The 267,353-nt window shown below is 44.2% G+C and overlaps 20 protein-coding genes and 4 long non-coding RNA genes across 52 annotated transcripts in view; 13 read left to right on the plus strand and 11 right to left on the minus strand.

Annotated features, from left to right (window-relative positions):
• LOC125747163 (filamin-B) overlaps positions 1-931 on the minus strand; it is a 52,489-nt gene extending 51,558 nt beyond the window's left edge. For all 5 annotated transcript variants that reach the window (XM_049022027.1, XM_049022025.1, XM_049022026.1 and 2 more), the window contains exon 1: positions 513-931. In XM_049022027.1, coding sequence (XP_048877984.1) covers positions 513-804 — 292 coding nt within the window. In that variant the 5' untranslated portion in view covers positions 805-931. The remainder of the gene's footprint in view (positions 1-512) is intronic.
• A 2,918-nt stretch (positions 932-3,849) lies between these two features.
• slmapa (sarcolemma associated protein a) lies at positions 3,850-49,460 on the minus strand. Of its 7 annotated transcripts, XM_049022039.1 has the most exons (24): positions 47,898-49,459; positions 34,053-34,200; positions 33,240-33,312; positions 26,376-26,412; positions 23,375-23,437; positions 22,865-22,960; positions 22,581-22,652; positions 22,338-22,478; positions 21,158-21,295; positions 20,891-21,059; positions 20,081-20,131; positions 18,601-18,663; positions 16,278-16,337; positions 15,746-15,820; positions 14,801-14,881; positions 14,355-14,411; positions 10,891-11,016; positions 10,738-10,812; positions 10,334-10,639; positions 9,760-9,877; positions 9,049-9,220; positions 8,825-8,959; positions 6,206-6,293; positions 3,850-5,753 (listed from the first exon to the last, which is right to left on the minus strand). In XM_049022039.1, exons 1-23 carry the CDS (start codon positions 48,093-48,095, stop codon positions 6,213-6,215), a joined length of 2,535 nt encoding a protein of 844 aa, XP_048877996.1. In that variant the 5' UTR covers positions 48,096-49,459; the 3' UTR covers positions 3,850-5,753; positions 6,206-6,212. The 7 variants fall into 7 exon arrangements, with proteins under 7 accessions (XP_048877996.1, XP_048877993.1, XP_048877998.1 ...); XM_049022036.1 differs by having other exon boundaries at positions 10,738-11,016; positions 47,898-49,460; XM_049022041.1 differs by lacking the exon at positions 18,601-18,663.
• A 4,949-nt stretch (positions 49,461-54,409) lies between these two features.
• dennd6aa (DENN/MADD domain containing 6Aa) lies at positions 54,410-77,694 on the plus strand. Its single transcript, XM_049023102.1, has 20 exons — positions 54,410-54,864; positions 55,655-55,693; positions 55,792-55,834; positions 61,882-61,994; positions 63,072-63,152; positions 66,042-66,147; positions 66,433-66,512; positions 66,810-66,869; positions 66,947-67,002; positions 67,525-67,647; positions 68,836-68,931; positions 69,988-70,082; positions 70,411-70,476; positions 70,600-70,664; positions 70,780-70,869; positions 71,054-71,107; positions 71,242-71,351; positions 73,572-73,674; positions 74,073-74,147; positions 74,975-77,694. The coding sequence occupies exons 1-20, from the start codon at positions 54,643-54,645 to the stop codon at positions 75,104-75,106; spliced, it is 1,809 nt and encodes a 602-aa protein (XP_048879059.1). The 5' UTR covers positions 54,410-54,642; the 3' UTR covers positions 75,107-77,694.
• LOC125747680 (uncharacterized) lies at positions 67,641-76,697 on the minus strand. The gene is made up of 5 exons (XR_007399363.1): positions 76,615-76,697; positions 73,296-73,689; positions 71,027-71,124; positions 68,940-69,083; positions 67,641-67,929 (listed from the first exon to the last, which is right to left on the minus strand). It is a non-coding gene; the product is annotated as an uncharacterized LOC125747680 (long non-coding RNA).
• A 3,072-nt stretch (positions 77,695-80,766) lies between the features above and the next one.
• On the plus strand, positions 80,767-88,338 carry arf4a (ADP-ribosylation factor 4a). Its single transcript, XM_049022847.1, has 6 exons — positions 80,767-81,109; positions 82,944-83,024; positions 83,427-83,536; positions 85,826-85,897; positions 86,753-86,878; positions 87,353-88,338. The coding sequence occupies exons 1-6, from the start codon at positions 81,043-81,045 to the stop codon at positions 87,437-87,439; spliced, it is 543 nt and encodes a 180-aa protein (XP_048878804.1). The 5' UTR covers positions 80,767-81,042; the 3' UTR covers positions 87,440-88,338.
• pde12 (phosphodiesterase 12) lies at positions 87,861-91,768 on the minus strand. Its single transcript, XM_049022846.1, has 3 exons — positions 90,441-91,768; positions 90,094-90,172; positions 87,861-89,951 (listed from the first exon to the last, which is right to left on the minus strand). Exons 1-3 carry the CDS (start codon positions 91,680-91,682, stop codon positions 89,509-89,511), a joined length of 1,764 nt encoding a protein of 587 aa, XP_048878803.1. The 5' UTR covers positions 91,683-91,768; the 3' UTR covers positions 87,861-89,508.
• A 3,004-nt stretch (positions 91,769-94,772) lies between these two features.
• On the minus strand, positions 94,773-105,136 carry atp6ap1la (ATPase H+ transporting accessory protein 1 like a). The gene is made up of 7 exons (XM_049023207.1): positions 104,940-105,136; positions 99,850-99,890; positions 99,447-99,532; positions 98,957-99,198; positions 98,284-98,334; positions 97,742-97,985; positions 94,773-96,002 (listed from the first exon to the last, which is right to left on the minus strand). The coding sequence occupies exons 1-7, from the start codon at positions 105,035-105,037 to the stop codon at positions 95,766-95,768; spliced, it is 999 nt and encodes a 332-aa protein (XP_048879164.1). The 5' UTR covers positions 105,038-105,136; the 3' UTR covers positions 94,773-95,765.
• A 2,026-nt stretch (positions 105,137-107,162) lies between these two features.
• Positions 107,163-109,282, plus strand: rps23 (ribosomal protein S23). The gene is made up of 4 exons (XM_049023213.1): positions 107,163-107,248; positions 108,285-108,444; positions 108,732-108,852; positions 109,092-109,282. The coding sequence occupies exons 1-4, from the start codon at positions 107,245-107,247 to the stop codon at positions 109,236-109,238; spliced, it is 432 nt and encodes a 143-aa protein (XP_048879170.1). The 5' UTR covers positions 107,163-107,244; the 3' UTR covers positions 109,239-109,282.
• A 9,319-nt stretch (positions 109,283-118,601) lies between these two features.
• On the plus strand, positions 118,602-127,017 carry LOC125747729 (dynein axonemal heavy chain 12-like). The gene is made up of 9 exons (XM_049023186.1): positions 118,602-119,052; positions 119,124-119,176; positions 119,679-119,810; positions 121,143-121,301; positions 121,824-122,069; positions 122,368-122,539; positions 124,348-124,891; positions 125,415-125,568; positions 126,351-127,017. The coding sequence occupies exons 1-9, from the start codon at positions 118,916-118,918 to the stop codon at positions 126,527-126,529; spliced, it is 1,776 nt and encodes a 591-aa protein (XP_048879143.1). The 5' UTR covers positions 118,602-118,915; the 3' UTR covers positions 126,530-127,017.
• A 2,412-nt stretch (positions 127,018-129,429) lies between these two features.
• On the plus strand, positions 129,430-141,827 carry appl1 (adaptor protein, phosphotyrosine interaction, PH domain and leucine zipper containing 1). Of its 2 annotated transcripts, none has more exons than XM_049023180.1 (22): positions 129,430-129,623; positions 131,704-131,802; positions 131,980-132,039; positions 132,210-132,281; positions 132,392-132,479; positions 132,584-132,625; positions 132,753-132,811; positions 133,650-133,796; positions 134,344-134,426; positions 134,686-134,844; positions 135,092-135,280; positions 135,665-135,707; positions 136,216-136,272; positions 136,456-136,547; positions 136,787-136,969; positions 137,782-137,834; positions 137,923-138,097; positions 138,547-138,583; positions 138,830-138,976; positions 139,171-139,221; positions 139,524-139,613; positions 139,744-141,827. In XM_049023180.1, exons 1-22 carry the CDS (start codon positions 129,570-129,572, stop codon positions 139,894-139,896), a joined length of 2,133 nt encoding a protein of 710 aa, XP_048879137.1. In that variant the 5' UTR covers positions 129,430-129,569; the 3' UTR covers positions 139,897-141,827. The 2 variants fall into 2 exon arrangements, with proteins under 2 accessions (XP_048879137.1, XP_048879138.1); XM_049023181.1 differs by having other exon boundaries at positions 137,785-137,834.
• Positions 141,828-144,229: 2,402 nt separating this feature from the next.
• On the plus strand, positions 144,230-153,833 carry LOC125747728 (piggyBac transposable element-derived protein 4-like). 3 transcript variants are annotated; one of them, XM_049023183.1, is made up of 3 exons: positions 144,230-145,226; positions 145,749-145,955; positions 151,892-153,833. In XM_049023183.1, the coding sequence occupies exons 1-3, from the start codon at positions 144,350-144,352 to the stop codon at positions 152,821-152,823; spliced, it is 2,016 nt and encodes a 671-aa protein (XP_048879140.1). In that variant the 5' UTR covers positions 144,230-144,349; the 3' UTR covers positions 152,824-153,833. The 3 variants fall into 3 exon arrangements, with proteins under 3 accessions (XP_048879140.1, XP_048879141.1, XP_048879142.1); XM_049023184.1 differs by lacking the exon at positions 145,749-145,955 and having other exon boundaries at positions 151,685-153,833; XM_049023185.1 differs by lacking the exons at positions 144,230-145,226; positions 145,749-145,955 and adding an exon at positions 149,543-151,324 and having other exon boundaries at positions 151,685-153,833.
• An 890-nt stretch (positions 153,834-154,723) lies between these two features.
• On the minus strand, positions 154,724-156,066 carry LOC125747746 (uncharacterized). The gene is made up of 2 exons (XR_007399370.1): positions 155,843-156,066; positions 154,724-155,496 (listed from the first exon to the last, which is right to left on the minus strand). It is a non-coding gene; the product is annotated as an uncharacterized LOC125747746 (long non-coding RNA).
• A 1,539-nt stretch (positions 156,067-157,605) lies between these two features.
• LOC125747733 (serine incorporator 3-like) lies at positions 157,606-171,861 on the plus strand. Its single transcript, XM_049023192.1, has 10 exons — positions 157,606-157,766; positions 162,728-162,889; positions 163,062-163,246; positions 163,742-163,821; positions 163,910-164,047; positions 164,157-164,326; positions 165,563-165,653; positions 166,938-167,139; positions 168,896-169,126; positions 169,478-171,861. Exons 1-10 carry the CDS (start codon positions 157,728-157,730, stop codon positions 169,614-169,616), a joined length of 1,437 nt encoding a protein of 478 aa, XP_048879149.1. The 5' UTR covers positions 157,606-157,727; the 3' UTR covers positions 169,617-171,861.
• A 609-nt stretch (positions 171,862-172,470) lies between these two features.
• Positions 172,471-179,388, minus strand: LOC125747734 (hepatocyte nuclear factor 4-alpha-like). Its single transcript, XM_049023193.1, has 10 exons — positions 179,248-179,388; positions 177,219-177,390; positions 176,633-176,727; positions 176,254-176,360; positions 175,269-175,424; positions 174,770-174,857; positions 174,296-174,448; positions 173,911-174,147; positions 172,955-173,068; positions 172,471-172,721 (listed from the first exon to the last, which is right to left on the minus strand). The coding sequence occupies exons 1-10, from the start codon at positions 179,360-179,362 to the stop codon at positions 172,579-172,581; spliced, it is 1,380 nt and encodes a 459-aa protein (XP_048879150.1). The 5' UTR covers positions 179,363-179,388; the 3' UTR covers positions 172,471-172,578.
• Positions 179,389-187,046: 7,658 nt separating this feature from the next.
• On the minus strand, positions 187,047-192,397 carry rpusd4 (RNA pseudouridine synthase D4). Its single transcript, XM_049023197.1, has 7 exons — positions 192,025-192,397; positions 191,764-191,929; positions 190,968-191,172; positions 190,774-190,867; positions 190,416-190,566; positions 189,162-189,259; positions 187,047-188,355 (listed from the first exon to the last, which is right to left on the minus strand). Exons 1-7 carry the CDS (start codon positions 192,280-192,282, stop codon positions 188,158-188,160), a joined length of 1,170 nt encoding a protein of 389 aa, XP_048879154.1. The 5' UTR covers positions 192,283-192,397; the 3' UTR covers positions 187,047-188,157.
• Positions 192,398-198,789: 6,392 nt separating this feature from the next.
• Positions 198,790-208,717, plus strand: LOC125747730 (twinfilin-2-like). Of its 3 annotated transcripts, XM_049023189.1 has the most exons (10): positions 198,790-199,084; positions 201,520-201,698; positions 201,896-201,991; positions 202,191-202,295; positions 202,714-202,728; positions 203,230-203,271; positions 203,539-203,664; positions 204,822-204,972; positions 205,416-205,537; positions 206,791-208,717. In XM_049023189.1, the coding sequence occupies exons 1-10, from the start codon at positions 198,988-198,990 to the stop codon at positions 206,956-206,958; spliced, it is 1,101 nt and encodes a 366-aa protein (XP_048879146.1). In that variant the 5' UTR covers positions 198,790-198,987; the 3' UTR covers positions 206,959-208,717. The 3 variants fall into 3 exon arrangements, with proteins under 3 accessions (XP_048879146.1, XP_048879144.1, XP_048879145.1); XM_049023187.1 differs by lacking the exon at positions 203,230-203,271 and having other exon boundaries at positions 198,791-199,084; XM_049023188.1 differs by lacking the exons at positions 202,714-202,728; positions 203,230-203,271 and having other exon boundaries at positions 198,792-199,084.
• Positions 208,718-209,596: 879 nt separating this feature from the next.
• On the plus strand, positions 209,597-219,984 carry LOC125747739 (cytokine-inducible SH2-containing protein-like). 4 transcript variants are annotated; one of them, XM_049023210.1, is made up of 3 exons: positions 209,597-209,806; positions 217,196-217,422; positions 218,096-219,984. In XM_049023210.1, the coding sequence occupies exons 1-3, from the start codon at positions 209,793-209,795 to the stop codon at positions 218,575-218,577; spliced, it is 723 nt and encodes a 240-aa protein (XP_048879167.1). In that variant the 5' UTR covers positions 209,597-209,792; the 3' UTR covers positions 218,578-219,984. The 4 variants fall into 4 exon arrangements, with proteins under 4 accessions (XP_048879167.1, XP_048879166.1, XP_048879165.1 ...); XM_049023209.1 differs by having other exon boundaries at positions 209,600-210,093; XM_049023208.1 differs by lacking the exon at positions 209,597-209,806 and adding an exon at positions 215,289-216,930.
• A 2,171-nt stretch (positions 219,985-222,155) lies between these two features.
• Positions 222,156-225,964, plus strand: LOC125747740 (transforming protein RhoA-like). Its single transcript, XM_049023212.1, has 5 exons — positions 222,156-222,281; positions 223,822-223,979; positions 224,443-224,563; positions 224,676-224,806; positions 225,228-225,964. The coding sequence occupies exons 2-5, from the start codon at positions 223,824-223,826 to the stop codon at positions 225,399-225,401; spliced, it is 582 nt and encodes a 193-aa protein (XP_048879169.1). The 5' UTR covers positions 222,156-222,281; positions 223,822-223,823; the 3' UTR covers positions 225,402-225,964.
• LOC125747744 (uncharacterized) lies at positions 225,492-227,074 on the minus strand. Its single transcript, XR_007399369.1, has 2 exons — positions 226,623-227,074; positions 225,492-225,756 (listed from the first exon to the last, which is right to left on the minus strand). It is a non-coding gene; the product is annotated as an uncharacterized LOC125747744 (long non-coding RNA).
• Positions 227,075-233,129: 6,055 nt separating this feature from the next.
• LOC125747737 (BLOC-1-related complex subunit 6-like) lies at positions 233,130-237,259 on the plus strand. Of its 8 annotated transcripts, none has more exons than XM_049023200.1 (7): positions 233,130-233,191; positions 233,830-233,935; positions 234,094-234,449; positions 234,550-234,886; positions 235,403-235,557; positions 236,138-236,221; positions 236,299-237,259. In XM_049023200.1, exons 2-7 carry the CDS (start codon positions 233,917-233,919, stop codon positions 236,422-236,424), a joined length of 1,077 nt encoding a protein of 358 aa, XP_048879157.1. In that variant the 5' UTR covers positions 233,130-233,191; positions 233,830-233,916; the 3' UTR covers positions 236,425-237,259. The 8 variants fall into 8 exon arrangements, with proteins under 8 accessions (XP_048879157.1, XP_048879156.1, XP_048879155.1 ...); XM_049023199.1 differs by having other exon boundaries at positions 233,142-233,232; XM_049023198.1 differs by having other exon boundaries at positions 233,147-233,522.
• On the minus strand, positions 237,193-241,918 carry LOC125747735 (transmembrane protein 43). 2 transcript variants are annotated; one of them, XM_049023196.1, is made up of 12 exons: positions 241,685-241,918; positions 241,124-241,273; positions 240,868-241,002; positions 240,659-240,753; positions 240,521-240,570; positions 240,013-240,082; positions 239,407-239,477; positions 239,170-239,288; positions 239,017-239,091; positions 238,763-238,864; positions 238,390-238,507; positions 237,193-237,835 (listed from the first exon to the last, which is right to left on the minus strand). In XM_049023196.1, the coding sequence occupies exons 1-12, from the start codon at positions 241,697-241,699 to the stop codon at positions 237,633-237,635; spliced, it is 1,203 nt and encodes a 400-aa protein (XP_048879153.1). In that variant the 5' UTR covers positions 241,700-241,918; the 3' UTR covers positions 237,193-237,632. The 2 variants fall into 2 exon arrangements, with proteins under 2 accessions (XP_048879153.1, XP_048879152.1); XM_049023195.1 differs by having other exon boundaries at positions 239,017-239,288.
• Positions 241,919-248,521: 6,603 nt separating this feature from the next.
• On the plus strand, positions 248,522-256,443 carry LOC125747731 (E3 ubiquitin-protein ligase ARIH2-like). 2 transcript variants are annotated; one of them, XM_049023190.1, is made up of 15 exons: positions 248,522-248,671; positions 250,226-250,616; positions 251,005-251,072; positions 251,670-251,739; positions 251,834-251,975; positions 252,065-252,186; positions 253,088-253,197; positions 253,453-253,570; positions 253,853-253,903; positions 254,005-254,026; positions 254,160-254,311; positions 254,780-254,923; positions 255,002-255,070; positions 255,230-255,349; positions 256,006-256,443. In XM_049023190.1, the coding sequence occupies exons 2-15, from the start codon at positions 250,362-250,364 to the stop codon at positions 256,075-256,077; spliced, it is 1,515 nt and encodes a 504-aa protein (XP_048879147.1). In that variant the 5' UTR covers positions 248,522-248,671; positions 250,226-250,361; the 3' UTR covers positions 256,078-256,443. The 2 variants fall into 2 exon arrangements, with proteins under 2 accessions (XP_048879147.1, XP_048879148.1); XM_049023191.1 differs by having other exon boundaries at positions 250,318-250,616.
• Positions 256,444-257,330: 887 nt separating this feature from the next.
• On the minus strand, positions 257,331-261,007 carry ndufaf3 (NADH:ubiquinone oxidoreductase complex assembly factor). 2 transcript variants are annotated; one of them, XM_049023215.1, is made up of 6 exons: positions 260,747-261,007; positions 259,383-259,546; positions 258,680-258,875; positions 258,312-258,378; positions 257,937-258,037; positions 257,331-257,811 (listed from the first exon to the last, which is right to left on the minus strand). In XM_049023215.1, exons 2-6 carry the CDS (start codon positions 259,469-259,471, stop codon positions 257,713-257,715), a joined length of 552 nt encoding a protein of 183 aa, XP_048879172.1. In that variant the 5' UTR covers positions 259,472-259,546; positions 260,747-261,007; the 3' UTR covers positions 257,331-257,712. The 2 variants fall into 2 exon arrangements, with proteins under 2 accessions (XP_048879172.1, XP_048879171.1); XM_049023214.1 differs by lacking the exon at positions 260,747-261,007 and having other exon boundaries at positions 259,383-259,927.
• Positions 261,008-264,329: 3,322 nt separating this feature from the next.
• On the plus strand, positions 264,330-266,418 carry LOC125747743 (uncharacterized). Its single transcript, XR_007399368.1, has 2 exons — positions 264,330-264,526; positions 266,220-266,418. It is a non-coding gene; the product is annotated as an uncharacterized LOC125747743 (long non-coding RNA).
• The last annotated feature ends 935 nt before the right edge of the window (positions 266,419-267,353 follow it).

Here is a 267,353-nt window from a genome sequence, read left to right on the forward strand (position 1 = left end):
CTATATAAAATTACATCCCAGATGGTGCAATATTAAATGCAACAAAAGCAATATCACGAGGTTACGAGGGGGGAACAACAAATAACAGGCTTCAATGGCCTATTATTCTACATTTATTGTGTGCGAACGGAAAAAAACTCTAAGCTTAATGTCACAAATAAATTATGCATTACTTAGCGCATTGCTTAGAGCAAACATAAAACTGCATAGCTGCAATATTATCCAATAAGTAAAAGTTTGCATTCTTCGCTGATTTTGAAAGCTTTTCTAGCTAGAAGACATCTGGTCGTGGAAAAGGGGACAGGTGCGGTGTGCTCCGGTGCGCGTCCCAGCGGGCGCCGATCCCTTAGCCCGTGGAAGTTGGACAGGACGGCGGCGTCCTCTCGGGCCGATCTATCCATTTAACAAATATCACAGTAAACCGTGCTCGATTATAAATGCACCATATCGCTTATTAAGCTGTCAGAGGCGTATGACGGATTTATTGGGGAAATTTGCATGCATGACTTTACCTATGGAGACGAGACGGATGTTTTCCCGGTCCAAAAACTCGAGGGCTACCGAGACGTTCTCTAACTTCATTTGCCTGAAGGTGGGTCTCGAGTGGTACTTTCTGTACATCTTCTTCTGGCTGAGGATCTCCAGCAGGGCGATGAGCCTCAAGCCGTCGCTCAGGTCGAACTGCAGATCGGCGATCCGCTTGTTCACGCACTTCAGGTGCTCGTTGCACCACCGGGTAAAGGTGTTCTGCTGGATCTTCTTCCACGGCGCATCGTCCGCCAGGTCCTTCTCTGTCACCGGCATCTTGCTGTAGCCCGACTACTTTTGGTCGCCGATCGGAGCTCGTTTGCGTGCGCTGCTGTTGCAGAGATGGGGGGTTTGATGCAACTTCTCGTCCCGCAGCCAGTCTTTCTCTACAGGGTGAATGAAGATTAAACGCATGCGCATTGGGCTATAAAGCGCCGTGACGCCGCCTTCACTGAGCGCATAGCCAGGGGACAGCTCCAGATGCGGGTTTCGGGAGTAAGGCTTTGCTTCAGGTTTCTGAAAAGCACAGTCATTTTTAACGAATACAGAAATTGAATAGCTATACACACAGCTTGCGAGTTTTCTACTTCATTATTATATATTCATCAGTATTTCTTTTCACTATGGTTTAGGTTACTCATGAAGTTTTGTAGTCACTGTAAAGAAATGCATACAGTAACATATAACAAAAATATAATACCCGGTGCCTGACTGTATAGGTAGCATTATATCGGTCATATGTATATATACCCATACAGTATTACTTGTACGTGTAACAGTCATCTACGAATGCCTCTAGTGTGAATACTGAACCCTAATGACACATCGGGAGGGGGTAATCAGACACTTGGAAATAACACATCAGTGTTAAGTGCCCGCTGGCGCTATATAAACGCTGGTGCGCAAAAGTATTCGGATATTTCGTGTCAACGGCGTAATTCTCTACACATTAACTTCGTTTTATGCTTTACAAGTGCTATACTGAGTGATGACAACTACTTTGCTACTCTTGGGGGGGGGGGGGTTCTGTTGAGCGTAACTTTTCATTAATCCGTCGGAGTTCCATGATCGGGCTCCCTGACTGCAAGACTCGGCTCTCCACACCTCGCGCGCTCTGGCGCAGTTCCTGCACTTACCTCATCTGTTGGCCCCGCCCCTGCCCTGCCCTGCCCTGCTTCTGTTGACATCAATCTTTATGTTTACTCCAGATCAGACAGACCCTATCATTACAAATACCTCATTTTTCTTTTCATCAGGGCTTTGCACTGGGGGCGGGAGGGGGGCACGGCCCACACCATGCTTGCAGACACTGAAGATTAGTTCATCCGCAGGCTCGTCCCAGACGGTAATTAACGTCGACAGAGAGGACAGACACCGATATACCATACTTTTCTCCCATGGATTTTATAGTAAACTTTCATAGAAGCAAAAACAAACAACAACAAAAAGCATTCTGAACGTTTAGTTTATAGAACAGTGCTGCAATATGCTATATTTAATTTCTGAAAAATCCTGCTTAAGCAATCAAAACCTCTTAATGGATGCAAACTGCCAGAATGTTTGTGTAATTCATAATTTGTTCTATTAACTCATCCAAACTTTCTGGGAGTATCACTATTATTATATTCCCCAGATGCTTGCGATAACATGATTGGCACCAAGAAGCTGTAGACAAAATAAGCCAAAATGATTCAGTCACGGGGGCCCACCCATTGTCCCATGTCACTGGGGCACCAGTGATTTACGCCATCTGTCATCCTTCTCCAGGAGTTCCAGGGTCTCAGTCAGCCTGTGTTGATCCCAAAGGCCATCTCATTGCAATAAACCATCTTTGGAAGGTCTGGTTGCGACATAAAGGCACTTGTGCATTCACGGGTCTTTGGTAACAGCACCAGAACAAAGCACCAGGTGTTCCTGGCAGACTTGCAACAGATATCGCATTTACCGCAAAACTCTGGCCTTGAGTCACACCGGCCGAGTCACTTTGCACAGAGTCTGAGAAAAGACGCAACCCTGATCTTAGAAAGTTCCAATAGATGTGTTTCGAGTTCCACAGAGCAGGGCGTTTGCACCTCGGCACTCCTGCCCTGAGCTGGATGTTGGTGGCTAAACAGTATGAATATGCAAATCAACAGCAATTAGAACACATCATATGCTTAAAACAATGGTGATACTTCGTGTAGGTAAATAGAAATTCTTTCATGTTCACATTTATAATTTCGTTTTAGCAGATGCTTATATCTATAGCGACAAACATTTTTTTGTCAACGTAGGGTCAGCAATTGGGGGGTATGGGCCCATGGTGAAATCACCTTGTGATTTGAACAGTCCCCTCCCAGCAGATGCATGTACGCAGGTGAGAGCAAAGTTTAGGGTCAGCATGGTTACCCATTTATCCAGCACCTCTGGATTACCTATTTATGAGGTTAAGTGACAAGAAATCAGCTTTGAAGAAACTCATTGTCCCAATATTCTGACCACCACTTGTGTGAGCTGAATGACATTGATGTTATTTGCAAAATTGCCCTTTGCTTGTAGTTCAGGTATGGCTGTGATTTAAACTATTCTGGGTATAAGCACATTTGAGCAATCCTGGGTGTGTCCTGGTGAATGTCTTGTGTATCTTGACGTAGGAGTCAGGTGGTCTGGAGTACAACTGATTACTCAAAGAAGTTAGACAATTCAATAAAAGCCCTCTTAGAATAGGCAGGTGATATTTTCTAAGTGTAAACAACTGACTATGCATTAAGCTTGACGTCTTTTTATCCAAACTACTAGCTGAGTACAAGGTCAGCAAAAACCCTGACGATTCAACAGAACACAAATATGCAAACTTTACTCCTTTTATATGGATGAGAAGTGGAGTAAGACAGCCGGAGAAGTTACTGTACAAATTAAGGGGTACTACCTAGTGCAAGGATTTTTTATAAAAAGTACTTTAAAGGATTTATTTGGTCTATAGAACATCCTCAAAGGACAATGCTACAGTAAAGAAACACTCCAAGTGGATGTGCAACTTTCCTAATACAACCACAAGAAAGTTTCTAGTGACAAAGTTTGCATTAAAGCCAACAATGAGTCCCCTCAACCTCAACAACCGCTCTAATCTTGAACATGGGTTACATGCCCCCCGTAAAAATGTTGATCTTCCTGTGTTCCTTTTTGGATGCGGTGCACGTTGGCTTTGTGTTACTGACGGAATTAGGCCCTTGGGGAACCTGAGGATGAGTGGGCTGGCAGTCACCCAATCAGAAAGGAGTGGAATGGTTAAAAACGGCCAGAACATCTCGAACTATATGCAAAAAAGGAAAGACGCTGCAGCAGAGTAAAGCTCTTTTTATTAAAATCATGCACATCACATGTGTTAGTGCAAATACTTTAGATCTGTACTCAGGAAACTAATGAGACTTTCCATTTCTTTACAAAATAGATTTTAAACAATCATTTACTTAAAAAAAAAATGTAATTTTGAAGCTGAGCATCCCGGAACAATATTTGCAAACAAAACTATATACAGAAGGGTACAGAGTGCACCAATAGCTTGGGGTGAAGTGACCGGGCAGCTTGGATTGTACATGAATTTTTGACAGAGAAGAAAGTTCATTTAACAGACAATGTGCAGGACATTTTCGCAAGAATTTTTAAACACCAGATATTTCATAGATACAAATGCTGCCCCCCCTCTTCCCACAAAGAAACCCCCAATTCTAAAGTTTCTCACCGATTCACCCCATTAAAGACATTTAACAATGGAAAGTTGAGGTGGTACAAAACAAAATAATAAAAAAAAACTAGCATAAGAAATCCCACCCCCCCACCATTTAGCTGGCATAAGATTTGTGCGATCGCAGTTTGTAAAATGTTACACCTTCAAACTGATTCTCAAGATCTAGGATCTTTCAAGATTCTGCAATGCATCCTTGGAGCATTGAACTTTTAGAGTATAATGAATCCAGTGATAGGCCAAACCATGAGTAACATCCAGAACATTCCAGAAAACCCTAAAAATACAGCAGACAGTGCATACGCATGTTTCTCTTACCCTCTGAAACACTAACCACCCCACTCCCAGCCAAATAATAGGAAAAGGGGGGTGGAAATATAATGGCGTCTGGGGACGGACTCCGCTCAGATGTTACTCATAATCGTCAAGCAGCAAAAGATTAGGACATTGGGCTTGTGTTCGCCTATCAGGGGAAGTACTGGGCTCACATTCCAGCCACACCTGTCCCTACGATAGTCACTGAACTAACTGCACAGGTCATTCACTCCAGATGAACACCCACCTGATTCCCAACCCCCTTTTCTAAATGGGGGGGGGGGGGTTACAATACAAAAGGTTAGTTAAGGAAAATAAGGCCGCAAACTCATCATAGAGAACCCGTTCGGTGAATGCAGATCGCACGGGGGGGGGTCGGGGGGGGTTCTAAATCCCCCCGGTCTATGTAGTGTAGGCCAGACGACAGGGAGGATGGCTCTCTGGACTTTCAGGCGCCGTTCAAGCAGGACTGCATGGACATTCCGGTCTGAAATGGGCCCACGTTAGTGCTTCGTAATCCCGTTTGTACTGACATGCTAGTCACCTTTAGGGACTGTAGTGTTGCCTGTATTATGAATAGCCGTTCGTAATACACGTTAGAGAGCAGAGCGAAGCCTCCAGAGCCTCCCAAGCTGATACCACACGGGTCTCGCTTCACTGAGGGACACGGGTGGCCCCTCCCACCACGAGCCACAACGCACCTTCAGATGATGCGCTGTTACCCCGAAATCTGGAATACTACATTTATGTCCAACGTGGCAAACCACAGACTCAATTTGCCCAGAGAAGGTTTGGTATCCATGGAAAATAAAAACCAAAAAAAAAAAAAAAAAAAAAAAAAGCCTAGTTTAGGCCACTTTAAAGATTCCCATCAAACTGATTAAGAAAAAAAGAATTAACCTCCGATAAAGTACTTTATCTATAGCAGAAGTTAACTTTTATTCTCTATATATTTATATTTATTTATATATGTACACACACACGCACACAGGTAGACTTTGTACAAGTAAAAGCAGAGAGCCAGCTTGCGCTCTCCGCTCAGGAGTAACGGAGTCCAATGGGCAAACTCGTGGGCTGGGGTGCGGGGCCTGGCTCAGGCGGCACTCCGGGACAGGCCGGGGTAGAGGACGACCACGGTCATCGCCACCATCACTGCCACCACCGGCATCCAGGGCAGCCAGGCACTCTGAAAGGGAGGACAGGAGTCTGAGGGGGGGCACCATCCCGCTGGTCGGCCAGGGCACTGCACACTCACACGGGCAGAGCCAAGCGCCAGAGCGGGAGTAGGAAGACGAGAGGTGAAACAATGGCTCCTTTCGAGAAATGAGAAAGGCATTTCGGCGCTATTAAGAGACCAATCTGAACGTCAGCAAGAGGGAACAGAAATCGCCAAGGTGAGTGAGACCCCGGAAGCATTAGTGACCCAGGCGAGACAGACTCTCCATTACTGACAGGGGGGGGGATTCTATGTCAGGAAGTTCATCAATTCAAAAAAAGTGAGACAGAGAGAGAGAGAGAGAGAGAGAGAGAGAGAGGGAGAGGCCACTTTGTGTGTTATCTGCCATGCACCAATGAGGAAGACACACGGGACACAGACATGAAGACGGACACGAAGGACACAACAGGAGCACTGGGTACCTTTCCATCACAACTGCCTGTAGCACCAATACAGGAAAGCCAGGATAAGGGCGAAGACTATGGCCTGGAGAGGCTGCAATGTGGGTGGCTGAAGGAGGGAAGGCACAGTACAAATCAATCAAATGGAAGCGCCGTAAAATGAACAAAACGGAACTAAATGCAAAAACAGGAGCTGTGGGGGTCAGGCCTGGGTCTCACACAGGCAATGGGGTCCTCGACGAGGGAGGGGGCACAGATATATATTAAATATAGATATACACACACATACACACACACAGCTGGACTTTATATATACTTTTAAACATTTGGAGCAGAGATCTCAAACCACAGGCCCTTGGGCCAGATCCGGCTGCAGAGATGGGCTTAAACAGCCCATTACCTGTTTTTTTGATTCATTATTAAATCTGGCCAGCAAGTTGATCTTTTGATTTCCACTTTGTAAATTTGAAAGTGATCATCATAGACTTAGTCTTCTTGTAGATTAGCAGAATACTAAGGAAGCCCTAAAGGGCAAAGCACGCCTGCAAACGGTAAAACGTGGCAGCAAATATAAAAACACTGCAGCATTAGCAGCACTGACCATGGAAAGGGTTTGTACCTACCGGTCACCGCACGATCGTTACTGACTGGGAGTCTGTTAATCGACCAACAGTCCTTACTTAAAGGGTTTTGTGCCATTTGTGTCAAAAACGTCAACTGAACATGTAACAGAACATTATTCTCTTTTCAACTCTGATCTGAACATCAGCCGCAACACTATTTGGACAATGAGACTATGTTGACTGCACAACTGACGAAACATTTGTCAGTTCAACTTCAGACGACGGGTCGTCCTCCTTGTCATTTGACTGCATCATTATGTCGTCTGACCGTCGTCTGTCATTTGCGTCGTCGTGTGTCCGGATGCCGTCTGACCGTTATGTCATCTTGTTTTGTTTCTCTTGTAGTCCTGCTGTATCATTCTCCCAGCTGTTTGCGTTGTTCTGCATATCGTCCTATAACATTCTCCAACACACAAACTGAATATGAGGCTAACTTTAATGAAAGCGTATTGGAGAATGAAAAGGTGTATTTAAGCATTTTATGGTAAGATATGCAGAACAACACAAACAGAGAGAATGTCTTGCAGTGCTGCTGCATCAAACAAAACAAGATGACATAACGGTCAGACGGCATCCGGACACACGACGACGCAAATGACAAGGGTGACAAGTCATGTGTCTGAAGGTGTAACATTTTACAAACTGCATTCATACAAGAAAACAGAAGCACAGTTTAAAGTTTAACTGTTTTGTCAGGTGTGCAAATCTACAGAATCTTAACAAAACAGTACTGTCATGTCTGCAGTTCAGTTCAAAGTTGAAGGGAGACAACTGCTTAGTCGACATGGATAGCAGGCATATTGACATTTTTGGCACACATGGAACCCCACAAGTTACAAGAGTCCGACAGGCTCTCTGCCCAATCAGTATCAAGCACGTGATGATCAGAAGATAAATACTTTTTCTGTTTTCAATGCCGCTAATGTTGTGGTGTTCTCATTTGCCGGTTTGTTTTACCCTTTGGGGTTTCCATAGAATACAGACATCACAATTGTTTTTTTTTTTAATTTCTCATTTCTCTTTTGGCTCATAAAAATATGGCTCAGGAGGCCCCTCTGGGAACTGGCCTCCAGGTTCTCAGCTTGAGACGCCTCATTTGGAGGCTGGGTATCAGAACGGAGGGATCTGAGGGAAGGTAAGTTACATCCATTGTCCGCATTATCTGGAGACGACACTGAGGGGGCGAGGGGGGGGTTTGACCAGGGGCAGATGCTGAGGGAGGAGGTTCTGTCCGGCAGGATCACCGTCTCAGTGAGAATCCGGCCTGGTTTTGAGTAAAACGCGCATCAGGAGGAAGAGACCTGCAGATTTCCCTGTGCGAAGCAAGCCTGGAGATGCTGACGGAGTTTCGGGGGGGTGCTGACAGCGGGATAACAGCTCAGGTTATTGAGCCACTGTCATTCAGATTCTTACAGAAACGAGTGAGCTAAGATGTGGTGCTTCTGGGGGATAATGGAAGAGACAGCAGACGCCTCCGTCCCCCACATGGTCACATTTGGACGCCTCTGCTCCCGAAAAGGCTAAGCCGGAGTTGCCCCGCCAGGACACTAAGGCGCACACCCCCAGGGGCACGCAGAGGGTCGCCCCGCCAGGACACTAAGGCGCACACCCCCAGGGGCACGCAGAGGGTCGCCCCGCCAGGACACTAAGGCGCACACCCCCAGGGGCACGCAGAGGGTCTCCCCGCCAGGACACCAAGGCGCACACCCCCAGGGGCACGCAGAGGGTCGCCCCGCCAGGACACTAAGGCGCACACCCCCAGGGGCACGCAGAGGGTCGCCCCCCCAGGACACTAAGGCGCACACCCCCAGGGGCACGCAGAGGGTCGCCCCCCCAGGACACTAAGGCGCACACCCCCAGGGGCACGCAGAGGGTCGCCCCGCCAGGACACCAAGGCGCACACCCCCAGGGGCACGCAGAGGGTCACCCCGCCAGGACACTAAGGCACACACCCCCAGGGGCACGCAGAGGGTCACCCCGCCAGGACACTAAGGCACACACCCCCAGGGGCACTTACGCTGCCCTCCTTGTCCTGCAGCTGCTTCAGGCTCACACGGCACTGCTCCAGTTCCTCATGGATGCTGCGCTTCTCCCTCTCCGTGCGCTCGTATTGCTCCCGCAAGTCTGACAGCTGTGTCTGCGTGTCGTCGTACTGCAAACGGGGGGGGGGATGAGTCAGTGTGGGGAGTCGCCTAAACCATACCACGATAACACCAGCGGAGGGTGGGGGCAGAGACATACCTCCTTCTGCAGGCTCCGGGTGCGGCCGTCTGCCTGGGTCAGTTGGCCGCGCAGCCGTCCAGCGTCCTGCCGGTGCTGTTCCTGCAGGGAGCCTAACTGCTGCTCCAGCTCACCCTGGGACCGCTCCAGAGCACTGAGGCTGCTGCTCAGGGTGCAGCTCTGCTGCCGGGAGCTGGGGGGGATGGAGGCACAGTCAGAATGGTACATGAGCATCACTAGGTGTCTTGAGAAACGGTTGCGAGGTCCAGCGAGACCCCTGATGCCCCCCCACTGCAGACCCCAAACAGGCCTGCAGGTCAGGAAGCGCTGCCTGTCGTTGAATGGGTGGGTGGCATTAGAGGGGCAGGTGAGATGTGCTGCTAGGCCGGCTTCATCACGCAGGGGCAGTGTGGGCGGAGCAAATCATACCCCACGCTGGTCAGCAAGGCCGAAAGGCACCAACCCATAAGCAGGTACGGCATGTGGCAGGGCCGTGCCCGTAAACAGAGCAACAAAGACGATCGCCACCCTTGGCACCCGCGCAGCCAGCTAATGGGATTGGCTCGCTACCGGCCACCAGAGGGCTCTGCGTGGGTTGAACACGCCATGTGCCGAGCTCCTTTGTTACATACGTGTACATGTTATTTATTTAGCAGATGCTTTAATCGACAGCGCAAAGCACATTTCTGGGAAAGCAGGGTGAGGCCCAGGTGTCAGGCCCAGGAAACGTACTTATCCAGCTCCAACTCCAGCTGCTGCAGCCTTTCCAGGAGGGCCACCTTCTCGGCCCGCAGGGCGCTGCTCTCCTTCTGCAGGGCGCTGCACTCCAGCCGCAGCCTGTCCAGCTCGCCTGTGGGTAGGGAGACACACACGCACACACACAGACAGACACCACTTAGCTCTTAAAACAGAATATCACGCATGGTACAGTATGAAAACAAATCCACAGGAGGCTGCTAAGTGCTGTGGCCCTGAGCACAGCTCTGCTGAGCTGGGGAAGGAAGCGGGGTGCTTCCCTGGAAGCCACATCCATGGCGACTGGGGGTTGCTCATGCTGCCATTTTGTAGGGATGCCCCAACACACGCCAGCAGCTAGAGGGCAGTAGTGAGACTACCTGCTGCTGAAAAGCAGGCAGCCAGGGATATGGGAAGCTCACAGGCCACCACACAGCCCTTTAAATCGGTTACAAAACCACAACCAGAAAGGCGTGTGCAGGCAAATGAAAGGGGTCAGCAAACACTGTTCCCTGTGGCGATCTCACTGTGGGTTTTTCCCTCCTAGCAATTATGTGGCGGGTGGGGCTACCTTGCAGCTGGGCAACACGCTCCTCCTGCTGGCTCTGCTGCTGGAAACTGGCCTGCAGGACGGCAATCTCCGCCTCGTATCTGGCGGCCGCCTGCCTCCATTTCTCCAGCTCAGCTGTGACGGTGCGCAGGTCGCTCTGCAGGCCTGCGATGTCGCGCTCCCGCTCGGCGGCCGCTGTCTCCACCACGCGGTGCAAGGCCAGCACCTCTTCTTGGGCAGCCTGCAGCTCCTCACGCGCACCGGCGATGGCACCCTCCCGCTGCTCCCGCAGCAACTCCATGTCCGCCTGCAGCTTCTGCATCTGGGCTGCAGGACACACCAGGGTCGAGAGGAACGTGGGGTCACACGACGGCGACCTGGGATTGAAGCAGACGACGGCGAACGCTGACAGACTGGCGACCCACCTTGCAAGAGCTGGATCTGCTTGGCAGAGCCCTCCGCCTGCCTCCTGTTGGCCCTCCTCTCCTCGTCCAGTAGAGCTGTCACACAGAACATACCGTTAGGCCTCAGGTTCGAGTCCAACGCTGCCCGCGGGCCATGTGACGGTGACTGGCTACCTTGGAGCTCCTGGCACCGCTGCCGGCTGCTGTTAGCCACCTCGCGGGCATCCAGCAGCTCCCTCTGCAAGTGCTCCATCACCTGCTCTGTGTTGCCAGGCTCCAGCTCGGTGAAGGGCAGCTCATCTGGAGGGGGAGGGAGCAAACAGGGCTGCGATTTAAGCACGGCAACAGGGACTGCATTTAGAGATTAAAAGCCAGGCAGAGCTCCGACATTCACGATAGCCGATCAGGGCAGGTCTGTAACAAAGCCGGCTGAGTAAATGTCTATAGCTGGCATTTTCACTAGTCACAGGCAGACAGACCGAAAAATCGGTAGCTTTCAATAGATCCCCAAAATTCGAGCCTGTTGGTCCCTGTGACTCAAAATGATCCCAGCAAGGTCCACTGTAGCTTCGCATTCAACTTAAGGTCAAACAGGCGTGACTGAGCTGGTGTCAAGTCACTGACACATCCGACAACGAAGACTGCAGAGACTGGGGGGGGGGGGGGGGGGGCATGATCGGCACATGAATGCTTCCCTTCCAGGGAAATATCAGAAGCTTAATACCAAATAGGTTAGACAGAGTTTTAAATCCTCAGTGGCGGGGGGGTACGGGGCACACCACAGACAGGTAGAGTGGGATACAGACTGAAAGCCCAGCCTCATATCAAAGAAGAGCACGGGCCTGCAGGCAGGCAAGGTGACTCACGGAAGCCGACCCCCCTGGCAGACAGGAAAGGCCATTTCACACCAAGTGCTTTTACTGAAATGTTTAAGCGGCATACAGAACTCAGTGGAACATTACGAGAGGCACATCTGGAGAAATCTGAAAGAAGTTATTTTATTCTCTTTTCTGGCCACCGTTGCACGTACCTGGACTGCAGTGCCAAATCCCTCAGCTTAGTAAAGAGATCATCTCACACACTAATCACTGATCTCACTCCCTCTCTGGCGGGACAGCGAGCTTTCACCAAAAAAGGCTAGACGTACCCAGTGGGGAGCAGCCTGCGATTGTCTGAACCACATCCAGCTCCTCACATTTTCTGATAATTAAAAGACTGGCGATCTGCACCGTCGGGCTCCGGCATTAATCCCAGCCGCTCCCAGGGGACTGGCACGGAAAGACACACGGAAACGCACTGACCTCCCAAGAGACTCATTAAAAGTGCCTTCTGATCTCGGGAAACCAACACATGCACACAGAAAACGTCCTGGAAATACTATTAAGCCAACATGGCCTCAAACTCAGTTTGAGTTTCTCCAGATGATATCCTGGGCGGAACAAATAAATCAGCAGACAGAGAAGATGATTCAGGTCACCAGCTCACCTAGATCCACCGGCACAGACGGCCGAAGCAGCTCAGGTTGTTGTAAAGGTAGGAAGGGGGAAAAATTCCTATTATTAAAAATACTGAATGATAACCGTCCGGTTTAGTTAATTCAGACCAACAGCTCCCTCTAGTGAGAAAAAGTAAACGCTACACAAAACAGAGGTGGCCAAGGAACAGAGCACCTGGACTTGGGGAAGATCTAATGAGCACCTGCAGAAAATCAAGCATAAGGAAGCAGCCGGGCTCAGCAGCAGCCAGTGGTGGTGAACCAACCCCTGGGGAGTAAATGGGAGCAAGGCACAGAGTTTAAGGAGGTTGCCAGGCCGGAGTGGTACCCTAACTATCCAGAGCACATAAGCTTTCCTCCACAAAAAAATATCAGTGAACCATATAAATGACATTGTGTGATGTCACCATAGCAACCACCTTCAGCTGCTAACTCGCTTGACTGACTCGTCAGACCGTGGAGACCATTGGCCCGGGTTCACGCATCTGGCCAAGCAGGAGGCTGCGAGCAAACTGCTCTGCCAGCCATAAGGGCATGAGCAGTGTGACGAGAGCCTGTGGCTGCTGAGGGCCGCCGGGTACGGGAGCGGATAAGGAAGCAGGATGTGCTACCAGCAGCTTTTTGGTTCAAATCCCCAAGTACTCTCACGACATGAAAACTGAGCCTTCAACAGCAGCAAAAAAAAAGTCACTGAGACATAAAAGTGATAAACGATCTATTTTTGAAAATGGGCCCATGTTGCAGGTCTGTCGAGAACTTCCCACTATCCAAGAGTGACTTACGGGGAGAAGGCCCCTGTTAAGGGAAAAATAGCAGCACTGAAACTATGCAGAACAGCGACATACCACTGCTGCTCTGCACACGTTAGAGGCCAGCCGGTACTGAGTAGTGCTCAACCCTAAAGAGTCCCATTAACCCTACAGCGAGACAGCGAGAGTCCCAAGTCCAAGGGCCAAGCCGGCAATCACATCTATAAAAAAATATATATATAGCCTCGTCTCCCAGGCAACCAAGGCGCACAAATAACTCATGTTTATAGTAGGCAACCAACAAACAAGTGGAGGGACCCAGAGGGAGTTCCCCCATGTGCAAAACAGCAAGCATACAGTGGCGGGGGGGGGGGGGGTGAGGTGTGTGGTGTCCTGCCCTTGTCCTGCCTAGCACAGCTCCCAACAGTTTACCTGGACTCGGGCCCAGTGTCCCGTCAGCCCGCGGGCCTGAACAAACAGGAATTAACAGCCTTGCACTCGGCCACCGGGAAAAGACATGAGCTCATGGCAAACCAGTCTGGCGGCCCAAAGTGGGCATTTCAAAGAAAAGCGGCGGCAGCAGCGAGCTGATACCAGTGACGCGCTGCAGGAACGCAGGCAATGGCTGCCATGACCTATTAAGGAACTACATTCCCAAAAATCTGGCAGGATGAAGCCCCCCCAATGTCATCATCCCGGGGGAGTTATTCTCACCGACTCCTGCAAACCCGGCATTAGCCCGAGAGGCTGGTGTACAGGGAAGTGCTGCGCTGTGGCCCGACTACCGGTACCATCTTGTAGGACACCCTGTCCTGCTCTGACAGGTGGGTATGGAGCCGGGTTACCGAACAGGAGCCGGAGGCAGCAGGCTTGGGTCCTCAATGATGCAGCGGGAAGCTTTACATTAGCATCCCATTCTTAAGCGAATTCATCCCTCAAAACACCCATTTACCTTAAACTCTAGATTCGGGACATTCTTTCATAAGCTGTCTTCCTTGACTCTTCAATGCTACACTAGACTAAACTTTGTGAACTTGATTAAACACTTTTTTTTTAGCCGTTCACAGGGAGAACTACCCAACTTAATATAGGATAAAACAATGATTAAAACTGCTATAATGCAAGTGCTTCACGCGACGCGTCCGATCATTACCGCTGGATTGGCCCTTAACTCTCTGCTCAGCATGCTCTGGGGCAGTGCGGCCAAACATCAGCATCACCCTCAGCGTGCCCAGCACCTCAGTCTGCTCGAGCACCATACCATATATGGCCAGCGCGCATCCCGCTCAACCGTGCAGGCAGCCACCGTAAAGGCCCAACAAGCAGCCTGTGAGATTTACACGACCGACACTGTGCACAGACACCCACAGCAGGTCCCCCAGGGGGCACATTACCTCTCGGCGACGGTGCCTTCAGGGGCTCGTTCAGCTCCTGCTCGTCCATCTGGCCATCTGGGGGCAGAAAAGAGCAAGACTCAGGGGTGGGGGGGGTGAAGACAGTCAGAATGTCGACACGCTGGATAACTGGGGCTTCCTACACTTTTAGGGACAGTTACAAACTAAATTCAATCCAATGGATTTTTATATAGCACCCTTCACCATGCAGTCAACCCAAGCCATAACTGCAAAGGGCAAACTGACGTTCACGGCGACACGCATGGAAGCACCACCACTGCTGTCAGGTGGTTTAAATCTTTAAGAGTAAAACATCCACGAACGCATGCACACACACACGCAAACACACTTCTGCATGCACAAACACTTTCAGAAGTTAATACTGCCTGTAAACACACAGTGGCATTACAAACCGAGGTGAGCGTTAGACCGCAGACGAGCCGTACCTGACGTGTCATCGCTGCTCCGGTCCTTGCTGGGACTGAGCGTGTCGGACATGTCCAGCTCCTTCGCATCTATCTGGTTTTCTGAGGGGAGGTGGGAGAGACGGTTAGCATGGGGAGGCGGGGCAACAGAATGGAGCTGAACTGTGTCGAGCCAGTAAACCAAACTTAGGCCCTAAGAGAGGTGGGGGGAGGGAGGAGCATGAAGCTGAGGGGCAGGACATGAAGGGAGGGGGGCAAAAATGGAACTGAAACACTCTGGGGGGGACAAAGCCAGAGGCAAGTCTGTACGGGGGGGGGGTGTCGGGTTAGAGCTCACCACACATGGGCATGAGTGAGGATGAGAAAACAGACGCAGGTCAGAATGAGCGGAGCGCCTGTTCATGAACCTCTACTGTCCGCTGGCCACTTAGACTAAGAGAAACTGAGCATTTATCAAAAAATAGCCAGTCTGAGGGGTTGGGGGGGGCATTACTTTACACAAAATAACTGTCTGACCAACATGGTATCTGGAAATGTACAAGACGATGCCTCCTGAGTGGCGCGATGCCCAAGAGCCACTGAACTCTGAGCAGTTCTTCATCCTGGAGGAAGCGGGGCACCAACATGCAGTGAGCAGCGGCGCTTACAGGCCAAATCCCGGCCACAGAGCCGCTACTCCGGCTTCGCTGCTGCTTTCAATTCCACACCCACCATTTTCAATTACAGAAAATAACTGTCTAAGGCTGGAAAGCCAGGATTAGTACAGATTAAGTACAGCGGTGGGTGTGAACTAGTTTGATAAATATGAATGAAATCCTACGCCGAACGAGTTCCCTAACCAACCTGGCCACATTAGGCGCTGGCCAGTGGAACCGGCATTCACGCCCTGAACCGGCCCACTTGTGTTTCTGGGCTCCCCCCGGGGCAGCCGCTGATGTGCCAGCGCTTTTGGGGAAGCAGACTGACCTCTAAGAATGGCCGGGCTCTCCAAGCTGATCTCCTGGGTCAGCTGGTTGTTTTGGAGATGAGCATCGATGACCTCTGAAAGGACAAACGTCACTCCTGTTAATCACAGGTGACAAAACGACCCCTTATCCACTCACTGAACTTAAAGGCGACCTGTGCTATCAGACAGAGTAACGAAGGGGATACAGAGAAAGCCTGTTTATTTTATTTAGCAGACACTTATCCAAAGCAACATACAACTAAGAAAGCGGGGTCTACCAGGGCCTTGCACAGGGGCCCAAGAACGGTGCATGAAGTCACAGGCTCTGCACCCTAACCCAGAGAGACACACCACCCCTACACTACGAAGGGAAAAAATTTCAAATGCCGCTTTTAGGTGCACTGTGACCCCGTCATCCTGGCGCCCGTTCTCTTCTAGCTGAATGTCTCAACGTCACAAGCAGTGAGGTTTCTCTCGCTCTACATTCACACTTCAAGCGTGCCGATTCTGAATATCCCGCCAGCGCCCCTCTGCTGACAAGGCTGCTCTTACCGTCAAAGTCGGAGATCTTTTTCAGCGGGGAGGGCACGGCCCCTTTCGCCTGCTTCACTGCTGTTGGGGGAAATAATTTGAGAACAGAACGCCAAATGCATGCCGATTCCAAAAACCACTGTTCTAGAAATAAGCATGATGTAAAAGTGACTGCCAACTGCCATCAATAACTCCCAATAAGGAGGAGGCAGCCGAGAGCATTATGACTGGATTTCCCAATAAATATGGAAGGATGAGTAAATAAGAGTCACATCAAGACGAGGAGTGAAAGAGTGAAAGGTGGCGTGCAGAAAGGAAGGGCTTGCGCCTGAGCTGGGGCAACTAGGGCAGGAAAACTACCCCTCGGTGTCCCGGTGTGAACTCAGAGCAGGTGGCTGTAGCTTTGCTGGCGAGTTTCAGCACAGAAGCAGACTGAGCAGGCAAGGGCAAGCGGTCGATTGCGGCGCGGGGGCAGCTCCCACACCCACACGCTTGTGTAAGAAGCTGCATTACTCGCCTCCCTCAAGCACAAGCAGGAGATGAGCCTGGTTCTCCAGGGGCAAACTTTCAGGGGCTGCTGCTGCTCCTTGGTTAAAGGTCAACCATACAATCACACATGGGGGGGTTTCTAGTTCAAGCATAATTCAATAACTATAAAACACTAAGGCTTATCTATTTAAAAGGGTTTTAAATGGAAGGGGTGATGTTTAATATCAAAGTCAATACAAAAATAATCGTGAGAAAAAAAATTCAGTTTTGGCAATAAACGGTCATAGATGGCAATTTGTGGAAAAAATTCCTTCAGGAAAACGTATGCATTGAGCTTGTTTAGTTAATATCAATTCATTCTGTGTGTACTCAAGATGTGGAATGTCCACTCATTAATAACATTTTATTTACCTACCAAACCCTTTAATGCAACACAGCATTCAGTTGAGAAAACAGGGTCAAACTGCCCTTGGAGCAGTCAGGGTTAAGGCCCTTGCTCAATGTGGAAATCACTCTGCCGACCCTGGGATTTGAACTGCCGACCTCCTGATTACAGACAGCGTCCACTAAGCCACACACTGCCCCATTTAAACCCTCCAGGCTGTTACTACACATGTGACTGATTCTGTAACTCGCATACAGCACAATGCAGTCACTCAGTTCACAGGTGCGTGTCATATTCAGATTCAGAATACTTTACTGATCCCTGCGGAAATTATGTGGACCCAGTTGCTCCCGGACAGCAAGAAATAATTAGGTTAAAATACTTCAGAGGAATTAAGAATCCAACATCAGTCGCACTTCATATGTAAAGAACCTGTGACAAAACTAGAATCTGACGTTCAGCTAAGGCAGAATGTGGCGTCAGACAGTTAAATCCTAATCATCTTTATTACATTTTACACGACACGCCTGGCCTTGCACCTTGAAGCGCTTTCTGCTGATGGGAACAGACTGAGCTGCAAGGCTTCAGTGACAGACGACCTGCAGCAATGTGATGACAGACACAGTCCCCATCCTATCCGGCTGGCTGAGGGAGGGAGAGGAGGCTGACGCACGAAGCTGCATTAACATCCCCCCTCACAGACATAAACAGGCTGCCTGTCTCCCCCACGCCGCTCTGCCAGGGCCCAGGAGCAAACTCCCAGGAAAACAGTCAGGAAAGTCGGAGACCTCGATAAACACACACAAACTAAAATGACAGGGATCGTTTTACACGCCAGGCCTGCAGTGTGTTGCTTTCACAAGCGTATCGTGTTGCCTTGTTGAGGATGGGGAGCGGCGCAGCACATGTACCGACAAGAAACGCCACACCTGCTAAACGTGGAATAACGGCACCAACGCTAATCTGCCGCTTTAAGGCTGGGAGCTGCTGCTCTGCAGGTGGGGGACAGCCAGGGCTTCCCATTCACTGTGTGGCGGGACTAAAATTGCATTTATTTATTTTGCAGAGGTTTTTAACCAAAACGACATAAGTGGCCACTTCGTATGGAGGAAACGAATGGGGCTTAGGGGCCTAACAGGGATATCACACTGCCTCCCCTGGGATCTCATCCTGCAACCTCACAATCACAGGCACAGAGGCCAAACCCACAGAATCGCACAACCACACTGCTCCAACCAGGGACCAGAAACATGATTTATAAAACCTGCCAAATTTTAATTCTAACTTCCCTCAAGCAACTATTCCCTCTCACTCCATTTCTCGACCCAAACAAAGAACCCCCCCCCACCCCCGCGCCACCTCAAACCTCACAGCGGGGATTCAGGTAGCAATGCGCCGCCTGGGCAGGGAGCCTGATTCTAAGTGTCCCGCCTACTCCAGAAATCAGTGGAATAAAGGGTGTGTACTCACGCTGGCCGTCAACAAACTGCTGGATAAAAGCGCAGCCTCCTCCACTCTTTAAAAGAAAGCGGTCTAACAAAGAAAGGAAAGAGAAACAGCTTTCCATGAAACATCACAGTGGGCGTTAGAGCACTGGCACGGGGCTCCCTGCAGGTCATGACACTCAAGGGCACCAGACAGATGCAGAGACGGGATGGGGACGAACAGGAGACCTCACATGGCAGCCCAACCCTGCTGCTGTCACCTCCACACCCTGCTCCTCACAGCCAGCGACAGGCCGCCTAAAAGCTGCGCGCCTCAAGCAATAAAAATGAATACAAGACAGATGACGGGCGATACGGTTACAGCTTAACGGTGAATCATCCAGAAGGCTTGAGCGAGCTACAGGAATGGAAATTAATTCCACATCTGTGGATTTAATTTACTTGATCATGTAGCTTAGGGTCATAAATGACTTTTCTGACTGCAGAATTAAATGTTCACTTTAAAATGAAAAGACAGATGAGAAAGAGCAGTATTTCCATCACATCAAACAAAGATGAGATCACATGACACCTGTATACCAATTAAAAAGTGTCTGGGGCATATTTTTAAATCTGACCAGTCACATGTGTACTGCTTGACAAGTCCAGTTCTGCACACATCTCCTGCATGTATGTGTAAAAAGCACAGCACAAAGGCCCAGGAGCCCCATCTGGTGGAGAGTGATACAAACAGCCGCAAGACCACACTGACAGTCACATGAACCACAAGGCCTATGTGCTCCAAAGAGGAATTTCAGCTGCACCAAATGCCACAACCTTAGTTCCATTTTTTTGTCCTTTCTAGTAACATTTCAAATATTGGTTTTACAAAAAAAGGCCAAAAAAAACCAAGCTCCCTATAAATTAGGGTTTAGCCTAGTGAGTGTAAATTTCATATTTCATTTCAAGTGACTAATGCAGCCAGAAATTTAAATATTTCATGCATCTGCATTTAATCCTCAAAATGTAGACACCACAGCCTCCCGCACAGAAACTCCGCTGAACAAATTTAGGGTCTCTGGCTTTCGGTGTTGTGTGGTAATATGGAAGGAGAAGCCGACCAGGCAGTTAGAGTTGATACCTAGATGGGATACGAGTGTCTCAGACTTTGAAGAGACTGTTATTCAGAGTAACAAAGGGTGAGTGACCCTGTGCTGTTCTACACTGATCACCACAGCCCTTGATGGAAAGGATCCAGACACTGACGTGACCAACAGGGTGGCAGCAGACACACCTGGTGTGGACACGTCCCGCCCTAAAAGCACGACGGTGGACCCACTGGCACTGAGCTCACTGGCCAAGCTGGCCTGTGGCCCCGCCCCAGAAGGAAGGAATGCAGGATGGATGGAGATTCAGGCAATGTGAAGAAGAACAGGCAACACAGAGCAAGGGCCCATGCCAGATTACTAGAAGGAAAGCAGCGGCCTGTGGGGTCACAGCTGTGGACGTAGAGAACCCAGACTCACCCAAACTGTTGTTTTCCTTTATGCTTTTCTCCTGAAGTTGCTCTAATCGGACTGCAGAGGACAACAAGAGGAGTTGGAGATGCTAAGCGTGAGCGAGGCACGCAATCACCGCTGTGCACGCGCACCCGCACCCCCGGTCGCACTCGGACACGCCCTCATTTGCGGGTCAGCAGGGTGGGCCCAGGGCACCACACAGCCCCGCCGCACTTGACGCTCCGTACAAGGGCGCTCTGCAGGTTTAAACATGCTTAGAGGAGGTACCTAAAGCTACATGGAGGCCAAGGGACTCTCCGGAAGCCCTGGTGTTACCGCAGCCACGCCGAGGCGATTAAAAGACAAGAACTAAATGTGCAGGTATGAAACTTTTATCAGACTTAGCCATCAGTAAGCATCAGCGAGATGCCGATTGAGAAATCATGCATTTGAACATTCTTGCAAAGCTAAGACATGGCTTGCTATTTACAGGCACAAAGTGACATCCGTGTGACTGATGACCTCCTCATTACAATCCCCCAGCTCTCGTCTGCACTATGACTGTGATCAGAGCCCACCCCCCCGGCGGCAGGGCCCCAGCTGTCAAAGACTTCCAGGCTGGTTTTGTCGACGCTGCCCATCTGCACTTCTAATCGACCGGCTAGCCGGCCACGTCACTCACTATCGATTCCTCTCGATGATTAACTCTGTCATGGACTAGATGAATAATTTTGGATTTTCAACACCGAGTCTCTGCCAGTCCATCAGCAGTTGGCAGGCACCGCGCCCTCCCCACGCAGGCAGCCCCTCCGCCAATCCCGCTCCGACACCGCCCACCTTGCAGTGCAGTGAGCCGCTCGTTGCTGAAGTCATTGTCAGCCTGCAGGGCCTCGACGCGTGCCTGCAGCGCCTGCTCCTTCTCCTCCATCTCACTGATGCGCAGTTGCAGCTCCTTCTTCTCCGTCTGGCCCTTCAGCAGCAGCTCCTCCTGCCGGCCCTCCGCCAGCTGCAGGAACACCAGAGAGGGTGCTGCGGTCACAGCCAGTGGAACCTTTCCGCTTGGGGGATGGGGGGGTGGTTGAGCGTTGGGAGGGGGGGACATGCCTTAATCTTGTCCGTCAGGTCCTTGATCTCGTTGACGGCGCCGTTGTACTTGTTGGCCAGCTCGCGCAGCTCTTCCTGCGTGCGCTCGTTCATTTCCTTCAGGTGTGTGCACTCGTCCTCCGTGTTGCTAAGGCTCCTCTACAACACGGCGAGAGCAAGAGAGACACCGGCCTTAAGGACACGCCACAGCAGGGCCACAGAGCCCTTTTTGGGACCCTAAGCAAGATCTGATTAACCAATATGGTCATCTGTCATCTTCCTTCCCATTCTGAAGGATTGCTCTGGGGTGAATCTCAATTCCAACGGTGCGTTTGATTAATTCTCTCCGAGTCGGAACTTGGATGAAAATGTCACAAAAAACAGCACTTCCCGTCGGACACGCGCCTCTTATGACGTTAATGTCGGACAGAATTTTCTTGCCTCTAGTTGCCCCGGTGACGCAATTTCAACATGGCGGCCTACACACTCAACAGTAATTTTATTTTATAAATATCTTTAAAAATGTTTATTTTCTTAAATGTATTAATTATAAATGTAATTGCATGTGTTCGATTAAGACAATACCATATCATGACCGTAAACTGTATCCTAGCATGCGATATCAGATACTGACCAGACTTGTTAGTGTCTTTGGTTTGTAGTTTGTTTGCCTCTCGAAAAAAAGAGCATTGCTATGAATGTACTAAAATATTTTTTAAAGCTTTTAATGTGGTTTGACTAGTTTGTGTTTCTTGTTTGCTTGTCTCTCGGAAAAAATTCTTACTTCAAAACTGCTAAAATTTAAAGCAACAACACACAGCATCGTGTTCATGTAGGCAGCCATGTTTGTTCCAAGAAGTGGCAGCTCAAATGGCAGATTGTCGGATGTAATGTCACTGTCCCGAGACAAAAACGAACGCACCACAAGAACACAAAGACCATACTTGTGGTCTTGGCAAGACCGGTCTTGTGAACCTGCCTTCCAAAAACAAATGTAGGGCACACTGAATCATGGGATTGGTCTTGTTCAGTGAGGATGCAAATCGATGTATCCTTGATATTTGAGTACAAGAGAACACAAGTACAGTCAAGTATGCATATTGAGATTCAGCCCAAATGTGGCCAATCGGGTCACTTATGCTTTGGGTTAGCCCTGTGGCACAGGACACGAAAGTCAGCTCCCCAGGGCCCAGCGGCTCACCTCTACTTCCGAGAGCTTCCGGACGACCTCGATCTTCTCCTGGAGGACCCGCCTCAGGGATTCTTTGGCAGTGGTCTCATAGTTGTGTTTATCTTCCTGTAAGGCGACGAGCTCCTTGCGGATGCCATCTTCAGTCTGGGTCTTGGAAGGCAGGGCGGCGAATGCTCATTCAATGACATTCATTGCTCAGACCACTACATGTAACATGGGGCAGGGAGGCCCAGCACCAAAAAGGTGAATTACCTTTGAATAGGCCTGCAACTGGTTCCCCATCACCTCCAGCCTGGAGAGCAGTCGATCTTCGTCTATTAGAGCCTGTTGGCACGAAAGGCAAGAATGGTTACCCAAGCCAAAGGTATCAGCCATTTACACAGCAGGAAATGCCTGGTGAGAAGAGTAGGTATTCTGGTAAGCTAATAGCCACAACTATGAAGCTAACACCAGACACACATAGGAAACATATATAGAAAATAAGAGATAGGGGCCCACGTGATCCTGCGGGACGGACGGACGGGAGCCACACCCACCTGCCAGCTGCTCATTGACGCCTCCTGCGTGCTGCTCAGCAGCCTCTGCAACGTAGCCAGTTTCTGCTCCAGCATCTGCTCCCGGTGCAAGGCTTCCTGGGAAGGGAGGAGGCGGCCATCAGTGCATCAAGGGAGATTCCGCCCACTTCCACGACAATAAGCTAAAGATCATACCGCTGATGTTTTAACAGAAGTTCATGGATGCTGTGTTTAACCAGAAGGGGTGCAAAGGCCAAAAGGACTGACGACGGACTGACTACCACCCCAACCTGCCCCCTTAAGCCTGAATGCTACATGCAAGCTGTGCATCTGGAACATCAGACAGTAAGCAGATTTTAAGGTGGAGTACTGCAGATTACACAATTTTAAACTAACATTCACAGCATCAATCACAAGCAAAGCAGACAAAGCCACCAAACTCAAAGTAAAAATTCATACAAGGATAATGTAGTGCAAAGTAACCTAAACATTTACACCAGTCAGACAGCAGGGGCCGCCATTCGCTCATACCTGCAAATACTGGGACAGCTGAAAGAGTTCCTGAGAGTACATACTGGGTGCATTAGCGGCGACCTGCAGGAAGAGAGCACAGTGCAGTCAGGCAGGCAGCATGTCGAAGTACCATGATGCTGACAGACCACCAAGTCACAACACTCACTGCAAATCGCACATCACACAAACTCATTACTATCAATGCACCAGGGCGCAATGCCTACAGGGGTGCGGCCGGCGGCAGACATGACAGCAGCCTGCTTGGCCAGACCAGGACTGTCCTGTAGGGGGCACCAGATGCTGATGTGACAGACACTGGCTGTCCCATGCTTTATCAAAATGTTTATCATGTTGCTTAACAAAAAGGACATCTTACAACTGGCAGAATTCACCACAGTGTGATTTTTACCTGCCCAAACCACGGCATCCGCTAATGCCCCTTACGCCAGCTCGCTGATAATTGTCACTGCACTGATCATTTTTAAATTTAGCAGACTTTTATACGAAGCTACATACACTCACTAGCCACTTTATTAGGTACACCTGTTCAACTGCTCATTGAAGCAAATATCTAATCATGCAGATACAGGTCAGGAATTAATGCCCATATCAAACACCAGAATGGAGAAGGGAGATTTAAATGCTTTGAATGTGGAATGGATGTTGGTGGCAGGTATGAGTATTTCAGAAACTGCTGATCTACTGGGATTTGCACAGTCATCACTAGGGGTTTATAGAAAATGAGCCAAAAGCATCCAGTGAGCGGTGGATTTTGAGCATCGTTTAAAATGGGGTCTGGGGTCTAAGGGTAGAGAACACACTTTCACTGACTGGGGCGTGGTCACATATTTCATTCAATATCATAAACTTAATTCATGGCAAATAAATTATTTCTTATATATTTGATTTGGCATTAAACTCATCTTAGTGTACTTTGTAAATATGTCAGATTTATGTGATGTTAGGATTAGAAACATTATAAAACATAAAAAGTACATAGTAAACAATGGAAGCAGTTTGTTTTGATCCCAAATATTTGACCAAGACTATCTAGTCTTGGCTACATGAAGATGATTAAATGCAACATTCAGTTGGATAAATAAGAAAACCCAAACACATGTCACTATTTCTGGGCTCCTTTCATTGAATATATAGTAACTTCCATGTGTATACATGAGCCATTCACACCTGGCTACATCCTCCCTCCCCCCCCCCCCCCCCCCGCCTTCATAGTGCTGATGGGGATGTATCTGGATCGCATTCCACCGTTGTGTTGTTCATCAAATTACCATGCGAATGTGATTAGAATACGCGGTAATGCAGCTATTTATAATGCGAATAGCGATCTTCAGGTGAGGGCAGTACTACACACCCCCCATTCAGGTAAAACAAAGAAAGGTGACATGGTTTACTTTTTTGCCAATTTAACCTAATTTTAAAAACTTTAATACTTTCGACAATTGACGTTTTGAAAATAAGACAGATTACGAATTTAGTCAGCGTTTTTTCATGATTCTACAATAAAATTTCAGAGAGATAAAGTGAAATAGACACAAAAAGTTGGCTGCGTCGCCAACGACGCACTCGACCCCAGAGGGTTAAATGCCACAGCCTACCTGAGTGCTGCTGCTGACCATGTCCATCCCTTTATGACCACAGTGTACACAGCTTCTAATGGCTACTTCCAGCAGGATACCCCCCCATGTCACAAAGCTCATCTCAGACCGGCTTTTTCAGCATGAGAATGAGCTCACTGTACTCAAATGGCCTCCAGTCACCAGATCTCAATCCAATAGAGACCCATGGGATGTGGTGGAACGGGAGATTCACGTCTTGAAGGTGCAGCAGATAAATCTGCAGCAACTGTGTGATGATAGCATGTCAACATGGACCAGAGTCTCTGAGGAATGTTTGAAGCATGAATCTATTGCATGAAAAATTAAGGCAGTTCTGAAGGCAAAACTGGGTCCAGTACTAGCAAGGTGTACATAATAAAGTGGCTACTAAGTGTACATGTTAGGCTCAAATAATCCCTAGAGTGACTGGGGTTTAGGGCCTCGCTCAAGAACTCAATGGTGAAATTCCACTGCTGACTCTGGGATCTGAACCAGCGACCTTCCAATCACAGGCAGTGTCCTAACCCACTGAGCTACCCCCACCTAAACACCTGCGGTTCCCATGCCCTTGAACAGCTCAGGCCAAGAGCAGCCCCCATCCCTGTTTACATTTGGGCAGACAGCAGTCAGCTGCACACATTCGTTTCAATGAATCCCCACAGTTTAACCGACCCATTTTTAAATAATAATTAGCTTGCACACAGAGGACCGCGAGCAGACACGTGTATACACATGCACACCAGGAAGCCAGGGAGGGCGACCCCAGGCTTTCGCTGGTCTTCTTATGTGAGCGAGCACTCAGGGGAGGGGGCTGGGAGACACCCCCCTTTTCCCCGGCCCTGAGAAAGACCCCTCTGTGCACTCTAGGGCATCAACCCCACAGTACAAAGCCTCCTCTCTGGGCAGTGGCAGGGCGCCAGGCTCCTCTCCCAGGCATCAGAAGAGAAAAACAATGAAGTGAGCAAAGGCAGTATTATCTAACGTCTTTAGGACCATGGCCAAGAAGGGTTATTCTCGGTTAGACAGTAACATGGTTCCTACACACAGGACCTGCTGGAGGGATTCCCGGCAAATCAGAATCCAGGACAATACATGTGACACGACGTGATAGGACCAAGCTATCACACTGATGGCGTCCGAGGAAACCACAGGAATGAGACACCAAGTGAATGTACTTCACTCTCCAAACTCCTTCCACAGCGACCCCCATCGACGAGGGACCAATATAACACTTAGGGTTATTAGATATTTGAAATCTCAGATGCACTGTAGACAAGAATCACTTAAGCAAAGGAAATTCCTTAATTCACAGAACAATTCCAAGAGGATCTCCATATGAGGTAAACATCCACCCCCCCCCCCCCCCCCCCCCCCAAACCCAACCCCAGCACCCCCCCACCTACCTTATCAACAGGAAGTGGTAATGGCGCTTGAATGACACTAGAGGAAAAAGCAAAAACATGTCAGTAAATAAGAAAGGGAAGCTGGGGGGGACAGACTGGGAGAGATGCATGATGGCTGACATTGCTGGTCACGTTTCCCGCTCCTGCCTTATGGGTTGGGCGCAGTGATGGCTCGCTGATGGAGGCAGGTACTGAGACACCATAAGGAGACTGCGGTACTCTTGTTCATGCTTCCACTTTCCCACGTTCATGCACTCACATCCCACCACCTCCTTACCCGGGTTCGAGTGAATAGCATTAAATTTCAACCAGCATAAAACAACAGACACCCACACAGGCATGATTTAAGGAACTTAACCCTTTACACAAGCTATAAAGCTAAGATATTCACATTTTATTTAGCAACAGTGATATCACTCTGCCAAATGCAGAATTTGAACTAGTGAACTACCTTCCAATCACAGGGACAGCATCCACTGAGCCCCACACTAAACCCACATATACAACACCGTATAACACAAGCTTCACATTGGGAGACAGTGAGACCACAAAGGAGCTCCAATCAGACCTCTCCAAAGCAAGACACTGCTCACTCCCCCAGGCACAGCAGAGAACCCCGGTGATCTCCAGCACTACGAGACACACACCCCGACAGCAGTTCTATCATCCGATCTCATAGTTAAGGCCCCGGTGAGTATCCACTGTCTCACGGGCATCAGACTCGGCAGCCACAGAGGCACCAGGATGGTTCTCAGCACCAAGCACGTGACCTGCTTTCTCCACAGCATGGAGGACGTCATGCAGGGGACAGGCTGGGCAGGTCGGCGGAGGCTTGCAACACGACGTCGCACTCAAGCCCGTCTGACAGGCTCCCCCACAGGCGGCTCGCAGAGACAAACGGAGGTGCTAATTACGCCGGCCCCTGAGGAACATCTGCAGTCACGCACCACTCATCAGGCTGGCTTGGCCTCCCCTAGGTCACATGACTGCTGTGATCCTCCAATTACACGTTCTTAGCACAAGACACTATATGAGCGAACTGGTGCAGAGCCGACCATTTGTGAAAGGGAGTGTCACCAAAATTTAATACAGGTGTCAGGTTCCCCCCCCCCCCCCCCCCATCAAGTGTTAATTCACATTTGGGCTCCAGATCCTGAGTCATTCCACAATTTCCCTGCAAGCATACTCACTTCTCCCTGCTGAGCATTCCCGATGAAAACCTCATTAAGAAGAGTAGGGGTAGTGCCCATCCCCATAGACCGTCACGTCCCACGCACGGCTCTTTCCCTTCCCAGACTGCCCTTCAAACTCTTTCAACAAGCAGATCAACGCCCTGCAAAGGTCACTGTGACCTGCTGCAGAAGCTCCAAGTCCACCTTCTACAAGCTGATGTGGAACCTGGACTCCGTCCATGTCTTTCCCAAAAGTTTACTTTTTGCCGAAAAGAGCAACACAATGTCACAGGTCCTGTGACCCCATGCAGGCCCATATCGTGACAAAGCCCACCAACAGTCTTGGATCTTGGTTTAAGCCCAGAAGAATCAGAACAGTGCCCTCCAGCTCCTGCCTAGTTCTACAGTAACAGAATTACAATGAGAAGAAAATCTGGCTACAATTTGAAAATAATTGATTTGCTTTGTGTGAAATACCATCAGTTCTCTGCTAGTGTATCCTGAATATCAAATTATACTGCATAAGGGGCTGCACCCTTCACCAAATGCATGGCATATTGGTAAATGAATTACCTCTGCTGTAGAACTGGCCTCCTGTCTCACACACACCTGTACACATGCATTTCTGCATGGATGGGAAATCACTCCTAAATCCAATATAACATCATGAGAGGCCTCCTGCCTTTTTAAAAAAGGCACAACATAGACAGTTCAGCCCACACCTCAGCTCAGCACCACACCCCCTCAATCATGTCAATCATCATGGCCCTATGGCACTTCTATTTGGGCCACCCAGCCCTCAGACTGGAAGCAGTGCTCATGGGTAAGTTTATATAAGCCTCTAGATGAGTCATGCACTCGCCTGCGTGGAGACCATCGTTTGACACAGCTTTTTTTTTTTTTCATTCATAATAGAGAACGCAGATGTTTTCGGAAGCTTTAGCTGATCATTAGGAAACCCTGGCTCTCAGCTGTAGAATCAGCACATACAGAATTGCAGAAACGCCTTCAGGAGTCACGGAAGGGAATGAAGTCACTGGGGTAGGGAAGCAATTCAGGTCTCTTGCAATTCCAGATGTTGGAGTACATTTTGTGAAAAGGAGGATACCCCCAGTGGTGGGACAGGGGAAATTACTGACAATATGCCTCACTCAAAGAGCAACAAGAATTTCAATCCTCACAATTAGTCAGTGGCTTTAAGCAGAGGTGGACTTAGGATAAGACAAGGGGCCCAGGAAGACAGAATTTCCAGAAGCTAAATATATGGATATAAATTATTTAAATTAGAGCAAAATGTCTGTTATTTGCATTTTTAGCAACAGTTTTCATGATAGATAATGTTGCTGCTGTCCCAGTTGTACGGGACTATTCGTGCTTTGAGACTTCACACCACACAGCTTTGGTTTCACACTGGAGTTTAGTGGTAGGCCACCAGTTACTTCACTGCCAAGCGAACCGACAAAGTAGCCTAACAGAAAAAAACAGTGAAGGTACAAGAAGATACAGGATTAACATTACATCTCATGTCATGATATTATCCTGCTAGAGTGACAAACTGTGAAAAGTTGTGGAGAGAAGACAATTAAATGAATGTATGCAAAAATTCAGCACTACTCTCAGTCACAGGAGCAGAGTAAGGCATAGGCTATCCTAGGCTACAGCCTAGAGGCACGGCAGAAGAGGGAACCGGCAAACTTTTTAAATTTGGACAAATGGACCCACCGCTGTGATGCCCTCCTCCCCCCAATCGCTGAATTCTATGGACAGTGCTCCCACCCCCAACCTGATCAGTAAGTTTTATTGTTGGAACCCCATGCTTATTAACATTTTATTGATATTCCATCATTTATAATTTACCCTTGTTGCCCTTTTGGGTCAAAAAGGCCCACTGAGGGCTCCCAATCTCAGGCCCCCAGAGATACTGGAGGGGAGGGGGGGGGGAACAAAGTAATCATTTATAGAGGGGCTTCATTAGGACTTGCAGTCTAAGTGATTCTTACCCAGGTAGATTTACCTGCCATTACAGCGGGATTGAGAACCAGATCAGCCTAAACAAAAAGTAATGACAAGAGCAAAAAAGTCATTTTAATAATTTTCCAGTTTATAACAAAAACCCAACCAACCAGTTTTGACCTAGAACAAAACCTCAATAAAGCCTGGAAGCCAGTGCAAAATTTGCCAGATAAGGCAGTGTGCAGCAAGCTGCCAAGACCTCCTCTCACTACCTTCAGCTTAACAGCCATCAGGTCCAGCAGTCAAGGAACCCTGGGTGAAAACTGCCACTTCCAGACCTTCACTTGGGGATCCAGCAGAAGATTCTCTTTCATGGAAAAGGTTTTACAATGTATGCAAAGAATCGTGGATGACAAGGCAAAAGACAGCAGGAATGAAGAGGAAGATCGTGCATATATATATTTCTTGAACAAGCGACCTTCTGAGAGAAAACACCCTTTTCATCATGCATTTCATCTATGGAGAGTTTTACAGACTGTCAAGTCGAAACATCTAGATCAGCACTGCAGTATTTTAAAGGACAAAGATTAGGAGCCTCAAGTCACTGACCAGTAAATCAGTATCACACAGCTCTCCATCAGAAATGCCTTGGGACAGTAGGCCAAGTGCCACAACAAGCCAGCTGAAATGCTCTTAAGCTGGAGAACCTAAACACTGTCAAGTGGCGCAGTTTTCCCCATACAATCATTGATCACTACACAAATATCTGTCAACATTGTAAACCCCCACCAAAAAAAGTACTAGGGACAATTTCAGTGTCCGTTCCTGTAAGCTGTAGCAAAGCTAATAAGTGGCAAACAAATGAACATACACTGACACTTATGCAGAGGCATACTAAATCACTAATCTGAACAGAAAGCGGGTTTTCCTGCATCTATTATTAGCGCGGCAGTTGATGCCAGCCGGTTGAGGGTGAAGAGCAGCCCACACCGGCACGAAGCTGAATGCCAACCGCCGCACACTCCCTGCAGCTTCACAACTGTGGGATGCAGCGAGCGGAACGACACGCTCAATTTCTGAGCTGGTCCCTGCGGCGGCGTGGCAGGACGGCTCACGACAGAGAACAAGGAGCACAGGGGAAGCCAGCTGTCTGGGCCACCTAACGGGAGGCAGCGCTGTGGGTGCCACAAGCTAGCCCCCCGGCAGATACGGTAGGCGGCGCGGAGCAGAAGCCCCACTGGAAAGCAGAGGCACCCAATTCACTGATCACACATGGAACGGCAGCACTTGGGCCATTGCCCCCTGCCAGACCACCTGCCTACATGGTTTAAAATACTGAAAGAAATTAACCAGAAGCCAGAAGGTGGCATTTGCACACAAACTATAAATGAGTGACATGCAAGAGAAGAGAGGGGTTATGTCTAAGGAATCTCATAATATATATATATTCCATCCATTCTGTATTTAAGGATTGTCCTGCCTTGTATGATAAAATGCTGTGTCCTATTACGATCCAATACGAGACTCAATTTATCCCATATTTTGGGCCGCGAGACAGATGCATGATATAATGGTTAATATCTATATCTCTGCCCATGTGTAAATGCAATATAAACAGCAGTAATTTAAGTGTTCGCTTAAGGACGCCTGTCTTCTACTTCATAGCAGATTTCACTAAACCCGGAGGTTGAGTGTCCCAGGCACCCGGCACAAAACGGGCTCCACAAGGGTATCTGAATGCGACCAAATTCTCCAATGACATCATACAACCGAGAATCACCATTACGTTCGAGAGAGTATAAGTATCATAATAAAACTAAACCCTCAGGGATAGCAAATGGCTAAAGAGCCACAAATAATTTATTCATCATAATTCATTCATCATGCATTATGGTTCAATACAGTAATGTTTATTAGGGGCTTTATTATTACCACACTCAAATTACTTTAGAGAATAAGGCATACTCAATATTTTGTTAAAATCGATTGAGTCACTGCTCATAAATCAAAAACAAGTTGCTTCATAAGGTACAAGCATCATTTACATAAGCTAAATAAGTCCTGGAAGACGTCTCTGGGTTAGAAAAAGAAACACCACTGACACAAAGGGGATGCTAAACTTGCACGGTGCCAAAGGTCTCAGGGACGAGAAGCACTTGGCTTGTGTTAGATTGACTGCAGTTGTGTATTTGGCGAAGCACCAGCCAAAATTTGCAGGGCTAGTTAGCGACATACAGACATTTTCAAACTAGGAAACGAATTCACCTCAATATACTCAATAGCTGTCCGAAAGGGTATTGATTAGGGGCAGCTATTGACAGATACCCCCCTTGCACATATTAATTACATGCATAGGGGCTGACAGGCATTTAATTTCTAAGAGACTATTGGTTGCAGGCAATAACAAATTATTTCCAGCAGAAAATCTATAAACCCCTGCAATCTAAGAAGAGCGAAGAGAAGAAGGTCTGACCCGTGCTCTGGCGATCAGGCCCATACGCATTGCGTCACTTCGCTGACCATGGTCTTCACGAGTCTAGCAGTTAGAACAGAAGTGCTTTCCAAGGACAATGACATAATGCTCATTTTGACCTGAGAGCCTATTTGAGGCTCACCCTCCACTCCAATAGAGACATCCGTCAATGGTCTTAAATTAAGGCCAAATGCTAGCATACAAGCTAAGAACACGGGCTGGTAAACAGAGGTATCAGGATCTCACTCTGGAAATTCTAACATGAATATGCCTCTGCTAAAACATATGTCAATCACTAAGCTACCTTACAACAAAATTCACACTGGAGAACATCCAGTATGGCAAGACATATTTTCAAAGCATTCCACAATGCCACAACCAGCAAAATTGAATCCTGATCTTGTTACTGCATTACATATCACTGTAATGCAAGCATTCAGGTGGGGCAACAACCTACACTGATCAAGAGCAATCCGGGAAAAAAAATCTGATCTCCATCCGAAAATATAGAGATGTAGCCATAAGCACCATCTGCCACTGATGTATACAGGCAGCTAAAAGTGCCCTCACTCATGACGATCAGGAGGTTTGCATCTACCTGAAGCCGTTACACCTGCACTCACTCAGCGGGAAATTCCAGCTTCCGGCTCCTCTCACAAACACTCAGCTTGGACAGGGCATTAGATCAGCCTGCCAAGCATTCATACAACCTTCATCTGCTCTTTCCTGTGCTACAGAACACCCACGACTGACTGGGGCGAGGGACACAAACACAGTTCATGTATTCATATCTTTATGAGGACTGCCTGTTCATTTCTATGGCCATAATCCAAATCCCAAAAATAAGTTAACCCCTACCCAGCCCTAACATTAACCATAAGTAACCAAACAAAATAAGACTTGGAACATTTTCAGTTTTTTGACTGCATTCACAGATTTTTATAAAATTGACTTTCCTTTGTGGGGATCAAATGAACGTCCCCACGAGGTAAAAAGTTATGGGTCATCACCACATTGTAGGGAACTCTGGTTCCCACAATGTAATAATTAGAAACACAGGAACACACACAGACACACACACATCCTTCAGCCTACGTTACAGCTCACCTACATCCCCCACAGCACATCCTCGGAGAGGCAGGCAGCCCCCTCATAAGGGCGCCCCAACAGCATTTAGAGGCCCGTCCCCCAGCAAGGTTGTGCTTCCTCATCAACGGGTCTAACCCCGATACACCGTGTTCAGGAAGTTCAGAGGAGGGGTCTTACTCTGATCGCCTCCGCGCCTCTACTCCGTCAGGCAGGAAGAGCTTAACAGTGGACACGATACATCCATGGGTGACTGGAAAGAAAGGAGAGACAGGGATCAGGCAAAGCAGCCCAACAAGCCACATCTACGACACTATGCAAAGGAGACACTTCCGCACCCGGTCACCTACGCTTTGCACATTCACGTGACCTCTAACATTTCTTCACCTCCAACTTATCTAGTTCACAAGACACAGCTTCCTCCAAATGTTTGCTGTGTCACCAAAAGATTCTGCTAAATCTTACTCTTCAAACAAATGACAGAGGAAAAGATTATGACTGCGAAGGTATGAGTAATGAAGGCGCCTTTAATCCTGACAGCATATGACTATCAAACATCATCTGTAACAGGAGACCGTTCCGGGAGACCCTTCCTGAAGCAGGTAGCTCTTTCACAACGCCACCACCAGAACGGCTGCTCACCACTGCTCTGGCTTGTGCTCCCCACAAAGCGACGTACAAATGAGGAAACTCGCTTTTGCAGTAATCTTCAGTTATGTCAAAATTAATTTAACCTGCGCATATTACGACATTTCCAGGGCTGTGCCAGACAGAAAAGATGACTTCCCCGTGAAAATAAGCAGCAGCGAAGGTGTTGTTATAAGGCACTTATGTTACAGCTAGTAGCACTAACAATGTTCTCATTCTAGTTAAAAAATAAAAAATAAAAACTAGCATTAAGTCACTGTTTGACATTGAAGGCAACAGAGGAAAATTTCTTGTTACCAAGATCCCTTGAGGCTCTGAAGGACAGCACGGTGGCACACCCCATACCTTTGCGGGTGTTCTCAGTCACATCCACCCCGAACTGGATGATGTCACCCGAGAGCAGTTCGCAGGGGGGGCTCTCCTCAGACCCGCGGCTCAGGCGCTGGCTGTTGATGAAGGTGCCATTGCTACTCTTGGTGTCCTGGAGGTAAAACTGCAAGCACATGGAGTGTATCAGATATTGGCACATTTAGTTGCACAACCAGTTCTTTACCATCTAAAATAAGCCAGGTTAATGACCCAACTACCCAAAGTACAACAAGTCTTTACAATGACATTTGTTCAACGTAGACTGCAGAAATGATTCCTGGATTTAGAGGAATACCATATGAGGAGAGGTTAGCAGAGCTCAATCTGTTCAGCCTCCAGCAAAGGAGATTACGGAGGGGAACATGATCCAGGTGTATAACATTATAACAGGTCAGGAAGCTGTTCAACCAAATAGTTACTTCAATATTCAAATATAAAAACTCGTGGCCCTAGGTGGAAATTAGCAAGAGAACATTTTAAACTAGAAGCACTTCTTTACACAAAGTGTAGTTAGCGAATGCAAGTCTTCCTAAAACCTTGGGTGCCTTTAAATCAGAGACAGATATAGATTTTAACAACTTTAACCTATGAACTGAATTCTCTCCAAACAAGCCTGATGGATCAAACAGCCTCCTCTAGTTTGTAAAGTTCTTATTTCTGGGATGCAGGTATCTAAACTAGTTCCAATGCCCCTTAACAATACGTAACACATCCGAAGACAGCTGCTGGTAATAAAGGGAGAACTGGATGTCACCTATCCAGTGATAACACCCATGCTGGAAGGGTCCCATACACAGCAGGGGGGCCTGGTAGACCATATTACGTGCCACCAGTGAGCAGTGACTCACTATAGCCTCCACAGGCTGTCCGCTTTAACCACAGCCCAATGCAATACATGTGCACACTGTCCACGACAGCCATGTCGTTAGCTCTCTGGTAATTTCGTGTCTACTGCGGTCATCAAGACAACATTCAAAACTCCCAGCAAACAGACCAGAGCTTTTCTTGGGAAGGTATATAGTGTGCTGCTATTCTTGAGAGCTGCAACTCAAAGTTACCATTATTCAGCTCAAAGAAGCTCGCTGCTTTGCCGTTAGCCTTTAAATTTGACCCTCCGCATTACAAAAAGACTTGACTAATAACAGGATTTCACACTTAATAGCATCAAGAACCAGAATTTGAAGCCTAAAAGCCACCAAACTGGCCAATAGAATTAGCAGAGGAATCACGAATTAAAATGAAAAGCATTACCAGGAAACTCAGCCGTCCTGGCAGCTGTGATAAAGGAGGGTATAAAATGCAGTCATTTAACCATTTCATATTCATTTTCACATGTGCCCCTTGCATACTTCCTCTACATTGCAAATCAACACAGCTGGACTGATAACCTGAAAATTAGATAAGTCCGTCTTTGCAGGCAGGAGCCAGCGGGGGGCACCATATCAATCCTCCTCTGTACCAGCTGACAGGACCTTTTTTCGAGGGCTGCTATCTGCAGCACAGCACCTGGCGGCGGAGTTTGAAGAGTCACCATGCAGAGTTGCGTGATCGTGGGGTGGTGTCAGGCTTCGCCCACAACACAGTGCCCGCACAGACCACATTACAGTTCGGGAGGAAACCGACAGTGGTGGAACAGGGAGGCAGCCTGGCTAATCGCAGCGCCTCAAGGCTTTCATCTTAAAGCAAGCCGTTAACAAAGGTGTAGGTGCGACTCCTGCCGGTGTCAGCTTTCCCTGCACACAGAGGGAATCTCAAACACGCCAGAAGGTCGATGTCTTTGGGGAGGCAGGGGCGGCGATCGCCGTGCCCTGTAACATACACTACATGCAAACCCCCGGCTAGCCAACAGAGCAGAAAAGGGCGAACCAAGATGAATGTATAGATGCACTGCAGATGCTGCAACGTTGATGCTGCTCCCACTTTACAGTAACAAAGCCCAAAGGTTTGTTACGGCTGAATTAAACACTTCTATGCAACCAATGAAGCCTAGACTCAGTCACTACAGCTACTACCCTATTAAAAGCTAAAGGCTGCAGAGATGAATTCAAACATCTTATTTTTACATTCAAAAGGCCCTGTCTACATTCAAACTAACAGCCAGTCTGAGAAGAGAGATGAATTCTGCTGTCCAAAAGCAACCACTAAGCAAGCCAAGGGAACTTAAGCGAACCTGCCAAGAGAAACGGGCAGATCAGCACAAAACCAGTGTGCAGACTGGGCAGGAATCTTTGAAAAAGAACAGTTGTCCTTTTACCATTAGGAGCTACACCACCACAACATGCATCACCTGACTGCACGCCTACCTGCCTTACACCCGCCAAACTGGTTAACCAACGCGACATGTAATTAATGAATAATGAAGTTCACGATTCTGCAATAACTGCACTGTATTTTAGAATTAAGAATGAGCCACACAATTTTTTTTCCCAAAAAGACGCTCCCATAAATATGACCATCCTTAACGCGGTAGGATGGGTAGGAGCAAATGACTGGAGAGGTAGAGACACGCAGCAATAAAGCACCGTTTACAGTTTCTCTCAAAGGCCACCAGTGGTAAGAAACATAACAGCGGCATCAAAGCACCCTCTGCTGTTTGGCTCCGCCCATCACAGCCTCAGCTCCTAGGGGTCATGGGGATTACAACATCCAGGCCAATCCCACCTACCTCAAATACCTGGACACGGAACGGCAAGGAAAAACCTCTGTAAGCTGCTCGCCATAATCCAGGCGATACACAGTCGCCCTGAATTTCTTGACCCATGAAAATATTGCAGCTTGTGAAATACACAGCGTTCCAACGCCATTGATTTTTGCAAACAAGATGTAATTACTCCTGGTCTATGATGATGGTAAATAAAATATTTAAAAAAAAACATGCTGACTAAAAGCAGGGCAGTATGGCTCATGACTCACCTCGATGTCTAGTAAAACATACGCTCAGCGCCCAGCACAATATTAACTTCAGAAACATCTGCTGTAATTATTTCCACATTCACTCTGCGCGACTGCACATTCCTGCAAAGGCATGGCAGCTCCCCAGCTAAACTACAGCAGCTTTTCACCCGCTAATGACAGTGAAGACTCAGTCACTACAGCCACTACCCTACCTCAATGGGTTACTGATCTGTGCCCATGTCTAGAAGGTCACAGGTTCAAATCCCATGGCTGCCAGAGTAACCACATTACTGTTAGGCCTTTGAGTAAGGCCCTTAACCTCTACTAACTCCAGGGGCACTAGCTGACCCTGTCGTCTGATCCCCACCTGTCGGCTAAATAAATATAAATGTTAGCGGCATGCCTCCCTAATTCATTGCCTGTTTAACAACAACACAACTCAGGTGCTCAAACTGACAAAATAGTCCTGGAGTGTTCGTGCAACATGAAGAATCACTCAGCACACTGCAGTAAATGTCAATGACTGTCACAAGTCACAGCGTATCAATGAGTGAGTATTCACATCACATGTGGATCCAGCACTGTAAGGCCAATATACAACTTATGAATTTGTCATCCGGCGTTACGTAAAATGTGGGAAAAGATGCTCAGCTCACATTAAGGCAAAGAATCAGTGACCCTCCAAAGAAAGTGATTCTGACAGTTATATATTTCACTCCCAGCGCTAACAAGCTTGGGTTCAACGTAAGCCTGTGAATTACAAGATCTGGCTCTTATGAGCTGCAGGGTGGACAAACAGCAGCATGGTAAATTTAAGTAGGGATTTCAGGTACGAAACAGCACACAACAGACCAGCACAACATCAAGTCCAAAAACTTTAACATGCTGAGACTGGGAGATGACAGAGGATGTGATTCTGACAGTTCCACCTGCTAGAGCCACCCAAGGTAACTTCTCTACAAAGTTTTATATCAATCCGTAGCTGCAGGCTTGGTCTAACCAACTACTCATCACTAAACATATATGAACAACTCTCCAGCAGATTACAGCAGCCAGACAAAGCAAACAGCAGCAGTTTGTCCCAAAAGTGAACATGACATGCAATGAAGTAAGAGCAGGAGAAATGCATGTCCTTATTCGCCATTTTTAGCATGGGGCCCAGAGAACGAGACCTGCTTAGGCATCATCACAACATGATACAAACTTGGTGTTACATTTCCTGCAGAGCTGGAGAGGTGTACTACTTACAGCAGCCCGTGTTACAGTGCTGGATGTACACTGGGAGAAAACTAGGTCCGCTAATAAGACAGATACACATTTGTTTCAGTTCCCTTGTCATCTCAGTCTCAAGACTGCTTTGTGTTTTATCCCAAAAATGTTTACATTTCCCCAATTGCTCTCAGCAAGAATTTAAAAAACACAATCCTGGCTACACAGGCTGGAAAGACAGTAAGGCAAATATTTCCTTACAGAAAAGAAAGAAAAGTCCTCAAAATAGTACGTGAACCTTTGGCTCAAAAACACACAGGATTGTAGTCTGACTCTTCCACAGAAGTTACACTGATACTTGGTTTGTAATTTAACCTGCTCACATTTACTACTGGATCCCTGGTAATCCTCTTCAGAAAAGCTCAGTGATCAGCATACAGACAAACCAGGCCACTGCTAAAGATATTTCCAAAGTGTAAAACATCCATAGTGACGGAAGAGGCATTGTGCAACAGACCAAGCACACATTTTGTGAAGACCTGGCACTCCCCTGTTCATCTCTTAAATTGCACATGTCTTTTCATGCCCAGAGCAGAGTTCAAACTTTTCTCCTAAAAGAAAAAGAAATGTACGACAATGTACACTACACCCAGACAGATCAGATATTTAATGGTCACATATCTATGCAGCTCCTCATCACTGCTTTGACCCCTCAACCGAACTAGTGGTATGCGCATAAAATGTTATTTTAAAAGCCCATCTAGCTGCCTGACCATGCAAGCACATGGCCCAGCAGGAAAGAACCCAAGCACACACTGATGTGACACAAATTAATATTCATTTATAGCAGCCATGAAACCCAGCGGCAGACGGGCACTCACACGGATATCTGCTTGCACCAAGTCATAAGGATAACCTTCAGATGGTCAACTGAAGACACCACCAAATGAAGCGACTTAGACTGAAGCAGCCTAAACACAGAGCCTGGATCCTCGGGATTTGAACCGAAGAGTAGCAAGCAATTCCAAATATTATGAAAGAGGGATCATTTAAAATCAGCCCATCACAACAACGGCTGTTTTCAAAAGACTGCTCATCACTGCAAATCTAAGGTGCCTAAGAGCAGAACACCAGGCTGACATGTCTGTGCTGCTGTCGAAGTCCCTCCTGCCACTGAGGTCAGGCCAGTCATAGGGCCAAGGTGCAACAAACGACCCGACAACACAGCTAACTCCACCTCCAGGACTATCCAAACCCACATCCACTCCACACAGATACAAAAAGCAAACTTAAAAGTACGCTTGTAACTACAGATGTTAAATTCATGATACACACCCTAAAGCATAGGGGCAAGAAACAAGACTGACAACATAAGTGGCAAAAAAAAAAAAAAATCGGAAAAGAACCAGACCAAGCAAATATTTCACAGAAAACAAGGGCACACACATTGAACAGGATAAAAGAAAGCAAACCTTTGTACCCTTTTTGTGTACTGCATGTTATCTACAGCTCACAAACCATCCCCTCAAGGCCTTTCGCCTGTAAGGCCCCACACACCTGTCCAATAACTTACAGGAACCCCTTAGCATTAAGCATGATAGTCAAATCGTACCTCCATTAGGAATTTGATTTTAGTTTAACATTAACAGTTACTTGACTTAGGTTTTTGATGGCAAAAGCCTGAAGGTGAAGCAGGGGTTCAATGTGTATACCCCCCGCCAAAAAAAGCTTCATATATTATACAGTTGCTGCCTACAGACACGTTCATGTGCGTCACAGAACAGACAGCAATCAAAATTTTACAAATACTGTAAATTGACTTGCATATGGGAATTCTGCAGGCCTCTAAAGAAATGACAGCCTTTTAAACATATTATCCAAAGCTTAGCCCATAATGTACCTGGCAGGATGAGCAGGAACCCGGGCTGCAAAAGCCCCACAGCAGTTATATGGATGCTGGGAGTGTCACTCAGGTGGGTCCGGTTTCGTGGACGTCACTTGGAGCACAGGGCAGTCTCTGCTCCAGCACTACATTGGCCTCAAGTACAGATGGGTGACACCCAAAATCCACAGCAGCCATCCTCCTTTTCCATGACATACAGCACCACTATCGCGGAAGTAGAAAACTTCAAAACCAGCCGGCTTCGAAGGTAGACTAGAAACAGGAGTTCAAGCCAGGAAAAGCGATTAGGAGTATCCTAGCAACAGGCTTGAAGGACAAAACAAGAGCTTAAATAACCGCCGTGAGTCTAGGAAGTCGCAGAACAGTGAGTCTAAGTAGGCAGATGTTGGCTGTACTAAAGCAGCTAAGCAGTCGGCACGGTATTCAGGAGAGCTGGCGCCGAGACATGGCCTAGGTCAGCTTTAATTGTCAATTATTTAAACCACGCTATTCCAGACCTGATATTAGGACTACAGTGAAATTGCCAACGATACTCTATTTACACCTGATTTCTTAAGAGACGCAAGTCTCCCAAGTAGTGTAGATGCCAATCCCGGCAAGATGCGTAATCCACTCAGCGGCATAACTGCAGACCTGGGCAAAGCAACGATTGCTAATCCCACTCGCTCCTGTTCCCACCCCCACCACCATCTGTCCTTCATGCACTTCCGCTCTTGGGGAGGGCTCCCCATACCATCCGTTCAGCCCCTGCAATTACGGGCCTTTCTGGAGTGCCGCGAGCCAGACGGCTTGCTGGCACGGGCATCTGTTTCCAGCTCCCCTTTTACATTTACATTTTTATTTAGCCGAAGTACCACTGAGGAAAACTTGGGGTCAGAGTACAGGGTCAGCCAGAACCACCGCAGCAGTTGAAGTTCAAGGCTTCAACTTGCTCAAAGGCCCCAGCAGTGAAATCTGAACCTGTGAACTTCTGGACAAGGGCACAGAACCCTAACCCACTGAGTTTCACACCACCAAGATGTGGAGTTTCAACAATGTAGATCCATTACCTTGGGGGGGGGGAATCGTACTTTTGAAGTTCAAAGAAACAGTGGTGCAGACCGGAATGGTTTCACATGCATGAGTACAGCTATGCAAGGATCTACCAATTACCACATGACCTAAGCAGAAAAACAGGGCTAAGTGTAACTGATTGGCATTCCATTACTAATCATATTTAACAAGCTCAAAGGCATGAGATAAAAGCAAGTTACCACACAATGCAGACATTCATGTTACAGCGGGCAGTAGTAAATACCCAAATTTTTCCTGTATCAGTAGGTTAAGTGAAATTGGAGTCTCACCACTGTTAAATTCAAATATCACTTTTGAAGGTTTCAGGAGCCACTCTCTACACAATGCAACACACAAGAAGTTAGCTAATGAGCCGGACACCTAACTGTTCCATTGTTTTGTTCCTTTCAAACCGTGTAAGAGTTGAGAGGAACCTGGCGTCCCATCACATCGTTAGAGGCACGTACGCAAGAGACAACTGCTCAATGGAACGCAGTCATGCAGCCATGACAGCCGAATATTGTGAGCCTTAACATCAGAATTCTCACTTTCCCAGAAAGGCCAGAGCAACCCAGCACAGTTGCACAGAAAAGTGTTGACAAGGGGATCCCAATACCACTGCATAACCCCCACCACACCACAGCCAACATGATCTCTGGAAACCAGAACAATCAGTAGAGAACTTTATTATTTTGTAGTCTGAACCAATAAAATTTCATTAAAAGGATTCCCAGACTCACCCAGCTAACTGACCACGAAATCATGTTCCAAAGAGCATCAAGGCAAAAAAGGAGGAATAATTACAAGTTAATTGGTTTCTGCATAATGCCACATAAGCCAAACAAAATGAATGATTGAACTTTTGATAAACCATGAGAATGCATGTTTTGACGCAGGGTAGGGAAACATCTATATGGTGTTTTCAGCTTGATGGCTCTGCTTACCACTAGTTTACAAAAGCAAGAGCTTTAAAGCTAGACAAAAATACCCGTAACAACAGCTGGGAATACAGTCAGCCAGGGAGTCTATAATAGATGAGTTTGTGCTTACAGAGCTGGCATTCAATGGTCTCTTTCACTGACAACTGCATATTTCAAAGGGTAATTTCAGAAAATAAAGAAAATCTGCGGATTTTCCCTATTAAATAACTTCCAACTCTCTGTCTTGGTCCTGCTAGAACTGCAGGTAACAGTTTCACACCACACATTTCACACACATTTAGGGTCAGCACACTCGGGGGATTATTATTTATAAAATGGAATTACTGTTGAGTGTGTAAGCCGCCATGCTGAAATGACGTCACAGGGGAAACGTCATAAGAGGCGTGTTTCCAACGGGAAGTGACGTTTTTCGTGACGTTTTCATCCGAGTTCCAACTCGGAGACAGATAATCGAACGCAGGATTAACACACCAGCACAACTGGCCCTAGCACCTCATAACAGTAAGCAGGTGAAAAGGAAGAATCTTAAACATGTCGGAAGCAAATGCTGAGATGTTTAAGTGTGGAAAACATTGGAAATTTCACAACAGATTCCCACTAATCTGCTGCTGACGGAATGATTGCAAAGCCTACTGCCAGTCATGCTGAGTTTGTCAGCACAGAGATGGCTGGACCAGCCAGGGAGAATCACCATGCCCATAGAAGGAAAATCAACTTTTAGGGCGATCAAAATCCTCTCAGGCACAAGCAGGCCTCACTGCAGGCAGTGGGTGTGTGTTTGCTTCATACATTCATAATTCAGTGGAGGAATGCAAATTCTTAGTTCCTAAATTGGTTAAAACTGCACAAAAGTAAATGCACAAACAGACCCCTAAGGTCCAGATGGTTAAACAAGTCTGTTTGGTCTCATTATGGGAACAAGAATTGCAGCTATAATAATGGGAGATTGATTTTGTCAGACAGGACACATTATCATCTGATTGGCTAATCCAGCAGTCTGCCAGATTCCTGTGAGCCATGGGTTACTCCTATAAGATAGGCCACAGCAGTCGTGCAATCAACATAATCTCTCTGGCACAGTGCCAGAGGGATTGCAAGGACAGGAAGGCAATAATAAATGGGAGGAGTAGAATTCAACATTCAGTGGCTGAACAGGTTAAAAACAAAAGTTGCTTTACATAAAAGCTAAGAAATTATGTATATATAAGAACCACCTGCACCAAAAAGAAATATTGAGCACGACAGCAAAAGGATAAGAAATTGATGATAAACTGAGAAATCTTCAATCAATTAAAACTGGAAAGACAGCTACAAAAAAAAAAAAAAAAAAAAACATGTTAGAGCCACCAACTATCACACAGACAATGGAAACCCAGTAACTAACCAAGGGGACGTTTCCCAAACAATGAGTTTAATGCTAACGATGCATCGTACTACGGAAGTTCAAACTAACCAACATCCGAAGTACGACCGTTTCCCAAAACCGTCATACCCCAGTAATTTGAACCACTTCAGTTCTATCACTTCAGGACTATCGTACTTCAACCTACAATGGTTGATTGGTCAGACTCACGGTGAGTCGTACGCAAAAATTAAACTACTTTCACAGTCAGTCACGTACAAAAACTCGCAAGCTGTGTAATATCATATAAATATATAATAATCACATATATGTGTCATCAATTTATTCTGTCAGTCACATAACACCAATAATATGAAAAACTCAAATAGCAGTAGCTATCACAAAATGATGAGACGCTTCTTGGAGTGGTAAACAGAAGAACTGTTAGCTATGACACTGCATTTTGTGAAAGACGCTCCATCTGTAATTACGTTGATTGCAGTTCATTGTGTTTCAATCACACTACGAACACTTACAAATTCCTGGTCCAACGTACAGAATGTTAGTGGCTGACTGGAATAGACAGGTGCGTGTAATATCCAAACATCACAGACGTCATTTCCTGAGTAATAACGCATGGATTCCAATCTGACCACTGCAGTGTCATTCTGCTCTTCTATTATGACAATGACACCTGTGAGTGAATAAGGAGTACCTCATTAAAGTGCTGTAGTCTTTTCTAAGGCGACTGTTGTCCCTCTGAAGTTGTGTGTAATGAAGAAACTGCACAACATCCAATGGTCTGGATAGGGCTACAAACACACATGTACACATGCAAGGGATAATGATTTATTATTATTTTGGGGTTTTATTCTTTTCTTTTTATTTTAATGTTTTATTATTTTTCTCTGATTTTTTACTTTATGTGGCAAAGTGTACCATATGGCACAATGACCACTGGGTACAACATCCTTTACCGAGTAACACACATTAACTGAATATGCTACTACAGGGGTGGGCAATCGTACCCAGAAAGGGCCAGTGGGTTTCCAGGTTTTTTTGGGATAACGATCAATTCGATCAGTTGTTCAAACCCACATGTATGAACTCTCCAGTTGATCAGTCCTCCACGTACTACTCTTAAGTAGTGAGTTGCAGCTACAAGCTGCATTCCTAACGGCCCTTTCTAGATAAAATTAGCCACTCTTGTGCTAATACAATACTTAGTAGTCTGAGAATTCTCCCTATTGCTCACTACAGACAGTTGGCGACTTGGTCGATCTAATGTACAATCATACTGTAATTATGACCAGAAACCCACACAACAATTATGTTTCAAAGTACATTTTCAGGCCACTTCACGTATGTGATCGTAGAGCTAAATTATTTCTTATTACGTATTAAAGATTATTACATCTCTTACTCGCACGGTGACTATACCCTTCTTAGACTGCATTTTCCACCATCGCTGACGTATTTACACGGAACTAATCTTCTAACTACAGCTTAAGAACTGCAGTTCGAACTACGCAACTAAACGACAGTGTTTGCGAATGTTCGGTCGAACTATGGTTTCAGGAAACACCTGCGTGGTACTTGCATAGCTCGAACCACACAAGTTGCTAAGATTAGACAACCTTCACGTACATACTAAGGGCAAATTTTACCAAGGGTTAGTCCAGCACTTCACCAATTAGTGACCAATTTACACTACAAAAAGACCTTACTGAAGTGAGTCACTACCCAAACAAGAGCAAATAATGAAGGATCAAACTAAGGAAAAACCAGAAAACCTTAGAGTAGCAACATGCACATGACCATATCCAAAAATCTTTGAATGCATTTTGAAATAACATAAGAAATTTACAAACGCGAGGAGGCCATTTGGCCCATCAAGCTCATTTGCGAAAAACTTAACTAATAGCTGAGTTCTTAAATTCTTATATAGCTCTGATTTCAAGGAACCCAGGGTTTCAGCTTGCGCTACACTAGTAGGAAAACTATTCCATACTCTAACTACACGCTGTGTAAAGAAGTGCTTCCTCAAAATGAGTTGAGGGAAATCTGCCCAAATGAATTACATACAAGATAACTTCCTTACATCATAATTATCATAAGTACAGCAAGGATTCCCATCCACCCCCAAGCTCATGCGCCAAAAAAGGAATAATTAGCTTAACCACAATTCATTATTGGTCAATTTTATGATGAGTTTAAAATCAGCACTTCTTATCTGGAGACACACACAGGAAGAATTCCTCACACACACAGTCTTGTAATATGCCATGGTTAGACTAGCTGGGCAGAAGAACAAGTTCATGCAAAAGCAGTTGTTAGCAAATTCAGAGGGGGGGAAAGTCAGGTATGTCTAGTTTTTGTCGAAGCAAGTACCCAACATGGTCAGTGATGGAACCTTTGCATCATTTTTAAGTGAGTCTATAAAATTCTCACTTGATTTGTGTAGAACTGATAATAGACAAACCTTCAGGCAGTTCCCACACGGAACATACCACCCTGAAAACTCCTTTCTCACATAGTCAGAAGCACACCTTGGTCATTCCATAGAAATGTTCATAATAATTTCACATTTCAAATCTGACTGCAGTGACTATCAACTTGTGGACAAGCTTAGAACAAATGTGTGGTTCATAATCACCCAACACCCCCCATTTCCCTTATTTACATAAACATAACCTAATTTCTATTGTTAATTCCCCAGTTCAGCCAATTGCTATTCAAAACAGCATCAGAATATCATTGCTTCCACTGAGTCTGGAGTGGTGGAAGAACAGCCATTTGTAAGGGAGAAAACGCAATGCCAGTGGAGAAAAATCATGTTTGATCAAGAATGGAAATAACAATCAATGAAACAACCAGATGTACATAAAAAGCATCACCAACAAAGGCAGGAAAGCCCAGGAGCAACAGCAGAGAATGTCTGCAGTTACTGAGAGAGATGTACATGCTTTCAGTTTGCACCGCAGCAAACTCACCAGTGTCTGTAAAATACAAGCCTTCCAGAATAATCCACACATGGACCTGAACTCTCCTAAACTTTCTGCAATTACAACCCAGACTCAAGGAATTGTACACCACCAGACAGTATAACATGAGATATTAAAATCATTTTTGGCTGAATTTTCTGTAGATGCTATGGGCAACCTGTTGCATGCAATTTTAAGCCTATATTACACAAATGAACCACAATTATATCATTACTTACTACAAAAGGCCTACAAAACATCATGTAAATAAACATGGCCCAGGAGGTAGAGTTCTCCAACCATGCTACCCAGGAAAGATTTGCGTTGAGACAACCTTGTCTGGAAAACCACCAGCACAAAATACAATGGCAACACAAGTTTTCACCTCAGCATAAGCGTTAATTCAAACAGTTATGTTAAAAGCTTCATAGCTTAATTATGCTAACAACTCCATTCCAGTTTATATCAATGTTAATATTACATTTGCACTACTGGAACACAATTTCTCAGATCACCGCTACAGCAGTAATTGCATTAAAAGCAACTGTACAGACTGAAAGCAACTAGGCATAAATAAAACACCAGTTAATTTAGTGGAGTGATTGGCGCTGATAAAAGAAAGAACTGGAAAGAAATCTACCCTTTCACATACTCCATCTTGCATGGATGATGTCGTCAGAGCATTTTCTATTAACCTTATTGTGTCGTTTAAACTAAGTTTTTAAAATGACAGACGCTAATATACCATCGCTACTTCACCAAATAAGGAGAAATGACAGTGGGTTATTTTACCTCCAAGATTAATGTCAAAATATGTGAGGTGGTGATTCCTACTCGAGAGAAGCTGAATCAAAGTTACGGGCACGTTTTGTCAAAAGCAAACTTTCCAAGACGAGACAGCCGAAACACAAGCTGGATCTTGATTGCATGCCATCGCATGTATGCACGACGCTCCACTGCCATGCATATAACCGAATATTTATGCGACTACCGCATTCAACACCCATACGGTTCGCTAGCAGAACCGGCTGGCCCTGGCAAACGAAAAAACGAAAAGCTCCACCACAGGGATTTGCTTCTCTTATCAAACATACCTCCGTAAGGTCACGTCAGACGTTAAAATGGAAGGCGGGTGGCTTTTATTTACATGAAAACGACTAGATTTGCTGGTACTGCAAGCAAAGACACTTCGGCTTTTTAACATTAAAAGCCAGCGATATTTACCAAACTATGCCGTGCAATCTGTCACCTTCGGTATTGTCTCTTCCTCCACCAGCCGGGACGAGGATTAACAAATGCCTAACTCGATGTCAAGACGCCCGACATTCCCTTATCAAAATGGCTCATGGTAAGAAAACAACTCGCAAGTCCCGTGATCTGCAGGTACCGCAATCCTGCATGTCACACACGCACCACGAAGCCGGTTCGTCCTGTTCCCTCCACCCAGAGATTTCCTTTAAATGTAGTTTTAAAAGAAAAATCAGAGACGCTCACCTTGCCCGTTTTATGGTCAAACCAGACCAGAGCGTGGTTCCTCGACAGCACCTTGCAGTCAAATGTGGCGTTATTCTGGGCCGGCCGGCAGCGCGCCACGGAGCGCCCGATCTTGACGGGCTCGTCAAGGTAGACATGGCGTTCCTGAAAGGGGTGTGAATTAGGGCGGCAGGTGAACACGGCCAACGCTGAAGGCATGGATGACGGCCTGGGAGCGGGACTCCAACCGAAAGACAAGGTTTCGTGATCCAGACTGGCAAACTTTTTTCCCGGATTTTCTTTTCGCCAATTAGAAGTAGTGATCAACCCGGCTAGCTAGTGCAGTAAGTAGCCGGTGATTTTTTTTTTCAGATCCGGATCCCACCTCCCCACAGATATAGCAGACCGAAAATAAACATTGACAACCACTATACGACATACCCTACTAGTAATGCTACGTGCTGGCCATGACCCTACCCAGTTAGATCCCCTTAACCAGCAGACACAGAGGCCACGCTACTAGCTCCCACAAACCGCAGCGCGCTACACCTCCACCTGGCTGGCTACACACTTCTGCTCCCCGGCTCTTAACGAGTGCTTAAGACACATCGACCGTCGACGTCCCTCCGAAAGAAATAGGACGAGAGCTGCTTAGATTAACCGACACTAGTAGTCTGGAGAGATGTAATAATTCTAAAATATTAACTTGTCAGCGACCTGTACGTGGGTCGGCGAATATACCTCCCCATGTAGCTAGCTCTACAGCTAGCCAGCGCTAGCGTTTCCCTCGCTTCGGCCCACTTCACACCCCTTATAGTTAATTACTGGACCGGTTGCGACCCAATGACACACAGTCACCGCCGGCTGCACATTTACATATAGGTTTCTGGCACTTTCCTCAAATTTCGAGACTCTGCCTCATAGATGACTACTCTTTGGTCTCTATTCAGCAACGTGCATTATTACAAAAAGTACACGTACTTCACAGTCCCAGTAAATTCACTTACCACTCCCCATGCCGAAACCCCCGTGCTAGCCAGCTAACTAAATATATCGTCCTACCGCAAAAAATCCAGCATCCGGCAGTTATTACGCCGGAACACGGGCAAACTCCCGAAATCACTCACTGCGTATCTCAAGCAGCCTCAAATTTTCTTAAAAGTTGCCAATATGTTGGCCAGCCAGGCCTATCAATAACCCAGAGTGGGAACCCGGTCCGTCTCACTCCCGCCTTTGGACGGCGGCTGAGGTCGTGGTCGAGCGGCGACGCCGTGAACTTTCTGACCCGAAAACCAAAACAGATCCGCTCCTTTTCTATTTTCCTGGGAAACGCGGAAAACCTAGACGCCTTCGCCGCAGCCACAACCGCCGCTCACTCCCCGACGATTTTACAACGCATTCCGTACTAAGCCATAGGCCACGTTGTTCCTATGAGGAGTAAACAAAATATCGGACGGGAAAAGAAAAATCAACCGGCCATAGATTATTGTCCACTCCGGTAAATTCGAGGACAAATCCGAACAGCTCGCCCTTCTCCACAAGCGACGGCCGCCATACTGGAAATGAAATACATACCGGGCTGCGACGCCGTGCTCGCGCTCGGGCACGCGAGGAGCACGGGGCGGTGCCCGTTTTGACACTGGCAGATCTTTGTCCAATCAAAGAACACGGTCGCGTGCTGCGCAGCCAATGCGCGCGGCGCCGCGACGCGTGCAAAATTTGCTCTGGTTGTCACTGAACTTCGGGGAAAGAGAGGAATTTAAAAATTACTGAACAAAAATATTCAAGGAAACATCCATTGCTAGATAGCAAAAAACACTAGGTGGTCGATTTTTCTACACCTACAACACCCTATAACATGACATGTATGGTATATTTCCCGAAACCTAGTTAGCTGTTAGCTTTCTAAACTAATTGTAGTAGTTTGGTGCAAGCAATAAAAGCATCTGTGCTTACTATATTCAGGTTCGACCAGTTAGGTACAGGCAATATTAAGCATCTGTGCCTAGCATGAGCTGCTGCTTTGTTATTGCAACGTTTAAACCCACCGCAGCCGAATACAGGCATTTCATGATTGAAGGGTAATACAAATTTAAGTGGCATAGTTCTTAAACTATTTCGTTTGAGCCACACAGTTTCTCCCTAAATAGCCTCACATTTCCTATGGGTAATTTTGAGACACAAAAAGGATTTAAAAGATTCAAGTGATTGTCAGACAGATAAGAGCAAAGAAGTCAGGAATGAAGAACCCCACCCACAAAGAGAAAGCCAGTGTGGTGCGGTGAAACGAATGTCTTACCAAATGAACTTCTCCTACTACTGTCTAATAATGTCTCCAGAAGGCTAATTTCTTGTGCTGTCAGTGGAATTGAGTAAGCTCATTTTAGAAACGTGCATAAATAACTATTCAAGACATGGATGATGATAGATATGTTTTTTTTTTTCGTTAAAGGGAGCAGCATTTCAGTCTAGAATCTCAGAAGGTTTAGTCCCTGAGCATGTCGTTCAGAAAAGTCTAACACGCAATATTGACCAATTTAGCTAAAGGATAGAAATGTTGGAGACCTAAAACAATATAAAGGTGTTTATTCATTTGCTCTAGATACATGTTTTTTAAAATTATTTTAGCTTAAAATAGACAAATACTAAGATGGACTAAAACGAAAACGTCTGGGAGGTTTTTTTTTTTTTTTACAATATATTTAATCGAATTTTTAATTTTAGGCAATTGTTTCTGTTTTAACAGTTGTTACTGATGTCTATATAATGGTATGATGCCTTTAAAAGTCCCTCATGTTTCACATTTTATGTTTGATGCATTTATATATAATGTTTTTCCCCACTGCATTTTTAATTCTGTTTAATGTTCTAATGCTCTATCCCGTGCAGCACAGGGCACAAGCCTAGGGTACACCCTGGACGGGATGGCATGTCATTGCTGGCTCAGTCATACACGTTCAGCAATTTGAGGCACCAGTTAGGATAGCTGCATGCTTTCGGGTGTCTTATTAAGAGGTATGGTTAGGGTCTTTGGTTTGGCATTCAAATATCGACACAAGCTGCCCCCAGTGAAATTGCTGCAGTATTTTGTTATGAGACCTTTAGCTCACCAAATTAACATACACTACTCCTCTTTATACCCCCGTACCATGCTTAGAAAAAGCAGTCTTTGTAGGAGGCACAGTGGCTCAGAAGTTAGTTTTGTCACCTTGTAGCTGCAGGCTTATGGATTTAATACATTCCCACATGTGTCCCTGTAGACCTTTCAGGTTCATTCGGTACCCATGTGTTTTTTATGGCTACTCTAATTTCGTCTCACAATCCAAAGATATGTTCCTAGATTTAGGTCTAATATGTCTGAATGACCTGCAGTCAGTGAATGCTTGTGTAGTTACCCTGTGTTTAACTGGTGTTCTCACCAGGTCAAACCTTACATCACATCTTCTGTTTCCAAAAGCTCTGGCCTGTAGCCGCATAATCACATAAGGATGATTAGATCATGAGTACCTATTGAAACACTGTCCAAACCCTCCTCAAAAAATATATATATACTGACACCATACTGACATTGGCTACACATCAAAGGCCTTTTCCAGAAACTCAGGCAATGTATGTTAGCAAAACAATACCTGTTTGTAACTGATTTGGCAGCTGTTACTAATTTACAGGAGGGCTGGTACTAAATCACATTAGATTTGCAGGAAATTACTGCAATCGTTGCAGCAAACTAGATCTGTCCTCTAGCAGTTTTATAGTGGTAGTGTAATGTTATGCATTCACAATATTTTCAAATCACATTAGCTTGCCAAGTTTCTACCGAAGCACTGTGGATATCTCGCATGTTACTTGTAACTGTTTCGTGTAATGTAAACTATTGATCGTTAAAAGTTAGTGTTTCTTATAATACATGCTCAAATTAGAGACATTTGACATATTAAATGCAATAACACATCATAGCAAAATTAATAATCAAGACACCAATGAATCAAAAACAAATTTACACACCAAATCATGAATGCAGACATAGATATGTTTGGTTGACTCATCATAAATGACAAATAAATAATACATGCCAAGGTCACACCTAGCATGGCACTTGCAAAAGATATAGCTGTTCTGTATTGTGACTTTAAAACAAAACATTGTGTGATAAAGTAAATTAGGAATTTTTTCAAATGCCAAAATTGACCTCCTGTTTTCTTATTGTATCACTGGATAAAATTGTCACCCCAGATAAAAATGTCAGCTAAGCAACAAAATAATGATGATGACACAATGGAAACATGGAATTACCACTGGCTTCTGCTGTGGCATTTCTTATTCAAGTGGAAAGCTTCAGTTGTACCATAAGTGCCCACCAGTCTCAGTAAATAGTATTGTCCAACATGGATACCTGGATGAAGTCTCTGTAGCTAATCATGCTAATTAATCATTTACGACTTTCTTAGCCTTCCTACGTGTTCAGTGCTTAGATCCAATGCTTTTACCACTGCAGGAATCACAGACACATTCGGACACTTAAAATGTCCTGATTCGTTCTGTCCCATTAGTTTATAGTACAGTTTCTGCTTCTCCTTATTGTCCAAACCTCCTTTCTTTGACATTTACTTTGTGGTCTCAGTTTTAGCAACAATCAACTGCTGGTCATCCTTCCTGTTTATGTAAAAGATTTCACATGATATTTCTGTCAACTTTGTAACAGTCATTTAGAGGGGAAAAATGGAACCTCTGTCTTTATCCACAATGATGAGGATGCTCAGTTATTTACTCTGTTATACCAAAGGTAATATATTTACTTAGCATGGACTTTTCTGAAATCCTCACTCATATATTGACATTAGGGCTCTTTTTATAAGGATATTATTGCCACCTTCCTGTAAGAAGCCCACGCTGATACAGAAGGTTGCCACACCCACCACCTGACAAACCACCTCAGGGATGAGAACCTGAGTGCAGCCGCGCAGCAGGTGATACCTCAGCACCACACTAGCCCAAATGCGACAGTGAGAAGTTGCTTTCCAGTGGCTGGAGAGCCAATCCTTTCACCAGCCCCCAAAGTTTCCCTGAAAGTTGGAGGGCCTGCTTGCTGAGCTGGATGTAGATTAACATCATGCCCAGGACAAAGCAAGAGCAGGTTAAGGGACTTGTTCAAAGGCCCAACAGAGTAGGATCACTCGATCTTGGCATTCACAAGATTCAAACCAGTGACCTTCCGATTGCTAGCAAGTCGTACCATCTGCTGAATTTACCATCTGATATTTTCTAGCAAAAACATATCAAATCAATACAAATTTCAGCTCAATGCAATTCTGTTATAAACAGTCTCTTACTCCAATTCCAGAAGTTTTCACTCTAGATCCAGATTATGTCATTATTGTTACTATTTATTTTTACTATTTTACTATTATTTTACTATTATTGTTACTACATTATTGTTACTAAGTCTTCTGTTATATGTGATCAAACAAAATTCTACAATGCCGATTATCCATACATATATATATATATATATATATATATATATATATATATATATGTGTGTGTGTGTGTGTGTGTGTGGTTGGGAATGTCAATATCTTCTACATAAGTTATCTGGCTAAGTAGAAATCTGACTTTGTGATACATGCCCCAGGTGTGAGTGTTGTGCGTGTGAGGGAGGAGGGAGAGAGAGAGGAGTACAATGTCAGACAAACTTGCTATATTGATCTTGAAGGGACATTTTTTCGGTCCTCACATCAGGAAACTCAATTGTATAAAATCTTTGAATGCAATCAAAAAACTAAAATACCCAAAAGTCTTGTATTTTGTTGGGTCAATTATGGTTACGGTTAGGGCGGGTAGAGGTTTGCATAGTTGAAGTTGACTATAGAAATTAACGGACGGTCTCCATAAATAAGTCTGTGTATTATTTCACTATTTTCCTCCGACTACTGCAGTTTTTTCATACAAGTCAAAAACCAGGAAACAGGTGAATCGGCGTTTCTAATTGCCCTTTGCGTGAATGCGTCTAGCGGTGGACTAGGATCTCTTCTAGGAGTTTTCCTTTCCTTGTGCTCTATGCTTCCTGGGGTGACCAGAAAAGCAGCAAGATGCAAAGACGAGTTTAATTTACAGCCTACTTCATTTTACAAGACTCGGTATAGGCAAACTTTGTTTGCTGTCTCTTTAATGGGAGGAATTCGTAACGTGGTTGCCAGATTTCCCTTCACATTCCACCATCACGGATTCTCATTTATTTTACGTCCGATACAATAGTCAAGTGGAATAATAAAAGTAATTAGTGCAATCAAATATATTTGTTTGTATTTCGTTTAAATATTTAACTGTAGCTCCATTTCACAGTATGAACAAGTTGGGATTTAGGACAGTTGGGAAACCATGTAGTTTTTACACCGGTGTATTTATTTAGAAATGGTTTAGAAGAATTTGCATGTTTTTGTATTTTAGTGGCATTCGCCATTTTACAAATTTATTTTTTGTAATCGAAATGATTCCTCGATATGACATTAACACAGAGCATAAGTTTGGCAACCACCGTGTTTCGCCCCGAAGCCCGTCCTCTTTCCGCTTTAGTGTAGTGCTGATGCGGAGCGTCTTGCGTCGCCGTCGCCTGGACGTCGCATCGTTTTTTTAACTTCTTGTGAAAATTGTTTTTGTTTTGGTTTTCACGGGATTATTAAAGGATCGATTGCTAAAGTTGCGTTGGAGGAGGAGGAGGAGGAGGAGGAGGAGGAGGAGCGAATAAAAAGAGCCACCGTGGGACACTATGGCCTTGCATGGTCAAGGGGGAATGGAGGAACCGGTTGAGGAGCCCGAAGACTTTCGGCAAGGGGACGTCAGCATCTCCTCGGCGATTGAATTGCCCGACGCGGTGCCCGGAGTTGAGACTCCCGCGGAGCCGCTGCTTTTGCCTTGGGACCGCTTCTCCGCCTGGCTGCACTGTATCTGCGTGGTGGGCTTTGATCTGGAGCTGGGGCAGGCGGTGGAGGTAAAGCGCCCGTTAGCTTGCTAGCCAGTTAGCGTGCTAGCGCTGCAAGTTTTATGTCAGTCCCACACATTTCAGTGACAATAATAGGCACCGTCTTCTTTTACGACGCCGTCAAGCAGACATATAATCACCACATACGGATATTTATTAAACAGCCGGCCTGTGTGAAACGGGCTGAGTTATTTTGTGTGCTTTCTCTTTAAATGAACAGTCATTCTAAGATGGTTTGCAGCCACTTCAGGCCATGGCCGTGTTCGCCGTGTATTTCTACAGATTAAAAATACGCCTACCTCTGTTGTCTGACAGACTAATAAGGTGGAAGAACTTACTCCTGAAGAAAAGCCCTTCACTTTTTTTTGGTTATGTCACGTGCAATAACATGTCAGTCTTCTTTTGCGGATGTCTTTCTGTCACGAGTAGGGAAACGTTTTTATAGAGTAGAAATGTGGTTGGTAATGCGATGTACTCTATGTCTAAAAGATTTTTTAAAGCCTTTTAGGTGTCTGTTTTAGTGCTGTTATCTGAAAAGCATCCTGAGCACATAAGGGGTTGAGGTTTGCCCAGACATTTTGGACAAAAGCGTCCGCTAAATAATTAAATGTAATGTAAATGTGTCCGAATCTGCAACAAGTCCAATCTCCAGGCTATTGCTATCATTTGTGATCTACCAATTCAGGATCACCTACCAGAATGTCCCAAACTGGTCAGTGTTTATTTTCATATTTGCACCACTGCATCAGAAAGTTATTCTTAAATTCTAAATTTCCTTATACTTTTATCTCTCTTCCAGGTCATTTACCCACACCACTCAAAACTCACAGACAAAGAGGTAAGTATGTAGTGCAGTCTGTGTCGTTTCATAATGTGTTTTAAACTTCCTTCCTAAATGCATAGTGACTGGCTCTCACTTCTATCTTGTCTTTTCAGAAAACAAGTATATGTTACCTGTCTTTCCCAGACTCAAATTCAGGTAAATCTCATTTTGTTTTCCGTACAGTAATGCTAGTTTTTATATATAACAATGTTGCTTTCCCTCCTCACTGACAATACCCTGAATTCCCCAGCACATTTTGTTGTTTCTCCCAACATACTCTGAGTACATTAATTCTTGTCCTCTCTACCAGATGTTGTCAGCCGTTAGGGTTATAGGTCTGAGCTGATTGGTTTTCCTGACTTACAATGCAGGGCTTTACTTAGGCGGCCGAATCATAAATCTTGCTGTGAGGTTTTGGTTGCTGAGGATGCAGGTCTGTAGATGGCCAATCGGTTTCAGACTGTGAGCGCTAGGTTAGGCAACAGTAGGGTTTTCCTTGCTGCTTGAGTCTTGCCTGGTTGCACTTCATAGTCAATGATAATGTTATTTCCTATCGCTCTTGTTATATGGAATATTTATGAAATGTGGTGATCACAGATTACAAGTTGGAGGTAAAAATGAAAAATTTCTGAGTATGCGACGAAAACACTGTAAATTCTTAACCATTCAGTGACTGAGGTTTGGAGTCATTGGTACCTATCCTAGGTGGATTGTCCTGAAATGCAATCTGTGAGACCCCTGTCCTAGGTGGATTGTCCTGAAATGCAATCTGTGAGACCCTTGTCCTAGGTGGATTGTCCTGAAATGCAATCTGTGAGACCCTTGTCCTAGGTGGATTGTCCTGAAATGCAATCTGTGAGACCCTTGTCCTAGGTGGATTGTCCTGAAATGCAATCTGTGAGACCCCTGTCCTAGGTGGATTGTCCTGAAATGCAATCTGTGAGACCCCTGTCCTAGGTGGATTGTCCTGAAATGCAATCTGTGAGACCCCTGTCCTAGGTGGATTGTCCTGAAATGCAATCTGTGAGACCAGTGTGAGATCCCTTGTATCATGCTACATGACAGCATTACAAGATAGGACAGTCGTGTTTGAAGTCCTAGAGGGCCTGAATCTTTATTAGAATACATTTCGCCCTGTGTGTTTGTCCCAGTGTGAGACATTAAATAACCACTCCCACGGGTATGCCTTTGCTTCTCTCAGTGTACCATGTGCACACCCAGTGTGCATGTACAGCAGGTTCAGAACTGATCTGATGTCCTGTACCTAGTTGGCCGGGAAGAAAGACACAGGGTTTGTGAGCCTGTTGTGAGCTGTGGTTGGTTGTCATTGGAGGTTGTAGTATTAAACACAAGGAGACGCAGGAGAGAGTTAAATAACATCGTATAACCGAAACTGTTGTTGGGGAACAAAGGGTGGAGTGAAAGCAAAACCATACAAAGAAGAGAATATATGACACAACCGTGACGGTGAGGAATCTTGCTGCTTTTTCATTAGACTCTCCATATGAAAGTCACTTTTTGTCAGAAAAGCTGTGTGCGGCTCAGTGGGTTAGGATGCTGTCTATGTCACCGGAAGGTTGCCGGTTTGAATCCCAGGGATGGCAGTGTAATTTCACTGCCGGGGCCTTGAGTAAGGGCCTTACTCGTCTATTGCTCAAGGGACTGTCTGACAATGCTCGCTCAAAAATGGGAATCACTTTGGGTAAAAGTATCCACTGCATAAGTAAAATGCAGCACAGCTTCTTTCTAGCAATGAATATTCATTATGCAGGTCACCGATCCCTTTATTTCGTTGCAGCTGTAGTAGGTAAGCTGTTTTGAGAAGGCCGGACTGCTCTTTGCAAGTGGTGTAAAGTTAAGCTACAGGCTGTTTTGTTTTTACTGTGCTAAGAGGTCTGTAAATACTAAGCCTACCTGGGTGAGAACATGAACTGGGAGGTTTCTGCGTCAGTAGGAGTCCAGAGTGGAATGTGACGCTGTTTGTTTCTGTTTTCTTGTTGGAGACGGCATCTAATTTATTATTATTACTTCTGTTTCAGTCATTTTTTTTGCTTGATTTTGGAAAATTTTGTGCTTGTTTGTTTCACTGACTGTAAAGTATTAATAGGTACCGGGCAGGTAAAAATTGTAAATTGGCCCAGGGTAAATTTAATAATTCAGAATGTTTTCTGTTGATACCAAATAAAGACAAAAACTTGAAGTCAACCCTTTAACTTTTTACTGGTTTTTGAGATGCAGTTATTGGGTTTAACCCCTGACCTGACGAGTGGGGAAACTTTGTTTCTCAGGCTTTAATTTGGTACCTGGTTTAATGGCATTTATTGTGGGCTTCAGTGAGAAAATTGACGTGAAATTGATTTTAAGTGAAGGATGCTTAAAAATCATTGCATTTCAATTGGTGGTTTCAGTGCGTTTTTTGGAAAAAAAATGACAAGAAAAGAATAAGAAATATCTTATTTTCCTTGAAAAATGTAAGACAATGTGGCTGTAGAAAACAGGTTGGAAGGAGAGCAGAAATCTATGAGTAAAATGAATGAATCATTTTTGTCTGTTCTAGTGCGTGAGCTTCGAACATGGAGCTTTCTTCCCGCATTTGTTATGTCATTTTCAAAGTTACAGCAACCTGTTACTGTGACTGTGCAGTGTACAAGTACAGTGGCCTTTGTTACATCGGTTCAGGAACCATCGCACGTGGAAATTGAGCTGAAAGAGAGGTACGTCATCTCTGTGCCCTCCCCCTCCGTGTTCATCCAATCTCAGGTTTCGAATAAGCGTGTCGAGTAGCCAGGTCACTAAATTGGTGCCATTGCAGTACCGGCAACGTCAAGTATGGCCAACCATGAATGACCGATCAGGGGCGTCCATCCCGTGGTAATGACATCACTGCGGAAGAGCAGTCACTTTCAGAAAAGTTCTTTTTTCACTTTCTGACTAGTAATTTTCGCACTTTGGTTTAGAGTGAAGTTTATGACTGTAAAAAGCTAACTATCATGTACTACATTTATGTTTCCGATTGCCGATCCTCTGAGTTTTAAGATGAAATGTCTCCTCTTCTTCTTTTTCTGTCCCCATGGTTCAGTAGATTAGATGTTTTGAAGGTTATTTCATCAACTTCCTCATGACGACTTCTCCTGAAATTGCTTTGATCAGATCTGGTTACTGATTTTCTGTTATGCCTATCCTGTCCGAGCTTAAGGACCTCTCACTGTACATGGTCTCTGCCGTAATAGTTAAGCAGGATTGACTGGCTGCATGCACTTGGTTGTGTAGAAGGCCCTTTGCAGGCTTTCCTATTATCCAGTCTGGTTTCGACTTGGTACATGGGAGAATGGCAGCGGTAATGGAGCCCCGTGGATGCGCATCAAATCAGAAGCTCAGCTATGCTCCCCATGGGGCTGCAGGCAGCTGGGCACCTTGGTCTTTCAACCGAAAGGTCGCTGGTTCACGACACAACAGGAAGCCCTGCTCGTTACCCTTCAACTAGATGTGTAAAGGCAACTTGCTTTAGGGGAAATATCCACCAGCATTAGATGCACAGAGGAAAAATATTAGTCCTTTCATCCAAAAGGAGAACATTGGCTGTGGTTTTAAAATGTTTTAATTAGTGTTGCAGAATTGGTCTAGTGAATTGTGGAAGACAGTTTTATTTTGGTCCTTAATGCAGACTATTTATTAATAAGTAATATTGTGGTTGAAGTAAAGACTCAATGAGGAAAACAGGAATTAAATGACATCCAACTTAGGCAGTGACGGCAGCTCTCACAGATATACTGTCTGTGTGGAGATTGGAACATAAATGTCTCATTAAGAAGTGATGGATTGATGAAAACTTGCTATTTTGATTCTTATAGAGAACGCTGGAAATTCCCCAAGTTTTATTGAAAAATTCTAATGCACCACACCTACATCCAATATTCTTCTATATTTTTGTTATTTAAGGAAGATACTGTAAGCAGATGCAAATTCATTCTAAATAACCATTTATTCTTTGATATATTGTCATCTGAAAATGGTGTGGTGGTGACCCCACAGCTTGGGGTCAGAATCCGAAAAAAATGTCTGGGGTTGAACCAAAAACTGATTTTTGCAGGTCCATAACTTTGAAGTGCTTCCCCTGAGCTTAATTTTACTGATTCTGAAAGAGCAGGGAAAAGTAGGCCAGGAGAGCAATTTGCAGCTCTCTAGCATGCTTAGAAATGAAGATATGGTCTCCTGAAAACCCTTCAAATTATACGTGTGATTCGCGAATGCAAAAAAGGGGCGTGGCACCCAAATTTGAAAGGGCCATAACTTTGGACTGCATTAGCATTTTTCAATAAAACTTGGGGAATTTTCAGTGTTCTCTATAAGGATCAAAATACTAAGTTTTCATCAAAATCAGGAATGATGCCCGTGGAACTTTTCTGGACATTGGTTGATTTTGGCACGGACTGACCCTCCAGTGTCAGAATGGTGAGGTCAGCCTGTATGAGCATGAAAAGCCAGATGTGTGGAGGTCAAAAGGATTGCGTGTCTGCTGAAGGCCTTTTTCTTGGAGGATGAGCTATACATGAGCCTCTGGTGAGCCAGAGTGTTTGGTTGTCTTGGAAACTTGCTGACCGATCAACAGCTTTCACTGAATTCGAGTCATGGGTTCGTCTTGCATCACCAAGCTGGCCTCAGCTTTTGGGTCGAAGCAGCATGAATCCGCTTCGCATATGACACTGGAATACGCAGCTCTGGAAAAGCTGAGGATGTAGTGCCCAGTGGGAATTTGTCTGAGCTTCAAAGAATTCCTAATCTTCCAAAGCCTCCCATGTGAGATGGTATTTGAGGAATGTTCCATGTTGGCACAAGAAAGAGACTGTTTGCTGTGTTGGCTCTAGAGCTTTGTGAGGCTTCTTTCTCTGTCTGTATATATTCAATGAACCTATTGATTTGAAGAATCAAAATTCACGAGCATGTGTGGGAAGACTTTTGAGGTCATGATTAAAGCTGCATAGTTCATGTTTCAGGAGAACAGGTCTCACTTTTATGGAGTCAGGGGACCCTTCTTAAAACTGTATGAATGGTGGTTAGAGAGTGTTGTCTACGCGCCTCTATTTTTAGAACCTTCCTTCCACTAAAATCCATGGATTGGGTTAAATTGTAGGGTGACATCACCCCTCCATCTCCAGTCAGCCGTGTGCCTTAATCCCCAACATCTGATAGGCAGGTTCCCTGCCCTCTGCCTCCCGTTACTACCGCCACTCTGCAGGAGATGATGCCTGTCCTCCTCCCACGAGATGGACAATTCAAAGCATAGCTGTAAAATGGAAATACATGCTTTTTTAGTTAGAAAATCCCATTGGATCTGGGCTGTATTTCCCGATAAGAATGCACCAAACAGGCAGAATGCCTTTATTTTTGCATATTGTAAGATGAGGACACAAAATGTGTTCAACCATTGCCTGCTTGTAGATTAGTACTATGGGTTGGATCGAGACTCTGCCAGCCTGTCATAATCACCATGTAAGGCCCGTGTGATCTGGCAGTAAGATTAGTCCGGTGGACAGCCAGCCGGCATTTGCGTGGTGATACTGGTTGCTTAGGCACTGAGGCATATCACACATGGAAGGCTGCTGGTCTGGAAGAGGTGTTCCTGACCTTTTATTCAAAGCACTGAAGGTGACCTTTTAAAACATTACTCATTAAAGCAGTTGGTGTCGTTTACTTAGCAAATACTCCCCAAACCTGTCATAAGCCTTGCCGTTTCAGAGATTTTCTGACGCAGTCGTCTGGCCGTACAATTTCACCCTTATCATAATCTCTCCGGTCTTTACCCTTGCCCATTTTTCCTGCATTCAACATGTCAACTACAAGTACCAAATGTTAGCTAACCGTCTAATATATTCCAGACCTTGACACGTACTTTTTTCACGATGTCATTCGTGGGGGTGCTCATAATGTTTTGACTCATCAGTGTATAGTGCTGTCAGTTATTAATCCAAGATGTTGGCGTAATGTCTTCACTTTGTCATACAGGATATCGTTTGACTTTTGAAATAGAACTTTCTCCCCAAGAAAACTTGTCAAGATACTTGCAAACAACCACTGAAATCCACCCCCCAGTTTCAGGCTGACACCCAATGCTGCTGCACTCTGAAGATGATGCGAGAGCGGTTGATGACCTCATGTCCCAAGTATGTTTGAATGCACTTCCGGTTTCCCCTTCCTCCCTGTAGGCTGTCTGGGGGACACGCAGTTCTGCTTCCGTTTCCGCCAAGCGGCAGGCAGGAAGTCTTCCCTCGGCTGCTTCCTGGATCAGTTCGACAGAGATGCCCCCCTCTGTCTCAAGGTTAGAACTGGAACTGGTTTTGGGTGTGAGGAAGCTGCTCTCACAATTGCGAATTGCTAAAAGGCGATGTGTCCTAGAGATGTTATCTTTGACTAAAGTACTCCGTGTTGCAACATATATTATTATATGTCAGTAAATGAGTTGGTTGTTCAAGGTCCTGACTGTTTACCACAGAAGATGTACGATGTCTGCACAAACATTTTTGTTGGCAAAAATGCCCAAGATATTTTCGGGAATAAATATCAGTCTGTGACTCAATTTTATAGTAAGCCTCATTAATTTTCCTTCAACTAAATTTAGTCTGTGGATCACTGGGTCTATGAAGAACTTGTTTGTACCTTTTGATATGATTATCAGTTTCGTTAACAAAATAGCTAAGCTTTAGCTTTTAGATTATTTTATGGTCTCAAAAATCTCTGTCCAGCCAATGTCCATTACCCTCTGAAGTCAAGTTTCGTAGATGATGGAGTGATGTTGACAACCTAAGGTATTTGGCAGAGGACTGGGCTTTATAGCACTGGAAATGCCACACCCTTGCTTTTCAGAAGAGCCCAGTTGCATTGTGAAGACAACATACAAGGCAAAAAAATAAAGACTAAACTGTGATTTCATCTTTGTGGAATTCCCTTCCTCGGGACAAAGGGTTCATGTGGATTCTCTGAAACTTGACAGTCAATCTGTATAGCAGTGAGGATAAGCAGACATGGCTCTTTGAAGCCTGGCAGTGGAGATTAGAGGAATTGTAGTTGTATTAAGCATAAGGAGAAGCATTGCAGATGATTGTAATAGCTGGAAATTACTGTTTACAAAGACGTCTGGTGGTGGCATCTTGCATCAGGGTAGCAGGGGAAACGTGTGTGGATACATCAGTGAGTTGAGACAATGTCTTGCTGCTTACATATAACTCAGATGCCACTGAAACCCCTCATGCAGGTGAACACAGATTTTTGGCTCACAAAAGATAAGTGGGTGTAAGATTTGGGGAAGTGTCAGATTTTCCATTACCTGTAGGGATCCATCCTTTGACTTTTATTGTGATTCCTGAGTATAATCCTTTGAGTTTGATGTCTCTTCCAGAGAGATCAAGGCTATTACTATGGATATGTATACTTCAGGCAAGTCCGTGACAAGTCGCTCAAGAGAGGATACTTCCAGAAGGTGAGTCTGCCGACCTCTTGACAGGACACTCCCTCTAATACTTTCACTCTAGCCAGGTCCGAGGTCACTGTTGTTAGTAATTGGCTCCTGTCATAGCTTACGGCCCCCATTCCAAACTCCCACGGAGCCCTTGTCTTCCTCCCTGCCCGATGATATATCTGCCAATGGAGCCTGGAGACTTAAAGGGACCAACGACCTACCAGAATGATTATTATTTATTTCTTTTCTTCATAAAAGAACAATATTATGCCATTTGCTGCTCAGGTTCAAGCAGTTTTTGTGCCGTACATCTGGTGCCTGTTACATTTCCCATGCATATTATGGCAATCAAGTCATGTTTGTAGTTGGGAGGTAACTATTTATTCAAGAATTATTGAAAGAAGGTAGAGGGATGAGGCAGGTTTCTACTTGTTGAGCGCATATGGATCTAAGTTAGCTTTCCAGGTGTATGTCTGACTTCAGCCACATTTTGGGAGTCAGGAAGAGGTCCTCCTGATCAGGAATTTGTTAGTTATTTTAATGATGGGCCTGTTTCTATTGCCAGGGAATCTTTAGTTGTAGGGCTGGGCGATTTGCGATATTAATATCGACATTGCATGTTATGCATGTGCTGTTCCCACATCGCATGGATCCAAGACAGTCAGCTGGGTTTAGGTCAGGATTTTTCATACTGTCTGGACATTATACTGCAGTACATGGTGTTTTCAAAAACAATGTTATTTTGCAGTACATTTCCGCTATTATGAAATCTCGGTGATAAGATTGCCGAGCATGTGGGAGTTAAAATTTATTTTTAACTCCTTTTTTGCTTTATACATATCTCAATATTTATCACAAAAAAAATCACGCTGTGATATCTAAGGGTGCACTCTCACTTGGCATGGGTGCTTTGTACCATGACCAAGCACAATTGCCCCCTGCTGGTCTGCGCTCACATTGCATTTAATGATCTTGACCCGAGCACCGTGCAACTTTTTTGTTTGGAAGAAAACATAAGACGGAAAGCACTATTGCACAGCAGGATGGAATTCATGGTTGATATCCTAATTTTATGGCTTATTTTGAGTTGTTTTGGCCACAATGGCACACAGATTTACGCAGCACAGCGATTTTTATTTATTTGTATAAGACGATGCCAAGTATGAGTTTAGTAGTGCAGACTAGTGTTGCATGGGATACTGGTAGTGAAAAGAATGCAGCTTCACATTTTTGAAAGCTGTTCAGTATTAATTTCTCTACTGCCAGTACTACTTACACTATTATGGACACTGTAAAGTGTGGCTCAGTGGGCTAAGCCTGTGTGCCTGTAATCAGAAGGTTGCCGGTTTACACCCAGCCTTAGCTTGTCTGTGGTTCCTTGAGCGAGGCCCTTAACCCCCAGCTCCCTGGGTGCCGCTACGGGTGGCTGCCCTTCATGGACAACGTACTCTGCAAAAAAAGAGTAAGTCGAGACCATTTCCCCACAGGGATCAATAAAGTATCAATTATTATTATTATTATTATTGCTGATGCTGACCATTGAATAAGAATCATGGACTCAATATATCTGAACTATTACAGGAAGTCAGTCGTACCTTATGTCAAAATCACATGTGTCATGTTATAGAATAATAAAATGGAGGGTTGCCAACTCTCAGGCATCTGGCATGGCACGCTTTCAGACTCTAACGCTCACACAGGAAATCTTACAGCAAATCTATATTATTCCATTATAAACCTAACATTAGCTACATCAAAAACATTGGGGCAGTTTGCAAACCCTACAGACTATGCCTACAGGCATTGTACTGTGCCTGAGCACGATCGTTCTCCTCCCCACTTCCCCGCTGGTCTGCACTCACATTATGCCTAACATTCCGAGCCTGAGCACGCTTTCGTCCTCACCGTGTGACTTTTGTGTAGAAGGAAACAGGAGGAAATACTACCACACAACACAATGGAATTCATAATTAATAACTATCTTGTCTTTCATTTGGAGTCGTTTTGGGTGCAATGACACATGGCCCTCATCGATTTTATTGAGTATGCAACACAGCAATTAATTGAGCTGCGTGTATAAGATAGTCCTGTATTTTACCAAATATCTTTCTGTGTGTTGCGTTTAGTTGTTCCTGGATACTCTCATCAGCCCAAATTTCCAGCAAACGCTGCACCTCTACTGTAGACCAAAGTCATCCCCTTGCCGCAATGTTTGTTAAATATTTGTCGCTATCTGATCTGTACAACTTACCCAATCCATTCCTTCCGGGTCTGGTTCATGTATAGTGTACATGTGCGTATGCGTGTGCCAGTCACATCACTGACGTCGTGTTTCTCTTCTGTGCTCGGGCATGGTTAGTGTTCACACTGGATTCACACCGGATGCATACTGTACCTGGGGTATGGTACAGAGTGATCACACTAGTCAAATGAACTAGACTTTGGTGTTCAAGCGTGCTCGGGCATGGTATAGATCGCCTAGTGTGAGTACATCCTCAGAAAAGGACTTATTGACTGATAAGAGAATCGCAATTTGGGCATAAACTCCACAAGTGATGATTAGGTCTTAGCAGAGGCGGACATTTCAGGTCCAGAAGGTAAAAATCCAAACCAGGATTTTGTTTCAACCAACCAGTTGAGTATCTGTGACTCTGACTCTTCATGCTCAACTGGTTGGTCGAAACAAAATCCTGGGTCTAAGTATAGCATTTTGCCAGGACTGTACATGATCAAACCTTTTGCAAGACATCAGTTTTTTTAAATAACTTAAATGTTTACTCGTGCTAGTTTGCTTAAATGAAATTGGAAAATGGCTTTGGTGTTGGTTTTTCATCAGTCTAAGTAAGGAAATTCCCCTTGGAAGGTCTTTGGCCTGAGGCTCTTTATCTGACCCTCCTGCCTCCTTCCCAGTCCCTGGTCCTCATCAGCAAGCTCCCCTACATCACCTTCTTCCACTCCTTGCTCAAGCTCGTCGCCCCCGAGTATTTCGAGAAGCAGGAGCCGTGTCTGGAAGCCGGTGAGCCCAGCTTCACCATCACTGTTGGGGAGGGTCCCCTTTATACTTGTCTTTTTGACTTAACCCTAATCGCAGTATTAATTCATAATTTGCTTTTATTATGAGCATGCCCATGCACATTTTGTAAGTCTATTATTCAAATGCATGCTTGAGAAGTACAATAAATAAATTCTCTTGTATGGTTATGAAATCATCGCTTTCAGAAGTTTTTTTTTTTTTTATTATACGAATCTGCTCGCTTAAGATGGAGTTTCATTTTTATTGTTGTTTTTTCCCTTGCATCAGCCTGCAATGACATTGACCGATGGCCGACACCGTACCCTGGGAAAATCTTAACGCTTCCAATAATGGGAGTTGTCATGAAGGTAGCCTGAACCCCTTAATTCTCACCTAGATGAAGGCTCTTGCTCTCTTTTTCTTTCTCTCTCTCTCCCTCTTAATCTTGCTCTCCCCCTCCCTCTCCCGCTCTTTTTCTCTATCTGCCTGCCTATCTCTCTCTCTCTCACTCTCTCACTGTCTGCCTATCTCTCCCTCTCCTTCTTTCTCTCTCTTTCCCTGGCTGCCTATCTCTCCCTCTCTCTGTCCCCACCCATCTCTGTCACTCGCTTTCACTTTCTGTGCCAGTTCACTGTGTCTCTGATTCTCGCTCTCATAACCTGCAGATTCGGATCCCGGCCTGTTATGACAAGCCCGGCATGTCACAGCTGGTCCAGTCGTCGGAGGTGAGAGCCATTCCCCCACAGCCCCAAACCTAACACCTGCCTGCTGCCGTAGGCTTCATCTTTCATCTGTGTTTCAGAATGACACCCTGGTCTCCGTTGTCCTGCCCACCATTCACGAGGTGGACCTCTTCAGGTCAGTCTGGCTGTGCTATGGCCCCATTTGTCGGTGGGTGTCTCGGGGGGGGCTTTGTACATTTTAGTCATGTTTTGAGGAGACGGACTTTTGCAGCAATCAGCACACAGCAGGTAGATGCGGATGGTTTAAGGGGAAAGGTATTTGAGGGCGATTCCACAATGATGTCACTGATGCTGACCTCTGTTCCTGGGACAGATGCTTGTTGCCTCCTGGTGGCATCAAGTGGGACTGCACTTCCCTCAACGGCAGTCCTGCTCATTTATTTTTGATGGTGCTTCTTGGTTAGATTTCACATTGCTGTGGCTCTCGAGGGGTGGTTATTGATAATGGAGAGCTGCAAATTTCAGATGCTCTGACTGAGTCTAGGGCTTGTAATAGCATGTTCTGTGTCTCTGTGTCTCCTAAGATCTTGGGGTTTTTACGTTGTATTGATGTTTGGGTGAATAAAGGCAAATTCTTTAGCCTCTCTGTGCTTGGCTGTGGTGTCCCACTGTGTCTCTGTCTCTCCTGGCCATCTAGGTGTTTCAGCCCAGTCTTCTTTCACATCCAGATGTTGTGGGAGCTAGTATTGTTGGGAGAGGCCCTGGTCGTCATGGCTCCTTCTCCAGCTGAGTCTTCTGACACGGTGCTGGCACTGGTCAGGTTAGTGTTCTCCTTGACCTGTGGAGGGCGACGCTGCGTAACGGTGCATTTCCTCCTGAACAACATGGCTTGACAGCGTCTAATACCATGTTCTCAGGTCTTACCAAAAGGACTGTAGATGATGGGAACTACTTGGATTACAACCTGTTTTGGTTTGATATTTGAATAAAACACTGTGAGTTCCGCTCTGGCCCCCTGATGACCCCCCCCCTCCTGTTGAGGCAGTGGCTGATCCCGGCGGCTGTTTCTCCGCTTGCAGCCAGTTCTAGGTTTGGCCTGCTCCTATAATGGAGGTCGGTTGTGAGGGGAAGGTGTGGTCCAGTATGTAAATTGAGCAGTTTAGGATAAAGGGAAGAAGTAGGACTGGGTGATATTAAGATAGATTGATATTTTTTCATACAATATATTGGATCAGCAATACTGTTTATATCGATATAGTTCATGTTGCTTTAAAATGACACTCATAGAGCTGCCTATTTCTCCTCTCCCTGTCTATCTCTCGCACAACTGCGCCCTGCCCTGCCCCCTCACTCACAAGGCCTGCATGCAGAAAGAGGAGCTAGTAAATAAAATACTATATGCCAGTCGTTTAATTTTCGAGCCATTTTGTACATGTACATATACAGCTGGTGTTAATAAAAGTGCATGTGTGACACTGGGGACATTTGGCTCTGACTTGGAACTTTTTGTTATTACTTTATGGGGAAGTAATATCGAGATACATTTCATATATCACCGTTCAGCTAGAAAATATCCAGATGTGATTTTTTTTTATTTAATTTTTTTTGGTCCATATCGCCCCGCCCTAGGCAGAAGAGCGAGTAAGTCTGTGAGTGCCTTATGCTCAGCTCACCCTACATTATTTGAGCCCTGATTTTCCACTCGCCCACAGTTTTTGGATGTCGCAGGCAAAGCAGTGTTCACTTGGCAATGGCAAATCGGCACTCATTCGCGGTTTGAAAACTGTTTTAAAGACGCAACCTGACAGAGTCGCCGATTTGTCGCTGACGCCTGTCACACATCTAGCACTTCCCCCCCCCCCCCCCGTCCCCCTGGTCCGTGATCAGTTACGTAGTGTGTAACCGCAATGACTTCAAGACATTCCGATTACAAGGCGCCAGGTTGTGTAGTTTTAACAGTATAGCGATCTGATGGCTCTGAAAGCCGTTCTCTCTGTCTGTGTTGTAGCTGTATATCCCCGCTCCGCTACTGCAGCGACTTCAGGCCCTACTTCACCATCCACGACAGCGAGTTCAAGGAGTACACCACCCGCACGCAGGCCCCGTAAGTACCTCCGCCTGCTTCCCAGCCCGATGGATCCATCTCCATCCTGTCCTCCCTGGAAGATCCGGCCTCCTCTGTTTTGCAGGGCTGTGATGGTCATCCTGCTCTGGTTCACCTACACTGGTTACATCCATCCATATATTTTTCAGTCTCTGTAAATGAAGCCAAAATCATCACCCAAAGGGGTTTGTGGGTATTAATAGAATATTTCACAGTAGCATATCTCAGAAGATCAAAATATCATGTCGGCAAAAGAGCAAAACCACAGGAGTTCTCCTCAGACTGGTCTGGGCTTGATGTGAATCCCTCTCTCACGGAGGTTTGGTACATTAACTCCATTATGTTTGATAATTCACTGGTTCTGAATTGTGGACCATTCAGTCTTATAGTTGTGACCCATAATGCATTGCTGTCAAAGAAGAATAGAGGATAGAGTATCATGCATTTGCAGCCCAGGGGCATGAGAAGTACTCCCCCTTTTACAGGCAAAGCAAATATGTCATCCTTGTACTTTTGATTGACCCGCTACCCCTATCAGTCCTTAATATCCCTAATAAGTGGCCGCATGGGTAACCCTGCGTTGACATTTTCATATAGCTGAGAGCTCTGTCTGACTTGTAAATAATTGAGAGGGAGGATGGTTGATGTTTGAATAAACAGAACCTGGCAGCACTGAGGTGGCAGCAGCAACAGCAGCCAGTGACCTCAGTGCATTAGTACCTTTCTCAGTCAGCTTACTGTCTGTTCTGCATATGGCAGTCAAGGTGGTGTGGTGCATAATTGATGGTTCCTGTGTACAGTGGTCTTTGTTAGCGGATGTATGAGAGCTGGTTTCGCCTTGCGTCTGTATTGGGTTTCCATCCCTTTGTTTCCCCCCCGCTGGCAGGAGATGCAGTTAAACCCTTTTGTGAACAGAAAGATAGTAAAGATGACTCGTAATGTGAAATCATGTGATTTCTACCTTTCTTTAAACAGGAAGTTATGTGAGTAATGTTAAAAGGATAAAACGTGGTGTCACTTTGAGGCAAACTAAAGTGTCTGTTTTGTGTGTCCCAGGCCATCTGTCATCCTTGGAGTGACGAATCCCTTCTTTGCCAAAACCCTCCAGCACTGGCCTCACATTATCCGGATTGGGGATATGAAACAAGCAGGTAGCAGAAACGCTGAGTTTCACTGCCCTTTAGGCCATGAGCGCCCTGTGTGTCAACGGAGAAAGGTGGTCTTGGTGTGTGTGTGTGTGTGAGTTGGGAGAGTGATTCATCATTGGGTCCTTGACCCCAATACCTCCGGGGACTGTCTCACTTCTTTCTGAGCTATGTGTCACTTTAGCATCTGCTAAATTTTAAAACAATTATGCCTTTTATTGTAGAAAGAAAATATTATTTGCATTTGCCAACAGCTGCTCTGTTGTTGACAAACACACCCCAGAGGCTGGTTGGCTCTGGGTGGCCTTGTGTTCACACTTTCACTCGTCTTTAGGGGAGGTGACTAAACAGATGAAGGTGAAGAAGCTGAAGAACTTGAAGACCCTGGATTCCAAACCAGGTGATGAACTTTAGGTGCTGTGCAGAACCTTCTGCTTGCACCCCCCCCCCTTCATACATTACAGGTTCTAAGGGAAACACCACCAGTGTGTGTGAGTCTGACGTTTGCCACATGCCATTGCAGGAGTGTACAGCTCCTACAAGCCGTTCCTGAACCGGGACGAGGAGATCATCAAGCAGCTGCAGAGGGTGAGCGAGTGCTGCCCTGTTGATCCCCTTTGCAGACTCTGATCCGCCTTCTACACGTTTCGACACGTGAGCCTGAAACCTTGAGGTTGTTGAATCTCCCCCCTCTCGCTTCAAGGGTGTTCAGCAGAAGCGGCCCTCTGCCGCCCAGAACGCCATCCTCCGGAGGCACTTCCTGGAGCTGACCCAGAGCTTCATCATTCCCTTGGTAGGACCTTTGCTTGCTGCTGACACTTGGTGGAGAAACCTCAAGCAGAATGTAAATTGGGCCATTTGAAGGACGGGCAGGTGCTGCCTGCTGCTGGTGTGTTTGTGTGTGTGTGTGTGTGTGTGTGTGGGCTTCGCATGTTCACCTGGCTTCTTACCCCCTGTTTGACCCTCCCTTCCCCCAGGAGCGTTATGTGGCGAGTCTGATGCCTTTGCAGAAGAGCATTTCACCTTGGAAGGTAAGCTGGACATCTGCCTATAAAAAAAAAAACAACACCCTTTTAAGCCCAGGAGCTGAACCGAAGCTAGTATTCTAACACCGCGTCGAGTGGTGTCCCCATTTCTTGAGTCATCCTCATCGCCCTCTCCTCAGAGCCCTCCCCAGCTGCGGCCGTTCAGCCAAGATGAGTTCATGAAGACACTGGAGAAGGCGGGGCCACAGCTCACCTCACGCCTCAAAGGAGACTGGATTGGCCTCTACAGGTACTGCATCACCATGGCAACCTTCTGACACCTCCTGCTCTCTTCCCGCAATCCCACTGCTCTATTCACGTCATCTCCAAAGCTTCCCATTTGTATATGAACTTGCATTCATTTCGGGGTGTTTGCTCTGCATTCTTGCAGACTAACGAATGAATTGCTGTCAGGGCAGATGTATTTTCTTTATAACCCTTTGGAGTCCACGGCATCGTCCGTGATCGTCCGCGTATCTTTCTTGTGTATTTCTGTTCATAACTCGCTGAAATCTTACACTACAAACATGAAAAAACCGCTGACTAAATCCGTAATCTGTCGTCTTTTCAAAATGTCAGTTGTCGGAAGTATTAAAGTTCTTAAAATTAGGTTAAATCGGCAAAAAAGTGAACCATGTCACCTTTCTTTGTTTTACCTTACAAGTAGTGCCGACCTCACCTGAAGATCGCTGTTCGCATTATGAATAACTGCATTAGCGCATATTCAAAACGTATTTGCATGGTAATTTTGATGAATAACGCGACCCAGATACATCCCCATCAGCACTATAAAGGGGGGGAGGATGTAGCCAGGTGTGAATGGCTCATGCATACACGAGAAAGTGGCTACATGTTCAATGAAAGGACCCCAGAAATAGTGACATGCATTAGGTTTGTCTTATTTATTTATCAAACTGAATGTTGCAATTACACCATTTAGTCATTTTCACGTAGCCATGATTTTGGTGAGCAGATATCTGGGATCAAAATAAGCTGACACTATTGCTTACTATGTACTTTTGTAATGTTTCTGAAAATGTTCCAAACTGCATTTTGCAATGTCTATACTTTTGATGTCAAATTACATGCTTCACATGAATCTGACATATTTACAAAGTACACTAAGATGAGTGTAATGGCAAAACAAATATATAAGAAATAATTTATTTGCCATGAATTAAGTTTATGATATTGAATGAAATGAGTGACCACGCCCCAGTCAGTGAAAGTGTGTTCCCTGCCCCTAAACCCCAGAGGGTTAACTTTTGTGTTATACAATTAAGCTGTGATTCCTGAGTCCGGTCAGTCTGCTTTCCTAATTACAGCATGCAGCTATCAGTGAGCTATTCATGCGAACCATTTAGAGACTTTGTCTAAATAGCCAAACAGAAAAAAACAGCAGCATACTTGTTTGCAGCCAACCTTTATACTGCTCATAACAGGACAATAAAAGGAACCACAGCTGCAAGTAATAGATGACATCATCTGTGACACATGCTTAAATATCCATTCACTTTTCCATGTTGGAAGACAAACGTGCACTGAGTGGTGAAAAGTGTGCAGCTCCCATTTATGTTTTAGCCATGTAAAACGTGTTATATCCACCTTGTACTTCGAGCTCAGCTCTTATACAGAAAAGTGTGATGCTTTGATGCTCAGTACCATGGACAGGCTGGATACATTCTGAACTGGCATGATTGTAGTCAGATTGCTCCTTGTAGACAGCAGTGGGTGGGATTTCCTGTGACCCATGTGATTTCCAGATAGGGAGCAACTGATGCTTTTTGCTTACAGTATGACCCCCAAAATGATGCAGAAAAATGCAACTGCGATTTGAATGAAAGGAGGTGTTTGTGGGAGTTATTGATCACTTAAAGCAAACCTTTAACCAAGGCGATTCACTTTAAATGTGGAGTTTTGATCACTTTTATACAAATATTTTATTATAACTTGTGGGAAAAAAACAAGTGACTTGCTTGAAATTTTGAACCTGCTTCCTGACACTACCTGCAATTTTTACGTCTCACCTGTTGTGTCTGTAGAATTAAGGTGGCTGTGTCAGAATTCAAGAGGTGCATCCTTTGAAGGGCAGTCGATGAAGGCATAGCTTTTATTGGCTGTGTTCTTTGACGGTCGAACGGGAAGCGCTGTCACATGGGACGGTCTGGCCGTCACCAGCTGTTCTTATCCTTACTTTTTGATTCACGAGCACTGCCCCTATCGCCTAGCGGGAACACACCCACTTTTCCTATGTGCAATGAATCTTGGGATATGAAGGATCCATTGGGTGCATCCTTTGTGGAGCAGGAAGAGGAGGCCACATCACTACACCGCATTTGAAGGAGCCATTGAAATGGGACAGCCTTTGCTGCCCCGCTGTGACACAAATTCAGGGGGTGCAACCATTTGTAGTTACAGTGTTTGTGTGTGTCTCTCGTGGTTCACCTGTGACCCGTGTCTGACATCACAGGCAGTTTCTGAAGTCTCCCAACTTCGACGGCTGGTTCCGGAACCGCAGGAAGGAGATGACCCAGAAACTCGAGGCGCTGCACCTGGAAGCCCTCTGTGATGAGGTTTGGTGACACCTGCTTGAAAATGTCAACGTGCCTCCATTAGGGCGACCCAGTTGCCTTTAGAAAATATTTTTTGGTTTCTTAACTTCCCTGCTTGGTTCCTAATATCACCTTTTTCAGTCGCTGAGGACTATTTTATATGTTTGTTTGTTTGGGAAAATTCCCCCCAGATGTGTCTAACCCACTGAAATGTGTTGTGTGGATGTGCTTGAGGTCTAACCCTAAAGTAACGCACATAGATCCTATAGGGAGATGCCACGTTTAAGGGCAGCTGCAGATGTTTTACCCTCATACTGTGGTAGAGTGAGCTGAGAAATGCTACGTTCTGCGGGGCCCTCCCCACTAGAGGGCTCTCTTCTAGTTCCCAGCCCAACCGACCAACCCTGCTCTCATCGCAGGACCTACAGCTGCGCATCCAGAAGCACACGGAGGTGGAGACAGTGGACCTCGTGCTCAAGCTGAAGGATAAACTGGTCAGTGTGGGTTTTTTTTTTTTTTAGTTGTGTGGCAGCTTACAGATGAATGCACCAGGTGTGAAACAGTGGGAGTGCGACGGAACAGCCAGCCACCTGTGGAAAACGGGAAACGGTTGGTTTTGCGATTTTTTTTTTTTTTTTTTTTTATCTGTGCCCTCTCTGCTAGTTCAGCTGATATTCTATTCCAGGCAGGTTTTTAAATACTTAATTTTATTCATATATAATAGTTAAAGTAGGGGGTGATACGGTTGCTTAAGCGGTAGCACTGTTCCTGCCGACTTTATGTCACAGTGAGAACACGCAAACTCCAGACACACAGCTGGGATTCGGACCTCCAGCCCTGAAGGTGTGACACAACAGCGCTGTCCTCTGAGTCACCCTTTGTGTGTGTGTGTGTGTGTGTGTGTGTGTGTTGTCTGGATCAGTGTTTCTATCGAGAACTGTGAGGGAGAACAAACATGAACTGTCTGGGATTCCCCGAGGTGTCTGTTGGGAAGCGCTGATCTAGATGAACGTGAAGAGTTTCTCCTGATGGGCTGAGAGTGGTTAAATGTGCTTAGGGCTGCTATGGACTGAGCCCTGTTACAAGCTTCAATGTGTCAACATTGGCCTTATTCTCTTGTTAAATATCAGAGTTGGAAAAATAGAATTATTTCTGTTCATATGGTGAGGTAGTTTTGGTTGCCTAGTCTAGCTGGCGTTGCCCTTTATGGCCCAGCTAGGTGGCGGGCAGGTCCGTGGTCTCTGTCCCGCTCCCTGTGCTGACACCTCGCCGCTTTCTGAAGACTCGCGTTTTCTGCCCCCCTTTCTACCCCCCCCCCCAGACACAGGCGGAGAGGGAGCAGCTGCCAGTCAAAGCAGGAACACTAGCCAGACTGCAGACCCACATCGAAACTGTCATCCTGTCCCTGCCCGAGGATCTGCAGGGAATCCTGCTCAAGTCATCCAGCCCATGAACTCGACCCTCTGCTGCCCCCATGGGGATAGAGGTGTGAATGACGGCACTGTCCCCAGAGCCAAGACTGATCCAGGCGGTTGCATCCCCCCCCCCCCGCCCCCCACACTGAGAACATTTCCCTGAAATGGCCCCCGTGCTGCCCCCATACACAATGCTGGCGTTAGAACCGCCGATTTGTGTGTTTACATGCAGCCAGGACACGGCTTTGATATTGCTCTGCAATACCATGGCTACTTCGGGGGATATGCGCATCATTCTCTCACGATACCTCCAGCGTGTCCTTTTGTCGCTCCCTGCCCACAAACACGCCCCCAACAGGAGCTGAGTGGAGGTGCAGACTTTCGCAGATTAGAGGTATGGGTGTTGACAACTCCCCTACCTTCTCTTTGGTTTGCCTGAGGTGGGAAAAGCCACCGACGGCACCTCTGGTGGCTTTTAATCATGAGTTACAGTAGGTGTTTAAGCTCATAGGCCGTAACATGTCATGTGATTTGAGTTAAGGTCCAATCAGGGACTGAGAGAATGCTCTAAGCAGCTTAAGGCCTTTGGGGGCCTCTGAGCACGTTTTAAAGTGTAATGATGTAACACTAAGATGTCAGACAGCATGACTGTGATACAGGGGCATGGATGTAGTCAGGAAGCTGCCAGAACTCACTCACCCAGTTTAGGTTTCTGGAAAGTTCACCAAAGGTGGGTTTATGTTAGACTTGCTGCTGCGACTGCTACTGTCATCATTAAAATTGTTCTGCCCCATTTCCGGACACTCTGTCTGCACTAGCTGACCTTTACCGATCTCTTTCCAAATCAAGTTAAAGGGCACAGCCTTCAGTGACCGATCTTTTGAAGAAACTAATGTTGCCTTATGTTAGTATTCAATGTGATGAGGCTATTTCATTTTTATTTAAAATTATTTATCTAGGGTGTGTGTGTTTAAATGTATGTTAAAATGTGGTCTTTTTTAAATGTAAAGTTGCCTTACTCAAAGCAGGTATACTTACAGGCTGGTTAATTAGATTTATGGGGTATTTAACATTAGAAGGAAGTATTGTGCTCGTATATGAAAGAGTGAATTATTACACAGTAAGGGCTTGCTAAGGTAACAACCTATAACATTCCTTTAAGTTTGTAGGAATGCGTCTGTGATTTGGGCAAAAGTCAGTCAACTGAAACCTTCCAGCTATACTGTGCCTTTGAACCCCATTTGCTTACATGTGGTTTTTATTTACCGCGTTTTAATGTTTAGGGAAATTCTAACACCTTCTCCTGTGGTTGTAAAGCAGTATTCTGCCAAGCCATACAACACTTAATCTTAAGAGTACAAGGGCCATTCAAACGTTACTGACACATTACTAACTTAATGCGAACAATGTTAACCACAGCATTTCGTAATATATGTTTGTACAGATTAATTACTCGTCTTTTCATACAAAGCACTGTTAACCAGACAACCATTTTCATGTTTGTGTGTATGTATGTGTGTATGTGGGTACATACTTGTAATCTTACCTCTTATCACTGAGCTCTGTCATACTGTATGGTGCTCCATTTAGAGAATCGTCCAGAACTTCTAAAAATGGAACGAATAGTTCTGGTATTTGAACAAACGTGTATAAGGGGTGGACAAGTCCAAAGGTGAAGATGCTCAAGGGTGGCTGGGCAGGCTGGGTACACTGGTTTATGTAGTTTATGTAGTCCCCCCCCCCCCCCCCCTTTGTAGTATTTTTCTGAGCCGAGCATTCTGGTCTCTGTAGTTTTTCTGCTCATAATGATTTCAAATAATTTGTTGGAGTCATCGTTTGGACAGCAAGTCCCTAGGCTGCTGTTTCAGGAGGTGACCTACATTGTATAATCTGCCAGATTCCAGTCTTTTCAGTGGATTTTTCTTACCCCCTGTGATACATGTTAGAAAGCAATACATTGATACATCATCAGCTGCAATGTCATTGAAATCACTGTCCTTTTTCTGACCAGATTACCAATGTCTTACTTTTCCCAGTCTTGACATATGCTCTGTGTTAAGGTTTATTTTCCCTGCTCAAAGTAGGGGCAGTATCTTCTTAAACAATTTTAAATCAGTGTTTTCTGGCACGGAATCTGTGACTATTGGTTGTTGGGCAACCACAAAAGTTTATATTTTAAAGATGAACCTATTTTAACATGTTTGAATTTTATATAGAGATCTATTCTCATACATTATTCTGATATAATTACGCAAATGTAAAATCACTGTTGAATATATTTGAATATTTTAAGTATTAGTTGTTGTGAGTAATACATTTTAGTTTGGATTAATTTGGATATTGACAGTTAATTGAAACACAGAGGCAGTGAATTCTGTTGGGTATACTGACATTAGTAACTATTCATTGACCCTTATGTACGAAAGCCATAACCACTTGCATTCTTGCATATTGATTTTATTTTTTTAACATCCAACATCTGTATGAACGCAACATCTCTTCACCTCCAGGTTCTTTTAATGAGAGTTGGTATTTTTATTTTATATGAATAAAATGACAACCAGAAAGCAGTTTTGTGTGTTGATAGCCTTTCCTGCCCCAAATAAAAGCTTGTTTGTCATTGTAAGGTATTGGGGGTTCTTGTTGCATATAACAAATTTCAGATGATTTCAGGGAATTGACCAAGGACCCAGTTTGTCATCCATCTTCAATAACTGCTAATCTAGTACGGGGTTGTGGTGAACCTGCAGGTTATCCCGGAAAGTACAAAACACAGGAACACTCCCGTGTTGGATTCCAGTCCATCCCAGGACATAGGCACACTGTGGGCAATTCATAGACACCAGTTTGCTTAATCACATGTTTGTGGACTGTGAGGAAACCCAGTGGGAAACCAAAATTCCACACACAGCAGAGGTGCAATTTGAACCAATGTGTGAGGCAACAGTTCTACTGTGCCACCAACCAAATGACCATTTTATGTCAATTGTGATGCAATGATGCAACAGGGTCAGGTGATTGCAAAAGGAGTTACTCAGTCAGGAAATGGTACCCAAAAAATTACCTATGATAATGACCTAACCCTAAAAAACCCTTTATCCAGCAGAGGGTGATAGGGAGCAGGGAACATCATGGGGGGGCTGCCAGTTCATCACAGATCATGTGCTCACATCCTTTGGGCACATTGTTTTGCGTTGGGACTATGGGGGCAAACAACAGGGTGAACAAGCAAACACACACAATGGAGCCGGAGGTGAGATTCCAACACCCAGCCTTCAATGCATGAGGTCCTAATGCAGAACACTCTGTGGCCTTGAGTCATAGGGGGTGGCCTGTGGCTCAGCAGGTTGGGTATCGGTGATCGGAAGGGCGCAGGTTTAAATCTCATGCTTGCTAAAATAGTCCCTTCTCCATTGGACCCTTGAGCAAGGTCCTTAAACCCCCCAGGAAACACTCCAAGGGGACTGGAGGGACAGCTGATTCTGTGCTCTGAACCCACTTTGCAAGATGGCATGCCCAAAAAGCACATTTTGAAGTAACTTCTTATACAAATGGCAGTTATAGTTCCATTCATTATTTTTATTTTACATGCCTTTTAAGAGATCAAAATACATAAATACCTTTTCAAATACAGTGACTGACAGAGGTTGCTCTGTGGAGAGTTACTTCAGTCCTCCATTGCTGGGGGTTCAAATCTGATCTGTGTGCATGTGTACAGTATGTTTGCTCTCCCTGTATCTCATGAGTTTCCCCCAGTCCAAAGACAGCCTGCCTAATTGCATAAATGACATCTCGAAATTTCCAGTAGTGTATAATTGCCAGGGTATGAGCCTACATGCTCCGTAATGGACTGGCATCCCATGCAGAGAGCTCTTCTGCGTCGTGCCCTGTGCTGCCTGCAATAGGCTCCGGGCTCCTCCCTCTGACCCTGACCAGAAGAAGCAGTTTGAAGAGAGATGAAAGTAACAAGAAAACATATGCTATGCTTAATCTCCAGGTTTTTCTTGTGTGTGATTCTAATTAAACCATTAACATTACCTGGGAAAAACTAAAGCTTGAACCTTAATCATTATTATTATTCTATCATCATTCTATCATCTAGCATCTCTCTATATTTCAAGTTTTTTTCCACATAAGGTGCATGGCCTCAGAAAATGCAAGTCATCAATTAAGCACTGGGGTGTATTCTAAGGTCTTCATATAGCAATATATTTGAAGTTAAGGCAAAAGATTACAGTCAAAGAGATAATTCTTCAATACCTTCAATATTCTGGACAAATTCAACTCTATGGCACATCCATGTGTCATTATAGATCACTGAAAAGTATTATAATGAAAGTGTATAGCTAATATGTATTATATATTATTTATTTCACTGATGTTTTGTTCAAAGTGACATGCATTTCAGAAAGTGGGATCAGACAGTCCATGGAACAATTGGGTGTTACTCAGGGACCCAACCGTGAAAGTACCGCCCATCACAGGACCGGCCAATCATGCGAGTCCACATACCCTATTCTCCTAAACTGTACTGTACGATAAAACCTTTCGAGAATCTGTTCATTCTTGTCTCTGCACTGATACAAATCAGAGTTTTGAGACGTTAATCCAACTGGACACTTCTTTATGACAAAGCATTGAATGCAACATATTTGGTTTTCCCCTTTGGTAAATATACTGTATTTGTGTAGCTGGTATAATTAGGCAAGACTGTACCTGTCCTGTTCATCTTCCAAGCTGAAAATAATGTGCAGGACAACTCACACTTCCGGGGCTGCTGGGTGGGCAGGAGGGACAGTGAACCGCATGCAGGGATGTAACTTTTAACTTTCATTGCTCTAAACAGAGCGTATGTGAGGATGTTTGTATATGTGTAATTGTTTTATACATGTAAAATGCTTCAGCACAATGGCTGTCAAACTGTGGTTTGCGAGAAGGCTGTGGAAATTTGTTGTATATTCTGGAAAAAAATAGTAATTAAATGAATGTTAAATTACTTTATACACGCACATATCTGAAATCTTTTCAGGTTAAGATACTTTCAGTTTTCTCTCTCGTGATACATTCAGGGCAGGTTGAACGGAATCTATTAAATCCTGCAGGCTGCAATTCCTGCTCTTTAAGTTACTGTATCCTGGCGACATTTCAAGGTCTGCTGTGCCACGGGGATTCTCCCCCTCGCTGAAATGTTCAGGTTACTGAGATTTTTTTAAGTTAGCATTCAGGTCCCTGTATGTTTTTTTTTTTCATTTAAGTGATACTTGGCTGCTCTGGTTTGATCCAGAGTCGCACTTACTTCAGAAAGTTTGAGAACCACTGCATTACCATAACTACATCTTTTTACAGGATCTGTCTGAGGATCTGAGCATCTATGCACCTTTCATATCCACACTCTTTTCCTAAGACCCTTAGAAAGGGATAAAGACCCAACATTTCAGTTATTTTCAAAAACATATCTCTCTAACACTGCGTCCCCGTGTTTTTTTTTTTTTTTTTGGACCGCAGCAATTAACACCGAAAGGCACGAGTACGACCGATTCCCACAATAAAGGTACGAATGTCACATATCTCACGTCATCATGTTTGCAGGTCAGTGCGATTTGCACTACAGGTTCTCCTGCAAGGAGTATCACCGGGTAGGGCACGAGGTCGGGCCAGTGTGCCGCGGTGCATGCTGGGATGTGCAGCCCGTGACGTCATTTCTACCGCGTTGGAGAGTGACGTGGCGGGTGGAGGAGGGGGGGTTGTTGGACGCCGGAGACCAAAGATTTTTACTTTTGCCCCCGTAGAAGCAAGGCGGCTGCCACCCGTAGTGACCGGCCGCTAATGTGCCGCTTCATTCTCGGCGGATTGTAATTAAATTACTGCACTTAGCCGTATTCATCAGGGTAGAAAGGAGGGAAGTGCCTCGACCAGTAGCAATACAGCCTGCTAGTTAAATTAGTTTATTCAGTTCTTAGTTGGACAATAAACCATGGGCCTGACGATCTCCAGCGTCTTTTCTCGCCTCTTTGGAAAGAAGCAGATGCGGATCCTGATGGGTGAGTCGGCGGTGTGTAATAAGCTAACGGGGATGCTCTGACCGACAGCCGTTTTCGGGGTTAAGTGAGCCCGATTCTTCCGAGGTCTTCGGCCTGGAAGAGGGGGTCCATTTCCCGTGGTCCACGTTGTCCCGTAGCCTGAAAACACCCGGCCAGCTGCCCGGTCTGCTACCCGGCGAGGAGTGACTGCAATATCGTTATTTTTAGTTCGTTAATGTTAATTAAATTCCACAATCGGGGGGCGTAATAAGCGCCTTGATGCGTGTAGCTACTTAGCACACCGGCGTTAGCTGTGTAACTAACGCTTTGGGGCTAACCGGCTACATCCAGTGTCCTCGGATGGATACTTAGGGCCTTGGAATCACACGTACCCGATTCGGTTTGGCGTTACCGAAGCGGAACCGCTGGATTATTGTCGGGTTTGATGGCTGTGAGAGTCAGACGTCCCCAAATGAGGATGTTAAAAACGGCTAAACGCCTGGGATCCGGCCACTGGCTCCGGCAGCAATTGCGGCTGAGCTGCTAAAACGTCCAGATCATAGCAAAGAAAAATGAACAATTATCTGGATAAAACATTGATTTGAGATAAATGGAAGCTTGTTTCCTAAGAGTAGCCACTGTGGATAAACGGTGACAACCCTTGGCCCCACTTGTTTTTTTGGCTCCAGTAGTTTCTATCAGCAGAGGAAGCGTGGATTTAAACGCTTTAAAACGCCCATGTTCTCGGGATAAAAGAGGGAAAACTACGGTTAGTAACAGCGTGACTAAAGCGGCACTTTATATTAAATCAGGCTTTATGGACGCAGGTGTTTCAATCTGGCCAAACGCGATTTACGTTTACGTTTGTATACGTGGTATTGTGACACGAAGGAAGTAAAAATTACAAAACAAAATGGGCAAAAACTTTTTTTCCCCCACGGGCAATCTAACCACTTTTTAACCAAAATTTATCACTTATAAAGCTATTTTTTCTGCCAGGATCTGTTTAATGAAAATGTTTGTATCTGGGGGACGGGAAACGGAAAGTTGGTTTTTTTTCTGTGGTTGAATTGCAAAATGGACACGCGTTACTTACGTACTTAGTTTTGCCCCAGTATAAGTACTTGTACAAATACTACTAGTGAATTTAGGTGACCTTGTCAGCGTTTAATGAAATCGGGCCCGGGTTTTGTTGAATGGGGGGCGGATTTGAAGCGTAAATGTTATCTAACCCCCGCGATGGGGATGCTGCCTAGGCGGGGGACGCGTCTTCCTGTCACTCTTTCTGTCCCCGTCGAGTCGCAGTAGCAGCGGAACTGTCATCGGTGCGCCGCCGCCACAGGAAGCGGCGCTTGGGGCCGGAGGAGCTTAAACACACCCGCTGCAAAAGCCGGTGCTTCGAAGGCGCACTGCCGCTGCTTTGCTGGCTGTACGAACTGGATGCACGGTGCTATATTTATAACCATGTCCCCTCTGGGATCAGTAAAATATTTTTATTTTATCGGGCTCTTTTGTCCATAGCACGTTGAACATTCTCCTCTCACCTTGTCTGTCTTTTATTGAGTAGTTCTGGAATTGCAAGTATGGTCATTCGCTTTAATAATGACTTTAAAATGATCATGCTTGTATATAGTAGTAGTAGTAGTAGGATATTGTGGTTCTTTACGGTGTTTTACCCCGGTGTGTGTTGCTTTAAATGTCGTTAGGTTACTTTTTCTTTTAAACTGGTATGAAGAACTCTCCAGTCCCTGTGTTCATTTGGGCATGCAAAGGCGTCACTCGGTACATTATTGGAGTATCTGCTTGCTTATGCTTAGCTTGTTGATTCTCTCCCCCCCCCCCCTTGCTTTCTTAGTTGGCCTGGATGCTGCTGGAAAGACCACAATCCTGTACAAACTGAAGCTAGGGGAAATTGTCACCACAATTCCCACTATAGGTAAGAAATCGGGGGAAGTGGCAGGTGCCTTGTTTTCTGATGTAAGATATCCTGGGCTACCATTTTATATTGTAATGCAATTTTTCCACTATTTATTTTCAGTAGAGTACATTGTATGCTTTACACGGCATCACTCAATGAGGTTGTTTGTAGCGAACAACTTTTTTATCTCGCTCTCCTCCGAATTTAGCCGGGTTTATTGGCCCGGACAAAGGCCCCTTGCTCTCACACACATCCCCATCCTGAAGCGTTTCAAGTGGCTTGTTTGCAAATGCAAATGAGTTTGTTTTACTGGAGGCAAAGCTCCCGTTTGCGCTATTTTTAGTGCCTTTCACGCTTTGAGGAGCCCCGCATGGACGGCGTCCGCTGGAAACTGCTTCAGCATCTCCCTCCTTCCCACAGGGTTCAACGTGGAGACCGTTGAGTATAAGAACATCTGCTTCACGGTGTGGGACGTGGGCGGCCAGGACAAGATCAGGCCCCTCTGGAGACACTACTTCCAGAACACACAGGTAATTTCATCCACACTGATAGCAGGTCATGGATCACAAGTGACGTTTCTTTTCTAGATGGCAGAGTGGGGGTGGGACTTCTAAGACTTAAGGCAGATATCAGGTTTCGCTCAATTAAACGGCACCAGAATTCTGAGGCAGTATTTCCCAGCCCAGGCCTTGGTCACCCCCCAGACAGTCCAAATTTTTGCCCCCTCCCAGCTCTCGGCAGACACGAACCAGGCATTCGGTGCTGTTGATTGGCTGGGAGGGAGCTTTGGTCTGGTGTTCCAAGATAGACTCGGCTTATATGACTGTCCATCTAACACAGGCCACACCCCATCTCTGCATAATGACCCAGCTGAATTCAGTCCCCCCACACTTGTGATCCATTGAGAAAACACATCTGCCCCGATGCCCCTGCCTTTGCATCTTTACTGTGCCAGTGCTAGGGTCTCGTCTGAGTCATCATTCAGTGTGTGTGTGGGGGGTGGGCTGGCTGACAAATGCATTGTTCCCCAAGTAACTTCCTGTTACAGAAATGGGGGTGGGATGAGCATGAGAGAATGGTATGTAATATTACACAGATCTTCAGGTGAGAAGTCTAGATTCTTCTGTGCCATTTCCTGGTCACCGATTGCCCTGACGTGTTTCCCTTTGGGGCGTGGCTACTGTCAGATCAGATTTTTAAAATTCCAGTTACCCCTTTTGCAATAAACCTTTTGACTTGATTAGTGACATTTTCCAGTCTTGTGTACTTGTGTGGCTTCCATTGAATGCATACCAGACCAGGTTTTCATGCTAGGTGACATGTAACTAAAACAGTCAGTCAAGCCTCCATGGGCTTCTAGGATAAAGCACAGGTTAAAACTTCTTGATATCAGTATGAATAGTAGCATAAAATATATTCTTTGAAAAGAACAATTTACTGGACTTTCCAGATCAGTTCAGACCTGTATTCTGGTGACTAAATTAGCAACTTTAACAGCACGAAAAACACACATTCCAGCCTTTTTCAGAAGATGCGGGGTGGTTCCAATATGGGTAAATGCTAATTTAAAGGAATGTACTTGTTAAATACAGTAATAGTTGTCATATGATGTAAAATATCCAAAAGGGCAGCCCCCATCCTGTGAAAACAACAAATGAAAAACTACTGGCAGACTGGATGTGAAATATTGATGGAAAGTGAGATGTTGTTTGGTCTAAGTTTGTTCCCATCACAGAGGGACTGTGATAGTCTTCTGCTCTTTGTTGTAGTCAGGAACCCTGACAGGGTAACACCAGCAGGGGTTCCAGACCATCTTGGGGCAAATGGACTGGCCAGTTTGGATAGATCAGACTTGGATCAGATATGTGTGAAGATAAGATCAGAAAAGAGAAGCCTGTTTTGGTCCCTGGGGGAAATTCTTTTGTGCTAGGCAGCAAGGTAGGAAAAGTGCACATATGTAAACATGTTCAAGACAAAGTGCAAAGACAGTATGTGGAGTGCAGACAGTACAGCAACTTGTATGTAAATATTGTGCAGAAGTAAATATGAATAGGTGGGGTGTGTAATGAACGTAGTAAACGTCCAGTGGTATGAATTTCAAATGCTGTTCTGACATGCTTTATGGCTGGAGGGGAGGCCACTGAGTCTGGATCGACCAGGCAGCCCTACACTAGGTGGGTCATTTCCGAACTAGGTAACAATGTCTGATGGCAGTGCTAAATATTTAGGGAGGGGTCTTCAAAACCATAACCCAGCTTAAGACAATAGTTTTGTCTCTATTTGTGGTCTCATTTGAGTCATTATGAATGTTTTGTTTGTATTTTTAATTGCTTTGTGTTGTCGTCTTTATACATATTTATATTCCCTCCTCCCAGATTGCAGTGTGTAGTTTGTTTGTCTGTTCATTCTGCCTCCATATGACTCTGCAGATATTCGGGGAAGATGTGGGTATTGAGGCCAGGGACGGAGGGAGTGGGACGGAAATAGATCTGTGTCTTTCTCACCCGGGGGTCTCTTCCCAGTCCTGGGAGGCACGGCGGGGAGGGGCGTCACACTGCCTGCATTTGGCTTTCGCACAGATATCACCTTGTGTGTGACTGTGAACGAGATTATACTCGACTGAAGCGAAGCGCAGAATTAGCGGCAGAGGGGTTAAGTTAAAAGGCCAGCGCTGCCACACGAGGGCCAGTGAGTGTCCTCGTCCTCCGAGGGCCCCAGCTGGCGGCTGTCCTCTGCGTCTGGGGCCGGCATTAGGTGGCGAGCTGCCCTTGTCCTCGCCACGCTCCTGCCGTTATGGTAACGATGTCTGTTCTCCGCAGGGTCTCATCTTTGTCGTGGACAGCAACGATCGTGAGCGAGCGCAGGAGGCGTCGGAGGAGCTGCAGAAGATGGTGAGTCTGCTATATTACCTGGAAGTTTGGCCCCTAACCTCGTGACTGAGTTAATAATAATAATAATCGATACTTTATTGATCTCCGTAGGGAAATTGTCTTTACACCTCCCACAACTTGCTCTTTTTCATAGAGTAAGTTGTCCATGAAGGGCAGCCACCCGTAGCGGCGCCCAGGGAGCTGGGGGTTAAGGGCCTTGCTCAAGGACCCGCAGCCTGAGGCTGGGTTTGAACCTGCAACCTTCTGATTACAGGCACACAGGCTTAGCCCACAGAACCACACGCTGCCCCCAAGTTATGGATATTATGTGTGGTACATCGTTGGGTGCCCTAAGTATTGACTGTTTGGCAGACAGCATAAGGACCTCAGCACTCTAACACCAGGGTTTAGGAACAGTTTCTACTCGGAGACCATAATCCTGGTATATTGTACCATTTATTGTTCAGTGTTGCTGTTCCCATGTCCCATAACAATAAGGCTGCTCCTTGCTGTTATATGCCGATGTACTTTTAGCAGACAGGAGGCGAAAGGCGTGTTTCTGAACATCTCTCTGTATGAAGCACCCGTGCCGGCAAGCTTGATATGACAAGCTGGATGCTTGATTTGATTTTGGGGTTGGTGTGTGGCTCAGTGGGTTAGGGTGCCGTGCCCACGATCAGAAGGGTGCCGGATCCGATCCCATGGCCATTGGGCTCTTGAGCGCGGCCCTGATCCCCAGTTCCTCCAGGGCCTGTCTGACACTGCTTTCCAAGTTATGCGTTGCTTTGGATAAAAGCGTCTGTTAAGTAAATGTAATGTGTTGTATTGGTGGGAGTTCGGTAGCCTCCCTTTAATGTCTGCCTCCCACACACACAGCTGCAGGAGGATGAACTGCGGGACGCCGTGCTGCTGGTGTTCGCCAACAAGCAGGACTTGCCCAACGCCATGCCGATCAGCGAGATGACGGACAAGCTGGGCCTGCAGACGCTGAGGAGCAGGACTGTGAGTCTCGGGGGGGGGGGGGGGGGCGCTGCATATTCACACCTAGGGTCTGCGTGTAGTAACCTCTGTGGGCTTTCAGGCTGATGTCGGCTGCACTTCAAGCACTTATGCTCTAGTTTGTAGCAGTCGATGTTGCCCCTTCCACACTAACAAATGCTCAATTTCATAGTGTGACCACACGTACATTGACACACATCCTCGATCTGTTGGTGTGATAGTGAGTGCAACTCGTGATAAAGGTTGGATGATTTAGTATCTATTTTTGTGATGCAGCAGTACTCTGTGGCAAAGTACTCTGTGGTGTTTCTGCTTCTGATTTCTTACGGTTTCCAAAAACAAATGGGGTAGATAATCATTACTGTTAACATACATTGTAGTCATTGTTTGGGTCATTGAGGTCTGCAGATAAAGGTTAAGAATACTGCATATGCATGATGTCAGACTGACTGCCCTGCTCTCGTCTCTCTCCACCAGTGGTACGTGCAGGCGACCTGCGCCACCCAGGGGACGGGGCTGTACGAGGGGCTCGACTGGCTATCAGACCAACTCTCCAAGCGCTAATCTGCAGCATGCAGTCAGCATGCCTTTGCTTAACCAGGGACACGATCGACGCCGCTGATCTCGGCTTGGGAGAAACTCGCCTGGCTTTTTTTTTTTTTTTTTCCTCCTGCCCCCTCCCTTAGCCCCTGCCCCTGTTTGATCAATATGGCATTCAGCTGGGAAGGCTCGGCAGCCCCTCCCACCAGCTGTGCCCCCTCTTTGTTTGGTTGTTTTTGATTGTTTGTTTTTTTTTTTTTTGCTTTCCATTCACGTCCTTCATTGTCACGCATATGTTCTGATATGTGCGACAAGACGCACTTCAGACAACTGAACCGCCAGACTGTGTGTTTGGGCGACAGCGTCTTCAACTGGTGCCGCTGTTAAAAGTTTAGTTAATTGTCCAGATGCTTGTGGACCAATTTCATGAAACTCCTCCCCCCCCCCCCCCCCCCCCCCCCCCACACACAAACCTTTGTTTTATAGAAATGTAGCCCCCAAATGTAGCCCTGTCATTCTGCATCACTGTCCCTCCTGGCCAAATTGCTGGACTCTGGCTTTGTGTGTAAATAGAGGCAAGCGTTCTCTGATAGTTATAACTGATTAGATGCATCCCACCTCCATTCCCTGACCCTGCTAAGGATTTCCTGTCATTTTTCTGTTGCTTACTACCCTGATTTCATTTACACTTCTGGAAGGATATACATTTTAACTTATTAGGCCAGTCCAAGTTCTGCTGCAATTTTTTATATGTACTTTTTATGTTAAACTGATTTAAGCCAGATCAGCATCTTCATAAAATTTCAGCTATGGGAAACATTCCCCCCCTTTTTTTTGTTGTAAAAGTAAACTACTTCAAATCTGAGCATCTTCATTTTTGCCATTTTACCAATGTAATTCCTAATAAAACAACATAAAATTGACTTCCTGTTTCCGGCATTTGGTGTACCTGTGTGGAGCCGGTTACTTCCTGTTTCCGGTTCTTGATTTACCTGCATTACTGTGCAGCCAGTGACTTCCTGTTTCCTGTGCCTGAATGGAGTAGAGTGACTAGCTTACGGTAAATATGCTGTGCTACACCCAGCTGGCATCATGACACTGGGCAAGAACTTCATATGGATTGTTATTGGGTAGGAGTGCCAGGGGCTCTATGGCACCCGACTCCACACCATTCTGTAACAAGTTGACTATGCTTTAAATGGTCAACTAATATTTTAGTGCTCCCCCCTCCCCTTCATACTATCAGAAAATACTAGACAAAACAGGACTAATTCTAATTTGACACTTGCTCTGAATTTTTTTTTTGAAGTATACAAATGTACCCAAACAAAGTGGAGTAAATAATGATTTCCACACTTCTAAAGCACAAAAGTCCCGCTTGTGCATTTTCTGCCACCTATATAAAACCATATTTTAGTTTACATGAAGTTTAATAGCCACTACAGACGACCAGAATAAATAGGTGCCAATTATAAACCAGCTTTCAGTTTTCTAAGTCTCAAACATAAGCACAGTTTTGTCAAAGCAGTTTCAGTGCTAGTTAACTGCCTTTGGGCTTGGTGCATGCTGGAAAGAACAAATATTCAGTGTCCTAACATCATGAAGTAAATTGTCATCCTGGGCGACGGAAATAACCGTTAGCATAATTTAAACAAGCATAATGTTTATCCATAAAATATCAAATTCCTTGAACTGTACGTATCCCTCAAAGTTATGGTTTCTAAATCACGTCAAAACATGTGCGTATGTAAATCAAATCAAAGATATCCAGTCCCATTTGCAAAAAGGTCTTTGAAAGCCCTTTAAGTTGGCATTTTTTTTTTTTATAAAGGGTGTGTTACATCACAATTTAACAACCCAGCTCAGATGTGGCCAGGATTCAGGCAGGGTCTGCCACCAGATCAGGCCAAGGTGGACCTCAGCAGGACAGTACCTGGAGGGCTGCACTCACACCTCACTCTCAGACCAGATGGTCGGTGGAGTGGATGTGGTTATGGGACACTCCTGATTCAATGCATACAACCGCAAGGGGATTTTGCTTACTGCAGCAATGGAAATTTTACATTTCCAAGAAGTCGGAGAATGCACACCTATCACTTCCATATGAGGTCACAGACCAGGGCGATGTGGTCAGAGGGATGTGAGACGCTGGGCAGAGCCTGGTGGGTGGTGACCTCCTGGTGACATGGCATGGGGATCACCTGATCCACCTCCAGGGCACTTGGCTCCACCAGCACGTAGTCCAGGCAGCCGTGGAAGCCACCCACGTAGTTCGTGTAGGCTGGCTCCCCGCACGCGCTCACCAGCCGGAAGGGGCTGGACGCATCCATGGAGCAGAGCTCCTCCAGGCCGTCCGAGGCCCAGTCCTCGTGACTCTCGGCCACATCGCCCTGGGTGACCAGCTGGAGTACACCTGAGGATGGGGCGCTGTTGAAGTCGCCTGCGAAGAGCAGTGTGGCCCCGGGGTGTAGCTCTGAAATAACCCACTGCAGGTGCTTCAGTGCCACTAACATCTGGATCAGCCGTACATGTCCACCTGCACAAGAGTGACACCTGCATCAGGCCCGAGGACAAACCAGCCACACACACATATAAACTGTGGAAAGGCAAATCTAACTGTCCTCAGTGCCAAAGTAAAAGTACCATGATGAATGTGCTACGGTTATTTGCATAGTTACCTTTAGGATGCCAGTACAAGTGGGTGTTTGCCACACAGAGTTTCCTAGACAGGTCTTTCGAAGACTGCAGCACAGTTACCTGATAGATGACAAGAAAAATACCTAGTCAGGTAAGTGAACCCACAATATTATGTCCTTCTTGCTATCAGCTCAGCTTTTTATTTATGTATTTAACAGCAATTTGAAATATGAATATTCTGATACAGTTAAACGTGAGGTGTATCCTGCTAGGGATTTCACTGTATAGTTATTAGGAAATTTGAGACAGTAGGAATAACGGTTTTTCTTAGAAATATATAATATAAACAAACAAGGGCATGCAAACGAGCGAGTCATTCTCCAGGCACCTGTAACACCGTGCTCCTTTCCAACACCTTATCCCGGAGCGCCGGGGTAGCGGAGATGCGCTCCAGCAAGTCGGCGTGTAGCGGGTCCGAGCTCAGCGCGTCGCACAGCGCGATGTCGTGGCGGCCCAGCACCGCAAAGCGGGACCTCCGGAAAAACGTCGCCAGACCTTCATGCTGCCTCTCCTTGATCTTGAAAACGCCATCCAGGTCGAAGGCATCGAGCGCCGGCGACAGGCTGTCACTGAACACACCCTTGTCAACTTCTTGGAGGCAGAGGATGTCGGCGTTGTAGCCTGACAGCTCCTTCTTGGTGAGATTTTGCCGGTAATCTATACCCAGCGCGTAGGGGGCGCAGTATGGGTACAAGACCGTCCTGGAGAACTCTGTCTGCGCGTACACATCCGCTAAAATATTATAAGACACCACCCTGACGACCGGCTCAACCGTGAGTTTATTCGTGTACATGTGCCTGTTGTCGAAGGTACATGCGCCCGGTCCGGCCTCCACGGCGGCCGCGGTCGTCACCTCCACGGGCGACCCCAACCTCGCCCCGTCCCCAGGTGTGCACCGCATCTTCAGCCTCAAACCGATGTCCGAGTTAGACGGCGTGAACACTCGCTTATCCCCGGCCTCTACCCAGCAGTCGTCGCCTTCCGCGTCGGGGACCCGCTCCTTGTACCACGTGAACAGGCAGCGATCTAAGGCCCCGAACTCGATCCTGAGTTTCGGGCAGACGGGGAAACCGGCTAGCAGGGATGCTGGCAGCTCGGCGGTGGTGAGAGTCGGGGGATTCCTCTCTACCGAGTACTTACAGTCCCCCACATGCAGGACAGCGCCGTCCTGCCAGGCGTCCGCATTCACGGCGTCCTCCGCCACGAACTCGCCATTGTAGGACAGCCTGACCACGGGCTTGGGCGCCGGACACTGATCCGCTTTATTTCTTTTTATCTTGCCCGCCTTGCCGTGGCCCTTGGCGGCGTTGTTGGCGATTCGGGCCAGGACGCAGCCGAGCTGCTCCGCTTGATCCCTTAGCATGTGCTTCTGACTGCCATCCAACACGAATGAGATGGTCAGTTTGCTCTCCGAGGGCACGCATCTGACTACAGCCCGTTCCATGTTCATGTATAAACGCTCGGAAAGCCGGCTTGCGAGGACCCACGCTGGTCCTGCGATGTGTAAACGGACTGGTAGCGCTCTGTAAACGGGGAGAGACCTAATACAATAAATAAAACGCGCGTACATGGGTCCAGTGTAACTACACGAGCGGAAGCAGATTGATTTGACAACTCCTGATGTATATCGTAGCACAGAACTGCAACTCCTTTTTCGTCACAACGAGAATAAATATAAAATACCGAGAACAGTATCGCTTGTGTCGTTATTATAAAATTTCTTAATATTTTTTATATTGTTTTTCTTTTGTAGTGTGTGCCTAAAACTAGTAAGATAATATGACCTCTCGGAAATTGTGGAAAATGCTGAGATAAATGTTAACACGAATGCAACTGAACTACGCATGCTCACTTTTCGTAGGCGGTGGCCGGGAGCTGTTTGAGCGTGCGCATCTGTAAACCCGCAAATGTAATTTTAACAAGGCGAACGTGATGAACATGTTTGTTAAATACATGTAGATGAGAAGTGGCAGTGACAACTGTGTGGATAAACATGATTTAATGCAAAATTTCTTATGAAAATATGTGGTACATTTTTGCATACTTTTAAATCTAATCTGAATATAGTTTAAATAATTTATTACTTGTACATTGTCACAACCAACAACGGGTTGGTTCTGGTTGTCGTATTTCTCATTTTATAGTTATAATATACATATTTTTTTTCTTCTAGAAATAAGGAACATAGTACAATTATCAAATATGACCTCTATCAGACATTCCAGATATATTTTTAAATTCAATGAATTACAAGTTATTCTGAATTTTTAACGTCTCATCATATATTCATTTATAATTTATGTATTATGGTATGATTAATTTACGGTTTGATACAATCATTTGAAAAGGAAATAGTTCAGTGGTGTCAACCATTAAAAAAGAATGATACCAGAGCTACTCTGGTAATGCTATTAAAACAGGACCTCTCTTCTGATCTACCGATAGTTTCATATTGCATTATCTTGACAGGTATGTTTGTCCAAAATGACATATAATTGAGAATGTAGGATCAGCCAGACCCTGGGGGGGCCTTGTTCAGGGGCCCAACCCTGACGTCACTCTGCTGACCAGGGGAATTGACCTGATGCTCTTCTGTAGTCCTGAGCCACACGTAGCCTCTCCATGCTTTCTAAAACACTTTTTTTTTAATAAAACACAATTGCCTTATATTATTATCTTCTCAGCTGTTGCCAGTAGCCACTGGGTAGTTTGGGTCCTGACCAGGAACCTATGGGAATTTCCTCCCTTGGATGATGATGCCAAGGGGGAGTACTGGTGGTATTCTGGCTGCCTGCGCGTTGCCATTTGTCAGTACTGAGTAATACTCTGTTCTACACAGGGTATAGCTGAGCGTCACCCAATGCATGTCTGCAGCAGATGGAGAACCTCGCAGTGCCACTCTAACCTCAGCACTTCCTGTCTTTTGGGAGGAAGTCGTTGTATGGCAGTCACGCACTGACCTTGTCATAGTTACTAAACCAAGTATTCTGCATTGTTTCGTTGGTTAATTTACTGAATAGATTTGAATCAGTAAAACGGTTTCTTATACTTTATCGTATAACACATTCTGGCATGCTAATTGGAAATGATTTGTATAACATCAGTGACACATGGTACGTTAAGAAAAGGAACAGATCACCTTTCAGAGAGATGTTGCTTGTATTTTATCGTATCACCTTCTCATGAGGCTGGTCAGGGAATAGGGATCAACCACTGTATGTGGTTTTTAAAAAAATCATTTATTGCTATACAAATATAATTTCAAGTGGTGCTGTTTTAACAACTAAGCTGCTACCACATTTAGTAGCCAACAAGACCAATACCAGAAAATGCTTTGTGTTCGTGATGACAATGGAATAGGTTTTTCATTCAATTTGCATTGCCAGGAATATATTGTCAAATTCCAACTGCATCAATAGGGTATGATCAGAGATTGAAAATACTTATATGTACTAATAACATGACAATGCTGGTATAAGCTGAAGGATTACATCACATCCTTAACATTTCTTAAGAAAATATAACAAAACCAGTATCTATGGATCAAGTTAATAGATATTAACAAGTATAATTTTCCAGAAGTAAATAATTTTATGGTAGTAATAACTAGTTTGAGGGGGTATGACAGTGCAGTGGTTAGCACTGCTGCCTTATACGTCTGGGACCCGGGTTCGAACCTCTGCCTGGGTTCCATATGTGGAGTTTGCACGTTCTCCTTGTGTCATTTTGGGGTTTCCTCCAGGTTCTCCAATTTCCCACCACAGTCAAAAAATATGCTGATGCTGTTTGCAGTTATCAAATTGCCCATAGGTGTGAGTGAATGGTGTGTGAGTGAATGGTGTGTGAGTGTGCCCTGTGATGGGTTGATGCCCCATTCTGGGCTGTTCCCTGCCTTGCACCCAAAGCCTTTATGATCGGTTCCAGACGTCTTGCATAGAGAGTATAGCACAGGTACAGGACCAGCCTGGAGAACTCCATCTATGTGTACACGTCCACTAAAGTATTATAAGGTACCACCCAAATGGCCAGCTCAACCTTGATTTTATTTGTGTACATGCACCCAGTCTGCGACAAGTGGTTACAGAAAATGGACGGATGGATGAGATAACTAGTTTGAAATGTACACCCTACTGGAAACCCTTCATATGGTGGATTTTAAATAAAGCTTTTAATGAATATCATTAAAAATAATGAGTGTTTCTGTATTAATATTAATATCTATTACAGTTATAGCAGGGTGGTATGGGGGCTCAGTTGGTATCACTGTAAGCTGACACCTCCAAGTGAGACCCAGCACCATACCACCTGTTATCACTACATGAGAAGCCTAAAGTTCTGTTCCGTAAGTTCCATCCCCTTGTGTGTGTGTGTGTGTGTGTGTGTGTGTGTTCTCTCTCTTTGTGTGGATTTTCTCCGTCTTTTAATGTTTCTGGATTGTCCCTGCCGAGTGCGAGCATATGCCCTGTGATGGACTCCCATCCTGTTTATCATGCCCCCCCCCTCCTCCCCCCGGTCTTTTACCCAGGATTGGCTCCAGGCTCACCACAACCCTGTATGTAGTGGTTGAGAAAAGTAGATCGATGTATTAGTGCCCATGAAATCAATATTCAATATTCATTTTTAAGTTGCTGCCCATTTGCAGAATATAGAGACGCAGAAATCTACCTGACAATTGTTTATTGTACCAGTTACATCAATTGGGCAATGAAAAAACAGTTTCCTTCAATCTGCATGTTATGATAATGACCAATATACATTGCACAATACTAACCATCAGAGTATTGTATGCAGATGGTTTCCTAGTCACTGGCATGCTGTATGTTATGATGAAACAATAACTCCATGTTGTTACTGCAGTTACGGTATTCTCGAGTATGTTAGTCAAATGACACTGACCTGTACTGTATATGTGAAGAGATGCTCTCCTCTGCATAATGCTGGCATTAAAAAACGCTGTTAACGGCTTAGCTAGTCAGAGAACACTCAAAAACAAACAAAATAATAGTTCACAAAACCGTAATCCTGATATAGTATAATTTTTATAAATTATTTTAAAACAAGTAAACACTTGCCATCTGCAGTACTATTACACCTGAAGATAATGCATGTCCCAATGGGTGTTAAAAATAAAGACCCAAGTATCTACATCATATATTTCATGATATTATAGAAGGATTAAAATAATGCCTGTGACCAATTTCTGCCAGTTTTCCTTTAAATGTAAAAAAAAAACACAATACACAGTACAAATATTGGAGAGACATTTGAGTGATGATGTTAATTTGAAATTCACTTGACAATATCTCCTCCGTCTCCATTGCCCTGTCGGAATGCCTAATTATCTCCACGTACGCAGTCAATTCGCGGTAATAATCGAATCGGTATCCTCCAATGATGACTTGTCTCCAAATCCATTGGATGATGCTGAGCTGTTGGGTCCAAATGGAGTCCCGCCCAGCATGGACAACCACTGCTTGGCCACAAAGCGGCCGCAGCTCAACCACCGAAGTTGCAAAGTCAGCTCTGGAGAGCAATATTCCTTTTTCTGCCTGTGGTGTCCACTTTGGGTGGCCAAGGAGGGCCAAGCCAAGAGATCTATGGATCAGCCCATCTGTCTGCCACGGTGGGGGTGGGCCCAAACCACCACTGCCTCCTAAAGGCTGTTCTTGTCCGGGCACTCGGCCTCGGGGCTGCGGGGGAAGTAGACGGTGGCCTTGTGCTCCTCATAGCGGTCGATGTGCTTCAGATGCATCACCATGTGCACGGCGTAGGCCAGCACCAGTAGCAGGATGAAGGAGGTGATCAGGCCCATCAGAATGGCCGGTGTGAAGAATGTGGCGCAGTCGCTTGCCGAGGCAAACCGGTTGGACTGTACGTTGAAGGCCTGGATCTGTAGAGACCCAAAGAGGAGAGTGAAAGGACAATGAACTGGGCTGGGCGATGGGAACATCTATCAAGCCAATAACGTCATGCCTGTGGTTCATAATCCTAGACCTGGGCAACCATTTTATAAGCTCAAACCAGTCACCCCCTTTATTATGGTATTAGAAAATGACTAATGGCTACATTCTGCAAAATTTTAAGTGTGCAACTGGTGGATGGTACACTATCCCACAATGCCGCTGCAGCTGCAACCAGAGATGAACGACATCACTTGCTCTGAAACTTTTGTCAAGGTGATGGATTAAGTTCCCTCTCTGTACAGATTTAAGTAGAAAGTAATACCCAGTTAGATCAGTTGACTATAATATGTATGTTTAATAGTTCTTAATAGTTTTTTTAAACTTTTGTAGGTCAGGTCAGGTAATATGCAAGACGGTGACTGCAGAAGGTCTGATTGCATGCCTACCGCATCAAACCGCATCAACGGTCGAGTAGTGGGCTTCTAATGAATTGCAGTGCACACTGTGTAAGTATGCGATTTCGGATGCACCCAAAGTGAGTTCTTTGAAGTGCTGAACTGTGAATTCCAGAAATGTACTAGCAAAGGCAACATTGTGACAGTATCTGCAAATTCATAAATGAAAGGAATTAACATAGAAAACCTAGTTCTGTTTTTCAGAACAGTTAGAACTGAAACTGACAACAGCACGGACATGCAATTAAGTGCAAAGCTACAAAGTCAGGTCTAGAAAAACATCTTCAAAAGTACTGGTACATCGCTAAGAACAAAGACTCAGAAAGAATTGTTCAGTATATAGTATTTGCTGTCACTGTTTATGAGGTAAAAGAAGATGAATCACATTGATGCTTTTGAATCGGTGTTGGTAGAGACTTATCACAGACTGCAAGAAAAACAAACAAGTGGATTCTTTACCAAATCAAGCCAGAATGAAACGCAAAAGTGACCAGACTGAAGATGCTTTTTTTTGTTTAGTTTTTTTTCCTTGAAGGGCAGGGGCAGGGCTATTATGAGATGACCAAGGTTATTTGGAAAAGACCACATCAGAGTAGATAGTAAAATAGGATAAGGATGTCCTGAAACAAGACCGATGGGCTGATGGAGTCATTACAGTCAAGTGACAGAGGCTTTTCAGTGCTACCAAAATTATTCTTTCCATAGGACAAAATAGTAATATAAACCATTTAGTTTCTTGGTTATTCCCAGGCAAAGCTGAGCCTAAATATGAAATCACCAGCATAATATAATAGCCAGGAATTCGTTTAATATTTATTTTGAGAAAATATAAACAATAAAGAATATTTAATATTTAAAAATATATTTTTAAAATGCTTTAGTACAAGCTCAAATTCAGTAAATCTACTTCAATATGTAATTAAAAACTGCATCAGGGTTATTTAGCTGAAAGGCAATAAAGAGATCAGACAAACTAATATCAAAACCAACATATACACTGGGATCCAAGGATCTAGAGAGCAGGAAGGAGGACAACAACAGGGTGAACCTAAGAAGCGGCCTGGCTCTTTAACTAGAGCCAATTAAGGAACTGGCTTTACCACCAAAGAGGAACCTTTTAGCAAAGCACTTAGGATTGTTTCATTAAATATCTACAGTAACTGTACAAATGGGCTGAAGAGGAGAATTTCAATCTTCGTAAATCACTATGGATGAGGAACACCGCTTAGCAACCCTACAACGTTTTATGACGTTGTATTGTTGCTACCCACCTGGAAGTCTGTGAAGGTGATGTGCCAGTTAGCAGCAGTGTCGGCATGGGAGCTGGGCACCAGCAGGGTGTCGTACTTCTGCAGACTGCTGACGTGTTGACAGTGGTAGGAGTAGGTGGCCGGCGCATACACCTCGGTGGCGTTGAAGGTGGCCTCCTGGGACCAGTTGTACTGGATATGAACGCTGTCTAGGGTGAACCAGTTCTGGCCTGCTGACTCATAAAAAGTGTTGGACATCTGCAGCCTGTTGAGTGTGAGGAAACCAGATCGATCACAGTCATGACACATGGCAGGTTGAAGGTCACATCTGCTAACTTTGACCACTTTCTTGTGATGTGGTCAGTGCCATGTGGCGCCTTAGGCAAGCTTCAGCATCAGCGCCCCCTTTCTGGGGCAAAGTGAAATTGACTTCTAATCAGCACCCCTTCAAAAAATGGTGCCCTAGGTGGTCACCTATATTGCCTAATGGGTTGACCGGCTCTAAATGAGGTAACTGTTGTATGGTCACGGACTGCACCTGCAGAGACGGGACGATGACATACCTGATTGCAAGCCCCCTTAGATCCTCCACATCCCCAAACTTTAACGAAAGCCTGCAAAGTGAAAGGTTTATTGCATGCATATTCTTTATCAGGCAACAATAAAACATCTTGAGTCAGCTTGAATTACAAATGATGCTAGAATTTACGCCATAGGTAACATCTTCATTTTTGCTATTAGTGTATTCGACATGCCGCACTGTGCCAGTAACTTTTAATGAAGCTAGCACATTCAATGTCAATATTAGGCCTGCATAAATGGCACTATTCACCCCTTATGAAGAGATTCCATGGTCTGCAACGATGACAATGTGCTAAGCAGCTGGGAGAGGCCCCTCGTGTCTTTGGGTTTGCAAGGCAGGCACAGGCTGACACAAATAGCCCAGATTTTGGCTCGTGTTCCGCAGAAAATGTATTGAAGAAGCACGGACCCTTTTTTTAATTTATGTGGGAGCTCGGTCACATCCCAGTACTCCTAAGATCAGTGGTGATGTGTCAGGGTGCCTTTTGTTAGAAGAGTCCTCAATTTGTGTTGTTTTTTGATGTAACTGGCTTGAGGCAAGGTAAGGCTTCTGTACAGAAGTGGCCATTCTGCGGTAGTCTGGGCATGATTAATATTTATCTGCGTGAGAAAGACGGATGGTGCAGGAACGCGGTATGGGGGGGGGGGACTCACGTGGCTTTGTCCTTGCCACAGATGGAGCCGCGGGTGTCCACAGGCGCGCTGGGGCCAAAGAGCCTCTCGGTGAGGTCCACAAAGGTGAGATTCTTGTACCTGATGGCCAGCCTCTTAGCCCTGAAGAGGATGCAGGTCTTGCCGTTGTGAACCACGTTCAGCGGGGAGTATGGGAGTGGGCTGGCCGACTGCAGCAGCTTTCGCTTCGCCTTGTGGTGGGAGCCTCCCTGCCACCCATGAGACTGAGGATACGAGGGGGGGGGGGAGCGGTTTTACCGGCTTCCTGTGTATCGCTTTGCCCCACGCTCTTCATTTCATCGCATTGGAGCATGGCATCATCAATAATTTTGTACCCCCCAGGTGAGAGAATTACTTTCTTCACGATTCATTCCACCCGACTCGACACAGACACGTCTGTGAAGTTAAACTGGCTCAGTTGCTCCAGTTTCTGGTTTTTACGTGTATATTTAAAGGAGTGACTCTGCTGTACCTGCAGTAATCTTCGCAGCGGGTTTTCAGCCTCAGGCAAAGAACTTGCTGCCTGTGCGACTTTGTGAGCCTGAATGGAAGCTCCATCTGCATTTATAAAATGGAAAGACATCTTTTGGAGTGTGTGGTGCATTATGTAAGGCTGTCCCACACATGAGAGGGGCATTAGTCACAATCTTCCCTTACATAACATATAGACCATGAAGAAACTGGAACGTTCAGGTAGTGCAAGCGTGATATGAGGCTCCACATTAGCACTGCATTCAGCTGCATCCATCATGGCGATTAATTATCATTAATATAGGCGGTGGATAAGAATGTACATATTAATATAGATGTTGCAAATATACAAGCGTGCGGGTGATGTCATTAATGCTTAATGAAGGTTTAGGGTAATTACTTACCATTCCTAAGTCTAATGGCCTGGTATGAGGCGTTGTCCGAGCTATAAATACAAATAAAGAACACATAATTATAGATCATTCGCAGAGAGTGTTCCAGAGCCTGACAGGGAGACATTTGAGGCTATAACAGTACATATGCACCGTTCCACTTGCACGTTCTATTTTTATCGGGTAAGTGGCGATTGGAGCTCCGTTCATCGTTCGTTAGCTAACAGTCACGTTCACCCATCGCCGATTTGCTGAAAGCTTTTGCGCAGAATTAAAACAAAATACCAGGATTTGCTTTTATTTATACCAATGGGACAATTAGGTCACTGTTATTGGCCGGGAAGCAAACTGTTTTGGGGAGGGAAGGCGAGGTTCTGGAAGCATCGGCCTACCTGCTGTTATTCTGATCTGTGCTCTTGATGTTGATTGCCGTGTGTTACTTAGGGGATTAATCTAAGACGCGACGTCCTGTCATCTAATCGCCGCCATAATGCCAGACGAAACGAGCTGCACAGGGAAGCGTCTAAAACCTGATTAAAGTCCTGCTGGACCTGGCAGCTTCTCCCCCAGTGTCAGACTGGGCCATGTGACCTGGACGGGAGGCAGCAGGCTGACCACCTGCGATGGCCAGGAGGCCAAGGGGCAGAAGCCTGGCGAGGTGTCACCAGGCTGTGACACAGTGACAGTTCCTGGGGGCGTGGTTTCTCTGAGCCCCTGATTCGTTATGCGAGCATTCTTGCTAGCGAGGGACGAGCGTCAAGCAGACGGTTTGGATGATACCGCAAGAAACACTTTTACAGGAAGATGACGACGTGTCATTGTGTGGCAAACAGGACTCGGAATTCTGGAACCACGTGTATTTTGTCACGTTTTAGATGGGCACTGGCACAGATCTGTTAATATATTCAGCTAAAAAAACAGATATCAATGCTTAATATACATTCATATACAAATCCATCCATCCAACTGTTTTTCTACATCAGGGTTGCAAAGGGACCTGCAGCCCGGGAGAGCAGGGGTACAATCTGAATGTGATGCCGGTTTATCGTTACACAATCAAACGCAAAAACACATAAGGAAACTTTAATCCAAATACAAATTGCAAAACAAAAGCTCATCAAAATACTACTGCCATCCATGCGTGTTCCAGCTGCTTATCCAGCATGGTGCCATGACTTTCAAAAACTGTCCATCCCTTGATGAAAAGCTCAATCGTGTCTTTATCTCCCTCCACTGCAACAGTCACATTGACCTATATTCCCATATCTCTCCCGCAAGATGACGTTTATGTGCGTGAAGTCATATTTGCCTTTTCTGTGGAACGACATCGGTCATCGAGTATAACAATGGAAAACATCAGATGCTTTGTTTTTAAATGATTCTGATAACTACTGCTGCAGAAACCACATTGCAGAGCTGTGTATAAACAGTCCTCTGATATAAAAATATATCTGGTAATAATATATGTCTTTTTAAGTCATCGCTGTCACATTTGTTATGTAATAAAAAGCAGTTTATCTGAGCATAAACATCCATCCATCCATTTTCCAAACAGCTTATCCTACTGGGAGGTCCAGAGCCTATCCCGGAAGCAATGGGCACGAGACAGGGAACAACCCAGGATGGGGGGCCAGCCCATCGCAGCGCACACTTGAGCATAAACATAACAGGCGTAATTAGCAAGCTTAAAAAAGCCCTTAAAAGAGACAGATCCGATCGGCAAGTTCTGGGCTTCAGAGGGCTCCAACAGCCGCTTATGGCAGATCAGCGCTGGGCTGTGCTTGCGTCACTGGCTCTACCTGAACGCAGGGGTGCTGTGTTCAGGGCAGTGCAGTTATATAAACAAAGCAGTGGGCCAGCCCTGCTGTCTGACTCACTCGGCGCGCGATTGCAGACAGAGGGGCAGATCAGGGAACACATCTTTAGAATCGTACCCCCTGCCTGGTGCCCCGGCATGGCACCAAATCAAAGCTGATAATAGGAGATTAAGGGCCGCGCTGTCCCACATGCCACCACGCCATCCCATCTGCGTGGTGCCCACACCGGCGGCCTAAGCAGCCAGACGCCCTTGAAGCAATATGTCACCGATGCCAATCTGGGATGCGTTCCTGCATGCGTGGGGTGGGGGCACACGGCTCACGGAGGGTCCCTCTGTGTCCCTTCATCCAGTGAGGGGACATGTGTCTCAGCTGCAGGGCCTCTGACAAACAGCATTAGGCTCACGGGGCACTGGCTTTAAAAGAGATTTTAAATTATAAAGTGGCGAGAGACAGGCAGAGGATCCTTCTGGAGATTTCCATGGGACACCCCCCCCCCCAGGAGAAAGCCTGCACAAAGATCTCTCTTTAATAGAATAGCAGTCATTTATTCATCCCCTGTGGAGAAATATAGTAGTTCTTACTACCCCGTCTTGCTCTTCATGAGAGCCATATATACAACTGAGGGCAAGTCTTGGGGTCGGAGAGCAGGGTAGCCAACATTCAGCACTGCAGGAGCAGCTGGGGTTAAAGGCCTTGATCAAACGTCTTTCTCAAAGTCCCTAAAGGTGATATTATAGGCCATGGAATTCAAACCCTTGACTTTCCAGACAGTTGCACATCCCTAACCACTGAGCTACACTAGAATCCTTCCAGAACACTTCCTATAGTGCTGAAATTAACAACTGTAATCTTCTTAGTTAGTGTCATTATGCAACGTAATATAATAATGAACGGAGGAGCATTTACTAAGATCACAGGATCACAGGATCTGAACTCGCAGCCTTCCAGACATGGGCACAAACTCCTAACCTGCTGAGAAACACACTGCCACTGTGCAGGAGTTCAGGGCCCAGTCCAAAACTTTGGAACACATTTCAAACAAATTAAATAATTAAATCTTTTAATTCAGTGGATGTATGATTTAAATCCTGTGTGTTTTAAACCCTTCATTACATCCATCTTCCGACCACTTACCCTAGACAAGGTTGCAGGATAATTTAACGCAATCATAATAAAAAGAAGAAAGGCATCTCACGCCCAATTTCACTGCATCACATTCCCATACTTGTTTAGATGTAAGGCACATCTTCCCAGGGTACAATAAAACTGCATATTTAGCACTGCAAATTTTAAGGAAAACCAAACCTGGGACTCGCATCCCATCAAATCACTGCTTTTGCTAGAAAGACTGATGCTTATGAATCAACAGTGCGAGGATTAAGATACACATGAATGAATTATTTAATTCGGCAGACTGAACAATGGATTTCGTCAGTCCCAATACAGATGGCTTATTTTTTTTTTTAGCAGTTTCAAACAAACTGCTTTTCCAGAATGCCTTGTTGTATTCTCAGTAGAATCCAATTAAAACAATGCGAGTGCAATTTTGGCCAATGAAATGGCAGGAATATGGTGAACAGGTGCGATGTGAACACGTGTGAACATGGACATGGGTCTTAATGTAGCATAATTAAATGACTAACAACGTGTATCTTAGTCAAATCACTGAGGGAAATCTCATTGTTTTACTGTCAGTCTAATTAATTAGTAAATTGTACCTAGTGAGTTGTACCTGTGTAGCTTTTCTAATTATTTTACATATTATGTATTATGTTGATATATGTGGCAAGATGGCAATATTGAAGGCAGCTCAGACAGGGACCTTTGTCCTTGTTTCAGAGGCGACCGCTACTAAAACATCTGGGGTAGATTCAGGTTAAGGTCAAACTGCTGATCGTCGTTTGAAAGGTTTGCAAAAATTGTGATGAAATGTTTTATTTTACGGTCGAGTTAGTAGTCCAGATATTTATATCTTTCAAAATGTCTAAATGCAACATATATAATTAGACTAAGCAAGGCATACATTTCTTCACTGTCCAATACAGAGGAACAATACACAAGAATAATATTAACTGCCATAAGAATGAAAATACCCTTTATTTAGCCTTGATGTTTCATAAAACAGAATAGAACAGAACAGAACGGGAGTATGGAGGAAATAAGGGTAGAAATTAGCAACGTTAATATTTTCTGGCCAAGAAAGCAAGCCGGTGCTTTCTATATAGCTGTTAAACAGATTATAAAATAAAATGGAAACTTATTTATAGACGTATAAAAATTTAAAGGATTTTACGAAGTATTCTGCTGAACTAATTCGTTTTCATTCATGAAGGAAAATTATTTGTAATCTGAAGTGTGCCAATTTACTTCATTAACATGTTATTAAATAGTTCATAGCATTTTCCCCTTTAGTAAAAGTATCCTGATACACATCAAGTTGTTTTATTTATAAACTTATACTACATTTCTATGTATATAATTAGATATATTAAATAGATAATGCATGGCAATGAAGTTTACATTCCAAATTATATCCAGCTCTGTTTTTGCATCTTTTAAAAAATACTTCTCTTTCAAAAAATAAGCATTTAAAAATACTTCAATTGTATCATAATAAGATTAACTGTACGATTTACGAATAATGCATTTTCATGTATAATATAATATATTAAGCATTTATATCTCATGTATAATATAAAAACTTTTGCATGATATATTGTTTTAGCAGCATGTGACGTTCAACAAACGATATGCTTCTCTGCTATCACGTATGCTGAATCTAAAACCGAGCCTGTGATATTAGTTCTCTGTTAAACTGGTACCTAACATGGCTGAGACTTGCATTTGAAGAGTATGTGTTCCTACAGCTCATTTTATACAGCATGTGTGCAAGGTACCCAAAAAGAATGCAGCTCATCACAACACCGCCCCACCGCCTTGTAGCACGCATATGGATCAGTAAGCTGATTCCCACTCAGCTACACTAATGGATTTTCTCCTGGGTTTCATTGACAGCCTTGCCTAAATTTTCCAGGAGTTACAGGGAGAATCCAGACTGAGAAATAAATGAGAGTGAAATGACCATGGATGGCCTCACACGCGCAGGCTGGCTGGCAACCCATAGATGCTCCCTCAGCCCCAGACGTGCATTTTTCCACATCACTTTGTTCTTTTGTTTGTTTCCTGAGGTCCTCCACACGCTCAGAACGAAGCACACGACACCCTGCCCGTCCAGCATCCCTCCGTGATTCCCACACCAGCACCTCAAATCATCCTACTCACCTATTTTCCACAGCTGCAGGCACTTGGTCAAAGGACAATGCGAGCTCAAGGGGAAGAAGGTGTATCATATAAAACAGAAAGATCTTGTGTTTTGCCATGGAGACGACCAGAGGAGCCTGTCCCAGCAGAAGGCTGCTTCATAATCTGCTTTGATAACATAGCCGAAACCTGAGATCACTGACTGGCAGTGACAGCGACCAATGGACAAGCAAAAGGAAGATAATCGTGTGTCATGGTCACACCCCTCTCCCCCCTCTTTCTCTCTCCCTCCCTCCCTCTCTCTCTCTCTCTCTCTCTGCCACACATTCACCCCCACACACAAGCCAAGATACTGGCACATCAGAAATAAAACCAGGAGTCTGAAAATCCCTGTTTTACAGAGCACATACTTCTAAATGCAAAGCCAACAATCAGTCATGCCAAATTCCTTTATTCTGTAGGTCCCTGCCATTTAAGATGGGGAAACTGTGTTGTGATCCAGTGTTACAGTGCACTTCCACAATAACTGGACTTAGCCCTGCAGTTTGCCAGAACGTCTCATGAACCAGATTATGCACGAATACTACAAATAAAAGACTTAGAATCAGAGTGACGTCCTTTGCCTTCTACAGGCTATTATATTTTTTCAATCAACACAGGTATTTTTACCAGGAGGTTGAAAGATATCACCTCCCACACACAGTCTGCAATTAGTAAATCTAGATGCATACAAAATAATAATATTAAATAATAATAATACTTCATGTTTTAAAAGTAGCATGTTTTACAGTCATACATTAAAAATGTTTAATTCTATCAATTCAAATTAATAAATGAGCACCGTTTAAAGACCCCAAAAATGTAATATGGAAAATGAAGTAATTAAGACTGTTTGTTACCTTTTAAATCGTTGAATATAGTTCACTAAAAGAGGTTTGACCGACAGTTAATCGTTAGGTGCAGGACAATTTAATATTGATCAAACCAAATAATTAAACTTTAAAGGGAGTGCAACAATTAAATTTGAATATTTATGGTGAATTCCGGCCTATCGACGTATTTGGTCTCATCCTCTGGCATTTTCACAGTTCACGAACACAGTCAACGAAGACAAAGGAGTAATCTGGGCTAGATAAGGGGCGTCGGTAATGTCTGCATTAGCGACATCGAAACACCGCGGGCAGCACGTTTAGTAGATGCGCTGGCGGATACGGTCGATGCTTTAAATTCTCAATGACTTACAAAAAAATCAAAGTAATTTGAATACACCATTCACACACTGTGTTACCAATGTTTAAAGAGATCTTCAAGTATTACATAATTACTAAAAAGTGCATATACTAAAGACCGTTAATCTTCTAACGTAAATTAATTACCTACACCGAGGATAGCAATTTAAATCGTACGGTTTCTTTTCCGTTGTGAAACAAGTTTGGTATTATGTCCTTGTGAGACTCAGAAGACGACAGCTAAAGAGAGGAAAAAATGGAAAAGAATCATCATTTAAAACCATTTTTAATTTCAGATTTCCAGGATTTTTTTCAGAACTTGGTGCCTAGTGTATGATGAATAAACGGACCAAAACATTTTAATAAGTTTTTTAACCATGCTTCACAAACCCCATAATCATTTCCAATGAATTACAAGCACAGGCGGTTATGAATAATGGTTAAAAAAATCTCTTTATTTGATAGCTCAATATCAGGCATATATTTTAGTGCAACCTTGTGAAATTAATTACTTGATATTCTTGTTATTTTTATATAAAGCTATTTTTTTTATTAAAACTAATAAAATTTAGAATTATAACCCCCCCCCCCCAACACTGAAATCAAATGTATATTCATGTGCGTAATTACAATTTAACAAACGTAAACATTTATAGTGGATATAACTTTTCATTTCTTGCAATATATCAAGCTGTACAACATCCAAACAGATCCTTTGTTCGATTTTATTTGAAAGAATTGTTATACAGATTAGCCGAATAATATTATATTGTTACAGTCACATGTTACAGAAATTTACGTGTAAATGTACTGACTTCCGTGTTTCACTTTTTTCAGGCATCATACAGAACACCTTTTTATTCTGAGCACAACCAATGTATTACACGATAGTCATAAATAGATATTTCACTAAATCAAGACTAAACATGGTAAGAAAAACTGTTTTAATTTTTTGTATATATATATATTAACAGTATAAAGAAATTTGTAAACAAATAAACAGGCAGCCACTTATTCGTCCTTGGGTCCTGAGTGAAGACATCGCCGCAGCGATTGCTGGGATCGTTCTTTCCTGCTTGGTCTCTGAGGCAAAAAAGATGGGTACGCTCCTTATTTATATAAATGTATTTGTTAAAAATCGTTTCTTTCAGGTCGGCTTCGCTTTGAAATAAGATTTAAACACCGATATACTTGTTTTTAGTGTTGCATGTTGAAATAATATTTTGGCACGGGTTCGAAATGTGATACTTTGAAAGCGTGGCGAGCGACCATGCCGTCGAGTACTCTGCGGCCTTTCATTTCTAGCCTTGCCGGGCTGACAACGTCTCAATGTCTACTGCATTTTATAGTGTTTTAACCAGTACTGGACGAATTTGCCGAAATAAAATGCATTTCACATAATGCAATAAAATTTCGCTTAGTAAAGACTTTAGTAAAGTGCTACGATGGTTCATATTAATGTCTCAAGTAGTATGTTCATCTTATTCTGGTGATGGCTTACGCCGTCCAAAATCAGATGGTTTGTTTGTAAATGTGAAAATGTAGTGTGCCATTTTCAATGCACGTTCTTATTCAAGGAATACGTTAAAAATATCTACAGTAAGAAATCTAGTAGTTTTTTTTCTGCGCTTTTTACCTCAAAATAATTACAGGCCATTTAACCAGTAGCTGCCTGGTAGGCCATAGTTGGCCATAGCAGATTGTAAGAAAATAACTTTAACCAATTTATAGATAATACGTTTTTTTGCATGGTTTATTTCGTACTATAGGAACTGCATCACCAGTAGTGTCTTCAGCCGATATGCTACCTATCGTTCTAGGATACCCCCATTGGCTGGAAGGCTTTGGTTTTTTATTAATGTGTCCACGTCGCTAATATGTACCTCTATTCTAGTATTTCTGAGCGCGGTTTTTTTTTATTGCCAAGTATTGATGCTTCTGCTTACCGTAGCGGCAATTTATTTAAAGTTATTCTCCAACTAAATTGCTACCTACTCCTTCAGTGTAGATTATAGCCTTGAAATCAGTCTTTCCTCTGTATCTGAGTTGCATTCAAATAACCGAATACACAGTGGCTAGAAATGGATTTTATACCTGTGAGCCTTGTGCCAGATTACTGACTGTGGTCTTTTGACAGGCAAGTGTCGCGGTCTGCGTACAGCCAGAAAACTGCGTAACCACCGCCGTGAGCAGAAATGGCATGACAAGCAGTACAAGAAGGCTCATCTGGGCACTGCCCTCAAGGCTAATCCCTTCGGAGGAGCTTCCCACGCCAAGGGAATTGTCCTTGAGAAAGTGTAAGTAAATTCAGCCTTTTGCTTTTACCTCCAATTATGTTTCATTATAAGAGATCCACTTAGCCACCACAGTTAGTGGTTTATTTGCCTTAGGTTTCGAAATTGTCAACCATACTTAGAACTTATATCCTGAAGTGGGTACAAAAAGCTATTTAATAATTTCATATGTTTTTTTTTTAATTAATTTTGTATTTGTTCTTTTAAGTCAAAGCTGTCCTGCCTCTCTTGATACTTAAATGTAGGTATTTATCTCCCACAGATGTTTAATGTTATTTTTTTCTTTGTAGAGGTGTTGAAGCTAAACAGCCAAATTCTGCTATCAGAAAATGTGTAAGAGTCCAGCTTATCAAGAACGGCAAGAAGATCACTGCCTTTGTTCCCAATGACGGCTGTCTGAACTTCATCGAGGTCAGTGCTGGGCTGCTTGCATGGTTGTATTTTTCCACCATTTGCTTTGATTTGCGTCAATCTTAATTTCAGCACATATTCTGGTTAGGATGTGGAAATTCATTAATTGAAATAAAGTTAGTGGTTAGCCTGGAGGTTTGAGGGATGTTTACAATCCACAAACAGATTGGAAGTAACCTAACCCATTAGCCTGATCCCATGCGGTCGCTCACCAAATGCATGCCTGTCTCACTTTCCAGGAGAACGACGAGGTTCTGGTGGCAGGATTCGGTCGTAAGGGCCATGCCGTGGGTGACATTCCCGGTGTGCGCTTCAAGGTGGTCAAGGTGGCCAATGTGTCCCTCCTGGCCCTCTACAAAGGCAAGAAGGAGAGACCCAGATCATAAAATGGACAGACCTGGGAATTAATAAAACGCTTTACAACTCCGTTCATTGGATTTTCTTTTTTTGTGTGTGTGTGTGTGTGTGAGAGAGAGAGAGATCTGGACTGAAGCATAACATGATTCATGTTGGATTTAGTCACCAATTCAGGTGGCGTTCATTTGAGTGCATACGCTTTTCTGTTTTGGCTCTCATATGTAGTGTAGTGTTAGAGACGTAGTTTTCTGAAATTTCATAGCAGTTTGCTTGATGGTTTTCTCGTGGTTTTGTATCTCACCTCTGGATATTCTGTCAGTTTTAAGATTGGCCTTCAGTGTTCACTTAGAACTGCTAGACCACTAGATTGGCAGCACGTGTGCAAACCGGTTCATCTGAATGAAATGACAGCCCATCACAAGGCAGCCCTGCAAGCAGGGTGTTTTAGAGATGGCATTTTACTTCTGGCATGTGACTTTGGACTGTGGGAAGAACCCAAAGGGAGGAAGAAGGGATCTTTCCAAGCTTACTGGAGGAGTAAGGATCTGATACGGATGAAGTGCTTCAGTGATGTGGGTGCCGTGTGCCAGTTAAAGATGAGTAATTGCAAAACACTTAACTGCAGATGTTCAGTGTAAATCAGAAACGGTGCTCTCAGTCAGTAGGTTGCATAGCAAACGTTTAACATTTGTTTTATCCTTTCAGAGAGCTGTAAATTTTGCTGACAATCTAAGTAGGGAGCCCTTCTTGAGGGAACACTAATGTGGCCTGTTCCATGCTGTAAGTGCTCCAACTGAACGCTTAAACACAATCCTGTCTGCGTCCTTATAAACCAGCGGTGTCAAACTCATTTTGGTGAATGGGCCACACTGAAACCTGTTCAAACTGCTCTGGGCCATAAAATAATATTTGCACCCTTAGTATTTGTTTTAATTTGTTAAACTGCCTTTTCATCTCTTTGTTACAGTATTTATTGTTTCTTTTCTCCCAGTAGAGTTGTGCTAAATGAATAATTGCACTGATTATAATAATTTATAATTAAATGAGCAGACTGGAATACTTTATGAAACTTCAGAACTTTATATAAATAATCATTAGTCTTCTCAAACACACAACCAAAAAATTAGAGACGTTATGCTGAGTAATGTAAGATTAACAGTATGCTTAAAAGGAAATCGTTCCAGTGAACAGAATTCATAGGGCGCCAAGCGTCACGCGTTCGATACCATGCTTGAAATACATTCTGTGCCACAAAAGGCATTATTAAATAATGAAATCAAGTAACGCCCTGCTGCATTTTGCAGCTCAGTTTTCACACATTTTGTGCAGGAAACCATAGACTTCACTTTCTTTTGTGCACAGAAATCAAAAGGAATGTTTGAATTTGTGCATAGAACTGATATCAGCACTTTACATTTGAAATGACAACTAAGTCATTTCATTGTGTGTAGAGCTGCCACCTTTGATTTTTGAAAAACCGATACACTCGTTTTTGTTTTGTTTTTTTTTTTGTGGGGGGGGGGGCAATAACGATTTTTTCAAATATTCTATGTTAACACAGGTAGGAATCTTTATTGCCACTCTGACCTACAGCCATGGCCAAAAGGTTTGAGAATGACACAACTATTAATTTTCACAAAGTCTGCTGTCTACAGTAGGGGGGACAGTTTGAGTCCATGGGGACTGAGGTGAAAGCAAGGCTGTGGTTGTCCCTGGGCCAGATGCTAGCAGAGCTGTGACTTTGTTCGAGTCTGACATTAGTGGAGCCACAGCTTCACCTGGGTTTGACGCTAAGGGCTGAGCCTGATGCTAGCGGTGCATTGGCTGCCTCACCGTGGCTAGATTGTCATGGAGCAGCAGCAGCGGCGGAGGTCTCACCTCCACCAATGACCGAGCACAGGAGTGAATCAGTTCTTATGGAGCCGAATGCCATGCACAAGCAAAGCAGCAGAGAGCTCACTTGGACTGTGGAATGGTTTACCGGCCTATATTCGGAATGCCGATTCAGTCAATCTCAACTGAAGATCTATTAGCGGCTAACGTGGATAACGGACTCATTGATGGACTTTGTCTTGATCCTTAATCGCAGCTTATACCTACCTTTTAGCAAGCATGTCCACCCTTTTCTGTTTTCGGTAATGTTAGTACGCCCAGGGGGGTGGGCAGCCAGTTGACCTTGGTCCCCCAGAGGTTTTTTTATCCTTACTTGGGAATTTGTGGTTCCTCTCCTCCGTTGTCATCAGGCTTTCTTCATTTAATTTCTTTCCTTCATTTTTCCCGGTCTGTATTACTCTCTCTAATGATGCTCGATGTATCACAACACATCCATGCTCAGCGCCTTAGGATGACTCTGTTGTGAAAGGCGCTATATATATAAATAAATTGAATTGAATTGATAAAAAATGTCGGTTGTAGTTTCAAGCTAAATGCTCTCAATGATAATGAAAACACAGTTTTGTGAAACATTTACAATCGTATTTTATTGATGTGAACTCTTACTGCTGCAATAACGGTGAACTTGAAACTCATGGGGTCCCCTGAAACGGCGTCATCGTGATCGCGTCATTGACCAAACGGCTGAACAATATTCACAGGGCGAAGGAATTTGGACAACTGAAGAGATTTTGCATGACACACACCCTACAGGAGTGGAGATTTTGTGATATTTTTTAATTGAATTTGTCGATATGCAAAATCTCTTGCGGTCCAAATCAGGACTTTAATTGGGCCGGTTCCGGCCTGTAGAGTCATATGTTTGACACCAACCAGAGCTCCTTTCTCTTTGAATACACCAGCTTCAATAAGTGGGCAATCAAAGCAGTAACATTAAACCAAATTGTGGGCTGTTAGCTCAACCCATTTAAACAACCCTGACATAAGGGGTGGCATAGAACTTGGTGGCTGAGGATTCTCTGATCATGTCCAGAAAGTTATGGGTTCAAGTCCCATAGAAGGCAGAGTGATGTACCCTGTGGGCACTCCAGGTCATCAACCCTTGCTGCTCCTGGGACGCTGGCAGATCCTGCTCTCTAAACCCAAACTTTCCTCAGCTGTAAACTGTTAAATAAATGTCAGGTAAGCTTGTAAGTAAGTCTAACCCACATCTATCTCACTCCATTCAGACTCTCATTATGCATGACTGCATCCATTATGCATAAAATAACTCTTGCAGCAAGTTGCTAATGTCATCATCAATATTCATTTATGTTCAGTCACCATTTATGAATGGAGAGTCACAGTGATCCAGGGCTTAGAGCTCAAATCACAGGATGCCCTGATTGTGATGCCAGTCCACTGCATACTGCATACATGCGGTCACTCCTGCGGTGGTGCCTCTAAGATAAATTCACAGCAGGTCATTTCAACCTTGCAGGATGTCTTTGGAGTGTAACAGAGCCCATGAAATCCCATAGGAACTTCTCACATTCAGACATGGGCCACATCCAGAAAACTATCACAGAGGAATGTTAATTTAACGTGAAGGTATGGTTATAGCCATGTATAAAAGTATAGATGAGAGTATAATGTCTGTAGATATAAAAGGAGAGGGATATGTCTCACAGGGTCCTGAAGGCATGGTTCTGTGTAATAGCATACAGCGTTTTCAGCTAAAAGTCTCCTTCACATGAAGTTTCCCTGTCCTCGAGTGGCCACGTCCTCATTTAAGAATTTCACACCACGTCGGTCTTGATCCTGGTGTCGTCTGAGCATTTTATCCAATTCTCTCATTAACAGGAGCCTCAAGAATATATATACACACATACACAAGCACACACACACATATGTATGGAGAACACAAAATTAATGAATGGATTAGCGTATTTATCAGCTCAAACGGTCACTGGTCTCTGCTTCCTCTGATGTAAAATGAGGAGTCTTATTTCTTGCAGTGTCTTTGCTGTAATTACCTGATCGGATCTGAAATATTGGAACACTATGCACGATAACCTTAGGAGTTAACCCATGTTGGATGCCTGACCCTTCTACTGGATGAAGACAGCAGGTGTTGTCAGAGTAAAGGGACTTTAGAAAACAGGAGCGGCTCAGGTCTTGTGCTCCATAACCCTTGTTTGCTCATCTTAAGCTTTTGTCCTGAAATCCGGAACACCTCAGCTTGTCAATCTAACCACTGAGCTCCTCTCTGTATTCATTGTGTATCCCTGGATAAATGTTCTGTTGGTAACCCTGGATACTGTTGTATTTTTACACTTGTTTTGTAGGAACCTAGTCTTCATGGTGCTTTGATTTGAGGAACTCTTCACCAGTACAGGGTCGTTTAGGGCCTAGAACCTATCTCAGGCAGCATTGGACCCAAGACAGGGGACACCCTGGATAAGATTGCAGTCCATAATGGGGTACAGACATGCCCACACTGACACAATGGGCTTAAACGGGAGGCAGCATGTGACTCAGCGGGCTAAGCCTCTGTGCTTGTGATCAGAAGGTCACTGGTTCCAACCCAACCTTGACATATCTGCAGGTCCTTGAGCCTACTGTGGGCCGGCTTACTCTCACCGACAGAGAGCAAACTGGGGGAGACACAAAGAGGATTTCCCCACCGGGATCAATTATGAATGACTGCTGGAGGAAAGCAGAGTACCTGAAGGAAACCTGCATAAATCTCCCCTGAACCTTGAGTTTCTCTGTTTGCACAACATACAGCATGACCCTCTATATAAACTGCCCTGTTTTACTTGGCAAGTAGAAGCACGAAACTGAAACACTAGCTAAGCTGGTGTTTCGGGTTTCATGGTGGCCAATCTTCACTGATTGCAGAGTGTGAAGGTTAGCAGAGCAATGGTGCAGCTGCCCATAAAATACTGCAATCCACGCAACATACTGGGAGACATATCAGAGTTAAAAAGTGGACAAATTGGTCGGTGCGTGTCTTGCTGGCACCTTTGTGAAGTCTTTGTGATATATCAAAGTGATATCCAGGGTAATGTCCTCACACCACCATGAATGACCGACCACATCCAACAAGAGTAACTAGACGCAAGGGATGTCTGGGCTCTAACCCGGATTGTATCCAAAAAAACATCAAACCACAGCTGGCCAACTCACTGCAGAATGAAATGCACACCTTGACTCTCCTGTTTCCACCAAAACTGTTTGTTGGGTGCTCCACAAGGTCAATATTCATGGCCAGGCTGCTACAGCCAAACCTGTGGTGATTTGTGCCAATGCCAAATGCCGGTTTTAAGGGCGCCAACAGGGCAGATCTTGGGCTGTGGACAATGTGAAACATGTATTATTCTCTGACGAGTCCATCTTCACTGCCTTTCCCACATCTGGGAGAGTTACGGTGTGGAGAACCTTGAATATTGCATACCCAGAATGCACCACAAAGGTGGATCGGTGATGTTTCGGCTGCAATTTCATGGCATGCCCTAGGCATTATAGGTGAAGTGGTGGCTCTGTGGTTAGGGATCTGTGCCAGCAACTGGAAGGTCGCTGGTTCAAATCCCATGAATGCCTGGAGTGATTCTACTCTGTTGGGCCATTGAGTAAAGCCCTTAACCAGCAATTTCTTTGTCGTGGGTATGACTACATCCAATCCCATAAGGTGGTCCTCCAGTTTACAGGGAAAAACTTGGGGGTGGGTTGCAGAATTGGCACTCCAGGCACTGTAAAAAAAACTCACTCTGGTCCATTTGGATTTGCATGGTGCTGAGGTATCACTCGCCACATGGCTGCACTCAGGTTCTCATCCCTGAGGTGGTTTGCTGTGTGGTGGGTGTGACAACGCACTGTAATCAGTGCACGCACCTTACCTCCTCCTACGCCTACCTACTCGTTCTAGATTGATGCATGACTGCCAAGGACTACTGAACCATTCTGGAAGACCATGTTCTTCTAGTAGTTTAAACATTATACCCTGAAGGTGGTGCTGTGTATCAGGATGATAATACACCAATACACACATCAAGACTGGTGAGAATGGTTTCATGAAGATCAACGTGAAGTTGAACATCTCCCATGGCCTGCATAGTCATCAGATCTGAATATTATTGAGTCACTTTGGGGTGTTTTGGACGAGCGAGTCAGGAAATGTTTTCCTCCACCAGCATCACATAGTGATTTAGCCACTGTCTGCAAGAGGAATGGCTCAAAATCCCTCTGGACACAGTGCAGGGCTTGTATCTGTCATTCCCAAGACAAACTGATGCTGTATCGGCCCCAAAAGGAGACCCTACACCGTACCAATAAATTGTCTAAAACCAGGCATTTCAGTTTGATTATCAAGCCCCTGTAAATTGCATGCACTCTTTCAGGAGCAAATGAAAATGTTTTATACCAGCAGGAGCCATTGAAAGTATTGCCAATCCAACCCCCCCCCCACTGCCCCCTGTGATGCTTGGGGTGTCAAGAAGGAGGTGAAAGCTTTGAGGAGAGAAAGAATTCCAGGTAAGAGCAGAAGCAGATTCAGTCCCGTGCTATAGCATCTTCAGCCGTCCTGGTGCCCTCTGGCCAACCTCTCATTGTCTCCTCGGTCCATTCATTCATTACATCCAGTGGGTCAAATTTATCCACAGTTAATACCCCTCCCCCGGACACCTCTTTCATTCCATTGATTTCTGACCAGTGGCTCCTTCAAGGGCAAAATCAAAACCTAGGACCAAAGTACTCACCCAGCATTCTGCATTTGAGCTGCATTAAGCCGAACAACGTCCACACAGCAGAATAATGACTAAGGCTTTCTGAAGGATGATTGTGACGCATCAAGGAAAATGAGAGGGACGAGAAAAAAATGTAGTTTAGATATGAGAGCTGAGCTGGATTAGTGCAGGGATTATTTAATCACCCCGAATAACATCTGGTTTTCACCTTCCAAGAGTTCAGTACTTTCAAAGTTCTACAAATGAGATAGCTGTAGTGTTCCGTCGTTCATTAATATATTTATTATTCATATCCTTAGAGGTTTTGGAAAATGGACAAATAGAGCAGAAACAATGGTTGTTCATATTCTTAAATATAAAGCATTGCATGCATATTTTTAGTTTTCACAAGATGATATCTTGCTTTGCGTATTTCACTATGACTGTGGATTATAATTCTATAAATCATAATTAAATAAATCTTAATTTAAAGTGTCTGGGTGAATTCCCTACAAACAATCCATGACAATAAAGAAACAGATAATTGAAAATATTTAATACACTTGTACTTCCTGGCGTGAATAAATGGACTTACACTTCATGCCTACAATCAGCCAGATTAGCTGTCTCACGACCCTGCTGAACATACAAGGTTCCTTGCCAGCAGTAGTGGTGCTGGATGTTATATCAAGGATATTATGCGCATTTGCTTCACCCGCTGATCACGGGGAGTATATAGTATATGACGTATTCGCTATTTCTGATCCAGCTACAAGCTCTTTGGTTCCCCCTAGTGTCTAAGTCAAGCACCACTACCCATATATTTCATTGAATAATGTACTATGCTCGGAGGCTAGCTTTTTAAATACGCTTGCCCACTACCGGGTAGGAAACGCTTTTACCTAGAGAATTGCAAGAAAACGTTCCTAATTGAGACTGATCCATTATACTTCTGTATCTAGCTATTCTCCTCTCGCATCTTTCATTAATGAATTGTTTTACCCTCAGAACTACTACTTTCTGAATCTTTTTCGCTTATCGCCACCCCATCGCCTGCAGTCTCCAGGTGCCATACTCCTTGAAAATACCAGAATGTTGGCTGTTTCTGAGGTCTTCGAACCACCACGTTTAGCACCAGCAATCACAAAATTTGTTTCAATAGCCATTCATATTTTACAAGACAGTTTGCTTTTTTAATGGCAATGACATTTACCATTTCTTATTGGCAGGGTTGCTAACTTTGGTCAGCTGGCTGGAGAGAAATTTTTAATTCCAGACAAGTCTGCACACTCATATAGATGTAGATAACAGTTTTATTACCCAAACATTTTTGATGCAGCCTATTTTAGGTTTATAATGGAATATTATAGATTTACTGTGAGACTTTTTGCCTGATGTTGAGAGTCTGAAAGCGTAAATGTGACGCCAGATGCATGACAGCTGGCAACCCTAGGCCTGTATTGGATAATATAGAATTGTTATAGCTTACTTAGCTGTTTACTGTCATGTCCTGCCCTGTCTGACCCTCCAGTTTCCTTGCTGTTGTGGCCCTAACAAGCTACGCCAGCTAATGGTTTGCCTCACCTCTCATTTCAGCCCTCGTGTGAATCACTCCAGCTGCCCCTCATTTGCTCCCTCATTTGCCCCGTATAAGAGTACCTCCCAGGCCTGTGCTCCCCAGTCCTGTCATTGAAGTCATTCCTTCTGTATGCTCCTCTGTTTATCCTTTTTCCACCCATCGTGGTCTGTTTTGCTTTGCCCTGCTTTTATACGCTTTTGAATAAACCCCCTTTCCTTTCCTCAACCCCTGCCTCGGACTCTGTGTGATGGAAACGTGACATTTACAACACCACCACTTCTCTTTGTGTTTATTGCGTTTAAATACACCTTTCGGAGCAGCTACTTTCGGCAAAATAATCAGGTTAAGGCAAAGATCTGCACCACAGAAACACACTTGAACTCATGGTGGACATTTCATGTCTGTTTGGTTGTGAGTGGTATGGAGGGCAGACAGAACCAGCCAGAAGGGTCAGACTTGGGGGTGGGCACTATCCCATGACCAGATATTTATAGTCAGCTGATACTAAAAGTAGCTCTCTATGGAGAAACTGATAGCTCCCCCCCACACACACACCCTCAGGGGCCATGAAGACAAAGTAAAACAAAACTACTGAATTTGTAAGACAAAACCAAACATCAGTGAAATCCCAATAAAACGTGACATTATCAATGGGAACGAACTGGAGTGTTTTCCTATGACATCCGGAACACTGTCCGATACGCTGGGTTTCATTTTAAGCAGTTTGCAGTGAATTCAATTATCCATCCATCCATTTTCCAAACCGCTTACCCTACTGGCTCGCGGGAGGTCCGGAGCCTATCCCGGAAGTAATGGGCACAAGGCAGGGAACAACCCAGGATGGGGGGCCAGCCCATCACAGGGCACACTCACACACCAGTCACTCACACATGCACACCTCCGGGCAATTTAGCAATTCCAATTAGCCTGAGCATGTTCTTGGACTGTGGGGGGAAACCGGAGTACCCGGAGGAAACCCCATGACGACATGCGGAGAACATGCAAACTCCACACACATGTGACCCAGGCGGAGACTCGAACCCGGGCCGCAGAGGTGTGAGGCAACAGTGCTAACCACTGCACTGAATTCAATTATAAATATGTATAAAATATCCGTCATTAGAATATACTGCAATACAACTGCACATGGTTATTAATGTCATGTTGCCGCGTCGATACTGACTATGTGTTATTTGATCCTCTCTGTCTGGCCGCTATTTTAAAAGCCATCATGTGATCAGCCTGGAGTAATTGCCTGCTTACCGCATTCTGCAGTGGCACCCATCCCTATAGTTTAATGCATTTATTTTGCGTGAGCTGCATTACATGAGGTGGAGGACAGCAGCTAGGATGCTTACTTATAAGGAACGTGTGGAGAAGCCGTGTCGTCACGCCGATTGGGATTGAATAAAGGATCCGACTGTTGTGGTTTCTTCCCGGTCCGAAACGGGGGAGCGGGGGGTCGCTGCTGAGGCAGACCATTCGAACTTGGTAATCACTTTGCTTGGGAGCTGGGAAGAAGCTGGACATGGATTTCGCCCTGTCAGAAAATGAGGAAGAGGAGGACGAGGAGGACGTGGACCTTCAGTACATGATCGAACAGAGTCTGCTGGAGTGCGGACAACCTGGCGATTTTGAGGAATGCGCACCTGTGGAGGAGCGCAGGTATGCCCAATAACACAGCATTCCCCCACTGGGACAGCTGTGCTGGTAAGCAGTACTATCTCATTACACAGGGTCCCCGAAACCAGCCCAGAAAACAAGAAGGTTTTTGCAGCAATCAAATCAGGTGAGTGGCTCTACAGTTTTTTTTTTGCTGCCTGAAGATATTAATTAAAAATACCCAGCTCACTGTTCTGTGTAATATAGGGCATGGTAGTTATGAAAGTGAACAGCTGGGATCCAGAAGAAAGGCCGGATGTAGCAGTTTCAGAGATGCTACCAGCTATTTTACTAAAGCACATTGATACAGATGGATATTTATATTTTAGTCAGCAGATGTTCTATCCAAAATAGCTTGCAATTGATAAAGCAAACTGAGCCAGTTAATTGGGGTGAAGCTACTCTTCCAACCCGGGGACTGGAACCAATAACCTTCTGGTCATGGTCACAGAGTCCTAACACACCAAGCTGAACACTACCCCAGAATATTTCACTGAGGCCATCTAGGTTCAGCACTGATGTTCTGGTCACACGGTCACTGCCCTTTGCACCGTGCTACAATTTGTTTCAGTCTCTATCTATCTACCCCCTTTACTTTTGTGTTTTTTCCCGGGTTCCCTGTCACCAAGGTGATGAGACGGTCCTGCAGAAGCTTTCCTCCTGCCGGCACGTTTTCTCGGAGGCAGACGGTGATGGATGGATCCCTTTGCATGCAGCTGCTATGCAGAGCAACAAAACCATTCTGGAGATCACTTTTGCAGGTCTGTACTCACCCAGTGGCCATGCAGGGAGCGTTCTACACACCTGTGGGCCTGGCTGTTGCTGCGAGGTGACATGGATAGCTGATTCAATACACTTTATCCATGATCAGTAGGTCACTAGTTCAAATCTCCGGGGATGGCAGAGTCATTTCAGAGGTGGGTCCTCTCCCCCCCAATTGCTTCAGAGAGCAGACGAGTCTGTTTTCTCAAAATAAGTATATGTATGTTGCTTTGGATAAATGCATCTGCAAAATTTAATTAAATGCAAATTTCATCCATTTGTATAGGAATTTATTATTCCTCATTGATTCCCATGGGGAAATTCTCTTTTTGCCTACCCCATCTTGATCTCCATGAGAGCAAGCTTGGCAGCTAAGGACAATCACCCATAGCAGCACCCAAGAAGTTGGGGGTTACAAGCCTTGCTCAAGGACCCACAGGCGGGCCAAGGCCAGGCTTGAACCGACGACCTTCTGATCATGGCCACAGAGACTTAGCCTATAGCCCTTAAGAATTTGGCTTGTGGGTACACCAGCTGCCACTTCTGAACTTGGCTGTTACTTGTGCCTGGGGGCCTGCATCATGAAGCCGGATTTCTTGCTTTGCTGCCTAACTAGTCAGATTTAAGGTACCCCAGTTTAAATGGACTTCATTCAGTTACATTTACACTAATGTAACTACAGCCTACCTTAAATCTGACAAGTCATTCAGCTTCATGATACAGCTGGTCTCACATGCTGTTTATAAGGGGTAGGCAATCTTATCCAGAAAGGTCCAATGTATGTGCAGGTTTTCACTGCAATGCCCTAATTAAATTACTGCTTAGAGGACTGATTGGCTGGAGGGTCCTCACACCTGAACTAAAGGAGGAGGAGGTAAGGAGCACACACTCATGCGGCACATCGCCACACAACACACCACCTCAGAGATGAGTGCAATCATGTGGCAAATGATACCTCAGTACCACACTAGTTTGAATAGAATGGAACAGTGTGAAGGTTCCAAATTTTCCATGAAAGTTGAACATCCTGCTTGCAGGGCTAGATGTAGGTTAACATCATGTCCAGGACAAACCAAGAGCAGGTTAAGGGCCTTGTTCAAGGGCCCAATGGAGTAGGATCACTCCTGGCATTCACAGGATTGGAACCAACAACCTTCCGATTTCCAGCACAGATCCCTAGCCACAGAGCCACCACTCCACCTGCGCTATCCTAAAGATTATCCCAAGATCCTGCATACAGACCACCTCCTTGAGGATAAGATTGTCTACTGTTATATATCATGGTGACATCTTGTGATTCAGCCTGACATGCAGTGACATTGCTTCGCCAGCCTCTCCTCAGGGGTCGGGGCATTCCCGTACAATCCAGGGGAAGACACCCCTCTTCTTGGCCGTGGAGAAAGGCCTACGGGCCAATGCCACGTTCCTGCTGCAGAATGGCTCGAACCCAGACTCACGGGACGAGGAAGAGGACTCGCCTCTAGTCGCAGGTCAAATACAGAACATAAGAAATCTATAAATGAGAGGAGGCCATTCGGCCCATCAAGCTCGTTTGGAGAGAACTTAACTAATAGTTCAGAGATGTTAAAATCTTATCTAGCTCTGATTTAAAGGAACCCAGGGTTTTAGCTTGTGCTACACTAGCAGGAAGACTATTCCATACTCCAACTACATGCTGTGTAAAGAAGTGCTTCCTCAAATTTTAAAATGTTCTCCCGCTAACTTCCATTTATGGCCACGAGTTCTAGTATTTAAACTAATATTGAAATAGCCATTTGGCTGAACAGCATCCAGACCTGTTAGAATCTTATACACCTGGATCATGTCCCCCCTTAGTCTCCTTTGCTCGAGGCTAAACAGATTCAGCTCAGCTAACTTCTCCTCATAAGACATTCCTCTAAGTCCAGGAATCATTCTTGTAGCTCCATGTTGCACCCTTTCAAGACTTTTGCATTTGGACAGTTACAGATGCTACAGATGTTCACGCTGATGTTGGTCTTTCTGCACCGCAGCTATTAAGAACAATCAGTACGACATGGCTTCGCTCCTGATCCGCTTCAATGCCAATGTGAACCAGGAGGGGGCGCACCGCAGGAAGCCGCTCCATGAGGCTGCCCGCCTTGGAGCCACCAACTTTGTGGATCTGCTGCTGCAGTCCGGTGCTGACCCTGACCCACGCAGCGAATATGGACTCACGCCGCTCGCTTTGGCAGCCCAGTATGGACACTATGAGATTGTTCAGACCCTTGTTCAGAAAGGTACTAGTGGATTTTTCCCCTGATGTCCTGCCTTTGATTTAATTGTCCCAGTTTAGTTAGGTCAATTAATTCAGTCATATTGATGCATCAACTAATATTTCCAGAACGACTTATCCAATGGTGGCTCAGTAAGCCTGGAGTCTATCACAGGAAGCACAGGGCAGATGCGTAATATAATTAAACAATAATATGGGTTGGAGACAGCAGGCAAGTGCAGCGATTTGGGAATTATGATTCCAATGTGGAACGTTTGTGTATCTGGAACATTCTGCACTCACTAAACTGCAGCCTCTCCCAGGTGCCGATGTGGACTCCCAGGCCATGGACTCAGCCACCATCCTGTTTGAAGCCGCCGCCTCTGGGAATCCCGACATCATCTCCCTGCTGCTCGAGTACGGCGCCGATGCTAATGTCCCCAAACACACAGGTCACCTGCCGATCCACCGAGTGGCGCACCGTGGGCACCTCCTGTGAGTGGCACTGCTTCCACGCAAAACTGGCATTCCATTCTGGATGGTTTTTTTTCTCTGGCTCCTTCATCCATTTATAAAGTTTGATACTGTTGACAAAGCAGATGAAGTTGAATGAAGTAACGTTACCTGCTTTGCTAGTGTGTGGTTCAGTGAGGTAAGGCCACTGCTTCTGATGGGAAGGTATAAATCCCGTGCTGCAGGGGCACTGGATCAGTGGCTGACGCTGACCTCTGACCCCCAAAGCTTACCTTTAATATATATACTGTAAATACACACATGCGCACGTGCGCACACACTATACAGACATTAGTATTTCGTATTGGGACACACCTCTTAATCATTGAATTCAGAAGTTTCATTTAGACAGACCCATTGCCACAGGCGTATAAAATCAAACACCTATTCATTTAGTCCGGCTTACAAACATTTGTAAAAAAATGAGCTATGAGGTCAAGAGGAGACCACCTTTGCAATAAGTCAGTTTGTGAAATTTCCTCCCTGATAGATATTCCAAAGTCAACTGTAAATGGTATTGTTGCAAATTGGACATGTTTAGGAACAAGAGATACTCAACTAGACCATGACCAGTAACAGAGCAGGGTCACCGTGTGCTGGGGCACGTACTGCGTAAAACTCACCATTGCAGAATTCCAAACTCCCTCTGTCAATAACCCCAGCACAAAATCTGTGCACTGGGAGCTTCATGGATGGGGTATCCATGGTCAAGCAGCTGCATACAAGTCTCACATCACCAAGTGCGATGCCAAGTGCTAGATAGGATGGTGTAAAGCACACCACCACTGGACTCAGGAGCAGTGGAAACATGTTCTGTGGAGTGATGAATCATGCTTTGCGGTCTGACCAGTCTGATGAGTCTGTGTTTGGCGGATGCCAGGAGAACGTTACCTGCCTGACTACATTGTGCCAACTGTAAAGTTTGGTGGAGGAGGGATAATTGTATGGGTTTTTTTTTCAGGGGTTGGGCTAGGCCCCTTAGTTTCAGTGAAGGGAATTCTTATTGCGTCAGCATGCCAAGACATTTCGGACAATTCTATTATTTCAATTTTGCGGGACCAGTTTGGGGAAGACCCGCTTCTGATCCAACAGGACTGTGCCCCAGAGCACAAGGCAAGGCCCTTAAAGACATGGTTAGGTTAGATTAGTGTGGAAGAATTTGACTGGCCCATACAGAGCCCTGACCTGAATCCCATCAAACACGTTTGGGATGAACTATAATGGATATTGCAAGCCAGGCCTTCACATCCAACATCAGTGCCTGACCTCACAAATGCTCTTCTGGGTGAATGAGCAAAAATTCCCACAGACACTCAAATCTTGTGTAAGCCTTCCCAGAAGAGTGGGGGCTGTTATAACTGCAAAGAGGAGGACCAGCTCTGTATTGATGCCTGTGTATTCAGAATGGGATGTCATAAATGTTCCTGTAGATTTAATGGCCGGGCAACAATTTTGTCTATATTGTGTGTGTGTGTGTGTGTGTGTGTGTGTGCGTGTGTTTGTGTGTTAAAAAAGGAGAGCAAGATTGGATGTGGATAAACTCATTCCAGTGTACAAATGGCAAATAAAACTTCATTCCATATGAAGTCCATTTTTAGCTGATTCTACTACTTAGTATTACCATTCACTAGTTGACCTACAGTACGATATTTGCTGAAGGGCTTCTGATCTGAACTAGCCCCCTTGGGTCACATGTCTTTAAATCCTCCAATCTCTGTTCACTAGCCTCTGGCTAGGCTTCCCTTGCCTTGGCCTATAGACCATCACTCTCTCTCTCCCAAATACACCAGGGCCCTGGACCGTCTGATCCCTGTTACCTCACGAGAGGCGGTGAAGGAAAGCGGGATGAGTCCGCTGCACTCGGCGGCGGCTGGCGGGCACCCGCAGTGCCTGGAGATGCTGCTCAAAGCGGGCTATGATGTCAACTTCATGCTGCACCCACGTGTGCGGCGTAACTATGACGATGAGCGGCGCTCAGCCCTCTTCTTTGCTGTCTCCAACGACGACCTGCGCTCCACACGGCTGCTCCTGGAGGCTGGTGCCATGCCCAACCAGGACCCTGTCAAGTGCCTGCAGGTGGCGTTGCGGCTTGGCAACTACGAGCTCATCAACCTCCTGCTGCGTTATGGCGCCAACGTCAATTACTACTCACGCATCAACGCCATGCACTTTCCCTCCGCCCTGCAATACGCCCTCAAGGACGAGGTCATGCTCCGCATGCTGCTCAACTATGGCTACGATGCCCAGCGCTGCTTCGACTGCCCCTATGGCCAGGGCTCTCACGTGCCCCATGATTACGAGGGTTGGACCCCCTCGGTCATTAAGGACACTATGGTAGGGCAGAAGTCCCCATATGTTCATTTTCCTGGGCAACTCAGCCTTGCTCATTAAGAAGCCTTAAGAACTCTTGCTGGCTACAGGCCATAATTCAGAATCTGGTGTAGATGGTAAGATCGATCTTTGATATGTAAATGCATTTGCTGGGTTAAAATGTCCCCAGTGACACACTGATCAAAGTGATGTGCGTATGGCAGAGGGCATTTGAGTTTATTAGTTGTCTTTGGGGAGGTGGTCCTTCTGGGTGATGGCAGGGTTCCTCTCCCTTTCATCCCTCTACCAAAACACCTACTGTTGACCGGAGGCCTACGATCTGTAGAGCAAGAAAAAGCAGGTAGCGCTAGCTCACACATGAGAGAAGGTATGTAGTTCGTGCTCACCCCTTCTGAGCAGGTCTGGGTACAGTGCAGCGAGGGAACGTGAGATTAGTTGGTCATTCCAAATGAGTTGAAAATGTTGAGAAAAACCTCCTAGAGAGCCCTGACAAAGGGTCTGTGTGTCATCATTGCTTTCTCCACAGTTCTGTGAAGTCATTACAGTCTTCTGGCTGAGGGACATCTCCGGCCTCGTGGTGCGTATCCTCTTGGACTATGTCGACCATGTCCAGTTCTGCTCTAAGCTGAAAGTTGCCCTCATGGAACAGAAGCAATGGCCGGACATATGCAGGATTCAAGGTGAGCTGGAGAGCTGCTGGACATAGATAGACAGACCCTTCTTGTACACAGGCTCCATGTTATTTTTCCACTTAAGTCTGTTGTCTAAGTGCAGCCCAAGATACATATAGGGGACAATGGGGATAATGGAGGCTTGACCTTCACCACGATCACCTTCATCTTAATAAGGATGAAGATGAACCCAGGCTGCAAAAACAGGAATCTTGCATGACAGTACTACACTATCTACACCTCAGGATGCTCAAAGAACTCCAGAAGGTTGTAGACTATCAGACTACTAAACTTGGGAAAAACACTAAAATCCCGCAAAGGGTGTCTGCAGTTATATTTTTCATACAAGGTACTTTATTTATTTGCACAAGTGTGAGATTTTGGCTCAAATAGCACGGTTAGTCAGCATCCGGCACCCCTAGAGGGCATCGTTCAAGTGAAAAAGAATTGTATGATTATTCTGTTGGGCACAAGATACAAACCCATGACCTTCCAAACAAGGTCACACTTCTATAACCTACTGAACTACACCATAATCATACTAGAACAGTATTTTTCACCCCGATCCTTGAGGACCCCCAGACAGTCCACGTCTTTGCTCCCTCCCAGCTCCATATCAGGCAGGGAGGGGTAAATAATGTGGACCGGCTAGGGGCTCACCAAGGACAGGTTTGAGAAACACGGTCTCAGAACACTTGCTACCACAGCAGCATGATGACACATGAAGTCAACAGACAGCATGGAGTGTCTCGAAGCTGCCATGCTGAAGCATAGAGTGTCTCGCCTTGCAGAAAACACACGCTGTCTCAAGCACCTGTGCCGTCTGAAGATCCGGGACTGTCTGGGAAAGCTGCGGCTGAGGGCTCCCATTTTCATGAACTTCCTGCCTTTGCCCAAGAGCCTCAAGGACTATATCCAGTACCGGGAGTATGACCTGTATGGCCTGGGGACTCTGAAGGATCCAAGGTGATGAGGGAGCTTGCCTGATTGCCCAATCTGACTCCCCTGCATGTCCATGGGAAGGTGGGCTACACCCACTACCTTCACTGCTGCCAATATCAAACATAGCTGAAGGTCGCTGAGGACACACCTATCAAGGCTCATCTCTTCAAAGCCTCCCAAACGCTTTATGTTAGCATTGGAAATGAGATTTGCAGTCTTGTAACAGTTAGAGAATATTTTTCACTTTAACGTAGGTGTAGCCATGGGATGTTGCTATTCCTTCAAGGCAAAATCCTAAGCTGCCATTTTTGTTATTACTGATTTGCTTTATTTAGAAAAGACAACTAACATATTCACTTTAACATAATACATTAGGTGCAGGTGATTTCATAAAGAAAAATAGCATTGGAGGCTAAGGATGACAATAAAAGTTTCTTCCAATATTTTAACTCCAAAAGAGCTCTAAAAGCTGAAATCACTCATTTGCAGGATAGTAAGGATCTTATAATTGAATTTATAATTTAAATTTGCAGACAACACCAGGGTGGATGGTGTAGCAGATACTGATCTAGCAGCGGAGAGGCTACAATGGGATCTGTATTTAATTAGCGACTGGGCTGATACCTGGCAGATGAAATATAACATAGATAAATGTAAGATAATCCTTGCAGGAAGCAGAAATATCAAGTACAGATATTTTATGGGTTCCACTGAAATAAAGGTAGCTGATTACGAGAAAGATCTCGGTGTGTATGTTGATGCTTCCAAGTCCCACTCTTGCCAGTGTGGGGAAGCAATAAAAAAGGCCAATAGAATGTTGGGTTACATCTCTAGGTGTGTAGAGTTTAAGTCAAGGGAAGTGATGCTACGATTATATAATTCTTTGGTAAGACCCCACCAATAATATTGTGTGCAGGTTTGGTCACCATACCGTATAAAGGACATTGCTGCCTTGGAAAATGTGCAACTTAGGGCTACGAGAATAATTCCTGGTCTTAGAGGAATGTCTTATGATGAGAGGTTAGCTGAGCTGCATCTGTTTAGCCTCGAGCAAAGGAGACTAAGGGGGCACATGATCCGCATATATAAGATTCTAACAGGTCAGGATGCTGTTCAGCCAAATGGCTATTTCAATATTAGTTTAAGTACTAGAACTCGTGGCCATAAGTGGAAATTAGCGAGAGAACATTTTAAAACGAATTTGAGGAAGCACTTCTTTACACAGCATGTTGTTGGAGTATGGAATAGTCTTCCTGCTAGTGTAGTGCAAGCTGAAACCCTGGGTTCCTTTAAATCAGAGCTAGATAAGATTTTAACATCTCTGAGCTATTAGGTAAGTTCTCCCCAAACGAGCTTGATGGGCTGAATGGCCTCCTCTCGTTTGTAAATTTCTTATGTAGAAGTTGTGTACTTATTCAAATTAATAAATAATTACAATTCCAGGGAAATCCCGCGTCCTTGTTGTTCTGTTTCATTACCTGTTATCCATGGAAGATAACCACAGACCCTTTTAAGAGTATAAACAAGACAATTCTTTGTAATACTGTGCTTAGTTCTATCAGCAGCATCACATATAAGGTGATATATCTTTGTCTAAATGATGGTATGAACCCATGTAGATAAGATAGAAATGTAACTGGTAGGTACTTGTTTTTTAATTAAAAATGAAAGTAACTATTATATGTCCAACTATTAAAAATATATATATTAAACACATTAGATGTTATTGGAGGAATACTGCTTTGGTACAAAATTCAACTATCGTTGCTAAATAATTTTCAAATGTGAATAATCCAGAGTTCCTAATTATCATCATTAGGTGCCCTCAAGTTGGTGTTGATTCCTGGTGACCATATAGATGGGGTTCCTCCAGAACAGTCCGTCTTCTGTCTTCTCTCTTGATGTTTAGGCACCAAAGTTCAAAACCATTGATCACCTGTTTCTTCTTTATCCAGCTGTCATCCACTTTCACTTCTTTGACTCATTTTTCCAAATCTGACTTCTAATGTCTTTTTTGAAAGTAGTGAATATATTCTGCAGTGGGGGCAGTATGATGGTGCAGTGATTAGCACTGTTGCCTCACACCTCTAGGATCCGGGTTCGAGTCTCCACCTGGGTCACATGTGTGTGGAGTTTGCATGTTCTCCTCGTGTCGTCATGGGGTTTCCTCTGGGTTCTCTAGTTTCCCCCCACAGTCCAAAAACATGCTGAGGCTAATTTACTTGCTAAATTGCCTGTAGGAGTGCATGCGTGAGTGAATGGTGTGTGAGTGTGCCCTGCGATGGGCTGGTTCCCCATCCTGGGTTGTTCCTTGCCTCGTGCCCATAGCTTCCAGGATAGGACCCCCTGCGACCCAGTAGGATAAGCAGTTTCGAAAATGGATGGATGGATATTCTCATTTCTTGGGTGTCTTGTGGCTTTGTTTCCTTTTCAGCTTCACTTCGAGCTTGCACATGAATTGTCACAAAATGGTCCAGGCCACTTGTTTGTTATTTGAGTTGAGGTCTTCCATTGTCTGGCACTGAACATTATTTCATTTCTGTGAAATCCATCTGGTGACGCAATGTATTGGCAATAAAGAAGTTGTCGGATTCAGAAAAAGCTTATTAATCACTTAATTTATGTTCCCAAGTCGATACTAGCTAACTGTATTGATAAAACTACAGCTTCGAATGACTGAAAAAAAAAATCATGTTACCTCATATTATTGTATCCAAATCAACGTAGGCGTCTATTTTATTTAAATAGGAAGCGCCACCACATCCAAACCTCCAATAATCCGGTAGTACGTGACACATGATAGAATGGAGCTCCTTTAAGAGCCAAAATGGATTCGGTTTCCTTTCTTTAAATGGCATATGTTTAGACTAATCGTGTGACAGAAATTGATCACGAACGTCTAATTTTCTCAAATCACAAGCAAGTAGGCGGGACATCCGTATGTAAGGAAGGGCTGGGTTGTGGTGTTGTGGATCCGTGGGAGCTGTTGCATTCTGTAATTCTCGGTCATTGTTATTGTATTGGTTTAATTTTGTGGCTGCGTTTGCTAGCTGGTGATCTTGAAGGACATGCCTGGCATTGACAAATTACCAATAGAGGAGACATTGGAAGACAGTCCTCAGGTATTTTATGGGCGTTTTATTTGTTGCTAAATGGTTAACTGCACACAGCCGCTCTTTGTGCCCTGCACCCAGTAGACTTTAGCTTATTAGCTAACATAACGTGGCACACCTACCCTTTATTTCGTTTGTTTCGACCAGACACTTATCTGCATCTAAATACAGGTTAACTGGTCGATAACTGGCATAAGTGGCCGGGCTAGACCCTTCGTTCCAGTGTTAATCTCGGGCAAGGCACAATCGTATCAGCGCGCCCACAGAATGCTACCTTTCTTGTCAAATCGCATGTGTTTACTTTCTGCAAACCACATAGGTCTTATTCTTCTTTGCTAAAAAAGTGTATATTTACGGCTATTATTATGTAAGAGCTGAACCATAGACGTAGTCAGAAATCACTCCGTGGCGTTATTGTCCAAAATGATGTGTTTAACGGGTTGTCAGCTCGATCCGAGATGCGAAGCAGTCTCCTCGGTCTGTTTCGTGCTTTTCCGTTTGGTTTATGCAATCGTGCACATCCGTATTATTTCTAACTTTCGGCAAGGATATCTCTGAACTGACAATGACGACTGTGTGTACTCTGCGTGGAGATATGAGGTGTGATATTTGTACCGTGTAATAGCCACGTTCATAGTTACACCATTACAGTATCCTGTGTTTTGTAGAAAGGTCACATCAATGATTTGGAGATTTGTAAATATAATGTGCAGTTGGTATCCCTGTCTTTCTTCTGCAGCATCTAACGGAGTTCATTGAACACTTTGCCTTACAGACCAATCTCATCAGTTCCAAATTTGTCCATTATGGCTTTGATTAACTGTGTTTTGGCTTTACTTCAGAATTCCCTTGATCAGAAATGGTAGGCCGTTATTGCTGCTTTTTATATTTAAATAAATGCTTTTTATGTTAGAGATTTAATGCGGTGTCGAACAAATCCAAGAAGAGTGCCTGTTAGGTATGTTCAGTTGTCGGTAGGAAAAATGATTCCTAGATTTTATCAGTTGGATTTTTGATTCACGTTTTAATTAGTTGTTTCAGTTCTTGGGTCCTTGAAATGTAGTAAGCTGTGACATGGGCAGGAGAAGCCGATTTTCTGCTACTTTGTGTGTCCACTTAAAACCTTCCATAGTATTACATTTGTGGGTTCGTTTGGATTAAAGCGTAGTCTGTGTTCCCCCTTCCGAACAATGATAAATAGCAACCTTATGTAAAATAGTTACCTGAAGTTTGTGCATAAGTGCCTCTGTCCTTTTGGGGTTTTTATGTGGGTTACAAGACTAAAGAAACCGTATCAGACCACGGGACACTCCATACGTTGAGTACAGTGATGTATCCAAAGTAGTCTTTTTTTTTAGTACTAATTAGATGCCAGATTCAGGCTGACCAATGTCAACAACATTCAAATGCAGAAGCCAGTGTAGTATTAAAGTAGGTATATGTCTCTTTTCATGGTCCTAATGCAACTCTCCCATTAACTTTGCAGTCCAGCTGGATGTCAGCCAATGCACAAGACAGGCAGATATGCAGACAAAACCTTTTTGTAAACTTCCGCTAAGAATTCTCCGATGACTGCAGCGTTGCAGATTAGTAATTAAACTACTTGTGTTTTTTTTCCAATTTAAATTTGAGGTCTAGGGTTTTTTTTTTTCGTGAACCTTTTTACATATTTGGCATCTACGGCTGTAGATGCGGGAGATTCTGTTAGATCACTTTAGCTTATGAACCGCGACCACCACAGTGACAGTTCTATTTGAGGAACGGTCCACATCACTTCTGTGCAAAGTTAAATTTAGGCCATTGCTAAAGAGCTGAGCACTTTGACAAGCTAGCTCTAATCTGGAGGAAGTGTGTGAGATGGGGAATAAGGAGGTGGAGACATTTTGATCTCCACCATGGTGATGCATAGTCTACAAAGTGCAACTTCCAAGTTTACTTTGGTATTTGCTGGCTGGTGGAGGAGCTTAGGGTACAACAGAAGATCAATGATTGGGATGTAAACCTGTGGTCCTGCGAACCATGCTGCTGCATGCATATCTCCCTGAATTTTTTTTTCCTTTCATGCATGTCTCGATCCTCTCCTCTCCAGACACGCTCATTGCTGGGTGTCTTTGAGGAGGATGCGGCGGCCATCTCCAGCTACACACACCAGCTCTTCCAGGCCATGCAGAGGATCTATGATGCACAGGTGAGTGAGAAGCCCCTTTTGGTTTCTGAAAGAGTACACAGCTTAAAGTCCAGGAAGTGAAACTGATAACTGACTTTTTTATTTAAAGGTTGGATGCTGTTTATATCTGTATTGAGAAGACCTTTTTGATCCATGATCAGAATGTCCTCAATAATGGTGTCATTCTCTACTCTTCAGAATGAGCTCAGTGCAGCCACCCACCTAACATCCAAACTGCTGAAGGACTACGAGAAACAGGTAATAATTATGGTATTTGACAGTGTGACTCAGTGTTAATTGTCTTTTTAAATTGCTTTGAATTACTGTATTGTCATCAACGCTTGTTTTCTATGTCCGCTGCCATTTACCTAGATTAAGTTTCTATCTGTGTAATTTAAGTGTCTTGAGTGTGTGTCCTGTTTTTGTAGCGCTTTCCCCTGGGAGGCGATGATGAGGTCATGAGCTCGACGCTGCAACAGTTTGCGAAAGTCATCGATGAGGTGCGTGTGGCCTGCCCATTGTGGCATCCCCCTCACCTCCCCTTCTGCTCAATATCGGAAACCCTGCTACCGTGAGCTAAACCAGTCTGCTGTCTCTCCATGATCCGCAGCTCAGCTCCTGCCACGCGGTCCTGTCGACGCAACTGGCCGATGCCATGATGTTCCCCGTTACCCAGTTTAAGGAGAGGGACTTGAAGGGTAAGAAGGAGGGCTCCTTTACCCCCCCCCCCCCCCCAGGCGCACACCTCTGACTGCACAGTACCACCGAATTTAGCCTGAGATCTTCCTCTTACCCCCCACAGAGATTCTCACTCTTAAGGAAGTCTTCCAGATCGCAAGCGATGGTGAGATTCTTTTGGCTTTCCCGTAAGAAACTGCAATCGCAAAGCTCATGGCTCCCGCTAGCTACAGACACATTTTTACCTTTTCCTCTGTGGCTGTGTTACTAAGGTGCCTTGTTTCCACGTTTAGACCATGATGTGGCCATTAACAGATACAACAAGCTTTCTAAAAGAAAGGACAATGAGAAGGTATGTTTATTTCACTTTTTTTAAAAACCCCTCATGACTCATTTTTATCTTTTTCTTCAGAGCGATTGTCATACATTGTTGTTCACATATCAGTACAAGTTCCTATAATATTTCCACGGAAGAGCCCTGCTTAACGGCACAGAAAGTGTTCCTTGGTGTGCATTGTTGACGTTTTGGTTGTAGACCTCTGTGTGTTGGAGCTTTGACCACCTTCGCCCTGATTACTGAGCCATGTGATTCACGTTAATGACTGTTATTGAGGCTGAGGATAAGCTATAGCATAATAGTGCAGCTTTTCAAGCAGCGTCCGTCTGCCCTTAGCCTTAGGCTTTACAAGCAGGAAAAGCCTAGGATCTTGGATCAGTCCTTAAGTGGGTATTTTAGCAGCATTGCGGCTTCTCGAGGTGTGTCTTGCTTTCCTTATGTTCCATTTGCTTTGTATGCATCAGCTTTTGTTTAATGGGTTCAGGGCTTCTCTTTAGCTTTGTTTTTTTAAATGTCTGCTCATATGTGTGTGTGTGTGTGTGTGTGTGTGTGTGTGTGTGTGCCCACCCGTGTGTAACCCGGTCATGCTCAGCCTGTTTCTGTGAAGCAAGGTTAGGGTTTGTTTGTGTGTGAGTGGTTTTGTACTTATTACGTTGTAGGGACTAGATTTCCCTACAATGTGATAAAAACCTGTAACTTTTGACATTGTGGGGACATCTTTTTGATTGTTATGTTTGCTTACTTTTGTTTGGTTAAATGAATGGAGAGTCTCCATAAAGATATGAATACATGGACTCTGTGTGCGTGTGCGTGTTTCTGCCGGGCAGTGCTCAGCGTGTCCTTGTGCTCGCAGCTGCGCAGTGAGGTCACAGAGGACGTGTACACATCCCGGAAGAAGCAGCACCAGACCATGATGCACTATTTCACAGCCCTGAACACCCTGCAGTACAAGAAGAAGATTGCTCTGCTGGAGCCTCTGCTGGGATACATGCAGGCGCAGGTGCGAGAGCCCCCCACACGCTCGGCTCAGGGCTGCCTCGTTAGCCTCGCATTGGGCAGACCTAGTCGAGATGGAACACTGTGCTCACGATACATTGATTTGGTAAATTCCATTCGAGGAGGAAGCCCAAAAAATGTGCCAAAGGGTTCCCCACCACAGCGAGGTTGGGGGAAGGGCATGTGCACATAGCCTACATGACCACGAAGGAAAAAATATCCATGATAGTATTCAAGATAGCGTTCAGTAACACTTGCATCTCTATTCTGTATTATGCGTATAACATGCTGCATTATGATTTGAAATCCATGTCTGTACTTCTAAAGCAATTATCCTTCCTGTTCATATCGAAACAATCACGCTGTTACTGGCTCTCCTCCCCAAGAGTGACACACACTCCGCTTTGCTGAGGCTTGCTGGCGAGCTTGTAGGAAATCACTTTCCATTGTTTGCGGGGCGTGGCTGAGACTTTGGCTGTTTTCCTGCTCTCGTGGACCCGCAGAGCACAGCAAAAATGGCATTCCGCCCCCCCCCCCTCCATCCCCCACAGATTAGCTTCTTCAAGCTGGGCTCAGAGAACCTGACCCAGCAGTGGGAGGACTTCCTGACCGACATCAGCACTAGCGTGCAGAAGTAAGAGCACCCTTGTGTGTGTGTCATGCTTGTCATACTTTTTTCTGACCTTCGTGTTTAATTGTACAGAAGGAGAAATTCTGTGTAGTAATTGTTAATTGAGAAGAAACATCTAGGAAGTTATCATAGATACATTATTCTTTTGGTTTACTGTCTTGGACCTTTAGCTACATGCATCTTCAATCTACGTTATTGCTGAGTGTTTACATCCTGTAGTGACAAAAGGACACTTTAACCATCAGGCCTTGCGTTTTCTCAGTGTCCGCAGAGAGATGGACAGTGAAGTCAACGTCATGCAGCAGACCATCCAGGACCTGGAGCAAGTCAGCGACATCTTCTACCTGCCCGACCCCGACCCCAGCAAGATCCCCATCAACCGGAACCTGACGCGCAAAGCTGGCTACCTCAACACCCGCAAGTATGTTTGCTTCTGTCAGTCGTGCTTTTGACCGGGAGTACTAACTGGGAAGGCTGGTTTATGGTGTGTTCTTAGCCAGTTGCTAATGGTTGTTCACTCATAGAACGCTTACAACTAGTGGTATCGGGGCACTCGATCTGACTGATCTTTTGGCCTTACGAGGGCACGGGGCCGCCTGCTGCCTCGGGTTTTTGGCCCGGCTGAATCCCACACGTACGTGTGCTGTCACATGACCCGCCCCCTCCAGCAAGACGGGCCTGGTGTCGTCTTCCTGGGACCGGCAGTACTTCTTCACCCAAGGGGGGAACATGATGAGTCAGTCTCGGGGAGACGTCGCCGGTGGCCTCGTCATGGACATCGACAACTGCTCCGTGATGGCGGTGGACTGCGAGGACCGGCGCTTCTGCTTCCAGATCACATCTTTCGACGGCAAGAAGTTAGTGAGGCATTTCACCCCTCGGCTATGTCTGGCTGGTCTCTCACTTGAATCACTGCCATCACCCTTTTGTCTCCCTGTTGTTACGGAGTCTGGTTTTCTGATAAATTGCCATAGAGTTATTATAATGATTAGGAGTTCTGGGCCGTAGCTGAACTGAGGCAGCCGGTAATGGGGGGAAAAAAACACCGTAGCTGGTCACAGAATACAGGTTGACATCAGTTCAGCTCAGAGACGCCTTGTCGGGTTTTGGTTGGGATCTTGTTCCATTTTCGGATAAGAGAACAGTAGTGATGCTACTTGGACAGATTCCCCCTGGAGAGATCCTTGGTTTTTCCACGGGGCAAATCTGAGGCCTGTGTGACACCTGTAATACCTTTTCAGGGTGGCGATCCTCCAGGCAGACAGCAGGAAGGATTGTGAGGAGGTAATACAGTGTGTCTCTTTGTTTGCTCTTTATTCTTGACTCCCACAGCTGGGCAGGATGGCACCATACACTGGAGTTTACTGAACTACCCCTGAGCTGCACGAGCATTTCCACTTAATGGGGAAGAGGGGGGGGCGGAGGCATTCATATAATAAACAAAATTTTTGTTAAATTAACTAAAGTGTCATCAGAGTTCAGTGTTTTTCATTACTGGGTAAAATATATTGCTGATCCTGTGGCTGTAGATTTCTGCCAGTTTTTAGAACTTTTGACACCCAAAGTTTGTTTTGCTGCACTAAGAATGAACCACAGAATGTGGGAATCGTGCAGTTCCGTTCTTATCACATTATTTAAAGAGTTTTCTAGAAGAAATTCACCTCTATACATTCACATTGGAATCCTCATTGTTGGAAGGAATGAACTTCCTTTAACTGGGTTAAATAAATTACAAGCAGGAAGTGACATTTCTATGAAATAACTCATACACGTTGTTTTCTTGTTTCCACAGTGGATTGCCACCATTAACAACATCTCAAAGAGGATCTATCTCAGTGAAAACCCTGAGGTCAGTATGAGACCGTCGAGTGTGTCCGTGTTTATAGTAAGAGCACTTCACACCGTTCAAGGATCTGCCATGTGACATTTCCCAGTAATGTGCCGGATGTATTTTGAAAGCTCTGCCCCTTTTTTTACTGGCTGCCTTCCCGTGATTGGATCCTTTGCTGAGGCTCTCTCTCCTCATTGGCAGGAAATTGCCGCCCGCGTGAACCAGTCGGCTCTGGAGGCAGTGACACCGTCGCCCTCCTTCCAGCAAAGGCACGAGAACATGCGGCCAAGCGCGTGAGTGTCCTCAGGGCGCGCGGGTTCACACACACCAAATAACAGCACAGCACCAGATTTAGGCCTCTGCCAGCAAAGCTGAGCAAAGTATTTACCCAAAAATATACTCTGAAAACAAACAAATCATACTTGCATAGTAATAAAAACAAATCTAATATTATTCTTTAAAATGATAATCTATCACTTCCTGTGATGGATGAATGGTACATTTAACGATCTCCTGGGTGTTGCCTCTGCAGACCAGGCCGCCCCAAAGCGACACGCACCAGCAGCCAGGGCTCGGACTCCCCAGCCCTCTCCTCTCTCTCCTCCCTCTCCCTGGACTCCCTAGTGGCTCCCAACACGCCCATCCAGTTCGACATCATCTCGCCTGTCAGCGAGGAATGCAGCGGCCAAGCAAAGAGCTCCGGGCAGCCGGGCAGGTCTGGTCTCTCACCACCGTCCCACAAGCCCCGTGACGCACACAGGTTTATACACGTAGGCGCGGAGGCGCCTGGAGTCATGTGACCACACATGCAACCACACACTTGTAGCAGGCAGGAGATTTGCTGTCATCGGCTCTTATTCAATGTTTTTGAATAAATGGGGTCTTTGGGTATGTGAAAGTTGTGTTGAATACTTGTAAACTGCATAGTTTTAGCATTTTTATTATTTTAACTTATGACACATAATTCAAAGAAAAAAATAAGGATATATGGCGTTATTTTCAAAGTCATGTGTCTTTAACTCGCCTAAAACGAGATCCCACTGTCCAGCTGTCAGAGTTCCCAAATGTCTTGGAAAACCTGGATTTTTTAAATGCATTTTTCAGTCATAGAAAATGGGAAAAAAATGTCAATATGTCCTGGAAAATAAATGGGTTGTCCAGGATTTTTGCATACGTGATAAATTTATAACCTGGTTATATTTTGAAGTTGTAGGGTTTTACACAACTCTGTTTTCCGTAGACTAATGCCAAATCCAGCTTTTGGTAGCATTTGTGAGTGTATCTGGTTGGAATTACCATATTTGCCTGAATATATGGGGAGGCAAGAAAAAAATTATGCATTTTACTTTATGCCAAAATCATAACTACCAAGCAGGTAAACATATTAAACATTTTAGACTTTATTTTACGGACATATACAAGATGCACATCATTGATGAGAAGCCCGGCGGTGTTCTCAATTCCTTCGTGAGATCTGTAATGTAATGTAATCTAATTGGTCTCTGTCTCTCTGCCCTTTCGTGCAAGAAGGACAAACCCATTTGGGGAGTCTGGCGATAAGCAGTCAGAAGACGGTGCCGGTAAGATTGCTTGCTGAATCCTGTGTCCCACCTCCGGACGATGGCCTGTTGCCTGTACTAACAGCCTGCATCCCTCTCTCTCCTGCAGACTCCATCCTGCATCAGCTGTACATTGTGCATTTCCTCGGCTCCATGGAGGTAAGGGCCATGGATAATTCGGACGTCATCTACGAGACGATGAGGCAGATCCTGGCCGCGAGAGCCATTCACAACATCTTCCGCATGACTGAGTCCCACATGCTGGTCACCTGCGACTGTCTCAAGTGAGTCGGTCTTTCCCATGTCTGCCCCCTTTGCATTTTGCCGAGCTAATGCTGTCCCTTAGGCATAGCATGTACTGATATGTGCGGTTTGCTGCTGGTAGCTCCATAGTGGCACATGAGGCTGGTAGATGTACTGGTGTTTTGCCATGAACTAGAGCCCCTACCAGTTAGTCAGCCTCCCTGTTGACAGTTCTTCTACTCAGTGGCAGTTCTTGACCATTTCATTTACATTTGTGTTTCAGCTATTTCCAACACACTAGCCCACATACTTCAATGTAAATACTAATAATAGTAACAATACATTTATTTCAAACCCAAGTAGCATGTGTACTTAGGGGAGCCATTCTCAGCTATCTACTGCTGTACTTGGACACACATTTATTGCTGTAGATGACAGTGAATCGACAAATTTTTAAATGTTCCTCATTCCCTGTCTGCCGCCCCCCCAGGCTCATTGACCCTCAGACCCAGGTCACGCGACTAAGGGTAGGTACACCTTAGGGCTTGGATATACGTGTACGTGACACGTACGCTACACAACCAATGTACTGACTGTGCTTACTCGTGTGGTTGGTGTCTATCAAGAGGATTAAAGGTCATTTAAATAAGCGAATTTTATGACCAAGATTCATAAATACTGGAAATGTATTGAATCGGTCCTTAGGAGCAGACAGCCTGGGGAGTTTCGCTGCTTTAATCCAGCCCTCCTGCCCCTCCCCCACACCCGCTTAGTTCCCCCTGTCTAGTGTGGTGCTCTGCACCTCGCACCAGGAGAACAAGCGACTCTTCGGCTTCGTCCTGCAGACCGGAGCAGGACGCGCTGACGACCAGCCTGCCACTGTCTGCTATATCTTCGAGTCCAACAATGATGGGGAAAAGGTACCCGACCGCTATCCTAAGTGTTTGGAAATATCTCTTTGGAGATGCGGTGGGGTTAGGGTGTTTTATATATACGTGACAGCTGTATGTAACCAGAGTGTGACCCTTTCATTTCCCGGGTCACGCCAATATTAGCCATGTCCACCAGCACTTCAGAGGCAAATCTGAAGTTTCTTTTACCTGTGTCTTTGCAGATCTGTGACAGTATAGGATTGGCAAAACAAATTGCCTACCACTCTGAGATGGTAAAAATTGACACGTTTCCTTTTGCTGTTGCTTGTTGTTGTGAGGCTTATGTACAAACGTATAATCTTCAAATTTGTATTCAGGCATCTCTCAACTTGCTTAAAATGATATATAGTTTATGGAAGCGGGGATTTGGTTATGGCTGCGGGGATTTGGTTATGGCTGCAGGGATTTGGTTATGGCTGCGGGGATATGGTTATGGCTGCGGGGATATGGTTATGGCTGCGGGAATGGCCGTAAAGTGTACATGTGGCCTGGCTCTGGTCAGGTGGATCCTGACATGCCCTGTCATCTGGCTCAGGGTCGCAAGGCCTCCGAGAAGCAGAGGGAACTGGATAAAGCCAAGGAGAAGCAGCAGGAGGAGCTGAACAAACAGAAGCAGATCGAAAAGGTATGCCACTCTGCCTTCGTCCGCGGCGGAGGTGCGGGAGCAGTGGCATGCCTTAGATTTCAGGGTACTCTGCTTGGCGGTAATGCAGTGATACTGAATAGCATGAACTTCTGCCTCTTGAAATGTGCAGGATCTTGAGGAGCAGAGCCGCTTGATAGCGGCCTCCAGTCGGCCCGGGGCCACCGGCAATGCCGACATGCAGTTCCTGGTCCTCAGCAATAGCCAATCGGAGGATGGCGAGGTGGGCGAAGACGGGCAGAAGAAGGCGGAGTCTGAAGCCTGACTGCAGCGAGAGCAGCCGCGATGGGTGGAGCCACCGGGCGTGTCCAGCAAGTTTTCCATGGCGCCGCCTTTTCCGCGGGGGCAGAGATGGGACAAGTTGCCCGGAAACCTGCCGGAATGAATGACTTGTGAGCTCCATTTCGGTGGGGTTTGGTTTTCTCTATGAACCCAATATTTTTATTCCAGTTTCTTTAACCAGAAGATTTATAAAAAGGAAAAAAAAAAACACTTTACAACATTGTTTTATTGTAAATATTAATACAGTACAGAAAAACTACAACATACTAAACTCTGGAGAGGGACTTTATGAGACTTTTTGGGAGTGTAACTGCACAAGTTAATAACAGATTATTCAGGAGGTATGTTTAATGGTGTGTCATGTTGTGCTACCGGATAGCTGCATGTGCTTTTGTCTCTTACCCTCCTCCTCCTCCCCCCCCACCCCCCCCGCCAAAGACCGCAACTTCTTTCAGGACCTACTGCCACTACCGTAATTTCGGCATCTGCCTTGATTGATCTGTGCGCATCTGGGTCCCATGAGGAACTCAGGGCCATTTACATATAAAGCACCAGGTGTCACGGTTTGTGTGGCTCTGTATGTATGTGTGTCTGCATATTTTTCAATGTGTGGGAGGTTCTTGTTTGTTTATTTTATTCTGTCACCATGGTTACTGATTCAAAACACCAGCACTCGGCTAAGTGAGTTCAGCTGGTGCACAAAATGGTGATGAAATAAGACACAGGGTGACTTCCATGCCACATTCTTATTTTTCAACCATCTTCCAACCATTGCTGCTGCTGTTATTATTATTATTTTAATAATAGTAGTAATAATTTCCCTAGGACATCCAGAACACATGATTTCCTTCTGTAGCAGTTCCCACCAAGCAGTGGAGTGAATCTTCAGGTCATTTGCCTATCATGGCTAATTCTAATAATTCTCCTGACATTTAGTTACTAGTGATTTCTTTCGAATCATACTATATGGGAAATTACTAGTTTGGCATCACTCAGCTGTAAAATGGTACATTGCATTTTTTTTTTTGTGTGCGTGACTTCATATACATACTTACCATCAGTTACGTGTGAAAGTTGTGTAAAGACTGACTGTACTGTGACTCCCAACACAAACTAAAGCACAAGTCTATACCCAGCCTCAGGTTTGCGAGCGGCTTCTGTGTTTGCTAAAGCAGAGTGTTACGGAGCTGCTGGGGGACACCTGCCAAATTTGTGAAACTATATCTGTTTGGCTTTGGAGAAGAGAAAAAATATGAAAAAGCCGAACAGCAACACACATGACAGTTCTCGTGATATTGCTTTTTGCCATAGATAGCTAATACTGTTCAGATTGTATAAGAAAGTCTTTCACACATCCCAAAGGATCCTTAATACTTTCTGTCTTGGATCACATTAAGAGTTCCTATGATTCCACCAGATGACATCTTACACAGGATATATTTCTTTTAAATGAACATTAAACCATCTTAATTGTGGTATTTCGTGATAATTTGATTATTAGGTGGACAGGACACAGGACCTCTTTAGGAAAACATGACGATATTTTGTATTTGCGATGCTTTGTGGTGTTTTACATATGGGTTTGTATTGTGTATACTTGTGTATACGCTCACGTACGACAACTAACAGTGGGAACGTTAAGATATCACTCAGATATCAATATTGTTTTTCAGTTTGATAGTATGAAGACTAACGCATATTGGTTTCATCTGTTAAAGTGCTTCTGGACTCCGTTAATTACATTGTAGTACTGAGGAAACTGGGTGATTGCAAAACTTTAATTAAGGTGTTATGCACTTTAGTGTTGAATGACAGGAAGTTTTTTAAAAGATGTATATAACAGTGACTCTTGAGGGAAAGTGAAAACTGTTCAAGATTCCTGAATATCTTGTAAACAATAAATGTACAGCAATACATGTTTTTTTTTCTTCTTGGTCTTAAAGAAGGTTTGGTAACCCTTAAGGCCATGGTTATCATGCTATAGTGCATTACAGATGAGAGCTTCACAGAGCACTCAATGCATGATACACATGACTATAATGTGTTAATGCCATTTGATAAATATGTATAGCCATGTTTATAATGCTTTATGAATGCATTATTATTTGTTTTGAATGTGTTTACAAATTGCTAAAAACATGGCCTTAAGTAAAGTGTTTCCCCACAGGGCTAAATGTGGTCATAAATATAAAGACTGCCATTACATGACTTGGATGCAACATCACAACCCCTAATATTCTTGAGTTATCTCCTCTTTCCATAAACAAAAACCTTCAATTAATCTAACACTGGAAAGAAAAAGTTCTTTTGTTTCACAAGTGTGGTGAGTTCAGGCAGGAATATCTTAATATTTCATTATTATTTCTTTATATGCACATTTTGTTAGATTTTTCTTTTAGCGCGAAATGCAAAGCATATACACTGACCTCAGAATGTATTCAGGGCCTTCCACTTATGAGTATGAGTAAGGAGCCATATCAAATCACTACTGGACAAAGCTTTCAGGGATAGACCAGAAATAGTGTGGAAAATGAGCCATATGAATATATTAACCAAATAACTGGGTTGGCTTATTGCATGTCGATTGATCCATGTTGAAATCTACGATACAGCAGAGTTTGGAAAGAGTGAAGAGGATTGGGTCTTTTTTGCAAAAATTAAAATTTCTACCCAGCTAAATTAAACTTTTATCCAACCATCATTCAATCATTTCTCCAGTACAGGGTTCACTGAAGTTCTCTAAACTAAAGAAGGTTTACATTAGAGCCATGTAGAGAGTCATGTCAACTCTGTTCACTCCAATGGTCTCCAGGATGGACAAAGGTTTTTGGGATGGCCTCTCAATCAGCCAATAATAAAGCGGCGATTCTCAACTCCAGTCCTTGGAATCCACTGTTATTGGCTGATTGAGAGGCCATCCCAAAAACCCGCACCCACACCGGCTCTGCATGGATCAGGCTCCCTACCCCTGCTATAGAGTGTGTGCAGAGCTGATGGTGCCAGAGCAATTTGTGAATGTTGGTAATCCCAAGGTAAAATATTGCTCTGGACTTCCAAGCTATGGCACTTTCAGGTATTTTTGTGTTATACAGTGACATTTCTACCTCAGGGAAGAAGATAGTTGACACCTTTCAGATGTTCCTTCTTACCTTCATGCATCTATGATTAGAACTGTTAATCCAGCACATCAGTCATCTATTCCGTGTGCACCAAGTAACTGCTGCTGCAGCATTTTAGGAGAAGGTAAGTGTTTTGTATTCACGCTTGTCTCCACTGGTGCACTGGCCAGACAGAGACAGCCTGTGGGGACATTTGGCAATCATGTTGCTGTCACTGCGGACAGCTTTCGACATCTCACATCAGGGCCAACGTCTCCATGGATCTGGACAGGCACCAGTTCGCTTACCATGGAAACAGATCAACTAAGGATGCAATCTCAGCTTTCAGTGCTTTGGGTACCACATAATTGGTGAATAAGATTAGCAACCTGTGATTAACCTTCACACTGTGCTAATGGATTTAATATTTCCTCCGTTTAATTGAATTGTGCATAATGGTTCCACAAACCTAGAATGAGTATTTTGAAAAGGAAGTATCCGTTTTCAGCTGATATATTGACTTTGTGTTCTGAGAACATGGCAGTTCAATTAAACCAACCGAATATGGAGAGATCATGCATGTCTTTCATATGAATAATGTAAAAGCAATATAAATTTTTATTAAGGAACTAACAATAAACTTGCATTTCCTAATAAAGCCATATGTTATCATGTATGGTAAATGTAAAGTCCATATAAAAATATATTTTTCCTGTAGGCATTTCCCTTGGGTACTTCATGTCAAGTGCAGATGCATCTGTATATTAGGAGCCGATGACTCCAGGCCCCGCTAGATGTCGCTACTGAGCACTTAACGACATCATCAGTAATTCAGTCCAAGAACACACACACTGTAAAAAAAAATAAAAGACATGTAAAATTACAGTAAAATGCTGTTTATTTACAGTATTTTTACTGTATATAAAATTATAATACTTTGCTGTACTTTAAAGTGAATGCGGACTGCATATACCAGTTATATATATCCCTGTGCAAGTGTGTGTGTGTGTGTGTATGTGTGTGTGTATATATATATATATATATATATATATATATATATATATATATATATATTGCGATTTAATTTCTTCCCTTCACCATCCCTTCTCCGGCAGATTCTAAAAACGTACGAAACACTTCTAATCCGAGGTTGCGCGCACGTAAACAGAACATTTGTCTTTACAAAACGACGCCCCGTCCCAGCATGCAACGCGGCGTTAATGTTTACCCACATTAAATACTGGCGCCAAACCTGACGACCGTCGCAGTTGCTGTTTGATAGGAGAAAGGTAGAAGTGCACAGCAAAAGAAGCTGCTGATCGCATACTACATGACACTATGGAAAGCAGCAGTACAGAGATCGACAGTATTGAGGTATCGGAGGATGAAAGTTATGAAGATGATGAGACATACTTGTCGAAAAATGGACAGATGAGCTCCTCGGAAAATGATAGTTGTGAAGATGAAGATACATACTTATCGGAAAATGGACAGATGAGCTCCTCGGAGGATGAATGTTCTGACGATGAAGAGACATATTTATCGCAAAATGGACAGATGAGCTCCTCGGAGGATGAATGTTCTGGAGATGAACAGACATACTTATCGGAAAATGGACAGATGAGCTCCTCGGAGGATGAATGTTCTAAAGAGACATACATGTCCAAAAATAGGGAAATACGCTGGTCTTCGAAAGTACTAGAAAAAGAAGATCCAGCAATGGTGGCAGCGCAGTGTATATTGAAAAATACTCCGGGGCCAACGAGTTTGTGCATTTCCAAAGCCCATGATATGATATCTACATTTAAGTTATTCATTCCAAAACCGATGGAGAAGATCATCATCGACATGACAAACCTGGCAGGGAAAAAGAAATTTTCCCCAAACTGGCAAGAATTCACAGCGAGTGAATTCAATGCATTTTTGGGTCTTTTAATTTTGGCAGGGGGGTTTAAATCAAATACGGAATCCACTGAAAGTCTGTGGAACCTAAAAACGGGAAGGACGATTTTCCGGTCGACGATGTCCTTTAAAAGATTTTCTGCCTTGCTTAATGTTATGCGGTTCGCCAGTCCAAAGTCGAGAGTACAGAAGAAATCGAAGGACAAGCTGGCTGAGATCCGGGACGTATGGGACACGTGGTCAAGCAACCTTTCTATTATGTATAATCCCGGCCATGATATAACCATTGACGAGCACCTGGTTCCATTCAAAGGTAACTAATATATGTTCTTTATTGCTGATTCATCTATATTATTACAACAGTTTAGGTGTTTCATTACTACAATAAATCACATTTTTATTAATTTAATGTTACCACTACGTGTCTAGTATGTCTGTTAATTACTGTACACGCGCCCACACGCACACACACAAATATTGCGCACCTCAGGTTTTACCATTTATATCTTAAGCTGCAGATTTTTTATTCTTGTTAAGCACGTGGAAATTTCGAAAGTATAAATGAAAATGACAATATGGGTCAAATAAAACAAGATTTCTTTATAACATAAAAAGTGTATGTCGGTGTTGTTTCGATCGTATTCGAAGTATCGTAGTCGATCATTTATTTCAAGCGGTTACTACATTAGTTCATGGTTTGTACTTAAATGTACACTACATGACTAAGTTACTAAAGGAATGGTATTGTACAGTGATACAATTTTTTTTATTTGCATAAAATGTTAATATTGCTTTATTTGACAACAGTGCGTGTTCTTTATATGTGTTCTTGTAGGCAGCTGCCCATTTCGGGAGTACATGCCACACAAACCCAGCAGGTCCGGCATCAAACTGTGGGTAGCGTGTGATTCAAGATCCAGCTATTGCTGGAAAGTCCAGGTCTACACAGGCAAGCCTCCAGGGGAAGAAACGGAAGAAAACCTTGCGAAACGCGTAGTGCTGGACTTGTCGGAGGGGCTGAAGGGGCAGAATGTTACCGTAGGTAGTTTTTTCACGTCTTTTGACCTGGGTCAACAACTGCTCAAAAAGAAACTCACTATGACAGGCGAAGTATGCCGCAGTCGGCCGGAGCTGCCGTCTGACTTCCTCATAAGCAAGGGCAGGCGACTGCACAGCTCAAAATTCGGATTCTTCTCAAACACAACCATCGCGTCGTATCTGGCAAAAAGAAAGAAGAACGTGCTCCTTATGAGCACATTCCACAAAAAGCCTCAAGTCAGCGATCGCCTTGATCGCATGCCCCACATTGTAATCGATTATAATGAAAATAAAGGTGGAGTGGATACAATGAACAAACTGACTTCAGCGTATAGTACAATGCGAAAGACTTCGCGCTGGACACTTAGGCTCTTCTTTAACATGTTAGACATTGCCGCACACAATGCCTGTGTAGTCTGGGATGAGATTAACCCTGAGTGGAAGACGGGAAAGAGATACAGACGCAAGCTGTTTCTGCAGGAGTTGGGCGAAGCCCTAGTAGCTTCTGCAATGAGGCATTGGTTAAATATCCCTAGAGACTGTGGCGATGGCGGAGTGGCGATGGTGGTAAAGAACGGCCCGCCCGGCCCGCTGGGCAAAGTATTCAGGAAAAGGTGCATCCTTTGCACTAGTCAAGTGAACAGAAAAACAAGAGTCATGTGCAAAATGTGTGGCAGATTTATTTGTAAGTCACATTACAATGCTGTTTGTGTGTGCTGTATAAAATATTATTAGTAGGAAGGCTGCAACTATAATGTATTCTGAGGAGGGGGGACATCCACCCATCCTTCAGATGTCACAGTAAATGTGCTGTGCTGTGTCAACACTGATCGCTAATTCTCAAAGAAAATATTTTGTTTTGCGGAGTTGTGTAGGAATGTTGTGTTCCTGTTCTGTGGTTAAAAAAAATATATGATTTGTTTTCTTTTACTAAGTGAATGAATTGACTTCTGTTTTGTTCTTTTTGAATTGTTGAAGTTCTATTCTGTTCATATTTTAATAATAATACATAATAGTACTCCTAATTGTGTAAAAATATGTCAGTTCTTTTTCCAGCGTCATTCGACTATCTATTGTTTTTGAACATTTCTAAATGTGGAGTAAAACCTATTGCAGTGAATGTGGGCAGACACAGAATGTATTACATCTGTAATAAAATATGTTATTTGAAAGAGCTCATGTTTTTTTGTAAAGTTCCATCTCTTTTGCACAAGGTGGCGTGATTGCTTAATGATTGATCATCACCACAGAAGGAATGCCATTCAATACCATTATATTCTAGAGGAACACTAGGCAACTTACAGCAGAACAACCTAGAGCGACATATAGCTTTAAAGCCCCTCTAAAATGTATCTTATTTCAGTTTTGCGGTGAACTCCACCTTTAATACGAGCTACAGTTACACAATAAGGAAGAGAGCTATTGTTCTTATATATTGCTATGGATTTAGAGGATTGCTTATTTATAATACACAGCAAACAAAAACACATCTTATGGGTTGAGTGTTTTTGGGCCTTTCATGTCTATATTAGGTTGCAGATCAACTGTTTCTTCAATTTTCTAATGAACCAAACATTAAGCTTCTCAGTGGTGTGGTCTTTGTGAAAAAAAGTGTATGATTACTTCCCTTTTTCGGTTGTAGTCTTTAGTTATAGTTAGTTAGGAGATTCCTCCTGCTGACTTTAGCCAACCATTTTTTCTCCTCCATGTCACTGGGCAACACATACATTTGTACTCCTTTCTCTGTGTGACTGGGGCATCCCCATGTAGCACAGCTAATCATGGTAGACACAATATGCAAAGACAGCATGGAGGAACGTGTGCAGACAAACTACATGACCTGCTGTTCATGTTTCTGAGTCTATTAGGTGGATAAGTCATTAAGATTACTTGGGCCCTCAGTTATCACAGAATTACTGAAGCTATGAACTAAAGCAATGTTAAAGCATTAATCTTATCTGAATTTTGAAACATCCCTTCCCCTCCCGTTGCATGTATTAGTAAACATTAGGTTTTAACTACCGTACAAGTTTATGATCAAACTGCAGTAGTATTGTTGATACGACTCTGTACATGGGTTTGATTTAAGATACAATAGTTCCCGCTTATAGTGAGCAACGGCTTATATGGATCAAAGACTTGGCCTCTTCCTTTTTTTGGCTATAGAGGCCAAAAAAACTGACTGAGCTAGAAAATCTTCAGTGGGTTGGCCAGGATGAAACCACAAGTAATTTGTGTAATTTTAAAAGCAGGTTATGAAGATGTTCCTGTACTATTTTTTTAAATAATATTTGATTCGAAAAAGACTATAAGTAGGGGTTGGCATGGCGGTGCAGTGGTTAGCACTGTTGCCTCACACCTCTGGGACCCAGGTTCGAGTCTCCGCCTGGGTTACATGTGTGTGGAGTTTGCATGTTGTCCCCATGTCGTCGTGGGGTTTCCTCCGGGTACTCCGGTTTCCCCCCACAGTCCAAAAACATGCTGAGGCTAATTGGAGTTGCTAAATTGCCCGTAGGTGTGCTTGTGTGAGTGAATGGTGTGAGAGTGAATGGTGTGTGCTCTGCGATGGGCTGGCCCCCAATCCTGGGTTGTTCCCTGCCTCATGCCCATTGCTTCCAGGATAGGCTCTGGACCCCCTGCCACCCAGTAGGATAAGCAGTATGGAAAATGGATTAATGGAAGATTAAAGGTATGTACAATTAAGTTTTATTGTAACTGTACAATAGTTTTGTGCATATTATGATGAATTAAGTGGGGAAACTATTTGTATGAATGCTATGCAGCATATGTTTGTCCATCCATATTGCATGGGCACAAACATTTTCAAACTAAAAGTTTTCAAAGTACAGTCACACACTGAATAAAGTAAATCGGCATCATGCCACAAGGAATTATTTCTTTCATCTCCAAAGGATGGGATGGGTGCACTAGTGACAAACAGAGAACAGAGGTTTGACATAAAGGAGAGTATGGGAATAATGTGTCCTGAAGTGACAATGACAGCATTCGGAAATGGTCACCATCAGCTGGATGCAAAGAATATGGAGGAAACAAGATGTATCACACATCCTAGAATCCACGTGGAGAGAATTATCGGTCTTGTACACAACAAATACAAACACTGTCTTCCAAAATTCCAATCAGTATGGTTCTGCCCTGTGAAGATGAGAGTGTGACATTCTTAGACAAAATTACCAGTTTGCTGTGCTCTGGCAAAGGTGTGTCCAGGTGTTGTGTGCTGATTGTTAAAGTACACTGTCTTGTGGTTAGTGTACTGGTGTGACTCTGTCCCTCATAGTTGTCCGATATCGGTGTAGCCGACCTTCAGGACTAATCATAACCTCAGAGGCTGAACAATACAGATGTCATGTAATTGTAACTTGCACTTTTATCCCACCCTTGTATTCAGTTATTTTGACAGTTAGGACCATTTCTGTTGATTAATTCCTAGTTTATGTCATCCAATAAACCAGGCTGCACTTTATGAGTAAAAATAAATGTATTATGAATGTTTTCAATGATGACAATGTCAAGCAACTTTGAACTTGAAACGACATATTTGTTTCTAGTAGCATTTTATTTATGTAAAGCATTATAAATCACACTATATATTTACATAACATAAATCATACACTACATTATAATTTATGAAATACAAATTAAACATAATATATTACAGTGCAATTTATGCTTGCAATAAATACACACACATATGAAAAAAAGAAAATACATAAATAAGTACTAGTATAACACAATTATAAAAACTAACCTGAGGAACTACACATCAGGAGACATGTTTATGACATTCTTAGCCTGTTAACATGAGGAGGAAAACCAGACATCTTCTACTGCTGGGGTATCCTCAAGTCCAAAACATAGGAAATGAATCCACTGGACCATACAGTTTTTAGTCTCACATGCCCCCACGTTACCGTTCTCTTCAGGTCCATGACACAGACACCAGAGTTTTCTGTGTCTTTGACCGCTGCTTGGTCTTCCTTAAATTGCTTGCCCGTTTTTCTGTCAGAGGCAGAGTTTTGTTGCTCGGTGACGCCGGGGGGATGTTCGAGTGAAATGCTGCGCACCAAGCTTTGGGAAGGACGCCGCCATGAGCGATTGCAGAGTATGCACTTAGTGCAATTCGAGGTCATTCACAACGTCGGGGTATGTAATACTAAGTCATTTATCGTTTTTAGTTTCTCCAAATTATTAATTTCTTCCTTTCACCATCTCTTCTCCGGCAGATTCTAAAAACGTACGAAACACTTTTAATCTGAACACAATTAGAAAGTATGCAGCTAATCACCGTAGCGCACGCGCGCGCAGGTAAACAGAACATTTGTCTTTACAAAACGACGCCCCGTCCCAGCATGCAACGCGGTTAATGTTTACCCACATTAAATACTGGCGCCAAACCCGACGACCGTCGCAGTTGCTGTTTGATAGGAGAAAGGTAGAAGTGCACAGCAAAAGAAGCTGCTGATCGCATACTACATGACACTATGGAAAGCAGCAGTACAGAGATCGACAGTATTGAGGCATCGGAGGATGAAAGTTCTGAAGAGCAAGACACATACTTGTCGAAATATGGGCAGATATACTCCTCGGAGGATGAATGTTTTGAAGCAGAAGAGACATACTTGTCGGGAAAGGGACAGATGAGCTCCTTGGAGGATGAACGTTCTGAAAAGAAAGAGACACGCCTGTCCAAAACTCGGGAAATGAGCTTCTCGGAGGATAAATGTTCTGAAGAACAAGAGACATACTTGTCGAGAAATGTACCATTGTCCTCCTCGGATGATGAACATTCTGAAAAGACATACTTGTCGAAAAATGGGGAAATCAGATGGTGTACAAGTGCACCAGCTAAAGGACGTAGGATGCCAGCGCAGAATATATTGAAGATCACTCCTGGGCCAACAAGGTTTTGCATTTCCCAAGCCCAAGATATAGCATCTACATTTATGTCATTCTTTCCAGAATCGATGGAAAATATCATCATCGATATGACAAACTTGGAGGGAGAAAAGAGGTTCTCCAACGACTGGCAAAAATTAACAGCGACTGAATTCAAGGCATTTATGGGTCTTTTAATTTTGGCAGGGGGTTTTCAATCAAGTAAGGAATCCATTGGAAAGCTGTGGGACGAAAAAATGGGAAGGTGGATTTTCCGGGCGACGATGTCCAGAAAAAGATTTTTTGACTTGTTACATGTCGTCACGTTCGACAATCCAGAGTCGAGAGCATTGAGGGAATCGACGGACAAGCTGGCTGCGATCCGGGACGTATGGGACACGTGGTCAAGCAACCTTTCCATTATGTATAATCCCGGCCATGATATAACAATTGACGAGCACCTGGTTCCCTTCAGAGGTGAGTAGTATATGTTTTTTATTACTTCTGTACATTGATCTACATTGTTACAATAGTTTGTATTATGTGTAAAAAATGATGTTTTTTTGATGAAGTTTAACGTTACCACTCCGTATTTAGTAGGCTACTTCTATTAATGTACATATGTAAATCGACCTTATATTTATCATCATAATTGTAACTGGTTTATTTCAAGCGGTTACTGTATTTGTTCACAATATGTACTTGAGTAAAGACTGGGTTACTTAGTTAATAAAGGAATGATGTTGCAAAGTGTTACCAGAATTTTTTATTTGCACAAATATTAATCTGATTGCTTTATTTGACAACAGTGCGTGTTCTTTATATGTGTTCTTGTAGGCAGCTGCCCATTTCGGGAGTACATGCCACACAAACCCAGCAGGTCCGGCATCAAACTGTGGGTAGCGTGTGATTCAAGATCCAGCTATTGCTGGAAAGTCCAGGTCTACACAGGCAAGCCTCCAGGGGAAGAAACGGAAGAAAACCTTGCGAAACGCGTTGTGCTGGACTTGTCGGAGGGGCTGAAGGGGCAGAATGTTACCGTAGGTAGTTTTTTCACGTCTTTTGACCTGGGTCAACAGCTGCTCAAAAAGAAACTCACTATGACAGGCGAAGTATGCCGCAGTCGGCCGGAGCTGCCGTCTGACTTCCTCATGAGCAAGGGCAGGCGACTGCACAGCTCAAAATTCGGATTCTTCTCAAACACAACCATCGTGTCGTATCTGAAAACAAAGAAGAAAATGAACGTGCTCCTCATGAGCACGTTCCACCAGAACCCGGCAATCAGCAGTCGCATGGATCGAGAGCCCTGCATTTTAACAGATTATGATGAAACTAGAGGTGGAGTGGACACAATGAACAAACTGACGACAGCGTATAGTACAATACGAAAAACCTCGCGCTGGACACTTGCACTCTTCTGTGACATGTTGGACATTGCTGCACACAATGCCTGTGTAGTCTGGGATGCCATAAATTCCCAGCAGCCGGACAAAAGAGGAAACAAACGTAAGGTGTTTCTGGTGCAGCTGGGCGAAGCCCTAGTAGCTCCTGCAATGCAGCAGCGGTCGTACGTGCATGGGATGGTGCGGCTGGGTGAAGCCCTAGTAGCTCCTGCAGTGCAGCAGCGGTCGTACATGCATGGGATGGTGCGGCTGGGCGAAGCCCTAGTAGCTCCTGCAGTGCAGCAGCGGTCGTACATGCATGGGATGGTGCGGCTGGGTGAAGCGATAGTAACTCCTGCAATGCAGCAGCGGTCAAATCTCCCCAGTGACTGTGCCGCTGCCAGAGAGGTGATGGCGGCGAGGAAAGGCGTGGCCCCCCCGCCCGCCCCACTGGGCAAACCATTAAAGAAAAGGTGCGTCTTTTGCGCTAGTCAACGGGACAGAAAAACAAGAGTCATGTGCAAAATGTGTGGCAAATTTGTTTGTAAGTCACATTACAATGCTGTTTGTGTGTGCTGTATAAAACATTGTTAGTAGGAAGGCTGCAACTATAATGTATTCTGAGGAGGAGGGACATCCCCCCCAACCATCAGATGTGCTCAAAATGTCCTCCCCAATATGTATGATAATTATGACCTTGGTGTCCCCACATCGTGGACTCCATGATGACGGTCACAACATCACATATGGGTAAAATGCAGAGGTGTTTCAATGTTCTGTGGTGTGGTGTGTCAACACTGACCACTACATTCTAATTCTCAAAGAAAATATTCCGTTGGAGTTGTGTAGGAATGTTCTGTTTTGTGCTTAATTTTTTAATGATTTACTTTCTTTTACTAAGTGAATGAATTGACTTCTGTTTTGTTCTTTTTGAATTGCTGAAGTTCTATTCTGTTCATATTTTAATAATAATACATAACAGTACTCCTAATAAGACAGTTATGTTAATTACAGCTATGGATAAAAGTTCTTTGTTAAAAATATATCAGTTCTTTTTCCAGCGTTATTCGACTATCTATTGTTTTTGAACATTTCTAAATGTGGAGTAAAACCTATTGCAGTGAATGTGGGCAGGCACAGAATGTATTACATCTGTAAAAAAATATGTTATTTGAAAGAGCTCGTGTTTTTTGTAAAGTTTCATCTCTTTTGCACAAGGTGGCGTGATTGCTTAATGATTAATCATCACCACTTCTAAAATATCACTGTGTTTGTCTGCTATATGATATATTTAACTGAAATTGCTGATCCAAACAACCAGTGATTCATAAAGGAAAAGCATGAAAATTATCAGGGGTGCCCAAACTTTCGATCTCCACTGTACATTTGTACTCCTTGCTCTGTGCAATTGAGGCATCCCATGGAGCACAACCAACCGTGGTAGAAGCAATATGCAAAGACAGCATGGAGGAACGTGTGCAGACAAACTACATGACCTGCTGTTCATGTTTCTGAGTTTATTAGGTGGATAAGTCATTAAGATACCTGAGGACCCAAGTAATGAAGTAATCACGGAATTACTGAAACCGCCATGAATTAAAGCAATATTAAAACATTAGTCTTATCTGATTTTTTAAACATTCTTTCCTTTCCCCTTCTGCTAAATACATTAATAAACGTTAGGTTATAACTACAATTATGTATTATACTAATGTATTAGTATTGTTGATGCAACTCTCTTTGCATGGCTCTTGTTTAAAGAGCGCACACGTACACACCATTCACTTTCACATGTATGCCTATGGGCAACTTAGTAACTCCAACTAGCCTCAGCATGTCTTTGGACTGTGGGGGGAAACCGGAGTACCCGGAGAAAACCCCACAGCGACATGGGGACAACATGCAAACTCTGCACACATGTGACCCAGGCGGAGACTCGAACCCGGGTCCCAGAGGTGTGAGGCAACAGTGCTAACCACTGCACCACCATGCCGCCTCGCTCCACGTCACTAGAATTTCCCAGAGGAGCCTTCCCGAGGGATTAATAAAGTTCTACCTGTCTATCTATCATCCACGTTTAAAATGTGTGGTACACATATAGATGTGATATTTTGGTATTGGATCACGTTTAGCAAAAGAAGACTCTTAGTGATTGCACATAGAAAAAGGGTGATTTGTAGTCATATGTAGGAAGTACTGTATCGTTTTCAAGAAAAAGCATTATGAAATCCAGGGTTTTATGCTTATTTGCTTATATGAGCCAAATTTGACAGTTCATATTTCTTTTCACATAATGTATGAACAAATCTTCATACCACATGAAAGGCTACATATCAAGCTATTTTCAGTCAAAAATCTTGTGAACGTTTACTGTACCATTTTCAAGAAATCCATGTTATTTTGTGTATTATGAGTAAAGTTTGACAGGACGTACCTCAGAAATTCTGCATACTGTATAATCAATTCTTATACAGTCTGAAAGGCAAGGTCCGAGTTTATTTTCAAAAAAATTGGTCAAGATTTAATGTAGCATTTCAAGCAAAAGCACTTGAAATCCATGATGGTTTTAAAGCCAAATTTAAGAGGTGTTAAACACACAATTTGTTAAACTTTATTGCACAGTCTCAGGGCTGAATCAGGGTACTTTTCATTAGACAAATAAAGAATCTTCAATTCGAAAAGTGTTCTAACATACAATGTGTTGAGTTCCACTGTGTAGTCTTGTTTGAGTCTCGGACTGGCAACCTCATCTGCAATTGTATAGACATAAGCATTTCTGCAGTTATTGTGCTCCTGTGGAAGAATCCCACAGTGGTCTTCATTTCTTTTAGGGCAACTTTCAATAAAAGTTGATTGCGAGAGCTAGACATGTGCCAAGTCCACTTAAAGGTTTGGACAGCTTTCATTATGCGTGCTGCATTATCACTAACAATAAGTCACTTTGTCATTAACCTTCCATTCTCTGGCAACTCTAAGGAACTCCTCAGCCACATTTTCTGATGTATGTCTGCAACTGAATTCAGAACAGTCCAGAAGACAGGAGGCCATTTTGTATTCTTCAATGAAGTGACAAATAACTGACATGATCATGAGGTAGTTCTAGATAATAATAGACACCTCATTGATCCCTATAGGGAAATTATCTTTAACCCAGGGAGCTGGGGGTTAAGTTGCTCAAAGCCCCACAGATATGCCCAAGTGGGTTTTGAACTGATGACCTTTTGATCACAGGCACACAGGCTTAGCCCACTGATCCATATGCTGCCCCTGTAAACAAAAAAAAAAGACAGCAATGGGTGAACCAGACAGGATCTGAACCTAGTATCTTCTTAGCTGTAGTCAGACACATTATCCATTGCCCCCAGCAAGCTATTGTCATGCAAACCATAGATGCATTTTCAACCCTTTCTAGCAGTGAAGCTGCTTTAGTCCGATAGGGAGATATAGGACTTTCGAAGGAACAAACAGGTACGCTTTGGTTCGTTCGGAAATATTTTATTAAAAACAATACAAAATGATCATATATCATAAGCTGTGATAAGCAAGTAATCCCTTTAATCAATAAAATGCTTCAAGCTATTCACACTCAGACGTGCCATCATCACCTACTCACTCTTAGACTGGGAAGCCCGTTTCAGTCCTGGCATGAGACCAACACGTGAATCCCGAAAAAGTTCCGGGTGATGCGTGCTCTATCCCATGGCTGAGCTCCAGTCAGTACTGAGTTCTGCCCCTTCCTTTATACTAAACTGGGCACTGTCAAAGACGACTGCGTGCATGTGGGCAGGGAATGAGGTGGCCAGACCCTCCCCTCCCCTCAGGCAGTGCACTCTTGGTTCTTCAGTTCTTATCTGAGTGGAGTGAGAGTGCTTGCAGCTGCAAAACATATTTGGTAACACTTTCCATTCTCCTCTGAAAAACAAGACAAGTGTCCTTGAACAAGGCAAGTTTCCCAAAACAAGAATTTCTTAAGACAAGATAAGCGTCCCACAAAGAAGTTATACAAGCGATATTAGATAAACATGTTGCACAACCCGTCCTTGGCAAAATGATATGGGTGAATCATGGACATATTGGAAGACGCATTAGAATCTCGGGTTGGTTAGTCCATATACGAACAGAATCATTCAATACCTCAATCACCTGATAGGTATGTCTGGTAGGTGGAGTCGGAGTTGCTCCTAACTGTGAGTACACAGCTTCACAGAATATTACGGTAACAGGAGGACAGTGAACAACTCTTATTAATTCTATGCTATGTGGACGACATAATCAACCGCGAATTCTTTCTCTTACAGAAGCGTTTGCCAATTCCTCATCAATCGTCTTGCGGAGGTCAAAGTCTTTGAAATAATCAGCCTCATGGAGGTCTGGATAGTTAACATCTGCGATGACCCTGATGATTGAGATGTACTTGGAGGAGACATCAAAGTAACAGATGTGGAGGTGCCAGCTTCTTCTCTAAGTACTGTAGCAGCGGCAGACCCACCAGTTTGTTTGTACTCCAACTATACAGTTGCATACATAGTTTTTAAGTGAGTTAACCTTTCTCTATATGAAATTTTAAACATAACAGTGTTGTATAAGCTTATTTTGCCCAAGCTGTTAAAATGTGTCCAAATGATGCTTCGTTTTGGACATGCGCTCATTATGTTACTTTGAAACTGTATCAATAAACCACAACTGCGCACATCTGGAAGCCAGCTTTTATTGTCCATTTAGAAGAGCTGACTCAAAGAGCTGATTTGTTAGCAAACAACACATCCTTACTCCAGGGCCCCTGTGAACCTGACTCATATAAGCAGTTAAAATGTAATTTGAAAAGACACAGGTGACTTTTTTCACATCTACTTCACACAATAACAAATATTTAAAAAGGTGAAGTGATTAGTTATTATTTACATACCATGGCACAACAACAAAATGTGTCCTTAGCATTTATCCCCCATGTGACATAGCAAGGGAGAGCTAATTCAGTGGCCAGGGAGCTGTACTTTGCTCAGAGTGCCTTGCAGATTAGGAATTCAAACCAGCAATCTCTCAATCACAAGTGTAATTCCCTAACCATCACCCCACCACTGCTCCAACCAAATTTCCACTAAAGAATGATGGGATGCTTCACTTTTTGTTTACCTGATCTCTCCATCATTTGTAAGACCCTCCCTGTCTAGTGCAAATATATTGCACTGTACGCAGATTAGTACGCCTAGTTCACCGCCAAGGGTCAAACTACAAAACCCGAAACAGGGTATAAATCTCGGCGCTTCTGTAGCTCGACGCCTCGGGCGCACTGACGTCACCGTCACGTAGCGGGGAATTCAGAGCTACGCTGATACCGTACGGCAGAATGGGCGGGAGGGCTGCGCTTACGCCCTTCGATATATGTGAATAGCTTTAATAACGTACGGAGTATGCGCTGGGCTCCGGGAGACGCCGCTGGGGAGTCTCTCTCATAGAAAACGTTGTCTGAGCCCCTAGTCGTCATTGAAAGTGAAACAATGGGCGCAGTGTTGGGTGCATTTTCTATCACCAGCTGGGTAAGACGAAGTTTACCTCCTAATTACGATGAGAGCCGATTAAAAATCTGACGTAATCATGGCATGTTGTGTGTCTTTTGGGATTTATGGCGTTAATGGGCGCTCGTGCTTCAGTAATCCCGTTAGAAGACGGCGTCCACTACCTGCTCAACAGGTTTCATAAATATAGCGGGAAGCTTCGCGTAGTTCACTGCCCGCAGCGCAGCGCTTAATTAACTATGCAGCCAGCATTGTTCAGTGGTCAGGTTTTACGTGTAATGAGCACCGGGGAAAGTTTGCGTGAAAACGAAAGGTAACCGGTACTTTGGAGGGAGAACCTAAACTTAACTTGGGTGGGTCCCGGTGGCACTGTGCCACCGGAAGTGAGTTCGGGGTTATTCCTAATTACAATGACCTAAAACACACATTTTCTATTAAAAAAGAGAGAGAGAGAACTCGCGACACTGACGACAAGACCTGGTAGCATGCCTTTAATGTGTAGCTGAAAACGTAACGTCCAGAACACGCTTTCTCTGTGTGCGTAATGAAACGATTTCAGTACTAATAAATAACTTCAAAAATATTTGTTTGCTAACTTAATCAGTATTACATTCGCCCAATGATGCGAACACAATTGTTACAACAAAAGAAAAATACCTGACCCAAAAAGTTACTTGTGACACGTCTGTGTTCTTGTTGTGGAAGTCCATTTTTAGCCTTGACACAAATCTTAATGGTGTCCTGGTGAAGGTGGTTAACCTCAAACACCGCTGTAACAAAGACTAAGCTGTTGGTTGTGAGTTTTTTTTATTTCTTTCTTTCCTTTTTTTAAAAAATAAATAAATAACGTTTTTATAACAAGTCACTTTTGGTCACTTACCCGAAAATGAAGATAATCTGTGTTTAGAGGAGGCAAGATGTTTCCTGCTTTCATTTTATTTTGATGGCCACGTCTTGAAAGATTATTAGATTCTTGTATTAGTTTAAAATATGATTGTAACATATTTCCCCCCATTCGACTTGATACAGAGCAATATCACTTCATAAATGCACAGTTCACTTTGCTGGAGAGCAAGGCTTTGCACATTTGACCATATTCTACTATATTGCCATTTCTTTAAAATCCATTGAGCCGTATCTTCCATTTCAGCTGTTTCAACTATTCCGTTTATTCCATAAATGCAAACTTGTCCAGTACTTAATCATATGTGTAATTAAAAATTTTGTCAGTCTTTTTGTTGAGTTTTGTGCTATCTAATCCTGTTTAATTTTATGTTACTCACTGAATAGTGCGAATAAGAATTCCCTGTGTGTTGATGGGGGGCGGCATGATGGTGCAGTGGTTAGCACTGTTGCCTCACACCTCTGGGACCCAGGTTCAAGTCTCTGCCTGGGTCACATGTGTGTGGAGTTTGCATGTTCTCCCCATGTCGCTGTGGGGTTTCCTCCGGGTACTCCGGTTTCCCCTCATAGTCTGAAAACATGCTGAGGCTAATTGGAATTACTAAATTACCCATAGGTGTGCGTGTGTGTGTGTGTGTGAGTGAATGGTGTGTGAGTGTGCCCTGCGATGGGCTGCCCCCCCCCCCATCCTGGGTTATTCCCTGCCTTTTGCCCATTACTTCTGGGATAGCCTCCGGACCCCCCACGACCCAATAGGATAAGCAGTTTGGAAAATGGATGGATCGATGTGTTGGTGGATGTGTTGATGGTACAAATTGAAAATTAATCTTGAGTGATTTGACATGTTGCTTGCTATCATGATGCAACACCCTGGGCTGTGCACAGCATGCCTCCACTTCATCCTGATGAATGCTTCCATTTTACTTAGTAATACAAAAACGTCTTTGATGGGCCTATTGAAATATGCTGCAAATGTGCTGTTTTCAGGAATACAGTCCATCTCGCATGGATTAATTGGTCTGACCATAGCCAATTGACCTTGTCCATCCTACTGCAAACAGTAGAAGTTGTGTACAATCTCCATTGACAGTGGTTTTTCAAACATGTATGTAAATATCTGTTAACTTGAGATTTAAAAATGTGGCACGATTAATTAATGATGAACAAACATGAGATCAGTATTTAATTTGTTATTCATTACTTCATCCTGAGTAGTTCCTTCAATAGATCACAAAGGTTTACACAATTAAGATATACTGTAGTAACTGCTTGGGATGAAAGATGCATCATTGAATTGATTAATGATAAATAAATCTGAGATCAGTATTTCAGTTGTTTTATTCATGACTTGTTCCTTTAGTAGCTCAAACATTTGCAGAGTTAACGGATATAACAAATATAGTAACTGCTAGAGATCAAACATGCGTCATGATTTATTAAAGATGAAGTAATATGAGATCAGTATGTAACTAAGACTTAGTTTGTGTTTAATAAATAAGTAATAGTGCTAGGGCTGAAGGATTTGTGGAAAATATTGTAATTTTTCTGACATATATTGCGATTGTGGTTTGATTTGTGATATAATTTTTTAAAAGTCTAGCTTCAGTTCAATATTCAGTGTGTAATATATTTAAAACGTGACACAGCACTACCACAGGAGATAGCATCAAAATATTAACTGGTTTATATTATAATGCGAGAATGAAAACTTAAAGATTGCTTTCAATATGTATTTATTGCTTTTTTTTATTAGTAGAGAACAATCAAACAATAAACAACCTTCACAAAAGCTGTGACTGTTACATAGACTAATAATAATAAAAATAAATCAATTCTAGTAAGCAAAGAAAAATAGGGATTCTGCAGAAATGCCAGCTGGGCCCCTTATAATTAAAAATGCACTGATTGCAATTTACTTAGCTGATGCCGATTTCTGATTTTTTTGCAGGTGTGATACCAATTTTTGCAGACTTTTCTTTCTAAGAACTATAATTGAGGGCATATTCAAGCAAAAATCTGATTTTCTTCAAGGCAGAATTTTATTATCATAATGAAAGTCATTATTAAACTTTACAATTTCCCCCAAACTGCACTTTACAATCGCAAGTTACAGGATGTTCTCTCACTTAAACAAGTCTCAAAATAAAGTGTTCTGTGACTGGAAAGAGGTACAAATAACAATTAACTGAAAATGAGTTGCCGTACACCCAATTTTATCTGGCATAATTTACCAAACAAGGTGCAACAGATAACAAAACAAATGTTACTTGTATCATTTCCAGTATGTTTAAATTCACCAGATATCATGACATTGACCTTTTTTTTTCTTTTTTTGCTTTTAAAATACAAAAGTTCATATGTTACAAATCTCCAAATAAACTGTAAACTGTACTCTTCCAAATGCCGGGTAATATTAATACCAACATTGCATGTTATGCACATACAATTCTAACATCACTCATAAGCTAAATTAAGATCGGACTTTTTCCATACCTTCATACTGTACGGACATTATAGCACACGGGGTTAAAGTTTCACTAAAACAATTTTACTCTGTCATAGGACAGAACCTTAGCTAGAGTTGCGATTTTAATGATTTTTCCTTTTCAACATTATGTAGTATATGTTTAATAATCAGTTTAAAATTGACCTCTGATGTTTTGCATTGTTTTCATGGCGATTCCCCCACAGTTTTCTTTGCAAGCTTCATGTCGTCTTCACTCACAGTAAAGAACTTCCACGCTAACAACATGTTAGCATGTGGCTATGAGTGTGCACATGGCTGTGAGAGGCTATTGCATGCGCTGCTGTGTGTATGTTGCGTGGTGCATGTGTATAACGGACTCGTTCAGTATCGGAAATACATGAGATTGTTTGGCCGGTTTCCAGTTAGCGCCGAGCACGCTGAAAATCGGCCAATTCTGGTCCCTGGCCGATCGATCAGTGCATCTCTATTAATCATATGATCTTTCTGTAAACAATCTCTGTACGAGACAGATTCACTTAACTCAGCAGCGGAGTCAATATTTTTTCACAACGAGAATGTAATGATTTCCTTGGGTTTCACTTAAAACGCCCCACAATCTGTAGGACTTTCTTGCCCATGTTTTGGGTTTGCTGGCAAGGTTTGAGACCGTTTACCCTTTATGTGTGGTTGCCTCACTGTGGATGTGTGCATGACTGCTGTGCCTTGGGTTTGTGGGCATATGTTCGGTCACCTTGGGCCACTTCTGTTTGGTGAGCGTGACTGGCATGTTAGGGGCATGGCACTTCTGATTGGTAGGAATGGCTCACACAACGACAACAGCATGAATCTGTAAAACTATTCTCACGGCAGTTTTAAAATTTGGGTCAGATGTGCTATATAATGCATATCGTAAATCGCAGCCTTTGCGATTTGCTAATCGTGTTGTTTTAAATCGTTGTGTTAGGTTGAAGAAATTGTTATTAATCATTTGTTATTTCTGTATAATCAGCAATGAGTTTAACCATGTATATGTATTATTTTGTTTTCCTCTAACCTCATACTTTAGATTATATTAATCATAGCATTCAGCTTGCATGTATCCTGAGTACGTGTTCAAAAGTTGACCACCTACTCTTTGTTCACACCTATCTTCTTTGTAAGACCCCTGCACCTCCCCCACCGACTATAAATAAAGGGGCCAAGGGGAACCACCCTTTGCAGGATGAGCTACAAAGGAATGTGTTACAGAGAGTGTGGTTACCCTTGCACAAATAAAACTTTAAAGTGTGTTGTCTCGTAATTAATAGAGTGTGCAGAGTTGGAGTGTAAAGCTTTGGCGCTTTCTCCAACACGTTGCCTCCATTTGAAATCAATGAATCGTTCAGCCTTGCATAATACCATATTATTTGTGCTCCATTAAAGTAAGTGTTACTGTATTTTTCGATATGAATGGAAAATGCACCGGTAAATTACCTTTTAAATGTGTCATGTTTTTGGGGTAGGCCTTAACTGTGTACTGATTGTGGTTTAAAAACTACTAATTAAGTAGATTGCAGTGAACTAATGGAATGAGATGATTTGATTGCTGTCCCTCTTTGACCTGCCTATATAGGTTCCCTGCCTGTGTGGCGGAGCCATGTGCATTCAGTGTGCATGCTGTCCCATCGGTCGCAACTCTACAGTGACACGCATCATCTATGCCTTCATCTTGCTGCTGGGGACCCTCGTATGCTGTGTGATGCTTTCACCGGGAATTGAGCACCAGCTGAAGAAGGTACGCATGCTGCTTCAGTATACGGCCAGACCTTAATGCGCCCCACAATTTGTAGGACTTTCTTGCCCATGTTTTGGGTTTGCTGGCAGGCTGACACCCAGACAGTTTACCCTTTATGTATGGTTGCCTCTCTGTGGATGTGTGCATGACTGCTGTGTCTGTCCTCTTCCAGATTCCAGGCTTTTGTGAAGGAGGGACTATACCTGGCCTCCACGGCCATGTCAGTTGTGAGATTTTTGTGGGTTACAAGGCTGTCTACCGCATCTGCTTTGGAATGGCTGTATTCTTCTTGGTCTTCTCTATCTTCATGTTCAAAGTCAAAAGCAGTCGAGACCCACGGGCAGCTATCCAGAATGGGTAAAATGTCAACGATCCACTTAATGACATTTCCATTACAATATACTTTTGTCCAACACAATATACAAGGAATAAAAGATTGGGAGCCAGTATTCCTGGAGCTCAGGAGCCCAATGGTGATATTATACTCTGCCAGCCACAGGATTCGAGCCAATGATCTTCTGGAGATGAGCATGGATCCCTAACCCTCTAAGCAATACTTTAATTAAAGCTAACATCAAGATTTCAGAGCTAGTACGAATTCTTAACTGTGCTTTGTTAGTAGAGATGATTACTCTCTTGGTTGTTTGCTCAGGGAAGTTTGGCAATTCAACAAGTCATTTGACAATCATACTTAAAGAGAGAGCATATATTTAAACATTGCCAGATTGTGACTGTGGTACATGATATTAATAACAATAAAAAAGTGATAAAATGTGCAGCGTACTGATTTACCTCAACGGTTACTGAGGAGTTCTGAGAAACTAACTATAAAATGTAATTTTCCATTTGCAGGTTTTGGTTTTTCAAGGTTGCTGCCATCATTGCTGTGACAGTCGGTGCCTTTTACATCCCGGATGGGCTCTTCACCCGGTGTAAGGCTTCAGCCTGGATATTTTGTCTGGTTTCACATGAAATGAAAAGCTTCCCATCTCCTGTTAACATCCTTCCCTCTCTGTGAAGTTTGGTTTATTTCAGGAGTCATTGGCGCGTCCTTTTTCATCTTGATCCAACTGATCCTCCTGGTTGATTTCGCCCACTCTTTGAACGAATCCTGGATGGGCAAGAAAGAAGAAGGAAACTCTAGAGGCTGGTTTGCAGGTGAGGCCTCTTGCTTCTCAGCAGGGGAGATGTCACCTCATTGGTCAGATGGGATCACTGGGCGGAGACTCTAGCTCCCATCTCTCTCCCTGTCTCTGGTTGGATTCAGCCTTGTGCTTGGTGACTGGTGTCAGCTACGCCTTGTGTGTCACCGCCGTCGTCCTGCTCGGCGTGTTCTACACCCAGTCTGGAGGTTGCAGGCTGAACGTGTTCTTCATCACCTTCAATGTCCTCCTGTGCATCATTGCCTCCATCATTTCCGTCCTGAATAAGGTGCAGGTGAGTGTGAGCTTCCTGTGCCGAAATGAACTCTCCCACTGTGGGTGATTGAGTTGGAATGGGTTGTGGAATCGACCTGAAAGCTCATCATTGATGATTTGGGGATTTATTACTTATCAGACTTTAGTTGTGATTATCCACTATCTAAGTTAAAGTATTTCCAGGCACCACTCTGGCTTATTGATTAAGTACAGTTGTGAAAGCTATGATGCTTCTGAACAAGTCATCTTAATACCACGTTTCTGAGACTGCACTCAGGTCTAGTCATGCACATCGTTAGCCTACGAGCCTCAGTGGTCAGAGCAAACCGTAAATGCAGGCTGTAGAATTGATATTATAGAATATCAGTATGTAAACCATTTTATACTTGATAGATATGATACATTCTGTACGTTTGATACTATTGACAACATTACGAGGTAGGTGGCATGCAAAACCAGCACTAGATAAATTAAATGGCTACAGATCCAACTGTTTCTGTGGCTCAACTGGTGGAGCATCTGACTGGTAACCAGAGTTGCTGGTTTGAGCCCAGTCCCTTTCTGCTCTCATGAAATTCAGAAATGCATGTTACATCGGGCTTTCAGTGAATGCATATTAAAATAGCAGTACTAGGTACTGTCTTAACATGTTAAAAGGCATTTGTGAATTGGACCGGGGGGGGGGTGTGGATTTATGGGGGCACACTCTGCTTGGTGCACTTCGATGAATACCCCTGGCTTCACAGTTAAGCAAGTGCTTTCATAAGGTTCTATTTATGTAGTCTTCCATATAGATAATACATTGTGCCGTCCACTATTTCTTGTATTTTTTTCAATGCCATATCTTCTGCTCACATTTCCTCCCCGACCACGGAACATCTGAGCTTAGTTGTACATAAATTACAGAATTTGCACACCAGAAATTTTTCATTGCTGTTGAAATAATCGTTCCTTATCTCTTTATTTTATTTTGCATGTGTGGGTGTTGCCATCATCTATCATTTCAGGTTTTATGGGATGTGTTTTTGGCCAACAAACAATTTATTGGTATTACCATATGGAATGTTTCAATGGGGGTAAGAAGGTGTAGTGAGTGTGTGAACTGCAGAACGAAGTAAATATGACTGAACCTTAATTTTTCTACTTGCTTGGTTTATTCTGCATATCTGTACAGCCAGCAAAGAAACTTGAAGTTTAGATTGTGTGTGTACAGTTTTTCAAATAATATTCTAATTTTGTTTGTGTGTGTGAGCAGGAATTTAATCCACATTCCGGCCTGCTGCAGTCCTCCATAATTTCCCTGTACACCATTTACCTGACCTGGTCTGCTATCACCAACGAGCCTGGTAAGAACATTGCCCTATGTGAAGCAGACAAATACTTCCCTGCATGACAGAGCTGTCAGTAGTGCTGGGCGGTATACCGGTTCATACCGGAAACCATTTTTATGATTGTTATGATATGAATTTTTCTTATACCGCAATACCGGTTTAAATAGCCTACACAATGTTTAGAACGTGTCGCAGCTGGAAGCTGTTTAAAGGGGGGGACCTTTTTCGATGCTGCACCAATAAAAATGTACAGTGAAATATCAGAAATGGAACATATAGCTGATGCTGGAGTTGAAAAGAATGAAACACTGGGGTCGTCAAAAAATCTTTTCTCAGATACTCATTTATTATATCGATTAGTATCCGATTAGATACTCATTTTCACCATTATTGATAGCAACAGTGCGGTTTTCGCCTCCTTCACCACACTTCACACAACATCACTACAGTGAAAGGTGCACGTGCACGCACACACTCACACACACTCATGGCTAATAAAATAATATAGTTAATGTGGGAACAATGCAAAAACGTACGACTAAAATACTGTCGTATACCGTGAAACCAATATAACTTGTATAACTGTAAAAAATACAGTGATGTAATTTTTTGGTCATACAGCCCAGCTCTAGCTGTCAGTAATGAAAAACCTCAGGACAGGGGTCCAGAAGCAGCCTTCTGGTAGCAAATTATGTTGAACCTTTGTTCAGTGTCATTGTACTGATTGTATCAGGGTATGAATTATTTCAGTAATTTACATACTGAAAAGTAAAACAGTAATTCTGCATAATTTATTATGGGATACATTCTAATGCAGGTTTTTATTTCTCTAGTTTATTTCACCTGGCAGAAGGAACTGCATTTGCGATGATATTTTCATTAGACCGTCATTTCTATAGGTGTTCTGTCTGCTGGTGTTACTATAACGGGGATAGTGAAGCAGCTGATAGCTAGCGTGAATAAACCATTTTAAAAATAGTAATAGTGGTACTTCATAGTGGAAAAATTCTCTTTTTACCGACCCTGCCTGCAGTCTGCACTGACATTGCACTTTACTTTTCGTATACCTGGTGAAGCATGATGGTCTCGTCAGCTGGGTGGTGATAGAATGGGCCTGGGGAATTGCCAGGGTAAAATTCCAGGATTAAAAACACGCAACAAGTAAAAAGCATGCAGTAAGTGCACGATGCTTGACCGAAACTCAGTTTTATCTAGTTGTGGTAAAAGTGGCTAACATCCTTGTGCCCTATTTAGGCTGGCCCTAACCTCATACCTATACCTCACTCTCCTACCCCCCAGATCGTAAGTGCAATCCTGGCCTGCTCAGCATCTTGCAGCTGATTGCAGAACCCACGCATTCACCCTTGGCTGTGGGAAACCAGACAGAAGTTATGCTGGTTAGCACTGAGGCGCCCACCCCCTCCTCCCCGTACCTGCCTTGGTGGGACGCCCAGAGCATTGTGGGACTCTTCATTTTTGTCATCTGCATTCTTTACTCGAGGTAAGATTGACCATCTTCGTGGAAGCAAAGAGCGATATGTGACCATGGTGCCCTTTTCCCGTCACCAAGCCATATCTGTCTCCCACCGTAGTGTGTTTGTGGTTTGTCATGTGTAAACAACAATATCCTCGCAATAGCGTGGGATCCCCATGTCACTAACAAGCGACTTTTTTTTCTCATGATCTCGGAAGTGAGAACCTGTTCTCAAATTAATCTGTGGAATTGGGGGGTAATGTGTAGCTCAGCAGGTGAGCATGCTGTCCTGTGATCAGAAGGTCATATCCTGGAGTTTGCAGAGTGATGTCACTGTTCAGCCCCTGAATAAAGCCCTTAACCCTCTGGGGTCTAGGGGTAGGGAACACACTTTCACTGACTGGGGCATGATCACACATTTCTTTGAACATCATAAACTTAATTCATGGCAAATAATTTTTGACCCCCTGCTGAATTCTTAAGTTGACCCATTAATAAAGAGATGAGACGTCTGTATTTTCACTGGCAAAGATGAGTGGATGAAAATTCCTGATGATCTGCATGCAATCCTGGTGACCAACTACAAGAAACGTCAGACAGGTGTGCTTGCAAACGATGGTTATTCCACCAAGTACTAAAGCATGTGTTCTAAGGGAACAAATACGTATTTCCCTAGATAAATGACAAATTAGTTTGTAACTGTTGCATGATGATTTTTTCTAGCTTGTTTTGTTAATCTGTCTTTTGCTGTTTAAATGAACATACCAGGGAAATTACAGACTTCTCATTTCTGTATTAATGGGTCATCTTAAGAATTCAGCAAAGGGTCAAATAATTATTTCCCTCACTGTATTTGTTTTGGCATTACACTCATCTCAGTTTTAATGAATATTGCAATTGTGTCAGATTTATGTTAAGTTTGTAATTTGACATGAAGTATAGACATTGCAAAACTCTGTTTGGAACATTTGCAGAAACGTTATAAAAGTACATAGTAAGCAATGGTGGTAGTTTGTTTTGATCCCAGATATCTGATCACCAAAGTCTTGGCTACATGAAGAGGACTAAATGGTGTAGTTGCAACATTCAGTTGGATGAATAAATACGAAAAACTGAACTCATGTCACTATTTCTGGCTCCATTCATTCAATGTGTAGGAGCTTTCATGTGTATGCATGAGCCATTCACACCTGGCTACACCCCCCCCCCCTTTTTTTATAGTGTTGATGGGGATGTATCTGGATCGCATTGTTCATTTAATTACCATGCGAATGCATATTGAATATGCGCTAATTCTGCTATTTAGAATGGGGAATAGCGATCTTCAGGTGAGGGTGGCACTACACTCCGCTGATGCAGGTAAAACAAAGGGGACATGGTTTACTTTTCTGCCGATTTAGCCTAATTTTAAAAACGTTTTGAAAAGAAGACAGATTATGGATTTAGTCAGCGCTTTTTTCATGATTCTACATAAAGATGTCATCAAGATATAAACTGAAATAGACGTGAAAAATACGCTGCATCGCCGACGATGCACTCGACCCCAGAGGGTTAACCGCAGTGGCTCCAGGGGATGTCTAACGCTGCCTTCTACCTTTTTGTGTGTTGCTTTGGTTAAAAAAAACACAAGAAACGAATATAATGTAAATGTCTGTCGGGAGCATAACCTACCAAGAGTAACATATATGATTTGACAAGATACTAAAAAGTAAGAGGTGGCTCATGAGAATAGGAGGGAATGTGACTGTCTTAACCCCTAACTCTACCTCATGGTGTCTGGCAGCATCCGATCCTCCAGCACCAGCCAGGTGAACAAGCTGACCCTGTCTTCCAAGGACACGGTCATCCTGGATGACTGTGAGGCGAGCACCCCCGACGAGGCGGACGAGTCCAGAGGGCCGAGGCGCTTTCAGGATAACGAGACGAACGCCGTCCAGTACAATTACTCTGTCTTTCATTTATTGCTCTTTCTGGCCTCGCTCTACATAATGATGACATTGACGAACTGGTATAGGTCAGTAGATAAGTCTGTGCCCGTCTGTCTGTGGATTGCATACTTGTGAAATCAATGGGTCTTAGTATCATATATACATATATTTGTTTGAACTAGTTCAGTGGGCTAAGCCCCTGTGCCCGTGATCGGAAGGTTGCCGGTTCTGGCCTCTAAGATCTGATGATCATCTCAGTGTGTGTTAATTTTGCTGTTACTGCTGGTAATATTGGAGAGGACTGTTGTGATACAGTGAACAAGTCAGGTGTGCTATTCATCCATGTTAGTCTTTCATCTGCAAACCCGTCTCTGGAGTACCACTATGACGATATCCATTTATTTTGTCCCATTTCTGTTTTTTTGTTCCATTTCCAGCCCCGACGCACATTACAACACCATGAACAGCAAGTGGCCAATTGTCTGGGTGAAGGTGGCGTCCAGCTGGGTTTGCGTAGGCCTCTACCTGTGGACGGTCGTGGCTCCATTGGTGTTCAAAAATCGAAACTTCAGTTAAAGTCCATGGTGCCCCACTCTGCCTGCCGCCACCATATCAGCAGCCAGAGCTTGCAAGTTTCTCACTGACCAGATGCTAGTAATTTTACTTTTCTTTAATGAATGCTGTTTGATTACATGACAGTGGGACCATTTCAAACGTTTTGTAAGTAACCAGGCATCTGGTTCAGGGTGTACACCTGCCATGTGCTACCTGGGATAGGCTCCAGGATGGATGCGTGCTCTTCAGCACCTTTTAATAAACCAAGTAGTGTTCTGTTTTAGTCCAAAATAACTGCATAGTACAAGCTCTTGTATCTGGCATTCAAGTAACCGGGACAATTCTAAAATCAATATCAAAATAAAAAATTAATTTTAAGTAATGACACAGTTCTATTAAGAATTTACACAAAACTAAAAATAACAGCAATGTCAGTTTCAGCACTTGCTATAATAGTCACTGATGCTATAATAGTCGTGCCTCTTGTTTTGCAGTTATCTACCTTGTGATTTCTTGTCTTGTATCAAATATTCATCCAGCAGTGATATTGCAGTGTCCTGAAATAACAGTACAGTAATCATTTGTGTGTATTAAATGATTTAAGTGTGAGAAATGTTACAATTCAGTATTTCTGGAAAATTCAACTATCCAGCAATGCCTCAGTCCCGACATTGCTGAATACGAGAGCTTTCACTGTATTTAGATGCCAGACTTGCTGAATGATTTATACAGTTGAACAGTCAGGTCCAGATTTCTTGAACATTCCAAGAGCTTTAATTTGCACTTTCTATGATTCTTGCTCCAGCATTTTGGAATGAGGCACAAAATGATATAAGTGTGATTTATATAATGTTCATGTCTTTTTAAAAATTCTATATTTACTTCCAAAAGTTTGCCTATCCATGTACACAAAATATAATGTGTGTTGCATAATTCTTTATTCTGAACCCCAAAGTTTGATTGGTTTAATTTAATATACTAAGCGCATTTGACACATTTACGATATGTCTGTGCTACTTATTGCCAAGAGTATTTGTGAACTCCTGATTTTTAATGTCTCTCAACTAATACTTTTTAAAGAAAGACAGCCAGGTGCGTGTCTGTCACATTATACCCATTCCCTGTATATGAACTGGTTTTGATATACAAATATGGGTCCAGAGCTGTCCTCTGTCAGTGACGTGTGTTAGAGTGTAAAGGGGCATGCAGTCCTGCAGTATGAACTAGCCCCGCTTTTGTGTATGGAAGAGTGTGATGCGTTTCGGAGAAGTTAGGGCTTAGGGTGACGCTCAGTATTAAAATTGTTCTGAACTAAAGGGTCGCAACCCAAAAGTGTGTCACATGACCGTTTTCAGTGGGTTGTGGAGTCTGGTTAAAATTTAATTTTTTTTTCCATGACAATTTTTACTGCCGCAACATCTCTTCCAGTTCAGCAAATTTTACCGACAGGGCTGCCCTCCCTGGAGTTAGATTATATGAGTGTTATTTTTTTCTGTCCTGTTTTTGTTTGATGTTGTATTTACTATTGATGCACTATTTTTTAAAGACAAATTTGGCTTTAAGTTTTTTAATTTGGGTTGTAAGTTGAACAGGGAAGAATGTAACATTATGGACGACCCTCAGCACTTTTCCTCTAGTTAATTTGTCGGTCTGCATCCGTGTTTAATCTTTCAGTCAACGCCTTATGACTTGATTTGTTCTTCGTGCACTTTGAACTCCTGATGTACAACCAAAAATAAGTACAGACGCTACTCTACTTGCGAATGAGATGCGTTCCGAATGGCCATTCGTAACTTGAAATGTTCGTAAGTCATTATTGAACATCATTTTAAGGGTATACGCAAGTACAAAGAACTAGGATGCTGGGAGTTCGCACGCTACGCTGCTGCGTGGCGGGAGTAGCGGCCAGAAGTCTTACTAGGCGGAATTGGTGTGCAGAAAAAAAATATATATGTTGCAGACAGGAAACGGGAGCCCAAGGAACACAATTTGGATTTGAGGTCATCTTCGTTCGTATGTCTGAAAGTTCGTAAGTAGAGGAACGTCTGTACTCAATTTGATTTATACCAATCTTTATATATTTATAAATTATGTATTCTGATTGGTTCAGACAATCGTATGCACTATACTGAACTACTGTCAACTTTAGTCTTTGTCCTGAATGTTTAAATGATCTGCTTTCTGCTGGTTTCAAAACTGTCACTATGCTACATTTTTGTTGCCAAATTTAACTGACATTCCTGGCAATAAACTCATAGTAACATCATTTGTGATGTATCTGAGTTGTCTAAAGTGATTTAAACACTAATGGCCTATGGTTTCATAGTATCCTTTCAGATGAAAGCGAAAATTATACCGTCATTTTTTATTCCTGTGTAGTTTCATGTAGCAATGCTATGTGTAATTACATCACACTAAATGTTTGGCTACTTTTTGCTGAGTGTCTATTAGCATCTGTGCCTAAAGGATTGGAGCTGTATACTCAAAATTTTGTGTCCAAACTTCTGGGTTAGGATGACTAAGAATTGAGTGAATAGGGCTGGAAAGGCCAGAAGTCATATTTTACTGGCCATGGGGAGATGCGGCTTGGACACTGGAGCTCTCTGCATGCCAGCCAGTAAAAATGCTCAATTTGTTCTTAGTGGTTTCTGTGTGGACCGCTATAATTCAACTTTGTAGGAATAATAGTAGACTTTTTTCATTTGAGGCACTTGGGATATCCTAAAATTTCTTAAAAAATCCATACAATTCCAGTGTGGGAAAGTATCATTATTTCTTAATACAATTATGTAAAGAAAAGATTTGAATCAGGACAAAGTGATTGACCAATGCACTTTTAAAAACTAATTTATTTTGAAAAGTAACCTATATATACAATGCATGCCTGACATGCCATGAGATATTTACAAGCGCCTTTAAAATGGCCGCCATAGAAATTAGGAGGTAAATCAGGGCCAAGATGGCTTCCACTCTGTGAGGAGGCTCAGTGGCTCGCTTGCTTGGTGGGAATGTGCCGGGGTAGAAGTGGGGTGTCTTTGTGCAGCGTGGTGATATCACCCTGGCTTAGGTTGTACTGCTCGGAGACGGAGGTTGCTAATGGTGATGTGAGGGGCGTTTCGGGGGAAGCTGTGGAACACAGGAAGGGGAAATGACATCAGGGCTTTTTTGAGGGGGGGGGTTCTCTTATCACAGTGTAGCACATAGTTTTGCCCATGTATGTTGTTGCAATAAACTGGCTTGAAAACCTGCAGACTCACATCTCCAGGCCTCAAAACCACACAAAACTTAGACCGATCCAGTTGTGGGTTAAAGATATTTTCATTTTTAAATTGGAAACTTGGCAGGGTGGTTATACTCACAGATCAATCTATCACTCAAAAGCATATTGCTGTCCACAATACAGTTATTGCTGAGACACTCTGGAACTCCATTTGGATGTAGAGAAGAGGCAAAGTGCGTTTCACACACCAAACCTGAAAGTGAAGGATAATATTATTGAATCATCTAGGGCAGAACATACATATAAAAATGAACAAATAATTTTTTTTTCTGGGCAAAAACGCCATCTGTCTTATACTACTGCAAACAATTTTATGAACAGCTTCTTGCAATCTTTCAAAAGACCAGAATAAAGCTGCATGGTTTTTACATCCTAAAAGTTTCTGCGAGAAATAACTAATGGAAATCCACCCGGATTCCTCAATTTCAATCATGCATGGAAATTTTTTTTTATTTTTTTTTCTACAGCTAGATGAAGTGATGTTCCACTTCCTCAGAAAATGGTAACTGGTTCTGCTTAAAAACGGAGCATTGCATTGATAAAGCTTGACCTTCATGATTTCCAAGCCTCCTCAGATTGCTCAAAAGATTCATTTAACCTCTTGGTGTGAGGGAGGCAATTAGTCAGTTTCCTGCATTAAATAATATTAGTACTACTTTGGAATTATACTATAAATTTGCTCCACTGCAACCAACCCTTCATGTATTACAGTCACAGTATGACTGACTTATACAGAGGATCTTACTGCCTCCACCCCCCCAACCCCCACCCCTCTCGTGTTCCTGTTTTTGTTCTTTGTTTCCACACCATGTCTCACATCCTCACTCTGCGCTAGAGGGGTCAGCCAGTCTTTAAGGGGCTATATATGTGTGCTAGATCCTTAAAATATGAAACTACAGTGCAAATGTAAGCCTTGTTTACCTTGGCATTAACTACACCGTTCGGTCAATAAAGTAAGCAGCTATTGGACGCAGAATATTTCTCAGTGGGCTTCGGGTGGCGCGCATGAGGGACAGGCGGTGGGGGTAGCCTCACCTCCCAGCAGCATTTCCTGCAGGAGGCTGTCGACCTTGGCCGAGCCGAAGAGCCTGGCCAGCTGGACCTGCTCGATCATATGCCAGGCCACACTCTGCAGCACGGGCAGCAGGAGCAGCAGCTCGCCGAAACGCCCGCGAGACTCGTGCTGCCGGTCGGTGACGTAGTCGGCCAGGCTGACCTGCAGCTGGTACCTTAGCTGCTTTATGTGTTGCACTTCGCTCAGGCCCTTCGCGTCTGCAGAGACCAACATGGGGGAATGAATAATTTAAATACAGCCCCAATCCTAGCTTGTTTGCAAGTCGTGTCACAAAAACATTTTACGAATAGTGGGCGTGCAAATAGTCTTGAATGTCTTGGGATCACGTGCCATCAGAGTTTGTACCTGGGTCAAAGAAAATGATGGCCTTCAGGCAGGCGAACTCGCTGTCGTCTATCTGGAGTTCCTGGCAAGGCAGGACAAGTTCCTCCAGGATCCTCGTCGCTATCCGGTTGACCTCGAGCTCGGCACAGTTCCGGGTTATGATTTGACCATTTCCTGATGAAAGCAGGATGAAATAACAATTGAAATACAATGGTGAGCCAGCGAGAAGCTGACGTTACAACAACTTTAGGTCAAAGTACCACCAACTTCCATGAGAATGACAGATAAAATGTTGTCACAGAAGAGTTTAGGCATTGGTCGTGTAGTTAGTTAACCTTTCTTTACCTCCTCACAATGTTACATGCATGATCACATAGCACAATAACCAATCTTCTTTTCATGCTGACCGAAATAACGTCCCCATAATCACAGGATTTAATAAAATAAAATGATTATTTGCCGGAGACTACCCCAATACACCTGTATGATTCTTACCGAGAAGTAGCAGGTCTTTGAACTGCATTGACCTCCTGATGACTCCAAGGAGCAGATGTTCCCCAGCATGAGTACGCAGTAGAACAACCTGGGGGGGGGGGGGAGGGGGACAGGGAAGGAGGGAATGAGAGAGGGAGAAACAGAGGGAGGGAGAGACAAGAGTCTGAAACCTTGTTTCCCTGTGGTTATTCTGCTATAAATGCCACCAATGAGCTGAGCATTTACATAAAGGAAAATGTTCTAATATTAAATTTATGACCATTTTCTGAGGCAAAAACATGTTATTTAAGTGTGACAAATTGGTTTGGACTTTTCTTTAAGCCACTGTCTCTACCTGATTTTCTCACACATAAACAATTAGTATTTGTATTCTTGTAAAACATGTTAGTTAGGCATCATCATATAATCTCTAGTATTGAGGTGTGGATATTGCTTGCTCAGGCAGCCATGCAAACTCGTTCACCGCCCACCAGACCGCCTGCCCCACACCATGCCTCACCTGGTCGTCCAGCGGGAGCTCGCAGAAGGCGGGGATGTACTTGGCCCAATCCACCAGGACAAGCAGCTGCTGTCTCATGGATTCACACACGTCTGGGATGGTCGCGACCTTCCTAATCCGGATATCCCCGTGTAGGAGGGAATCCGGTACCGATATCTGTGACACAATCCATAATACTCACTTGTATAGCGGTAACACTCCTCGATATGTTAGAATCTGAAATATAACATCAATATTTATTGTGCTACAAATTCTGGGGTTACAAACACTGCCAGTGTAATGCAGGGGCATAAAATGGACCCCCCAGTGTATCTGCTGGAGTGTATGGTATTATTTAACCACTGGTTCTGTTTCTACTCATGCCATAAAGCCCTGCATCACAATAATATTCAAAGCACAAGCAAAATTGCTGATGACTGCAAATGTGCTTAATAAGCTAAGGAATCCGGGGCAAAACGCCCCATTTACAGTACATGGCCTACTGTCAGGGACACATCCCAGAAAGGCGGGACATGAGAAGGTCAAATACACTTAGCAGATGCTTTTATCAAAAGCGAGGTCCAATTCAGAAGTTCAGGGTCAGCCGGTCCCTGGAGAAACTGGGCGTTATGGGCTTTGCTCAAGGGCCCAATGGTAAAATCACTCTACCAGCCATGGGATTTCACCCACCAACCTTCTGATCACAACCACAGAGTAATAACCCACAGTGCCACACACTGCCGGTCCGGAGTGGTTTCCAGAGGCTATGGGTGCAAGGCAGGGAACAACTAAGGATGAGGCACCAACCCAACACAGGGCACACTCACACACCAATATAATCTAATATAGTCATTTTTCTCTGACCCTGAATTGGACAGAAAATGGATGGATCAATACATAATCATATATAATATGAAATCTAGATTATTATAATCTGTTTTTGATGCTGGACACTTTCTTCCCTGAGGCTACATATGATAAATTCAGATCACCCGCATATCTGTACCTGTTTTGAGAGCATGTCTGCCTGTACGAGTGCGCTGATGGGGGGCAGGCTGGCATCCTCATGGCCTGACCTCCGCCTGCTTATTCTGTCTCTCTCGTTCTGCACCGCTGGGTGGGAAACAGGCAGAGGAGACACGTCATCACAGTCACAGATCGCTGTCCCACTTCTTCAGCACCAAAAACTCACTCCTTAAGTACGCTTAATACGATCTTAGTTACCCTCCCAAACGATTAACAGCACAGCGGTGACTATTTTTAACTCACCAGCTTCGAAAACCTACAATATGAGCTGCTTTCTTCACAAAAACTCTCAGCTGTGAATCACTTTTTAAGCACATAGGACAGGAGAATAATGGTGAGATAGATGAACATATATTGACCTTCTTTCTTCATTCCTGCTCGAAAGCATTTCTTCAGCCGACAGTATCTGCACTGATTCCTTTTATCTTTATCCACAACACACTGTCTGTCGAACCTAGACAAAGAAACATTGAGAACAGGTACAAATCATCAGATGGATGAACGAAAGGTTCAATGAGAAAAAAAAAAACATGTCAGAACAACAGTAATGTCTTTATTTCAGGTAACCTGTCCCAGTCAATGTTGTGTAATATCTAATATTGCTTTAATGCATCTTAGCTGCAACAGAACCACATTTATATTTATTGCTGTGTGTCAGTTTTGGGATCCAAGAATTCTATAATTCAATTCTGTGGATTACGAATTGCAATCTTGATACTTCTAACAAGTCTGTATCTGGAGTGAGATATTATCATGAATAAATATACTGGTTCAGGCAGACATGGGACACACTTCATTATGGGAGGGACCTTGGAATGGGACACACTTCAATATTGGAATCCCCTAAGGCACATTTAGGAATAGGACCCACTTCAATATGGAGCACATTTTGGAATGGGATCTACTTATGAATGGGATGCACATTCAGGAATGGGACAGTCTCACCTGCACGAGTAGATATGGTTCTTGCGGACGCTGCGGCGGAAGAAGCCCTTGCAACCATCGCAGCTGGAGGAGCCGTAATGTTTGCCCGTGGCCCGGTCCCCGCAGATGTTACACAGGGCGCCCAGCTCAGGGTAGGTGGGGCCGTGTCCGCTGGCGCTCACCACGGGGGGGTCTGAAATCAGGGGAGGCTCTGTGTCAAAACGGATTCTGCTGACAATAGATTAGCTCAATGCCTCCGTAACTGTACTGTCTGCATGTTCTCCCTAAGTAGTGTAGTTTACTCCCACAGTCGAAAAGCATGCAGTTAATTGAATTTAAATGACTAAAGTAGCCAGGCGTGTGTGTGTGTGTGTGTGTGTGTGTGTGTGGAGGGGGGGGGGGGGGGGGGGGTTATGTATATATTGCATGGTAGGGATCAAATGTTTCCACAATGGTGAAAAAAAAACTGTTATTTTGACATTGCGGGGACCACTTATTCAGTCCCCTGGGGAAATACAGGCACTAGCGGAAATTTAATAGAAATCTGTGACTGCAATCAAAAAACTAAAACGTTTTGTATTTTTTTTTCGTTATTTATGGTTAAGGTTAGTGCTGAGTAGGGGTTAAGGCTGTCATTGTAAGGATTAAGGCTATTTCCATACAAATGAATGGATGGTCCCCACAAAGATATAAATACAAATATGTGTGTGTGTGTGTGTGTGTGTGTGTGTGTGTGTGCGTGTGCATGCACTGACTGAGATAGGCTCTAGGCCTCCTTGTTGTTGGGAGATGGATGTATGATTATTGTTACTGTAGAACATCTGAAGGAACAAGTTGGGACAGTGGTTCTGAAACACCATATGCTGACCCTGATGGGCCAGATGTACACAGGGTCCAATCCCTCAGAAAACCTAATATCCTCAGGTGGCCAATCAGTGACTGTGGACAGAAGGACATAAACGGTAACCAAACAAACAGGAATTCATCAGGGACACTTGAGACAATGACAGGATCTCCTTTCATACAGGAAGTGATAAAACTTTCATGTACTTTTTCACTTTGTGTCTCATCACATTTACCCATATTTAAAACATATTTAGAAGAAAGCACATGTACCTTTCAGCCTAATGTGCTTTTAAAATCTATGTCAAACAATCCTGCTTTCTACATAAAAGACTCATTGTATGAATGATTTATGGACGCAAACCAAACACACACTATAAAATCTATCTATCACTATAAACTCATCATTCAGTAGCTGTACCATTTACATTATGGTTTGTTTCTTCGCCAAAAGCCAGTCAGTAACAGATGTATTAACTCCACCATTTTACTCACTTAACAATGGGACTTGATGATCACGTCACTCAGTACTTTGATTGCTTTTATTCTGATCAAAGGGAATAGTACTGCACTGCAGTGTTTTTATTAACAATGTTGTGGATTGATAGTTCTCTAACTTATACACAATCAAGAGGATTATATCAACAAACTAAAAGAAAGAACAGCATTAACTTATACCATGACAATGCCATACTGCTGAAAATGTGGTATTTCTGATTTGGATACAAATTTAATATAAAAAAATAACAAAAAGGATCAATTAAATTCCAGAAAAGAGCAAGTGTTTAATGTGTACTTAAATAAATAAGCTTGAAAATGAACACATACATTTAAAAAAACTCACTAATTCTACAGAATTGTTATAAAGTGCCATCAATTATCCTGCCAATCAGCATGGAACAATTTGATATATATTTATTCCTTCTGCAGTAGTTCAAATTACTTCATTTATCCATTTTCTAAAACTTCTCCTAAGCAGGGTCATGGGGGGTCTGGAGCCTATCCTGGAGGATACAGGTGCAAAGCAGGGAACAACCCAGGATGGGGCACCAACCCATCACAAACCCCACAATGACACGAAGAAAACAGGTCACAGAGGTGTGAGGCCACTGTGTCACCCCCTCAAATTACATATACATGTATATGTACGCATGAACCTGTCAGAGGAAACTGGCCTCGCAAACTGGAGTTTTAGCGGCAGACTCACCGAGGGCCACTGGGAGAAGCTGGAGATTCTCAAACTCCAGTGTGGTGTAGGCCGGATCCAGGGCGTCGCTGTAATCCACCATCTCCATGTCTAACAGCGTCCCTGACAAGGTCATCCTCAGCCACTCGACAGCGAGTGAGAGGCTCATGTCTGCTGATAAGAGGGATTCCCCCCCACCACCCCCGCCCAACTCCTCCCAGGTGGTCCCACCCGCCCTGCCATGTCAGAGATCACCTGTGAAGGTGAGATGTAGAGGATTCCTCAAGTGACTGGCTGCACGCGTCTCAAGGTGACCTTTAGGGCGGGGTGGTGCATTAATATGTAGCCAGCAGACGCAGCTGCTGCTCCTCAGCTGTTATTGGTCCATGTTTTTCTATCTAAGTATCTGTATTGGTACAACTAGATCAGAATGATGCATGAAATAAACACTCTGTGGCCGAATTTGTGGGAATGTAGTGGATATATTTGTGGTATTAGAAACCACACTGATACAATGCAAGCTGCTTTGGGCCTGTCGATTAAAAGCAACAGGAATGAAATACCCTAATATTTGCTACTGGCTGTAACACGTGAATCACTGTTTGACCAATGCAGAGCAAATTCCAGCGTACAGCTGGTGCACATTTTCAGTACAGCGGAGCTACGTAAATGTAAATTTTACATCCCAAAGCAGCTTGTAGGATGGTATCACCTCAAACAGCCCTGCATCAGTTCAAATCAATTCTAATGATATTACATTGTGAGTTAAACTAAACAGCTCTTATTTATTATTGTGTGGTACTCACCATCAGACTGGCCAAAATGAAAGTTACACCCATGATCTGGCTAATGTTTAAAACCATTTAAGCCTTTTAAAAATGCTGCTGCGATACTAGATAACACAACACAGTCATAAGGAAGGTGATAAACGGCACATTACACAAATAAGTATGTCAGATATACTGTAAGTCAGTAAACTGCAAAGTTCACATTGCAGAATTATAAACACCAATTTTGGCAATATTGACTTATCACGCTACATTTCCTTAAAACAAAAAGAATGCATTGGAAATGCTCCATGAAGGCGCATCCTATTCGACCCCCAGCCCATGCCAATGCAATTATGTTTCGAATTCTTTAGGGCCCCTGTTGCTCAGGGGCTCTTGGAATCATTCTAACCCCCCCCCCCCCCCCCTTTCTGGCACCCCTGCCTGCTCACATGTAGGCTTCCACAACACAGCGAACAGGTTCAGCTCCGAGGAGAGTATCTTATCTGCACGGTCATTTCATTCCGTATCTCACATGTCGTCATCTTTTCTCAAAACTCAGCGAAAACAAGCACAATAAAACATTATCTCCAAGGTCAGGCCGTTACTCACTAATCGGACCAATGATTAGAAGACACCACAACCTGGAAACTACTTTCTCAATGATAAGGAAGGTTGAACGGCCCACTCACGCCTTGGATGTTACTGATAAGAGTGACGATGCCTTCGAAATAGTGCTTATATTTACGGTTTGTTTGGATATGTAATGTATCATATTAATTCATACATTCATGGTGGCTGAGTAGACAGCCTCATACCTCCTGGTTTTGGGGGGGGGCTTCCATCCTGCCCCCATTCTGTGTGTGTCACATGGGTTTCCACTCACAGTCTAGACCAGGGGTAGGGAGCCTGACCCATGCAGAGCCGGTGTGGGTGTGGGTTTTTGGGATGGCCTCTCAATCAGCCAATAACAGTGGATTCCAAGGACTGGAGTTGAGAATCGCTGCTTTATTATTGGCTGATTGAGAGGCCATCCCAAAAACCCGCACCCACACCGGCTCTCCATGGATCAGGTTCCCTACCCCTGGTCTAGAGGAAATCCCATTCAGGATGTACCCCCACCTTGTGCTGCCTGGGATAGGCTCCAGGCTCCCCCACAACACTGACCATGATGGATGCGTGGAAGCTGTCAACTCTGTGTGTGCCCTGTGAAGGACTGGGGTCCCATTCTGGGTGTTTTGTGGACAGATCAGATTAAACTATGACAACATGGTGTAATTGTGCTACACGTGTCCAATGGCACTGACATCCACCTATCTTTAATAACTGCCTGTAAATGCTGGTGCCCCTTATTTACATTGTACCCACATAAGCATACTGGACCTCTTTGGTTTTTCACATATGCCATCTTGATCTGCTATAAAATACTCACACATAAAAACACATGTCAGAGCAAAGCTTGGGGGCTGCCATTTTTCCAACTGCCCTGAAACAACTTTTGGGGTTATGGGCCTTGCAGTGATATTATTGCTCTAGCAGCCATGCGATTCAATCCAGCAACCTTCCCAAACACAGACAGACTCTTCCTCCACAGGGCCATACAGCACTCTGGTTATGTAAACATTTATTTTACAGACGTCCACACTTCATTCAGCCACTTATTCTGACTAGGGGCTTCTGGGGAGTCAGAGGACATTTTTGCAGGAATAACAGCCAGAGGAAAGTGACTTTGGTACAGGCGTATCACTTAGTGCCCTAAGTACAGTACATGGGTGAAAACAATCCTGAGTTTAGTACTGCGACCATTTTCACTGTTACTGAGAATTACTTGGTAAAGTTTCTCGTCATGAGGTTAATACCACTAATACATGTTTTTTTGGTCAATGCCCACTGCGATGGCTGACGACGTCTGACGATGCTCACAGAAAACAGCTTCTGTCTCTTCCTCCAAAATCACACACTCAAAGCAGTTCACTTCCATCAGGTCTCCTTTTGGTTGGCCTTTGATCATACAGCCATCAGAGGTGGAAGTTTACAATGCTGAAACTGAAACATACATACATATGTTTAAATAAATTGTTACAGTTCATGTCATTTGATATTAAAATCATGTTCATCACCATTATCTGCCATCCATCTCCCATAATCGCTTATCCACTAAAGGGTTATGGTGTGAATATGCTTACCACAGATTGTTCCACAATGAGAATCACCTCAAAGCTCTACATGGGGCCAGTATTCTGCTCTGCCATATATCCTACTAAATGGTACATTTCTCCAGCTGATGGATGGTGCCTATCACCACATCACCAATGGATATTCTAAAGGCAGTGCATGTGAAATTCAGTAAATGGATAGTGTTCCTCACTGTACCATGGCATGGACATGCACATTTCCATAATTCCAAGAGACACATCAACAAGTTACACACGCCATATATCTGAATGCAGTTTTCAACCAGTGATATTCTCAACATGCAGTATAAAGCACTTCTGCCACTTATTAAATGACATGTCTAAGTATAGATACATCTAGACTTATCAGTTCAGCCATAAACAGATAGCAATGCAAGTAGTCATTCGTATATTAAAAAAACAACCAATAGTTTAAGTGATATTTTATGGCGAAGCTTTCTGTAAATGAGTCACTACTGGCGATAATGACTCAATAATAATTAACAGCTGTTTTTCTTTGAGAATTAATCTGTAGAGGTCAGCACAAAACAATCCTCAGCATGCCTGTACTATAGATAACTCTGGTTGTTTCTATACTGTACATGCCACTGCTCATACATTCTCCAGGATGGCAGGACTGGGGTCTGAGTAACTCCCGAGTAACCATGAGTTGAACCCCTTACAAGCGCAACAGCCTATGATTTACTTTAGTGGTCTATGTGTAGTAAGCAAATTTTTACGCACATCATACTGTGGTTGAATACACCACAGAGTGTATTGTACACATATGTTCACACATCAATAAAACAATAAGACGGCCAGTGATTCTCGCAGCAGTTACTGTCACCCCCAAAATGCCGTAAAACCCATAATACAGTGGTGTTTATGTTATATATTTTTGTGGTCAATGATGTAGGTATTAGTCTTCTGAAATTGAACTTAATCCGACACTGGTAATAAAATAAAAGCTTCAACCGAAAACAGTGCATTTTACTTTACATTTCAAATAAAGCATAGGGTGGCTAACTTTGGTCAGCTGGCTGGAGTGAGACGTTTAATTCCAGAAAAGTCTGCACACACATTATTACCTGTAGCGTCTGCAAACTACCCCAAATCTTTTGAAGCAGTTAATTTTAGGTTTATGATGGAATAATATGAATTTGCCGTAAGATTAATTGCGTGAGCATGGAGCTTGAAAGCGTGAGTGTCGCGCCATACGCGAGAGACCTGACAACCCTGAAAACGTGCATTTTGTTTTCCTAGCGTTGATTAGTATAAACAATAACATTATACAGTTTTACAAAGTGAAAACTTGGAGGAACATAAAATCACCACTAAACTACGTCTATGTATCCAGTATTTGTACAATACATACTGCGTCTAAAAACTTACAGATTGGACGATTTCATTATGGATTTGGTTAGAACATAAGAACATAAGAACTATACAAACGAGAGGAGGCCATTCGGCCCATCAAGCTCGCTTGGGGAGAACTAAACTAATAGCTCAGAGTCTTTAAAATCTTATCTAGCTCTGATTTAAAGGAACCCAAGGATTCAGCTTGCACTACATTATCAGGAAGGCTATTCCATACTCTGACTACACGCTGTGTAAAGAAGTGCTTCCTTAAATCCAGCTTGAAATGTTCTCCCGCTAATTTCCACCTATGGCCACGAGTTTGTGTATTTAAACTAATGCTGAAGTAACTATTTGGTTGAACAGCATCCAAACCTGTTAGAATCTTATATACCTGGATCATGTCCCCCCTCAGTCTCCTTTGCTTGAGACTGAACAGATTTAGCTCAAGTAACAGTTCCTCGTATGACATTCCTCTAAGACCAGGAATCATTTTTGTGGCCCTACGCTGCACCTTTTCTAAGGCCACAATGTCCTTTTTAAGATATGGTGACCAAACCTGCACACAATATTCTAGGTGAGGTCTCACCAAGGAATTGTATAATCTTAGTATTACCTCCCTGGACTTAAACTCCACACACCTGGAGATATACCCCAACATCCTATTGGCCTTTTTTATTGCTTCCCCACACTGGCGAGAATGGGACATGGAAGCATCAACATACACACCAAGGTCTTTCTCATAATCAGCTACCTTTATTTCAGTGACACCCATGAAATACCTGTACTTTATATTTCTGCTCCCTAGATGGAGTACCTTACATTTATCAACGTTAAATTTCATCTGCCAGGTATCGGCCCAGTCACTAATTAAATCAAGATCCCGCTGTAGCTGCTGAGCCGCTGGTTAAAGGTGTTGGATTGCCTGCAGTTGGCACATTAGCGCAAACAAAAGGAGGTACGTCTTGCTTGGGGGTTCTAGCGTTAAAGTAAATGGTCCTTAATTTAAATGTAAACGTTCTCACCATTTAATCACAGCATTATCGTGTTGAAGTCATCATCGTAATCTCTGCGTGTTTACGCCTCTATGTCTGTTTTGGGATGGTGTGAGACACCATGAAGTTGAAAGGAAGACCACATGCTGTGTCAGTTCCAGACCATTTCAATCGGGGGATCGATCGACAGACTTTTGTTAGGGGAGCAGATGCATTTGACCTTAATGTACCCCACGTATCACTCTAGATTGCCAGCATTAAGAACCAAAAGACAGTTTTGAAAATCGATGCATTATTTATTTATTTATGCAATGCTTCTCAGTCACATTTTGTGACTCGCTGATTTCTTGTTTAAACTGTCTTGCTTCTACAAGCTTGATTATTTTTTTCTGTCGTTTGCCTTTCACCAACTAAAATGACTCTCCCACCCGGTTAAGAGCCCTTCAAGAAAACGTGCTTACGTTTATGTGTCGCCTGTTTCCAGCGCACAAAGTTTTAGCCTACATATATAAATGTGAATAATAATAATAATTATAATAATAATAATGCATTTATTTCAGACCCAGGTAGGACATGTTTTGTCTCGTCTGCGTTCAGCTGAAGTCTTAATTAGTTTCGTTGGAGATCCATGTCTGTTGGATAAACTGCAATACGTAGTTTACTACGCTGGTTAAACAGCTGGACCTTCGCGATACCTGAACCGAAATACAACCAGCAAGCGTTTAAGCGGGACAATCAGTTATTTAGCTTTAAAACATCCGTTCCGAAATTATTATTTATTATACTTGGTAACTTTTTGGAAACTCAAATCAGACACTGCTGCCACTTGCCACACATACCACGCGGGAAAGTGGTGAATTTCACCGCATACAGTGGAATTATTGTACTCGTTTACTACAGAAATGCTATAAAGAGCACTAGCAGTTGAGATCTATTCCTGAAACGTGGTATGTATTATGGCTTTAGATGTGTTACTGCGTTTTTCGTTTTAAATACCCATGATATCTGCTAGATAAGGGACTGGTTTTAGGGGCAGGACCGGCAGGATAAGGACATAAGAAAGTATATGCAACAAAATCTCTACTCGATTTGGGAATATATCCAGGCTGAATGCACAATGTGACAGTCAGGCCCGCCATGAACACCCTGGATGTACGGCATGGATGGTGATTACCTACGTTTGTAGGTATTTTTACATTTTCTATAGATGACCTCTGACACCTAGAGACCAAAAACGATCTTCGTGTTTATCTTTTTTTATTCCTTCGAAAAACAGGAAAGCCCGGAGCTGAATATCGAGTGGGAGGGGCAATGTGGGAGGGGTTTATAACGAGAAGCCTGTTATCATCTGATACTCTAACCCTCGCTATAAACCCCTCCTACCCCATGATAAATTAACCCCTCCCACTCCATATTGCGACTCCCACTCGGCTCCCGGCGTTAGCGATGTATACTTTTCAACATTGTAATGAAACTGTTTACACAAATTAACTTTATTAGGTTTTATTTTTAGCTTGGAACAATAATATAAATGTACCTTGGATTTTAGTAATGTGTAAATAACATGAAAAATTAATATTTAAAATTGGACCTTGTAAGACGGAAACGAATCCGTAATTAAGAAATGTACACAGAGTAAACATATAATCAGGGATTGAAAATGAGTACTCTAAAATTGCTTCGGATGACTAGCCCCCCCGCTAATCTGCCTGCTATCTAATGTAGTGGTATTCAAACTTTTAGTTTTTTTTTTTACAGCTCCCTGCTCTAGAGCCTAGAGACTCTAGCTGCAGACGCCTGGAAATGCGTCACCTCTACAAGAAACACGTGATCTTTAAGGACGTAAAGTGGAGCTCCGGTTAGGGTTAAGGTTAGGGTCTATTCTCTGTAACACAGACTTGAGTTCACGTGTTTCCTGTGGAGATGACGTATTTCCTCTACAGGCGTCTGCAGTTGGACCCTTTCAACTTCGGAAGACAGAAGTGACGAATGTCGCATACAGTGAGTTGTGGGCGGAGTCTGCACGTGGGGGCGGAGCGAGCATCGAATGGAGAGCTAGAGGACGAGGCTGTAGCCGGAGCTGACAGCGGTGCGTAAAACTGTGCAAAATGCATGGCTTCAAAAAGGAAGCATAGTGTCATGTCCCTCCAAAAGAATCTCGATTTCTTTACAGAGATACGAAAAGGAAAATCACACAGAGTTATTGCAGACCATTTTGGAGTGGCTAAATCTACGGTAGGTGATGTTTGGAAGAGCAAAGAAAAAAACATCCAGTTCACTTGATGCTGGTTAAAAACTGGATGACCACTGCAAGAATATAATGGGATGATTCACTTGCTCAGACTGAAATAACATTCTATTATAAGCCTGGCACCTCATATCATGTAGTTTGTATGTGTACATATGTACGTTGTACTGTACTGTTCTAAGTTACGGGCATTTCTTACTTACAAATGCCCCTCAGTCACATTCTACACAAATAAGGGAAGTTTGACTGTACTGTGAATAATTGGGAAAAGACTTAATGATATAGTGTATAGCAGTTTATTCTGCGTAATTTATATCTGGTGCATACATGTACACAGTGTCAGGGCTACATAAGCATTTCTCAGTCCTTCCGCTAGTGGCCCATCCACCCACCCATCATTGCTTATATAGCACAAAGTTACAGTGAGCCTGGAGCCATTACCAGGAAGCACTGGCCACTAATCAGGAGGGCTCCCTGAACAGGATTCCTGAGGTTTTACCCCCCCCCCAATATTAAACCAAATTAAAGCTATAAACCATCAAGCAACCCACATTGAAGCAGCAGCATATAGCGCACTAACGCCTGACCCCACCCACACCGTGTGCTGTGGAAGAGAGACGCCGCACGCTAGAATGAAATCTGACAATAAAAAGAATGGTTTATTCCAACCGGTACTTCAAAAATGAAGTAAACTCATGTTTATCAAAGACAGGGACAGCCTTCGGGTGACACGGACACTCTGTTGGGATTTTTTCTGGGGTCTAAAATACGAAAATCACACGCCACAACTGTTTTAGGTAACAAATCGACTTCAGAGCAGGGAAATCTGGGCAGAGTTCCAAGGAGGCCCCTCCAGCAGGAAATAGAGCTTGTTCTACTACTGATGAATAAACAGACACCCTGAATCTCAGTCCGTCAGTGTCATCCACCCATAACAGAGGATCAGTTCTCACAGTCATAACTTCTGTATTTATTTACTAACAACTTTGCCACATAAATCCAAGAGCTGTAGCTCCTAGAAGTGATTGATTCACGAAGCTTCATTTGCTTATATTTTCTGACTCCACTAAACGGTGCTGTTTTAATAAACAGGAACGTCTTGTCAAAGCACGTCTCAAAGTAAACCAAGAGCACCATCTAGTGGGGTCAAAAAGTACAATTAATTCAGACCCGAAGCTTTGCTCTCCCTATATCTGTATGTCTAAAAAAGACGACAAATAAAATTGCCATTTAATTTTCACTGTGGAGCACAGCAAGACATATGCTACCCGAGCAGCTTCCAAATGGACCATAAGCAGACCCCACTGCACTGATACTGGGAATGCACACAAACGTCCACACGGCCACCCCCCCCAAGCCTCCCCCCTCAACCCAGGAAGCCTGGCTAGTCTTCACGGCTTCTCTGGGAGGGGAATCTTCATCTTGTGCAAAGTATTGATGAAAAATCTAGGTAGGGGGCAGTAGAGGCTGATGTCCCCATGACCGTTCCTGCCTGGAAGCAGCAGCTGGCGGGCATGCAGGTGGAGAGGGAGATGCCGCGCTTTGCTCTGCTCCAGGCCTAGCCGCCGTAGCACACCTTCCGGCAACTTCTGTGGAAGGGGAGGAGAAAAAATAACACAGCAGCTCAGTAGTGGAAGAAGTTATTCAACACTGCTTAAAAGCCAATCGAGGTACCTCACAGAATACCACTCCTCATGTAGCAACCCCCTCGATTAGCCACCATTCACAAACACGACGTAATTACAGCCCCTCGTGTATCACAAGCTCAGACGAGGGCACAAAACAGCTGAAGCTAGCGACTCCCAAATCATCCATTGCTTTTTTCATATTAATTGTGTTGTTTTGCACAATTGTGTGTGCTTTTAGTCGGATTCCCACTAAACACTACTCCCATCACTCAAAACTTTGCGTTTGCAAAGACTGCAAATCGCTATGCTACGAGTTGCTACATACAGTGTTTCTAAATTGTCACCCACTCATATGATGTTCTTACGCTCCTCGTACTGCAAAGGGTATGTGCATGGTGTCACAGCAGGCAGCAGTCACTGCGCTTACACCCAAAAAGACTGAGAGGCAGCTGTAGTGTTCAGCTTGAAGAAACATATTTAAAATGAGATGTCGTATGAGAAGTCGTATGAATGATTGCACAAATCGATTTAACAAGAAATAGGAACTCTCTCTTTACAAACTGCCGAAAACTAAATAAGCATCGGACGTGGATTACATATGGCCAATACCTAATCCATCTAATAGGTCTGGATCTGTGCCTGTACCGATCTGAATACTGGATCGGTGCACCTCTAGTACTGTGATTTTGACTTGGCGATCTGGTTGCTGGATCGCAACTCAGTCGCTAAACTATTAGTACGTGTAGAGTGATTACCCACAGTTTTACCTGTGGTGCCAGTCTGGTCCAGTGGGCATACTTATGGTCCCCGAGGATTGGGCATCCCAGCCCATATGCCATGTGGACACGGATCTGGTGCTTCACTCCTAAAGAGACATGAAAAGCAGTGATTTTATGGTGTGCAGGATCCATAATAGATGTACAAATAAATGTACCTTATAAAACAAAGTAATTAAGCTCTAGTAAGCCAGGCTGCAGGATATTTGTGCTTTTTTGGGAACTTATCTTTTGCCGTACCGTATGGCCAAGAATTTAATGTAAATTTTACAACGAAGTAATGAATCTAGATGCAAAAGACGAACATTCAACAACTTAGTCGGGAAAAATGGGCATTTACATTTATATATTTAGCAGGCACTTATCCAAAGTGACATATCCGTGAAGCAGTACATACTAGGGGCGCTTTTCCACTGCACTACGTATGGTACTTTCGGTACTTTTGCGTTTACATTGAGTTCCAGTCGAGCACCAGTACCAAGAGTTCCAGTACCAAAAGTGCCAAACCAGCTGGGGTATTTCTTTGGTACTTCTGTCATTTTGTTATAAATATAGTGATACGATTTAGTCACAATAAATATTGGGTTATTGTATAACAAATATTATGATTTGATTATGATTGTCTTGATTACGCAGGCAGCGCTCATGCAGAAGTAGCAAGGGGTACAACTTTAAAATGATTTTTAAACATATACAAATCTATAAAAAGAATAATTAAAATTGCAAAGTTCGCCGAGTTTTATTTCCTGTGACATAGTAACAATAAAAATATTTTAACGTACAGAATTGAAAGAAATAGCGATGTAAGAATTGCATGTGCATAACATGCGACGTTTGTACTAATATCGCACATCGCCAAGCCATATAAAGTACTACAGCCATTTCTCGAATTCAGTACAAAATACTCGCCTCGCACAGTGATGTCATTCAGTGCGGGTACCACTGGAAAACCAACACCTTGAAGTACCAAAAGTTTCGTACCTGGTGCAGTGGAAAAGCACCCCAGCATACAGGTGTCAACAGGCAAATTTAGGTACTGATCCATAAACCCCTGATCCTGCATTGGTGCTTAGACTGCCCTTCCCTAAATGGGGGGAAGGGAAGTCTGCAACACCATCTCCTATATCTGCTGTAAAACTCAGAGCAACTTTAGCATTAAGTTCCAAAATTCGAAACGTCAGACGGTCAGACTATGTCAGCACTGTAAATCTAAACGAAATAAAAACAGAGGAATCTCCTTCATACCTGTAATGGGCTGAAGCTCCACCAGCGCACAACCTCCAGAGCTGTTCAGCACGCGGTACTGGGTGACAGCGCTGTGGGCTTGTCGATTGGCTCGGACACGCGAAACCTCTTCACCACTCTCTGACATCTTGTATAAGGGGCTCACAGTCATCTGGGGGATGAAGGATGGGGGCGGGATGGTAAAAACAGTGCCGTTACGAATTCATAGCAATTTTGACTGGCAGACAGCTTAATACAGCACACACATGCTAAGAATTATGTCTTTGTTGTGTAGTACATAATCGTGTGTATAGTGTTTGAGCTGAGAAAGATAATGAGTGTCATACCGGGTATGACCAGCAGGAGAGGACAAACTCACTTTGTAATGTGGCTGTGACCCCTGGACCTCTTTCTCCATGATAGGGATATCAATCACACCCTCTGAGGGAACAGGCACCTCGACACTTAGTACTCTGTGGGGAAAAAAGCAAGAGCATACAAGTCAAGTGAGAACAGAACAGCTATAGCGATCATAACTCTTATTAGATGATTGGGTGTTTCCCTTGCCCTCACAAATATTTCTTCTCCACTTGATGAGCTCTGAAGAGTTCTTGCACGTGATTGGCTGCATCCTCGCTCCTGGCCAATAGCATCACCCCAGTAGTTTCTTTGTCCAGTCGGTGGCAGAGATACAGATTCGACTCCGCCCGAATGCCGTCGATCATCTTGGCCAAGATCGGCAAGACGTCGCTGATGTTATTTCCCACACCGGGGCCACCTAAGACATTGGAAAGCCTAGAGGTCAAACAGGAAAACAGGATTGACCTGCATTCCCTTGCTGTGCATGCACACAATCTAAATTAATGGACAGTATAAACAGCACAATTTCCGATTAGATCCAAATAAGTGAAAGTGTGTGTGAATATGGAGTGACCATGCCAAACTAGCAGTTAAACACACAACCGTCATATAATACATAATACACAGCAGTAGCAATCCAATACAGCTGTTAGACTACAAAGCATTACACTGACACCATGGTTACATTGCCACTGTCAGTCAGAATAAAGTGCTACTCAACTAAATAACTGGTAATGCAAGTACATTTACCAAATATTAATCAAACTAGTTTAATAAACAAAAGAAACTACCTTTTCTTTTGGCCAATATGCCGTACAACTCGTAAAAATTACAAACTATACGCATTACAAACACGCTGACAGTAAATGCAAACTTCATTTAGGCTACTTATGACCTTATGTCACGTAACAGTCTGTACATGTTGACGCACACTACAAAATACCGACTAAATTGCCGTAAATATTGTCATTCCATGTAATGACACCAGAGCGGATGATATATAAAGTACCGTGCACAGGCACGCCGTAGGGCTTGTTGATGGCAACGATGTCCTGGTTGTGGAAAAGCAGGCCCCGGTGCAATGCTTTGGCCAAGACGTTGGGATGGACGGACTGCAGCTGCTGGGACAGCTGCCGGAGCTCAGCGACACGCTTTTGCGCTGGGGACACCGGGATCTGTGCAAACGCATGACCCATCATCACCGTAACCATGGAGTTACATGGAAAACGGAGTCTCCCAACATCGCTCCTAATACCCAGAAAATACATACCTCGCTTTCCGCTGCTTTGTTTTTATCGCGCCGATGTCTCTGGGCTAAATCAATAGCCTTTAGACCAGTTTTGGCGGCCGCTGCAGTATGTGACGGCTGCTCTTTCTTCTTGGTAGCGGCAGCATGTGATCGCACGGCCGGATAAACAAATTGCTTTGCCGCGCACAGCGGCCGTACCTTCTCCGATCGGCAGTGAAGACTTTTAATCCAAAACAGGTCATTGTGACAGAGAGTTGTAAAAGTACGTACACTTTTCATAGTTATTGACACTAAAACGACTTGAAACGTGGTGCTAATTTCATCCTTGAGTTAAAGGTCAGTTTAAAAAAAAAAAGACAAATACCTATACCGCCATCTAGTGTTCTGGAGTAAATAGCCAGCGCACCTGTGGGAAACGCCGCTCCTTAAAACTGCATTTCTGCAAGTTTCTGTTAAGTATGGTTAACTGAATATATATTCTTCCTGCTTAATTTAGCTGCTTAATTTAATTAAATGTTTCTGGATCTAAATGTAAATGGATCTGTTTAATATATTTATATTGAATATGCTTGCTTATTAATGTGATTGCTTTTTGAATGTAACAAACGAATTAAGCACATTTGAATTAAACTGAATTGACACGTGCACACGATTTGCACTTCGTGAAATGTATGAATATTCATATCTAGCACTTTTTATACATATTTCCTATTCGCACGTCTTTGCTGCTATGAACTCGTGCAGTTTTTCCATTCATCGGTAAGCATACTTAGCAAATGCCAAGTGGTGTGACAGTCCCCAGGTTACGAACGAGATACATTCCCTAAGAATGTCTTTAAGTCAAATTTGTCTTTAAGTTGTCAAAATAATAATACAGTAATGATAATTATAGAGTACTGTTAAAAATAACTAGATACAGTATTGAACTGTACCTTGAGCCGACGAACCGCTGAAGCTGTGCAAAGTTTTCCGTTGTCCGTAAGTCGACTGCTTGTACTTTCACTTCATTTTTTTTGCTTTGATGTAATGCAATAACTAACATCCAGGCTATACCCCAGCCTCGTGCTTCAGACCCTGACCCCATAACCAGTGGTGGATCTTGTTAAGGGCAATATGGGTTGGGGTTGACGGCTATGGGGGGTGGGGGGAGTGCATTGCAGCTTGTCAAGGGCACCAATGGGCCACCACTGCCAATGACCCTGATGAGGATAGGCACCTGGAGGATGGATGGATGGATACTGCATCAGTCACAAGTGACAAGGGGGCAGAATAGTGCAAAGTAGTAGCCCAGTCAGTTTGTGTATCTACAGCTATTTAAAATCAGGTTAAAAACAGACATTCTGTCTACAAGTTAGGTATGTAATGTCTGTTTGCATTGCCTGTACACACGGTACACAATCTCTTGCTGTCGACCACTCACATACAATGCACTTTATCTTGAAGAGGTGATCCAGAGCTTATCTCAGGCAACATATGACACAATGATTAAATACTATATGTAAGAAGAGATGTGTGTGATTGATCTCTTTGAATACCAGATCTGTGTGATAGAGTTCGCTGTGTACCTCATCTGTGAAACAGAATCTCATGTATACCACACCTGTATCATAACAGATCACCCTCTACCTTACTTGTGGGTTAGATCCTGACATGCACCACACCAGTGTCACATCGGCATTTGTCTGAACAGATCACACCTGCTGGATACAGACCACAGGTGCCTTGGCTATAATACACCTGTAGTCAGGAGCATAGAAGTGTTCATATCGAGTATCATTTTTCGATTCTGCGACCTCCTGCAAGTTAACCTGTGACAGTCATCTATAATTCACTCACCAGTATGTAGTGAAGCCAGGAGCCCAGATGGCAATCCATTATTCAGCAGAACCTCTCACACAAACTCAACCCCCCCCCCCCCCACAAACACACACACTTGGATGAGGGACCTTAAACACCGAATGACACACTTTCGACATGCACACTTATGAGTGTGCTGACAAGCATCTTGTGCTAAGAAACTGGGGAAAGCATACAAAAGCTTGAATCAGCTGACAATGAATCAATGTAGACTCTACAAGGGATCCAAGCTTTCAAGTAAATGTCCACAGATCAGTTGTGTCTTTACTGAATCACAAGACATCTGCTTAAGCTTTTCCGTCTCTGCTCTTTGTTGGCAACGTAAGTCTCAATCCCAGGCTATGCTGATGTGCTGGAATCCGCGGGATCTGCTCCATCCAGCAGGTGTCAAGTATCCCTTGAACCCGTAACTTCGGCTGAATGCAGAGCGGATCTGGTTTGTGTGATAGGGTGTCAGCCGTCAGCCTGCTGCCTTTTACTACAGCTCACACAGCAGCGACGATCAACAACTTACACATGAGCAGCTTTTGTCTTTGTTTTCTAATATAATGGATATTCAAAATAGCTTAGAAATATTTCACCTTTACAATAATCACGCACACCTTTGTCAAATAGCTATTCTAAATGATTGTATTGGTGTTCATAATTTATGTGGGCAATAAATGCAGATATTGAGTCATCCACTTTGTTGATATCCCAGTATTGAATATCATGCCAAGAAGCCACTTTTAATTGTTTTGACAGGCAAGTATGGAGAGAGGCTACCCCCTATCCCGCAGGAAGCGGCTCTCCGCTGCGTGACCACTCTGCCTGGCATTATTACAGATCTCTCGACGTTACGCGGATCGCGTTTCACGGCTCTGAAGTGCATCAGGGATCCCCAAATTCATCCCCGAAGCTGTGATGTCACACACCAGGAAGTAAGCCTGAGCCGGCGTCATTTCTGACTGCAGCTTGTAGGAGCCGAGCCGGGTCCTGGGCAATCGGTGTGTAGTTAGATTGGGGGAAACGAGGAACTACTAAAGGAAACGTAAGCACCGAAGCAAGAGAAAGAGAAAACTGTGAATTATCTGCGCCGCGAAGTAATTTGAAGCTTGCATTGAAATGTCACACCAGACTGGAATTCACGGTAAGGCAACCCCCGTTAGCGTGCAGTATAGGGATGGGATGCGGAATTTTTGCAACTCTCGGATCCTGTAGACTGCGCATTGTTGCAAAAGTTGCATATAAGTTTCAGTCCTTCTTGTGTTGTGTAGACAAAGTGCTGGTCTGCAGATTGCAGTTCTCAATCAGCTTAATATCCATAACCTAGTTGATTATTTAACAGGACATGCAAATAACAACAACAGTAAAACATCAGATATTCGTCTTAAACACAAGTTAATGGCAGACTTGCGTTCGATGAAAGCTGTCAGATTTAGAGAAGGTCTCTTTTGCCTTGTAGACCTGGAGGATTTCACACTTGACACGTGCATGTGAAAGATTTTATTTCCCATCTGGAGTATAGGCGAGTGGCTGTAGTTTGAGGATCTTCTGAGGGGTCGATGCCGAGTCCTTTTAGGTGTCTTTTTATGTGGAGACACAGGAAGGGCACTCGGGCGCACCTGCGGACGCTAGCGGCTCTGCAAGTCTTGCGTGGTTGACCTGTGGTCGTTGTTTGCCCTGCTGTGTGAAAGTAAATGGATGAATGGATCAGTTCCAACCACTTCCGCAGCTGCGGTTTTGGTCCATTCTACATCGCGTTAAACCGACGTGATCATGTTTCTGCATTTACGCTGCTTGATTCTGCTGTGAAGGTATTCAGGTAAAGTGCCTTTTATCAAGCGCGCAGGAGCAGGTCTGTAATATAAATTCCATCTCTTTTTCATCTTTAACTATAACTATGATGAGCAAGTAATATTCAATCTGTCTTGGGGATGATTTTTGCCATTGATTTTTGGTAGATCATTGACTCTTTGCAAAGTAAATAACACAATTTTTTTTGTCAATTTTGATCCATGTTTGATCAAGGGAGTTTGCATGTTCTCCCCATGTTGTCGTGGGGTTTCCTCCGGGTACTCCGGTTTCCCCCCACAGACCAAAAACAAGCTGAGGCTGATTGGACTTGCTAAATTGCCCGTAGGTGTGCATGTGTGAGTGAATGGTATGTGAGTGTGCCCAGCGATGGGTTGGCCCCCCATCCTGGGTTGTTCCCTGCCTCGTGCCCATTGCTTCCGGGATATGCTCCGGACCCCTCGCGACCCAGTAGGATAAGCGGTTTGGAAAATGGATGGATGGATTTGATCAAGGTTCATGGGTTACAGGCAAGCTGTACATTACGGTGTGAACTGATGAAAGAGGAACAGGATGTTCCAGAAAAGTTACTTACAGAGACTAGAAAATTGGCTGGTCAAGCTCCATACACAACCCTGCTGTTTAATAAAACTAGGGCTGTACAGAGACACAGACGCTCCTCTACTTACGGACTTTCAACTAACGAACTTTCAGACATACAAACGAATAGGACTGAAAGTCCAAATTGTGTTCCTTGGGCTCCCGTTTCCTGTCCGCTACATCAATTTTTTTCTGCGCTCAAATTCCTCCTTGTATGACTTCTGGCCGCTACTCCCGCCGTGCAACAGCGTAGCGTGCGAACTCCCAGCATCCTAGTTCTTTGTACTTGCATATACCGTTAAAATGATGTTGAATAACTACTTACGAACATTTCAAGTTACGAACGGCCGTTCGGAACGTATCTCATTCATAAGTAGAGGAGCGTCTGTATATTCTTTATTGTTTTGTGCCCCTCCTGTAATTTTGTGTACAAGTGACTGACTTCATTCACCCATGAATGAATAATTGGATTGATTAATTAATTAACTAGAAGCCCTTATCTCATCTCTGCGCTGGACCAATGAGTGATTAGAGGTGTAGACTGCAGCCCTGAGCATAGCAGTGTGAGGTGTGTGTGGGGGTGTTAGAACAATGGACTGTGCACTGTTAGACTTACTTAACATACAGTAAATGTTTAATAAGGACTCAGGAGCCCTTCTGTGCTACACCAGAGCTACGAGGTGTCTGGATAGTTGTGTTTTACCGCATGTGTATTTGTGTACATTGTCCTGCATATGTCTGTATCTGGGTGTGTATGACTGGGTGTGTGAAATTGTGCGTTCACGTTATGAATGCCAAATGTGTGTGTGCATCGTGTGTGTCTGCACACATGTGAACCTGACTCCTGTTCTCAGTGGTAATGGGAGCTGGGGGAGGGGTGCTGTCCTACCTGTTCCTTGTCCTAGCTCAGTAATGTGCCCCCCCCCCCCCCCCCTCCCGGCCGCTTCAATCATTCATGCTCAGGTTGGGTCCCATTACTCAGATGCACCGGACATCTGCAGCCCACAGGGACGGGGGTGGATGCCATTTCATTGGGCCACGACAACAGGTCTCTGGGAAGTCACATTTATTAATGGGACTGAAGCATGGCTGGTTTGTACTTTTGGAGTAAAAACACTGTGAAGTGAGATGAAACAGAATACTTATTTCAATGTATTTTTAAGTAGCACCTTTTACAACACAGTTGCCCCAAAGCACATAACAAATGCAGCAATACATTTCTAGTTCATGGACACTAAACATCCATCCATCCATCCATCCATGCATCCATCCATGCATCCATCCATCCATCCATCCATCTATCCATCCATCCATCCATCCATCCATCTTTCAGCTACTTTTTGCTGACTGGATCATGGGGAAAACTGAAGATCCACAGTACATGAGAATCAGAATGCCATTTATTCGCTAAGGACACTGATAGGAATTTACACGGCATTTTTCCTGGTGGGGGTGTTACATGTAGAAACTTGCATACAGGTGCATATAAACATTGCGATTAAAAAAAAATAAATCGAGAGTGAATAGAAACAGCTGCTAGTTGTAATTTTTCATACGGTCATACCATCCAGACATTATACCAAGATATATATATATATATATATATATAATTGTAGAATTTGCTGCCCAGGAGACTAATTTTGTGTCTGTGTGTTCAGAATACTGAGGTACGCCCAAAAGGGTAATGTGTTTATGGTGCCTACAGTCTGGGGGTAAAATTGTGATGATCTCCACTGTAAAGCCCACGATTTGTTGATGGCTGCTGTTGGAGTGGCTGATTGATACCCATAGACTGTGACAGGTACAGTGATTATGGATTCAGTGATGGGGGTATGGATATGTACAAGCATGATCTGGGAGTGGTTGAATTTTATAAGATGGAGGTGGTCATCTCACCCAAGTGAGCTCCACCACGTGGTGGGTCCCGGGAATGCAGTGTGTCTCTGGATGTATGATTTTATGAACTTTACCAAAGTATTTTAAATCAAGTTTAAGTTTTAATATGAATAATATCACTTTGCCATTATATCAGGTTTCATTAAAAATATAATTTGAATAATTTGTTCAATTAATCATTTGTTACAGCATGAGCACTTTAACTGGTAAAACAGTCAGTAGTATTTGGCCATAAGAAGCCAAATAAATAAAACTTAAGGAAATTGTTGAATTCTTTGGCAACTTATTATGTCTTAGTTTTGAATTAATCATTTTGATTGCATTTTATTATTGATGTACAAAACATCAGTGACTATGATATTTGTCAGATGGCTAACAGGTTAGATGTCTTATTGCGAGATCATCTGTCGGCTGGTTTGTGATGAAATCACATGTGACACACGGGGAACCCAGCAAAAACAAACAAATCCCAACACGACCAATGGCCAGCGAGCCCTCAGCGCTAAGAAACAGGGCTGTTGGGGACAAGGCCACCAAGTCCTACGACCCCACCGCCCCACCCCCACCTCTGTCACCCGAGGCGGTGCCCGAAGTGCCTGCTGGCTAAATTTGGGTGTGGAGGATCAGGTTCTGTCCCCTGGATCACATGCTCCTGCCCTAGTTACCACATCTCCCCGGCCCTGTTGCTCTCTCGCTCACATACGCCGGCCCTACAGACCGCGAGCACTTCTGCACCTTCCAGGCTCACTGATTCTTCTCCTCCGCCTGTGTCTCTCAATCTCTCCCTCACCTCACCCCATCCTACCCCGGAGGGCTGTAGCAGTCTTGTGGGGAGGGGGGGTACAGACTGACCCCACCATGTTTCTGGTTCTCGTAGCGACGGCCGAGCTGAGGGAGTTCCTGGCCAAGGCCAGGTGCGGCGCGGTACGTCTCATCAAGGTGGTCATCAGGAACGGTGAGTGCGGCCGAGTGCCGGCTGCTGGCTGTCCGTCTGTCCGTGTGAATCTCTTATTGTTTGGCGTCGCTTCTGAGAAGAGTGTGCATTGACTCTATATGTCTGTTCCATGTATTTTTCTTGTTTTGGGATGAATATCTGAATGTCTATTTCTGTGTTTATATTTTTGTGGATAATGAATATGCGTTTGTGATGAAAGCTTGTTTACTCCTTTCTAAGACTGGGTCTGATTTTTCCAACAAGTTCCCTGTTCACAGCTCATTTTATGACTTATAGTCTTATGGGTCTGTTTCAATGTGCTTATGTCCATGTTGGATGTACGTGCTGGTGTGGTTCTTTGTGATTAACACCAGATTCCCCTCAATGTGAATTTTAATACTAATCTAGCTATACACTGGTCATTTAGCTAATGATTGGTCCACCGCTACTTGTTCAAACTATAAAGTTTCTCTATCGATCCATCTATTAAACTACTGAACATGTCAGTAGTGTCATTTCCATATTGTGGATGAATAATGAGCATCCCGATGCATACAGCACTTGTCTACAGGTCATGTGACCTGCATTGGTTAGTGTCTTCCGGGGTATCTCCGCCTGGGCTCGTAATGAGGGCTGTCTGGTACAGCGAGGCCTGGGGAAGCAGTCATGATACAGCTGCCCGCCTGACAGTGCAGAGCTCCTGCGTGCTCTTGGCCTCGTGAAATGCCACCTGCAGGCGCAGCTGACAGTGACCGAATGATCGAACTATGCTGGGGCAGATTCCAGTAGCGTTGGAACCCTGTCACAGGCACACAAGAGCTCATCAAAGAAAAAAAGAAAAAAACTTTTTTTTTTGCATTGTATAAAACCACACAGTGGTCACATGACTGTCCCTGTGACTATGAGGTCACATGGCTGTCTTTTCGGTGGAATGGCAGACACGGGGTGCCACCGGGTTTATTTCTGGGTCCCAGGGAAGCGGACCTGCTTATTGATGTTATTTTTCAGCCGTGTCACTTAGGGAACAAACAGCTGAAGTTGTGGTGAAAATGCAGCCAGATCAGTTTGCTCTTCAGGTCACGTAGTGTACAGCTGTCTCGTTGCCATAGTAACAGTACCTCCCTGTAAACAGGGTGCTGCTATTTGATTGGGGTGAGTAATCAGCTCTTCGAAGATCGATGACATTGTCGATCCTTTAGCCCTCGGTGACACGTGTCACGAGTACAAATACCTATGACAGAACTATAAGCATGCACATGTCGTGTGGATTTTGGCTGGTCGGCGTGTACCTTGCAGAGTTAATGTGCATGCGTGTGTGGTTTAGCTGTACAAATGGTGGGTGGAAAGTGTGTGTCTGTGCTGGAATGCACAGAGCTTGGAATAGCACCTGCTGTATGACACCCCCCCCCGGTCCTGACACCCCCCAAGGACACACAGGCTGGGACCATCTATGAGGAGCACTGAGGTGGACCAGAACCGCACCGTTATCGACACCAAGAGACACTTGAATCGGCAAATCAAGGTGTCCGGAAAATGACCGTGCTCAGCACGCTGATGTATTCAATGGTGTCAGTCAGACCAGACACAGACTACTTGAGAGATCACTGGACTGGCACTGGACTGTTTTTTATTACCTCAGTGCTGGGCTTTCCGTGCTTCACCTTAAACAGACTGTCACTCACCATTCCCAGACAGATGCCACATTTCACATCACCGCCGATATCAAACTGTCACTGCTCCCCGTCGACAGTGTCACCCCACACCTCAGTGTTGCTGGCTTGCTGAGCTTCTCTGATTAAAATCGGCAGCCAATGACTAAAGAGAGTCAGAGGTTATGATTTTGCAGGATATGCAAAAGCGGCGACAGATATAAAGTCGGGAACGTGGGTCCTCGGGGAAGCTGCACTAGGATTATGGGCTGTAAGTAAGAGCAGCAAAAACCGTAGACGGATGGGTCGGCATCGTCTGGGCATTTAAAAACAAAAAATGGATTTAAAAACTGGACAAAGAACCCTGTCCAAGCCGACCATTAAACTGATCATGGTGTGTGTGTGCCTGCATTTCACGTGCATACTGGGGGATTCCTGCTGACAGACCGTAGACAGAGGAGATGAGGGCTTGTAAATAATTGAACGATGTACAGAGACAGAAATTCAGGGGGCAGAGGGCTGTCATTTAAGCCCAGCGCTGACACACACAGGGGTAAAGGGACATCGGAGAACAGGGCACATGCGGTTAGATAACAGGAGAGGCGGGAGTGAGGGCCGTCTTAGGGCTCAAATCCCGTAGAGTGATTATATCAGCATTGGGCCCTCAAGCAAGGCCCTTAACTCACCCTGTTTTCTTTTCCTTGCTTGTATGTGGCATTGGACGAGCATCTGCTTGAAAATGTATGAGGTGAGCGTATTAAGTGAAGTGTCGTCTGGGAGTGAGGTGAGATGTGTTCTGTGTTTCAGAGCAGCTGGTGCTCGGGGCGTATCGAGAGCCGTCACAAACCTGGGACCGGGACTACGACCACTTTCTGCTTCCTCTGCTCGACCCCCTGGAGCCCTGCTACGTCCTATACCGCTTGGATTCCCAGAATGCACAGGGCTATGAGTGGCTCTTCATTTCCTGGTCACCTGACCAGTCACCGGTATTGGCAACAAGACAAGTTACACACATGTGCACCCTGCCACATTTTTCAGGGGGCGGTAACAAAGTGGATTCAACTGCACTAGTATAATTATGTTCCTCCTATACTTACACTTTTCCTAAAAACACATCCTTAAATTTGCCCCATTTAAACATTCCACTCAGCACCGCTGGTGACAGGTGGCTGTATTCCAACAGGTGAGGCAAAAGATGCTGTATGCTGCAACTCGTGCCACCGTAAAGAAGGAGTTCGGTGGAGGCCATGTCAAGGATGAAATGTTTGGCACGGTGGAGGTATGGGACCAGCAGAGAAGAGGAGGTTCTGCATCACACTGAGCAGTTATCTCAGTAGAACTCTGCTCGCTAAAACTTTGTCTGGCTATTAGAGCTGATTTAAACATTGTAGATCCTATGGTACACCATGTCCAGGGTTGAGTATACTGTTGTGTCACCTCCAACCTGGTGGTCGTTTCATGTTTCCTGTCTGTGGCAGGAAGACGTCTCGTTCCAAGGGTATCTGCGTCACATGTCCTCGTGCTGTGGCCCTGCACCCCTGACCGCTGCTGAGCAGGAGCTGCAGCGGATTAAAACTAATGAGGTGAGCCCTGGAGACACTTTGCAGCCAATGGGCTGAGTGAGCCTGGGTATTACAACCAATGAGGTGAGACCTGGAGAAACCAGGTATGACTTGGCAGCCAATGAATTGAGTGAACCTGGGTATTACAACCAATGAGGTGAGACCTGGAGAAACCAGGTTGGACTTCACAGCCAATGAGCTGAGTGACCCTGGGTATTACAACCAATGAGGTGAGCGATTGAAGCAATATGTCTTGAGAAATCCAGTTTCCCAGATGCCTTTCTGTGTGTTTGCACAGTGGGTTAGAATGTGTGTTAAGATGTGTGCGTGTCTGTACACATGTGCGTATATCTGAATGTATGCAATTATGTGTGTGTGGTGGTATGCCTATTTTAATCAGCAGCATACTAATCCTCAACCGTAACATTATCTTTTCCAGGACAGAGTCGTGCGGGTGAGTCCATTTGCAGCACCCCCTGTGTGTCATGGGGTTTGTCACCCTGCATCAGACCCCCCCCCCCCCCCGCCCAATCTCCCATCACCTTTGTCACACTTGGCTTGTCAATAGACCACTAGGCATACATTTCATTAAAAGTAGGGATTTGATGGACCGTCACTGAACTAAAGACTCTTGTTTTTTTTTGTTTTTTTTTTTGTGCTGGATATTCCCTGAACAGCTTTACTCTGCCGGGGGGAGTTTAACAGAGGATGTGTTGAAATCAAAGAGTAGCTTTGCAAAGAATTAATCTAAGCTGCCAATCTGAGCTGAATGCCTGCCTCTTAGACCTAGAGGCAGAGGTTCGGGTTGTTCTGGTCACTGCTCTGGCTCTCTGTGGGGTTTCCCCTGGCAGAAGGGTGTCCGTGCATGACTGCGTGTGGGTTTACACATTCCCATGCGTCAGTGTGAACGTGCCTCTCACTCATGTCTCCCCCCCCTCACCCCATGCCGACACAGGATGAGCGAAGGAGAGCCCCCACACCTTTAGGCCGTGTAAAGGTCTGCCAGCTCCTCTTCCCTCTGTGATTTATTTCGGCTGTGTGTCATTTACTTTACACCTTCCCTCTTTTTTTCTGATTCACTCCATTCCTCCTCTCTCCTTTATGCGTTTGTTCTTTCTGCTGCCAGACATCTTAACTCGTTTCCATTGGGCTGTGTGCATATGTATTTGATTATGAATGCAGGTGAGGTGTGGCAGCAAGCTACAATTTAGGCTAAGTTGAGTATAATGCGTTCGGCCCGCTGTGCATGTCGTCCCCCCTGCAGGTGAAGGCGGAGATCAGCATGGAGAGCAAGCACCAAACCATGCAGGGCCTGGCCTTCCCGCTGCAGGACGCCGCTCGACATGCTCTACAGCAGCTCATGCAGAGACGCATCAACTACATCCAGCTGGTGAGGCCTGCAAGTCCCAGATGCATGCAGACACATGTTAGAGTGACCACCTAATTGTATGTTGTTTCCATAACTGAAAGACGCATTCAGCTGTTTCACATTAACATTAGTGACACGTACATGATTATAGGAGACTGACCAATCAGCGCACAGCAAGAACTCGGTGCTTAAGTTTACAAACCTTGCCATGCTTCATAGTGTCCCTCCTGACATGGACTAGGCGGTCACCCTAGCACACCTACATGTTCACGCGCACTCGCTCGTGTCATGTGATCGCAGTTGAGTCGTACTGGAACATACCAAAAGAAATCCTCGCTCACCAGGTCTCGTTTCATCCTTGGCAGGGGTTTGTTACTGCACGGGCTAATCAAGGCTGAAGCCCAGGGCCCTCCGCTAAATTGGGAGATCTTATCTGATCTTGTTTAATACAGTTTTATGCCCCCCGGTCCACAACCAACAACTGAAATAGCTCAGGGGCCTCTGATCATGCTGGTTCTCAGCTAAAACCCATTTCATCATTCTGTTCAGGAATTTCCCTCATCAGGACAGTGATTTTCCATATTCCTTTGATTCATTTGGCATAAATCTGATTATGTGTCTCCATTTCAGCTGAGGTCCAGCAGCATGTAGAATTATCAGCTCAGAATTTTCTGTTTCAGTCTGTGGCTCTTCATATAGATAACACTATTAAATCCAGGGGTGTCCAATCTTATCCACAAAGGGCCGGTGTGTTTGCAGGTTTTTGGGGTAACCTTTAGGTCAGCTGTTCAAACTCTAGTGTGAGGTCTCTTCAGCCAATCAGTCCCCTAATTAGTAATCTAATTAGGGAGTCGCAGCGACTACCCCCACACACAGCAGCCCTTTCTGAATTCCTACCTTAAATCTGACTCACATCCATGCATTAAGATTATGTATTGCCGTTCATATTTAATGATATTTGGATTCATTTTTATGAAATTACTATAGGGGATTAGTTAGGTAGTATGACGGCTAACCAAACTAGTAAAACTAGTGGAGCTCCATTACCACCATTTTCACCTTAAAGTCTCCTTCCAAGCAGTGCATTATGGACCACTGAGAAAGCCAGCGTGCTCTATAGGACGTGCAAACACACGAGTGCACACACCCACTCAACAGCCATGTTTGTCGTGAGGCAGCGGCTGGACACGGAGAGGGAGACGATCGAGCTGGTCCACACCAACCCCACGGAGGTCTCCGAGCTGCCCCGCCGGATACCCACGGACACCCCGCGCTATCACTTCTTCCTCTACAAGCACCACCATGAGGGCGACCTGCTGGAGTCCCTGGGTGAGGGAAGCTGCCTGCCCCGCTTTTCAGCTCCCATTTTCCTCTGCCAGGCCTGCCCTCCATCTCTGCCAGGCCTGCCCTCCATCTCTGCCAGGCCTGCCCTCCATCTCTGCCAGGGGATTACCTTATCTGGGGATCCTAGACTGGCAACCAGTCAGTGCCAAAAAATACATTCTCAGATGATTGACACCCTCGGTATAAAATCTTAAGGAAAGTAGACCCAGTCATCAACTATTCCTTTCCTGTTTCCTGAGGCAGGGCAGGGCCCTTATGCATTAGTTTGTCCTCCATCTCAATCCTTCCAGCATCCTCCCCTCCTCCTCCTGCCCCATTCCACCACTCCATTACCTTTTCGCTAAAACCTTATCGCACTGCCCCCTCCTTGTTGCTCGGTGCCCATATGCCCTGGCATTTAACGAGCTGTCTCCCCCCTGTTCTTTCAGTCTTTATCTACTCCATGCCGGGCTACAGCTGCAGCATAAAGGAGCGGATGCTGTACTCGAGCTGTAAGAGTCGGCTTCTGGAGGAGGTGGAGAGGGATTACCATCTGGAGATCACCAAAAAGGTCACATAGGAGTCTCCTCTGTATCCAATAGGGTTTTCCTCCCCCATAAACTTGCGTATTGTTTGCATATGTATTTTTTCCCGTTTGATTGCATGTTAGAATTCTGTTTATTCTCGTTTGTTTGTGTGTTTATTTGCATGTTTTTCATGGTTGTTTGAATTCCTGCTTGGGTATATGTATTCATCGCTGTATCTTTTCATGTTTGTTTGTATGTTCGTATATTTTTGTCTTTGTTGCCGTTTGTTTGTATGCCTCCCTGTGTTGTGGCATGGCATGGTGACGATCTGCTTGCGGCTCCAAGACAAAGGGATTTATTACCAAAAAACACAACAGGGAAGGCAGACAAAGAAAAGGACCACAAGGGATCAAAACAAGCCTTTGAAAACAAGAACTAGGAATTAACACTACTGGAGAACACAGGGAGCAGGACTAGGCAGCTTAGCCAATAACACACAGTACCAAGCACCCTGAACACCAACATACGACTATAATGAACCATCAAATAATAGAAACAGGACAGGCACTCAAACAGACATAGAAAGTCAGGGCAAACATTGGACAGGTGTAAATCATCATCGAATGAACCAATCACAAAAGGAGCAAGACAATGAGCAAAAGGTGGAACAATTAACAAGCACAGAACTAGGAAATACTACAAACACTGTGGGAATACACCCGAATAATCTACAGAACCAAATGATACAAACAAGACCAGAAGGGAACAGGAAACAAGCAGATAAAACCTATAAATGGGAAAAGAACAGGAAACAAGAAACACTATGGAATAAAAATAATAAATGCAAATAAACAGACAAGGCTGGATTGAGGTAAGGTTTGAATCCACAACCAGAGGGTTAATAGTCTGTGAGGTGTAGATCCAGCCCAGTGAGACACTAGGGACTTAGGACTAAGTCGGAGGAGAGAACAGCATGGGCAGCAACACCTGCTGGCCAAACGGGGACTGAACATATGGGACAGAGATGGACTATATGACAGAGAGGGGGAAAGGCAGAATGACCAGCAATGATTGGCTAAAAGGGGAAAGGTCACAGAGGGCGGGGTCAGAGGGGTGCTCCCCCTGATACCCTTTGTTTTTATGTGTTATAACTTTATGCCTGTTTGTTTGTATTCCTCTCATTTTTATGTGATGTGTTCTGGTCTTATTTCTGTGTTTGATTGACTGCTTGTATTTCTGTCTGCGCACTGTTCTGTCACATGTATGTGCCTGTTCACCCTCCTGTATGTATAAACAGATGGAGATTGACAGTGGCGAGGAGCTGACTGAAGAGTTCCTGTATGAGGAAGTTCATCCTAAGCATCACGCCCTGAAGCAGGCCTTTGCCAAGCCCCGGGGGCCGGCAGGGAAGCGGGGCAACAAGCGTCTCATCAGGGGACCGGGGGAGAATGGAGAGGAGAGCTAGAGGGCGGGGCTACAGGCTCGAAAGGAGAGCTAGAGGGCGGGGCTACAGGCTCTGGTTATACAGACTCCTCTTGTTCCATTGCCCTCCATCACTGCTCTTCCTATTGCTCTCGTGGACACACCCACAAAACACCTCTTCATTCAGTGGAGCTGAAGCCAATCAGCGCTCCCTCCTTGTGTTCACCATCTCCCTTTTTTCGTCCCCCCCCCCCCTTTTCCCTGTAAATCTCAAGGGCTTTTTATGAGTAACTGACGTTTTTAATAATTATTTTTACCGTATTTCCTGCTTGCCTCACCAACGAGCCCAGTGTGTTTTGAACCATCCACGATGGTGCTGGATGATGTCCTGTGAGCTGCCTGGACTCTAAACCCTGCACTGGCTGAAATTTTCTTTGCTTTCTATGAAATTTACACACGCACACACAAATTAGCCTTTTATATCTTTGTGGGGACTGTCCATTTATTACTCTGAGCATAACCCTAATCCTAATTATGATTACTCTAATCCCTACCCAGCCCTAACCTTAACCATAAGTAACTAAACAGAATACAAGACTTTGGCTTTTTTAGATTTTTGTTTGCATTTACAGTTTTTAATAAAATTTCGCCTTAGTCCCCACAATGTAATATATACAAGACTACACACACTCACACAAATGTACAGGTGAACACCCCCTCTCTCTCCTGCTTGCTAACATACCTCCCTGTCACCCAGTCTCTTATCTTTGACATGTTCATGTTGTGTTTGGAGTTAACATTTCCTCTGTTGTTTTTTTTTGTTAGAAATTTTTACTACTGTAGTAAAAGTATGAAAGTGGCACAGGTGCGGTGGGGGAGGATGTATGCTTGTGAACAGGAAGGGCAGTGGGACTCACACCAATAAGGCCAGTGGGGTGAGGGGGTAACGTCAGGCTGCAACCGCAACTCCAGAGTATCTACTTCGCACAACTTACTCCTGCTCTTCATGCCAATCGGTGTCCCTCTCGCCCATTCAGGCAAATGGGATTGTGGCTTTGTGGATCCACAGACAATCATGTTCAACTGGAAGTGTACATATCTACTGGAAACAGGGTCTTGCACAGGCAGCTATAGGGGTCACAAAAACCGGCAGTGCAATGCCTCACTAAATCAGTGCCCAAAGGCAGTTCCTTCTGGGTGTTCTTCACCTCAAACAGCACAACCATCAACCTATTTGCAAAACAATCCCCATTTATCACTAACTCCAAGTATGGAGGCAAAAATTATAGGGCAAAATACAGGGCTGGCTGTAAGCCTAATTCAATTAACCTAGTTTTCATTTGTCATCGCCCTTCCTATTCTGAAAAGGTGATTAGATGGGACGCCCCCTTGTGGGCTCCGGGCCCTAAGCGGCCGCTTCGTTTGCGTATGCCTTTACCCGGCCCAGGCAAAATATATTCATTATTATATATTAAGTTGATCCCTGACTTCCCTTTGCTTCCACAGTAGCCTGCCCATAGTTCATTTAGTAGGCACTCCTAATCACTGTTTCCTCTTTGCTCTTCCCCGTCGAATTCATATGTAGCCCCTACCCCCGGTTTGTTCCGCCTAAATCCCAGCCCGCCCTCCCCCCTAGTGCTCCTCGTCGAGCGCGTACCCTCTCGCTCTCTCACGCAACCTTTATACATGTTAAAATGTCTTATGTTGTTTTGGATACTTCAGAGCATATGATGAGTTGAAGCCATTATAACTGCAAATTATGAGCTAAAGATCTTCGAAATAAAACATTTTTTCCGTACACATTTCTGTCAATATGATGTTTATTTATTTAGTCTCCTACTGGGGATGATAAACGGAAGACCAATAGAAAACCTTAACTTAAACAGAAAAGACAGATATTAAACTTTACAGCCTATTTTGAAAAATTATTAATAATTAGACAAAAAAACTATTTAAAAGACTGAAACCTCATGGTCCTATTCCTCATACACAACTAGCAATCAGCGTATGGGTTCTAACTTAAGTCTGGTTTACAAATCGAGGACAAGAAGTTGGAAATTGTTTCACCCTCGTGTCTTTTAGCAAAGACGGTACACATAGGTGCTCCTCGATCACTTCATCTAAAACATATACAATAATCAACTATAGTAAACATAAAAAATTTGAAAGGACATGTTGGTATTTATCCATATTTATACAAATTTAAAATTGCTAGAGTTGCCAGGTTTTTCACATGACACGGAATAATTTATCTTAAAAAAGATGAAGAAACAATGCTACTTTTAAGCCTATATTTAAAATGCTAGAAATCAATTCTCAGTTCTACTAAGCATTAATATATAACAAAACGTTCAGCTGGGGGTTCAAGATAATAGTGTTCATGATTCACTCGGTCTTGTTCTTGATATACAAATCTATTTTTCAGATTGAATCAACTCGTGTATTTATATGAAGAGTAAATAAGGTCCTCAAATTACGGCTGAAACCGCACACAAGTGTGTTAAAACGAGCGACACTTCATTATAAGTACAGTTCATACCATTCATACATGGGGCAGCCCTGGGTGAAAGTGCTGTTTTTAGACCTGCTTTGCGCTTAAAATGGCGCCACCTACAGCCAGAGCTGTATACTTAATCCACAAATTCCGAGAAAACGGGGGGATGATCTGCAGAACCGCCCCGTTTTCCTAGAACCAAAGCTCCATAAAAAAAGAACTCCTGCAGCACTAATCAGGGCGCCCGTCGAGCCCATCAGACGAGAGATTGCAGACTGTGAGTCCATGTTATCAGACGGGATTGGAAGTCCCCCGTGGGCTGCGGGGGCCACACGTACAAAGCGGTACCGAGAACCCGGTTCCAGGAATTTCAGCCGACTCACATGAAACCAAATCAGTACGTAGTCAGTTGCTCACGAACACTTTCTGTCTGCGCTTCTTACTCTCAGCAGCCCAAAAGATAAAGCTTCCGGACTCGCCGAGCTATGGGATCGGTTATATAAACTTTATAGACAGCTTTATAGTAGAAGACTGTTAACCCTATGGTTTTTTTTAACGACTCGGTACTTCCTACAGATAAATGCTGCTCTATCCAATCAGTGTGCCAATCTTGTCTAAGGAAACGTATCCCGCGTGATCTCAAACTTGGATTATATTATCCGTCATGATTATGTGCATACAAAGGTAAGCAATTGGTCGAGAGTGATAATAGTTAATAAGATAATAGATAATAGTTGTAAGGTGGTAAATTATACACTTTATCCCATTCCTACTATATCATTTTCTTAACATAAGATTTTTATTTTATTTTATGTCATTTTACATACAGTCGGCAAAAACAAAAATTTCCTACTACCACCAAAAGTGGTGCCACAACTGAATTGTGCTTTATTTATGAAAGTTAATAAGTATGTCTGACCTGTGTAATACGAACAGTACGCCTATAATATTTGGGAGTTTCTGAGAATGACCGCAGAGGAATAAGGAAACAGAAACCGAAAGCTGAAAGTTTGTTTAGCAGCCGATTTGTTGGTTTATCAATATTTTACTGTCAACCCTTACCTGAATTTCTTATTACCATAAATCCTAAAATGTGCTTCGCAAATACTCCCTGATGTCCACCTATGTTTTCATAATACTAATTTTAAGAAAAGGTAGCACATTTTCTGGCCCGTGGGAGTAAATTTATTTATTTTTAATAATAAACGAATTTAAGAAACGCAGGCGTAATACCGCCCTGGTGGAAGCCATACGTTTATCTTCTGCCATTTCAATATTAATGTTTCTAAAAGTGCTTACGTGTTTCTTTCGATCATGTTATGTGGCACTGTTTCAGAGCCGCACTGTCTTTTGATCAATATTCGTTTTGTTTAAACTTGCACGGGCATTCACTCATGAAGTTCGTTCATTAATTAATTCGGATTAATGTCAGCTTCCCCCGACAATCCAAGGACATACGCATATCCGATTTTATATCTAGTACTGATGTCCCCCTAGCTGGCTTTGTACACTGCTTTCTGCTTTTAGTATACAGTTTATGATTAATTATATTGTTATATTGGTGGTGGTGGTGGTGGTGAGGGGGGGGGGGGGGTACTGCTTTTTATATTATATGTATTTTGATGCTTCACAGTGTGATTTTGTGCCAAACGTGGGTGCTGCAGATTTTTTCCCAATTTTACCGTTTTGTTGAACAGACTGCCTTCCTACATTTAAACAACATTTAAAATATTATGCTTCCGAATATTTATACGAATGGATTCATTTATATACTTATTTGTTTGTTTATAGGAATTCATACTCAGTTTTAATGTAGCTTACACCAGTCTTTGCTTGGAAAGAAACCCACCCTGAACTATCTGGGACTGCAGGATGAGATCGGAATTCAGTTGCCCATAAAGTCGAGCGGTTCGCAGGAATCTCTGGCCTGGGAGGAGAGATTCACTTTCTAAACTTGAAGCTGTGTCACATTAGAAAACTTTATTATTACATGAGGGCATCCGTTAGAGTCTCAGTTCTTGGTAAACCACAGGACATATGCCTACAACACTTAAAATGAGTTATATATAGAATTACTGTGGGTCTGTCAGTGCCCGTGAGTGTCAGATAGTTCCACGGATATGTTTATCTGTTCCTGCCGTTATGTTAACTGCTCAGCCACTAACATCAATAAGGCACTGCAAATCTTTATATCACCAATACGTAATATAAGCTCCATCCATTATTTAAGCCTCATGCATGTTTAGTTAATTCCCATAATATACAACCAATGATTTAAAAAAAATCATTCTAAACTGGAAAACAAATGGGTGTTGGTCCGTGTACGTGAGTATAACTCATTTTTCGATTTTAGACGGAAAATACAAAAAATAAAACGGGATTGGTTTCACCAAATCTGACTAGACTAATCGTAAAGAGAAAACTGGAAAATGGCTGGTTTTGCCTTTATTGGTGTTGGTTTAAAGACCACGCCTCCGCGACATCGCTACAGAATAGTAATTTCATGTCTCCCTTCACCGCAAAGAGTACCTCAGCGTTTCTGCTAAAGCTGCACTTCAGAGCTTAGTAAATTATTTATGGATAAAAGCAGTCTGAACCAAGATGACGTTTGAATCATCCTCCAAAACCGTGTGTTTACATCAACACAGAATGGTGTGGAAACACAACTATGATCTCCAAACACTGAAGTGCAGCAGTGAAGTGCAGACATTATTTGCCACAACAGTTCACCTTCATTATTATTGTATTGTATTGTATATTGCCACCAAAGCTAATGCTAAGGAAGTGCTACACAACTTGTACGAGGCCATCAGTGAACTGCAGTCTTGCCACCCGGACAGATCTTTTATCATCACAGGGGACTTCAATCATGTAAACCTAAAGACTGTACTGGCCAAACTCTACCGACATGTCGAGTTTCCGACCAGAGGACTTAACATATTGGATTTGGTCTATACAAACATCAGATCTGCATACAGAGCAACCCCCCCCCCTCCCAATCCCCGTCCCCACCTTGGACTCTGATCACACTACATGCTCACTCCACCAGCGGTGACAACTGGCCAGCACACAGACATTAATGAGTACGCTGTGACTGTGACTGGTTACATCAACAAATGCATCGGGGATGTCACAGTCACCAAAACTGTCACAGTGCGTGCCAACCAGAAGCCAGGATTTACAGCAGATGTTCATAATCTGCTAAAAACCTTGTATGCTGCTTTCAGAGCGAATGATGACATAAGCACTCGGAGCTCCAAGAACTAATCTGTCCCGGGGCTGCAAGTTACCAAAGCGTGAGTATGGGCAGAAAATGAAGAAGCACTTCTGTTCGAGAGATGCGCAGCGCATGTGGCAGGGCATCCAAGCCATGACGGACTACAGCACACCAACACCTCTTACTAGACACACTCAAAACCTTCTGTGCCAGGTTGGAGGACCAGAAAACGGAGTCAGTGCAGAAAATATCACCCCGCCTCCACACAACCAGGTGCTCTTCCTGTCTGCAGCCAGCATGAGGAAGACTCTCGCCTGGGTCAACCCATGCAAAGCTGCTGGACCTGACGACATACCTGGCCAAGTGCTCGGAGCCTGTGCTGATCAGCTGACTGTTGTCCTAAGGACCATCTTCAACACCTGCCTGAGCCAGGCTGTTGTCACGCAGTGCCACCATCAGACATGTCTCAAATAAAGCTACAGTTTCAGAGCTCAACGTCTTCACCTGGCCCTGTTCCACCTAGAACACCATAACCCCCACTATTTTGTTTCTTTTCTTCTCTCTGTCTGCCCCTGTCTCCCGACCTGTCTACCCCCTACTGTGATGTTTGTGTATATGTATGGTCGGGTTGATGGCCAGTTTTTTCGCTGGTACTTGTGACTAGTGACATGGTGTATCGCAACAGCAATAAAGGGTTCTCATCTCATCTCATGAGAATGCTGTTCATCGACTTCAGTTCAGCATTCAACACCATCATCCCTCAGCAGCTTATCGGTAAGCTGGACCTGCTCAGACTGAACGCCTCCAGCTGCAATTGGATTCTGGACTACCTCACTGAGAGTTCCTAGACGGTCCAGATTGGCAACACCAGTTCCACCACCATCACGCTGAGCACAGGTGCCACCCAGGGTTGTGTGCTGAGCCCGTTGCTCTTCATGCTACTGACCCACGACTGCACCTCCAGTTCCAGAACCATATTATCAAGTTTGCGGACGACACCACCTCATCAAGGACAATGACGACATGTCGTACAGAGAAGAGGTGCCACGGCTAGCAGCCAGGTGCAAGGACAATAATCTGTCTCTTAATGTTGGTAAGATAAGAGACCTGATTGTTAACTTCAGAAGGACCATTCCCCGCTCTGCATCAACGATGCCACAATGGAGACAGTGAAGAGTACCGAGTTCCTTGGTGTTCACATGACAGAGGGCCTCTCCTGGACCATCAACACCAGTTCCCAGACAAAAAGATCCCAGCAGCGCCTGCACTTTCTGTGCCGACTGAGGAGTCGAGCCCTTCAGAGGAGTCTGCGGACAGCTGAGTGCATCATCGCTAGCTCTCCACCCAGCAGGACATTTACACCTCGCGCTGCCTCCGTATGGCCACCAGCATCGTGGGTGACCCCTACCATCCCTCCCACTGTTTACCCCCCTTTCATCTGAAGGAAGATTCTGCAGCATCAGGAGCAGGTCTGCTAGACTGTGCAATAGCTTCTTCCCCAAGCAGACCAGTCCCTGAACTCCATGCTGCCCCCTTCCACACTGAACTGTCTCCTTAACATCCTTAACTCCCCTTATACCAAACAAATGTTTTATTCGTATTGCACACTTGCATAACTGCTCATATTTTCACAATGTAATTGCACAAGGAAATTGCACAGCAGTACACTAACTACACTAACTATACTGCCAGCATATTTGTCTATTGTACAGTCTATTGTTATATAATGTATATTGTATTGCCACAGCCCCTCTGATGTGCTCCCCCTCCTAAAAGTCTTTTTAGATAGTTTATCTTATTTTTTAGGTGCAGTAGATGTGCATGTATATTTAGAGATATATGTACAGGTATCATTTATCCCCCCCCCCCAGTTTTCCTCGTTGTCAATCTGTCAGACTGTGCTGTCGTCCTGATGTGTTGTACGTTGCACCTTTGCTTCCTGTAGGACATTATTTCGTTTCACTGTGTGCTTTAAGGTATATGGTTGAGATGACAATAACTACTACTACTACTAAATAGTTTTTAGGGTTTGCAAACTGCCCCAGTGCTTTTGATGTAGCTATTCTTTGGTTTATAATGGAATAATATAGATTCGCTGTAAGATTTCTTGCATGAGCGTGAGAGTCTGAAAATGTGTCACGCCAGATTTGTGAGAGTTGGCAACCCTGAAAACATGTTTTTTAAATGTTACACCTGAGTTGATTTGTAAAAAAAAAATAACTTTATACAGTTGTTAAATAACGTAAATGTTGACGAACCTGAATTAAGTCACGAATAAACTACGTATATTTATCAAACATTTTATAAGATACTGCATTTTGAGAACTTTTAAGCTTTACAGTTTCAGGACAGAGCAGCCACTCTATTAGGAACATTACGGGTTTTTGGTGGAGAGTATTACATGCGCTGCTGTTATTAACACTAACGGCACATTAGCGCAAACAAAAGGGCTGCACAAGCCAAAGTATGTCTTGTTTGAATGTTAAAGCAGTTTGATATTTATTGGCGTAGGAGACAGGTGGTTCTAGTGTTAACTGGGTAGGTGTGCCCTTTACTACGCACCATGAAGGCAGTGGCGCATACATATGCTGATTTAGCGAATATGTTTTATTTTTTAATTTGCTACTATATATATTTAACCGGGGTGGCATGGTGGTGCAGTGGTTAGCACTGTTGCTTCACTCTGCTGGGACCCAGGTTCGAGTCTCCGCCTGGGTCACATGTATGCAGAGTTTGCATGTTCTCCCCATGTCGTCGTGGGGTTTCCTCCGGGTACTCTGGTTTCCCCTCACAGTCCAAAAACATGCTGAGGCTAATTGGACTTACTAAATTGCCCATAGATGTGCATGTGTGAGTGAATGGTACGTGAGTGTGCCCTGCGATGGGCTGGCCCCCCATCCTGGGTTGTTCCCTGCCTCGTGCCCATTGCTTCTGGGATAGGCTCTGGACCCCCCATGACCCAGTAGGATAAGCGGTTTGGAAAATGGATGGATGGATATATGTAACCAGATTATTTTGTTTAATTTGTATAATTGTCATGCCGAGGCAGGGTGCAGGCAGGCTTTAAAACAAAGGGGGTAAACGGAACACACTGGGGTAAACTACAAAACAAAAGGCCCACCAAGGGTCAGAACTAAACAGGGGGAAAAAACACTGATTAACAAACTAAAGAAACAATAACTTAACACTGCTGGGGAGCAGGACAAGGGAAACCATGCAGTGCAATATTAGTATAGGCATCTAATACACAAACATACAAGTACAATGAATCATCGGGGGAAAAAAATGAATCAGAACAGGCACTTATCAAGACAATGCCTGACAGGTGAGAATCATAACCAATTAACCAATCACAAGGACTCAGGGCAAACAAGGAACAGGTGTGGCATATTACAATTAAACAACACTGGAGACTAGGAAAAATTAAATACTACGGGTTAAATAAAGCAAAGGAAAACTGGGTAAACAGGGAACAAGGAGCAAAAAAACAACAAACCAACTCAAATGCAAAAAAAAAAACCAAAAACAGCAAAGCACTGATAACCAATAACAATAGATGAGACCTGTCTCTAGCCAGCTTTGACCCCACAAGTCAGATTCACAATCTAAGCCCCATGCTAAGCCCACTGAGCTGTGTGGCAGGCCAGGGAACACAGAAAGCACATAGAGGCTGAAGGGAGATTGACACTAACATATAATTACACAAAATCAGTTTTTTTAAGGTGTTGATTTGTGTGTAATAGAAAAAAAAAAATCACACAATGCAGATAAACTGGTTACATATACTATATAAAGACAAGCATTCAGGTTACAACTGAAGCTTTGAAGAAAACAAAATGCTTTATTTTTTTATAAGCAGGCTGTTGTATAATTAGGCTGTAGACTCACGGTGTTACCGGTGTAGTGCAAAATCCATAACAAGGCACAGAATCACACCAGTAATGACTATGACACCAGTGTACCACCCACCCCTAGCAGGCACTTAAATACAATGATAATGAGGACTGACAAAAGGCAGGTGTGAATCATCAAAACAACCAATCAACAAGGGCACAGGGCAACAAGACACAGGTGAAGAAACTAACACTAATGAACACAGAACTAAGGAACTTAGACCTGAAACTAAGGAAACACAGGGAAATACTGCACTAGGAGAAAATCAAGAAACAAGTAACACAGAACAGCCAAGGCAGGGACAAGGAACCATAAAGAAGACAAAATAAACACAGGGGTAAACAATATTAAACTAAGGATAAACCAATAAACAACATGAGTGAGGCTGTCCTTCAACCCACTACTATCAGGTTATTGGCTTTCTGCTACACACCCAACCCATTGAGCAATGCAGCAGCAACTGGAACCCAGAAAACACACTAGGGATTAGTACAATAACGGAGGGAACAGGATGGCTAGCAACACCTGCTGGCCAAACAGGGACTGAACACATAGCACTGACCCTGACAATCCTCAATATCTCTTTCATCTATTTAGATATTTTAAGTGACGTAGAACCACCATGTTATGAAGGGCAGTACATTAAAAATAATTTGACTTTTAACTTGTCCCCAGCCTGAGAACCTTGCTGCAGACCACATACCCAAAGCCAGCGGTTGAGGAAGTGAGCACATTTCATCACAGCAATGGGGTAGCAGAACCTAACATGATGTGTGACACAGCATCACCTGCACCTCAGCTGGACACCCCAGACAGCCCACTAGACAGCAACCCCCGGCTCTGGGACCCCACAGAGGACCTCCGCTACCTCACGCGAACCTTCCACCAGCTTCACGCCTCAGGTACGCCCCCAAACCTGAGGCTACCACGCCCATTGGCATATTGAATTTGTGTTGGCTAAAATTCACCCAGTTATTCTAAAAATTAATTTTACCGAGCTGTCGTAAATAAATCTAAATACACTGTAAACCCAGAAGCCACTGGCAAACCATCAGTCATCATTTATGTACGGAAATGCTTTGATTGTTCATGATCTGTATGTACGTCTCTGTATGTAAGTGGTTCTTGAATGAGTGCTGCTCAGGACTAATCTTTTATAGCAGCTTTTTAACTTCAGGGTCCATTACCGTTGCTGTTTTTACACTTCTTGATTCCTCATATCCAAGCATCTATTTGGGCACCTCGTTGCATGTAAATGCCATAAGAGATTTAATAGTGTCCTACCTTCCATGTGAGTTGTATTGTGATTACCAGATTGTAAGTGTTACGGACACATGCTACAAATAATTTGCATGCAGACGATAGCTTCATGATGGCCAATTTGATCTCTTTGAATTTTACTTCTAGTCATAATTTTGAGGTCATTTTATGAAACTTCTTTTTGCTAGCACAAAATGTTGTGTTACCTACAAATTCCTGCAGTTTAATATGTTTGGTTTTTCCTGGTTGGTGCAATTTAACGGGAATGGAGGTGACCATGGAAACTAGGCCATCAGAACCTGTCTTCTCCTGTAGGCTGGTACTGGGGGCCTGTGTCAGCTGGTGAGGCCCAGGAGCTGCTTCGGGACGAGCTGGAAGGCACGTTCCTGGTGCGGGACAGCTGCCACCCGCTCTACATGCTGACTCTGTCTCTGAAGACGGCCCGAGGTCCGACCAACGTGCGCATCAAGTACAGCCACGGCCACTTCTGCCTGGACTCCAACTGCCAGAGCAAACAGTCTCTGCCCGGCTTTGGCAGCATAGGTGAGCTGGTGCAGAATTATGCCAGGCCCCGACGCCCGCTCAGCATTGGAGGACATATGGCCCCACCTGCCCTCACGCTCAGTGACGCCACCGTGCCACTCAGATTGGTGCGCCCGCTGCGGATACGTGAGACCTGTCCCTCCTTGCAGCACCTCGCACGCCTCGCAATTAACCGTGCTGCCCCTGCTCCCACACAGTTGCCCCTGCCACGCCTGCTGGTACAATACTTACAGGACTACCCTTTCCAACTCTAACTTTGCCGGGACTTCACTGCGACAGGGGCAGAAGTCAAAGTCCTGATTCCTAAATGGCCACAGCAAGGATAAGAAGCATCCTGTACGAGTTTGTATTACCAGCTGGTTTAGAAGTCTGCAATAACCAAAACCTAGAAAACCAGTTTACGCTATACAGCATCCTGGGAAATGTAGTGTGAGATGTACCTTGTTTTCTCATTTGTGATTCCAACCCGGGAGGAAAAAAAATGAAACTGGCTTGCTTAGGTCTGAATTAATGCCAGGGCATTGTCCTTTTAATGGGAATGTCAGGGCCGAGGGGGCAACCTTGCTGTTCTATGCCAAGCGTTTCCAAGCCATATCTGTGCCATATTCTTCCTGTTGCTAAGACCTTTGAATCCAATGCCCTGATAGTAATTGGTGAATTTCTTCTAATTCTGTTTAATCGTTGTCCTCCTAGACCAAGCTCTGGTTTTGTAGAAGAATTCTCAGGTTCTCTGACTTAATTTTCTGTGTTCGTAATGTCTATGATATTGCAGGTTCATGCCAGTAACCCTGGAAATCCCTAAATGTGAAATTGGTAAACTTCCTGTTTTAATCTGATACATATTATAGTTCTTACCCATAACAAAGGCCAAACACTTGATCTATTAGTTTAAAATACACCTCTCTCATATTTTCACAAATCTGATTTTCTGGAGTCCAATTATAAAATTGTTTGTAAGAATCTCACTCTTCATTCTGGTGTGTTGGGTGATTTATACAATTTAATAATCTCAAGGGTCTTAATATTTTTTATTTTCTGGAGTCTACTAGCTCTGCCTGTGTCAAACAGATGATCCTTAACTCCGCTCTTCATTCAGTGGCCCCTGTGAAAACCCAGACTTATCCTTCAGATGTTCCCTAATAGTTTACAGAAGAACTTTGCATCCCGAAGACTCAGAAATGGAGGCGGTGGTGCTTGTAGAAGAATTAATGGGACTTTTAATGGAACCTTTTAATGGAACTTTATTAGAACACATAGCATTAATGCCTTTTGTGTGTGTATGTCCTTTTATTCAGTATTTATTGTTATGTGTGAATGACTGCTATGGTACTCCACATGCCTCTTTAAATTGCCCCTTGGCTATACATAAAGTGATTTGAATTTAATTGAATCAGGCCTCTACTGTAAATCACATGGCTTTCAAAGACTATCAGTTTCACTGTATATTTCCTGAGATGAATAAACATTCACTTCCCTATGATCCTCAAAGAAACAGAAGCTGTATTAACTGAAAGCCCCTAACCAGATCACCTGTTTTAGTACCTGCATACTTAACTGTTGATGAGAATACTATCCCTTGGTTTCAAGTGGTCTTTCATCTTGTTTTTGATGCCTCTCTTCACATTTCTGCTCACATTAAAGTCTTATTATCTTAAAAGAAATCACCTGGTCGAAGTCCTTGCTTCGTGGGTAAACTTACCTGGTGGGTAAACAAGTCGAAGCTTGTTTACCCACCAGCTCAAAGGCTTAGGTGAAGTTTGAATGTGGCAGACTGAAAGCAGTGTGGGTTGGAATGAAAATATTCTGTCAGGAGGTCCTCCAGGAACAGCACTGAGAACCACTGGCTTTAATATTTGCTGCAGCTCTGAAAGCGTATTAGCAGTATTGGCATTAGCTTAATATTTACACAACATCAAGTCTTTACTCATCACATATCCGTTCTCACACACAAACGGCATAATAATAAAAACACTTTACCAGAAATTTGTGACGTTTCTCCTGCAGATGACATCAGAAGAAGCAATCTGAGGAAGATGCGTTATGTTCTCGTTGGTTTTCTTCGGTAATTCAGCCCCCTAGTGGATAAAACTGTTGTATGTGTGTGTGTGTGTTTTTTAAGTTTTTTTTTTTAAGTGATTCACTTTCACACACTTGTCCATAAATGTACTTTAACAACCTCGTTTTTGGTTGGTCGTTGACAAGTACACCCCAGTAAAAACAACATGAACTAATCATGTGCGCTGCCTTTGCTATCAAATCTCTTGTATGGCATGCAAATGTGGTTGAGATTATATGTGCCGTATGTGCTATGAGAGTTCTTCACATTTTGGGATACGTTGATTGTTTTACATTAAACTGGTACACATTTCTACTGTTTCTGTTGAAGTGTACAAAGCAAATTATTCGTCTGCAGGAGTAGCTTATTCCCTCTTTCTACGCAGAGTCTACACAGAGTTACATGTTTGTTTAAGCTGGAATGCAAACTACAGAAAGAATAGTGAAAAGTAGGGGCAGGGAGCAATAATGCGGCAATAATAAGCACATTTAGATATCTCGGAGTGTATCTGTTATCCCTGATTACCTCACCCGGTCGAATCATGTACAGACTCAGATATCTAAAGCCAGGCATTGGCTGTACCATCTTGGAGCCTTCTACTCTGGGACTTTAGAGAACATCCTCACTACGGGGATCACAGCCTGCTTTGGTAATTGCTCCACCCTGGATCGCAAAGCTCTGCAGTTGTTGGTATAAGTTCGACTGAATGCATCTGTAAGTCTGATCTGAGAATCTGCAGGGACACAAACCACCCAAACATCCATCCATTTTCCAAACCGCTTATCCTACTGGGTCGCGGGGACTACCCAAACAACCACCTCTTTACCAGGCTGAGACCTGGTAAGCGCTTCTGCTGTCTCCCAGTGAGACCTGTGAGACTCAGAAAGAGCTTCTATCCCCAGACCGTCAGACTGCTTAACACTAACTATACTTCTAATCTAAGTGATATTTCCTCCTTATCTGTATATGCACCTCACACTTTATTTGGTCTGTGTTGTACATCTTTGGTCTATGTATTTTTACAATATAATTGTACTCGTTTTTGATTATTATATTATTACTTTTAATATCTTTTTTGCTTTTACTGTTGAACAATTCATGTTACGGTCTGACTGTACCTTGCATGTGACGGATAAAACCCTTGAAGACCATACTGAGCCATTGCCTTAAATCTAAAAAAACATTATTTAATATCTCGGTTGAAATGGCCGTCACAGAGTTTAGAAATAAATTGAAATCTGCCGGGTTCTTTGATTTTCACATAACGCAGGCTCGAAGAATCTCTCGTGGACCTAACTTGCTATGTAAGGTGTAAATCAAGTATTTGAAATGTATTCTTTAAAACTGCAGGACTCTTGTACAAGCCATCAGCTTTAAATCCTAGAGTCGTCCATACAGCACTGTCGTAAAGAAGCACCAATCGGCAACCTGGTGCCATTTCAGTTCATATTTCTAGCCTTACCCAACGTCTACCAGGAAAACGTTAATTTCTGTTTAAGTGGGTGTAACCCAGAAACAAGCCGCAATAACAGAACAGTAAGTGTAATTCACTCTATCGGTGAATTAAAATACTCTTTTGTGGGCAGATTGAGATCGTCTTCTTCAAATAATATTATTAAATAATACTGAATTCTATTAAATAATAATATTAATATTAGGAACGTTCGTTTTTTCCCTTTTTATAACACAGTTCTGCTTCTCTGCCCCGTTATTCATAACCGCCTGACTCTCACCTCTTAAATCTCCCCTTTCCCTTCCACGCCTACAACTGGGCAGGAGCACCAACACGCGCTGCGCGCTGCCGTCCTCTGCGCGCACACATATGAGGGAGCGTGCCTTGGGGCGGGCGGATCTGATCGGAGGGAATCTCAGTCGCTGGAAGTCATCGCCGCGAAGCTCCAGGTACGTCGCTCTCCGTTTTATTCAGTTTGCTTAATTAAAGCCACTAATTAGTGGCTTTAATTAGAGCCTTCAAGAAGAAAGTTTTGTTAGTGTCTCGTATTTCTGTGTTTGGGGCGCCGGCTGATTCCTTTTCGGTGACCGCAGCCTGTGGTGCTTCCGCCCTGAGACGTCAGTTAACGTCCCTCGGCCGGTTAGTTTTGTGGATAGTTATTTTCCCGACCTAATTTAGCCATCCGGTCAGCGATCTTTTGTTAATTTTTACCGTAACTTTTATTGACGAGCTACCTAGTTCTTCGGGTTAACTTTGTTCCCCACAGTCCGACCCCGTTATTAGTTTAACAATCTCAGTTACGTTTTGTGGAAATAACATTTAACGGTGGCCAAGTATAATTAACTGAACGCTGTCATAGATGTACTATTTACATCACCCAGGGTTAACAACAAACTAGGTTACTACTTAACAAAGGTCTTTGCGAGAAAATGGATAGCTAGGTGAGTTGAGACGCATTAACGTCTATGAAGTGTGTTAGATAGATAGGGCTTTATCTATCTATAGTACTAAATGTCAAACGACAGTTTGTCTTGTTGGTAGCAGTCCATGGTGACTGAAAGTACATAAAATTTAGACGTTCACTTAGTTATCTAGCAAATAAAAAGCTGTCCCCGGTTTCCATAGTTAGCTATCCAGTTGTGAAAGCGAAATAAGTACTCAGGACTAAAGTGATGTCATCTACGATATTATTTGCATAGACAAAAGAATTGCGGTTAACGTAAATGTACGATCTTAACTAAAATAACTTCTGAATAATTCTAGTTAATGCCGTGTTAGTCTGACTGGGTTAGTGGTAGTAACTGCCGCTATATATATAATATATATAGCGTAGGTGGTTAAAGATTCACAACTTGATAATGGTCTATGAGCAGACAGGGACGTACTCTTTAAGGACACCGGTAACTTTGCATTAAAACTTCGGTTTTGCTTATCAGTTGCCAAGCTTGATTAAAACTTTGCCGATAGTAGCGCTTGACTGCCGCAGAGCACTGTCTGATGCCCTTTTCCCGGGGCAAACTCTCGTCCTCCGGCTACCATCTGTTGCTGCCTGACGCCATCTTGCGGGTCCCCGCCCGCTGAGACTGCACTGCCGATAGCACTCCTACTGGGAGGGGAGACCGGTCATAGCGCTGAAATATTGACCAATTTCCTCAAAACCGCCCAAAAACACTCTTTCCACCGTTTTTAGTACTTTTCTGTTACTGACTTGTGTGACAATTTGCTTAACTATCCCCCAGGTTTATCCCTCAGTTTATGTACTTTAGAAAGCAATGTATTGTAAAACTTTCACAAAACTTTACTATGAGTGATCTGTTTGAGCAAGATTTTATTATTTTTTTTGTCTGGACTATAAGATATTTATATAAGGCAAAATACCTTTGGAAGTGCCCCCTGGTCCCAACCATGTGCTGTCCTCCCACCTTCAGGCGTTAATACATCTGTAATCTGCTGATTCTTACTTTTCTAATTTCTAATCACTCTGGGCAGGCATGGCTGCCATCCGAAAGAAGCTGGTGATTGTGGGAGATGGTGCCTGCGGGAAGACCTGTCTGCTCATTGTGTTTAGCAAAGATCAGTTTCCCGAGGTCTATGTACCCACTGTATTTGAGAACTACGTGGCTGACATCGAGGTGGATGGAAAACAGGTGAGCTGCATTTGTGAGTTGTTCAGCTACGGAGTACGGTTTTGAGGGCTGAGTAGCACCTATCTGTGCTTTATTGGTTCAGGTTAGAATAATGAAACGGTAACATTTTATTATTTCAGTTCCAGCTTGGAAAACTGAGGCTGTTTTTTGTAGTTGGCTGTAAAAACTGCTGCTTCTACTAGGGCAGACTTTGTTGCCCGAGGTGCTCAATGCAATGTGTTTGCCATTCTGTGTCATTACAGCATTTATCAAATGTTTCGGTGGGCCCACACGGGGCAGGTTATTAAATGAGGGAAATTTAGGTTTTAGAAGATATGTCAACTTGAGCCTCCTTCTTCATGGCATGTCTTTAAGAGAATGATTGTAGGTCACTTGCATGCAGTCTACTACTTTACAAATGTAAGGAATTGTGTACTGTTGTAAACCATTGAAACCTGGTGTAACTCTAACTCTGTCCTCCTAGGTAGAGCTTGCACTTTGGGACACAGCAGGTCAGGAGGACTATGACAGGCTCCGCCCCCTCTCCTATCCAGACACTGATGTCATCCTCATGTGCTTCTCCATTGACAGCCCTGATAGCTTGGGTAAGCTCTCAGGCCATTTCCTCCCTACATTGTGAATGATCATTAGTGTAATTTTTTTTCCCCCTCTTCCACTGATCACTTGTGACCTCCAATGTTATCACTCTGTTTTCAGAAAATATCCCAGAGAAATGGACCCCAGAAGTTAAGCATTTCTGCCCCAATGTGCCCATAATCCTTGTTGGCAATAAGAAAGACTTGCGCAATGATGAGCACACACGCCGGGAGCTGTTAAAGATGAAGCAGGTACCAAGGCACATCCCCGTACAACCACAATGTCTCCATGCTTTGTGGTTTATTTTGCCTGGATTGCAGTATGGCTATAACTACAGTCAGTCAGCAGTTTAAATGATTAGTACATTTCACTACATGTTGTACTTCTGTAACCGTGTGTATGACAAAGAAACTTAAATAATGTAGTTTATCAAGATGTAAAAAAAAAATTCCAGTTTCACCATTAAGCTTGCAAATGGTACTTTTTATTTGAAATATCCTTTGATATTGAAAGGTAAACAAACTAGCTATGGAAGATGGTTAATAAGGAATGGCAGAAAGGTAACTTGCTTGAGTGTTTTGGGTGGTGGAGAATGTTGCTCTCTTCGTAGATGAGTCCCCCCGTGAATTCTTGTCCACTCAAGTTGTTCCCATGACTACCTCTCCCCCGCAGGAGCCTGTGAAGCCAGATGATGGGCGTGACATGGCGAACCGAATTGGCGCATTTGGATACATGGAGTGCTCTGCAAAGACACAAGATGGGGTCAGGGAGGTGTTTGAAATGGCCACCAGGGCAGCACTGCAAGCGAGGAGAGGGAAGAAGCCCAGCAAGTGCCTGTTACTGTAAACTTTACTAGAGGACTCTGGGAGACAGTGGGTGGGCTCTGTCAGCTGACAGTGACCTGATAATCTGCTCCATTGGTTTCCCTACGTGCATATACTCCTATCGAGGATATTCACTTTAGAACTGTATTCTTTTATGTTTTTATTATGGTCGAGGTAAACCTTCCAGTGTTTAAAGGGGAAACGGAAATAAAATGCAAATTTTCACTCAAGTGCCACTCCACACCTGTCCGCTTGTAGCCTTGGAGGGTCGTTGACAGTGACAGGTTCAAGTGCCAATTGGGTGCCCAGCCTTCTGGCCACTGCCCCTTCTGGTGCTGCTTGATGCGGCTGTGATTTGGGTAACCCGGCTGCTTCACCTATAATATGTGTACAGAAATAAAAAAAAAAAAAAAATTGAGTAAGGGTTGCTAAACAAATGGTGTTAAAAAGATATGTGTGTATATATATATATGGCATGTTTCTGTTCATATGCCTGTCATAAGGACTTGACTGGAATCTAGTTTTTTTATTATTAAATCTACATTTGCTTGGTGTAATAAATGTTTGTGTGTGTTGACTTTGAAAGTGTGTGTATCTGTGATTTAAGGGGGAATGGCTTCATATACACTTCATTTTGAACGCCAGCCTGGAGCTTTTTCGTTGAACCACTCCATCTTTGTGGGCACTGGCTGGTTCTTGCAAGTAACTTGTGCTCTTTGGGATGCATACTCTATTGTATCTACAGCAGTTGACCAGCATCATGCACGAGGTGATTCAGGTTAACTAGAAGTGCATCTTAGTAATATAATATGAATTGATTTTTCTCTGGTCCCTTCAGATAGATTCCTATCCCAGGTGTTCGGTAGCCTGGTTTATGATCCGTTTCCAGTAATATGTGCCAGATTAGTAACTGTAATTGAATAATTTACTGAAAACATGGTCTTGTATAAAGTAGCGTCATTGCGATCTCACTTATAGTCCGTTTTGTTCACACGACAAACCGTCAATCATGGAACATCCAAAGGATTGGCAGGTAAACTAATTGAATACGTAGGAAATGGTTTCATTCATTTTGAGAATATTGTTAGTACGATTGATTTTAAACGGGGTTAAGGAAAATGGTTGTCTTTCGCCAAATATTTTAAAGGGAAACTAACGATAGTAATACGTTTTACCTGTAATTAACAATCATCCATTCATTACATAATCATTTAAGTTACATTACAAGTGATTAATAATTCACCTTAGCTGGTACACTGGGTGATCCAATGGAATAAAAGCGTTGAATTTTTGCAAACGCTTTCGTGGCACCTTCAAATTTTAAATGATACCATCTTGTATCTTTCAGTCTGAACACATTTGCTCGATTTGACCAGATATTTCGCACTATAACACACTAAAACCCCCTAACTAATAATATATTTCCGACCGATTCGATCGCTACCATGCGACGTCCGTTCGCACTCTATATAGTAATTTTCGAAGGAAAGAAACAGTAAATCCGACAAGATTACGGGGTATTTGGATTCAAAAACTGACGGAAATGTAAACTGGGCTCTCCACGCGTTTTTTCTCTCCGGCACATTGCCTTTGCCAATATGTCCCGTGACCAGGAGGCTCGGAGAACGAATGGTTTTCTTTTCCCTTCCTTCCCCATCCCCCCCCCCCCCAGGGCCAACATTCGGCTAGAGCGATCCTTCTTCTGCTCCGGCTTGCGCAGAAATCAGTGGAACGCTCCACAAATCGTGGCTTTATATACCTGCCTATTTTTAGCCGCTGCGCGTGGAGCTATTTTTACCCTAAATGAGCTCATCTGACTGGCTAACTGCGCGCAAGTCAGTAACTGACGGGACCAGTCGCGAGAGAGCGCGCGACTTTGGGAGGCAGCGCCGAGCGCGAGGCCCTAGGTTCCGCACAGTGTTGCCAATTTAGCGACTTTGTCTCTAGATTTAGCGACTTTTCAGACCCCCTTGACGACTTTTTTTTTTTTCAAAAAAGCGTCTAGCGACAAATCTAGCGACTTTTGGACAAACCTTAGCAACTTTCCAAATGTCGCCAGTACTTTCCTGTAAGCGTGAGGTCTTGCTTTCCCGGTACAGTTACTCATCTCCCTGTGTCTGCTCTGATCAGTGAGCGCTCGCTCCGATTGAAAGGAGCAGCATATTCCCGTTACCGCACGGCAGCTGACATAGATGTGAATGAGCTGCGAATGTGCAAACGGTGTTGCCACGGACTAATCACTTACCTGCTTCTCCTTTGCTTGAAATAAAACTATTTAATTTGACCGTTTCTTCTTATTTTTTCTTATTTATTTATTTTTTCTTATTTATTTATTTTTTCTTATTCCATTGCAGAGGATGTGACTGCTGGGTAATAAGTTCTGTTGTGTTGTCTGATAGAAAATATGTAACGTAATTGATAACAGTTTTATATTGGACACGTGAGGTAGGATTAGGGAAAACACGCAGAATGCAAATACGACGTAATTACGCCATCAATATGCAAATATATGCATGACGTCATCTTGCGACATTTGGCGACTTTTCGAGCAGGCTTTAGCTACTTTCCCTTGAAAATAGTTGGCAACACTGGTTCCGCACGTCTCAGTTGTCATGGTTTGGGACGTCCGGTTCGGAGATGATTCGGGTTTTCTGCTCGTCGAGTTCTCTCAGTAAACCGCCACAGAGTCCAGTAACAAGGGCAAATCATTCTCTGACATTTTATTCTGTAAGGCTTCGGTGATTGGTGGATATAAGAGGTATCCACTATGAATCACGTTACAATGAACTGTTTCCAAGTTTCGGACATCGAAGGATTTTCCAGTAACTCTTTTCATGACTAATGCGTCACTTTATGATGCAACAGAGGGGCAATACGTACTTACATTTAAGACATGGGCATATGCTTTAGTATAGACGGTAAGGATCATGTCCCTAGCAATACTGTCAGAGTTCCGTGTGTGTTTAGGGGGCGGAAGGTTCAATGCTGATTTGGTCCTTACCAGTGTTGCAACGAAACTATATATGACTTAAAATAAATAAAATAATTTAAATAAATTATTTAAATAAACCGAACAGAGTGCCCATTTTCTTTTGTAAAATAAAGGTTAGATAGATAGATAGATAGATAGATAAAAGAACGACATTTTTTTATAACAAGCAGCCACCAGTCCCTGTGTGGTTCATCTTATGTACTTAATCTGATGGCACTTGTGATTAAAAGTCATGCTGTGTGTAACATGTCACTATTCTGTAAACACCAGTGGATCAAAAAACAGATGAGATTCTTGGTTTTATTAGTTTGTAGGCCTCTGCATACTGACAATTAATTACAAAATAGTACATTTAATACAGGAAAATGCCCCCAAACCCCACTGATGCCCCATAACAGAAAACAACAAAAATTCCTAAAAGAAGTGTAATCACACTGTTGCAGCTATAAACTGACTGGTAGAAAGTGTAGTTTGTTTTGAAGAACCAAAATAACAGAAGTACAGCTTCTTAAAAATGTAATTCCAATAAAACAAAGGCTAAATCATGGAATGTTTTAGAATCATATAGGTACAAATTACAAGTGATGTATGCAATTGCAATTTTATTTATATAGCGCATTATCACAACATTACATTGTCTCAATGCGCTTTACATTTCTGCCACGTAAAGACCCCCCAGTGAGTAAGACAAAGGCAACGGTGGCAAGGAAAAACTCCCTAAGAGGAAGAAACCTTGGGAGGAACCAGACCCAAAGGGGGGGCCCATCCTCCAGGGGCCGGCAGAAGAGTCAATGTAGTCAAGACCACCTAAACTGAGACCAAGTCATTACCAAGACCAGAGTGTATCGAGACCAAGACAAGACCAAGGCAGGGCTAGACCAAGTCAAGATAAAAAACAGAGCACATAATACGACAGACTGTAAAATGTGGAGCATAGGCAGCATCTTGGCTCGGCAGTATGGCCTAGAATTTGTGTCACAGTATAATTTGAACCATGGAAATTTTTTTCATAGAATTCCAATATAAATGCTTCTATACAAATGTATTTTTTTTTCTTTTTTTCAAATAAGACACACTTTATCGGTTGCATTTGAACTTTTAAGCAGGATATTTTACACCCAGTCCATTTTTGAGCATTTTTCTATCCATTTGATTTCAGGCTTATTACATTGTATGTAACTATATCCAAAGTTACGAGCCTGAGGTTAATGGGTTAATGAGTGGTCTTAACTGGTCTTGAAATAAAACCTTGACTGAGACAAGACTGTATCAAAGTCAATTGCGAGACAAGACCAAGACTGCAAAAAAGAAGTCTTGAGGCCAAGATCGGTTGCGAGTACCGCGGCACTATAAATTACGCATTTTGCTAAATGTTTTTCCATCCATCCATCCATCCATCCATCCATCCATTTATTCCAGGAAGGTCATTGGCATGAAATAGCCTAGAATACATATGCAGTTTACAGGGGGTGCAGAGACTGCTATTGTACCCCTTACTTGTCAGATGAAAATGCTATTTGAACATATTAAATTAAATTAAATTATATTAGAAAGATATATTTCAAAATGTGGCACACTGCCATAAGCATAAGCTTCACTCATTAAAACTATTCTCATACAAAGGGATCATGTCTAATTAAGATAATGCACTTCTACGCAACCAATGGGTCCATCCTCACCTCCTCCATCATCGTCTGGTTCGCTGCTGCCACTAAGAGGGACGAATGCAGGCTGCAGCTCATTATTAATGGTGATTGGTTGCAGTCTGCCGTTGCTTCAGGACCTGCACACCTCCAGGACCACAAAGCCAGCAACAAATATTGCTGATGTCTCCCCCCCCCCCCCCCCCCCCCCAGCGTGGAGCATTCCAAACATTCCCTTCCAACAAGAGGTTAATGTATTATGACCAACTTTTTAATTTTATTTTTTCCATCCCCATTCCCTGCTGATCTAACCATCTACTAGTACACTGCAATGCACTGTGCACATCATCTGCACAAGGCACACTAACTTTATGCATATAGTTTATCTGGTTGAGCACCTTGATGTGGTGGCACAGCGATACAATGGTTAGGTTAGGTTAATATCATGCCCATCATACACTGAAGTAGCTATCAAATTCCATAAACATTTTCATTTCATTTCATGCACGCCTCTGAGATATTCTGGCTATTAAACTTTACTAGTCATTACATTTTAACATTATTTTAAGAACTGTACCAAATATTTGTTGTCTCGTGACACTGTCATGTTCAATCCTCGTGTGTGCCACGCCCTCCTGATCATCCACGTGTGCTTCCCCGATTGTGCCCAGCTGTGTTCTTGTACCTGTGCCTGCAATAAACCCCGTTTGTTGGACTTCCGTGATTCGGTGATCCGCTTCCCCGCTCGCTGCTCGCACGCCCGGAGAGTGGACGTAACAGACACCCACCATAATGAGTTTGTATACATATCAAGCATAAGTTCGTTACGACTTAATTCCAAAATGCACCCCCTTTTCGCGAAAGTTCAAATCTTGTCGTCTAATTTCGATCTGTGCGGTTTATCAAGCTGCGATATTCCAATTTACATGACCAAATTATCAAAGTAAGTCACTGATAAAATGTCTTTATTTTCACCTTAATTAGTGACATAGGCTTTCTCTGTCATTATATAACTTTGTTGTGAAGTGTCCGATTCTGTAGTACTTGGGTGGTCGCGCTTCCACGAGAACTGATGAGTACATTGCGGAGGAGCGGTGCAGCAAAACAGGAAAGGGGCAACTGACACAAGTCGGGCGCCAAAAAAAACAGGTCTTTTTATTCCGACCTCACACTAATTCAACATCTGATAACCTGCGCCGCTAAAACATCCTCGATCGGGGATGCGCAGCCACCCTTTACTCGTGCGCATGAACAGTGTGAATTCTTTATATTCCATAGTAGCCCATATAACATATAGGGAAATCATGCTATGTAAGGTGATTATTACATTTTGCGTCTTAGAGTTTAGGACTTATAACATTATACCACAAGCACCCACCGGTAAAAAGTAAAAACGGGGCCAATTGTCACAGGCGCCGATATGTCTGCACACTGAAAATTACTCTACAAAAATATTTTAAGTATGTAACGTTATATGATTGTGTGCTTATTGGCTGCAGGGTCACAGTGTTCAATGCATGTTCACATTCACTTGTTGGCAAGAGCTATTATGGGTACCTACTCTTTCACTGTAAATATTAACTAGTTATCTGTCTAGTCAGCTAATGACATTCATTTAAAGTACACATAGAATAAGGTAATTTATTAGGCCACTTGAACCTAAGTATGAATAACAGCTATTAATCGTCTTCACTGTAGCTGAATGTTATAAACATTTTAATCAGTGTAGTTTGCTTAATTAACAGTGCAGTATTGTACTCATGAGTATTGTAAGGAATCCACTTGCAGAATTTAGTTTAAGCAAAATGATAGTTTATTAAACAGTAAAAATAATACAATATAATACAGTGTAGACATACACTGGGTATTGAAAAGCAAGTCAAATGCAGATTAAGGGCAGTTCTTCACCCAGCTTGATACCCCAAAAGACCCTTCCCAACAAGGTAGTGTGTATAGGTGCTGTGAGTGAATTTGCATCGAAGTTCAGCCCCTCTACCCCACATTCATAGGCACCTGGCTGCCTGCATCTTTGGGTGGGATGCAGGGGACCTCACTCTGCTGTGGCAGGTGAAGAGAGAGCAGCTCAGGCAGGAGGGTGTAGCAGCTCTTACTGATTTCCTGGTGGACAACTGATTCAGTAAGTATTGTTCCCCAGCTCCATATATTGTCAGGGTTATTGAGATTGTTCCCCTTAAATGATTAAATTATTTTTGCAGTGTTTGTCACCGAGGCACCTGCAAATCATACACCAGCCCTTTAGATTGTTTAGACCTCAGGTGCTTTGTGTCACTTTGGAAACTCACAGCAAGTGCTGATTCAGGCTCCTTTATAGCCGAGACATAGTACTCATACCACTCACCTTTGTAGCTACGTTTCATGTGATTTATTCATTAAAATATTAATTCTTTTTCATTAGGTCCTTTTACTTTTGTTCCCCACCGTTGCTGAAGCAGTGATGAAGCACGTGAAATAAACCTGATCCAACCTAAGTTATGCATTCGAAATACAGTCTTATAGCGCCATCTTGTGTGTGTGTGTTGTTAAACAGCATTTTATTCCTGAGTAACACACTTGATGTGGTGTTATAACTAGGGTGGCGGTACTATATGCTTCAGGTCTATTACTGTGTATTTGTTGGTATAGCGGTACAATTAGTGTGACATAAGGAACAAAAGTGCGTTTAGTAACCCTTTGTGTTAAATAGAACTAGATCTACTGAATTAATAGGTTTTGCAAATATTATCCACAAATCTTGATACTACAGCAGCAGCTCGACTTGCTTAGCATGTCCTGCAGTGCGCTGAGATTTTTTTAAATATGATCTCAAGTATGGTTAGCATGAGTTGAATGTGTTATTGTAATCTCCCCTTCTTCCTAACAGAAAGTGAGAACGTGTTTTCATTTTTTCTCGCTGTCTTCTTCTCCGGATAGGTTACATTTCACAGCACATATGAATATATAAGGGTCAAATGTTGTTCTTCAATGATTTTTTTGTTCAAATTAATGTTACGCGTAGAAGTTTGCAAGTGTTCAAATTTAAATAAAACATACAGACTAAATTGTGTTAGTTCGAAGCGGAATTATGTTGTGAAAAAATTGTTACTCTCCGGAAGCTATTTTGGTTGGACTTCGTCTCCTGGCAACGTTCACCCAGAAAAGACTTCCGGTGGTAGCTAGGTGTTTCTTTATGTTTACCTTAAAGCCTGCCGAGTAATTTGGTATATATTTTCGCACGAATCTCACATCATTTGATTTCCTCAAAACAAGCGACTTAATATGTACCATCTTTATTCAGTATGCTTAAATATCATAATTGGGAACTTTTAATTTGGAACCCTGTGTAGCTATCGGTAACTTGCTATTTAGTAATGCAATCTACTAGCTGTTATTAAAAATAAAACATCGCCTGATTACATTAGCAATGATATTACCGATGGCATCGACCTAAACTTGTGTGCCGCGGACACGGAAGAGCTGGATAATTTTATTAGAAAAAGGAAACGCCAGAGTAAGCTCATCTCGCTGTAGAAATGAGCGTTATGGCTAAGCCCCGATTTTTAAGTTGCTCATCTAGATGCTGAGTTAATATGTCACCCAGAGTCAAGACCTAGCTATCCATCACACTTGCTTATTGGCTTATTTCCGTGAGATCTGTTTGTATGCTGTGTCGTTTAGCCTAATTATGAAGTCATATCGCTGTTGTAACACATTGCTGAACACTATACATAACGTTAATTATTTTCTTTTAATACATGCCAACTTACAGAAAAAATATACAGTGTAATTTTGTCGTTAATGTAGTTTTCTCTGTATAGAAATAAACTTGCGAAGGGATTCATTGTCACCATAAGAAGAGTGAAGTTGATCCATTCGCACGGTTGAGGTTGTCTTCTGGAGTCTGAATGACTGCCAGTTTGAATGGTATAACTGACAAAACGTCTAACTTACACAACTACAATTCATTAAGGCAGACTGAGTGAAACGGTTATAAGGTAGCTGTTGATTAGTTATTGATTATTTTGGAATATATAACTGAATTTTGTGACAGATGATGATGATGTTGGCATGTTTTTGTTCAGCTGGCTTAGGGATGAGCCACTACTCAGGGACTGTCATGGACCTCCAGCAGGCAGAAAACGGGATGGAAACACCTGAACCCTCTCCTCCAAGTGCTGAAGACTTTCCTCTCACTCAGAAACCCCTGAAGAGCAAGGTGGGGATCCCTAGGACCGCAGCTGAATGCAAAGTGATGGCACAGGTGGATGGGACACTCCCGCAGAATGGAATCCAGAACTGTGAGGGGCAGTATGTGGGAGGGGCCTTGGAGATGCCACACCCATCAACTAACTGTACCCACATGAACACTCTGGGGTGTCCCCTTCTTGATAAAGGTTTGAGAGCGGGTGAAGAGGATGAGGATGGAGCAGAAGAGGAGGTAATGTTTGCATTCAGTAACTAGGATATTTGTTTCTGAGAAACAAGTTAAAGTTATTTTTGTGTGACTATGTGTCAGTTAAGCTGTCTGTTTCCTCCAGCTGTCCCTGAGGCCAGCTGCCTTGGAGACCCTGGTCTGTGCAAGCCCCACTGGTCCCTGCCCCCCCCACGTGATGGCCCAGGTGCGGGTACGGAACCCGCCAGAGCGCGAGCGCATCGTGCGCGGCATGCAGGACAGCAAGAGCCTGGATGAGATCAGCCATGCGTGTGGGGGCGCAGGGACCCGGGGCCGGCTGGGGCAGCCTGAGGGCCGCAGGGCCACCATCTCCAGCGCCTTGGAACTGGAGGGCACGGTCAGTCACGAGGGAGACCTAACACACTTCATCACCAGGAACTTGGAGCACAAGATCAAGATGAGCTCCAGACGCAGCCTAGATTGTGAGTTTGCCTTAAGAGTGGGGCTGTAGGACAGTGAGGAAAACGAGGAGAGCAAGAGGACAAGAGAGCCTGGGGTAGCACTGTAACGGTAGAGGGTCTTGTGGCCCATAAGTGAAGACGGGAAGGTACAGAAGGGGAGAAATATAAACTTTATTATGATCATGTTAGATTTTGTCATTGTAACAAAAATCAAATGAGATAGTAGGCAAGAATCACATGAAATAGTATTAAAATAGAGTAAAATAAATACCGTAACATTTAAAAGGTGCAAAAATTTAATAAGGTGCATTGGTCATCCATATATATTTATACCAGGAATTTGGCAGGATGCAGAAGTTTGCAGCGTTCATACTGAAATGGTAATTTGTGGAGTTCACAAGCAGTGAGCAGTTTCTGCTCAAAATTAGCTGTTAATCCAGTATTTGTAGGAAGCAATAGTGGTGGTTCATGCTGGTATATGGTACCCAGCTGAGGATCAGGGCCACTAAAACATATACATGTCGGCCTTGCTGCTAGCCAGCTACTTGGGCCGGAGCCGGGGTTCTCTGCGGCGCCCAGCCGACATCCCCCCCATCGACCCCGGTGTGCTGCTGGACCTGCAGAGGCACACGCAGGAAGTGGCCCACAGCGTGGAGCTGATGATGCGCAGCCTCAACGGAACCATCCAGAACGTGAGGGAAATCCCATACCGCCAAGCACCACTGAACCTCCTTACCGGCCATCATCATAGAAACACTATGAATGCACTTTACTGTCCATAAATCTGTCACATTTACAGCGCTGAACAGTCTTAATTGGTCGAGGAAAGCGTATATTTGCTCAGAAAAAAAAAAACGAGTTTGAACATATGCCCCTCAGCCCTTCCCAATATTCATTAAATTTCATCATCAGCTCACCTAAATGATCAATTTGTTGAAGTCAATGAAATATTGATTAGAATTATGAAATTGCTAGGGTTGAGTTAAAACAGTACATGGGATGGTTACTGCTCATACCGAGGTGACTATAGAGGAGGTTTTAAGATGGGTAAGCTGGTTCGCTTTAAGACATTATCATTAACATCGTTTAAACATTTTCTTTGCATGATACTTTACCCAGTACTGTATATGACTTCACTTGGGATTTACGTTAAAAATAGTGTTGAAAAGAGCCAATTGAAGGTTTGTGACAGTACCCTACAGTCTCCTATGAACACCATCTGTAGACCCAGAGCATCTAATTTTGTGTGTGTGTGTGTGTGTGTGTGTTCAGATGACGGCGCTTAGCGTGGGCTATATCCAGACCTACAGGGACTCTGTGGACAGTCTGGGGGAAGCGGTGGACATGAGCATCAAGGTGAGGGGCTGTAGGATGGTCGTGCTTGAATGCCCGTGTGTGGTGATGTATGTAAAAGCCCTCGGTGTCCCATGTAGGGGATGTACACGCTGATGGCCCGCTGCGAGGAGCTCGATCGCTGCATGCAGCCCATCCACGTCCTTGGAAAGCAGATCCGAGCCATCAAGCACACCCTGGACGCCATGGAGTCACTCTGCAAATAGCATCAGCGCTGTGGTGCCTTCAATGATGCTCCTTTGGTTGCCATGGTTATGTTGTTCCGGTAGCCATGGACATGCCGTCCATACCACCCCACCTTGCTGCTCACCAATGAGATGCACTTCACTCCACCAGTTTCCCTGCTGGTAACCAGACCACCACCAATGATGCTTCGGGCTGCTTGCGTAAGACTCCACCCACTGCCCCACCCCCAGAAAACATGCAGTCATACAAATGCACAAGAATTCTCCTTTAAAACTTACCCAACTGCCCGTCCTTGTCTGAGTGTATGCGTGCATGTTTACTTGTGGGTGTGAACGTCTAAACATGTGCATGCGTGTGCAGAGGGCGGCACTGGTGTGCTCACTGCAATTACTGTCTTTGTGCATCCAGCACCTTGTGTAAATAGCTTTTTCCTTAAGTTTGTCTGTCAATGTTATTTTAAAATATACATTAAACTGGAAAAACAGCCGTTTGTGAATGATAGAGTTTGCCTATGTGCAAAACATGTTCCATACTCTACCTACAACCTGTTTCTGTTTTGAATAAGAATTATACTAAATATAGACACTCCATTACTTGTGAACGAGATATGAACGTTTGGAACGTAATTTGAAATGTTCGTAAGTAGTTATTCAACATCATTTTAAGGATATACGCAAGTACTGAAAGTTCGTAAGTAGAGGAGCGTCTGTATTTGCAGTTGCACGTCTGTCCCTTTTGGTGTAAGTTACAGCTGAAATGAATATACAAAGTTTACCAAAAGTCCTGGATCTGTTCCTGCACTGAAATGTACCTTTTATTTTAAATTAAAATGCTATAACAATGGCTATAATTTAACCTTTCACCAAAGAAACTGTCTACAATGGAAAAAAAAAACAAAGTTACACCTCTGGAAAAAGCTGAAAAAAAACATTTCCACACTGCTCCTTCAACAGATTGTCTCCTTTAACAAATTATTGCATATGTCAAGCTCCCGAAAAGTGCAACACACTTTAAAAAAAAAAAACACACACAATCAAATTCTGAAGGGAACAGCTGACATGAACTTGCTTTACGCTGAAGCTTTGAGATTAACCTTGGGAAAGGGTCAAAGGTCACTGCATCACAAGGACACACATAAAAGTCTGGGCTTTGGAAACCCTTGTGGGCAGTTGTAGATGAGGAGGGGCTGGTGACATCAGTGGCTTGTTACCCTGTTTGGGCTTCAGAGTCACTCTGTCTTCTTGGTTGGGGCCCGGGAGCGAGCAAGGAGGACAGGCAGCAGTGCCAGTGCGGCGATTCCTCCGGCCACCAGAGGGCGGTAGAAGAGCCAACCAGCAGCGATGGTTAGGAGGGACAGCGAGCAGGAAACGCAGAGAGCGAAGAGCCTCAGGCCGATATTCACGACGTCCCTCACCAGGGGCAACCAGTCCACTGGAAACACAGAGTCATTTACCAAAAATTGTCCTGATCCATGTTCCTCACCCTGTTCCCAGGGACGGATTACGGACCGGGCCAACGGGGCCGCTGCCCAGGGGCCCTTGGGGTGCAGGGGGCCCGTGGGGCCCCTAGCCCAAAACAATTTGCAACGCTTATCAACAATGTATTTTTGTTTGTCTATTTTAGAGGGCCTACATTCTTTGATCCTCTGCCTACAAGGGCCCCTGTCCCTATAGGGAGGGCGTTTAGCTGCCAAGGGCCCTTGAATTGTGGTGGTTGTGGTGGTGGTGGTGCTGGTGGTGGGGGGGGCCCTCGCAAACGTTTTGCCCAGAGGCCCACACAACCCATAATCCGTCCCTGCCTGTTCCTACTGCTCTCAGCACATGTGTAGAAATTACCTCAATTCTGAGTACCATGGGGCAGCCCCTGTTACAGCTGGAAACTGCCCAAGTCTGTCCTCTGTTTCTAAACCAGTTAAACATGACTTAAATGTCTATTTTGAAAACAGATCTACAAACATGTAATATTATGTATGTAATGTTGCTTACCCAATGTGTGGACGATGCGTGTGGCCAGACTGATGCCCAAGAACATCAGAGCCCAGCCAGCAGCCCTCAGAGCCCAGGTCATCATGGAGTTCATCTGGTGCTCTCGTTCAAACACCTCCTACACCCACAGGGACACAGAAATGCCACTGGTCCACACTGAAATTCTACGGGACATAACGCCTGTGCCTTTCCTCACCTTTATGTGGAAAGAGTCAAAAATGCAGCAAGACCTGTCCTGAAAAACTCAGCTTAAATGCAGGGTTACTGCAAACCCTGATGTAATCCTGGGAAGCGCAGTGTACAAGGCAGGGGACACCCAGAATAGGATACCAGTCCATCACAGGACACACACAGCGTCAGAAAGCTGCCTCACCTGAGCAGACAGCTCCTCCAGGTACAGGATCTCTATGTGGTCCCCAGATGTGGTCTTATAAGGCACAAGCCGCCCATCCTTCTGCATGGCCACCACGCTAACCTGGAGAGCACACACACAGTGACCATGCCGGCCCGAAGAAAGACATGGGCAACACTGACTTGGACAGACACCAAACCTTGACCATAAAGATTCTCCGCCAAGCCATACATACTGCCACCTATGGGCCATCTAGAGAGGTGCATTGCACTCACCATCTGAGCAGGCCCTGGGTAGGTTCCTTCCCCACTCAGTCCTGCATAGGAGAAGCTCACTCTTACATCACCAACCTTGAGGAAATGCAACACAATAGTGTCAGTCAATGTATGCGAGCGAGTGTGTGTGTCTGTGTGTGTACAAGCACAAACCTCAGGCCTGTTGGGCTGGGCAGTGTGGTAGAAATAATCTCCATGGACAGTAAGGAAGGGATCAGGGGACAGGGTCCCCAGATGAAGCCTCTGGAAATTACTGATCTTGTCCACTAGCCCTGAAAAGGCAGAGGATGTTCAGGGGCATAAAAACCCCTTGTGCTTCTTTCAAATCCACGCCGACCCATGACACCTTAAGCCGTACACAGACACAGGAGATGATGCAAATCGCCATACCTTTGGACAGAGAGAGGCTTCCAACCCAAACATCTGAGGCAACCACAGTCACACTCTCCACTGCCATGGCGCTGTAACCATGACAACAGACAATCAGTCCTCCTGGCAATATCCATCCATCTTCTGTAACAGTCTGCCCTTTTCTGGGTGGTGGGGGTCCAGAGCCTATCCTGGAGACTACGGATGCAAGGCAGGGAACCTTCCAGGATGGGGGGGCCAACCCATCACAGGGCACACTCACACACCAGTCACTCACACATATACATTTACAGACAATTTATTAACTGGAGTTACTCTCAGCAGGTTTTTGGACCGTGGGGGGGAAACTGGAATACCCGGAAGAAATCCTACGACAACATGGGGAGAACATGCAAACTGCACACACAGAGCCATGGCAGATACTCGAACCCTGGTTCCAGAGGTGTGGGGCAACAGTGCTAACTACAGCATCAAGATGCTGCCCCCTCCTGGCACTATGGTCACCATAAAAGGTACCAGCAGCAGGTTGTGCCCCTATCAAAGCCACACATCCATGACGTCACCGGACGCCAAGACCAAGGCGGTCGGTTACCTTGAAGACCGATACCTAACTTAGGGTCATATTACCTGGGGTTTACGTGGCCAATCTCTTTGTCGAAATTCCGGCTGTTGATGACCTCTGACCTCCACTCTGTGGCTAATCGACAGATAACAAATGGACATTTGAAAAGCAACACCCGCTTTATTCGAATAGCAACCAAATATTAAAATTACCAGTATTTCTACACCCCATTGAAATAAATTCAATGATAAACGTTCCAATACGTAGAACACTTCTCTTGTAATGCATCTAACTTTTAAAAAGAGCAAAAATAAGCCAAATTACAAAAGAAAATATCAACCCTTTGATTTCAATAAAACATACGTGTGATTCTTAAAAGACCAGTATTGTAATTGTTAAACTGGGGAATCCTGGACAGCACAGTAAAGCATAATAATGAGTTTTTTGGTAATAGGACTAAGGTACCTGGTGTCATGCATGGCCAATACATTTGCATATTATCCGCCAGTCATATTAATATAATATGATTCATGGCATTTCCCCTGATCATCACTTAAGAGGAAGTGAACTCACTGTAAGTGTATGTGGTTTCGGTCTTGGTCTCTCCATCTTCCTGATAGTCCCTGCAAGAGATGAGCACACGGAGACCACATGACAGCTCCGCCCTCCATGAGGGGGCCCACTACCTGTCACCTCCACAGTGACTCTCACCGACTCTCCTGGTGCTCCACCCACTGGTACATCTCCACCTCCCTCTTCAGCTTCACTGCCTTCACCTCAATTCTGTAGTTGGGATCATGTAGCGACTACAGAGGGAAAGATGCAGTTCTGCAGCTCGGTGTCTGCGCAAGCATGCGTGCGTGCGTGCATGCATGCATGCATGCAGATTTATACGTGCAGGGGTTCAGCAGCATAGCTACCTGGGAAGTTTGCAGGACAGCAGACAGGTGGACCAGTTTGTTGTTATTCAAGAAATCTGGTTCAGATGCAGGGTTCAGGGGCACAACCTTGGAGAGGCCCTCGTTCAAAGAGGCAGTGGTACGCAAAGCTCTGCCCTGCGGTGAGGGAGGGGGGACTTTACTGCAAACAAATTACTTAAATACCGTCTTCAGCTGAGGATGTGGCAAAATCTTTGCCGTCATAAGAAAACGTAACTTGACATGGCAAGGTAGTTACCTCGTTAGTGAAGAGTACGTAAAATGAGAGCGCGAACACGCCGACCCCGAGTAGCATCCCCCCCGCCGTGTCGCTCAGGCGCTCCAGGAATCCTGGCGTCGCGCGGCTGCTCACGCGGGAATGCTGATCCCTGCGCACGGCTTCGGGCATCTGCGTCAAACACGCCGGGGACATCCACGATGAGACTGTCAGTGTACTATCGCTCTACGCATCAGCTGTAAAAGCACTCTCAAATGGCAAACGTTTTCTTAAAAATCATCCCTTTCCCCTAGCCGCCTCACCACCAAAATGAAAATATTTCGATTCCACTTCCACGTTCAGTTCTTCCAGTGTAACCAGAATCATTACGATCTATACCATGGGGACTTCAGGAAAAACTTGCTAGATTACAACATTGAGATATGTAAAAGTCCACTGCATTAGCCTTCTTTATTAAAGAAGTCAGACAAGACAATTAAGAAGGATCACACTGGCCGGTACCCTATTTCGTACTAACTTGCAGTATATGTACATGTCATGCATTGCTGCTTATTAACCAATAAATTAAAATAGGCAACTTACTGCATGCGTCGACATTGTTATCGTTTCCACACCCAAGCTTATGCTATGAAAGTTTGGGTTAAACAAATACACAGAAAGCCCCTTAGATTACAAAAACAGGAACTCAGAACACCCGCAATCAACGGTAAACTACAAAAGATAAAGCCTTAGTTGCAAAAGACATGAAAACTCTACAAACGTCGGTCTAAATTCAAGTTCGACGCGTTTTGTAACCCAATTGGATGAATACTTCCCGGCGCTGCGCAAGTGCATGCTGGGAAATATAGTCCGTGCAGGTTTTCGAATAGCAAGTGAAAATACTAGCCAACGGATTTCCACAATATTCATTCATGTGTCATGTGCTTAACGGACGGGGACAGCGTACCAAACCGTGTGATCTCATCTTTGGGTGCTAGAAACATCACTTACAGACAGGGGAGTAGCCTGACATTCCTCTGAGAAAAATGTCACCTTGGGCCCCTGCCTGGGTTGGCTTTCAGTCTCTCAGTTGATTTTGTTGGGATATTTGACTATCCCTGCCGCCCCTGGAGGATGGGCTCCCCCTTTGAGTCTGGTCCCTCCCAAGGTTTCTTCCTTCTAGGGAGTTTTTCCTTGCCACTGTCGCCTATGGCTTACTCACTGGGGGCTTTGGGTGAGGATGCTGTAAAGTGCTTTGAGACAATGTAATGTTGTGATAATGCGCTATATAAAAATAAATTTGTTGTTGTTGTATTTTTGGGGTCTCTAAACAGTGCTGAATCCCTGAATCTGTTATGGTATCCATGCCCCTCTGATGCTCATGCTAACAGACGCAATCAAATACACATTGACTCCTTGCACACAATCCCAACTCTTTCATGTTAAAAAACTGAGATTATATGACCAATTGTCATGTCTGCAAGGGTACTGAGCGATTCCTGCCTGCACACATGTTAGACTCTCGATAAGTCAAAGCAAAAACCAGCCTGAAAAGTCAATTATAGCAGTCTAGTCAAGAACAATAAATATGGAAGAATATGATTTCATTGTCCAGGGTACTGCATTGAAGGTGTCACTGACTTCTTTAAAGTATGTGATATTGCTCTTAAACTTAATTAAAAGCATTGTTTTTTTTTTACTTTTTTTAAAGAAAAGGCAAAGGTTTCATTGTACAACAGTATGTTGTACATGTATGTGTACGGTAAATGTGCAGCTCTTACAAAGAGACCTGGGTGTTATTGATTACTGGCAATTATTGGCGATAAATGGGCTGTGCAGCTTCCGCTGTTCATCCACATGAAGAAGACAGAGATGAAGGGCTCGGAAATAACTGGGAGAATTCAGTGTTTTTTTATTGAAATATTTATACTTAAGATAAGTATTTGTGTAGTGGGGCTTGAATGTTGTACAAGCTTTTAGTTTGCTTGTGGTGCTAGAGCGCCACCTAATGTTTCAATGGGAAATTATTATAACAGACATGATGACACATATTCTAATACAGAGGCACTCAGACATGTAAACAAAACGATTCTGAAAGCGCTGGCACTTCAGAGAAGCTTCCAGAGCTGCTGAAAGACAGTTTAATGTAGATATATCACTACTTTTCTGTCCCTATGGCTTCCTAAGAGAGTGTTTTCCCAACCCGGTCCTCGGAGACCCCCCCCCACCCATACACACGTTTTTGCTCCCTTCCAGCTGCCTACCAGGGAGATATTTAACTCCCCTCTTTTCTCTCTCTCTCTTGCTTCCTCTCTGACTCTCTCTTTATATTTCTGCTCCTCATCAGGAATGCATGCCTTCAGGCATCATGTCAGCGAATGGGAAGAAGGTTCTTAAAATCAATCAAAACCTTTACTATGGTTGAGAAAGGACCTCCAACTTTCCTCTGGAAAAAGCAGGGCCTTGATCTCTCTACAGCCAATATCTGCAATTTCGTTGTATAAGTAGCATCCATGCTCCAGTATAATGACAATAAAGGCTTTCTATATCCCTAACCCAAACCCTATCCATATCCCTAATCCCATTATTTACCGTATCCATATCCCTAATCCCATTATTTACCGTATCCATATCCCTAATCCCATTATTTACCCTATCCATATCCCTTCAAGAAATATTTGTCTGCTCCAGGTTTTTGTTTGACCTGGGTCTGTGTGGTATGCTAATGTGCAAATTTTCTTGACAGCTGTACACATAGGGATGTTATAGATCAGATGGTTACAGATCTGTGTCTGTATCCAGAAGGTTGTCTGTTTGAATCCCACAATCAGCGGTGTAGTGGGTTTAGGGGCCCTTGAGGGAGTCTCTTAACCCAAACTACCCCAGGGCCACTGGATGTTGCCTGACCCTGTGGTCTGACTTCAAGTTTTCCTCACTTGTATGTCACTTCGAACAATTTTATATATATATATATATATATATATATATATATATATATATATATATATATATATATATATATATATATATATACACATATATATACATATATATATATTTGTTAAGTACTTTGGCACAAACCTGTTTGGGAAGGTGCTATATATAAATAAATGTATTTGAATTTGTATTTGTGTGTCTGTTATTCCCTGTGTATATATGTATACAATTTACTGCGTATATCTATCTTTAGCATGGGGTCAACTGGGAATAAAGGTGAAGAAACCTGGATGTTAAAGGTGAGGGTGCTAATTGTGACATCATAAACTGGGTGTAAGGTGTGGCCATGTTCCACCCTCGCACCCACCATAGCATGGAACCCTGGTACTCCAGCATGTGTGATGTCATTTGTTCACAGGCCACATCCTTGCCCTGCTTCCAAGTGAGATTAACATTACAAATGTGGGCTCAGTACCATTGCGGAGCACTCATTACTACTATATTATAGAACTTTTTGTGTAGTATGGAGGCTGTTTGTTCTGATTAACATACTGACTTGTTTCCATACTGGTTAACAATCAATACTTTTATTGATCCCCGTAGGGAAATTGTCTTTACGCCTCCGTCAACTTGCTCTTTTTTTTTGAAGAGTAAGCTGTCTGTGGAGGGCAGCCACCTGTTGAGGAGCCGAGGAAGCTGGGGGTTAAGGGCCTTGCTCAAGGACCTGCAGACATGCTGAGGCTGGGTTTGAACCAGCAACCTTCTGATTACAGGCACAGCCCACTGCTCCACACACTGTACATGCTCTTCAGCCTGGGAGAACAGCCACAGGGATTTGCTAGGCGGGTTTAACCTCTCTTTCCTTAACAATGGGGGTCAAGAAGTGCCTCAGCGGGTAAGGATGCTGCGTCTGTGATCGGAAGGATGCTGGTTCAAAACCCAGTTTTAGCAGGGTGATGTCACCATTGGATCTGAGTATGGCCCTTAAGCCTCAATTACCCCCAGAAGCTGTCCGAGTCTGCTTTCTCAAAAAGTGCACATTGCTTTGTTGAAAAGTGTCTTCTAAACAGTGATGGCCAAACGAACTTCATGAACCACTTGCTTTGTTTTCTGACCACACTAGATGGTGCTTTATGAACAAAAAGGGCTCAAAACAAGGCCCAAAGCAAGCCGAGAGCGCCATCTAGTGGGGCCAAAAAATACAGCAAATGCTTCATGAAGCTTCATTCGGCCATCACTACTTTTGAATAAATGAAATGTGAAGAATGAATTAAGAAAAGTTTTATGTTGCATAATCTTAAAGTAAAGTATTAACTATTCGTTTCTTTAACACATGAAAAATCTCAGCCGATGAAAGGCCAAAGTATAACAACAGTGACAGTCGGCGATGAAAGCCTTATGTAAATAATACCGCTGTGTCACTGGACAGGGTAACGTGCCACCCACTCTCATTCTCACTGACACCCCCCGATGACTTCTGCTCACTATCCACATTACCCCAACAATAGCCTTCCATAGATACCAAAATATTTAGTCAATTCAATTTCCAGGCTATCCTAAACATTTCACTAATTCATTTTCATAGCTAACACATTTATTTCACTATTGTAATTATACCAATCACATGTTTAAAGACAGCATAATCATTTAACCAGTTAAGTCATCTCAAACTGCATGACTGCTTATAAATAATACCCTCATGGATGTGAGTTAACATGCAGCAGAGTCGCAGCCCTGAGATGGGCCTGGATCTGAGAGTAACCTGCTCCTCATGACCTCTCTCTGTTTGTGCCGTCAGACTGGGCACTGTTACACATACAATATATTCAACATGTAAACTATGGTATATAGAGAGTATATACACCATTTATACTATGGTATATATAGAGAGTATTTACTACATTTATACTATGGTATGTATAGAGTATATACACCATTTATACTATGCTATATACCATACTGACCTGCTCGACAAACCCAATCATAAGACAACACACCACTTTTTGGCAGCTATTTTTTTAGAAAAAAAGTTATTAGAACACCGAATCTTACCTTTATAAAGATAAAATAATTTCAATTGACAAGATAAAATAAGTTAACCAGCAACCACAGCTTAAAAAGCGACCGCAGGCTATCGGATTACAATAGGTGTATTAAAGAGTAAACATGCCAAAAAACAAATATATTATTTGCCAGGGGTAGGGGGTGGTGAATGTTACCTGCACAACCCTTGAGTACGCAGCATGTTTTCGAGGCAGCAGACCCACATGAAGAGGGTAAAAAATGTATTGCGGAGAATGGTGAAGCCATATTAACAAATGATATGAAGGCTCTTTATTAACCGGCACTATTGGTTTAATACTAGCAGCCCACAGGTGCCTGGGAAGTCAACAATTTTCACGACACTCAAGGATACACGCTAAACACACACATTGCCAGGGCCGCCAGCTCTCACGCGTCCGGCGTGTCACTCACCATTTCAGACGCTCAGGCCCACGCAAGAAATCTACGGCAAATCTATATTATGGTCAGTCAAAACACTCATTGCAAAATATCATATTCGGCTCCATCTAATCCCTTTTTTGTCTAGATCCCGAATGCAAGACAACACCACTTTTTCCAGACATATTTTGAGAAAAAAAAAAAAACAGCCTGTCTTATATTTAGGTCAACACGTTATGTATATTTACTACATTTATTCTATGGTATATACAGAGCATTTACAAAATTTATACTATGATCGTCCCGCAGGTTTGTGTCTGTCGGTGACCTGCTTATCCCCACAGATGACGGAAAAAGGAATCGGAGAAACAGAGTTGGGTTTGTTGTAGTAGGACTGACATCCATGTCCCTAAAGCCAGTTTCAGTAACCAAGGATCAGTCTGCCAAGGCCTCTGCAACAGGCACTTAGTGCTTCTCCTGCAGTTGATGGGCCGACAGGAAAAAGGACTAACATTTTCCACCAAACTGATCTTTTCCCTCTATGATCTTTTAATTATTAAAACTAGCTGATAAGGAACTAGCTAATTGACCCACTGACTTTGTGGTATTTGTGGGAGATATGAGATGTATTTGGGCAACTAGAACAGTGACGTTACAGTTACAGCTGTGTGCACTGTGGAATAGTTAGTGCACTGTACACAGCAGGCTGTAGTACATAAAGAAAAATGCAGTAAAGCTGTCAGAGGTACTTGTTGGAAGCCACTAATCATGCATGGACATTGCCTGGTAATTAAGGGCGTAACTTTGGATTGAACATTGGGGAGGTTAAGGTCCCCACCCATTCTTGACAATATGATTATTGGGGGGGGGCGGGGGGTTGCACTGACTACTTCTGATAACTGAGGGGGTTACAACCCCCCCCCCAAATTTCCACTCATGCTGGCAATCAGAGAAAATGGTGGGGATCCATTGATGGCATACAGTGAGACAGCAGGATTACCCTTTCAACATCACCCAGGCTCTGCTTAGCACCATGTGACCATGGAGTAACGGCAGATGACGAGTGCTGTATGCTGCTAGGTGTCATTCAGTTCTTCCAGCGTCACCTTGTTTAATAAACCATTTAGTACAGGATGGTGTAGTGTGTTTTACATAGTTACGTGTGTCTGGGTGTTAAAGTGTATTGTTTGAGAAAGAGAATCAAATAACTGTACATTCAGCACCTGTGGGCGTTTTAGCGGTACTGTAACATTTATCTGACACTTTTATCCAAAGCAGCTTAAAGTAGGGGGGATGGATTACAATTTGTGTGGGCTCCCTAGCACTTGATCCAACAACTTCTGTATTTTTAGCACAATGTTCTACTTGTTGAACTACGAAAGCTCAACACGGGTGCTATAACTTCAGGGGCCAGTACTTAAAGATACTGCCGATTTTATGCTGAATGGCTTAAAACTGTTTGTATTCAAAAGATGCAGGGACAAAGAGAGAAAGGGGCTGGCAGGATTTACGAGAAGTAATCTATGCGTGTGAAAGGTAGAAGGAAGCTCAGCTCCCTCAGCAGGGTAGGATAGCTTACAGGCCGGTAGCTTACAACTTTACTCTCGGCGAGTCTCTGATTAGTGACATAGACTGAGAGAGGAAGTCCTAGACAAGCAGGGAGCAGGTATGGATCGCTGCTGCTTAAAATTCATAACTGTTATGCAAATAGGTACAAAAGCATGTAAATAAGTATATGAATAAATAAACAGATCAATATATATATAGACAAAAATGTAAGTTTTTTGTCTCTATACATTTCTTCATTTGGAGTTATACTCACCAGTACTGACATGTTAGCCTATCACTATGAGCACGCTCAGATTAAAGTATTGTGGATATTCTCAAATTATACGTTATTAAATCATAAATAAATTATATTTTGAAAAGTGTTTGGAAGATGGATCTTTAAAAGTCCTCATAATCATTTATCCAATCATGCCAATCCACATTACATACAGATCTATTACATCGCGGTCAACCCCTCTTATTGTCTACATGCCAGCTTGCCACTCACCCTCGTTTTCCGCGAATGGCCCAAAAAAAAGCCACACCTCTGTCGGTTCGGAAATGACGCAGAGTCACTTCTGGTAGTTCCCTGTTTTGGCTGCGATCGGAACCGAGCACATCGCTGGCGGCCGGTCCCGACCTGACCGGACGTGGCTCCCGTGGGTGAGTGCTGCTGGGCCGGCTCTTAGCTCGGCGGACGCCGCTTTGTCCGCATCTGACGGCAGTGACGGCATGCGGTGATGCATGGATCCGGGAGACACAGCTATGCTTTTCACGGGATTTGTTAAGATGTTTCCAGTTAGCGACTATATGATGGCTACACTTTGGGAAAGGGGGGAGGGGATCGTGCTGCTTTTTATATGTTTACGTGTTAATGCAACTGAATGCCTAGGATGTTTTTTTCCCCATTAGATTAACAGTGCAACTCTCTATCCCAGATCGCAACAAATTAAGCTGAATGATCTGTCCTAATAATCGTAGCGAGTTAAAAATTTGCAGTCGGGAGATTTTTTTTTGTCCTCAGTTTCCCGAAAATGACACGGCGCTGATTTGATTGCGTGTCACCCGGCGTGGAGCACAGTGCGCGGCGGTCTGAGGATCGAGAAATACAAAAGCGAGCTCTTTATATCTGATCCTCTGCCCTGATCGAGCCCATTCCTCAGGTCTGACAAAGGAAAGGTTAATAATTAGGAGTTGAACGCCGACTGGGCTGTGTGCTTTGAAAATGATGGGTTTGGATGTTGGGTATCAAATCGGCAAGGGATAGAGTATTGGGGGAACATTTAAATTAAATACAAATGTTTTTTTTTATTGGGAGATAAATGAATCCAAGTTAAATATCGGGAGGTACACGTCGTCCCCCTTTCCCCCGCATCCTACGCCCCTGGGGAAGCAGGATCCACCAGTGTACGTGGGTGAAATCCACCGTTCAGCCTCTGTAGCTGCCATACCTTAAACGGATGTGGTGTGAAATATTTGTATGCGTTTATTACACTGTAGCATGTCAGGGAAACTTGTTATTATGGAACCCCTGCTGTAAAAAAAAAGAAGAACAACGGCAAAGCTGTTTTGCTGGTCGAGGTACATCATTTGTCTCACTACCTTGACGTCCGGTTTTCGTGTGGTCATGTAAATAGCTAAATATCATAAACTGTTGTGAAATAGCGATTTTGCGAATAATACAGGTGACGTGTTTATGTGTTTGGTCTGCAAATGCATGTTGAGTTATTCCGATTCACAGAACTTGCTTGTTAATTAGTGTCTGCTATGTAGGCACCTCTTGATGCCTGGTAATTCTGGATCATTTTAAGCGCTTCTGACTGTGTCATGGGATGACTTGATGGTTACAAGTTAATTTCAGTGGTTGTTTAATGCTTTTGTTATTATTTAAATGTCTATAAGGAATTAACGCAGGTGTTTGTTTATTTAGTTGCTTTTGTCTAAAATGACGTACCAGCAACGTATGAATGACCGGCAGCGGTGCATTGGGTCCCGAAGGTTTGGGAGCCCTCTTATGGCCACAAATAGTCATTACACTGGGGACACCTGTGAATGCCAGTAACAAGTGTAAGTTGGTATCAGAGCAAGAGCTATACAGTAAAAATATACCAAGAACCCAACATCAGAGGAGATGTTTGAATCGACGCACTATGAGGACTAATGATTTATCCTCCTTTTGCAATGTGCTCCTTATGGCCCCGCCCCCTCTATTTCCAGCTTGCATCACCTGACACCTGGCAGCCAATCGTAACCTCATGAGTGACTGGGATTGCCACTTCTTCTGCTTCTTTCGTTGCTGCTGAGCCCAGAGGCTGCTGGGATTCGTGGTTCCCACGTGGTAGCTGCCAGAAGGATGTCTGTGGTGTCGGACGGCAACGAAGGTGACATCTGCACCAACTCTGACGAGGAGGTGGAGGGTGAAGGTGGGGAAGAGGATGAGGAAGAGGAGGAGCCGGGGGACATACCGAACTACTATGACGACGTGCATGATGACGTAGAGCTGCAGGACTCCTATGACCCCGAGGATTATCAGTTCACCTGTCTTTCCTACTGGGAGAGTCAGAGGGTGCTGTCACAGGATGTGGCCATTGTGGCCAGTGCTCTGAAGGTGTGTGTCAGTCTGTTATTTGGGGTGTTTGGGGTGGGAGGTCAAAGCAAGGCCCAATGAGTTCATTGCATTCTTAACTTGGTATTGGTTGCGACGCCATCAGATGGTTGTACCAAAGTGACATCTGTTTGAGAAATGAGGGACAGACAATCCCTGGAGCCATTGGAGTTAAAGGCCCAGGGATTCGAATCGACGACCTTCTGGTCATGAGTACAGCATTCTAAACCACTGAGCCGCACAACTCTTGGTGCTGGAACTCAACAGTTTGCAGACTTGGGTTGGTTCCTATGCGTTACGGATGCATGGATGGTGGCAGGTCTGGGCGTCAGGGGGTGTGTGGATCTTTAAAGGTGCTTAGGGTCTCACGTCTGCCGCTCTGTCCTCCTAGGTGACTCCTGCTGTGGCTAAGCTTGTCCTCGTTCATTTCCGCTGGCAGGTGTCTGTGATACTCGACAGGTGAAGTGGCTTGTTTTTCTATGTCAATGTCACTGTCTACTTTATTCAGTCCTGTGGGGGAATTGGGTAACTCTCACATACCCCACCTGCTCTCCATGAAGTGGAGTCCTGGGGTCTCACGACACCATCCATTTGGTCTCCATGGTGCCAGAATTACAACTAGTAGCCCTGTGGAAACCAGCACAGATCCCTAACCTTTTGAGCTGCACACCACCCTAGTTATGGATGACTTATAGTTACTGTGCATCCTTGTTTGATTTTTTTTCTCCTGACAGATGCTGTCTCAGGCCAGCTTGTACGTGATCCTATATCACTGAATATGTGCTGAAGCATTTCAGATTTAGTTCACCACAGATGGAGCTCTGTAATCTGCTAGCCATACCGCTGATGCATCTTCTTTGCCATCATGCCATCGATGTGGGTGTATGTGTGCCCTGTGATGGACTCGCATCCCATTTACAGGCTCCACCCAAGCCCACCCCCCCTCCCCAAGAGTGGCCCTGACGAGGTTTAGTGGATAGGTGAATGGATAAATGGATAAAAAGCATCTGTAAAATGTGATTACAGTGATGAAACTGCATCTTCGTTTGATTTCAGGTACAAATCCAGCTTCTTGCAGATGCTGTGTGAAGCGCGAGTCCAGCCCAGTTCAGGCAGATCTGTACCGGTGAGTCACTCTGGGTGTGTGGTTGTGTGATCCGGACCCAGCTACAGTGGGCTTCGTAGGTAATCATCATAATGCTGCGTTTCTCTACCCCCAGTACTCCCAGTCTCCCCAGTGTGGCGTGTGTCTGCAGCTGGTCAGGAAGGACTTTCTGCTCGCTCTGTCGTGCCAGCACTCCTTCTGCAAAGCATGCTGGGAACAGCACTGCACCGTGCTCGTCAATGAAGGAACAGGAGTTGGTCAGTAGGGGGCACTGCAGTGAGCATGTCTGATATGTGTGTGTGTATATGGGTGTCTAACAGGTGTTTGCGTGCTTGTGTGTCCTCAGGCATTTCATGCATGGCCCAGGACTGCTCCCTCCGTGTGCCCGAGGACCTTGTTTTCCCTCTCCTGTCTAGCGAAGACCTGAAGGACAGATACCGGCGCTACCTTTTCAGAGACCATGTGGAGGTCTGTCCTGCAGTTCCAAGATTGCATCAGAATGTCATTGGTGCTAGACAGATAAGCATCTGCTGTCAGGGAGACCTCAAGTGGTTATGTGTAACTCTGCGATTCGGTGGTCTGTACCTGTGTCCAGAAGGTTGTGGGTTTAAAACTCATAACTGTCAGTCATCATGTCACATGTATCTGTCTCTATTTTAGCTATACCTTATAGTAAAAGGCCTTGAGCCAATGAAGTAATACATTTCAAATACTGAAATGAGCAAGAGTGTTCAACACGCCGCCTTTTCTCCGATGCAGACTCTTAGCATTCTTTCAACCACCCTCCAGATGTAGCCACCTGTAATGCTTCTCCAAAAGTCCTGAAGGAATTTCCAGAAGTTCTGGGCACAAGTCGGCTACCTTGCTCTTACTCTTCAATGCAATGCAACTCATCCCAAACCAGCTCTATAGGGTATAGGATGGGGGATTGTGGGGGCCAGGTCTTCTGTCACAGCAGTGCTGTGGGCCCTCAAACCTTTGGTTTCCTGGGAGTCCATGTCCTCCTGTGCAGTGTCAGTCCTCAGATGTTCTCCTCTCCTGTTTCTGCGTTTACCTTTGCACTGCTCTCTGTTGGTTCTGGCAATGATTCAAGCCTCTGGGCCGCGTCGTTACCGAGTTTTAAGACTCTCAGCAGGAACAAAAACAGAAAATGCCACAGGGGAGGGGAAAGCGGCCGGCCTTGTGCTGAGGCAGACTCTTCTTCTGGCTAAAAATAAGGCCTCGTGGGTATTGAGGCCCTTAGGGGGCCGGAGATGCTGGGGGCTGGTGGAGAGACTGGGGAACAAGCTCTTGTGAGATCGGGACACTGAGCTGCTGTGTGTGTGTGTGTGTGTGTGTGTGTGTGTGTGTGTGTGTGTGGTGTCTCCAGAGCCACGCCCAGCTGCAGCTCTGCCCTGGGCCTGACTGCCCCATCGTCATACAAGTGCAGCAGCCCCGCGCCGGACGGGTGAAGTGCAGAGGCTGCAGCCAGGAATTCTGGTGAGCGACAAAGGGGCGCTGTAGTCAACCGAGCTCCGGAGTTTACACATACTTAACCACAGTAGATTTTACATGCAACACAATTACACACGTGACCTGTGATCCGCTGTAAGTGGGCAGGCGGGTGCCCGTGCGCGCACACAAAGACCAGCAGTGTGCACTCGCAGGCCACGCCGCGTGAACGACGCAGTCCACTGAATCTAGCACTTGCCATCCTGTACCTTCTGGTAATCTGCTCCCCCTCCCTGCCCCCAGCTTCAAGTGCCGGCAGATGTACCACGCCCCCACAGACTGCGCAACCGTACGCAGGTGGCTGACCAAGTGCGCAGATGACTCAGAGACTGCCAACTACATCAGCGCGCACACCAAATATGTGAGGGACACGGCTGTGTGAGTGTGTGTGTGAGTGTGCGTGTGTGCGAGTGTGTGTGAGTGTGCGTGTGTGTGCGTGTGTGTGAGTGTGCGTGTGTGTGTGGTGCTACCCTGACAGAACAATAGACCTTTCAGTGAGATCTTATTGGTCTTTGTCTTGGTATCAGTTATTTATTTGTTTGTTTGTGTATTTCTTTGGAATGTTTATAGCGTTTTTTCCTCCTTTCTCTCTCTGTCTCTCTCTCTGTCTGTCTGTCTGTCTCTCTCTCTGTCTTCCTCTCAGTGTCCAAAATGCAACATTTGCATTGAGAAGAATGGAGGCTGCAATCACATGGTCAGTCCACCTCCTGGTATCTTTTCAGTTTCTTGAAGCATTTATTGAAACAGGATGAGCAGGATGACACCCTAACGACCCCCCCCCCTCCTCTATTTCAGCAATGCTCCAAGTGTAAACACGGTAAGTCAGAGATGATCCATTGTGATTCCTTCGTCGGCGCCCCAACCCCCCTCCTCCCGCCGCTGGGAAGCCCACCTGCCCCCCCCCCATCCTCCTTACCTGCCAGTTAGCCTTCTTGTCCCCACGCATGCAGACTTCTGCTGGATGTGCCTCGGTGACTGGAAGAGTCACGGCAGTGAGTATTATGAGTGCAGCCGCTACAAGGAGAACCCCGAGGTGACCAACCAGAGCCAGCAGGCCCAGGCCAGGGAGGCCCTCAAGAAGTACCTCTTCTACTTTGAGAGGGTGAGGCAGGGGCACAAGTATTATTATTGTATTATCCATCCATCCATCCATCCATCCATCCATCAGTAATCCTTTCAAACGTCCATACATCTATGAATAATCCATCCATCCATCTTCATCATAATCACGCATCCATCCATCAATCTACCGTCTATTCATCCATCCATTCAAACGTGCATCCATCCATCCATCCATCCATCCTTCCATCAATAATACATCCATCCATCCATATTGTAACTGCTTATCCTACTCAGGGTCATGGGGTCTGGTGTGTACATATTTTATGTTGTGTTATATATCACATTATATATTGTATTATATGCTATCTCTGCATATTATGCTCGTTCTCTCTCTCTCTTTGGGCGCTTTTCCACCGCACCAGGTACCGTACTTTTGGTAGTTTCTTGAAACCGAAAGTACCGTATCTGGTGCAGTGGAAAAGTGTCCTTTTTCTCTCTCTCTTTGCAGTGGGAGAACCACAACAAAAGCCTCCAGCTGGAGGCGCAGACATACCAGCGGATCCAGAGGAAGATCCAGGACCGTGTGATGAACAACCTGGGCACCTGGATCGACTGGCAGTACATGCAGAACGCGGCCATGCTGCTGGCCAAGGTAGCGTGTCCCCGTGGCCATCATCCTCCGCATCACCCTGGTCGGCGCCTAACGCCTGCATCTCACCTGTGTCCCCAGTGCCGCTACACGCTGCAGTACACGTACCCCTATGCCTACTACATGGAGCCTGGACCCCGCAAGAAACTGGTGAGCAGTGTGTGTGCATGAGCTGAACAAAACTGGAATTTAGCCAGTTTAATCTAGCATGGACCAGAACGGGCCGGTAGGCGCCCGAGATGGAGTGTGGGATGTTGATTGGCTGTTTTAAGTCCGCTTGAAGTCACCCCCCCCCCCCACCATTTCCAGTTTGAATACCAGCAGGCGCAGCTGGAAGCCGAGATCGAGAACCTGTCGTGGAAGCTGGAGCGAGCCGACGGCTATGAGCGAACAGGAGCAGCGGGAGGAATGAGTGCCACTGACCAAGGGGTGAGGGCCGGGGGGGGGAGGGGCTGATCGCCAGGGGGCTGTAACTGGCCAGTGGAGTGGCATGTAAGAAAGTGTCCACTAACCTAGTGTAAGTGCATTGTAAATGTTGCCATAGACCCTGCCACCCCAATCACCCTGACCCTTTACAAATTTCCACACAAATAGTGGTGGTAATGTTTATGAGCAATCAAAGAATATTACAAACAGCACACGTTGCATGATTAAATAAGTAGCTGGAGCAACAGTTGAATCGAATTCTGTCTCTAAAAATTTGAAGTGTTTCCACAATTTTGGCCACTAGTGTATTAAAGTCAGTAATATTGCTTGCCATGATAAAGCAAGTTGCTCAAGCAACTAATACTGGGGGTTGCAATACGCATGCAGTTGGGCCATGTCATGTGATCAAGGCTATCATGTGATCCCAGTTGGGCTCACGTCCCGACAAAGTTGACTAGCTGCTCCTGAGGCTTTTACTACAGAAACACAGAGACCTGAAGTTTGTCAGCTGACATAGTGAGGTCTGCTCTCCTGTACCGCATTTCTAGTAGAAATCAATAGAGGCTTGTCTCTTTGAGGCAGCAGAATCATTATGATGATGTTCTGGGCAGTTTAATCTGACTTCAAACTGATTTGTACCAAATGCTACACTCCTCCAGGACCTGGAAATCCAGATGCACATCGCAGAGCACCATAGACGAACGCTGCTCAAGGACTTCCATTATACTTAAGACTAACCTTCCTGCACCTCAATAGCGACCCCAGCTGGAGTGAGGAGGCCAGTGCCTCGGAGCGGCTGGCTGTCCCCGATCTGCCTGCAGACCTCGCACTTGTGCACAAACCCAATGGGACAGATAGGTTGCACAAAAAGGCTTGTTTACTCACCACGACACCAGTGCAACCTGCCCTCTGAAGACAAAGATACTTGACCAAGACACTAAACCAATGCACTCTGTTTTCTTGTATATTTTCCCCATTTTTCTGGCTGTTGCATATTTTGATCATTTGAAACCTTTTGGGGGAGGGGGGGTGGTATAAAAATGCTGTATTTTCCAGCCGTTGTGTATTAATAGACTTCTTAAAGGGTTTTAAATGAACTTCTCATGTGTGGTTTGCTAAAGTGTAACTGAACGCAGGGCTGTAGGGCACCGAGCCATAGTGAGTGGGAAGTCCATCTGTGCAAAGTCTTTGGCCAACAGAAGAATGTAAGCCGGTCGGCCGCCTGCTCTGTGAGCCTTTAGTCAAACTAATCAGTCCACCAACCCAACAAGCTGGCATTTGGTGATGCTGGTGCAAGATCCACATCTTCCTGCCCTGTCTTTTGGTCCTTTGGCATCAGCGCTAATCCTTAAATATTAACACTGGCTCCTCAGCTTCACCCTCGTTTGTTTTACCTCACTGCCTGAGTACGTCTCAGGAAGGGGATTTCCATGCTGTGGAGCACGGCTGACCCCACAGTGCTTTATGTTACACTTGTTACCCAGCTGCCAGGTCTGTCGGACCACTCGGCTGATCTGAGCTCAGTTTAGCAGGTATATCTTAGCGGCGGTTCTCCTTTAACCACATCATGCCTTACACGGCGGCCCGTTGCTCTCGGGCTGGGGTGGCCCGACTTCCTCTCCCGTGACATATGACATCTTTTCCTTTTGTATCTTTCTGCAGCTCCAAACTGCAGCAGCTACGATGCTCACACAGGAACACTGGTTACACCTCGGTTTGATAGTGATGCCCCGTGCTTGAAGTGGGCTGGCGCTCACCGCTACACAGTACCAGCACCTCTCAGTATCGGCTGGCACTGAATAACAAGTGGAGTAGCAGCACCTGTTTTTCCTCCGCCCACTTCAAGCAGTGGTGCTGCCTTTAAATATGCAGCAGGCCGACCATTTGGAGCAGTACGATGCGGACAGTCCTCCGGCTTCGATGATGGATTTACCCCAAAGACAGCAGCAGAGCATCCAGGGTGGACTGACATGCTGATGCCAAATCAAGGTTCAGCCACGAAGTCTCCTTTACTTACTTAGATCCCAGCACATACAGTAAATACAACCCCAACCTAGTTGTAATTTTGTTTTCTGAAAGGGGGATGGACCATTACAAGCAGACGAGCTCGCAAACCGCACATAAACACAAGACAGGGGACATTAATATTACAAAAACGCAAACACGCCGCCTGACACCGAAACGACCCACACGCTAACTCTGCCGTACACTTGCATACAGTGTCTCCTGTACAAATGACATCTTCTGATATTCAGTCTCCTCTTGTCTCCACTCATTGGTTAAGTAGGGCTGAGAGTCCTACAAGTTTCATCGGCGATGCCAGCCTTTCTGTTGCATCGCTTAATGAGCTTTCAAATGACTTCCTGTTAGAGGCGGTCCTTTGTGCTGATTGGTGGTGGGATTAGGCCAGCGGCGACCGCTCGTCTTTCGCTGAACAGGAAGTTGAAGGTGGCGCATGCGTTGGGCTGTTGGGGGAGTGAGAAAAACATTTTTTTTAGGCTAGTGTAGTAGTGGGTTATCAGGTCACCAGGTATGACCCTGACTGTGGGAGGTACTGGGAGGCTAATTGGCCCCATTGCTTATTTCTTACCGTGTCTTGAATCTCAACTGCAATGCGCTTCTTCCTCAGGAAGTCTAGAACGTTCCTGTCAAGCCGCTCCACTCGGCCACCAATGCCCAAGACCAAAACTTCTGTAAGAAGCATAAAGACTGAGAGCTGGATGTGGATCAGATTACTGATCTGTGCTGATGAAATACCTGTAGCTGCATTTTAGGTGCTGCTAATAAAAAAAAAAAAAAAAAACTTATGATTTCCACAGAAACGCCATTTCAGTCATGCAGCGTCCGGGGTATGTTTGAAACTTAAATACTATATCACCTGCTGCTTTTAACGGATATTAACGATCTGCACGTGGTGTGGTGTGGTGTGGTGTGGTGTGGTGGGGTAGGGGTGCGAGTATATTACCGATGCGAGGCTCTAGTAGGTAGAATAAAGCCAAACTCTCCACTGAGATATCCTTATAGCTGCCTACCTGCAGAGGGCGACAGAAAACAGGCAAATTCTATATCAACTTTAACCTATTAATTACTTAACATATGTAAATTGTTTGCTCAAGAGGATGTCTGGAAATTAATTGGTCCACCGATTTACAAAACTGCATATTTTACTGAAACGTTACGTCACATTTATTTACCTCACTCATTAGCCAGAGGTATTCATAAATGGGCATAATTAACAATGCTAATCCTATCACTGTTTCACCTTACATAACTGCACATTATTATTATTATTATTATTATTAATATTAATAATAATAATAATAACAGGCTCACATTCCACTGCAGGATGGCCGGCGGAAGCACGGCGCACGGTCCCAGTACGCGGTTCCGCCCGATAGTAAAGCCCCGAGAGCTGTAGCTGTGAATGAGCAGATCGCTGTCCGCTTCCTTCTGCATGACGGACACCGTGGTGCGCTGGTACAGTTCATCGTCAGTAGGGGCCAGGCGGTGTCCGCGCACCAAGGCAGGGCTACGGGACACGGGTGCAAGGTTACTTCTCCACAAGCGTACGCTTCATTTACTTCATACGGGAACAGTCCTATAAACATACTCCCACACTGTATATCAGGCTTCCATACTACATAATTCGCGTATTACAAACTAAGGTTTTTATGAAACATGCAGGATGTAATAGAGAATCGCAGATAATTTATACACAAATACTAAAACAACACCAGACAACGGTTTTTGCATTTAGCCTTACAACATAACCACTGAACTACATGCATAGTGATCTACTAAATACTTCTCAGTGTAGTATATATTTTTTGAAAATCATGCTTATTTCGCCAGCATACAATTTTATGGTACTCTACAGATGTTTGTTATTACTAAGGCAGTTAACAGGAGCCTCTTGGAGCACTAGGCAGCTGAATAAAGGTCATTGGGAATATCCGTCAAACAACATAAAACATTTTAATTTATTATATATATAGAGAGAGTGGCGTGTAGAATCAAAATGAAGTGCCATCAATACCTCATAAGTCCTGGATATCTCTGGGAAGCCAGCCGCAGGCTGTGCTGCGCGACCCGGGGAAGCAGCCTGCCGTACCGAACAGTGGCCATGCTGCTGGGAGGAGCTGCTCGTTTGTTCCGGTGTGTCAAGTAGATCTGCGACTCGCCGCTGTTGGGTGCTGCCACCTGCCGGCCGAGCTCAGCAACGGTCAGAATCGGGCGCTGCCAAAATCACTTCTCAAAACCAAAAATTTTCCGCAGCTAGACCTGCTGGCTGCTCAGCTCTTCTGCAGCCGCATTTTTTTTTTACCTTAAAGGTTTCCTATATCACGTTTAGTTTCAGAGCTAGCTTAAGCTTGGCGATAAATCACACCCGCTAACTTATGACTGAAGATGTAGTGTCTCTCCACCGCCACTACCATTTAATATGGCGGATGTACAGTAGTGTTCATGAGGTTGTAGCCTAATGCTCCTGAAGCAACTTTCTGTTTCTGTTTCTCCGTCTTGATGATAAACTGAAAGATCTTTCTCAAGAATGCAAGAGCTCTACAGGCCCGCAAAGACATTTCCGACAAATACCAAAGCAATTGAGCTGCAATCCTGTCTGCTTACTGTTGCTACATTCACCATAATCCTTTGGCTAAAAATATATACAACTGACATACCGTAATTGGAAGTGGAACAAAAGATCTCGTAAGCGTTTAAATACCTGTGTCAAAACCATTCAGCTGAGCTGCTTGAAAAAAATGTCACGTAAACCTCTGAGTATGAAGGCATCTGCTACACAACTGAATATTTGTTATTATAGTTTTAAGCAGAAACATATTTGAAGGGCATCAACTGACGTCAAAGGCTTTATAATGGTTTGCACTAAAGATGTCCCGTAGAAGTTAAATAAGAACCTTCTGAATTAACACCAACTTCTTCAGCTGCTAGTTGAATGTGAGCAAGGTGGACAGAATCTGCGCTAACATGTATGTGACTCTGCAGGTAGGTGTGACAAAATAAAATATCATTGCGTCCTGAAAGTCTGGAATGCTGTTAAGATTCCTGTTTTGTAAAGAGCATGCTGGCTTTACTGAGAGGTGCGGAAACCCCACTGTGTATGTATTTGAATTGTCCTGGGTCTCTGTTCATGTTGAGGGGGTGGTGGTGGTGGAGATAATTAGATAATTTTGCCTAATGCAGCTCCACTGAACTATTGTGTGTATCTACCAGACACCATTGTAGGTTTTTGATATCGGTTACAATTTTCCCAAAGGCTCAGCCTTTAACATAATGGCAGAATCTCTCACAGATGCAGCAGCCCTGCGGGATTCCATCCCATTCATGGTAACCACACTTAAGATTTTGGAATCTTCTGATTTAATTTGAACTACTACTCACACTGTCATGCCCTCCTGCCTTCGGACTGGCACAGCTGCCCACAGTCGGTGCTAAAGCAACAGCAGTAGACTTAAGCCTGGTCCAAACTCCCCAGCTCAGTGTGAGGTAATGTTCGATTCTCCATGAGACATTCTGAGCGCGTTAACCCTTGTCTTTCGTCCGGCTCCGCTCCACCCTGCCTGGTCTACCCGCTCCTCTGGTCCAAGCCCCTTCCAGTCTTCCCTCTCCTCCCTCATGTAACGACGGACTGACCTCCCTGGCTCTCGCACTTTCGGACCCCGCTCTCCCGACTCTCTCTCCGGATCCCCACTTCGCCTGTGATCGCCGTGTTCCCTCCTCTCCGGCTCAGACCCAGCTCGCCTCCAACTATAATTCTACCTGCCCTCACTTTACTTGCCTGCCTCGCTCAGGACTGTAACAAACTCAGCCTTGTGAGTATTTCTCCTGACTGGTGTATATTCCTCACACACACACACACAAAATACGTGCAAACAATTGACTAAATCCCCTGCCTCTAAGAGGCAAGTGCTCATTCATGTCGTCGCCAGCTGGGGCCGGAATATGTGAATGTGTGTAGGTGTGTGAGGGGAAGGCTGTCTTCCTGTGAGAAACTGTTTAGGGGAATGAGCCAAGGTTACCCTTCCTGCTGCTTATTGAAGAAAGAGGAAGTAGTGAGACATGGTCTCACCAGCAGAGGGAAGTACAAATGCTAAAGAATTCCCATCATTCACTGCTTCTGTCTCAATGGTTTTATCAGCCAAAAAATGGGCACGAGCAATAAGGGGAAACTGCCTTTGTGTGTGTGTCACTCTGCAGTGTAAAAGACTGACACACTGTAAGAGAGATTCCAGTCATAGACACATTCCGGTGGGAGTGGCGGAGTGTACGTAGACACGCTGAACTGCGTTGGCGAGTGATACGTGTGGCTACAGAGAGAAGGAGAGCCATGTGACACAGATTAGGAGAGAGAGGCATGTAGAGAATGATGAAGAGGGAGACGGGGAAGTCTGGAAAAACAAGGGGTGAGAGATAGAGAGAGAGATATGGAGGTCTGAGTGTAACAGGGTGAAGTGTTTCTCCCACATGCATACTTATCTGGTTGCATGATTGGCCAATTGTTTTATTTGTATATTGGTGATTCCTGTCCTCTTCTGGACTTAGATTAAAGGTCTTTCCTGTCATGCTAGTGGTAGGCTGTGGTGGAACAAACTCCCATAAAATATTTGTAGAATACTGTACATTAGAGTTTTTCAAAAGCAAAAAGTTTTTCTACAGTCATTTACATGCCCTTCTTTGCACTACAGCAAGTGGAATTTTATTCACCATTCTGGCTGCAGACACCAACCTACGTGCTGCTGCTTTTGCTAGGTGAATAAATGACCGGACCGACTTCATGCTTCCAAAGTTAATTTCATACAGCACAAGGCAGGGTCACCCCTGCTGCACGTCTATGACATACTGGGAGAGAGAGGGGGCGGGCCAGAGAGGTATGCGTGATACATGTAGCGAGAGAGATAAAGGGATATGTGTATTATTTCTAAGTAGAGAGATGGAGAGAAGGGAGAGAGCGATGGAGTCCATAGAGGTAAGGGGAGATATGGAAAGAGGGATGGAGAAGACTGTCTTATTTATAGGAAGGTAAAGAGATGGCAGGAGCGTTGAGAAATGACACACTCTTCCCAGGAGGTCATCTCAGATGTCCAGAATCCCGGGACTTTCCTGAGCCCCACTGTTCACCTGACACACACACCTGTACATGTGATGGACAGTGCCGAACACTCAATTAAACCATCACTGTATCCAGGGTTTAAATTACGCAGTAGCGTTTGGGGGAGCCCTATTGTCCAGTGTCCTTCTCGAGTCACATGCACCCGCAGATGTGGCTGCGCAGTCAATAACAGGGTTACTGTGATGTTCTACTGTTATGATCAAACAAACACACAACAACGACACATATGTACTATTTGCTTTACTCAGAGAACCTTAATATACAGAAAATAAAAGATAACCTATAACACAAAAGTGGACATTTTCTAGGGATCCCGCTAAAGGTCTGAGGGGACAATGAAACACACACACACCTGAAACATGTTCACACTGCATCATTGTAAGTCTGAACACATGAATTAATCCCACCTAAGTGACTCAGATATCCGACTTGCACTTTATATTATCTGGATTTTTTCTGTCTTGTCATCATGACCCCATAAGGGCCTTTTTAAAACTAGATTGTCAGTTAAATGCCAATATGTCAAAATCGAAAGATGAATGTAATTGATCTTCGACACAATAATCACTTAATTACATCTTTCTAAAAGCTATCTGTCATCCATAAACCATTTTCTGTGTGATTTAATAAATATTTCCGAGTTTTTGTAATTATAGGATCCAAGTTTTTAAATTTTTTTTTTAGAGGATATTAAGATCAAACCACCTAAATATACTCTAAACAACATTCCGTTTTATCTTATACTCAATGAAATCCCGTGACCCTGAATAGAAAAAGTGGTTACAGAAAATGGATGGATATAAAAAAATGTGAGTTAAACATAATGACTTGTAATAATGAACGCACACACTGTGCTCTCATGCTTGTGAAAACATTGTGTAGCTTCAGCGGTTCATATGTAGTTCATTTTATCACTACTGAAGAATTATAATTGCTATGTACTCTATTCTTATTTTTCTCACTTACCTACAAATTTGACTTAAAGACAGACTTTGGGAACAGGGCTGAGTTTCCCGAGGCCCTGAACGCTACGTCATTGATAAGGTCTAACTTTTAACAGGCTTCAGGAAGCTCACCCCAGATCTTGTTAGTAACCTGGGGAGTGTCTGAACTCCAAGATTCCCCAAACAGAGTCAGGACAGACAGCTTTACCCCTAAGAAGTGGTTAACTGTCTGCTGCAAAAACACTTCACACTGGTACAGGACACCCCCCAAGTCATAGTATGGAACACCATTCATTCCCCCTACACTGATATATAGTTTCTCAGGTGGTTTATATATCTTTTGAAATTGAAAAAAATACCACTTTAACTACTGGCCACGATTGGAGAAATTTGTCGAGAAGCGGTTTAGTGCGTTCAGGTGGTTTGGGTAGTGTTCAGAAGTAAAATCTGGCCTGACACCTGAGCCACACTGATAAGAATCACGTTGAGCAGACCCTGAAAAATCCAGAAATACTGAGTGGTACATCAAGCTCCAAAATGCCACTGTCCAGGGCTCATGGGTGAGGATGCAGGAGCACTTCATATGTAAATCTGATAAAGACTTTCTGGAAGGTTCTAAAACTACGTCAAAGAGAAACGGACATACTCGTTCAGCCTTATCGCTGATCAATGTCAGCTGACTAATCACATGGAAATGTTACAACTCAGATCTATAGTAAGCCATTAAACATTATAATTTTCAGTATTTTTCATTGTTTCTTTAACATCGCTTTGACATCCGTGGCTGATAAAGCACCGTTTATTCATGAGAAAGCATGAACGGGGGGGCCAAGGAGAATGGGGAACGGGGGGAGTGTCTGGGGAGGATCGGATTTCAATGAGAAAAACGAAAGCGAAACGATTGCTGTTAACTGGCACAACCTGGAGGAAGTAAGGACTCATAAATAGGGCCGAGCGAGGAGCGGAGGACAGCGGAGAGTCGCCGGTTCAGAGACGGACTCAGAGGCTCAGGGACACGCAAATGGCCACTACCGAGGGTCTCCCCCAGCACACACACACGCAAAGACACACGGACCAAAGAAAGAACCAGAAACCTGCGACAGAGAGGTAAGATCTCCCCCAGCCGCCAAACTCCAGGTTTCCTCTTGCTCTCTCTTTTTTTTGCCTTCACTGTTCCTGTTTCATCTGCCTTTTGATAGTTCCCAAGCTCACTCTGTGCTCTCGCACCATAAACAGCCTGTACCAGCTTACCGCCGTCCCTCAGGCACACCTACGCACTCGCAGACAAGCTCACAGTCATCCGCACACTATGCGCACCGACAGACCCACCTGTCGCCTCACCCAGGAACAATCACCAGTAGCCTCTGTCTGCATCTAACTCCACATACAAGAAAACATGTCACCAACTTCGTCCTCACGTAAATACCTGTCAGGCCACTTTCTGTATCACACACACAGATCTGTAGAAAAATACATTATAAGCAGACACTGTCTTGATTACTAAGGCCTTTCAGCTTTAATAATACACCAGTGTGATTCTAAAGTAATAGTAGGCAACATTTTGGATAAATGGAAGACTGTAAGCTACAGGATAAACAAACATTGCTACTCTGGTATGGGTGATGGGCGCCTGGGAATCTACAGCAACAATAAGTGAATATTTGTGTGTCGCTCGCTTTGCCATATTCACTCTTCCTGCATGGAGGTCATGCACAGTGATTTTACAGTATGCAACGTACGAAGTACCTACGGGAGGTGGTGTTAACGGAACCCACAATGCAGCTGGTGCTGAGCTGGGCAGCTGCGTGTGTGCTCCGTCTCCACCTGCTTCCGACACTCCCAGAGGCACTGACTCCCTGTCTAACTCCAGCTGGGACCTGGCTGTCAACCTAGGGGGTGAGACAGATGGAACGGAAGGATGTGCGAGTGCGTGCCATTTATCTGCACGCGCAAAGGGCAGAACGACTCTGAGCGCGTGCTTGGTGTGTTTCTCGGCGTGTTGGCTTATTTGCCTACACGGACGTCCATGCATGCCCGGGTGGCTTGTATGTGCGTGTGTCCGTGCTGATACAGTATGTGTGGGACAGAGAACGATTTGTACGTCAGGCGGCATGAGCCGTGTCACTATGATAGTATCTGTACACAAATCTGTGGGTCTGGTTCTGCATGTACATTTTTAAGCGTGAGAAAATGTACCTTAGCAGACAAGCACATTTATCTACATGTTTCTGAACATTATACATATGTATCTACAGCTGAGTCTGATTGGGTATGTAGCCAGGGACGGATTATGGGTTGTGTGGGCCCCTGGGCAAAACGTTCACGAGGGCCCCCCCCACCACCACCAGCACCACCACCACAATTCAAGGGCCCTTGGCAGCCAAACGCCCTCCCTATAGGGTCAGGGGCCCTTGTAGGCAAAGGATCAAAGAATGTAGGCCCTCTAAAATAGACAAACGAAAATACATTGTTGATAAGCGTTGCAAATTGTTTTGGGCACCCCAAGGGCCCCTGGGCAGCGGCCCCACTGGCCCGGTCCGTAATCCGTCCCTGTATGTAGCAGAGTATAAGTTACTCTCTGTCTGTGTGTATGTGTGTGTGTGTATCTGTCTATCTGTGTGTCTGGTGCTGTGTAAAGAGAAAGTGAAAGAGATGTAGCAGGGGATTTCCAGTGCTCAGGGTGTGCGTGGTTGGGGGGGGGGGGGGCGGTAATCAACCTCTAGTTCCACTTGAAGGACTCGACATTTCATCAACGTGTGAGCTGCGTTCCTGAATGACACGTTTTCTCCCGGTTCGCCAGACAACAAGAGCCATCGGGAAATTCGTGTCAGCCAAGAGTGACGGCTGGAAACCACCAATCGCAGCAGCCCTCTGCTCTGATGGGGAGATGAGCAGTTAGATAGACATACCCTGAAAATGTGTGAGGAATACAAGGGGAATGTTTCTTCATTCATCTCGTTGTTTTCTACTAGAAGCTAATTAAAGTGCTTTCAAGTGCATCTCGTGTCTGATGTCTATTTTTGCATCCTTATTTTTTCATACAGATCAAAGAATCAGTATTATGAAAGAAAGGCACGATGGAAGGAAATAGCTTTTCTGTGCAGTTCTACATTTTCTGTTTTCTGGACAGATTTAGAGAAATATTGCAGACATTGAACCACAGTGATGAGAACTGAGAAACTTCATTTCCTCATGCATGTGTTGTCACATGACATCTGTCAAACACTCACACCAGGAGACAATACTGACAAGACCAATAACATTTCAAAGCCGTCTGACTGGCATCAAATGAATTTCTTTCAATTAATAGAAACAGCGCTTAAAAATGGAGAAGAACAGTCTGAGTCAGTGTATTTTGAAACATATATTTTCTTGAACAGACAGGTAGTAGTTACATATTAAAAGCTATTTTCTGGTTTTGGGTCATAAATAAGTAAAGTGAATTAGTAATGCTTATAATTAATTTCAAGCTTGAAAGTTGTCAGTAGATGTCACAGCAAGCCCACCAAAATCAGTGAAATACTTTGTTTAACTTTAGAATAATCAGAATGGGATACAACAGCTCTGAGACCCAAGACTTAAAACATGAGACTGCTCGCCCTAACAGGCTTAACCAGTTACGGAGATGTTGATTCACATCAGTGGATCTGCCGAAGAAGATAAATATGCAGTTAAAAGTAAGCCAGGCCGAAGCCTAGCTGAACAGCCTACTTGTGGCCCTTGAAAACACACAACAAAACTGCAAAACAGAAGTGTATAATCATTCACACACACACACACACACACACAATTTTTGTCAGTGGTTTTTAATCAATACTATGGGGGTTTTGCAGGCATTTTTGTATGGGATCAAATTAAGTTAAGCAAACATGAAATGGAATAGAAATAAGTTACACATAAATTACCTTAACGGACATGCTTGATCCCTACAGAG

Source organism: Brienomyrus brachyistius, chromosome 8 (genome assembly GCF_023856365.1).
Source record: "Brienomyrus brachyistius isolate T26 chromosome 8, BBRACH_0.4, whole genome shotgun sequence".
Classification (NCBI taxonomy): Eukaryota; Metazoa; Chordata; class Actinopteri; order Osteoglossiformes; family Mormyridae; genus Brienomyrus; species Brienomyrus brachyistius.

Excerpts from the sequence above, each read along its gene's own strand:
- slmapa (XM_049022035.1), bottom strand. The coding sequence starts at position 48,095 with ATGCCTTCAGCGTTGGCCGTGTTCACCTGCCGCCCTAATTCACACCCC. Across the intron at positions 33,313-34,052 it reads GACTGAGAACACCCGCAAAG|TCACCCATGGATGTATCGTG; the intron begins GTATGGGGTGTG and ends CTTTCTTTCCAG. Across the intron at positions 21,296-22,337 it reads GGAAGCTCTCGGAAGTAGAG|AGGAGCCTTAGCAACACGGA; the intron begins GTGAGCCGCTGG and ends GCCGTGTTGTAG.
- dennd6aa (XM_049023102.1), top strand. The coding sequence starts at position 54,643 with ATGGCCTTGCATGGTCAAGGGGGAATGGAGGAACCGGTTGAGGAGCCC. Across the intron at positions 67,003-67,524 it reads CACGAGGTGGACCTCTTCAG|GTGTTTCAGCCCAGTCTTCT; the intron begins GTCAGTCTGGCT and ends CTGGCCATCTAG. Across the intron at positions 71,352-73,571 it reads GACTGGATTGGCCTCTACAG|GCAGTTTCTGAAGTCTCCCA; the intron begins GTACTGCATCAC and ends CTGACATCACAG.
- arf4a (XM_049022847.1), top strand. The coding sequence starts at position 81,043 with ATGGGCCTGACGATCTCCAGCGTCTTTTCTCGCCTCTTTGGAAAGAAG. Across the intron at positions 85,898-86,752 it reads CGGAGGAGCTGCAGAAGATG|CTGCAGGAGGATGAACTGCG; the intron begins GTGAGTCTGCTA and ends CCACACACACAG. Across the intron at positions 86,879-87,352 it reads AGACGCTGAGGAGCAGGACT|TGGTACGTGCAGGCGACCTG; the intron begins GTGAGTCTCGGG and ends TCTCTCCACCAG.
- pde12 (XM_049022846.1), bottom strand. The coding sequence starts at position 91,682 with ATGTACGCGCGTTTTATTTATTGTATTAGGTCTCTCCCCGTTTACAGA. Across the intron at positions 90,173-90,440 it reads AAAGGAGCACGGTGTTACAG|GTAACTGTGCTGCAGTCTTC; the intron begins GTGCCTGGAGAA and ends GTCATCTATCAG. Across the intron at positions 89,952-90,093 it reads CTTGTACTGGCATCCTAAAG|GTGGACATGTACGGCTGATC; the intron begins GTAACTATGCAA and ends ACTCTTGTGCAG.
- atp6ap1la (XM_049023207.1), bottom strand. The coding sequence starts at position 105,037 with ATGGCAAAACACAAGATCTTTCTGTTTTATATGATACACCTTCTTCCC. Across the intron at positions 97,986-98,283 it reads CTAAGGGGGCTTGCAATCAG|GCTGCAGATGTCCAACACTT; the intron begins GTATGTCATCGT and ends CACACTCAACAG. Across the intron at positions 96,003-97,741 it reads TCACCTTCACAGACTTCCAG|ATCCAGGCCTTCAACGTACA; the intron begins GTGGGTAGCAAC and ends GGGTCTCTACAG.
- rps23 (XM_049023213.1), top strand. Across the intron at positions 108,445-108,731 it reads GGAATTGTCCTTGAGAAAGT|AGGTGTTGAAGCTAAACAGC; the intron begins GTAAGTAAATTC and ends TTTTCTTTGTAG. Across the intron at positions 108,853-109,091 it reads GCTGTCTGAACTTCATCGAG|GAGAACGACGAGGTTCTGGT; the intron begins GTCAGTGCTGGG and ends CTCACTTTCCAG.
- LOC125747729 (XM_049023186.1), top strand. The coding sequence starts at position 118,916 with ATGGATTTCGCCCTGTCAGAAAATGAGGAAGAGGAGGACGAGGAGGAC. Across the intron at positions 119,053-119,123 it reads GCACCTGTGGAGGAGCGCAG|GGTCCCCGAAACCAGCCCAG; the intron begins GTATGCCCAATA and ends CTCATTACACAG. Across the intron at positions 119,177-119,678 it reads TTTTGCAGCAATCAAATCAG|GTGATGAGACGGTCCTGCAG; the intron begins GTGAGTGGCTCT and ends CCTGTCACCAAG.
- appl1 (XM_049023180.1), top strand. The coding sequence starts at position 129,570 with ATGCCTGGCATTGACAAATTACCAATAGAGGAGACATTGGAAGACAGT. Across the intron at positions 132,812-133,649 it reads AAAGAAAGGACAATGAGAAG|CTGCGCAGTGAGGTCACAGA; the intron begins GTATGTTTATTT and ends TTGTGCTCGCAG. Across the intron at positions 138,584-138,829 it reads CCCAGGTCACGCGACTAAGG|TTCCCCCTGTCTAGTGTGGT; the intron begins GTAGGTACACCT and ends ACACCCGCTTAG.
- LOC125747728 (XM_049023183.1), top strand. The coding sequence starts at position 144,350 with ATGGAAAGCAGCAGTACAGAGATCGACAGTATTGAGGTATCGGAGGAT. Across the intron at positions 145,227-145,748 it reads GCACCTGGTTCCATTCAAAG|GCAGCTGCCCATTTCGGGAG; the intron begins GTAACTAATATA and ends GTGTTCTTGTAG. Across the intron at positions 145,956-151,891 it reads GGGGCAGAATGTTACCGTAG|GTAGTTTTTTCACGTCTTTT; the intron begins GTAGTTTTTTCA and ends ATGTTACCGTAG.
- LOC125747733 (XM_049023192.1), top strand. The coding sequence starts at position 157,728 with ATGGGCGCAGTGTTGGGTGCATTTTCTATCACCAGCTGG. Across the intron at positions 163,247-163,741 it reads CGGGCAGCTATCCAGAATGG|GTTTTGGTTTTTCAAGGTTG; the intron begins GTAAAATGTCAA and ends TTCCATTTGCAG. Across the intron at positions 165,654-166,937 it reads TGCTATCACCAACGAGCCTG|ATCGTAAGTGCAATCCTGGC; the intron begins GTAAGAACATTG and ends CCTACCCCCCAG.
- LOC125747734 (XM_049023193.1), bottom strand. The coding sequence starts at position 179,362 with ATGACCTTGTCAGGGACGCTGTTAGACATGGAGATGGTGGATTACAGC. Across the intron at positions 176,728-177,218 it reads AACCATATCTACTCGTGCAG|GTTCGACAGACAGTGTGTTG; the intron begins GTGAGACTGTCC and ends TTCTTTGTCTAG. Across the intron at positions 173,069-173,910 it reads GCAGGAAATGCTGCTGGGAG|GTTTGGTGTGTGAAACGCAC; the intron begins GTGAGGCTACCC and ends CTTCACTTTCAG.
- rpusd4 (XM_049023197.1), bottom strand. The coding sequence starts at position 192,282 with ATGAAAAGTGTACGTACTTTTACAACTCTCTGTCACAATGACCTGTTT. Across the intron at positions 191,173-191,763 it reads CTACGGCGTGCCTGTGCACG|GTGGCCCCGGTGTGGGAAAT; the intron begins GTACTTTATATA and ends CCAATGTCTTAG. Across the intron at positions 188,356-189,161 it reads GGACCAGACTGGCACCACAG|AAGTTGCCGGAAGGTGTGCT; the intron begins GTAAAACTGTGG and ends CCCCTTCCACAG.
- LOC125747730 (XM_049023189.1), top strand. The coding sequence starts at position 198,988 with ATGTTTCTGGTTCTCGTAGCGACGGCCGAGCTGAGGGAGTTCCTGGCC. Across the intron at positions 201,699-201,895 it reads GGTCACCTGACCAGTCACCG|GTGAGGCAAAAGATGCTGTA; the intron begins GTATTGGCAACA and ends GTATTCCAACAG. Across the intron at positions 203,665-204,821 it reads GCATCAACTACATCCAGCTG|CGGCTGGACACGGAGAGGGA; the intron begins GTGAGGCCTGCA and ends GTCGTGAGGCAG.
- LOC125747739 (XM_049023208.1), top strand. The coding sequence starts at position 216,896 with ATGAGTGAGGCTGTCCTTCAACCCACTACTATCAG. Across the intron at positions 216,931-217,195 it reads CTTCAACCCACTACTATCAG|CCTGAGAACCTTGCTGCAGA; the intron begins GTTATTGGCTTT and ends ACTTGTCCCCAG. Across the intron at positions 217,423-218,095 it reads CCACCAGCTTCACGCCTCAG|GCTGGTACTGGGGGCCTGTG; the intron begins GTACGCCCCCAA and ends CTTCTCCTGTAG.
- LOC125747740 (XM_049023212.1), top strand. The coding sequence starts at position 223,824 with ATGGCTGCCATCCGAAAGAAGCTGGTGATTGTGGGAGATGGTGCCTGC. Across the intron at positions 223,980-224,442 it reads TCGAGGTGGATGGAAAACAG|GTAGAGCTTGCACTTTGGGA; the intron begins GTGAGCTGCATT and ends CTGTCCTCCTAG. Across the intron at positions 224,807-225,227 it reads AGCTGTTAAAGATGAAGCAG|GAGCCTGTGAAGCCAGATGA; the intron begins GTACCAAGGCAC and ends TCTCCCCCGCAG.
- LOC125747737 (XM_049023200.1), top strand. Across the intron at positions 234,450-234,549 it reads AGGATGGAGCAGAAGAGGAG|CTGTCCCTGAGGCCAGCTGC; the intron begins GTAATGTTTGCA and ends TGTTTCCTCCAG. Across the intron at positions 236,222-236,298 it reads CGGTGGACATGAGCATCAAG|GGGATGTACACGCTGATGGC; the intron begins GTGAGGGGCTGT and ends TGTCCCATGTAG.
- LOC125747735 (XM_049023195.1), bottom strand. Across the intron at positions 239,289-239,406 it reads AAGCCTCTCTCTGTCCAAAG|GGCTAGTGGACAAGATCAGT; the intron begins GTATGGCGATTT and ends CTGCCTTTTCAG. Across the intron at positions 238,865-239,016 it reads ACCCAGGGCCTGCTCAGATG|GTTAGCGTGGTGGCCATGCA; the intron begins GTGAGTGCAATG and ends TGTGCTCTCCAG.
- LOC125747731 (XM_049023190.1), top strand. The coding sequence starts at position 250,362 with ATGTCTGTGGTGTCGGACGGCAACGAAGGTGACATCTGCACCAACTCT. Across the intron at positions 252,187-253,087 it reads TTTTCAGAGACCATGTGGAG|AGCCACGCCCAGCTGCAGCT; the intron begins GTCTGTCCTGCA and ends TGGTGTCTCCAG. Across the intron at positions 254,027-254,159 it reads ATGCTCCAAGTGTAAACACG|ACTTCTGCTGGATGTGCCTC; the intron begins GTAAGTCAGAGA and ends CCACGCATGCAG.
- ndufaf3 (XM_049023215.1), bottom strand. The coding sequence starts at position 259,471 with ATGGCCACTGTTCGGTACGGCAGGCTGCTTCCCCGGGTCGCGCAGCAC. Across the intron at positions 258,876-259,382 it reads AGATATCCAGGACTTATGAG|CCCTGCCTTGGTGCGCGGAC; the intron begins GTATTGATGGCA and ends CGTGTCCCGTAG. Across the intron at positions 258,379-258,679 it reads CGGCCATCCTGCAGTGGAAT|GTAGGCAGCTATAAGGATAT; the intron begins GTGAGCCTGTTA and ends CGCCCTCTGCAG.